Genomic DNA, 242,570 nt, shown 5'->3' on the forward strand with positions numbered 1-242,570 from the left:
CTGGAAAGTTTTGTTCTCTTTTCCCTTTGACGTGTTTGTCCACTGAGGTTCTATAAGTACAATCAAATTATACTTTCCTATAGTCTGTCTGAGAGTGTGGAGGATAGCTGCTGAACACCTGGCACCTATGAAAATATTGACCCAGGCAGGAATCACTGCTAAAGGGACTATTTTTCTTGACATAACCGATCCTTTGGTTCCCTTTCCCCTGCTTTTCCACTCCACATACATGAAGACTTATTACTGATTAAAACAAACACACAGTTCTGAAAGCATTATCCACTTTGGAGATAAGTGGTGAAGCTGCTGGAGATGGGGGATATTAAGTGACGCAGTTTTAAAAATGGTTAGCAATTAGTTGGGAAATTTATATCATTAAAACAGACGAGCTGGAGAAAAAACGCAAAAGGGAACAGAGAACACACGCATGAGCTGGAGATGCTTTGTTACAAAGGAGCTGCTTCCTCCCTTGAGGAAATATCGCTAACTGCTAGCTACTAATCAGATGCTTGCTCAAGTACAGTCATTAATCCTCCCCCTCATGCTCCCTCTTCCTTATGTTCATATATTTGATCAGTTATGAGGTTTTACTTCATTAAAGAGAGCCTTTAATTTTCCCTGCAAAGGTTATAATGAAATCATTAATAAAGACTAATTTTCCTCCCTCTGTCAGTATTTACGTGTCGCTGGCTCTAAGCGAGTGTCGGCTTTTTTGAGCGTCCTGGTGCGTGATGAAGTATGTGAAAGGTTGACGGAGAGAGTGTGAGAAAAGGAACAGACAGAGAGACAAAAACACATGTACTGTGTGTTTGTCTCCGAGCCAGTGAATGAAATATACGACCTGAAGTGTGTGTGAGTGATTGTGTGTGTGTGTGTGTGTCCTGGCACGTGTGAGGTGGTGTGTGGGCGTCGAGAGGGAAAGCTCATAAAACCCATGATCACACTGATGAGGTCACGGGGAGTGAAACCGGAGAAAGCCTTTCATTTCCTGTCTCATTCCATCCCTCTCTCTCCCCTACCTCCATTCATCCATCTCTCCTCCACCCTCCTGCCTGGACCTCACTCCTGTTTTTCACCGGCGATGCCAAAAGTCAAAGTCTTTTCTCACCCTCTGTCTATCTGGAATGTGTCATCACACACTGGAAAAACAAGAATAAGAGAGAGTTTAGTTTTTTTTAAAGTGACTTTTGATTGTGATCAGAAGAGGAAATTCTTAGTTCTGACATTAAAAGCGATTAAAATTTGGAGATAAATGTGAGGCTATTAGAGAGGAAACTATTCAGGAACATACTCTTACATTTTAAGGAAAATCTTCATTTCCAAACTTAGGATATATGTGAGATGTATAGATACAATTTAGAGATTTGGATGCAGCTAACTATTCTGCATGGCCTCTTTCATTGAAGCTACAAGTTGCTAAACAGTTGGTCTCAGCAAGTGAAAAGCCTCTAAAGTCCCCCAGCAGATGCTGTGAGTCAACATGCGAGTACAATCTTTGAGACACTGTCAGAGTAAATGTGTGTAGACGTCAGAGAGCAGTTTTTCCCCACATAACTTACATGTGTAGCCAAAGGGAGAGCGTATTGATGTCAGTGGTCACACCGCTAACCTGGAGATATTTTCTGTTGGAAAGAAAAACCAGCACTTACCATTGCAAGCACACTGTGGCGATTATAGCCATGGAACAACACAGAGGAAAAGAAGACGAGAGATTACAGCAATGGAGACTTAAGCTTGAGGTGTACTACGCCCCCACTTTACTTTAGGATAGTAAGTATTCTACATTTAGCTAGCGTGTTTACCATACTGCATGTTGTAAATGCAGCTGTAGGAGAAAATTGAACTTTTTTAGACGGCTGTGTTAGATACTTGATTCTGATTGGTTAATTACAGCATTCAGAGGTCTATTATTTCTTGATAACAGACTTGTTATAAAGAACAGACCGTTGCAAGGAATGCAGCGCTAATCACACAATCCGGAGGACTATTTGTAATCATATCAAGCTGCTGAAAGAAGTCCAGTAAATTTGACGTCAGCTTGTTTAGAGAGGGAAAAAGAAAAGACACGAAAACAGATTTCATTGTGAGTAATAACAGCTAGCTTAGCTCATTTTAATGTGAGTAATAACAGCTAGGTTAGCTCATTTTAATGTGAGTAATAACAGCTAGGTTAGCTTATTTCAATTTGTGTAATAACAGCTAGGTTAGCTCATTTTAATGTGAGTAATAACAGCTAGGTTAGCTTATTTCAATTTGTGTAATAACAGCTAGGTTAGCTCATTTTAATGTGAGTAATAACAGCTAGGTTAGCTTATTTCAATTTGTGTAATAACAGCTAGCTTAGCTCATTTTAATGTGAGTAATAACAGCTATGTTAGCTTATTTCAATGTGAGTAAAAACAGCTAGGTTAGCTTATTTCAATTTGAGTAAAAACAGCTAGGTTAGCTTAGCTCATTTTAATGTATGTATTAACAGCTAGGTTAGCTTATTTTAATTTGAGTAAAACAAGCTAGGTTAGCTTATTTTAATTCGAGTACAAACTGATATAGTTCACTTTAATTTGAGTAATATTAGCTTGGTTAGCTCATTTTAACAAGGCTACAGAGTAAAGCGTGGATGCACTGTGAGTATAACAGACGATTTCTAAACAGAAAATGGAAATATAATCATTTTTAAAGATAATTTCCAAATCAATATTTTGTGTAAAATAATTGATTTCGTGAGTAAAAAGCCATGTAATAAGCGGGATAATGTAGTGAGCAGGTCATTATCGGGACACAGACGGAAAGCAGCTCACTATACATTGCCCCTTAGGTATAGTATAGACATAAATGCATCCTAAAGTGTTGAAATATATTGTATGCATTGCCTCAAGAACATTATCTTTTTTTTTTTTTTAAATAGTATTTTATAATGAAGCAAGCATGTGATAACAATTGTATTTGTCAGCAATGAACTTTGTTCCCATTTCGATCCTCTTCAGTGTTCACATAATAACTCTCTCACATTAGGACTGTGAGAGCTGAGCTGTTAAGTGTTTTAGAGGTAAAATAATGAATAAGACAATAACCATCTTTACAGCTAGCTGCATATGTGACACTCACTTTACTTGCTTTTAGATGGAAAAGTTGATGTATATAGGATTATTTGCAACAAAACTTTTAATGTTATTGCCCCTTTCGAATTTGCTTTAAGAATAATCACAGGAAAAACTTTTCAAGTAACTTTACAAATAAAGAATCAAAATCACCAGTGCAGTGTTTGCCAGTCTTGCACTTACATGTAATAAGTTCTGCAGCCTTCAGGGGTTGTTTGCGATGCTTTCACTTCTTCTCATGTTTTTTTGACAGGTGGTCCGGGGAATCAGAGATCAACAGTGAAAGCTATTCTGTACTCAATGTTCGCTTAGCAGGACGCAGGATTACTAGCTGTGAGAACCATTCTCTCTGCTACTGTGTGAAAAAGTTTGAAGATGATTTTGTATCCACCTGCGTCTCCTCGGCTGGACAAACAAAAGATGATGAAAGAGAGCCCTGCATGACCGCTTGAGTATTTTTTCTTTGACTTTTAAAAGACTAGGACAAATAGCCACGATGTTTCATGCTAACCGTCAATTTTCCTCACATTTCACCAAAACCTGAAGGCACACCTGAGCTCACTCCATAACACAACAGCTGGTGAACAGAGGACAGAGAAGTACAAAACTCCTCCCGCAGTCGCCTTTCTTCTTATCACAGGCTCATTACTGGTCAGTGTTTGACAAACACTCTGAGGGGCAGCAGTAGCCGGCTGCCAGATTGCCTGTCCCATCTGTGTGCTCACGTTTAGCAGAGGGAGGACAATGTTAAGGCGGGAAAAGCAGGAATGATGCTGAGGGAAGCTGCGTCTACTTGTGGTGATAAACGCGTTCCCCGAAAACAAAAACAGTGGAAACATTAAAAGAAGAGATTGTGCCAGGCGACTGTATATGAGATCAAAACAAAGAAAAGACAACAAAATGACAAAGGGAGTTAACGTCAAATAGAACAAGACACCTAGATTGGAAGATGGAATTCCTTTTGGAAAAATGAAAGAAAGACGATGAAATTCAGAATGTAAATATATTCTGTTTGTGTGTCCTCTTCTCAGATCATCACCAAGCAAACTGCCACTTCTGATTAATCCTGATCGAACATCTCTTTGTGTTTGTGTGTCTAGAATATATTCTCTTTCTTCTCCCAATGGGAAATAGTGAAGCAGCAGCTCTAACGGTGATTAGGTATTCTGCAGTCAGTATAATGTTTAGCACAGGGGACCTCAGGCTTCCACACAACCCTATTTTATGTATTTCTTTATATTTATTCCAGTTTCATAAAAACAAACAAATTAGATAATGCGGATGGGGAGTCTGGGATTAATTTTGAAGCAGCTGATTAGTGTGTGTTTGTGTGTGTGTGTGTGTGTGTCCTGGGATAATTGTGTCTGGGACCATGCCGAAAAAGCCTTCAGGCTTTACTGCAGTCTGGGAGATACAAACACTCCCTCCTCCTCCTCCTCCCCGTCTCCACCCATCCCCCGTCCAGCCTCGTCTCTCTGTCTTTTCATAATTTCGGTTGTCTGGAAGAAAAACTTGTTCTTTAACTGGTGTCTTCTTTCCTTTTCCCATCATTTTACACATTTGTGTCTATTTTCACCACCGGCTTTTTCTCCCAGCTTCATGCCACCACCTCCTGGTTTTCAGGCCTCACCGGGGTCTACTGCAGCGTCATATGACCCGGGTCTGAATGCATTGTATGAATGAATTGTAACCTTTCCCACTGGTCAAAAAACCTGCTAACACCTGGCTTTTTTTGCTTAGTGGGAAAGGTTACAATCGGTATGGGAACACAGAACCCGTGTTGACACGCTAATCTCCGCCCCCTTTCCAGCACGATGCTATGCTCCGTCGGTAAATTCTGCGACTCCTCGTCATCTCCGCCCGTCTCCTAACCACTGTAACATCTTCACTGTTTACGAACCTTGTTTTGGCCACGTTTGTGACGTCAGACGGTGACGCAGCAGAAAAGAGATCAACAGGAGTATACTTCACTGGCAATGGGAAAAGAGAAAATTGGCATTTCGGGTCTTCCAGGGTCTGAAAAACCAGCGTCAACGCGCTAATATTGGTGGGAAAGGGGTATCAGATCACACTGCTGTTATTTGCTGAAATCTTCATTTTAATTAAATGTGCATAAATAGTGCAAGAAAGCAGGAAATATGTTTTTATTTTTGATGTTTATTTGAAAACCTTGGATGAAGATGAAGCCAGTCTGTTTGAGATTACACATCCTTCAGTTTGTTTCTCAAGTGTCCGAAAAAAGTAAACAAAGCCTGCTCTGAGGAACAAAGAAACAAAGAACCTGCTACACAAACTGACCACAACGTCACAAAAAATATGTCTTTAAGAGTTAAACTTGAGTTTAAATGATATTTAAGTACTATTATATTTATGGAAAATAAAAAATAGCAGCTCAGGTATCAGCTGTACTTCTAAAGTGCAATTCTAGGTTCCTTCTCAAAGAGCAAAGAACTAGCCAGGAAAATGGCAGAATAGTGTTCAGCATTATATATGAAGCAAAGAACCATCCCAAGAATGCAAAGAATAAAGAAAGTCTCTCTGCCTGTAACATAACTGTGACAGAATTTCACTTCAAAATAACCAAACAGACTTTTGTCTGAATAAATGCAAGTATTGCATTATTATTACACGTATAAATAGACTTGACAGGTTACCTGTTAAAATCCCTGTTCAGCTCAGCTTCTAAAATCAGTTCTCCTCCTCTATCACAGTATCCATCATGAAGTTACTTGCCTCTTAGTTGCTTTTAAATCCAACTGAATTATGGGATATCAACCATGGGTATTAAGTGATTTTACTGTAGGACCCTGATCAGGTCAAGGCCGATCCGTCCCCTCTGTGGGTCCACATTCAGGACCCGGACCTCCACCCGTTCCCCAGGTCCCAGAGCCAGGCTGCGTCTGCGCTGGCTGACAGGCAGTTTGTCCAGGGTGATGTGGCTCTTGTGGATGAGGCCCGAGCGGCCTACACCGATATCTACAAAAGCCCCAAACAGAGTTGTGTTGTCCACCCGGCCCGTCAGCACCGCACCCACCCGCAGGTCACTCATGGACACAATGCCCCGCTTAAAGTCCGCCTGCCCAAAATCTGGGGATGGCAAAACAGAGAGAGAATATCAAAAAGATGGGAGGGAGAGGGAGCTATGAAAAAAATCAGGTAGTGATGGCACAGATGTTTTGGAAGACAGACAGTAAAAAGATGAATGCAGGAAGGCAGGAAAGGGGTGGGGCATAAATGACAAACAGATATTACATTTCCAGCCGTAACCCAACACTTGTGTCTGCATACTTCCACATTTCTCAGCATTCACTTCTACCCCACTTTCCACTTGGCCTGTTCATGAGATATCTTTTTCCTTTCTGTAGCATTAACACAAACAAGGAAGGCTCGAGCCCCAGGAAATAGTCCTATCCAATTATCCTCCCCTCATCACTGATTTCATGCGGTAGCCTGGGCCCATCTGTTTACTCAGCTGAGCACTGGCGAGGAGGCCAAGCGTAGTGTGCTGCAACCGAATAGGCCCAACCTGAGAATGAACCTTGAAGCTGCGTTCCTTAATTTTAGGAAGAGTTAGCTAGAACTAACTGGGTATCCAGGCATGGCTTCTTTCCTGTACATATGAGAAAGGACAGCCTGGTAACGGAAATTATTTTGTATTTGACTGACCGCTTTGGAAATCAGGCATCAAATGTACCTAACAACTTGTTTTTGTCCACTTTCTTCTTCAGCACTGATCGAGCATGCTATTTCTACCCTATATTGGATTTATTTCATTAAACAGCTTTGAGGTAACTGCCCGTTTTTTCATACAATTTTTTCCAAAATTAAATCAAGAAATGGAAAAGTAAGACCGAGATTTGGCAGAAATTTGTCTTGAGGAAATGAATTTGAGCCACAGTAAAAATTCTGAGAATCAAAACATTGGTGAGTATTTGTGTGCCTGAACTCAAGAGTCTAAAATTGAGGAGAAAAACAGAGGCCTTTGTGTATTTGTGTGTGTATTTGTGTGTCCGTAAAGATACTCTGTCCAACAACACAGTCTGTTGGACCCATCACACCATGTCAGAAACACACTGCGTGTGTTGTTGGGCTGCAGGGAGGAAGCCACTGCATAGTCAGATCCTATCGAGTTACACTGCCAAGACATGCCTATTATAATAAATGCACAAGCAATGTCTGTGTGTTTTAACAAGCAAAGCAGGCAAAGAACTGGACGAATAAAAGTTCAGCTTTGTATCCGTCAAAAGGGAACTATAAAGGAAATGATGAAGGAAAGATGAGAGACAAAAAGAAGTTACTGTGACTGCAAAGTTTCAGATATATGCAGTCTATGAAACTGTAGATGATTCAAAGGACGGATATTTTTGAGTTGAAAATAAATGCAGCAATAACAGATGTATGACCGAGGGGAAACACTGAGCGATAACAGTATAAATGTGGTTTTGGTCAATTTGAAATCCTATTAAATAATAAAAACGGGGCATGTTTGGAACTAGAACAAATAAATAACGTTCAATTCCTCTTAAAATCTGAAACCAATTAAAAATCTGTGTAAATGCTGAGTTTTCATGACTGAATATGCTGAATGTGTCCCTCTTGGAAAATCTCACTTACACTTTGTACTTTTTGTTTTTCTCATTCTATGAGAACACATAACCGTCTTGCCATGGTCGTGCATGTGTGACTTTAATTGATATCACTATGTCCGAGCGGCCTCTGAGCGGCAGAAGACTTACTTTGTCGTATGTCAAACCCAGGAGGCTGCGTGAGGCCGTCTATGATGAGTTTAAGGGTCTCGGGTGAGGTGTCCACCGTCCTGGCGAGTTCCTCCACGCTGCTGGTCCGAACCTTGTGCTCTACACACTGTCGCAGGCCTGCACTCCCGATCTGGTCCGCTCTCCCACCGACGAGAGACAGAAATCTGGACAGAAGTAAAGTTTGTAAAAAATAAATAAATATGTAAAAATATGTGAAAATTGAATGTAAATTGAATGAATTGTATGTTTAGGTGCATACATAAGTTTATGTAGTGAAACCACAGGACAAAGTTTTCATTAATTAGTGTGGATCCCATCAGCTATAGTCTGACGACGATGTAGCCTCTGGGGACAACGGTGAACGTGTCGGGCATGTAGCCATCGGTTAGCGACAAACGACTTCCAGTCAAGACTTTGTTTACAGAAATAAAACCTGTTTTTCTTGTGATTTACTTTAATTAACGGGTCTTACTTTTGCCGAAATTTCAACACCATGATGCAGATTAGTAAAAAGTAAAAATGAAGCTTTGTCAGCTCTGTCCTCAAGAGGAGAAGAAAACGACTTTTAAAATGCTCCTTTGTTGAACAGAGTTCGGATCGATCTGATGCATTCAAGGAAGTCGGAAAATCTGAGCGCTGAACGGCTTTCATGACACAGCGTCAAGGGAATTTATCTCAAGTTGATTTTTTGATCTAGACGAATTGTTAGCTGTTAGCATGCAGATGTCTGTTTATAGATATTTATAAGAAGCTAAATCATCGTCAGACAGCCGCCTGCTTTTGCTCTCCACACGGACTGTTTTGCTCATATGTGATTGGTCAATTCTACTCAGACTATAAGCTTAGTACAAACGGAAACCAGAACACTTGCCGTCCCTAAAGTCCACGTCCCTGCCTACAGATTTTACATTTCTATGTAGAATCTGTAAATAGAGATCATAGTGGGGCTAAAGTATTAGCACAGACACACCTGGGCCTGTGAGGGGTGAGTAAGACAGAAAGAAAGATGAAGGGATGGTAGAAGGGTGGGAATTGGCGACAGGCTAGGAAGAATGATGAGCGTAAGAAAAGTAGAACCGTCAAAAAACTGTTTTAAAAAAAGGGAAGAAAAAGACGAGAAAAGCAAAGAAGCAGAAAGCAGGGAGGGAAAAGCTAAGCTAATACAGGTAAAGTGAGAAGGAGCAGGGGGAAGGGAGGGAGGGCAGGAGAGGTGTGGGAGTAATTACTCCCAAAGTCATGAGCTGCTGAGGTGGGGCTTTCTGTTCGAAAAGCACAAATACACATATTTATTTCACCCCCTATTAAATCAGGTAAACCTACAGTGGGCTGTAAACGCCCTGACACCTTCTCTCATGAAACTGCCTCCACTTCGCTCAGGGTGGACTGTTTGTTCATCGGTCAACCGCCTGGAAAAACCTTCTGTCCCTTTATTCTAGCCTGATGTCTCACCTCCGAAGTGTCTAGACAGTCGGACTTCTAATGCAGAGAGCCGGAGATTTAAACCCAAACTAATTAGCTGGTCTACATTCTAAACAGACTTGGTAACAAGCTGGCAATGGAAAATATTGTGAGTATTGTATATATCATTTACAGTGGGCACTGTTCACAGCTGGTGAAAGATGTGAATGCATTCGCCTCTGTGCATGTGTTCATGTGTAGGACCCGCCAGATAGCGTCACGTGATGGATGTCGCTCACTGGCAGCCTGACGCCAAACAGACTCCGCAGCTGTCCCCCCCCCCCATGATGGACAGAACAGGTGGACACACACACACAGGAACGCACGCTCACACACACTCACACAAAGTTGATTCATACACAGTGTTGTTCAGAAATGCTCGTTTGGCAGTAGCAGGGACAGTACGGATGTAACGGGACACGGCTTGTGTACAAACTATGTATGAGACAGCTGTGAGCGGAGAGGCCCCCCTGCCAGCAAAGTCACCGACTACCGTCCAAAAGAGGAAGACAAGCGGAATCAATCCCTCAACACCAGCATGCCGGATCGGTGTAAAATAGAAGCTGTGTCTGTGCCAGAAATGGCTTAGTGGTGAAACAGCACCTTTGGGCCAAAAAGGATGCCTGTCTAACACTAGGATCTTTTCTGCTGTGTCTCCATGGGCAGCTTGATTTTCCAGCCATATATCTCTTAACAGGAAAGAAATACTTGCTTCTTGGTGGCCTAGGAGGTCTACGATAGATTCCACGTAGCCCCCATGGTTTGAATCCATACTGGGACCTTTGCAGAAGGGCATCCATCTTCCTTCTCTCTTACACACATTGTTTCCTTTGCGTCAGAATTAGTTATAACACCAAAAAAAAAGGTTTCCAAATAACTCGTATTCAGCTCTCGCTGGGGTATAAAATGCAACACACGAGGAAATATGTATCCCCTTTGAAAGTACAACAAGCAATAGTATATAATATGTCTCATTTCTAACTCCTTACAGACATCTATAGGAAACGTATCATTTGACTGGACGTTTGGAAAGAAGCTGTTCTGCCATGAAGACGTCCAGTGCTGAGTGAATTATTCTGTTAATGCAAGAAATCTGAGGTGGGACAAAATATCATTACAGCAACATATCGTCGTCCTGACCTGTGTAATACAATTATCGTTAGGCTGGTGCCAAATATCGATATTGACACGACCCTACTGCATCGATCCTCGCAGTGACGCTTACGACATGAACGAGGGTAACGTGAAGGGAAATTAATCAGCTGAAGAAGAAGTTGACAGCGGGATAAAAGAAGAAGACAGCAGGATAATGTTGAACATGAAGATGCTCCAGCCACTTTCAACTTCATTTGTTTTTACAGTTGTTCTATAGTTCTGTAAATGTGATTTTCAGACTGAAAACGTGTACACTGTTTCATCTCAGTCTCCAATTCTGTGAAACTGACACCAAATTGCAGTGAATAAATACATTAATTCTGCACTTCACCTTTTGAGGGGCATTTTGTATTCTTCAGTTAATCAGATATCATGATGTATCATTATTTGATTGTCTTGCAATATATCAATTATCATGATATTATTGTTATCTTAGGCCATGCATTGCTTATCGCAGGGCTATTCGATTACAAATTCAATTGGGCCAGATTTTAAAACCAGAAACTGTAGATGGTCCAGACATTTTCAGCAGCCTATTTAAAAGTCTTTTTTTTTTTTGCTTTTGGTAACGATACATTTTAAACAAACATAAAGCAATGTAGTAAAAAAAACAGTTATTGGTGATTTGCCGCACTCATTGCAAATAAAACACATTGGTTTGGCGTTTCAAGATGGCGGTAAAATGAAGTATCTGCCAGTCCAGGCAGGGTTTAACTGACGGTTTTCATTGTACATTTTGTGTTTCAGGGTTGTCAGTAGAGAACTTGCCTGTGCCTGTTAATAGCCAAATACTTTGAAGAGCTACTAGCGTGGTCGGATTCGTGTCACATGAGAAAGTGTTGATTTGTGAAAGATATCCTGACAGAACACGTATCCCGCTGGTTTTGCTTCCTGACAGATACGGATTGTAGACCACGCTCACAGTGCTGTAACTATTTCAGCTACACAATAACATTGATAGTGACAAATCATTTTTATAAAAAGTATACTACAATAAAATAATAAAATAGATATTAACATAGCTTTTTTAATTCAAGCTTGCTGGGCCACATGGAGGTTGCTTCTGGGCCGGATGTGGCCCGCAGGCCGCCACTGAACAGACCTGGCGCATTGTATCGTATCATGAGTTACCCTGTGATTATTGTTAGCTTAAGATTCATTTTAGTATGGCTGCATTTCTTCTTCATAATTTCCTCAACATAACCTTTTAGAAATGCTGTTGTTGAAACTTTCATGCCATTAGAGCCCTTTGAATTGCTTCTAATGCTTTCTTACTTTAATACAGGAGGAGAGGAGAGGGGACAGATGACGGAGTGAAAGCGGTGTTAAATTAATAGCAGCCTGAATTCTTACATTGCTTTTGGGTGGGTGGTTGGTTCTACTTTCAGGTGTGTGTGTGTGTGTGTGTGTGTGTGTGTGTGTGTGTGTGTGTGTTGCCCATCTCATTTTTCCAAGGGTGTATGTTAGTATTTAAGGGGTACCAGGAGTCCAGAGGCCTCCACCACTGTTGGGTGCATACTCACATAATTACTACCAACACTGTATGTGTGTGTGTGTGTGTGTGTGTGTGTGTGTGTGTGTGTGCACGTGTAAAAGTGTGAAAGTGTGGTTGGGTGGGCCAGGATATAGATTTTATCCAGGCCCACAGCAAGAACCCACTCTGTCTTGTATTATGGAAATATTGGGCCCCGACTGTTACATATCAGAGGAATACTCCTCATAGAGTGGACCCCCTTCTGAGTAATGCTATCTATGTTAGCAATATGCTTGATCAACATTTGTATGTGAAATATATGTGAGAGACCCTCCATGCTGGTTACAATATATCCGAGATATGTTTCCCCACTGCCTCTGAAACGAAGGTGGATCAACTGTGTGTGCACTTGCTCCTGCGTGTGTGTTGTATATGGTTACAGAAAGGGGGATATGTGTGGGCTGTGAGCAGTAATGGAGGATCCAGTTTCTCTAATGTGATGAACCTGATATTCCTTATACACCATAAAGACACACAAACAGCATTCCTCCACAATCCTCCCCCCATGCTCTTGTTTTCATCGGCTGTAAGTGAGGATGTGAGAAGAGCAGCGAGGCATCTCAGTGATGCCCTAACATATTTGAAACTATAATGTGAGTCACGATTAAGGACAGTGTATTTTAAAGAGTATTTACAATTAATATTCAGTTTCAAAATGTAACGCTGGTTCTGAAATGATTTTCTGGCATGAAACCAAATCTCAAAGTAAAGAGGATCATGCATTCTTAACTATGATTTGCCATCTGTGATTACATTTAAAATCTAAATTAAACGTTCTCTATTAATGATACCAAAACTCACAGAGACAGCAAGAGTCTAAGATTAAAGCTGTGATGTTGAAGTCTTATGAGAAGAACTGCAAACTGCACACCATGTACAATTTTGCAGAGGCATGACATACCTTCTGATAGACATAACAGAGGATAGAGAATTTGCCGACACAGGGTTAAGAAAACTGAACAGCAGGAAAACACAAAGGCAGAGAATAATGAGTATACTGGTGAGAAACAGGAGAGGATTTAACACTGGAGAGAAGACGGGGCAAGAAATGCACAGCACACTGATTGATTATATTCTCTGACATAGTTATCTAAATGTAGACTGTTTAATGAACAGAGACAGCATTTTACCACATTAGACGTCCTGCCTTCATCTTTATATGTCCTGACGTTTGTAGACACTGAATCAAACTGATAATACACAAAACACACACAAACACACTACCAGGTGTGACTAATGAAGATTGACGTTTAAGAGGGCCCATTAAATTAGCAGTGTTTAGGCACCTCAGGAGCTGTGATAACAAACACTAATGTGAAAGACAGGAAACATAAGATGTGTAGATTTGAAGAAGAGAAGTTTTTCACGAGTACGTTCTGTGGCAGAAAGAGAGGACAAATAGGAAGAGAAGAAGGGGAGAGGATGTGTGGTCAATTATAGCTTTAACCCCTACGTTAACAGCTTGAGGAAGAAGAAGAAGAAGGAGGAGGAGAAAAAGGCAAAACAGAAGAAGACGAATGAGGAGGAGGAGAAGAAGACAAAAAAGAAGACGAAGGAGGAGGAGGAGGAGGAGAAGAAGACGAAAAAGAAGAAGACGAAGGAGGAGGAGGAGGAGAAGAAGAAGATGGAAAAGAAGAAGAGGAAGGAGGGGGAGGAGAAGAAGAAGAACACAGAAAAGAAGAAGACGAAGGAGGAGGAGGAGAAGAAGAAGAACGCGGAAAAGAAGAAGACGAAGGAGGAGGAGGAGAAGAAGAAGAACACAGAAAAGAAGACGAAGGAGGAGAAGGAGAAGAAGACAAAAAAGAGGATGAAGACAAAGGAGGAGGAGAAGAAGAAGAAAAAGAAGAAGACGTACACAGAGAAGAAGGAGGAGAAGAAGAAAAGAAGAAGAAGAAGACCTGTGTGATTCAGTCTCCAGGCTGAACACACAGGCACATATATACATCAGCCCACGTGGTCACTTAGTTAAAGTAGGACAGATAGTCAAAAACTAAACTTTGGTATAAGCCACATCAATCTATCTTCACACACAGTCAGATAGAGACACGCCCACCCACACACATGCACTGAGGCTATTAAGGTGCATCAACATGAGGGGAGCGATGCTTAGAGCCTCTAGTGACAGAACTTATGTAGACTAAACACAGTTGAGTAACTACAGCTGTAGCAGAGAGGGCCCTCCTCCCTCCCTCCCTCCCTCTCACTCTGTGTATCTGTTTCTCTCTCACACACACACACACACACACACACACACACAAGGACAGGACATACACGTCTTGGGCAGTTGTTCAATATGCTTTTGATATCAGCATCAGCAGCGCTAACAATCATTTCTCACACAAGGACACACACAGTCAAACAGATATACACACATATACAAAGCCAACGCCTCCTCTCTTGTATCCCATGTCTGTGTAAATCAAATCAGAGTCTTTCACCACTATAACCAGCCCCATATGAGGCGGCGTCAAAATCAACTCCATCTTAGTCTGAACATGCTCCGGCCAGTGGGTTGGTGGCTGTTTGAGTGTGTGTGTGTTTGTATACGTGTGTGTACTGTACCTCTGCGCCACATCGTAGGACTCTGGGTGTATGCAGGTCTGGTCCAGGGGGTTACATGAGGTGGGTATGTTGGCACTAGATTTTCCTTTGCCCTTCTTTGCTGCAGGTTTCTCTGGCACTGCTGGTGCAGGGTGAGGAGAGGATTTGGCACTGTAGTGGCAAGAAAGAAAGCATTGTATAAAGAGTGTGAGAAGTGAGAAAATGTGCTTTTTGGCAATTTGTGTGAACTAACTCTTAAATAAGAAAAAGGTAAAAAGCAATGATAAACAGAACCTGAATATGAGTGTCTATGCATCTTTACATGCATTTTGCATACCTGTGTAGGGTTTGTGGGTTGATTCTAATGAAGCCAGCACACTGCTGGTACGTCTTTGGCCCCATGCCTTTGACCAGTTTGAGTTGCTCTCTGTTCATGAAGGGACCATTCTGCTCTCTCCATTCTGCAATACTCTTCGCCCTTCCAGCATTGAGGCCAGCTACATGCCTAGGAGACAAAACAACAACACACAAAATGCAAAAGGGAAAATGTCACACATCGTCTACTGTAATTAATAAAATCATTGTGTGGGGTTGCTGATATCCGAGTGTTTAATAGGAAGGTACAATCTGTACATTTGAGGCTATGTAAGGAACAGTGTGGAGAAAAATCAATTAATGAGAAACCATAGTTAAGGAGCAATTAAGGAGCACTGTCGGTCAAAGCTGGTGTTCTCTGTAATCAATAGAAGCAATGATATTTGAAATTGACGCCATAGCTGTGGAGGAAGTTGTACAAACAGCTCGTCGTTTTGCCCATTCTACATTCCTACAACACCCAGGGTGCATTGCATTGAGAAGCAGATAGCGTCCTCCAAAGGCACAGAGCCAAACTGCATTTTCTCCTACCATAATGGCATTAGCTCCATAATAGCATGATAGGACTGAGGTTGAAAATCGGCGAACTGGCCCTTTAAGACAGTGACCTTGCATATAAATATCTGGTGAGTATATTTGTCCCCTTTTTGCCGGGCAGTGAAAAGAGGTGATTTGAAACTCAATTAGGTCGACTCTACTCGTTTAATGTCCAGTGAGTGACTCACTCTTACTGAAACAAGCAGCAATGTCAACACTCAACATAATACCTCAGTCATCGACACGTCTGTGTGTGTTTAATGTGCATGTGTGTGTGCAGCATTACTCCTGGCAGGGATGGAAAAAGCTCACTTGCAGAGCAGACAGGTAAACAGATGACCTGATGCCTGCCCTGCAGCTAATGCCAGCTCATTTATGCTGTTTGGATCCGCTGCAAGTGTGTGCGTGTGTATATACATTTTTTGTTCTTCCTGTACTTATGAATCGAGAATGTGTACTGTATGTAGTAAATTTGCGACTTTACACACACATCTAGATTTGGCTGTATGCGTGTCGGAGCGATGTGTACGTCTGCCTTGCCTAATCCTGTCAGTTGATTACAGTTAGCAGAGTTAATGAGAGCAGGGAGTGAAGCATTAGTTTCAACAGAGAGCTGCCAGGTCGTCTGTGCATGAGTGTGAATGAAGCTTTGCCATGTTGTGACTGCAAAGGGAAAGTATGTCAGCGGTCTAAGCAATGCTTAATTTTTGTTTGTATGTGTGTACTGGAGAGTGCTTGTGAGCAGACATGCTTGTGTCATCTACCTCATAAGTATCTCGGAGCAGATGTTGATGTCCACCCCCACAAAGCTCACACATTCCTGCACCACACCGTCCAGCGCTGCCTTCAGAGCTCCGGCTGACACGTCGTGCTACGAGAAAACACATTTAGCAAACCAACATTAAAGAGTAACTGCACACTTAAACATGTTTTTTGAGCTGTAATCTGAGTTATATTGCTGGACTGTGATCAAAGGCATCAATGCTGGTGTTTATATTGACAAATTGACTGCATTTCATGGGTTGGAAACGCCATCTACTGTTTTAAATCAGCCCTGAACCGAGCCAGCTGATGGTGATGTAGAGGCGAACGAAATGTATATTAAAAAAAAAAAAGAACGTCAACGCCTGTCAATCACAAAGACTGCTGCGTCGAGGGAGCCGCCCCAATTCCTTGCTGCTGCCCCTGTTCACAAACGGTTTGCCTGATGAAGGTCTAGTACCGATGTTGCCAGCAAATAAATGTTTTTTTCTGCAAGTTGGACGGTGTGCGGGAGTTTACTTCCATTTTGCTCGTCCCTTTTTAGAAATAAAGTCACCAAGAGGGTGTGAAAAGTCGCTAAATCTAGCAAGAAAGTCGCTAAGTTGGCAACACTGCAGGAGGGGATGTCACTGAGCTGTTGGACACACCCACCCCCTCTCAGCCCCTCACCCCATTTTTCAAAATTGCGCAGTGGGTGGAGTTATGGTCAGATCTGCTGGTGAAGTTACTCTTTAATATTACAAATGCACAGTATATATACACAAAAGAATTTTCATGATGTAAACTGTATCAGCAGAAAAATTACGGTAACGGTGAATTACTGCGTTCTGCAAAAAAGTTGCCCTCTGTCCTAAAACATACACAGACATGCAGCATATGAGCGGGCACTCTTTAGGAATCTTAGTGGTTAAGAGGATTATAATCTTTTACAGATGGAATCACAGTAAAAAGAAGTAGTAAGTTTCACATTTCAAAATAAAGTTTTACTCAAAAAGTTATACTGCTCTGTAATATTTTGTTAAAGTTCCAATAAAGTCTACCCAGTATGTTTAAATGCAGACATTTTATTAACCATGTGTATAAAATCGGCATGCCGTATAATCACTCAATATTATTGTCCCTGTGTATGCACAATAAAGGGATCAATACAATTTGATCCTTAGGGAGATAAATGCAGGACAGTGTTAGCAGTAAAATACTGAAAAACAAGAGAAAGAGAAGTTTGATTGACAAATAGTACAGCAAGAAAAAGGCAGAGAAAAAAGAGAGGGAGAAAAGGGAAGGGAGCCTTGAAGGGAAAAAAGAGAGGGAGAGAGAATGTTTAGTTTGGCCTGACAACAGTGTCCCTCTCCCGATCTCATTATGTGCAGCCGGCCATCAATAAAGATCTTCCAAATGAACTCTTGACACTTCTCAACCACCAGCCAATCAAGTCTTAATCAGGAAATATTTTCCAAAAGGACTGGAATCTTTTTCCTAATAAGGAGCAGAGAGGACAGACACTAATCAAATTAAAGGGAATGAAAGTGGAAAAGACAGGTGGACTGATGACTGACGTGTAACAAAAGACACACATCACAAAAGGATAAAAACACCAGGATAATATTGAAGATATTCTATGAGGGCTATCAGTCTAACCCAGCCACACAAAGCAGTTCAGCTGGAGTCTGATGCCTCAGCAACTGTGTGAGGATTAGCTGACAGTCTAAACTGGACTACTGTTGAGCTGTGTATGTGTGTTAGCGTGTGCATGTATGTGTGTGCTGCGTGTGAACATGACTGAGACTAGCATAGATTGTCTTGCAACATGATCAAGCTACGAGCAAACACTGGCTTGTAAACAGATGACAACAACGACAGCTAGCAAACGCACCCTTCTCTGTCAGCATTAACAGGCGAGCAGGACAGAGAGAAGTTTAGCACACAATCCTGGTCACACAAATACAATCCTTTTCTATGAATGACACAATCATTTATAATTCAAACTACAATAATGACTTTTTTGTTAATATTTGAAAAATATTATTGCATGTATTTTTAATGATAGAATTACATTTGTATAACTTGGACTCTCATGAGCTTATATACAAGCCAGAAGTTATCATCCCCAAAGGAAGCATCCAGAAGGACAGGTTATCAGCTTGACACTGTGTGGATCAAGATGTCACTCTGGTATTCTCGGGAACTACCAAAGCAAACAACATGTGCTGCATTTAATAGCCGTCAACAACAATTATACTTACAGGATGTGCAAACATTGATGACTGACAAGCTTCCATTCAAAATTCATTTCAAGATGGACGCAGTGTCAATATTTAGTCTTTGAAGAGAAGCATTTATTTTGTTTGCTTTTAGCATGTCATGTTAACATTCTACACTTCTGTTTTTACAATCCGGGAATTTGTGATTATTGACAACGAAACTGTTGTTAAAAGCGCTTTCAAAAAGTTCAGAGGAACATATGTGCTGTGACCTGGTTTCCAATTATGTCAGAGGTGTTGGCAAGTTGTATTTGCAACTAAAAAAGCATAAAAAGGCATTAAGACAACAATAGGTGGATAATATAAGACACTTACAGCTCTGGAAAACATAAGAGACCACTGCACTAAACATGTTTTTCTCTACTATTTTTAGGTTTGTGTTTGTGTAAAATGAACTTTTGTTTTATTGTGAACAACATTTATCCCTACTTCTAAATAAAATATTCCCATTTAGGTCTTTTATTTGCAGAAAATGACGACTGGTTAAGATAACAGATGTAAAAAAAGATGTTTTTCAGACCTTGAACATTGAATTTCCCCTCAGGAATTACTAACGTATATCTTCTTCTTCTTCTTCTTCATGTTTAAACAACAGAATACTAATGTTTGAACTCAGTAAGAGTTCAGAAATCAATATGTGATAGAATAACCTTGTTTTTAATTCCAGCTTTCATGCATCTTTGCCTGCTCTCCACCAGGCTTTCACATTGCTGTTTGGTGACGTTATGCTACTCTTTGCGCAAACATTCAAGCAGCTCAGCTTTGTTCGATGGCTTGTGACCATCAATCTTCCTCTCGATCACACAAGGTTTTCAGTGGGGTTCAGATCTGGATTAGGCCGTGACATGAAGAGAGAGATACTGATTTAAGGGAAAGTGGTCTCTTATTTAACTCCAAAGCTGCATGTAACACTTTAACAGATGCATACAAGCTGGGATAGGTCTAGAAATATGGAAAGTGTTCAATATTAGAAAGATAAAAAGGCTTTAAATTATGTATGAATATGAGTGTACAACACAAGAATTAGGGAACAGTTGGTGAAATATATATATATATATATATATATATATATATTTTTTTTTTTTAAATATTTATTTATATATATTTCAAAATGGGCTTTATGAAGAAGTCTGTTTTTATTTCATATTTTAGCAACACACCTGCACTAATTTTCAGATCTTGGCACATGAAAATGATTTAAATCATACTGATATGAGATTTCTGAGACAGATATGGATACCTGTTGTATAGAGGAAGAATTCACCATTCATCAGCTTATTATAGAATAAATAACGTTTTGAACATGATCAACCAATGTGCAGACCAGCATCTGTTCAGCTGCGTGGCTCTGCTGCAAGTGCTGCAGACAGTGCTGAGGGTGTTGTAGACAGCTCTGCAAGACACACTGAGTGAGGAAAGAATTATATTTTATTTCCTGAATAAAATGTTATGGGGGGAAAAAAAGTTTTTATGTTGGTGTATGTTGGAAAACATACAGGTTGATTTTGGATTTGGCTCATATTGGCCAATGATATCTGCAGAAGTATATATTTTCCACTTCTAAACACTGGATAGTTTCTTTTTTAAATAAAATATCAGTAATTAATTTGTGTTTTCAATAAAACGTTAATATTGTAAATTAGTTCCTTTGTTCAGTGGAAGTACTAAGTAGTAAGTGGAGTACTGTTAATACCAGGAACCTTTCCTACAATAAAAGAAAGATAGATAAAGACAGCAGGAGAGGACGTAGAGCTGCAGAGACAGAACAGCACTCCTTGTGATGCCTCATTTGACCTGCAGCCTCCTTCTTAGTGAGAATGCCTGACTACAGCCTGAGGCATTTTGAAGACAATAAAAATAACTTTCCAAACAATAAGACGTTCCCATGAAAATAGGACTGAAAGTTTTACGACTTCCAGTGAGTCGATGCATAAAGAGAAGAGAGAGACAGAGATAGTCTCAGGGGAGAAAGAGGAAATCACCTGTAATGTCACACCAGAGAATCTTTTCACACGAGAAAGGTGGAGGTGTGCGAGGCAGTGTGCGTTTTAACCTGCAGTAAAACCCAGATGAATGTGTTCTCACATTCTTATTGAAACCTTAGAGAGGTGAGAGCCGCAGGAGAGGACCTCAGGTATTGTAACTATACAGAGGTGCACATGCACTGCTAATAATGGATGGAAAAACTGCATTGAAACTTTAATAAGGTATCTGACTACAGGGGAAGAGACGTAAACGCATGGCACAAAGGTAACAAACAACATGCCAAGGGACACAGCTCTGGGTCACGGCACATTCCTTGACAATTTGGAAACAGGGTTTATGAAGCGTTACTTTAAAGCAAAGTCAACCCAATACAAATATACACAAAGTTAACCAGGACAGTGCCAGAGTTTAAACAAATATGTGCACTTCTTAACTCTTAAAAGAGTATGTATTTATGTCTGTATCAACCGTTTGGTTTTCTGCAAATCACACATGAAATGTGATTCAATGAGTCACTAAGGTTTTGCTTGTTTGCGCTGCATGCTGTTGATTCTATTAAGTTTGGCTTTGAGACAAGAAGTTCAGGGTTTCTTTCTGTGGCCTACAAAACCACAGTTTAATTTGCAAAAACAAAAAACATAGTTATATAATCTTAAATTTGAACTTAATCCAAAGACAAACACAGAAGTTGCATGTTTTATACATAATGTTTTACCAACTGAAAACGATCTGCACAGCTAAGCAGAGCTGATCTCAGTGAACTGCATAATAACTCAAGTTTCTTCATGATTTGACCAAACTCTACAATGTGTGGGTCAATATTGTGATAACATTAACTTATTGTTTCACAACTTAATTGAAATCAATTATTCTGAGGTCGCTGATAGCTCGTTTGGGCTTCATCTGATCGCATCAAAATGCTGTGATAGCATGGCCATTATACTCAGGGCTCCAAACAATAGGTCTTATTTTGCATGTTTAGTGAGAAAGCTTTGCTTGTTTACATGCAATCATTTGTCTTATTCATTGTGATAAATTCAGACTTTTGCAATGTGCTTATTGCGAATACTCAATGGTTATTTCTTGCGCAGCCCTACCATGTATCATGATGTATCATCAATTTGCCATGTATGGTGCAAAACTCTGGCTTTTCATGCTTACAGTCCTTCAAGGAGAGCCTTTTGAATTAAAACAAGACTAGGTCAAAACCCAGTATGTGGTTGACCGCATCCGGTCAATGTGCGCTTTTGTAGGCAACTCTGGGAGCATGGTGTGTGCGTGACGACTGCAGGACGTGTTCATTTTCATTTGAAATGCATGAAAACAGATGAGTCTTCACAGTGCAGGCGTGACACCCGATATCTCACGCGCCAAAAATGTAGAGAATAGGTGGCTCGCTTATTTTTACAGCGAGCGGTTCTCGGCCAAAATACTCGGTGAAACGAATTGTGATGAGTCCTGTTGATCTCTGACAGCGATATTAACATCTCACACTGCAGTAAAAGTCACAGGCATGGAGAGTAAAGTAGGTCCACACTTCCAGTATGCTTTTTCAAAGTAAAAGCCCGACTTCGCTCGTTTGTACACAATGCTTTTATTTTGAAGTTTTCCCGGCCGTTGTTGTTATTTTTCTAACTTTATTTGGCTGAGTACCGTCACTCACTCACTCAGTCACATACAGACCCATGCGTAGGGCTGACCCCAGCGGTCAGCCAAAAATGACTTATGCCCTCAGCCAACCAAAACCAGAGGTCAGAGCTAGATTTTAAAAGGAGATGTAAAAAAACACAATTATCAATTATTGTATCAACTAAAAAATGCTATTGGCTGGCCTGGTCCAAAAGAGTTCAATCATATTATTTCCCTGTACATGGGCTAAGTCCTGTGGTACAGCTTAGTGGTGTAGAAGATAAGGCACAAGCCCAAAAACACTAACACAACACAGAAAGAAATGGGTCTTTTTGAAGGCCAGAGTTCAAACAGAACGAACATAAAATTGAAATTGAGAAGAAAAACAGGACAATCAGACAAAGTAAACCACAAAGTGTGTCTCTGGCACCAGCTGCAGTAATTTAATGTGACAGAGTCGGAGTGCAGGAAAGTAACTGTTTGAGAAAACATGCAAGTTCTGCTCTATTAAGCATGCAAACACACAATCCAGTATGTGAGGGGCTGTGCTGACATCCAGGCAGCAGAGGCCCTTGTTGTGCTCTACTCAGTTTACAGTGGCACTTACTGCACCGATAGAGCATGACGCCCTTTATCCTTCTCTCTCATAATTTGTGTCCTTTCTTCTCCCTCTTTTGCTTTTGTTTATCTTACCGAGAGGTAAACTGGCAAATGTGCATCAGAAATCACGTCTTACAAATTAGATCTTAGCCTGATTGAGCGGTCCTAGTGTTGTTTGTTTGATCTTCCATTTTACAATACCTTCTCTACATTTCCATCCAGTAACTGCCCAGCCTTTCTTTAGGGGCACTGTCTAAGGGGGTAAGCCAAAACAGATCTAGGGTTCAGATACATGAAGGTACAAGTTAGGTACAAGCTTAAAGGGTGCTATACCAAGAGTCCATCCATTTCACACTGACTAGACTCCCCCATTTCTTGATCCCAACGCCGCACACCCAAACCTCAAAATCATCCAGAGTCAATGGACTGGATCCCGACGTGTGAAGGTCATATTTAGATTGGCTCGAAACCCGCTGAAGCCAGCCAACTAGTATGCAAGAACGAAGTGCTTCTGTCTGCACCTTGAGTACTTAAAAGCTGCTGGGTTACCACATGTCAATCAGAGAGAGATAGAGAAAGAGAGAGAGGTGAGAATGAGGGGATGAACGCACACCAAAACAAGCTGTTATGTGAGGGATTTCACTTTCTGTATCTTTTTTTGGTACACATACAGGCTTCCTTTGTAACACAAGGCCTTTACATAGTCTACATCCAGATAATTATTAAATACAGAGAACCAGACAGCTACAAAGGAGGAGCATAAAAGTGGAGGCGAAGCAGTTGCTGAAAGTTGAGGTGTTGATAGATAATGATGGCGGAGGTCTTCAGACTGATATGAATGATGCCACTTAGAGATTGGCAACTGGAAGCATGCTGGAGCCAGAATGGCTGCATGAGCCCGGAGCCTGAGGGCAGCAAGCGATGGAGGGATAACTGATGCTTACAAAGCAGGGACACGAGAAACATATTCTCCTGTCTTTAAAATTAGATGTATTGTCATATTGCTATTCATTTAATGCAGGGGGTACCAGCCAATGAGAGTCTTAGCCATGTTTTGCTGAGCAACGGGGACGCTGTAAGTTTTAATTTGATTGATCTAGTTTATTTTGGAACTCATTAATCCTTAAATTTAAAGGTATGTTAGGGAGTAAATCTCAGGGACCTAAAAACACTTTCTGCTAGCAGCACTTTGATTCGTTTCCTCTGCTGCTAAGTTGCCTACAATTTTAGTACTGCTTGGCTTCACTGGAGCAGATGGCCGCCCACCCAGAACCTGATTCTGTTAAAAGGGACTTTTTCCTTCCCATTGCCGCCAAGTGCTTGCTCATGGTGGGAATTGTTGGGCCTCTGTAAATAATATAAAACAGTACAGTCTAGACCTGCTCTGCAAAAGTGCCCTTAGTAAATCTTATGTCATGATTTGGCGCTATAAATAAAGTTGACTATTCATGACTAGAGTAAAGCAATCAATACTAGCAAGTCTTTACTTAGAATAAGGGCCAGAAGGATTAGGCCACACACCGCGACGGGAGAAGAAGCAGCGTTAGAAAATACTTGTGGAAGTAACAAGTGAGGCAGCAGGGAAGATGCTTAACATGCAAGGAGGATAAAGAGGGGCATCTAAACCCTTATAACACTATTTGTAGGCCAAATCGTCTGTAGCAGCTTTAATGAGAAGAAAGACAACAGGCTGCAATCATCCTGGAAACACTAAGAGTTTGTTTAAGTTTATAATAGACATCTTTCACTCTCAGATAATTGATGGGTTGGCCTGTTTGATTGACAATGCCTGACAGTCTTCAGCCACTTTGCTCTCTACTCTTTTAACATCTTGATTATAACCCTCTTCTGGCTGATTATTGTTCCTTAATTTTCCCGATGTAATTGCAATCAGCCTACTTTAATGCCTGTCCTCTGTGGTGCGAAACATTACTGCACAGTCACTGAAGCTCAGTTTCGATCAGGCCTCCGAGTTTACCCTCTTGATCCTGCTGTCAAACGTAAGCGCGGGTTAGGGAGTGTGTGAAGGTGTGCGAATACATTCATAGTTAAATGCTGGTCGTAAATCAGCAGCTGAAAGCGATATGACAGCGAGGAGATGGTTTTATGTTTTCCCAACACCTTTCATGAATGCCTAATGGCTATTTCTCAACTTCCTGCAAAACAATCACACACACGCACACACATTACCTGAGGGGCCGCAAAACAGAGGGTGAGAAAATACAAACAGGAGAAGTTTCAAGACAGGCACAAGGAGGCAAAGGGAGGCCAGATGACAAACTGACTTCAGCCTGATTTTTGACTTGGTAATAAATCAGTTTAGACTATTTGGATAAAATCAATTACCTCTTATGCCAGTATTAATTTCGTGAAATGACAACATGTAAATGGTTGATAGAAAAGCTGAGAATTGACATGAGCTTGTTCAAAGTCATCGTACAAGCAAAGATACAAGCTTGGCTCATTTCAAAGCATCACTCAACACACAATCACACAGACATAAGCGTTGACAGACTTCAGGGAAATAATTAAAATAATATGAGATAATAATTGGCAGCTTGTGCCACTGATCAACTCTTTAAGAGCCGGGTTTTTTTTCTCCTCATGTCTCAAAACACCCGGACAGGAACTATCAATCACAGTCAACATGCCATCTCTGACTCTCCTTCCTTTTCTCAGCTCTGTCTGCTCCTGTCTCCCCTGTAGGCAACATTCAGGAGTGCAAAACAGCATGCGCAAGTGCACACATATCTGCACGGCTGCACACACTGTAGCACTATAGGAAGAGCTGCCTAGGTGCGAAAAGTGACATCACTTGCACTAGCTGTAAGTGAAAACCTCAAACGGAGTCAATTGAATATTTAAGTCAATGCAACGAGGATGAATAAGGATGATTATTTCTATATAGTTATTTTTAATGCCTGTAACTGCTTCCACCAGGTCAGCAGGTGAAGCACTTCATTTCAATTTATCTAATGGCATGTTTTCCGACACAGACAAGTCGATCACGTCTCGATAAGGCACAGAGCACTTTTTTAGATGCTGATTTGTCACAAATATATTTTCAAGGGTGGCATGGTGGTGCAGCAACTTCGCCTTACAGCAAGAAGGTTTCCTCCAGTTTCTTATCACAGCCCAAAGACACGCAGGCAAGACAGCAAGGTTAAGTAGTGACTCATCGCCCGTAGGTGTGAATGTGAATGGTTATCTGTCTCTACATGTCAGCCCTGTGATTGACAGGCGACCTGTCCAGGGTGCACCGCCTCAGTGCGGCATTTCCAGTGTGTGTGTGTGTGTGTGTGTGTGTGTGTGTGTGTGTGTGTGTGTGTGTGCGTGTGCGCGTGTGCGCGTGTGATAACATTTTGTTCTGAAAAAATTCTGTATTCATTTGAAATGAACAAAAGACCCAAAACAACCCCTTCTACTCTTACCACACTTGGTTCAGCAACTCTTGCGTTACTAACTTTGCTAAACCAAAGCTCACCGTATCCTACTTCCTCTTGGCACACACAACCTCATGCTGTGTTTGGGCTGCAGGTGAAGCAGCTCAATGTAAACACTCAGCGGCACGTCCGCTCCGTAAACGTGTAACACCACAGCGTTCACGAGCACCGGGGACGAGGTGCGGCTGATAGCCGGAGTACAAGCACTCAAAAGCCGCCTCGCGTATCTGCGCGTCTGCCTCGATCATCCCGCACACATGATCTGTGACAGCAGCAGCGTCATGTGCATGCTTACAGGCAGGTGACACGCAGACTCTGCAGCACAGCGGTCAGTTAACTCTGTGCTCTCATAAAGGAGTTTTCGTTAACAATAAAGTAGCAGCTTGATGTGTTTCAGTCGATTTGCTTCACTACATCATGCGGTATGACTATTGCCCTGATATATATCTACTGGTATAAAATTGCCAACCATTGGGAGGTATTCTATGGTAATCTTGTAATTCATATGTCATTCTGCATGTGATCTAAATATATCCTGCTTACTCACAAAGTAACATGCTTTTGGCAGATAATGAGGAGGACAGTGAAGTTGCAAAAACTGTAATGCGATTGATACTGTTACCATGTTACCCCTCGTCCACAATATTTCCTCGACCACTCAAAAGAGAGAAAGAATCATTGCATGAAGTGGGAGTCTCTGGGACAAGGGCAGGAAAACTCGAGAGTTGAGAGAGGTGAGAGGAAGAGTGACAGTTTCTTTAATATCCGGCTCACGGGCAATGTTTTCTTACACAGCAGTGTGTGTCTGTGTGTGTATTTTCCAGTAGCAGTTAGTTTCACAGGCCTGGGAATTACCCAGCTGTCAACAGACTGTAGCAACAAGAAGAGGCTGATTGACAGGAGAATGAGGCCACACCCACTCAGTGTGTAATTATTAAAAGGACACACGACGCCTGATATGTTTGTCCACGTAAGTGTTCTGAGACGTAAAGAGAGTGAATCTTAAACAAAAGAATAGTAGCCTTTGAATGTATTGTACTTTATGTAACCAGTGAAATCCTAATGACTTTTGCTCTTCGCTCAAACAGACGTGTATCTGGCAAACTCAGCATCCAGAAAAAGCTGTCAGCCCGTGGTGCTGCAGTGAAAACACTGTTCCCACACCAATAGTTACGTCCAATCTGATTTTAATGGGCCTCACTTTTTTAGCCCTCAGCTCATTTCCTCCCTTCTCTCCGAGCTGTCACTCACTGAGTCAGCAGAGGGAGAGAGAAAGAGGGAGCATGCTGTGCCAGCTGTCTAGGGTTACATCTGCCCTCATGCTTTCTGGGTCTAACAGCAATAAACTTTCAGAACGCTCAAAACGCCATGAATCACAGAAAGAGAACTTGCTAGAAAACACACGTATGCATGAGTGAACTTTTCTCACACTCATTCTCCTGCATGTGCATTCATACATACACACATGCACACACTTAACCCTTAGACTCTCAAAAGGGACGGGAAGGGCAGTGTGCGTATGTGTGTGTGTGTTTGTGTGAGCTGACACGCAGGTCAGAGTGATGTCCCATCTCATATCTGTCAGCACCCGGAGTTTATTTACCCGGTTATATTATCATTTGTTGACCTAGTCACATGATCTGAGAGCGGGAGGTGCAGAACCCCAGGCACCCCAGAGAGCCCAGTCGGGACGTGATGAGAGACACGGGCCTGTGACCCAACACACTCAGACACACATGCATAAGCACAAGCACATGCACAAGATGACCTTCTGCTTTCTCTTTCAAGGCTCCTTTTTTCCCCCTCACCCTTAAATCTCACCAATCATTCCTTTTCTCTTGACTTCTGTCACCCTCTGCTGTCCTTTTTTAACCCCTCGTTCCTCTTTCCTGCTTCTCATAAATAGTGGTTCTCACTGGGATTAACACATTTTAACAGGTGTATGTTTTAGCTACATTACTAACTGTATATAAATGGCTTAGCGAACAGGAGCATCCTCTCAATATTACTGAGGTATAAGGAGTCACCTGATTGATAAACCATTATTCTGTTGGTTGATTTGTTGTGAGTTGGTACTTGTGAAACAAAAAAATCTGTTGTTTTCTGAATATGAAAATATTCTAAAAATGAAATGTCTAATGTATCCCAAAAAACTACCATATATGGAAAGCAATAATGCACTAATTAGGGATGCACGATATTATCGGCATCGGCAGATTATGGCTTGAAAATGACATCGACATCAGCAGATATGTCATTTTTCTGCAGACATTTTCTGCCGATAAAACAACGCTTTAATTTTGCCTAAATGCTCAATGATTACCTAAAAAGGCTTGACGTAATGCTACGACATTAACTCGGCGTGAGTGCGCGCACGCACTGCATGCACCACACCTCTTCCGTCAAGTGTGAATAAGAGTGCAAGATGTCTGCGGTATGGCAGTTTTTCAAAGTTTCCGGAATGGACAGAAAGGTTGCTATTTGCAATGGTTGCTCAGCATCGGTCATGCGAGGTTGGGCCAGATCTCATCATCCAAGGCTGTCTAAGTTGTATGAATATTACAGTTTTACTTGAAAGAAAATGTCATACAAATAAATATGGCATTTTTAGCAGCAAGTTTAAAGCTGCTGTGAGGAACTTTTGTTTTGTGTTGATTTTGGCGCCCCCTGTGGACAAAGCCGTACCTCTTATCTTTTTGCTAGAAGTGGTGGTTTTGAACAACATCCTGCTTTCTTTAACAGTCATATGTATCACTCAATTTAAATTTTTGCCCTGGAAAATGTAAACAAAGGCAGCATGCAGTTAATCTCCTCTTCTGACACCTACCCCCCACTAGCTGTTTCAGGCATTAAAACTATAGAAATAATCAATGTTGTTGCTGATGGTCTGGTTTGCTTTTGTAGGTTATATAGAGTCATCAGAATTAATTTCAGTCTGTTTCATAACCAGTGAAAAACTCCTCACAGGAGCTTTAAGTAGTTCTCTTATCTTGCCCAGAGAATGTGTACATTTAAAAAAGCATTATGTTATTTCTGTATCTGCTAGTAGGCCACAATAATATCAGCAAAAAATCCAATATCGTGCATCCCTAGCACTAATAGCAGGTGTAATTAGTAAGCACACTGACCTAATGCTTGTCTTGCCTTTCTCACATAATTACACACACATTTGAAGTGAACAAAATCAACATTGAGCTAATTGTTGTTTCAATTGCAAACACGCTCAGAGCGAGGAGCGGCAACCTCACAAGGAAAAAACACAAGTGCAAACACACGTCATTCCTGATCTCTATTAATTGAATTAGCCGTCACCCTTAGCATCATGTGTTGACACAGGCCTCGGCCGAGTGTATCTACTTCCCTGCTCGGCTCTCTTCTCTCAACCTCAGCCACATCTTTCCTCTCTCACTCATATTAATGCCTCAAGTCCTTATTTCTGCTTGTTTTGCCTGAATTACAAATACTATGTTGCTTGTTTTATGGTTACATATAGGCATCAGGCTTGTAGAATGTTTTGTTTAAACTTTTTGTTGAATTATCAGGATTACAATGTGTTTAAATAGCTGTTTACGTTCTCGGGTATAAATGACTCATTGTTTATTGCTTTTTTTGTTTGTATAGGAACACTATCACACACACTTACACACACACTCATCTAGTTGGCTCATGCATCAGTCTAACTCGCAGCAGATGTTCCACTGCCCAGGGACAAGAAGCTCTTACCCACCAGCAGCATCCCGACAGACAGGAGCGGACACACACTAACCTGGTAAGTTCCAATGCCGATGTGTTTAGGATCAATCTTCACGAGCTCGGCCAGCGGATCTTGGACACGTCTTCCAATGGACACTGTCGACACACACACGGGAGACAAACATGAGATTATACGTCTCATGAGATTCTGTGCTTTGTGGTTTTCCTGCTATGTGAATCACACTTATTGAATATGCAAATCCATATTGTTCATAATTACTGAATATGCAAATTGTGTGCATATTACAGCGCTGGCCTGAGGGCAGGCCAAGTCTAATTGTCATTCCTCCACCCCCAATGATAATAATTAAAGCTGGAGTCTCTGCACCTGTCATTTAGCTCCTTGATAGATGCTGAACCTTTAAAACCGCTAATTTATCAAGACCCGTGCACACAATGTAGCACACAAATAAACACGCACAGCCTTTAAACATGGAGTCTGCACGGCTGCTGCTGCTGCACATAAAGCCAAATGTATTTTCCATGAATACGCTGGCTGGCAGGCCCAGTGACAAGGAGGAAAAATTACAAACAACCTTATTCACATACACACCATAATACATGACATCACCCACCAACACACATGCACACAGAGCGGGAGAGAGTAACACAATCGAAACACTGTTCACATTCATGTCCCCGTATAAAACAAAGGAAGTTGCAGGTCTTTGTGTTTCTAACTTACATGGTTAAAGCTAGACTTAGACTATATCCCAAAACAGTCAGACATTTGAGACTATACTAAAATGATACGCTGTATGATAAATCCTTCCTGTGCGACTATTCCTACTGTTTTGTATTTGTGCATTTTGTGTATGTTTGATTTCCAGTGGTCAGCGATGTGGTGTGCTGCATCAGCCTCGTCACACTTAGATTTTTGAGGCAGAACGGACAGACAAAAAGAAAGAGAGGGATGGGATGTTACAGAGGGAGTATGTCTGGAATCAATGGCTCTCCTCTCCTCTCCTCTCTCTCCTCTGGCTGCGGTGGGAGGCTGCTGCCTGAGATAATATTTAGACAGGGATGGAGTTTCAACCCTGGCCTTGCTCAGTGCACCACCAAATTCTCCAATCTATTCCGTCTATAATGATATCCCTCCTTCTCTCGCTCTCTTTCTTTCTCCCTCTCTTCCTAAGAGGATCTGATTTGCAAACGGAGAACTCTGCTGCACTTATTGAAAGTTTACGAGCCAAATACAGCTGCACAAAAACTGGGAAGTGATGAAGACAGCTTCAAGAGAGGAAGGCCCTGCTCAGACACACGCACACATCGCTCAAGAGGAAGTGAAAGTATGTGAAGTGCTCTGGTCAGACAGACGGACAGCAGCGATGTGGCTGAGCTGATTGTGTTGCAGAGACAGAGGTCGGAAAAGTGAGTGGAAGATGCTGCTAAGGCTTGCTTGTCATACTAAATCAATAAGTAGCAACAGTCCAGGAAAACTGATCTTTAATCTCCCCTTTTATTCTTTGTGGTCACCACACTTACTCTGTTTTGAATCAGAGAGAATTGAAGAGAAGTGGCACTGAAGTAAGATAAAAAGAAAACCAGCCCGACAATATTGCTGATTACCACTAGGTGTCCCTAGATGTCCCAGCAACAGACAAGTCAGCTGGAAGGTGCCTGAAACTCTCAATACCCTGCATAGTATTAAACATGACCATTCATAGAGACAGAGGCAGCAAAACACATGTCCCCAAAGGTAAAACAGACAGACACAAACACTCTCTCTCCTTGAACCCCAACAATAGTGTCCTGCCTAAGCGCCCACTCTTTTTATACCCACCCAAAGTCAAGCGCTTTAGATTTCTCATGGAATTCATTAGGGGTATAAATATGGCTCTCCGTGGCTCTCTGTGCTGCTGACCACAGGAAACTAGCGAGGAATAATCCAGCCTCGCTTGATTTACGGCTTTTATAGAGGAAGTCTGCTGGAAACATTTGTTCTCTGAAACGGAGTGTGATTTTTTTATATTCTGCTACGTCCCTTAAATGATGGAGTATGTGGAGTGAGTGAGACAAAGAGAGAGAGACACAAAGGAAAGGCTAAAGATAGCCTTAACATTCACTAATAATGTTGCTGGTAATTCCTTCACAACACAATTAAAATATGGACAATTAAGATATTAACGATGAGAATACCTGCACTCCTGATGTTGGGGTCCAGCTCTGGCATCTCTTTGACGGCCTCAGGACTCACACTGTAGATGGATGCTCCCGCCTCATTGGTTATACTGGGGAAGGAAAGGAAAGAAAAAAAGTTTAATGACAAGAGGAAGAAAGAGAGGGAGAGGGTGAGATGGTGGGACAGAGAGAGACGTACGTATATAGGAACAGTTGATAAGTGGCAGGTTGGCCAGAGGAGGAGAAGGAGAAAGAAAAGGGTGCAAAATGAGAATTCATATGGCAACTTTTCAAACTGCTTCTTCATCTGAATGTGGTTGTCCCTTTGTAGTTAGCTGATCATTACCATCATTATGCACAAAATAGGATCATCTCTAGTAGTCAGACCTTAAATTTAACTGCACAATTACAAATTTTTAAAATGCATTGAGGAATCGTTGTTCAACTCAGAGTAGGTGAAAAGAACTACATGTATTCTGATTGCACACATGAGCTACTGCCTTAGTGTGTTACTATGAATAATAAACAAAATCAGAAAAGTTAAAACTGATAACCGAGTATAGCATGCACTTTGTATAAGTTTGTATTAATATGTGTTTTTCTAAACCTATTGTTAAGAGTATGAGGGCCTTTTAACATTGTAACAACTGACTCTTTAATAACACACAATATGACATGTTAGTGTGTGTTTGCTTTAGTCAACGGACCGCTGCAGCGCACTTGCAATCCATGTGGCACTACTGCCATCTTGAGGTCATTGCGGTGTACTACTTTTGGTCAGTGTGTCTAAAAATATCATTCATGAGTAACATTCTACCAGTCTTGCCTGGAGAATAAGTGGTGCTTTTGGATTGGATTTGCTCTATCTTGACTCCTAATACCCCACACTGCGATGGCTCTTAAATGCGTGGTAATCTGCAGAATGGCAGCAAACTTCTTAAGATAATCAATGATTAAATGATAAATTGATCAACCCTGCTCTGCACACTAATTAGTCAAATATATATATATATACATATATATATTTATTTTTTTTATTTTTTTTAAAGGCCCGGCCTGCATTAGCTGGCTGTATGTGATAGTGTTTTAATGCAGTACATAATTAAAAGCCTAGAATTCAAACAAACATTTCAAATGTGGCATGTAAAAATGTAAAGATCAAGGCACATGAAATGGTGCTTGGATGTAAAATTGTTCAGACAAAGCCAGACTTCAAAGAAACTTTAAGTTGAAAAGAAATGTCTGTCCAAGGCACAATAAGAGGCTCAAATAGCTTCAATCATCTGCAGCCCCTGTGAGCTTTATTTGATAAAGTCAAATTGTGAATTTCGGATTTTTCAAGAGTGACACTGCAGCTTTTGATCCTCATAAATTAGCATTATGTATGGCTAAGTTTCATGTTATTTCCATTTTATTATGTACATATATAGAGAAAAGGAAAGACTGGTTTAATATTAGAATAAAGATAAATAATAAAGATTTCTTTAAAAATAGAGACTGCAAATAATTATACCTACGTAGATGTAATGAAGTAATTACAACAAGATTTTAAGCAACTTAACACACACACCCTGAATATTCTAATTAACTGTGAAATTAAACAACTTGCAAAAATGCATTTAATTTAGCTTAGATTAAACTAAAGCTAATATTATCATTTCTACATTACGTAACAATAAAGATCCTAATAATAAAACTAACTTATTCTACAAGGCAACAAATTCTACCTTTGTTCCCGTTTTAATGTATTCAGTCTAAAGTAGGCCGCTTATCATCCATAACCACACAGACGGGATGGTGGTACAACAAAGCCACTGATACCCGAGATAATGCTTCTGAAATACAACAGAAGCTGTCATGTTGTTTAGGCCTTCTCTTCTCTCGGCTGGATGGAGAGAAAGAGAGGAAAGATCGGAGGCAGAAGAGGGGGGGCTTTTTCCTCAGGGCTGACCAGTATGAAGAGGGGGTCAGCACCTCCCCAACGACCTCAACTGAGAATGAGGCCTTGTGTGGTACACACAAACAACACGCAGCAGATGCCTGGACCTTACCACAACAACCTTGCCAATTACAAGTATCTTGTTAATGAGGAGTGGCAGAGGCCTTCTGATGAGAATCACATTTAAATGAACTTGTCCTCCCTCCCTCTCTCGCTCCCATCCTCTCTATTCATCCCCTCCTCCGCCTCACTGTTCTTTTTGTCAGCTCCCTATCCGTCGCGCTGACAGCTGACATATCGCCATGGTGACACTGCTAACGAGCACTGGCACATGACCTTCAACGAGGTCAGAGCAGAGCTGGTCATTAAGCTGACACACTCTGTCTCACGCACACAGGGAGCACAGAGACACACACAGACATTTATGCTGAGTATGACACAAAACAAAGTATGAAAATAACTAAAAAAAAATTATATTCTACCTAAATTTAATGCTTCTCTCCATATTCAGGCTGTCATTTTTGTCACATGACTTCAGCCTCCTCCTTCATTCAGAGACAGTAAACAATGGAGGTCAAGTAAAAGAGTGACAGGACCTCGAAAGACAGAGAATGACAGAAAAGAGAAAAGGTAACATGGGCCAAAAGATATAATTAAGAGCACGCAGCAAAATAAAATACAAAGGATATTGGGTAAATAGAAAGGGAGGCCACCAGCCCCTATCATGTCCATCCTAATTAAGGCAGCCAATGGGGCAGCTGGGTAACAGCACTGTCATGGATACAGCTCTGAGCCCTCATCGCCGTAGCCTCCATGGCTGTCGCCGTGCTGAGGGCATCATCCTGGCAGACAGCAGAAGGTTGTCTGCTCTCCAGCTCTCTGGCCTAAGTGGGTGGATGGTCGAAGCATGGACACACACACACACACACTGAGACACAAAGTCAATGGTCGCCTCTTGGTGTAAAGCGATGACTTGGTGGCCCTGTAGGGTTATCATTTATTCGCACTCTTTTGCTCTCTCAAATGCGCACACACACACACACACACACATGAATACAGGCCTGCCTTTGGCGCTGTCCCATCCTGGGGCAAAGTCACAAACAGGCTCCCCCTATTTCTTCCCGTACTGGTGGTCTTCGAGACACACCCTTGGGCCTGACACACACACACTCACACATCGTGACCGGGACGCCACTGCCCCTCAAGAAACCCAACATTGGAGGAGATGGATACACACTTTGATACCTCGTTACAGCCTTCTGGCTCACGCAGCCCTAATCTAAATTAAAAACAGCTCATCAGATCAGTCAGAAAAGAAGAGGGGCAATAATATCACCGACTAATCTGATACACCGGACAAAAAGTTAAAAGGGAGGGGTAAGGGGGGGCAACAAGACAGCAGATCTTCATTTGTCAATGGGATTACAGTGCTAATCAGTGCTAATCAGTGCTAGCATTTTGTAAGTGATAATGACTAATATTAGCTTTTTTATTAGGTATGCACATCAAAGTCACATCAGCACTGTACATTAAACAAATACTGACTCATGTTTGGTTTGCCTAACTTTGAAGAAGTTCAAACTTTAAGCTTGTCATCTGGATCTGAGTCAGTGCCATAAAGACTAAACGAGAACGCTCTGTCTGTGTCGGTATTACTATCCTGTTGGTTGGTGGGGAGGGTGGGGGACTGAGGGTCAATGTTCTAAATTACTCTAAATGTAACGGACAGCCTGTTGTAGTGTTTATATTGTGTTGATCTCAACAATAAAAAAAAAAAGAAAAAGGTAGAAAAACTTTTGCTTACTCTTCTGCAAATTTGTTTTAAGCTCAAAGTTTTGGTAAAAGATTAAATAACTAACAAATAAAGTCATCATTAACTGTTAATGGTAGTAAATGTGGCTATATGGTAAATAATTACTTTCATTGATCCACAGATTATTTTCAGATTAAAATGTCATAAAGTTGTGAAAAACTCATTAAGACTCAGTGACATCTTTAATTTACGTCCTTATTTAGCATCATAATTGACAAATAAAAGCAGATTTCCTCAAATTTTATGAGCTGGAAAGAACAAATATTTGACATTTTTGCTTGAAAAATGTACCAATCGGTTAATGGATTCCAAAAAAATAGTAGGAAATATTTTTTTTCTATCAACTAATTGATAAAAAAGAATCAATTTACTCATTGTTACAGATGTAGAAGATTTTTTTTCCTTTAGATCACATTCCATAATTACATGGTGGTTTTACATGAATGTTGCTGATATCTCGCCCCTGAACCTCTCTCCACACATATCCAAAGACAAGACGGTAAGAGAGTAACAAGGAGCATCATTAATGGCAACTGTCAAATAAAATTGCAGATCTAAATTTGGAGAATCAGCTTTCTCCATAAAGGGCTATCTTCATATCTGTAGTTTTATGACACTAAATGCTTTATTTTTTTTATCACACTGTATATTTAAAGGCTCAACTTGGACAAGAGTTGTGCAACACACTGGTTTTGTGCTCTATACTGAAACTATGTTAAATTGCATCGTCCCTGTCAAATAAAGAAATTCAGTTCAAATTCTAAATCAGCTGCAAGTACAATCATGCAGGCACATTTAAAAAACTATATTATGAATTATTATATGAATATATATTAATACAAAAAGACCTGGAACTAAAGAACCTGGTCTCATTGGATGCTTTTAATGTGCTCTTGGATAACTTGGAGGCAGACACATCTGGCTATAGAAAGATATTTATGATTGTGGTTGTTTTAGACAAAGTTTGACTGGCTTCACTTCTTATTTCATGTTTCTTATTGTATTATAGTCGTGTATTCTGTGTTATGTTTGTATGTATGTCTGCAACTTTGTTAATGTGCTGCTGCCTGTCTTGGCCAGGACACTCTTGAAAAGAGATTTTTAAACTCAAGAGCCTTTTCCTGGTTAAATAAAGGTTCAATTAAAAAACAATATATTAATGTAAACTTTAAAATGTAATTAAATCTTTGCCTTTTTGTTGTGACACCTCTGAAATCTGAAGAAAACAGAACACAGGTGGGAAAAAAGGCGATGTTCATGCAAAACCAGGTGAAATTACACAATTGTGAGAACCCTAATTTAGCCTCTATTTCCACACAATGCGAATTCACTGGAGTAGCTGGAGTTACCTGACCAATTGCATCAAACATGGAGGAACTCAGTGGGAATTGTCTACTAGCTAGTTAAAGACCAACATTCAAGATGGCTTCAGGTAGGAGAGTTTAGATTACATTAACACACCTTTAGAGTACAGTGTCCTTAATGTCTGTCGCCTTCTTTGTTCACAACTCACTTTGTGTTCAGAATACTTGGACTGGCCTTGCTTCACTTCCTTAGTAGAAGCTCTGATGGTCACGTCTTACTAACCCAAAATGTATTCACACAAACACACACAGACGCACACACACACACACACACACACATAAGTTTCTCTGTCCCGGCTGCTCAAACAGCTTGGGTCCATTGTTCAGTCAGCTGCAAAGCCTGACCTCAGGGAGGCAAATTGAGGGACGCACTATGTCTTAAGTCCCACACAGACACACACACACACACGCACACACGTCGGGTCTGAAGACGATGACATTTTTCACAGAGAAAAGCGTCCAAATGGCAGGTGTCAGGGGCCGTCAGTCTCCAGCGAGGCGCTAGAAGGCAGGCAGGCAGCCGCACACACACATAAACTCCAACTGCCAGTGTGAGGCACGTCTGAAAAGAGCAAAGCCTCACAGACACTCATGTCAATCTGGGAGCAGCAAAGGCCTGCGCTCGTGTCACGCAAAAACGCATACACACCAGCACGCACGCACACACAACCCAAAACGCAAGTACACACACGGCATGTCATACAGACTCATCACACATGTTTGTCACACGCAGGACCGTCGCAGGGAACACTGGGAGCCTAGGGGAGGATGGAGGGAGGGGCAGGAGACGGGACGGAGGATGACCACCAGTGAGGCAGGATGGGAGGAGAGAGGGGGCTGTGGGTGATATGGAGGAGGCTGGCAGATATTTGCTGTCCACCACCTGCGAATGCCAAAGGTCCTCTGCCACTGCCCTACACATGTACAGAAGCAAGAACCAATAGTCGCTTTACAAGAGACATTGCATAGCTGCAGTAAAATAAAGGTGCAGTACAGCAAAAGGAGGGGCCAAGGATGGACGGTGTCTCGTACAGCCAATTTAGGATTTATTAAAAAAAAAATGATAGGAGATAGGAGACAGATGTTACTCCCATTACCGGCTCTTGAAAAATTTGCTTTGCCAATTTCATGGCTAAAGGTGAGAAAGGAGAAGCATGTCATCATAAGAGTAAGAGGTTTCAGAGATTTCTAGCAGCATCGAACTGAAGCACAAGTGTATTTGCAGCTCTCTTTAGACCTGAGAGCAAATATATTTTGGTCTAAGGCCAAAATGCATTTGTGATATACTGACACAGTACGAGCCATCCAGACCACTCAGGTCGTCCGGGACAGGTCTGCTTTCTGTCCCCAGTGAGTCAGAACATGGAGAAGCAGCGTTCAGTTTTTATACTCAGATCAGAGGATCCTGGATGCTCCAAGATCCAGGCTTAAAATCAGAGATAACAGAGCCTTAGTGGTGGCTGGTCCTAATTTGTGGAACAGTCTACCTGCTAATAATAGAAATGCTCAGACCTTTGAGAGCTTAAAATCCTCTTTGCGCTGGCTTTTAATTCCAGTTGAGCTTGACATCCTGACATTTTATTATGCAACTATATTTTACTCTTATTTATTGTGTTTTTATTGTTCATGTTACTCATATTTGTTCTTTTAATTGATATTATGTTTTAAGCTTGTAAAGCACTTTGGTCAACCAGTGGTTGTTTTAATTGTGCTATATAAACAAACTTTGACTTGACTCCGTATAACTAGAAGAAACTCACAGAAAGTTGCAGGTTCCCTGAAACACCGAGTCAAGGCTGAAGACTCACCTGTTCACAGCTGCCTTTTATTAAATGATTTTAATAAATAAATTATTTATAACTGCACTGTAACTTTTACTCTTATATGTTATACCTGTGTTTTAGCTTCTGTTTTAGCCGTTAATCATTTATCTTCACTTTGCTTTTTAAAGTCTTGTTACATGATGTTTCTTTGCACTTTGTTATGATGCTTTTGTCGTCTTGTGTAAAGCACTTTGAATTGTCTTGTTGCTGAAATGTGCTGTATAAATAAAGTTGCCTTGCCTTCTCCAGCCCGGCTGAGGCCCTTTTGTTGCCTCTAAATCCATCTGTCCCCCTTGCTCCACCTTCTCCCCAACCTTCAACCCCTTCGCTGAGGCCTGAGTGCCCGGATCTCACTCAGTCATCGCTGGGCCTGCCACTGTATGTTCATCACTCACTCAGCCTGGCCCCTGGGAGCATGCCTGGACACAGGACATGACAGGGGATACACACACACACAGTCATGAATACAGTCTCCAACACTGTCCTGCAGGTCCATCAGCTAGCCAGTAATAATGATCTCATCCCACCAGGAGTGAGCTGCAGGGCGAGACGGTCAAGGTCTTATTATAAGGATGTCTGTGTGTCAGTGCAGGGAAACACTGTTGGCTATTTGAGTATAGTTCCCACTGCAAATGTGTGTGTGGCTCTTGGACAACTTAAAGTATGAACCAGTCAAGGAGAGAACGATGATGACTCCTCCTAGAGAGAGGGGTTGCCCACTACTAACCCTAACCCTAGCAGAAGACTACTTCATTTCATGGTGCTTAAGTCAAATTATTAAGTTGATATAAGTTCATTGTAATTAATTCAAGGCAAACAGGAACGCTGCCTTGGAGACCCTGAAGGATGTGTGTTTATGAAGAAGGGTAACAGGGTCGGTCATCTCACCGCCTTCAGGAGTTAAAGAGCAAGTGGTCAAGAAAGTGGATGTCGTTTTTGTTTGCCTTTAGCTGTGGTCCCTGAGTGTGTGTGTGTGTGTGTGTGTGTATCATCATCACCATTGCCCAAAGATCTCCCTAACCTTACCCCACATGTTCTTGCCCTCCGATATCATCAACATCAGCTTGCTGCGAAACCAATCGCTGTCAACTTGTCACCCGTCATGCACACACATGCCACAAACACACATATTCAAATATTCAAATGCATTTTAGTTCAATCAACGCATTGTCACAGCAGATAGAGTTTAAGTTTGGTAGAATATGCAGCAGGAGCAGCCATTGGCCTCTGACAAAAAACATTAAAGTCAAAAGTAGCATATGACGTACACGTGACGGAAAACTCTCTTTTTTCTTATCTTTATAAACCAAATAAGAACACTGTAAGAGCTTTGCCTGTCAAATGTTAGCTGATTTAGTATAGTGATTTTTCTTCTCTATCACTCATGCTGCAACATGAAAGAAACGACTTATTCTCCTTCATCTTAACAGATTGATATGCACTTGACAACAAGAGCAGGTTTGCAAACGTTGGTCTGCACTACAATTTGTTAACAATGCATTAATAGTGGTTACGGTAATATTTTTTTAGGATTAGGTTATCTGTTTAAGAAAGCAGCGTTCAGAGTACCTTTTGTCGGTGTACTGTAGGTGCACAATCCACATAGCAAATATCATCTCTGATTTGAGCTCCAAAATGTCTAAATATCAGCAGCTATATTGGCAATCAGTGAAACTGAACCTCTTAAATTGGTATTGCTGTACTTTGTCATTGTATGACAGCTCTATATACTTTTTTATTTCTATTTATTTTATCTATTCTTATCTTTATACTGTATTTACTTACTTGGTATGTTCTCTTTGTTCTGCTGCAACACCTGAATTTCCCCCCATGGGGATCAATAAAGTATTATCTTATCTCATCTTAAAATAACATGTCAGTCAACCTCTAGTCAACAGATAGCACTACAGCCTGTGCAACTCCTTAATGGGTTTGTAACTAGCAGATTATATCATATGATACACAGCCTATCTAAGGAATGTGATCAGTAGGGTAATTGGTTAAGAAATTGAAGCTGATGACGGGTTGATCTCTGTGTGGCTGCAAGTAATAAGACCTTCTCCTAAAGTACAGAAGTAACATCTTTAGGCTGGACTCACAATGAGGGTGTGTGTGTGTGTGTGTGTGTGTGTGTGTGTGTGTGTGTGTGTGCATCTCCCCTACCAATCAGCTCCTATCACAAAAATCCAAGAAACACCAGCTGACGAAGGTGACATAGACCACTGAGCATCTTCCAGTAAAAAAAAAACAAAACACACACACACACACACACACACACACACACACACACACGCACAGACATCTATCAGGCCGGTGCTGAGCACTTTTATGTGCTTTGACAAAGCCTGCATGCTCTACCAGTTAGTGCTAAAGCACAATGACAGACAAGGTCATGCTGCGCTGGCCTGTCAAGGAGCCAAAAAGAAAACACACACACACACACACACACACACACACACACCAGAAGGCAGCGTGCTCGCCATGAGCAGGTGTTGACGACAATAACCAAGCAGCCAGTAACCAGGACACATTTTTGCACGTTCTTATCACACACATTAACACATCTGAGTACATACAGAGGGTTTAAGCTACCTTAAACTTTAAAAACAACTTACTTTAGTGAGAAAAGTGGAGTTTTACACCAACATGACGTCACAAACTGACATCCAGCAGGAGGGCTTTGAATTATCGGGACACAGCTGTATGGCAAATAAGCTAATGTGCATTCAGTGGGGGCCGTCACAAGCACGGACAAACCTTGTCAGAGAAATAATACCTCATGCTGTATAATGTCCTGCAGGAGTCTGCTCATTCGCAGAGGCATTGTTCAAGCTTAATCATGGAAAGGTTATGTTTTTGTAAACCTAATAGAGGATGAAGAGTCGAATCTGGTGATTTATTTCCCACTTAGCAGAGACAAGAGTAGAGGATAATTACATGTGATCCAGGTGTCACACTTAAGGCTTTGGACACCCTAACAACACTCATCAGATGACTTATAATGTAGTAGTAGTCCCACTGTAAAAACATAATCTAACAATGCATCTGACCTCTTACAAAAAGTACTAGATACTAGATACTAGATAACCACTGGCCAGCCTTTTTTACACTTTCACACATACTCCCGACCTCAATGACTTAGATTAACACACACAGATACACAAACGTCTGCCCTTGTCTGGCCGTCTTTGGAAAAGGCCACACTCCTTTCAAATTACAAAAGAGGTGACTCAGTGAGTACGATGAGTCTACTCAAACAGGACTAAGGCACTGAAAACTGCACACACGCACACACACACACACACAAGCGCATACACTGAAAAGAAAAAAAATAGAAGTAAGGATGTCCCGCAGGCTGCCATTTCTGGCTGTCATTCCAGCTGAGCATTGAGGCAGAAGGACAGAGAGAGCGAGACAGGCGGGTGGACAAGAAAGGGTGGAGAAGGGTGGGGGTGGTGGCACAATGAAGGCTCACAGGGAGACAGGAAGCAGATGGTGCAAATGAGGCCGAGGTCTTTAATGAAGTACTGCGCTGTTAAGGATGAGAGGACTGGACGGGACAGGAAAGTGCGTATTACCTTCATGCATGTGTGTATGTACGAGTGCACCCACACAGATCTGAATAATATCTGTGAAAGTGTCTTTTAACATCGGCAAAGTGACACCACATAGCAAGGTACTAAAGTTAGAAATCCTCCTAACTGACACTTACACTAAAAGACACAGGACTGTATCCAGCTTGTTTGCAATACAGAAGGCTGTAGGTGTGCTGGTGCTTTTCCACCACCATGACTGAACCATCTGCCTGCAAACAGCCTGCCTGAAAAACTCTCTACACCTGTCGATTAAGAACCTGCTGGGGTACGAGGTCAGCCGACAAACGCCCCAACATACAGAAATGCACAGAGTCACATAGTGTACCAGAAACTGGGTCAATTAATTGTACTGGGGACATTCACAGCGAGCACCAAGACCCCTCGCTGTTTCCGATGCTACGTAGCTATTCTCCGTCATTGCCATCATCCTTGTTGCCGTGGTAATGAGGTTTCCCTAATGGCAGGTCAGGGTCAGCTGCGGGTCAGTCAGCAGGGGAGTGAGACCCTCATAGTTAGCAACAACGGTCGTCCCTCCAGGCCAGCCAGCTCTCCCTGCCCTCCCAACATCATCCATCAAGGGATATTTGGTCAAGTTTGGCCCATTAGAGACCCACATCTGACACGCATATATCTTTAAGGAGTCTTTAAACACACACACACTAACTGAGAAGACGTGTGCTTAGCATACCAGAGTTACACTAGACTTTTTTGACGGCTAATTTGGCCGTTAATATTCCGTCCTATTAGAATAACAATCAGACATATGCTTTGAATAGCCATACATGTCTAATTAATATATACATTGGACATTAATTAATTCATTAGACATCATCCTAAATGTGTGTCTTTGCATTTCATTAACATTGAATAAAGTAACTTTAAAATAAGCTACATGAAGAAGCCAAAATAGGTCTAAGAAAAAGAAAAGAATGTAGCCTCGTCAAACCCAAGTTATTAACCTTTTTCCTCAGTGAAGCTGTCATGACTAGTCTTGTTTAGTGAAGTACTTCATTTGTATTTTGTTGTTTAGGTATTTCCTGTTTTACTTTGACACCTTGTCTCTCGTGTTGATCCACTATCTGCCTTTGTGTTTCCCGCTTGTTGGATTTTGTGCCCTGCCCTTATTGTTTTCACCTGCTCCCTTGATTGTCTCACCTGTGCCCAATTAGTCTCACCTCCCTTTGTGCTCCCCTGTCTCAGTGTCGGTTCGTCACATGTCTTTCATGTTGTGCTCTGTCTTTTGTCCTTGCTCCTCGTGGCTCTCTGTGTTTTTTGACCAGCCGTTGTACTTTTCCTGTGGATTATTTGTTACCTGTTTTGTTGGACCTTTTTGGCTGTTGGATTTTGTTTGCATATTTTTTTGCGCTTATGTAAACTTCTCAGGGCGTTTTTTTTTTTGTTCTTGAGCGAGAATCCACGCTCTGCTGCCACACACGACACGGGAATTGTGCTGGCAGTCTCTGCCAGCTTTGCCCAGTCGGAGTAGATTTCCCAAAATCCCGGATGATACTTTCACAGACCGTGTGGAATTTCAACCTGCCGTAGCCACGCAGCACTGTCCTCATCGGAACTGCATGTCACCGAGTTCTGAGGTGCAAATGATGCGTTGCACTGTGCCATTGTCCGTCTCCGCCTATCCATCTCTCGGTGTTTTAACAGTGGAGGCAAAGGCTGCATTCTAAGTCCTCTTAGCAACACGTCTTTTAATAAACACAATAAAAGACATATTTGGGATATTTTCCCACCGGACATTTTGGCCATTGGTATCTCTATCTGCCAGACAACTACACGTGATACCGGAGAAGAGCCGGTAGATACCAGCTAACGTAAACCCTGTCCCCTACAACATCCTTAAGGAATCATTACCACGCAAAATACTGATGTGCAAAGTGGGTCCAAACTCCAGTCTTATATTTCAGAGACATACATCAGGGAGAACACCACCTCAGAGATAAGACAGAAGTAGTCGCTAAAAGACCAGCTTTGGACTTTTCAGGGATTTCAAAGCATGTTTTTAGCTTGAGTGTTCATAAAGGAAACACAGAGATATTAGTGAGGCAGAATGGAGAGAACAGAGAAATTAAGTATCGATGGGACTACAAATAATGAGACAAAAAAAAGAGAAGAGGACAGAGTTGGGACGAGAGTTGTGTGTCTGCATATTTTAATACATCCACACACACAGATTCCACTTCAACATATCTGCCTCTGAGCCTACATCATCCTCAGTCCAAAGAAACCAAAGTGAGGCATAAGAACAGATGACTCCAGGCCGATATCATCTGGATAACAACAACCATACTCTGGTAAAGTTCATGCACTTGCAAAAGTCTTTATTCCACAAACCCTATTAAGGCTAAGGCGGACCATTCACACATGTGCTAGTGCTGCAAAACTACAGTTAATACCAGGTGCTACAGGACGTTCAGCCAGCACCACATCAAACACAAGTCAAACATTCTTACGTGGTGTGAAAAGTACGAATACCATTAGCTGCAGTAAAAGAATGAACAAGAAAGACATTATATCAAGTTGTGAATTTTTGCTGCTCTGAAGGGACTCACGTCTGCGCAAAAGGAAAAAATGTCTGTCTTGAAAATAATCAAATGGAAGTTAACTTAATAAACACCTCACTCTGACTGTTTCTGTTCTTGCAAATAGACAGAAAATGAAACGTTAGAGAAAGAAATGTGGGCTATTACACCAAAGGTATGAACTCTGAAGTGTGTGTGTGTGAACACACAGATACTGAGCAAACTCTAATATGCAGACACACACATTCACGCACAGCTCCTGATCATTCTAGGCTGTGGTCCCGAAGCAAACCTCAAGTCAACAAACACACATGGAACTGAGCAGAGAGAGAAAGAGACTGAGAGGCCAGTGGTTATTATGCTTGGACCGAGGCTCGCTGCTGTAGTATTCTTAAGTGTTGACTGGGCCTGGTTATAGACACAACTTGGACCGCAGAACGTCTCTTTAATTGGACCAAAGTGAAACACAGTCCAGATGGCTTTAATAGACAATATTCGCTTGGGGGACACATTCCAATTTGTTTTTCTTTCCATCTTTGTCCTGCTCTCTCTCTTGCTCCTACACCTCCTTTTATTCACTCACTCTTTCCTCCCCACACAGCTCGTGTTCTCCTTTTACATTTCAACATAATGTTTCTAATGTCACCAACACCCCCTTAATCCGACTGTCTTCCCCATCCAGTTTTTCGCACCATAGACTGTACAAAAAGATGGACAACATGACAGCTTCCTATAAGTGAAGCCAAAACATCTCTATCGCCCCCTGCTGTCTGCCTGCAGTATAGGTCATAAAGCCCGCCTCCTCCATGTTAACAGATGGGACGTGAGTCAAACTATAAAATCAAAATACACGCCCGATACATTATTCTCAAACATAGTTTCGGTCATTATAGTTAGTTATTATCATGCTGATCTACGTGCAAGTGTTCATTTTTAGTTTTAATTAGTTATCTGATGCTGTAAAAAGGATGACTGACAGCTCTGTTGACAAATACAGCTCCTGTAGCTGCATTAGCAGAGTAGAGGAGGAACGTCGAGAGGAAACATAACTTAAACGATCACTACAGTCATTGAAGTTTCCATATCTGTGAACGTTAACCTCAGACCAACACAAGAAGCTGTTCTGCTGTTATGGCTCCAAATGACGTCACCATCGCAAGATGGCAGCACCTATCACGGGGGCCATTTGGGCATCAATTTCATACAATAAGAGAAGCTGGAGACACTTCGTCCATCTATATATACAGTCATTGTTCCACACACATAGACTACACCTGAGCAGGCTGCCCAGGTATATTTACGGTGGCCCAAATATATTTGCCAACCATTTTAGCATTTTTTATCAGTATTAGATGGTCATCCACGATCAATTAATTATTGGACAATCGAGTAGTGTCTACACATCTGCTCTGCAAGTAACAGAGATGAAGAGAGACATCTGGTGGTTCGATCCTCATGTTAATGTATTGAATAGACCTTCTTATGGCGTTGTTTTAATAGTTTTGTGTAGCCGGTTGGTGCCGATGTTATCATGCATTCTTAGTTTTGTATCGTTTCGATACGCTACGTCATTAACAATAAACCTCCTCCACACAGAAGATCTGATTCAGAGGTACCTGGGGACTTTTCTAGCATGCGCGGGATGAAAGACCTTACCAGTAGGACACATCCAGGGGCTGGAAACAGCGCCTGGAGATGAGGTCAGCGAAGAAGGACTCAGTCTCACGACATGCTGTCCCATTGCCAATGACGACCCTGGTGCAACTAGTATGTGCAAGAAGATAAGAAGAAGAAGGAGGATTAAGAAAGAAACCATAAATGTTTAATAATGAGGTTATCTCCACTGTTTATACAACATAACAGTATTAAAATAGTAACTTTTATGACACAAGCAGCAGTACCTGTATTTGGTCATAAGGTGGCACAGTTTGTCTGCTTCTCTGTGCTGGCCTGAGTTATGCAAGTACACAACATCAGTTTGGAGAATCTGACCTGAGAGCAGAGAGAGGCAGACAAAGAGAGGGAGACAGAAATACAACTTTATTTATAAAAAATAGTGATGACAAGCAGGTGCTCAACAAGCGACTACAATTATTGGTTACTGTTGGTGAAATACAATGAAATAGTAACATAACTGTGCTTATTAAAGTGCTTGGTGACTTACTAGTGGGGGACAGAATTGCCAGCTTACAACCATGTCTAAAGCCAGGGTCCACCCCCATGATGACGCTGCCCCTGACCGGGCACACCAGCAGACGCTGTCGGAGGTTCCTTACAAACAAGGCGATTGACTCCTTCTCTGCTGTACTTGTCAGCTTCGTCCTGAAGAGAGGGAACGCAAAAGAGAGACGGAGAGAGAGAGAGAAAGAGATGAGCAGAGGATTGAGAGAAGGTTTGAAGAAAAAGAGACGGATGAAGAAGTTGGTATGGTGAGGGTTAATAGGAATAAAGACAACAGGGGAAAGGACAGAAAGAGGTGACACATTATAAACAAATAAGTGATTTTCAAACCAAAGCACTCATACACAAACTGACAGTCACACGTAATATACCTGTAACTCCTGGTGAGGAACGGCAGAATAAGTCTTTTATAAGAGTCCTCCACTGCATTCCTGATGATTGCATTTAGCTCTTCTCTTGCAAACGTCCTTGTCCTCCACCTGCATCGAAACAGCCGTTTTTATTTCCACTGCTAAATAAAATTTATAAAAATAAAGGTGACTTCACCTTGTGTGCAGACTGACCCCCTCCCTTCACACCCCACACACATCACAAATACCTAGTCTGCTAAATAAATGGTTTTTATGCATCTTTTGGTGTAAACAGACAATTAATTTAAAACAAATAAAAGAGCATCATGATAAAACACAAGGTGTATTTTGTATTTATTTTTTTTTTTAAGGGGATCATGTACAACATTAAACATGAATGTTACCACTCAATGCATTGTACCAGAGTTAGCTTACAGCTAATTTACCTGCGCAGTCCCTTGGCAGGTCATAATATAAATATCACATAGTTACAACATAATACAGAATAACACAGCGCAGTCAATTCAAACACACACACACACATAACAGCAAAAAAACATGTTTCTTAACTGTTTAAATTTGTTCTAATTCTGTTTCTTTACCTTTATCTTTATAGGTTAAGGTGACTGGAAATATTTGTCAGCATATTTCTTCTATTTCCCAGCTTATCATATGCAGGCACAAATTAATCTGAGGGTTCTTACGAGAAAAGCCTTTTTAAATCTATTTCAAGCTGTGCTTTGTGGGGAAAAACATACAAAGTTCCAAACTCTTTGAGTTTCAACTGGACTTTTTTTTACTTCTCAAGGTAAAACAGTCTGAAGAAAGCTAAGCATGAAACCCTGACTAATGAAATCCAGTCCAGAGCGACACCACTGTAACTCCTTAAATACCACATATCCAGTATATGCATGTGTGTGTGTGTGTGTGTGTGTGTGTGTGTGTGTGTGTGTGTGTGTGTGTGTGTGTGTGTGTGTGTGTGTGTGTGTGTGTGTGTGAGCAGTTTGTGGATTATTGCGTTTCTGACCTGTTGTTGATGCACCACCTGGTGAAGTCGCTCTTCACCCTGTCGGGAATGTTCACCTTCACTGTCAAAATCTTCAGACTCTCCCCTCGGTTAATAGCCAGGGTCTGTACAAGAGCACATGCATCCATGCACACGAGAACATTTACACGTACAAAACAGACACACACATACAGACACGTTTACTCTGTTAAGTGCAATGCAATCAACTGTAGAAACAGCGCACAGAGGTAAAACAGACCCAATCAAAAAGTTACATACTAGAGAAGGATAAAGATTACTCTGGAGTTGTTGGTGCTACTGATTATTTAATGACACATTTATATCTAGGTTTAGTTTAATAGTGTGATTTTTAGAGTTTGGGACTTTTCTGAGTTACATATTTAGATGAAAAACAGATTTTATTCATGTTTTATTTAATGCTTCAGTTGCTTTGGTGACTGCAAGCGGAAAAATCATGTTGGAAATAGAAACAAATATTTGTGTCACTTTAACAAGGTTAGTTTTTTTACGCAACTTATATGTATTAAAAAAAGAACACATTCACATAAATGTTAAACACACACAAACTTAATCTCCTAACTCCACACACACACATGCGTGTAAAAGTGACAAGCCTAGGAGTCTGTCCTGTGGCCAGACCTGTTATGTTGTGTGCCGGTGCCCCCTCAGAGAAACTGTTACATGCTGTTAAGCAAACAGTAGTAAGTGTCTGACCTTTTCAGTGGGGAACCTTTATCCCGCCACAGAACAGGGCCAAGAAACAAGACGTCAATCTGGAAACCAAGCGGAAGAAGCGAGCTGACAAATGCCACCACTACGCCACCATCAGCGCCGAGACCGCGAGGCCTGCCCCCACCCGCAACCCACACACGTGGTGCCACAACCATTACCACTCAGCGGCACCCTCGGATGTGCTGCAGACATTTGCAACACACACACAGACATAAAAATATAAAACACAGCTAATGGCGAAGTGGAGGCAGGAATTAATGCAGCGAGCTCGCTTGAATTTGATTAAAAGTTGGATTTCTCTGCGGTTGGCATGTTTGCGCCCGGGGCTGCCGCTCCGACTGTGATGAGATTTCTCAAACAATCTTCATCAAAGCTTCAAAGTTTAACATGCTGTCGAAGGAAGGACGCAAAACACTTCCTACTGAATTCAGTGAACATCTGAGAAAGCCTGTAAGTGAAAATAAAGTGCCTTACTCATTCTGTTTTTTTTAAGGGTTCAATGTTACATCTTCTTCAGATCATTTAGTGTGATTAAGAATGACACACACACTGTATGTGACAACATTTACAACATTACAACATTTCAACGCACTTCCTGCCTGCTGAATGGCGAGCTGTACATGTACTTAAAAACTCAATATGATTATAATTACCTATAAATGAGCAATGATTGATAAGCCAATGTGGAATTTTTTCAGAAGTTAAATTTATTTTGGTTTAGAATCAAGTGAATAGAAGATGCATACAGGAATGTGACTGTACACAAAACTGTGACACTATTGTTGTTCTTCTCAAAATATTAAGCCGCTTTTATGTACCAGAACTTTCTCCTAAGCCTGTCCTAGGGATGCACGATATTATCGGCTTGAAAATTACATTTCGGCATCGGCAGATACGTCATTTTTCTGTCTATTTTCCACCGACAAAACAACGCTTTAATTATGCCTAAATGCTCGCTTTCGATTCCCTAAAAAAGCTTGACGTAATACTACGACATTAACTCTGCACGAGTGTGTGCGCGCACTGCCTGCACCACGCCTCTTCCATCAAGCGTGAAGAAGGGTGCAAGATGTGGTATGACAATTAAAGTTTTCGAAACGGGCAGCGAGGTTGCGCTCAGCATCGGTCGTGCGAGGAGGGGCCAAATCTCATTCATTCAACACTACAAATTTAATCAAGAATCTGCCAGTGGGCCACAACAATAAGAGTATGCATGGTGTCAATTCTATTACAGGGGAGACTGGACGTTCTCTGCAATGGGTTTTTTTTTTTTACAGTTGACATTTTTACATCCAACAGGAGGAAAAGCACAGGTGTTAATCATAACAGGTGTCTGAGAAAGCCATGACAGGCAGTCAGCAAGCACACGACCAGGGCCATGAAATTGAAGCAGCTAAATGGAATACAGCCATCATTAATGCTACTATAAACACCTGTGCTTGTTGGATGTAAAAATGTACGCTGTGAAAAAGGCCTATTAGGTGAAAATATGTGCCTAATAAATCGGTATCGAAAACGGCAATTGGAAAAAAGGGTTGGAAAATATCGGCATATCGGATAGCGGCAAAAAATGCAATATCGTGCATCCCTAGCCTGTCCCTCTATTTGGCGCCTCAATGGCCAATATTGATTATAAGGCACTTCTGTAAATCCACAAACCAGAAACGTTTGCTTCTCTGCCTCTTAAAATTACACTCACAAAAAAACTCTCAATTTAAATTCTATTTGCCTTCTTCATGTCGCAACAAAATCATACAAATTGTGCGATCCATGTCCCAGCTCTGTTTTCCTCTGTATCTGGCCACTCTCCTCGCTGATGATAAACAACCTGGTGTGTGTCTGTGTCTCTCTCAGTTTCCGCCTGGGTTGGGTCACTGGTGGGAGACAGAGGGTGATCTGAAAGGAAGGGCGATGTGAGACAGCAGGGTGAGAAGCATGTGTTTGTGTGTTAGATGGGCCAGCAGTGACACATAGCCAAGTGCTGGCCAAACTCTGACAAGAGCAGACAGAATGTCTTTCCTAGACGCCCCTTCATCCTTCCACCAGCCCCCAAGGGAGGGCAGTCAGCCAACGACTGTCCTCTCTCTTTCTGTCTCCATCTCTGTCTCACCCTTTCTTTACAGGAATACTACCATCAACACATCTATCCATCCCACATATCAAGGATAAACTAACACATGCACACACGCCGACACACACAGATTCACAGCAGACCTGCACACTTTGTAACCTGGCTGACACACATGGAACACACTGTCCTTCACAAGAGCAGAATAAAACAGTTGTTCTCTATTTCTTTTATGAAAATAAGGTTTTAGCTGGACTTTTAAAGGTTAAAAAACAAATAAATAAAGGCGGGAAACATTAATCGGAAAAGTTTCAACTATGTAACACATGTTTATGTCTTTAGAGGGGCCTAATAAACAACAGATCCTTGTTAAAAAGATGTGTAAAGGGTATTACTAACAATTATCTGTTGTAAATAACATTGGAAATTCTCTGGACAATTTGCTGTGTTTTATATTTTTAACAAAAATAATTATGTACTGCACCAAAGCAAAACAAAATGATCACATCCTTTAAGGACCTTAAAGGCAAACACACAAACACACACACTTTGTGAGACGTAACAAATGTCCATCAAAAAGGAGATCGATCAAACATTTCTATTTACTTCAGTTCTTCTGCAGGCGATCGCCAGACTGCAGCGTTAAACTACCATCTCATCACAACGCAAATCGCATTAAAAAATACCCCGCTGCACATCCAACAAATCAGCCCTGGCATTCTCAGGAGCGTACCGGCTGCTTATAGCTATAAGGTCAATACGTACCCATAGCCTCAAATCAAGTCTGACAGAGTTCAATCTGAGCTAATCATCTCAGCTGGTTATGTTAAATGGCTTATTCTTTAAGACATACTCAAAGCGAGTGCTTTCTACAGACTCAGTTTAGATTAATATATAAAAACAATAAGTTACATAGAGATACAGTCGGGGACTGATCATATTCCTCAGCTCTCTAATAAAGAAAATATTTTTAAGGGGTGAAATACTTCAATTATCGAATTATCGACATTTTTCCATCAACAGATAATTTAATGATCGATTCATTCCGTTATATCCAAACTAAAAAATATTCTCAAGAACCAGCTTGTAAATTGTGAGAACTTGCAGCCTCTCTTATTATTTGATTGTTAATAAGGATGCACTGATTGAGAAAATCAGGGCCGATACAGATGTTTCAAACTGCCGAAGGCCGATGCTTTTTTCAATAACTGTAATTTTTGTAATTATTAATGCCCTCGTCTGGATAAGGGGCCCAAATTAACTTTAATTATAAAAAATACATTTATTCAGGCCACCATCTCACTCTTTGAGAAAGCATGAATTCAATCTTTCAAAAACATATTTTTACTTCTTTCACATAAAAATGTTTTACAAAAAATTACCTGAATAGCCTGAAAAGCCTCTTTAGTTTTACAATCACCTGGTCATAGTACAACATTTTTTCAGTGCTTACATAGCCTGACAAAAATCTTTCTGCAAACATAAAATACTTTCATGTTACAATTAAATTTACTGCACAATTTAAGCAGTTAGATAATAAAAACATTGGCTACTGCCATCAGCGCATGCCACCGGACGTTCAGCCGATGCATCAGTGCATCCCCAAGTGTTAAACTAATATCTCTGAGTTTGGTCAATTGGTCAGACAAAACAAGCAATATTATGAAAGCACCGGGAGCCTTTTATAGACCAAACAATTGATCAATTAATCGAGTACATTTAAGGCAGACAATAAACCCATGTTTAAACCTCCAGTTTAACTACTGAATACTTTCCTTTAAATGTCTTCCTTGAAGTAACTCATTGCAAAAACCTCAATTCAAATGTATTTCCTGTTTCACTCCAAGACGTAGTAAACAATAATACAGGATGTAAACACTTCTTTATTTTGTCTGTTCCCACAGGGTCTATTTTCATTCTATATTTGAATGTGCATGCTCACTGGACCGACTGCAACATCTTTCTTCCGCTCCCTTCATACATCGCCCCATCCTTTTCCTTCAGCAAACCACGAGAACAGGGGCTTTCATAAAATGTGCTAAAGCAAACGGGCAAGTGTGTGCTCACACACATGCCTCCTGTCAAAACACATCTCCCACCTGCTCCCCCTTCCCGACAACTTGACGGCTAGAAAAGGTTCATTTTAGCCGGAATCCGACAGCTAGCAGGGTCAAAGCAGCCTGTGGATTAACGCTCCATGACAAAGGCGAGTCATCGAATTAAAGGCCTCTCAAACACTGAGAGGAGAGGGGAAAAAGGGGAGGTGTGGAGTGGATTGGAGGGCTGAGTTTTAGTCAGAAAAAGAGGGAGGGAGGTAGAGCAAGAGAGATAAGTGACGGATGCACCTAACATCCCTCATCTGTTCATCCTGTCCGTCCCTTTACCACCCCCACTCCCTCTCCCCATCCCTCCGTCCGCCTGTGGGCCCACCAGCAGTAGCTGTCACTACAGGAGAGCGCCTGTCAATCAAAGCCTCCTAATCCAATGGCATGTCGGCAGGGGACATGTCACATATGTTAAGAGGAGAGAACGAGGGGGACTTGCAGGGCGCGCTTGTGTGTGAGCAAGTGTGTGCGCAGGCATGTGTGTGTGTATGTGATTGTATGACTGTAGGGCAGAGCGCGGTTTGCCAGGGAGTGTGGTGTGGCAGAGAGGCAGCGGGTGATAGAAGCTGTGGTGACACATGAGGCCCCGGACCAACTCTGAGTAACCCACTAGTCACTAGAGGGACAGAGGGGGAGCAGAGGAGGCAGAGCAGGGCGCAGGAGGGGTAAATATAGAGGCTCAGACAAGGCTAACTGCGACTGACATGGCCAGCATTCAGGAGCGGCCCACATGAAGCAGACAGAAATGACACAAACACTAACAGATGGTGTGTATGCATGTGTGTGTGAGTTTGTGTGTGTGTGAGTTTGTGTGTGTGTGAGTAACAGAAGAGTAAAACACATGATGCAGGTGTAAATGTCTTTTAGTATAGTCCACCTTACCTTTAGTTATACTGTTAAACTGGTGCTTTTATTTTGAAGGAGCTATGGGTGTAGGAGGTAAAAAAGAGGCACGAAAGAACGTATCTTTACCATCAGCACTAAATATGTACTTTAGTACTTAAGATGAAGATAAGAAGCAAGGAAGAAAGGGAGAGAAGGAAGAAGATAGGTACAGAAAGAGGGAGGGAAGGAGCTTTGAGTGACACACGGGGCTGCCTGGCTACCTGATGAGACTGGATGCGCTGGACGTTGCAGGTAAAGTCAAAGTAGAGGTTGAATTTGTCCATGTCCTTGTTTTTGTTTTGCTGGGGTCCTGGTTTCTGGTGGCCCTTTGCAGACTTCTCCTGCTCTTTTTCCTTGAGAGCCGACTTGGACACAGAGGACTGGATGGTCACGAAGCTGTTCTCACACCTGAAACACAGAGGGGAAGAAAACACAATGAGGGCACTGTTTTATTATTATTGTATAGAGTTAAAGATACTCTTGAAACGTTGTGTGCATGTTCTTACAATGTTTTGACGTAGGTGAGTGTCTCTGGGTCTTTGGCTATCATGTCGGCTAAGATATGCTCCACACCTGTAGCCACTTCTTCCAGCGATGACAGACCTGAGACGAACACAAATACTTTACTTAACAACTGATATTTAATGAGCTCTTTAACAGCAAGTACAATTTCAGCAATTTGTTTTTACATTTTTCATAATTGTAATGTGGTTTTGTCTGAATATTTAAATCTCAATAACTGAAATCGAAGCTGAAATTCTAACCCAATCAGTGACCATTATGTATCTTTATGTGTTTATATCTTACCTTCAGTACCAGGTTTTACCCATGCCCTTAAATCCAGAGTGTGCGGTGAGTCCATCAGTGTAGAGGCCGCCTCCTCAAGGCCGAGTGCTTTGGCCCTGCGAGCCTTCGTCAGCTTACTGCCTTTCTTATAGGGAGAATACTGCAGACAAAGACAGATGTAATATACTTCGATGGCTGGTAAGGAGAAGTTTAAGAGCTACATTCATGTGTGATTAAACAATATTGCAACTAAAAGATTTTAATGATAGATATTACTTAAACATAAAAAATGTGATTCTGACCACATGATCCAGTTCGTCTGCCGATCGGCAGCTTCTCAGGTCCTTTTCCAGCTCATCTGTCAAAACCCCGTCCTTCTTCAGGGTCTGAATCACAGACTGAGTCTTCTTGGCTAGAGTGCTTAAAAAACACAAGCACATACACTCATAAACAAAATAGAACAGATAATGCACAATAATAACACAACTAGACACATGCACAAGGTAAACTTATACGCATGTAAAAAGAAATCACATCTGATACCTTTTCAGTCCTCAAAGCTTGACCACTACCGCCATCTAGTGGCCAAATACAGTATGTTGTCTGGCAACAAATCCAACCATTATCAGCTTATATTAGAACACATTTAATGGCTCAGCTGTACATATGAATCTTTGTGTCTAAATGTGCCACTAATGGATTAAATCAGTGTTGTTGAAAGTATGAGTGGGTCATATAAGTTTCTTTTTTTGTTGTTTTAATGAAGAGGTGTCATTATCCTACCATAACTCGTCATATACCAGCTGGACGTCTCGGACAGCATCGGCGTCCATGTGGTTAATCATCTCTTTGCGGTAGCGCACCATGAATGGTACGGTGTTCTCCTCACGGAGCAGCGAAATTATGTTCACACACACCCATCGCTCCACGCATGTCAGGGTGGACAGCACCTAGAAGAAAGGACAAACGTAGCTATTCAACCAATATATATATATATATATATATATATATATATATATATATATATATATATATATATATACACACACACACAAATAGGCAAGTAGGCAGTTAGCCCTCAGAAATTCACGGAAATTCAGTTGACTCAATTTAGTGCGGTAATTTATATTCTCTATCTAATTGATGGGACAATTAAAATGTTTAGTGGTAATGTTTTTTTTACCACTTACCAATTTAGTTTTCCTTTAATAATTACCCACACACAAACACTCACTGTGGAGTATATAATTGGATAGCTGCAAAAGGCAGTGTTATCATAAAATGAAGAGAACACATGCAACGGTAAAGTGTTAAGCTACTTATTTCCTGTCCCCTTCAACTTTTGCATCTTACTACTTCATACCTAACCTCCCTATCAACAGCTTATTAGAATTATTGCTGTGCGATTCATTTTCCTTTCATTGTCCTCGTATCATTTCAAATTAGCTTGCTCCCTTAAAGGGAACATATTTTAGCAATTCAATCAATTTTCTATTACTCTAATGTGCTTTTGAATCACGTTGGCAAAGTTTGTTTCGTATTAAAAATTGTATACATATTTTAATTATTTTTCGGAGCCTCTCCTCCTGAAACGAACAAGCTGTTTTGACATTCAAAGGTCAGACCTTAGTCACGATTGGCTGACATTATTTGGACTGACCTCGTAGTCCCTCCCACACATGGGAACGCACATGACGCACTGCACTGTCACTCCAAAGTTGTAGAAAACATGGCTGCTCTAGGATCGGTTATTCTGCCTTATATTTAGGAGCCAGAATCGCCAGGAGGTATCGGAATGGTAAGCTGAAATATTGACTACAAGCTAGTGTAAGAAGGCAGCCTGAGGTGAAAGACGGTGAATGATGATTGGTCGATTTCAGCTAAAAAATGTGTTGCTGTTTGGCCGACAACTTTTCATGTTTTTTCCCCTGTGCCTCCTTGTGGTAAAACTTTCCACACATTTTATCATTCTAAAAGTAGAAAATTGTTTTCAATACATTTCCTTAAATTTAAATTGTATCAGATAGCGTGTGAGATTCCAGGCCGTTCATGAAGCACAGGCTTCTTATCGTGGCATGTCATAACCGCCATCTGGCAAAAATATGGGAAACACTTTCCAACACAAAAAAAAGCCTGCTATACCTCTATCAAGTCCCAGTCCATATTGAGCTCATTTCTCAATGTATTTGCTTGCGATGATGGTAATGCAGTTGGTTGGTTGGTTTTCGGTTTCTTCTGACAGGGCTCATCAAATGTGAAATCCTCCACCTCCTCTTTCTTTGCTTTAAACCCAGCCAGTGAAGATCCCTCACCGGCCCATCTGTCTGCCTGGTGGCTGTCTGACACAATAAATGACAACCTCTACAAGTAAAAACAAGAGAAAGGACACAGAAAGAGACGAGGGAAAAATATAAAAGATAAGTGAGGGTATAGAGTAAATTATCATAAACAAGCCAAACCTGCAGTAAATTATTGACATGATTTATTTCTTCTGTCAGGTGCACTAGTTTGTGTTTGCAGATATATTCTTAATCAAATGACCATCAGTCTTACCTCCTCTTTCATTCGAATACTTGGCCCACCCTCCTCCGCCATATTTCCCTCATGACCATCTGTTTGTTTTTCTCCCTTGTCTTCTCCGGCCTTATCGTCCTTTTTGTCTATTTTTTTCCTCTTTGTTCCAGCCAACCGAGGTGCACCAGGATCCCTTGGTACTTTAGCGGCTTGTGTTTTTCGCTCTGCTGCAGGCTTGCGTGGTGCCCTTGGCTTAGGTTCTTTAGGCACTTTGGGAGCTTTAGGTGGTTTGGGTACTTTAGGCTCTTTTGGTTTAGCTGTTCTCTTAACAGCTGCTTTCTTCTCCCCGGCTACAGAGGCTCTGGCAGTTTTGCTGGGTGCTTTCGGCTTTGGCTCTGGTGGCCTCCATTCCTCACAATCCTCATCACTACTCATTGTCTGCGAGAAGGACCTGAAGGCAGAACAGGAACACACTTGAAAATCAGCAAATCATAATACTCCACAACATGAGCCTTCTGCCCTCTGGTAGGTGTTACAGAGCACTGTGACCCAAAACATCCAGACACAGGAACAGTTTCTTTCCCCAGGCTGTCACTCTGATGAACAGCTAACTTTGTCAAACTGTCAGTTCACATCCTCTGTATATATTGAAAATACTACAAGCATCTACCTGATTCATAACAATATGTAGCCACTGTTCATTGCACTACTGTTTTTTAAATACTGTATGTATATTTATATATATGTATATTAATACTTTGTGATATATATTTGTATCTATAGGCCTGTATATAATCGTTTTAGTTTTTTAGTGTCTGTGTTACCTTGTCTAACTTGTCCTTGTTTTAAGTTTAGTATGTCAATTTGTGTGTTTGTACATTGAGAGCTAAGAAAAACCAGAGTCTTGTATGTGACCACATACTTGGCCAGTGAAACTGATTCTGATTCTGATGATGAAGCCTTTTCTGCTAAATTTTGCCTGGGCTCATCTTATGTCATAAACACAGGCTAGTATCGCTAATGAATCAAATTATTATTTTATTATTCTTATTAATATAGTCTTTCAATGTGAGAACGTGTGTGTTTGTTCCCCTATTGGTTCTATGATTAACTGGAAAAACCTTTAAGTAAAAACAGTGAGGATAGACCCCCAACATGCCCCCTTGACTCATAACAGTTTGATAGAGCAGAAAAGGCCAGCTATGAATCAATATAAAATAAATCACTTACAGGTCTGAGTCCATGTCTCTGTACTCTACAGGCTTCACGGCTGTTGTTCGTGGTCTTCGCATCATCTGTTAGTTAAGATGTTAGGTTAGCTAGCGTAACACCAAACATGTACCGTTAAATTGACACCATTTTGCTAAATGACCTAATAACACTAGTGACAAATAATCATATGAAATTGTCTTCAACAGCGTAGTTTAACGTAGCCAGTGTTATGTTCATCTCAACTTACCCTCAGTTAAGCTAGCTAACACTCTGCTTTACTACACAGCAAATAAGTAAAGCTACGGGTAAGCAAAGAGCAAGGGCTTTATATGTATTATATCTGGTAACAACATTGAATAAAGAAAAGCAGACCCAATATGTTTAAATTGAAAAAGTTTGCCAACGACTGCATCACAACCAAGTGCAGGTTAGCTTCATTTCAAATTTGGCGCTCCACCCTGACGCTAGCAAAGTTAGCCGGCTACATGACGCTAAACCGTGGCATATCCACTATTACACCGTTTTCCCTCAGTGCCTTAAGCCTTTTAGAGTATTTTACTGTTTTACCTTTGAAAGTACTGGAATTATTTTGTCGGTATTGCTTTCCAAACCATAGCAGGGATACCTGCTTCCTTGCAACAGTACGAGTTCAACCAATGACAGCGTCCAGGAGTCTTAAAGGGCTTTCTCTTCGGTTAACAAGTTGTCTTAATGGTTGTTTGCCGCCCCCCACTGGACTGGAGTATATTGCAGTGGATTAGCTAAACACTGTCTACCAAGCACACGCTGATAATTGGTTCTTAACTGGTCTAGCCTCAGGACCCACCACCTCCTCCTTAATGACTGACCAAATTTCTGAATATATTTTCAACCACTCAAATGTATTTAATGAAAAATTGTGCAGTTTTGTATTAACAGTACAGTAGTAAAACAGTGTAATAGTCAAGCAAAATGACCAGCAGTGCACAAGAGGAAAATATTCCCTCTACAAATCTATCAATTAAAAGCCTTTTTTTCAACAGGATAAACTCAAAGTGCATAATAAATACTACTAAACTACTGTAGGGCTCTTCAAGTTTCAAGAATGTAAATGTAACTGCAGCTGGGATTACCCAATCAGTGGATACATGGAGTGGGAATAAACTACACTACTACTGCACATGTCATAGGAAACCCATGTCCTTTATAATAAAAGCGCAGCATAGACTTATTGCCTCTACTATTTTGTTTTTTCAAGCACACATCTGTTCATCATCTGCACTTTTGGGTCCCGACCCACCAGTTGAGAACCACTGGTCTATACCAAATCACTTGTATAAAATGTAACTCATACAAAAGGACAAAAAATGTGTTACACTTTTACTTTCCATGTATAACTATGACTTAATATACAATAGTTCTTTGTATCTGAACCAGCTCCTAAGAGCAAATGTCTTTGACTTACTGTAAATTGTTCAACTGTCTCGCCAAATTCCCCTTAGGGGGCTCTCACTTCCTCTTAAATTAAATACTACTTCTCAAACGTCAGACTTCCACTGAATTTTCATTTGATTTAATCTTTTGTTAACACCAATGAAAAACCCCAAACATGTCTATGATGTCTTAGGTGTTTTATGATGTCCTTTGTTTTTGTTTTTTGTCTATATATTTATCAGACATCTTGAACCAGTCTGTCAAATTTCCAAGTATTGGGAAATCAGAGGTGCATTTATACCATTTAAGACCCTTGACCTAGAAAAAAGATGGTAGTAATTGAAATAAAAAAAAACTATTGTACATAAACCAAAACACTTTTATTATTCTCAATGTGATATGTAACATATGAGATATGTTTGATAATTGTTTCATATTTAATCTTTTCTAATCTTTACTGTATCATTACCATGTCATTTTATCTGTTAACAAAATGTCATACACTAAAACATTAAACATAAAGATACATATAGGGATTATAAAATGCCCAACCATCCCTTTAATGGTCTCTAGATTTATTTTTGTGTTAATTTCTTGAAATAAAAACACCTTACAAGTAAAAAACCATAAAGGATGGTTTCTTAACTGTACATTCACATTCGTAGATGTGCAATTTGGCTTTCATAATAGTAAGATTAATCATGTACACAATAGTGTTATTTCGTCGTAAAAGAACAGCTTTTGCCGAATGTATTTGTACTCTTTCCCTGGCAACAGATGATGCGTCAGCACGACGACCCAATCAGAAATTCAGCTGCAGCTAAAACTCAGCTAGAGAAGGATTTGAGTTGTGAGAGTGGGTTTTCCCCACGTATTGCTTTCAGTTCCTTCTCTGTCTCATCAGGCTTTAAGGTAAAACACTCACTGAGTTCAGTCATTGTGAATGTGAATCTGCTTGCAACCTCTCCTGAATAAGGTATTATTGTTTATGTGTGTTTGCTTAGTGTAAGTGTAATGTGAATGTGTGTGTGTTTTTGTTTTGTCAGCCAATATTTTTTTTTGTTTAAACACCTAATGTGGTTCTGTTTGTGTGTTCACAGGTTTGTGTTCGTGTTACGATGGCTGAATCCGAGACTCAGTACCAGCCTCTCGTTGGCGCTCCCAGCCAGCAGACGGCCATCAATGTACCAGCACAGGGGTAAGATATGTGTACTTGTTTATTCATCTATATGGGGTCCTACCACTGGGACATAAAATGCCATCATTTATGTTTCATAAGATTTTCAATGTGTATTTTTTACAAGCAGCCATTTGTTTCTATTCATCCACATTAAAATCCACCAGTCGTTTCTTGAAACTCGGTTTATTTGTGTAATAAATCACACTCAACAAGTAGGCAGACGTTTCTGATGTCTGTGTCTGTAATTCAAAAACATTACCAAAAACAACCATTGTCCACCCATTTATTTTCATATTGTAATTGCCAAACGAGGCCATAGATTGAATAAAAAATAAGGTCAAAGAAGGTAAGAAAAAATCCTAACCTCTCAGTGAAGAGTCTGCTTGGCAACAGCTGATATCATCACTCAGTGGCTCAGGTTCCTGATTCTCAGCCAAGCATAAGCCTTAGTCACTTAACTCAAACTTTATCCTTTGCTTTGGCCTATGTTTCTCATCTTCCAATATACAGCTTAATCTCTGTCTCTTTTATTTATTAATAATAATAATAATAATAATAATACATTTTATTTGTATTGCACTTTATATTTAGGGAATCTCAAAGTGCTACAGAGAAGAGGGTCATCTTTCTAAGAAAATGTACAAAAAGTGCTCCAAATTAAACATTTCCCTCCTTTTTTCTCCTCGTACCTTCTAGTGGCCGCCCCTCCCGGGCCTACAAGGTGGCAGGTTTAACTCTGTTGGCCTGTGTTCTGATTGCCGGCCAGGCCATGATTGCCTACTTCCTCCTCAGCCAGGGCAGCGACATCAAGTCTCTGGAGGAGCAGAACAACAACCTGCAGGCTCAGCTGACCAAGGGGAGACCTGGTGAGGAGGCCAGATTCAGGAGGGATTGATCAAATGAAAAGATGAAAGACTAAATATAGTCTTCATTTGTGTCCCAAACAAATCCATCTAAAGAGTGAAGAACTGCTGTACTGGTCTCCTTTTACTTAAAATGCAGGCTAGACTTGATTCAAGTAGTGATTTATCTCTCATGGGGTCTAACTTAATTTCTACCTCTGACACACTCTTTGTCTTTTGATCTGTAGTTTCAGTTCCCATGCGGATGCACATGCCTATTAACGCTTTGTCCGACTGGGTGGATGTCTCTGCAGACCAGGTAAAATAATCAAATGCCAGATTTCTGAGTCTGATACTGATGTCAGTAAGTGAGTTTCAAAAAAATCAACATAATATATTGTTTGTTATTTTTGTATTAAAGCCCCTGTAAACCCAAATCCACAAAATCCTTCTAACTATTTAATTTAAGGTCTTATGTACAAACTAGTAAGCAACTTAGAAGTTTTAGAAATAAGTTTTAATCCAAACTCGAGTTATTGCCATTCTTTCTTTGTTAACTTCCCTGACGCTGGGGTTGAATTGGGCGTGGTTATATTAGGATATTTATCACGTCATAAATTTCCTTGAACCAATCAACCGCAGTTGTCCCGCCCTCACAGGTGCAATAACACTTCTCGGCTCGCCATCAATCTTCCTCTCTGAGTCTGAGCTAACTCGTGTCTACATACTCTGAACGTCTCTGCACATACCTTTTGCAATTAGCTGCCTAACAATGGCCTTTTTCCCCATCATGCCTGTGTGTGTTGTACCCGGGTGCACGTCCACCATTTGATATGACAACGTGTCATTCTTTTATTTTCCAACTGCGGTGGACTTGGAGAAGCAGCAGTGTTTCTGCCACATACATTTCGTGAATTGTTGCCGCCACTGCTTCAGATCTGAAGTTAAGAAGAAGTTGAAGTCAATCACTCGTGAAGTCTTGGCAACCAAATAAACAACAGTGATACCAGTTTACTTCTAACATCAAAAGAGAGGCAGGTGTCAATCAGCACGAGATCTGCCACTACACAGTCCGGAGAAATGGTCTGAACAGCCAAATGAGCCGAATTTCAACGTGGATACTTTGTGACACACTCAACTCTGATATCATATATGCATTTTTGTTATTTGAAGCAGAGTTTCCAAGGCCTTTAACACATATGGAACATTTTAAAGGCATCTCTTAAATTGTTTTTGTAAAGTGCAACATTAAAAAAAGACTTTAGTGCTCCTCAATGTTGCAATGTTGTGGTTATCAGCTGACAAATATGCTCATATTGATAAGCTAATATCATTCGATATAGGCGTATATTGTTTAATTAATTAATTTATTTATTTAATGTCAAGATTGAATGTAAATCCAACTTTAAGGGATAATACTGGCATTAAACGGGCTGCAATGGCTGCAACGTCATCCTTCGGGGTAAGTGTGACCGATCAAAGTAGGTCCACGAAAAGTGCTTGTTTTAAACACTTTCTGTACTCCAAAAACAAATGTCTCACTTATTGCAATTTCATGGTGAGGCTTCGGTTTCTAGTTAAACAAAAAGGATCTTACCTTGACAACAAAGTCTATTTCTGCAGGAATACTTTTCATAATGGTGTCAGACACTTACAGAATAACAATCTGAGCCTGTCAATGGCAAAAACAAGTAGTTTTAGTAAACACTTTGATAGGGTGCAGTTGCCCCACAGGGTTACATTGCAGCCCATTTCACCACTTACTGGCTGACGTGATCTACTGGAGCAATGCCAAAACGTTTTGAACCTATTCGATATTTGACCCCAAATTTTTTAATTGTCCAGAATTAAAATGACAGAAATGACCATTTATTCCAGTGTTTTTTTTTTCTTTCCTGTATTTGTATTTTATTCATCTTTTTCTCATTTTTCACCGCTTGTATTGCAGGATGCCTCTGAAAAGCCTGGTATGTACTGTATATATTTCCTGTATTCTTATATGTTTAATTACAATTTCTCGCTACAATTTTTTTCTACAAAGTTCAGTAGTCATATGTTCATTGTTTTTTTAATATTCCCTGTAAACTCCTTCTAAAACAGATTAGGCAGAGATGATTTTACTGTTCTTTTTCAGCTCCTCCCAAGGCCACTGAATGCCAGCTGGAGGCGTCTGGTTTGAAGACCCTGCCGGTGCCAAATTTCCGTCCTGTCTGTGACGAGCACGGCCTCTACAGCCCCCAGCAGTGCTTCATGGATAAGTGCTGGTGTGTGAACCCAGCCAGCGGGCAAGAGATCCGTGGATCCATGAGAAGAGGAGGGGCCAGCTGCAGTGGAAACATGCTCATTGGTGAGACAAAGCTACAGGTCATGAAATCAGATCGAGAGTAGATTTTCATTATTTTAATAATAAAAATCCAGCTCCAGGTCTGCATCCAAGTAGAAACAGTGATGCAGTCATTAAAGTACATATGCCAGATGTCTTTTTATGTAATATGCAGCAATGTTTTATTTATACAATGTCAAAAGTCTTGCAATAATAAATTATTCAACATTCTTTGATCTGCACCAAAAATAAATTCTTGTTTCCTGGATGATGAAAACAAATGTCTATATTTACACTGTGGAGTTAAGAAAGCCCAGTTGTAAGAGAGAATGCATGGTACTAGTAAAAAGGTTCCTGATAATTTTGGAACCACGAACTTAAGCTAGTATGTTGTTGACAGCTAATTTTCTGTCGTTGTAGGCGGCTACAGTGAAATGTTGAGTCTGCCTGATGTGGAAAACTGAGGTGAGTGTACATGTGGTGTTCCTCAGATTCACTTTGTATTAAAGGGACAGTTTGCAGATTTTCAACCTCAGTCCTATCATGCTATTATGATGAGCTAATGCCACTATGGTAGGAAAAAAAAATGCAATTTCACTCTGTGCTGCCCACCTCCGATGTCATGTCTCGTTGAAAATCGTCAGGTTTGAAAAGTAGACTGCAGACCTGAAGATTTTTTAGACGATCCACCGGTATATTTTCATCGTATTTCAGATTCTGTACAGCTCTGAGCTGTTGCCTGCAGTGAAAACGGTAGTATTTCACTCCAGCATCTCTCGCTGGGCCTTTCCTTTCAGAGGGAGGAGCGCAATGCACGCTGGGTGTTGTAGGAATGTAGAATGGGCAAAACCACAAGCTGTTTGTACAACTTCCTCCACAGCTATGGCGCCAATTTGAAATATTATTGCTTCTATCGATTACAGAGAAAACCAGCTTTGACTGACAGTGGCGAATTGCTCCTTTAATATACAAATATCTATGAGCAATACCTTATGACAATGTGATTATATAGGTCTCTGTTTTAGTTACAAAATTGAGTTCACTTTAGTGAAATTATGATGTTTTTTTGTATTTTGGATATTTAAAGAGAAGTGTATTAAAAAAAAGTGTATTCTGCTGCAAAAACTTTAAATTGACTGTATTTCTTCTGTTTTTGTTTCCCGGCTATTTGAAGCTGATGAAATCTCCTCCGGAGACCATCCACAGTTCTACTCCAAGACTTTGCAACAACTCTGTCAGCTTATAATAATCATTTTTATAGTACATGATAAGTTAGAGGATTTTCTATACTGCTGATAAATCCAAATAATCATTTAGTTGCTTGATGATATCTTATCAATGAATTGCAACTAACAGTATGTGGACAAAGGTTAATTCAAGCTTTTAATTGCAGCACTTACTTTCAGTTTTTTAAATGGTTAAAGTTTTCTAAGTGATTATTCTTATTTTACAGGATTAATAGTAAGTTTCATTTTCTTTATTAGGGGAGTTTTTTGAAAGGCTAATAATTCAAGAGGAATCCATAGATTTGTGGGTGTATGGTAATTCATTAATTGTTAAAATTACTGTGAGGAGAAGAAATTCAGCAACATGTTTATGATAAATACGACTTTTCCACTGCCCCTTCACATTTATTTGTAAACACATATTCAGATTAAGAGTGTGGTCACTTGGATGTTGAAAGTTTGGCTGAAGTTAAGGGAAAGAAGCAGTGATTTAAAAAGTATTTGGACTCAATGAGGAACCAGGAACAATCATGTTTTGTGTATTTTCCCCATTTATTTGAACAACCCAAAATAAAGCTCTTAAAGACAGTTTTGGTGGTTTTCTTTTACAGTATCACGATGGAACTTTTAAACTGTTCATTTGAACACCAAACAGATTGATGTTAAGTATTGTGCAATGATTTGCAGAGACAGCAACATTAGCTAGTGAAATGTAGTCCCGTCACATGACCCCCCATGTTGTATATTCCACAGTATATCAAGTCTTAAAGATGGGTATTAAAAAAAAACATGCAAAGACATAAAAGACAGGAAATTAAGAAACTCAGAGCATGCAATACACGGACAACAACATAATGATTGTCAATAGGCACAAGTTGTTCCAGTTCTTAATATACTTTCCAGTCAAAGTAAAACAACCTCAATCTTAACACAAATATCCTTTATGGCTTTTTTGTCTACCTGTTACAGGCCTGACTGTGTACACAAGCATTGTGCGTTCATTTAAATGGCAGCGATACAGTACCTGAGCTCACTACTGTTGCTGTCATGTAAAAAGAATCTTAGTGCAGTTTTACATTTCTTTCCTTAGATAAGAATTTATTTTATGCAGTAGCAAGGTTTTATTGTCATAAGCTGTATATTTTTTGAAGAATTGTGGTTTTAATTGGACTGAAATTTACTGTAAATAATGAATTTGTCCTTTACTGTGGTACTGAGAAATACTGACCCAGCAAATGACAACTCGCACTGTATTGCATATCAGCGAATCAAGTGCATTACTGCACACAGGCGCTGTGTATTCGGGTTCCAGATTAGTGTGCAGCAGCAGCAAATTTGAATGTGGGTATTATATTGACCTTTGGCGATTTTATAGTTAAAATATTACACATCCTCATCATAGGAAAAAATACGACATACAGTCCACAAAACATCAAAAAATGAGATCCCATTCTAAATAATTACTTTGCTGTTTGTTATTTGACAAAAGCATTGGTTGCTGAAAGACAAAGTGACAATTTAAAATCCCTAAAATACATACAAGTGCAAAAGATTAACTAGTTTCCAGCATATGAAATAGGCAGCCTGATCCGATCAGAAAAGGCTATTGCACACATGGCATGAGATGAGAATATCAATTCCAGACCAGAGTAGGCACTCTTAATATATATTTTACACAGAATACTTCAACACACACACATCCGCATTTACTCCCAAGTGCAACTAAAACTGTATTGTTCGATAAAAATATCACTTTGGTGTACATTTGAGGTCTGAATGACTTTGTTAGGTGGAATATATAGAGATATATAGTTTACATTTCAGGAGTACTTTTTTGTTATTTTTGACTGGAGTGTGTAATTTTTCAATCAATTTCCCAAATTATAAAAATAACAGTTCTTTAAAACTTGTCATTCAAAAATACCAAGTGAAAAATGTACCTATGCTCACATGACAGTCTGTGTTATGCCTGCAAAGACACATTACACCAAACCACAAAGTTTCCTCTGACACCTGCAAACAATGTGATCACTCACAAGAAACATGTCAGACAGGTTTCACACCGAAAAGCACCATTGGATGGGAGGTGAGACAGTTTACACATGCTCTATCAAACCCTGAGCAAAAGAGTGCCAATTTGTTAAGGCTGCTATAATTTATTTCTGACCACAAGAGGGCAGAAGACTACACATATCTAACACTCATACAGTACTTTACTGCTATAAATACTGGCACCATTTAAGCCACACCCTGTAAACCTATAAAGCACTGTATGCAAAGAGCTCCTCTTGGAGAAACTGAACACACTCTATCTGCCTGAAGAGCCAAAGAAGTGTGGTGTGTTTCCCTGTAGTGGACCTCATTTTAAAAAGGGAGGTGAAACAGCAAACACAGGTGGCCTGCACTCCTTCAACAGGATATTGTGTGGTTTCAGGCAGGATAGGGCTGAGGTCAGAGATCAATTATAGCAGCTAAAACGATTATATCATAGATTGTAGTTTGTCTGAAATTCAATTATTGACCATATTGGAAAGAAATATGGGTGACCTGCAAGTTATGCGACTTAATTGTAATTTTTTTAGCCTGTATGTTAGTATATTAAATGTATTGCTAAATAAAGTTAAGTCACCCACTTTAAACACTTATGTAGCAAGGGTTCTGATTCTTCTTCTTCAAGAAATATGAAATGAATCGCAATTATTAACCTTACTGCATTAATAAGGATCTACTTTAGAATTTAAGAATCCATGTGGAAGATGAAAAAAAAAATTTTAACTTTTGAAATGCACATCTGTTCCCGTAGGCACCTTCTTCCTGCGGAGGTCTCTCTTCCTTCACCCTCCTTTGTTTCTCTTTCGTTCTTGTCACTGTACTTTTCTTCCACTCTACTCATTTTCTCCCTCCTCTCAGGTTGTTAATGTAGTCTTTGACTGTGTTTTCAATGTTGGGAACAGCATAATTTTGTGCAGCATAGATTCCTGTACACGTTCCTACGACAACACCCATCAATGCTGAAGAGCGTAGCCTTGCAACGACGTACCCTGCCAGAAACCCTTTCAGGAAAGGAGAAGCCAGCAGACTGCCTCCCTAAAAAGGAAAAGAGAGGAGAGATTAGTTCTGGTACTTGGTTGTCCGGCTAATTATATATATAAATCATACGATTTTTTCATATGTTGTTACATAATTCCATGACATACGAACAAATTCCAAAGCAAAGTAACCTAAGGATCAACATTAATGTCTGGCTGTGTTTGCCTTACTGGAGGAACCCCAGCTTGTATCTCATCCTCCACCCGTCTCTGGATGTCTTCCAGCTGGTCCTTCAGCTCCACCAGGTCTTTGAGCTGACCCAGAGGACTCTACACACACATGCATACACAGAGGCAAACAAACAATAGGTTAGAGTCACTGACCAGGGTTTCCTAAAACACAGCAACTGCAACTAGAAATGGTTAAACACTGTAACTTATTACAATATTGACAAAAAATATGCAAGATATACATTAGAAATATATATTTTAGTCATTCTTGTGAATTAAAACATGGTAGAACAATTATAGTTTTAAAAAAAAGTAAATTTACAGACATCTAGGACAGATAAAGTGGCTTGTTGGTTTCTATCACTTAGATTTCCCCATCATTTACCGGCAAAAAAACTTACTAAACATAAACATACTATGACACGTGACAGCATAACGTTAGTGTATGTTGGTTCAACGCATTTACAGAGAGGTAGGTCTTCCATTCACAGAGTTACGTTAGTGAAAGAATAAGTAACTCACCTAAGTTTCAGTGCTAGTAGTTGTGTTGCTATATATACGACTTACAGATAGGACGCGCTGTTAGAATGAATGTAAATAAGCATAACATGTCCCATTTTCCTTGAGCAGACTTTACCGTTAGTCTCATTAACTTTTTCAGTCACATTAGCTAGTACGCCGCATACATTTGTTTAGCGTTAGCAGCTAGCCACCAATGTATCCTTTTTTACTTTTAACGACTTGTTTTTGTCCGTTGTGTTTACAGCACTTATAGTCCATTTAAAAAAAACTCAATGTATCTACCGCAATTATGTGTATATGGCTGGTTACAACAACTATCCAACTACTTGGCACAAGTTAGCTTAACGCTACTTAGCTAGTAGCTAGTAAGCTAAACCACACGATAGCCTTCAAACGGCCCTCCGTCACGAGCCAACGTTAGCAGCTCGCGCTAATGTGTGGCTACTAAATAACACTGTGATTTGTTATTATCGTTAAGCAATGCCAAATATCAACGATGTGAGGTTAGCGTAGAAAGTTAAGTACACCGACCTTGTCATTTGCCATAGTTCCACTTGTGTTGAGAACTCTCTCTTCTTCTCTTCATTCGTGGTTTTGTTGAATATGAACCTTACTGCCCTCCATTGGTTATTCATGGACTCTACATAGAGCTTCAGTTTGATTTTCTTCTTAATTATTACCTCACCCATTTGATTAAGGCAGAATAGAAATTAAGATACCTTTAATGAACGCATGTTTACCCACAAGATAACCTATTCATAACGGCCTTGTTAGACTTTCGTCCTTTCATTGCCTCTCAAAGATCCTAAAGTTCTGAGTTTCAATTTAGTGATAATAGGCTATAGCAATCAAATATTGCAAAAGTTATGTTTTAGGAAGCAGATTCTGCAACACAGGCAGTATTGCCGCCTCTGGCAAAATGTCTTAAAACTTTCAGTATAACAATATTGCAAGTCTTAGATGAAGCACTTTATCTTGTTATTATTGAAGAGGCCATCTGCTGCATCCAAAAAACTGCGTATATCTCAGAAGTGTACAAACCTTATACAAACCTCCTAGCTGACACAAAGGAAGCTGAGAAGAATCCAATTAACTTGATCTTTTTCAATACTCACTGTGCAGATGGTTTGTTTTATTGTGTTGCTAGAGAGTCTGCATGAGAGCTCATCTGATGAGACACATGGAGAGAAAACTGAGCGAGAAAGAACAGGAGTAAATAATTAGAGAGACAGAAGGCTGGAGTTTCACAGAAGCAATGAGATATGAATTAATCAGAGCTGTTAAAGTTTGCACTGTTTTATAACCATCACTGCTACAACTCCCAGCCGGAGGAAGGAAGAAAGATAGATTAAAGAGGAGTAAAACAAGCATTTCCCATTTTAAATGATGGGATAGAGTGGCATTTGAAACATTGTGTGCTCTTTAAGTTAAACTTAATGGGTCAATTTATCCCAGCAATTATTGGCAGCCTGGGTGACAGGTCACAAGTGTGATTCGCAGAGAGACTGTGAAAGTGAGAGGAAGTCGCAGAGAGTCACAGGAGGCAAAAAGAGATTGAAAAAGATGGAGAGAGTAAGTATAAGAGGCTTTACGGAGAACAAGAGAGTGATTGCCATCTGAAAGAAAGACTTGACACAGATTCTCCCATCTTCAGACTCATTTCAAGACTATTCTTGTCAGAACATAGATAATTTCTTCTTATACACTGCGTGATGGCTTCTTCTGCCGCTCTAGAGGGCCTGAAAGTATTTAATCCTCATACTTGGCAGGACAGGAAGTCTATTAACCTTTCCAAATTCAGGGTTATCACAGGAACCAAATGATATGGACCAAAGGATTTAATAGTCTGTTCAAACTGGAATAAAACATTTGCTTTTACAGGACGCAGCTCACACTCTCTCCTGGACAGAAGGCGTTCACGAGCTGGAGGCAGCAATGGAGGTAAGGTGTCTCTGATCCTCAAAGCTGTGGATGGTTTTGGGGGGGTTATTGATTCTGGCTGAGGCATGGTTGGCTGACTAATCTTTGGATGTCACTGTAAAGGAAAGGTCATGGATGCTTATGGTGCAGTCATCACAGTGATGAGCTGAGAGGGGCAGACGGTGGGTTTATGTTTTGACTTTCAGCTTGATTTTGAAAGAAGCAAAAACTATCTGTGTTTATGTCTGATAAGCAGTGAGCTAAACAAACATTAATTATGTATTTAGTGAACAATAATTAACTCCCATAGCTCTGTATAGCTTTTATTTTTACTTTTATGTAAGAGAAAGGATTTGTATTAAATAAGTGTTGTTTTTGCAACTTTAATGACTGTTATGATATATTTATTATATGTAGGAGGCAACATTGTTCTTAGCTCTATGTTTGGTCGGAATGTTTGCAAAGAGATATCTCAATGCAGAAGTTATGTTGTAATGGGATGTGACTTTGATTTAAAAGTTGAATTTAAGTCGTACATTTTTTCATTCGCTTTGATAACCTGCTGCTGTAACGCCACAATTTCCCAGTTTGTGATCAATAAAGTATCTATCTATATCTATCTATCTATTGTGAGATATATTGAAACCATTGTGATTGTTACATTTTGGAAGGGATCTGTGACGGGCAAAGATGTTTTCTTCAGTCCGTAGAGCGTGATATGCTAGAGCGTGTATGATATGTGGGTCAGAAGAACATCTTTTTGCCCGAAGCCTTATTTTGCCTTTTGCAACTTGCAGGCTGCAGTTGTCCATGTTGCACTGTGAATGTTGTTACATTTACTATTTCAGCCCTTACCCATGCAATTTCTCCATATTCCTAATGTTTTTAATCTTGATGTATGTATTTATTTTGTTGTATGTTAATTGTCATTATGTCTAGTGGGCTGTCTTTTTGTTATGTATGGTATTACGTGAATGCCGCTAGGATAGGATACAATGCGATTGGATACGATGCGATACGATACAATATGATACGATACAATGCGATGCAATATGATATGATACAATATGATACGATGTGATACGATGTGATACGATGCAATATGATATGATACAATATGATACGATGTGATACGATGTGATATGATGCAATACGATCCAATGCGATATGATTCAATACAATACAATGCGATACGGTGCGATACGATATACTTTGTTGTCCCCGTAGGGAAATTTGTCTTGAACTCCAATTCTGCATATATTTAGTTGCTTCCACAGGATGGGAACCGAAAGCCCATACACCTAAAGTTTGGCAACATTTAAGGAAGTTGGTTTGAGAAGTAATTCATTCAATTTTTATCCTCTGCAGGAAATGTACTGAAAATTGGAGAAGTGGTACGATACAAGTTCTATAATTTCAGCTCCAGCAGCTTCATTTATAGGAGATTGTGTCATGTTTGTCATTGTTTTATGGTTTATGTTGTACCCGTTGTCATAGTTACTAGTTTTTGATAGTTTCAGCTGTTAGATTAGTCATTTTTAATTAATCTCTGGTGTCTGGTCACATTGAAGCTCAGTTGTCTCTTTGAAGGAAGGTGTCACACTGTTCTTCATAGGAACATATTGATTTCCTTTATAACTGACTTTATGAACAAATTGTCCCCTGCTGCCTCTTGTGTTTAAAGCAATGAATTATAGTTTCATAATGTGAGCTGCCTCAGGAGTGTTGCAGCTTTGACACAGTGCTGTTGGCTCTGCTCTGATGAGTTTCGCTAACGCTGTGCTACATTGTGTCGTGTCGTTATAGATAAAGTGATCCCTGTCTATGAATAGTGGTGCTTTATGCTGCACTGCACATGCTTTGACTGTTGTCTTTTTGTAGTGCATTTACTGCTGTATTGCTTATTGCTGGTTAAACCTGTTAGTTGCAATTTGAGGAGAGATTTATTTCAGCCATCGCTCTGATTCATTGCAGTGGAGTGAAAACATTTCATCAATCAGACCCTTTTGAAGTCTGACAGAAAATATGACGCATTTCTCCATAACTCCATAACTCCATAAAAAGTTGGAAGCCTTCTAGTGTGGCTCTTTGTTTTTGTGGCTTGGGTTGGCCCGTGTTCCCTCATTAACCTCAGCGTTCAGTATTCAGCTGGTGTCCCCACTGATGGCCACTGATACAGTACGCTCCGCTGGCAGGGAGAAATGTGATTGGCAAAAAGCAGGAATGAGTAAGAGGCAACTTTGTAGAACGTCCGACATAGTTTGAGCTTACTCACTTAAGTGCATGACTCAGCCCTGTTGAGATGGAATACCGCGCCTCAAAATAATGTGCCTCTTGGAAAAATGAGAAAGAGTACTACATTGAATTAAATATGGATTATTTGTCCCATTGAGCAGACAAATAAGAGAAGCAATATTTACCTCCCACACATGTAGAGATTTCTCCGGACCATTTAGGTAAGACATATTCAAGGGATGGATCATTTTTATGGGTGGTTCAGGCTCACTTTGATCCCTTGCATCACAATCCTTTTACTGAAGAAGACTCATCTGTATCTTTCATTTAGTGAACAACAAACATGCTAAACAAAATATGCAATTGCAGTCAATTACTTACTTTTAGTATCCAGCTAGTTGGCACCAGCGCTAAGTCGTTACTGCAGTAAGAGACCTAGCTCCTGCATATTCTCCTTCCAAATAAGGAGACGGATTTTGATGCAATCTTTTGTGAATATTACACTTATTATTATGGTATTGATCATACTGAAAACTAAAGGGCATCATTGAATGTAAGTACTCGTATATGTGAAATCTAATCTAATCTTTCTGTATAGCAAATGTTGGTTCTTTATCCTTTCTTAGGACAAAGAATGGATTTTCCAGCACACCAGCAAAAAGCAACAACGTTGGCTGGTGAACTGTGTTGGTGGGAGGCTGAGGCCATTCAGCTCAACACATATGCCACCCCAAAGTACACTCTCATTTTGACAGCACCCTGGAAACTAAATTCCCACATGGCATTTATTTTACCTTATATACTGTATACAATATTAATATAAGTGGTGGACCAATTATATTTGCAGAGTAGACTTGTGTTGGTATTCTGCTGCTGTCTGGGAGCATCTCAACAGCATTAGCCGAGAGTCAAGGCATGCAATTAAAATGGATTGTTTCCATTTCTAAGAGTTAAGGTGCACTGACTTTATGCCACTAATGATTTCAACATTTAGATGGTTTGCGTGCGTGCACGCGCCCGTATGTGTGTGTGCAGCATGTATGGGTTGGCCTTGATGCCAGTTCTAAGCCAATTAAAGTTTTTAAGCACGGTTGCTTCTCTGGCAAGACAAGGTAAGAGAAGAGAGGTACTGCAGCCTCACTGCACCACTCTGCTGTGATGAGCCAAGGTGTGTTTGTGTGTCTGTCTGTGTGTCATCAAAGGAGCAGGTGTGTAGCCAGAAATGAGACCCTTTCACAGGGTCAAAGTGAAGAAAGATGCATCTGAATAAGGGAGGGGGGGGGAGTGTGGTTTAAAGAAAGACAGAAAAAACATGACTGTACATGTTGGCAGCTACAGCCGGTGATGGAGGGAGAGAGTCAGCAACATGTAGAGTCAAGATAAGAGTGTGATGAAAGGATGTCTTGAAAGAATAGAAAGTGTATGTTGTTGGGTATATGGAGTTTTGGAGATGGGTGTGGCCTTAAATTCTGTCATCAGGGCCACTGGTGTCTGTTTCACATAGGGGTCTTTCCTTCCTCTATGACGCTGCATCAGCATCACCACAACTCTATCCATCCCCTCTCTCCTTCTACCTCTTTCTCCATGTTTCTCTGCCCCTCCCTTCTGCTCTCTCTTCCTTTTCCTCACGCATACGCTCTCACACGCCGGGGATGCCTGAATCGGTGATGAGTCCTGATCTGAGTCGACTGAGTTCCTGGTCTGCTGAGGGCTGAGCTTAACAGGTCGATGCCTGGCTAAACCTGTGTGTTCCAGGCTGCAAATCTTGAGGATATTTGGAGAAGGTGAAGTGCTGCTTTAAGGAGGTGCATTTAATGAGGATTTCCTAAAGCCTGTGGATATGTGGCAGCAGTGGTGAAGAAAGAGACGCTCCTTAACACAGGGTATGATGAGAATGAAAGTTATTTGGTGATGCCTTTGAGGAATGCAAAGCTTTGAAACCTACATCACGTGAGTTAAGGTCACTTTTTTGGGAAGAGTTTAAGATACGGCTTGTATTGGAATCTTCGTGACATTTGCGACATCCTGTCAGAGAACAACCTGCTGGAGCAGCTTGCAGCAGAAGTATGCTCGCCAGTTATATAGTGTAGTCATTTCTCCACTATGTACAATGAAAGTAAAAAGTGCAGCCGAGCTACAATACATCCCGCAAGGGAAGAGACTTCTTCAAGTGTTCCCGGGAAATCAACAAGTTAATTGATTTTTCACCAAGACTAAGAATCCATCGCAACATCCTTCAGTATGGGAAGCCGCGGGCCAACAGGTGGCCTGGACCTGAGGGGTCAGGGGTTAGGGTTCAGCATTTCAGCCACCACAATGCCAGCAAGTTCACTGATAACAGCAGTGCGGCAGCAGGACTACTCGGCCAGCGTTTGGCTTCGCAGGAGGGACAAACTGGAACATGTAAGTCCTGAATTGTGGAGATGGGGTCTGAGAAGCTTTTAAAGCAGAAGGCTTAAATGATGTGTCTTGAGTCATTCAGTGCAAATTTATATATTCAATAAATACTCATTTGTTTGTGACAAAATAAATCCTTGTATTACAGGGTAGAGATATAGGAACTACAGGGTTCTCTCTCTGCACGAGCCATTAGTCCATTCTTCTAGGATCATTTAATACGTATTTGCAACCACAATATATATGTGGATACATTTAGAAATATTACTGCTTGTGAATCAGGTCGACTACTAGTTGGGAGGAGGATCCAGATCCATACCAACAATTAATGGCTTCTTAAATAAGCCTACACTTAAGGGATAATAAAACTGTCAGGGTTACGTTGCTGTAAAACAGGGTCACATCACAAATGCTGCATTTATGCAATTTTGTCAATAAAAACACTGATGAGAATAAAGAACAAATAACTTGGGTTAAGGCACTATAATTTGACACTGGTTCTGGTGGCTACAATATTTGAATATCACACTTAAAGCTGGGTTGCTGAGGGAATAAGAAGTAGTCAACATGCAGTATGCAAGTGCTCGAAATCAGTGCTAACATCACCCTGAAAGCACACCTCTAGTTACACAGGAAACACTGGATAATACTCATAATTGGATAAATCAGCAGCTCTCGTTTCAGACATTTTCCAGCTCATGTTCTGACATTTTATAGACCAAACACGGCTCAGTTGTTCGAATCAGACAGACTGTGTTAGTCTCTCTTTTCAGTGTTATTCAGCACTTTTGTTTTCTATCACAAAACAGTTATGGGGTGCTTATGAGACTCGCCGCTTGCAGGTAAACAGTATCAGCATTCTACAGAGAGCCTCTAGGTGTAGAGGTTTAGCGTCGGGGAAAGGACTAGAAAATGTGTGTGTGTTGAATATTTGATGCCGGAGAGGAACAGTGCCACGTCCAGAGAGCTGCTTTCAAAGCCGGTCTGCATAACCAACTAGGATGATGAATCAGCTACTGTCTACTGTCACACACACACATACAGTATGGTGCACACAGCCAGTTTAACACACACGTACTGTAAGTGTGTTTTGACGACGCACACAGACAAGCTCTTTTTCCTGCAGCAGTGGCTTAACAGACAGGGGATTTTGCAGTTGAACTACACAGCAAATTGACCTCCAGACAGACAAACGCAATAATTAGCATACATTATTAAGCCCAAAAGCAAACACTAAGGCGTCTCTGCAATTTGGTTACAACAATAAATCTTTGCAGGAATGTTGCCATGGGAGCTGTGTCTTAGTTCGTCAAAGCACGATTAGTCTAATGCCAATAACGTGTTGGTAAAATCACTTTGATTAAATGTATCTTCCTACCCTGGAAAGCTCATTAATACGTAATAGGATTTTCTTCACCAGATTCAGCTCAGACTTACCTTTAACAAAAGAGCAAGAGTTATCCTGTGACAGCGCTGATCGATGGGGAATACGAAGGAGCAGAACGAGATAAGACGTTGGATACAGAGTGCTTCAGGCAAACTGAGTGCCGCTGTCTAAAGCAATGTGATTCAAATCACAAGTTCAGCATCAGATTTGTCAAACTCCGAGTGAACACATCCTCACACAGACCAACAATATGAGGTGCAGCTTTTCCCCCTGAGCTGTGTTTAGTCTGCTGAACGCATAGATCCTTGATCTGAAGAGCTAAACTGCTGCATGTGCAATAACTATCAATATCATGGCACTTTACAGGGCTGGGCCCCTGTGACTTTTATTACTATTTATATGTGTACGACTCTATACGCAATTGGGTATGCTGCTATGCTGAAGTGTCTACAATGGGCACGTGGCAGCCTGGTCTGATGAATCACGTTTCCTTTTACATCATGTGGACGGCCGGCTGCGTGTGCGTCGCTCACCTGGGGAAGACATGGTACCAGGATGCACTATGGGAAGAAGGCAAGCTGGTGGAGGCAGTGTGATGCTTTGGGCAATGTTCTGCTGGGATACCTTGGATCCTACCATTCAGGTGGATGAAACTACCACCTACTTTAAAGTAACAATCAAAAGCGGGGCCAGTTAGTGAGGCATTTTCCATCACCCAGCAGTGGTTGGTTTGTCAGAGAGGGTAGGCGGAGCTTAGCCGCTGTCTCTTCAAGTGTTGCGAGTAAACAGTAATCTACTATGGCTGAACAAACAAAGAAAAGATTGATGACTACAGATAGAACTTCAAAAATAAGTGAAAATACAAAGTAAAAGATACAAATTCGAGTCTAACAGTCTAAAAAGGAAAACGATCGTCAGCGAGGAAAATCAAGAGTTTCAACCAGAGCCAACCGTGGACGTCACACATGCAACACTGTCTGGATATCTAGGAAGTTGTCACAGTTCATGAAAGCACAAAAAGGGAGAGGACCCAGGTGCAGACAATGGAGCTATTCATTAAACATAAAAAAATACAGTGCAAAACAAAAGCTTACTTCCAAGAGTCCATGTAAGAAATCCAACAAAATTAGGTATGTTCCAACACTTGGCAAAAACACAAGAAATCCAAAGTAAAATATCCACAAAGAGCAAGGACAGAAGACACACAGATGTACTGACGATGAGACAGGGGAGCACAGAGACTAAATAAACTTGGGAGGTGAGGCTAATCAGGCACAGGTGAGACAATCAATGGCAGGTGAAAACAATAAGGGCAAGGCACATAATCAAACAAGCCGGAAACACACAAAGCAGGAAGTGGAAGATGACAGGAGATAAGGCGACAAAGTACAACGGGAAATACCTGAACAATGAAACAAATGAATTACACGACTAAATCAGGACTGGAACACAAACTAAACAATAAGAACTCATGACAACAAGAGACAAAGTGACAAGGTAAAACAGGAAATAATATCTGAACACGGAAATACAAATCAAAAACATAACTAAACTAAAATAACTCATGACAGAATTGTGCCCCCGCAACAACCGTTTATCACCATCGGTGATGAAACAAATATCTTCGAGATTACAGCTTTAATATCAGGCTACTAAAAGTAATATTCACTCAACTTATATCCCCAGTTACCCAAACCCAGACTGTAAGCAGACTTTTCCTTGCCAGGACCCTAGTAAAAAGTCAACGTGTGAACGCAGCCGGTGTTAGTGTGCAACATATACAGCGATTGAGAGGGCGGGGTGATGACATCGTTCACGCTAAGTGTTTATGTTGTAGTGAAATAGCCCGGGAACAGTCACCATTACGGAAGACTCCTCCTCCTCCTCCTGCACGCTCTACCACGGCGCCAAGTTTCTTACTTGATGGCAAACCTACCAGACTTTCAAACCACCACTTGAAAGTTTACTGTGAACTTAAAACATGTTAGACACAGTCTGTAGTCTTTCTGTGGGACATGCTAATAGATTTATTAGCTAGTAGCTATCCGCATTTTACTCATCTCTTTCCTCTTACATGAATAGATGCTGACTTATTTATTTCAGCTCATGTGCAGTGTGGTCGCTGAGGTTGATTTTATAAAAGTGCATCTAAGTGCATTTATTACCATTAGCAGTCTGTGGGGAGTCGCTGTAAGGATACTCCATTATTCTGTTGGCCTTTGTGCTTTGTAGTCACTACTGATAGCTTATATTTCACATGCTTGGTTTCAAATACAGATTGCACCGACATTTTCTAATGAGACATCATTGGATCCAAAGTGTGTTCTCATTATGCTCTTAAGGTGGACTTAAAGTAGGATGATGCAGCAGCTCACGGCCAGGTGGGGATGCTTAGTTTGGATCAAAGACGCTGAACTCTCCCAGATGACTTTTAAGGCTTGGCAGCTCAGAGCGGAGCTGGCTCCTCACGCTGATTGCATTTCCAATTTCATGGTATCTGTGCTGATGTATAGACTCAGGTCTGAGGACATACTGGTCAAAGTTTATAGGCCCCTGAGGCTTTCTCTCCTCAATACAAACTGGTCCGAGAGGTTTTTATATCTTCATGTTGCTGGAGTCTGAGGGTTTGATGTTGAAGACCGAGAAGTGAAGAAGAGAGTTTAGGATATTTGGAGGTTTTATTTGGCTCAATCGAAACCAAAAGGACTCGTGTATTGCTGCAGAAGAGACACTGTATGAATTAGTAGTAATTATTATATGTTTAGGCTGTATAGTGGTGCAGCCGTAGGTGTGAATTTGAGTGTGAAAGGTTCTCTGTCTCTATATGTCAGCCCTGTGATTGGCAATCAGTCCATAGTGTGCCCCGCCTCCCGCTCAATGACAGCTGGCATAGGCTCCAGCCCCCCCCCCGTTACCCTGAACCATAGACTGTATCAATAATGGATGTAGCCACCGTGATGTCACCCATTGGTTTCTTGACTGTGTAAATGAAGCTGAAATATGGCCGCCACTATGTTGGTTTACTGGAGCCTGAAGTGACCAAATTTGAATGAGAGAGTGGAGCTGCAGAAAAGCGAGTGGTTGAAAAACGTCAAGTTATCAAAGCTAAACAGTCTGTGTCTGTGGCCGATCCATTAGCTTGTGAATTAGCTAGTTTAACTTAGTGTTTACCTCAGAGGAGATTCTTTTTGTGACGGTGACTGACTGCAGGTGTTTATTCATCAGACTAAAGAAGTAGCGGACTCGTCGCTCGCCCAGTGAGATAACGGCGGGTGAACGACACGTACCAGTGAACGTAAAATAACAGATCTTCTATAAATTCAGTTCTATAAATCACACAACAAGAAAGATTATTTGTCCAAATTTTGAATGAAAAAAATCCCCAAAAGGCTCCAACAACACAAACAGGCAAAGTTAAGTTCAGTGACTGTGTGTCTGTAGCAGACAACCAGCATTAATTTTTCAACACGGCTTGCCCTGAACAGGATAAGTGATACAGACGATAGATGGATGGATTTACCACGCTGACAAACCCCAGTGTACGTGATTGGGATTTGTAATGCTCATTTAAATATACATTTTGAAAAACAGACGATCTAAAACACTATCAAAAGGCAGATTTATAGATATTGACAGTTTAAAAAACAACACTGATGGTTTTCTCAAGGGAGACATAAACACGTCTCTTCCCTCGATGATCCTCAGAAGATTTCCTATCATCAAATTTAATCCCCACAAATCCCTTTGATAAACGGTGGTTACTCCATGAAGAAAGCAGAGCCTCATTATTTCTGACTTTCTTTGTGAGTGTTTCCTTCAAGCAGAACAAACGTCCGCCGCTCAGCCCCATTATCTGCTGAACCGTTTCTCTAAAGACCTTTTCAGCTAAAGACAGACATGTTTTATGACTTTTGTAGTCCTTTCATTTTTAATTGGAGAGTGTTATCAGCAGGAGGAAACACTCACCTGGAGCTCTTGCTCCTCTCAACATTTCCTCTCAGACATAAAACATCTTCTCCATAACGCTGTTAGATGGCTTTGATCTCTTAATCAGATGCTCCTGTATCATAGTTTGCACTCTGACACATCTCTGAAGTCTTGTTTCTGTGAGGGGTATGTTGCTGCAGGAAATGCAATCAGAATGAATAGTGACAGAGAAATCTAAACATATGTATATGTATGTGCATTTGGCTCTTAGCGCACCATCATCAATCTCCCTCTCCTCTTTGCGTTGGATACGGGTACCACTAAGATTGATGCTCAGGGTGTTTGGCTCCCTGTTTGACAGCTTGGCTCGGCTTCAGCTTCACTTCACTTCAGCAGCGACTTAGCTCGTTGTCCAGGCCTCCGCTTTTAATTAAAGTTTCCTCTCTCTGCTCTGTTTGCTGCTAAAATGTGTGATGCTGTGACTGATGAGGACACATTAAATTGATATTTCACTCAGTGTCCATCTGTACAGTAGTAACAGCTTAACCAATTTAATTACACGGATCAACACTCTGACCATTCATACTTCTTTTTTTAAACTCTCGGCCGTCTAATTACCACCCTCTGCTGCTATGACTTGACATCTATGATTTAAGATGATCAATGAATGATCTTTTAAAGAAACAGTACCAATGTCAAAATGAAAAAACACTTCTTTAAGAATCCTTTAAAAGTATAAGTAAGATCATCAAAATACAGGAAATTATCTCAGTAATAAACTTACTCTTGGGGCAATTGTTCCCTTGAGAGTGCTGCTGAATGTCATTAAACAGATCCCTGTACTGTCAGAATATTATTAACAATAACTTTATTGATTCCCAAAGGGAAATTCACTCGTCTGGCAACTTATGTACCATTTAATGAAGAATTAGAAAGTCTGATGGCTGTGGGCACAAAAGATCTTCTATATCTCTCCGTCCTGCAGCGAAGAGAGAGGAGCCGTCCACCACCATTGTTTTTTTGATCCATCAAGGTGTTATGAAGTGGACGATCCGTGTTGTTTAGAATGGCCTCAACCTTCTTCACATGATTGAAGTCTCCTGATGTTATCAAAAGTGGCTCAGGATGTTTAGTCTGTATCCTGGCAACTATTTCATGGAGAACTTTACATGGAACTTCAGCAGTTGCCTTGGGTGGGATGTACTCCAGTATTGTTGTGATATGACTGAATTCTCTTCGTACAAAGTATGGTCGCATACCAACTGCCAATAATTCAATATCTGGACAACACATCTTCTCCCTGACGATCTCTGGTTCACAAATATAACAGACCCCCTCCTTCTCTCTTGCCACTAGCTTTAGCATCTCTGTCTGACCGTATGAGAGTGAAGCCAGGTAGAGCCACGCTGGAGTCTGAGATGTTTTGATCAACCAGGTTTCAACAAAAAACAGAAAACTGCACTCACGGTATACTTTCCGAGTCCTCGCCAACATCTCCAGCTCATCACCTCCGCCGGGCAGAGAGTTGACATTTCTCATGATGACTGATGGCAGAAAGGGCCTACATCTCCAGTTCCAAGCCTTCACCTTTGCACCAGGACGGCAACCACGTAAACACCTCTTTATCTCAGCTGGAGTAGGCTGGTATCCTCCAGATTTGCTCCGTTTAAATGAAAGAAGCTCTTCTCCCCACAGAAATACCAGAATCAGTAGTTAACAAAACATGATAAAAAATACAACAAAAATAAAGTAAAGATTCAGAGAAATTAGAGACATTACTGAGACGTTCAAGTGTGAACATGATTGTCCTCAAATCAATGTCACATGTAAATGCTCACTTGGAAAAATGAGAGACACCTCATTACATTGGATTTTATGCCTGCTAATATTTAATATTAATATTTTAATGGAGAAATTAAATATTTTCAATAGCTTCCATGTCATATGACGGAGAAGTCACGCGCTGAAATCTCGCGGGCACAATTGTCATGGCTGAACATCCTCTCTCCCCTCTTACTCCTCTCTCCGTCTTCCTGTAACAACTACGGTCTCGCGCGAGATTTCAGACTGTCATGACAGGGATCTTAAAGGCTCACCTGACATTTTTAGTAGAATCTTCAGATTACAGCATTAGACCAATAATTGCAGGCACAGCAATTCTCGGCTTCTTAAGAAAGCTGACATGAGAAGATAAAAATAGCAAAGTGAGCTGGAGAACGGCTCCCGCGGTGGCTTACAGTCAGTGTATGGAGAGGGTGATTAGCTAATTGAAGACAGGTGTGTTGGCTGAGGAGGTGATGGGATGATAGAAGGCAGGTGAGTGGAGCCGCTGCAGGAGAGAAACACATACAGACACACACGTTTGCTTTTTAGAATAGAACGGTTCACACAGTATTGTTGTGATTACATGTATACCATTTAGGCCTTTAGAACAGTAGAGGGAGCTGTTGTCTAATATGAAACATGTGTATGAGTGTGTTATACATACAGTCCCATGTTAATAAACACTGTCAGATTGACACTAACTAATTGAACGTCTCCCTAGGATCCAAGAGTCTGATGTATGCTGGCTGTCAGCTTCTCATATGTGAACTTTAAACCTCATTTACTTTAATTGGCTCCCCCCCCCCCCCTCCTTCTCTGGCTGTATGGCATTCAGACTCCAAACATGTTATCCCTCCCTCTCTCTCTCTTTCACACATTTAACCACATGGCGAAGCAGATTAATATTATAAATCCACTGGAAGCTGCGCCCAGGCCTTTTCAGACTAATTAGGCAATTAGCAGAACGTCATTAGAGCCAGGCGCAGCGTGTGGGGAAAGTTATTTTAGTTGGAAAAGTGTGATTGTGGGGTGCTCGCTGACTTGTGAAATCCATATGTCATCAAAATGTCAGAGGGATTTAAACCTGCTGGGGTAAATATCTGCGTGATGTAATCGCTACACCTCTCAGACAGGAGCCATCAGGCTCTTGCAGCTTTGAGCTCAGCTCAGAGGTTTAATAGGGAATAAGAATCTTTCATGTTGGCATTTCATAATCCAATTTAATATTCCCTCCAGCGCACTAGCATCTTGATTTGTGGAAATGTTTTGTATTGAATCTCACAGGCGAATAATTCACTCCTAATAGTTTTAATATTGGAAGCTTAGTAAGCTCTCAGTGTTCGGATATTTTCATTAAAGCGGATGTATCAGAGCTACAGAGTGTAATATCTTTTCATGTGCATGGAGGGATCGTTTATCAGCCTGCCTTTATTAGAGTCTCTGCTTTAATATCTGTGTGGTTGTTGTGTGTCAGTGCTTTCAAAGTGTGCGCTAAAAGTGCGATGATTCATGGGAAGGGACTCGCTGCTTTTAAGCAGGCAGGTCAAGGAGTTCTACTGATGCAACATTACTTCCTGTCAGCAGGGAGTCTAATTTATCTTTTTACAATCTATCTGATGTTTTCATTCAAAGAAAGAGATAATAAATGTACAAGCAGGAGCTCGGTGATGCTTTGAACTAGTCGGTTGAAAGACAGAAACCCTCGGTGCTATGGAGATCAGCCGTCTTGGTTATGAGGTAGTTTCTGTGTTCATCATAACAAACCTTCTACAGATTTATGTGTTAGAGACTTAAAGCAACAGGCAAACAATTTGGTAGCATGCCTTTTCGCTTTCTTGAGAGTTAGATGAGAGATCAACACCTCTCTTATGGTTGTGTTAATTATTTTCCCAATGGTTTGGTCAGAGCCTTAACTGGTAGCTCTGCAGACGTTGGTAAGAGTGTGTAAATGGTAAAATGGTAAATGGACTGTACTTATAGAGCACTTTTCTAGTCTTCCAACCACTCAAAGCTGCTTTTACACTACATGTCACATTCACCCATTCACACACACATTGACACACTGATGGCGAAGGCCTAAGGGCCAATCTCCAATCAGATGGCTATGCCACCGGGAGGAATTTGGGGTTCAGTGTCTTGCCCAAGGACACTTTGACATGTCACTTAGCTGTCAGGGATCGAACCCCCAACCTGCTGATTGAGAGACGACCGATTCTACCACTGAGCCGTGTGTGTGTGGTGAATGCCAGGAAAACCATCACGCACTTTCATAAAGCTCTAATAAATGCAGCCCATTTAGCATTTTATGATATAAAAAAGCAATTGTTTTGAAGGATTCTTAACATCTTGAAGTTTTTCATGTACAAAAACAGTTTGTGTAAGCTCTGCAACTCGAGCATCTGTTCCCTCACTCCAATTAGAGTCTGTATCATGTCTGAGACTCTGCAGTAAAATGATTTTAAATTCACAAGTGTATTCCCGTAACAAATCACCAGCTGGTGCGCAAAGAACTCTTTTCCAGGCTGTCGCTTTGTGACAGTAAATCCCACTGAAACTGTGTAACTGGCAAACACACACACAAAGACCCAAAAACACACAGACTGATTTGTTCATGTCCACATCACTTGTGAAAACCAGATGCACATGAATATTATGATATGAATATTTAAACAATCAACCTCTCCCTGGCAGTTTTTTTTATCACTCTTTGTAGTTCCTCTTTTTTCATTGCTTTGATCTGTTGATGAGTGTTGGGATGTAAGCAGATTTTTAACTAAACTAATATGAGTTTAGATACATTTCCCACTTTAGCTTGTATATATGGTCTTAAGTTTTGGCTACCAATAGCCACTTGATCACCCTTTGCCTTCTTGCTGGGAACGTCAGACCTCAGGGCAAAATAAACCCCAGAAATTTAACATATGTGTGGTAGAGGTGTCCCTTCTGGTCTTTATAGTAAACTTGATTTAATAATATGAAATGGCTATTGTTCTTTAACCATTCAAAGGTATATGGTAGGATGGTCACAGACATGGTGCAGGGGTTTAAAAAAAGATGGCCTATCAGTGACTCAGGCCTGGCGTGAGTGTCTTGTGTCTGTGCAACAGTACAGAACAGATCTAGTTATAGTGACAGGAAGAGATTGTATGGTCACTGTGGCTCTGACTTGGTTGGTTGTAATTCTAACCTAAAACCTACTTAGGCAATATCACACAAGAGGGAGTGCTGATATACTGAATATAAGGACCTGTAATGCAGATAATCAAAGCGTACTGATATTCAGTATAACAGACCTCCCTGTGTTGTTATATGGCTTTTATGCAACAGTTTTTGGTCTATGGTTTTTGGCCATGTGTCAAGCTGGGGTACATGTTTAATGAATCTAGACATAGGTAATAACTGTAGTATAAATGTATTTCTCTGACATTTAATATTTGATGAACATTGCAGAAAAACATCCAAACAGAGGGTAGTTAAAAGGTACATAGCAGCATGCAGCTGAGCTTCAAACAGTGCTAACTGACACTGACCAGAGGGAGGCAGCAGCTTGCCCCTTAATGAAGCCCAGAATCTGACGGCTTCCCGCCTCCTGCCTGAGGACATGGCACAGGAAGCTGGAGATGATGCCTGAAGGCTGGCTGTGAGATGACCCAAGCCTCTCTCTCTCTCTCTCTCTTTCTCTCTCTCTCACACACACACACACACACACACACACACACACACACACACACACACACACACTAACTCTCACTATATTTCAGGGCCAAGCAAAGTTTCCCTTTGTTTTAAGCAGTGCCAAGTCAGCTCTAAACTTACTGTTCTGCTGTGTAATTAATTAAAGCAAACTCTCCAACTTGTACAGATGGAGGGCAGAGATAGCTCTTGTAAATGTGACATGCAATATACAATACATCTCAAATTACACAAGCATGTCTAAGGATGGAGAGCCTCTTATATTTGTGCTTATGATTGAACCACTTTGCATTCCTGCGCCGTTAAAGATTGATAAGGTTGTTCTGAGTGGATGTTTCAGCAACACTGCTCCTGTCTTGGAATAAACAACAATAATATCCTATAATACAGATGAGCAGCCTCACTAATGGACAAATACAACAACCTTAAATTTAAGCAAACTGTCATCCTTGTTGTCCAGCGAGTGATTAATATAACTTGGCTGCAGTAAGCGATGTTTGTTTATGGCTTTTATGGCCAAAGCAGTAAAGTCGTACAAAGCTAGCGGCTGGTACGCTATAAAAACATTTGATTCATAAGGGCTTTAAAATAAAAAGAGTCCGAAGCTTCTGTTGTATTCTCCGCTCTGCTCTGTGCTTGTCTCTTCATATTATATCTAGCTTCTGAATGTTGGACTATAGCAAGAGACTTATGAGTTTCAATGATGTATTTCCACTGGAGCACAACCGTGGTGGAAGTACTGCAGTAAAGTACAACTACACCAAACATAACAAATAGTTATATAATAGTTTCACTTTTAATAGTTTAAATACATTAAGCTCTTGTCATGCTATTACTTTAGAACCATTTCAGTGCAAGACTTTTACTAGTCGTAGAGCAGGGCTGCACAATGAATCGAATACTAATCCCGATAACTTGGCTTCCCTCTGAACATGATTGACAGCGATATTGACGTGGCGAGCTGGCGTGTCATATCGTGAGCACCTACCTTGCATGGCAGTTTAGAGTGAGAGTAAACAACAGAGACGGTCGGGAGAAACAAAAGTCAAATGGAACAAAACTAAACTCTATTTCGGGTTTAGGGCAAGTGATGTTAAGCAACACAAAATAATGTGAAAAAAACACCACTAGTGCTGTATGATGAGTGTATAAAGGCCAAGAGGAATAACGTCAGCGTCAAGTCAGACATCCATAACAGCGACGCTGTACAGCTCAACACCCTATCCACCCAGAGACACACTGATATGATCAAAGATGCAGCACATTCAGGTAAAGAACCTTGTTCTAAGCCTTAGTTTGATGCAAAATCTGTACATGAGGCTGAATGTAGCATAGACTGGAACTGAAAGCATTGCTCTATTAATTTAAATGTGAAAGTACAATTTATTTGATTTGATTTGATTTGATCTCAATATAATCGTGCAGCCCTATCGTACAGTATTTTGCAGGTTGATATTAGTACTTTTATTGTCAGTTAAAGATCATGTTGGCTGACAACTGCCTGACAAGAAATGAAGTAGCATAAGAAGGACTATCTTTATATAGAGACCCTCAATCCAAGCCGCTGACGTTTTTTTTAATTTTCTTGCCGTGTCTTCTCTTCACACCTCCTGTGCGTCTTAACATGCGCCCTAATCTGTAGTGTAACAGCACCCTCTGTTGGCCGCTCTGTGTCAGCACACAGCTGCAGGGCACGCTGACTTTAAAAGATTGACTACTATCGTACTCTGCATGCCAACAGGAGCTGCAGTGCATTTCACTGTGCTGCTTCAAGTGCACACTCAGAGATGTGATATTAAGGTCCAAGATTTACACAACATAACATCTGTACTTGTTGTATACTGAGATCCAGTCTTATATTGCATTGATTTCTTTGCAGCTCTCAGTTGCAATGTGTGCGTGTGTGTACCTTTACTGCACACATGATGAATTCATCAAGTAAGATCAAGTGAAAATAAACAAAACAGAGATTAAGGATGTAGTCTGATATAATCATTTATAACAGCATTTGCTGTGCTTCTGCATCAATAGGACATTTTTCTGTATGTGTTTTTCTTAATTAACATCTGCACAAAAAAGACTCTGCATTTATAATGTGTTTTTATCAAGTACACACAGCAGGGTGAGAGGAGACGAGCAGAACAGGCGAACAAACGGACAGTGAAAAAAGAAGGAAAGCTGGACCATCTATTTATCCTCTCTTCCCTCCCTCTTTCTGTGTCTATATGGGAGAACAGAGAAATGTGAGCTTTCTATTACAGGGAGGAGGGAGGGAGAGGGAGAGGGAGAGGGAGGGAGAGTTGGAAGGAGGTGGACGAACACACGATACGGTGAGACGAGAGGAGAGGAGGAAAGTGAGACGGAGAGGAGAAGGGAGGACAGGAAACACAGACAAGAAAGAAGGTGGAGAGGCGTGACAGAGAGAGATGGAGGCAGGAGGCGTCATGTTAGGATTTAGGTGTGTCCTGTTCTCGTAGAGTTTTCATTCACACTCATCTCTCACACACATGCACGTGCATCTACTAACAGCAACACTTAGGTTTGTGCTGAGGAGAGGGAGCGACTCCTCTCCCCTGTGACTGGAGGAGAAACACACACACACACACACACACAGAAAAAAACACGTGTTTCAGAGTGGACAAGCGACAGAAGTATGCATCATGAAGGTGAGCTCTCCTTACTTTAAATTTGATTTGTTTTTATATGTGTGTGTGTGTGTGTGTGTGTGTGTGTGTGTGTGTGTGTGTGCGTGTAACTGGGCTCTCAGCCAAAGCATGTTCAATAATTAGTTTCAATTATTATCTATCTATCTATCTATCTATCTATCTATCTGTCTGTCTGTGCGTACTGGTGTGTGTGTGTGTGTGTGTGTGTGTGTGTGTGTGTAGTGTCAGGTTTGAGGACAGTTGTGCCGGCGGTGTTCTTGCACATTGTGTCTTGTTTCTAAGAATCAGTTCTCATTCTCTTTCTTCTGTTACACTTGTAGCTCTAACAATCTTCATGTGTGTGCGTCCATGCATGCACAGTGCGGTAAATCGAGAAGAAGGCACCGAGTATTTAATTCAGGGATTTATAGTTTGATGACCATGACCACAGGGTAACATTGCATGTGACAGACCTTGTAGCTCATTGTGACGCTCTCTTAGTGCAGCTCCTCTAATGCTCTTGAAACCTGTGAAGTGCATCTCTGATGCTCTGCAGAGCCAGCAAGACTTTATGATCTTTTTTCCCCTGTTGTTTTCTGCTGTGGCATGGGGAGAAGGAGATTTGAACACGTCCAGTAATCACGTTATGATAAGTGATAAGAGCTGACAGCTACAATAAATCCAAGTATAGACAGGGTTGCAATTTTGGGCTTTATGTCAGGTGATAATCAACAAGATATTGCTACAGAGGAATGCCAAATTATGTGTTTGGCAGCTTAGAGACAGGATTTTATGACTTGTCCAACAAAGACAATAAAAGATAGTTTATTTTTAAACTAAAAACGTCTTGCCAAACTTTTAAAAGTCCACTATAAAGAGCAGGTGCTGCATATACAGAGGCAAAGCTCTGGTTCAACTGATCAGTCAGCCCCACTCTCTCCTCTTCATGTTTTCTGTCACTCTTCACGGGGCGGCTGTGGCTCAGTTGGTCGGACGGTTGGGGGTTCGATCTCTGACTGCTGCATGTCGAAGTGTCCTTGGACAAGACACTGAACCCCGAATTGCAATGGTGGCATAGCCGTCGGGTATGAACGGGCATAGATCTGATGATTGGCCATCAGTGTGTGAATGTGTGTGTGATGTAGTGTAGCAGCTTTGAGCGGTTGGAAGACTTGAAAAGAGCTATATAAGTACAGTGCATTTACCACTTACCACTGTCCTGTGGAATAAAGGTAAAAGGACAATTAAAAAATCGTTAAAAAGTTTGTCTTACAAGCTACATCCATAAGGGTACAAAAAGTACCCATGAATTTGTGTCACTTTGAGTAAATGGTTGAAAAAGCATCCGGCGAATATCCCTTTAAGTAAACTCTGAAGCTCTGACTTCATTATAACACAAATCAAATCAAAGAATGCTGGAGGAGGACAACCAGGCTCAGCTCGTCCTTTTTTACGTCATCCTAAACCGGCCAGCTCTCATTGGCTGAATCAGGGATAAGTGCACAGTACAGGGCAGAACAGTAATCACGTTTAAGCCGATCCAGTGTGTGCCAGAACATGATCTAGAACAACTATAAATCATCTTTACAGGGAAGGTAAAGGTGTTCCCTTTAACATGACTCTTTCTTTCTCTCTTATTGTTCTCTCTGTCTCTCTCTCTCTCTCCTGGTGCCATCCGTCTTTCACCACGGCCACATCTGACCTGCCACACTCGGACGGTGTATCTGTGGGGGGGAGATGAGGGGAGGTGTAGTGATGGGACTGGAGAGAGATCAAATAAGGCAGGCTAGAAAAGGTGGGGCGGCAGAGAGTAAAGAGAGTCTTTGGCTATTCTGCTCACAGCCAGCATCAATACACAGGCGCGCGCTCCTGCATCAGTGCACATGCACACATACAAGCATGCAAACACACAGACCCAGGAGTCATCAGACCACGGTGCAAACAATACAGCGCCCAAAACACCTGAAATAGTGTCCATGGCAACCAAACTACTGTCTCCTGCGTGAGACTCAATACCAGTGGGACAGATCCAGAGTCAGTGCACTTACTGTGTGTCATATCTGTCATTCTGCTGTTTTTATATTGACAGTGTGAGTTTAGATTAGCTAAAGTTCAGGGTTAACGCTCTTTCACTCATGTTTTTCTGATGTATTATTCTTCCCCCTGTGGCTTTATCGGTCACCATTATCAATGAGAAACAACAAGTGGTAGACACAGCTGACAGACTGCACTATAAAGATGAATAGATGCTTAAAACAGGAGTACAAGCTCGACACAGGTAACAGACAATACACTACTATTTGCAGCAGCAACAACAATAACGCTGAAAGACAATAAGACAATAGTGCAGTGGTGGGGATATACAGTGTAAACATGTGCAGATTTTGCAGCAGTATATGTTCCCTCTGGGTGCTAACTTTTATCATTTTTTAAATCCAATGTTGTCCCTAATGTACACTTAGAGTAATGCACATCTTTATTACATACAGAGAGGAACATAATGTTCTTCTTCAGCTCCCTGGTATGTCTCTGACTATATAGATTTTTTTTCTCACACAGTCTTCCTGCTCCTGTCATTTAAGCACAGCGCTCACACCGCTACCTGTGTGCCGAGTGTCAGCCTCACACTGTCACATAAAGTCCCATAAGAAAGGGTACTATGCCGGTGCATGCAGAGCAGTTATCCCGCGTGCTGTCTTGGTTGTCAATCTGAGAGCTGTTTAAAGTTTGATATTCTGTCAATGCAACACGTTGGCATCTTGATGCAGAACAGCGTGTTCTATTTGTTCTGCAGCCAGAGGCGAGCTACTGAAGAGCTCTGCAAAGGAATAACAGAAAATCCTCGGACCAAATCGTTCTCTGATCTACATCTGTAGACACTCGATTCACTCGCTGCTTCGCTTTGCAACTCTAACATCAGAAACTAAATATTTCAGCTGTTGCCTACATGATTGTGGAGTCCTTCTACTCTACAAAGATCAACAATACAGTATGGAGCTTACATTAACCATTACAAGCTATCAAATCACAAACTGCAGATGGCAGCTGATCACTGCCAACTATAATAATTAATAGATGATTTTCACTGCAGCGATTTTGACTTGTCACAGCAGGAGAAGACAGCTGAACCGGGTGTGATCAGCCCATTAATGAGCCATTAACAGTTGTCATCCGGAGCTAAGATATGATTAAGTGTTTCCTTACTCTGCGAAAGCAACGACAAAAGTGTTTGTATGAGTTATAAAAGGAGCAAAGCATAGGAGAAAGTCAGGTGACGTAGTATAAAGAGGCAAGAGGCGACTGGGTTTGTGACCGCAGTTGAGCTATTGTAACTGATGTAATTCAGATCATGTAAGTTACATACCTAACATGACTTTCTGTCCTTCTTTACAGTGTCCTTTAAGTATTTAACCGTACCACTATCTTTCTTCTGAACCTAACCAGGAAGTTTTGGTGCCTAAACCTAATGATGTGCAACCGTCAAATCACAAGAAAATCTAGGTCCTCGTTTAGGCCACGGTGTTAAGCAGTCATTTTAGAGCCAAACGTCTTGCAAGAGCAAACATTGCGTACATTTCACCATGCATTTATCATTGTGGCAAAAGAACACCTGTTGCTGCAGATGTGGTGATAGAAAGAGATGATTGTCTGACGCATCCTAATTGTAGTAATAACAACTGATAAAGAGGCCTTTTAATATGATACAGCTGTCATTCATAAAAGCATCCCTGTGCACCAGTGACAGTGACTGCTATTAACACCAGCACAGCACTCTGCAACTAACCAAACGAATATTATAAACTACGCCAGTGGTTTGCAATGACATCACAACATTTGAAAGGGGTCTATTATTCCTACTGAAACTACGACATAGTTCAGATACAGAGTGGTTCGGTTGCGGCCGCTAAAACCCACTTCCACCACCTCAATCACATCATAACTCTTTGCTGTGCTATAAAAACAACGCCCTCCAGATGGTGTGAAATATTAGCTACCTTTTTAACACTGTTATATGAGAGCAGACAGCATCATTATCACTGCCGGTAGAACAACTGGACAACCGAGCAGTAAACGTGATATCTTATGCGCTACAAAGGCTGACGCGGCTCATGGGTAATGTAGTATTTAGTAATTCTTTAGGAGTCTCCTTGCACTGAGAGTTTAGCTGATGTTCACTTTTAAAGTGGAGTGACAGTTGGATTAAAGCATCACTCAAAACGTCCTGAGATACGACCAAAGAGACAGAATTCAGTCCGCTGTCGCTTTAAATCTCACACAGATTTATTTGACGTCTGAAACTCAAAAGCCAGAGGAGCATGGGTCCTCCAGATACTTTCTTTGAAGCATGTCCAAAAACAGAAACGCTGATGTTCTAAATTATTAATATGGAAGTCACAACCCGTGTGTGTTTTACTAGAGTGCCTGTGCGGATAAAAAGCACCTGTTGGTTTGATGCAGCATGCCACGTCAGCAGCTCCACCCTCCTCTGCACTGATTTGACCCCCACACACAGTCACACATTTACACGTACACACTCCTCCCGGATCGACTGACTATGATCTGTGGACGGACACATTATCCATCACTCTGTGCTAACAAGGGTTTAACCACTCCAAACAAACAACATCTCTCAGAACATTACAAGATCTTAGCAGAGGACGCACAGTCTGATTTATCAAAGCATTAATTATGGATGGACCTTTATTACATCAGAGGAGAGGAGAAAAGGAGAGAACAGGGTAACACAGTATAAATCTGACTTCAGTAATAATACATAAATACAGCTGTTTTATGTGTGACAGATGGTGTTGTGAGACCAGGTGTGCACATTATTCACAGCTGTAAACTGAGCACTTATATGCGAAAGCCTTGTGCTTTGTTGCACTTGATATTCAGCGTGTACAGGCCTCTTAGTTGCGTTCACGTCCCTGATAATTCAGTGTTTTCCACAACAAAAGTGTGATTGCTCATGTATTTCATAACAGCTTCACTCTGCATCAATTCTCATTATGGCTCCTGTCACTGGGAGATTAAAAAACCCACATTCATCTGACCAAAAGGAGAGACACAACGTGCACGGAGAGATCAACAAAGATGCGCTTGTATTTTTCTTTTTGCATAATCTTAAAAAGCCACATTCATCCGCAACACGTATTCACTAACAATAAAGAATGACCTTATCGTTTCTGTGGAGGAGAAATTTTACACCACAATAAAATCTGAGCTTTTTAATGGCTACATCTGGATGGGGTTGTCAGGACTGCAGATGATGTGCAGGTTCTTTGTCACCGTTATCATCGGTGCAGAAAAGTCCACACTCAGTGATTTTAAAGTTTTCTCCCTGTCCTGGGTTAACTCCGACACTTCACTGCTCGACGTGCCAGCTCATTACTGTGAGCATCAGCACAGCCGGCTACTGCAGGCAGGCAGGCAGGCACAGAAGGATGACAGGCTGGCCGGGCCACATTAAAATGTATGTGCTTCACTAAAGGTAAAAATGCAACTGTTTTAAGAGAGCAAACTTTTGTTCAACAAAAAGGATAGAAAGAAATTCCTCTTTAGTCGTTTATCTCGGGGTAACAATTCAACGAGACGGGAACAGAGGAGCCTACAGCTATGCTAGCCGCTCTGTGAGGCTGTACACAGCAGTGCTGTGACATACATGCTAATGTCGACATGCTAACATGCTCACAACGACAGTGCTGACATGCTGATGTTCAGCAGGTGTAATGTTTACCAATTTCAACAATGTTGTTTAATGTTGTTAGCCTGCTAACATTCGCTAATTAGCACAAAAAACAGAGCAGCTAAGGTTTTTGACCTGATAATGTTACTGTAGATAAAAAGCTCAAGAAGATCACCAACTTTATTCTAACTCATCCTTAGGTGCACATGACTTTTGTGACCATATACAGTATGCTGATTGGTTATTGGTTGGTCATTGCCAAAGAGCCGTGTGATCTTTTTTAATCTGCTGCCATGTTATAAACAATTGTTGAGGTAATTTAAGCTTCTTATTTCATTCACAGACACTTTTAATTCAAACAAAAACACACAAGTGAAATGTTGATAGACTGCTGGCACTACGTCCCCACCAAGACACTCACCAGGACCAATAAACACACACCGTATTGTTCCCGTCAGCTGACACGTTGTCAAAGAGCTGCTGTGGTGTTAAAATTTGTAGGAACAAAAAAGCACCAAACCTCAGACGCAGAGCCACAAAATCTGCTGTGCTTCATAAAGTTCTGCATCGTGAAAAGCTACAACAGGCTGAAACAGGCTCTGAAAAAGGTCACGGTGAAGAGTTTTATCTCAGCTTTATTGTAGCCGCACTGCAGATACTGTGCCCGAGCACCTCCTGGAGAACAGTTCATCTCTCTCTGTCCCCAAGGTGATAACTTTATTGGGCAATAAAAAAAACAACCCTGACTTTGAAGCAGGAACAAATGCAGAGGTGTGGTCCTGAATTTAGTCCAAGCAACTGGACTTCTACATCCTTTCTACTGTAAGTTCCTCTTTTAACTAGTCTTTATAAGATATCTGCGCATGAATGCAGACTCTGCGCTGGCTTTGGTTGTATGCAGGTACACCTCACATTGTCCGTAATGCAATCCCAGAAGCAACATAACGAGCGCACAGAAAAGGAAGTCGTGGCCGCAGATATCTTAACCGAAGAACCAATCGCTGCACCAGAAACACTTTTTTTTAAATTTGTTTTTAGAGGAAAAACAGAAATGTGCAACTATTTGACAGCGACAGTTAGGCACGATATTTGTTTGTTTTTCCCGAGGTCACATTTGTTCACACGAGTATCAGTGAGATCCGGGGTCCCTGGAATTGCCACTTAGAAATCGTTTAGTATAGACGCCAAGTGTGTGATCTATGTTGATTGATTAATATATTAAAAAAATCTGTTAAATCTGTCGTTATCGTTGGTCTGTAAATCAGCTAAGATTTGAAAATCCAATAGTTAACTGGCATAATGGATAATTCCTGGCAAGAACCTGAGCTTTATTGTGAATGGACTCCTTGAAAGTCTCTCTCCGTCTTTCTTTGTTCTCTGCCTTTGTGGTAATTTAGTCGAGGCCTGTGGCTTGTCAGGGGATCAAGCCCGAGCAGCTCTCCTGGCAGAGCTTTAATGAAACAGTTCTGGATCCAAAAGGATGTGTGCACTTGAGTGTGTCTGTGCGGGTGTGATGGTGAGTACTCAGTAAACCATCCTCTCTGTCCATATACACCAGCTGAGCCAGTGTAATTGAACATCCTGCTTATTCCGCCAAAAACACATGCAGTCACACACACGCTCACACATACAATACATGCACGAGCAGCGGAGTGTAGTTTTTAGTTATGTGACCGATGGCAACAGGATACACTCGCTGTTATGGATATGCAGAGGAGAGCGATGGCAGGAAATGGGAGCGGATGGTCGGAAGAGTGGAAGAAAACGCAGAGGTCTGCAGAAACATCTGCTTTTCAGTAAGTCGAGAACGCAGCCATGGCTGGAGTACTGTAGTCGACAGAAAGCACAGCGCTCGTGTGTCGCTACACCAGCAGGAGCGTGAATGCGATATGAGGATTTTATTAGTGGTAGTTGGAGTATTTTGAAAGTTTAGAAGTTGTATAGGAGATGGGTTGTGTGTTTGTAGCTTGTGTTTTTGTGTGTATGTGTTTAATGTGGAGGGAAGAGACTTTGTAGAATAGTAATAAGATAAATATTAGACTCAGTTTATGTGGAACTTTCTGAACAGAGTTCCAAAATGCTCTCCAAGGAAAAGAAAGCAAATTAAAAGCAAGAGTATAAATAATTTAGATAATAATGTTCGAAGCAGACGACGACAGTGGAAAGTGAGATAAACCAGATTCAACTTATTCAATGTTTGTTAACTCAAAATATCTTCACATTCAAGTCACAGGCTGCAGAAGCCAATGAATAAATAAATCAGCCTCAAACTCTGGAGACAATTGCACCTCCAATATCTGATAAAATACACAGTACACTGAATGAAACAACCACCTATGTGAAGATCCACAGAATACATGACATGTGTCCAACTTTATATTAGTATTTTTTCCTATAATCACCAATACTAAAATTCAGCTAATGAACTAATTGCTTAATATTAAAGTGCATGCAATTTAGGTTCTTCAAAATCAGCTAACTCTGGGAAAATAATGGGACACTGTGAAAGAGCTGATCATTTATTGTTTAGCTATTAAGTCGGCGTCTCCATTGTTGTAGTTCACTCTAATAGGGTTCCTTTTGTTCGGCTTCCACAGTCAGCTGTTTTCAGAGACAGAACCTAAAGCCAACACTGTACACGACCTGTTCAGCACCAAAGAGCAGATAAGCAAAGTAAGCTAGAGGTGCATATACCAGCTAAACAGTCAGATATATTTCTTAGGAAGTGGTGGAGACCAAAAGCAAAGCTAAAAAAGAGGGTGTATTGAAATTACAGTCGCCAGGTGGCCAGTATAGAAACCCTTAGCGGACATACATACATTGTATTTACTCTGATTTCCAGTGATAATGAGTCATTTACAGTTGTTCTCAAAATCTCGTGATCATTTCCGGCGTTCTTTAAAACAAAACAACAAGCTGGTCACTGTGATATCACAGACCACCGCATGCCATGCTGCCACTGCCCACATTAATGAGATAAGTTAAGCCTATTTCTATGTCTGTGTTGTGCCTTTGCAACTCTGATCATAGGAGTTATAGTTATATTTTACATTTACATACATTTTATTTGCTTTGGTTATAGGGAAACAAAGCAAATAAAATGTATGGATGTATGTCCTCTAAGGGCTTCCGTAGGACAGAAACAGGACTCGGGACAAATAATGTATCTCCCTTACTGGTGTAAATAAACAACTGTTTGGTTCGATGCATCAACTAAACAAGTTTATGTTCTGCCAACACTGGTCAACCAAAATCAACAGTTATTGTAGGTTTAAGAAATCATCGTAGCAGTAAAAGTATCCAATGAGTGCAGTTCAGTTAAAGCGACTTTTTAGAGTAAAGGGAAGCAGATCAAATCGAGTGGACGCTGTTTGGATGATCTATGAACATAGCAGGTTTTGAAAAGGACAAAATAAGCAAAGGCGATAAACTCCTGACTCATATTTTCCTTATTTTTTAAGCTGAATCAGCAAAAAAAACAACAATAGGCCTTTCCACTGTTGTCAAATGGCTTAATCTCGTGCATAAATCTAAATACTTACAGTATCGGAGCTGACTCAGACTTTCTTTAGCTCACAAACTGCATGCGCTGCTGTTGTGTGACTGTTATGCAACCGTGTCCTCCCAGATTAAAGACTGGACCGAGGGGAAGGGCTCGGACAGGTCTGACTGAATGGAGCGTTGATTGGGTGTTTGAAGGGTGGGCTCAGGTCTCATCATGGTCAGCAGGGTTCTCATGTCATCTTAATGGGACTTTAATTGACTTATTGATCTTGAGAGCTGTGCTGGGATCGATGGGAACGGCTGTTTGGCAAAGAGGGGGGAGACAAAGAGAGAGAGTGAAAGAAAGTACATGGAGTGCATGATAGCAGCTGATACTGCTGAAGCTAATATGAAAGGGAGATGTGTTTATCAATTAACAAGCCACATAATGTGTGTAAAATCACCGCAGACCCTCCAGAATGTTTGTAAATTGAAGTTGTCAGAGGATGTACAGCTTGGATGCTCTCAGGCGGAGGTTTACGTACTCCTCACTACAAATGATGATTCATAACAAGTGGTCACAGTTCACACAGAGTCCTTGGTGTGTGAAAGTAAGTGGTGGTTTTGTCATAACTAAGGTACAAGGGCAACTTGTGAAAAGAGTAACAGCCTCGGTCAGACTCTGCAACACTTTATTGGCAAAGTAAAGGTCGTCAGACTCAATGGGTCTGTTCAAAGGGTCTGTGTTAACAAAGTGTTGTAGCAGATGAAAGTCATCAATGGAGATATTTAAAGGGCTGGTTCTTTGATTAAGTTGGATAAAAAAGCATGTTTTCTTACTTAATCTCAGTGGTGTCGTGACCACGCAGATAGATTTGCTTTAATTTGAAAGGTTCTGGGATGGACATCAAGGAGAGGTTGGCCTCTGTCCCAATTCAGCGGCAGTGAATGGAATTAGTGAATGTGGTGCTCACAGCGTTTTATGTGTTTCTATGTAACAGTGAGGGTCCGTTGGTAATACAAGTCAAACACAAAAGCAATGATAACATTTTCATACTTTTCAGCCTTTTTAAACAAACAAGATGAAAGAGAGCTCTAGAGTTTCTGGTTGCAAAGACAGTTCAAGGCAAGTACCAAGAATGTGGGGGCTGCATCCTTTGAAGGACACATCGAAGGCTGTCCCATTTCAAAGGCTCCTTCAGATGCGGCCGGCCAATGTGTCCTCCTTTTCCCGAGCCACAAAGGAGCATCCTTCATTGCCCACTGTATCCCCAGATTCATTATGCGCCTATTCAAAAACGTGATGGCGAACTCACAAGTGGCTGAGGAATACACTTTTAAATGTAAAAGTTTCGGGGGTTTCAACTCAATAGCTAGCTAGCGATATACGTTGAAATAAACGAAAGGGGCCTTTAAACTTTAAAGTTTAGTTTTGTGACGTTTGTGATGTTAGCTAGTTAGCCAGCTAGCTACCTATTGCTAGGTGACCGGACAATGCTTTGTGACACAAGGGTAAGGACGGGAACAGCTGGTGACGCAAACAAGGAATCCTCCGTAGATCAGAGCGTCTCAGTTAGTGGTTTACGCAGGCTACGATTGACTCATCCTTTGCGTACTTTGTAGGATTCAGCCCCTGAATTGAGACACAGCTTTAGTTTAGTGTGTTAGCATGCTAACAATTTCTTATTAGAACTAAAGAATGAGTTAAGCTGAGGATGCCGGGGATTATTTTCGCAGGTATAAATCAAAATACTACACTCATTAAAAGACGGGCTAACTTGGGTGAGCAGGGTGATATGAATTTGAACACTAAATTTCATGACAATCTGGACCAAACTGGTGGGCCAGTAGATCAAGTTTTCCATCAATAGAGCAATGCACATGGCTGAAAAACAAGATAGTTTGGAAATAGGCAGGTGCAAAAGGCCCAAAGATACACCTGAGGACACCTGCTAATATATGTTCTTTATGTCTTGCCATACATTTTTTTAAGGGGGTCCATTCTGGTGAGTTCTAGCGACGTTTTTCTTTTCAACTCAGATACTACAAAGACAGCTCATTTGGCACAACCACAAATATAAATACTGAATTGCCTCCAGCGTGTCTTGTCACAGGGTCACCCTGGGTGATAAGGTATTAATTTACACGGACTAGAACCAACCACATGGCTGTAAATCTTTCTTTTCACAGGATTTAAAATCAATAGTCTGGTTTTCACAAGAACAGAAGCATGCAATGGGTTCTGTCTTGTTTTCTATTTGACGTGACCTTATAAGTCATCATGTTGTGACGCTTTGATCCTTTACTTTATGACTCACTTTAATGATTCTTCTCGCTCTATCTCTCCAACTTCTTCCCATCTCACACACACAAACACACGCTGCGTTTCACGTGTACATCATCCTTTGCTGGTCAGCTTCAAGGGTGGCGCTGGCATTTGTCTTCAGAGGTGGACACTGACCTTTCTCTTTTAAGTCTGTTATTGAAAAGGTCAGGGAAAAGGTCAACCAGGAGCTACTGTCGGGGAGGGACAGACTGACTGCAGTGCCTCACCTGTCTGGCCTTCAAAAGAAGTTGCTCTGGCTTTTGAAAATTAGAAGTCGTGCTTGTTTCAGTGCAGTAAATGTCAAACAAATGACTCATCCGCATTAGAATTCGTGATTCGAATTGTCGGTGTCACATGAATTATTTGACACAAGACTCAAAAAGATGAATGTAAGCTGTAAGTAGGTCATCACAGAGTTTCCAAATCACTCATCACACCCACTGTTCAACCATTAATCAGTCCTGATTGGCCGGGACGCACAAGTATCCACATCAGTTGATGAGTTCTCACAAAAACCAATCAGTTGTAGTGTTCTCTGAGCAGAACGGTGCATCTGTCACTGTCCCTGTTGTCGTGCCTGTCACTCCTTCAGACATCATTTATTATTCGGTCCAAAGTAACTGTCAACAAGAATACATACCTCGCCACCTTTGCTGCGATTGAAATCATAAATTAGGGATTTCATCGCTACAGAGAGTTTCTGCAGAATTTACACGGCTGCTGAATCCCAGACTCTCATGTCAAAACACGACACAGTGGAGGGTGATGGATCACTTCAGCAAGCCTCTTAACAATCCAATGAGCTAACCTTTAGCAGACAAAACCAAAGTGGGGATCTGAGGAATAGATCCAGGGATAAAGGGTGCAGATAGAGAGACGAAAAGCACAGTCCCCAGGTGGAGGGAACAGAGCGGAGGTGTGAGGGTGCACGACTGTCAGAGTAAATCTGCGAGATTGGAGCTGCTGGTACAGTCTAGCTCCAGCTTGCTCGTCCTCAGACTGCCTGGGGAGGTGATGGATGGCCTTGCCTTTAGCTTCAACAGAGGAATAGTCTATAGCTGAGACAGAAGCAATTCAATTTAGAGTAACTTTATTTATAAGTGAGCGAACGAGAGCGTACGGACAAAAATGATTCTGCACCAAAAGTCGTTTATAAAGTTATTTGTCACTGAAATTAAATTACTGGACATAAAAACAAACGTACACAGCGTGAAATATAACAGTGGCAACCCCCAGAAATAGGAAAAGATTGTATTTGAGTTTCTGCTGTGTGAGCATTGTTTTCCGTGGACACTTGCAGCATACTTATCCGTCTGTAAGAGTACAAGACAGTATGAATAAGAGTTTGACAGTTGTGGCAGGTTGTTGGCTAAATTACCACAGTGTCTGATTAGAATGGCTAGGATGTAATGTAAAAACTGTTGCTCATAGTGATGATCCCTGACTCTATATTCCCCAGCAGGCAGCAGTTTCGGTGAGTTTCCTCTTATTGTATAGCTGTCTACTTCTTTAGCCCACTCTCTCAGCTCTCATAGGATTTTTTCTTCAGCCGCAGCAGGCAGCTGTTCTCAGAGAAAATCCTCTAAAAACCCCCTGTACATTGCCTGCCAACCACCAAACTTCAGACAGATAAAGTTAGCAAATAGCAGATGAACTTAGTGGAGAATTTAGCTGCAAAATATATTTTCTCATAAGTTGGTAGAGACCAAAACAGAGCTATAAGGAGAGTGAAAATTGTACTTGTCTTTAAAGTCATCAAGGATTTTGTGAAATGCTTTTGTTGGTCGGTTGGTTAAGCTAAAGAGTATCAAAGTTAAATGTCCGACACGTTCCCCTTCAGTATTCCAGATCATACCCTCGCTCTTCTGTGTGTACCTGTCTTAAAGATGGATGATGTTCCCCGCTCCAATCGATCGGCTGCAATAATGTTGTGCGGATTCAGACTGAAAGTGAAAATGACAGATGTTGGCATTTAGCCAGACACGTTTTCTTATTGCAAAAATATTAAAAATGAATCGTTGCTTAATTGTAATCCATAAAACAAATCCTATCATCCATGTTTTATGCCGTCTTACTGAAGGCCACTTAAACCCTCGAGTGCATCACAATGTTTTTAAGCCCATCTGAGCTTACAAGATCAAAAAGCTTCAAAATAACACGACACGGTGTTTAATTACCATAAAGCAGAGCAGTGCAATAACAGCAGGTATGGTGAGGGGGGACATATTTGCATTAACATACAGTAAAATATTGTATTAATCAGTGGAAGAACATAACATGCAGATGCTTCCATGCACGGCACAAGACAACACAGTTAAACACCTTTTAGAGATTTCTCTTTACCAAGAGGTTTGGCAGCGCTCTCCTCATTATTCATAATAGCACCAATTAGGAAAATCTTTTGGAAGACTAATGTTCATCCCTTCAATTGAGTTCCTGACACTAAGAGAATCATTGCCAAGAGCACTAAGTTTTCTCTGGAGGCTCAACCCTAATTGTTTTTTTCATTAATTTGACTGACTTATTAAGTTAAGCATTGAGTTGAATACATTCACTTGATGAAGCTATGCAGTGGCCCTCTGAGTCAATGCACACACCTTCAATATGTTCAGGGATTCAAAGAGTTCTTTTTTGACAATATGTCCATTCAGAGTTTTGTTTTGCTACATGCTAGCTAGCCGGCTTAACCCCTGAAACCTCAACAGAAAATGGCTAACTGCTGATTAGCTGACTGCTCTTTGCCACTGCTGCTACAGTTACCATGTTGACTTAAAGAAAAAAAAGATAGGAACAACTTGTGTGAAATAACACCTGTTCTGTTTTCTGCTAAGATTATGTTGACAAAATACTACTCTCCTGTCTGTATGCTTAATATGAATCCACAGCTAGCAGCCAGTTAGCGAGGGGGAACTAGCTTGGCTCTGTCCAAAGGAAAAGCATGTCGTCTGCTATCAACTCTTGAACTCACAAATGAATATTTTATATCTTATGTGTTGTTTGAAACCAGTGAAGTCTAAAAATAAGTTGTGGGCTCTAACTTCCTGGAATCTTTTCCCTGTGTTTGCAAAGCTACCTGTTTCCTCCTGCTTCCTCTCCTCCTGAACATGACGCTAAGCTAACGGTCTCTTCTTCTAACGCCCCGCAGGAAAACAAATAACAAATAGACTAAGCATATTTCCCTCAAATTAAAAACTAACTGAAACGCCATTGTTAAGATGAAAACGTCACTAGACAAAATATCGTATATATATGTATGAATGAGGTAGAACACAATAGAAGTTCATTTTTATTAAGCTGCTGAGAGGAAGAATTCACGAGACAAAACACGAGACATTTTTGGTCATTAAATGTGTTAGAGTAAGCCCACCTCGTCAACAGGAGATTTTATTGAATAAGCTTACACTGGGGAGGTTATTATACTAGAAAAGTTATATATTTATGTCTACAATTTGTTGGTTAGTGCTAATGGATTAAAGTCGCGAGGGTTTTTTTGTAGCAGATCCACAAATACAGGACTTTACTGAGCTGTCACACAGACTGATAGTGGAAAATCTTCAAAGATATGCAAGTCTGGGCTTCCAGCCATAACAGACTAAAGGCCAAAAGTCTGGTCATTCATTTCCTTCTTTTTTTTTGACCGGTGACGTCAAGCTGAGATGATCACTACTTTTTTAAATTAACCAGAGATGGAAAAAGGGCCCTGAGCCAACCAGTTACTGTACTCTGTGATTCAAAGTCAACTGGATTCGCTTTGTAGTCTTAACATTTCATACTCATCCGGGAGGCTTTATCATCAGCTGTTCGACTTTATAAACCACGACCAGCTGCGTTTATCTAAAAATCCCACGACCTGGACAGCAGAGAATCTACATAAACAGCCCTTTGTCTTTATAAGTGCGAGCTCTATTATTATGTAGTGACATCCTCTTAAAGCTGCCGGGATTGTGCTTGAGTAAGCGCAGATCTTTCTGACTGCTCATCCGACTGGCAGAGCACTCAGAGCCCCAGGTTCACTCAGGAGACCCGAGCAGAGAGACAGTGAGACGAACTAAGAGCACAGTGTCTCTCTGGAGAGGAGCACTCCATGTCACTCTCCATAAGGCTGGAGGAGCAGCGGCTCAAAGGTGACCAAGTCTGACAGCTCGAATGGAGCAGCACACTGTCAGTTCAAGAGAGGGACTTTCTCCGCAGTATTTATGAGGTTTTATGAGGTGAAAAATTTTAATTTGGTTAACAAAGTGCTTAAAAAAATGTCTTTGGCATCATGTCGAGCTCAATCGGGGGCAGCAGATCTTGCAATATGCTGCAGTATTGAAGCAATGATGGATGGCAAAATGTCTTTGAAATAGTAAAATTATTCTTTCAAGACTGAGATGCTGAGAATTATATTATGTATAATGTATAATATTATCTATCCAGTGCAACAAACTGACAAAAGTTACAAGGGCAAGACATATAACAGACAAATCAAATGTGCTAAACAGGCTAAAATGGCTCCAAAGACCAGTAACACTAATCATTAAAGCTAAAACGGAGCATTCAGACGGATGGCACTGTGAATTTTCATCTTGCATTATATGTGCAAATTTGAACACTTTCTATAACTGCTTTCCTACTAGTCAAAATACCCGTGAACACTCTGCTTTTTTGCTTAATGGGAAAGGCTACAATCGGCATTCGGACCCGGGTCAAATGACTCTGCAGTAGGGTAGGGTAGGGTAAATATTGCCTCGGCTCTGATCGGCATTGATGGGAACACAAAACCCGTGTTGACACGCTAATCTCCGCCCCCTTTCCAACGTGATGCTATGCTCTGTTGGTAACTTCTGCGACTCCTTGTCATCTCAGCTACAAATTCCCGCTGTCTCCGTCCAAGCAGCGCTCGAACATCGTTCCAAATTTGTCTGCGCCGAGTTTGATAAACAGACTGAATGAGTCATAGATACAATAAAGTTCTGACCACCTTAACATCTTCACTGTTTACTAACCCTGTTTCGGACGCGTTTGTGACGTCAGACAGTGACGCAGCAGAAAAGAGACTGACAGGAGTATGCTTCACTGGCAATGGGAAAATACACAATCGGCATCTATAAGCAGGTCTCCCGGGTCTGAAAAACCAGCGTCAACGCACTAATTTCAGTGGGAAAGAGGTAAATATTTCACTCGGCTTATACCTTACGTACCTTGTGAACTTGAACACGTTTTCCAAAAGCTGTGTAACTTTTATACTGTGCATGTAAAAGGATAATGCACACAGAAATTCACTAAAGCATTTTTTAGTTGCACCAAAGTCCGCCCCAGCTGCCACCTTCCTGTCAGTCTGTGTTGCTTTCCATGTCCATCCCCCGTGTGCACACTCAGCCTTTCAAAAGCAATGTGACGACTTGTTTTGGTGTTGCTCGGTCCTTCAATATTAGCCCCTACGTAGCAACATTTTGCCTCAATGCTTACTCAACAAAGAAGCAAACTTAATCGCTTTGCATACCTTCAACCCACCTCTCTTCACAGCCTGGAGTGAAACATCAGTCATGTTTTGATCACAGATTTTAAAAAGGACTCATGACTGATGAAGATGGTTCTCTTGTAACCTTGTCTTAATGATGATCAAATCATCCAGCTCTTTGCCAGGACGGCGCAGACAGACGGGCTCTGGGGGCCGATAAGAGGAAGTAGAGCTTTTGGTTGGGTAACCCTAATGGAAGTTTCTTACACTTTGCTTCTATGGATGAAACAATGACTGATTTTGTAGACTTTAGAGGGAGCCATCCCAGCTGTTACCACCTGTTTTGACTCTTTATGCTAAGCTAAGCTAACCGTCCACTTACTGTAATGTAATCTCATCGGATTTCCATAGCTGTAAGCAGGACATACATAAATCCACTCCTCTCATGAAGTTGTCTCGTCACCACTGCTAGAGGACTTAAACTGAACAGAAACATATCACTATTTCTACTGAGCACTCACCCTCTTTTTCTCGTTACTTTGAATGAAAAGGTTGGAGTGAATACCCTGGAAGGTGAGGGGGAAAACAGAGACAGAAATAGACGTAGGAGACAGGACACAGACTCCGGCAGTAAACAAAACGACAAGCATTACTTTATCAAATCTGGCTCAACTCATTACACGGAGCTAAAAAGAGATGACAAGTGAGAGAGAGAGAGAGAGAGAGAGAGCAGCCAGACAGTTTATTGGAAATTAACTGCATTCCCAGCGTTTAGCTTGAAGCATCCAGGCACACTCCTGCACACGTACACACCAAGAAACTTGCCTGCTCAGCAGTTGGAGAGCCTGACAGCACACTGTCTGACATTTCTCTCTTACTGTCACTTATTCTGCACCTCTGGCATTCAAAAGCTCCTGCACACAAACAACCTGCATGCAAGGAGACAATGTACGTGTGTGCAGATGCAAATGCTTAAACCACAGAGCAGCCATATTGGGATCTAAGTAGAATCTACTGTCAATCAGCCCGAACTTCTCTGCAGCCATGTACACCTTTAACTTTCACTTGATTTATTCGTATTGCATTTTTGCACACACTTTCAAGGTGTGTGACTGAAGCTTAATTTTTCATTCTGATAATAGACTAGTTGATGATAGACCTTGGTGCAGAGGCCAAGCACCCAAATCCAGCACTCAGGGAAACAAGGAACATTGGTAATATTTACTTGTAAATACAACAGGTAGAACAGTTCAGGTCAGTATAAAGGCTTAGAGCCGCAAGAGTTCTGAACTGGGCCAGGGGCTTGGGCCGGTGAGCCGAGCCGGGAGAAAGGTCAGAGTGGTAAGGAGGTGTCAAAAATACGCTCGCACTAAAGTTAATGCAGGGCAACAGTACAGGGGAGAAGCAGGCGGGAGACGTGGTTGAGGGAGCAGCGGGTCCAGAAGCAGGTTAGCACTCGGGTCGGGACGGAAAGTGATTTCCGGGATTACGACAAGGCTGGCAGGTCAGAGGCAAACAGGGTCGGCAACAGGGAATCAGTCCGAGTATGAATGCTGGAAATTCTTGCATGGAAGGAAACGAACAATCTGGTGATGAGTATGTGAGCAGGAGAGGCTTATATACTGGCTTGATTACAGATGAGGAGCAGCTGTGTGCCCAGGTGAGCTGAGTGCGTTAACGAGGTGGGCGTTGCAGGCAGACAGAGGGGAGCCAAACTTTACAGCAGAATTTAACAACCTGGTACAAAAAATGTTTTTGCCTCCACATTCATTTTCCCATCATGACAAGAGCAGCAAGTGCATATTTATATTTTAAATTATAGTAAAGTTTCATAATCGAGAGCTTGGTCACTTTGAGTGACAGGTGAGTGTTGCTAGCTCTCTGGTAGGTGTCACTCATTTCAGTCACTTAAAGGGATAGTTCAGATTTTTGGACAACAAGTTGTATGAAATACTTGCTCATAGTGTGGTGGATGTTAAGCTATTAGCTTACTCACCGAGTCCTGTGGTCGGAGTTCTGTCTGGTTCCGAACGTAGAGTAAGTAGTTCCGGTGAGATGCCAAGGTCATGAAACCAAAAAGTTTTACCCTACAAAAACAACAAGCAGGCAATGGTGATACATTTTCAACACAAAATCATCGTCCTCGGATTTCATATACTGAGCTGCTCTTTTGGCACTATTTTCTCTCTTGAACAAGCCAGTATCACTGCGCCTGCTGCAGGCCGGTTTCTCAGGTAAGCCGACCGAGTAGCTGTTTGACGTTGACTCTGACTGATTCGCGTCATCGTTGAAGTAAACATGTCGGACTATGAAAGTGATGAGGAAGATTTACCTTTAACAATGGATCCAACGGTATCTCTAAGGGCACGAGCCGTGTCAGGAAAACGATTAAATATGTGCGCTGGAATATTTTTTATTACTACAGCCAGGAAAATCACAACTTCGCACCATTTAGATATGCATTTTCCTCTGTGACAACAAACGTCGTCTCACAAATTACCAATTCCAGCATGTTCTCTTAGAAACAGCTGATGGAACACGGCACCTGAGAAAGCCGCGGACGTATGATACTGGATTGTTTAAGAGAGAAAATAGTGCCAAAAAAATGGCGCAGTATAGGAAATCGGAGGATTTTGTGTTGAAAATGGATCACTGCCTGCATGTTGTTTTTGTAAGGTAAAAGTTTTTGGTTTCATGACTCTGGCATCTCACCGGAACTACTTACTCTACGTTCGGAACCGGCCAGAACTCCGACCATGGGACTCGGTGAGTAAGCTGATAGCTTTGCATCCACCACACTACTAGCAAGTATTTCATACAACTTGGTGTCCAAAAATCCGAACTATCCCTTTAACCTAACCTCTTTGGTATCAATCTTCTTTTCCAACTAAAAGCCAAGATGGACAAAGCCAAAATGCTAAACTCAGGGCTAGCAACAAACTTGCACTCACCAAGATTTCGATCGCTCTCATGATGTTAAAACATCATAAAAAGACCTAGTAAACAAAAATAGTCTCCTATTGAGCACATGCTCAGCCTACCGTCACTCCTCTGTATGTTGGTCAAGTACAGTACATCTGAGTAGTGTTGCAGTGGTGCGATGGAAAGCTGAAATCTGCTGAACTAGCAACCAAATATATTTACACTGTAGCACTTCATTTCAATCGCAGCCTCATTTAAATAGCACGATATCTTGTAGCTGTACGGCATTGAGTTGTGTTTACTGTTAGTACAGAGCTTAGTATCTGTGGTTCGTGTCAGATTAATATCTCCCTGTGTAAATGTTGACAGTGCAACAGAAGAGCATATAAAGAAGGCGTTGATTCACAGCTGCTGTTGTGAACAGATGAAAGGTTTTCACCCACAGAGGATGATTGTAGTCGTGCCACAAATATCTCACCGTGACATCAAATCACGCTCACACGCCATCCAACTGTACACTCACAAATATATTAAGATGCTTTTCAGTGAGGCCTCTTCGATTTTAATTATGACAGAGGGGTATTCATTAAAGAATGCAACTTGTCGAATGCTGCATCAGTATCTAATACAATTAAGATCAGACTGATTCAATTTGTCCATCCATTTATAGGAGGTAGAAAAACATCCACCAGAGTGTCCTTCTCTGCCACTGCAGGACAACACAGGAGCGTTGAAAGCTTCGTGTCTGTAACACATTAATCATCTTCACGCTGCAAACCTCATCAACATTTCATGAATTGGTTTCCTGCCTATCATCAAGGTGAGGACAGGTTTAATAACACACTCAATATTCATATCGTGGCTGTAATCCTTCATGCATAGGTGTATGTCCACGCATATATTTAATTGTGTGTTAGTGCATCTGATACACTCTGTGTGCATACCGTTAGCGTTAGAGTGTTTAGTTGTCATGGCTCCAGCAGCTGTGTGGACCAGCTGCTTGGATGAGCCAAAAACAGGGACATGCGTTTCTCCCTCGAGGGCATTTTGCTCATCACAAATGTGATTAAACCGCCGATGGATGCTGCCAAGACGGGGAAATGGTGATTGCCTGGTACTGCAACTTTTTCAGTTGCGCTGACTAAAGAGTGAATATGCCATTTCCAACAAACTCTTACTCACTTATGGTGATAAAATGCTGACCTGGGTTGAATGAAGCTATTAATATTTGAGCAGTGTGTTATGGTCAAAGTGTGGATGTTCCTGCTCTGTATGTTAAGTAAGGTTGAATAAAGTCGGGGCAGGTAGATCAAAATATTCCTGATAGGAGTCCGATGTAACGGGGGAGATCTCTGACCCCACGGCTTGTTAAAAATCCCTCTGTGCATGAAGTAAGTGGAGTCAGGGCACAGCTTAATATGCGATCAAAGTAAGCTGGTTTTATCCTGCAGGCTGAGGGTCTGTGTTAGCTGCTGTCTAATGATCTTCACTTCTTCCTCAGTGAGAGTTCTGGTTAACAGGGCTGAAATCAAAGGGTGAAGTCTTTCAAGTCCTTTATCTTCAGGACAAAACCTGTATCTTTAACATGATGCTCTGTTCATCCCCACTTACAGCTTTGTCTGAGCTTTACTGAACCTCCTATCAATGTGTGAGGTATCCTTATGTGACATAAAAGGGTGAGGTGGGGCTACCTTGTAAAGTGTATTCTGTTTTTCCTTTCTTCACAAACATCTCTGTGCATGGATGAAAACTGGCTGCTCTAGAAACAAGGCTGTCTATTGCAATGCCAGCCAAGCGCGCCGTCTTCCAGCCTGTGGTGATCTTGTTCCTTACCCCATCTCCTTGCATCCAAACAACATCTCCAGCACTCCAAGCGCTCATAAGACAAATTAGCCCAGGATATGTTGTTCATGCTTCTCCTGCACTCCTGTTGTGTTGATGGTGTGGTTTTACACCTCTCTTTCCCTCCGAGCAGCCCGGCCCTTGTTCTCTCCCTGTCTTAGCAAAGAGGAAACACTCACAAGAGGATAATTGGGCCACTGACACTTCTCTCCGGCTACACTGTGGAGAAACTCATTCTGCTTCTCGGTAGGCGCACTTACGATTTCCTTAAATGTGCTTCCAAAGCCGCAGGAGACATATGACTTCTGCGTCGTGTTCACAAACAAGATTGCTCACCACAATACACCCGCAGTCCTTCTGCTTTGCTTCAGCACGCCACAGGGTGACATGCAGCACAAAACAAACAGGGACGTAAGTGAAACAGAGCCAATCAAACGGTGTCTGCTCTCAAACACTGTAAAGAGGGTAGCTTTAATCTCAGTGGTAGATGAGCCGGATGTGCCAACACTTGATGGCAAAGGGCAGACTTAACAACTTAGATGTTTGGCAGAGCCTGGCAGAGAGAAGGGCAGACAGTTTAATAGTTCTGCTTCTGATGTGAGGATATAAACATCCTCCCTCTCTGGGCCGGCCTTCAACTCTGTGTTTGCAAAGGGAGTGAAAGACAACAGGCTTTTTAAGCCAGCCAGCAAGCATTCGCACTAAATTAAATCCTTTTCCTTTAGTAGAAGATTTGAATTTTCTAGCTTATGAGACACTAATTAACATTTTCATCAGCCTCTATGTCTCTTGAAAGGAGAAACACATGAAAAGGGCACAAAAAGTTCTTTATGTGAAGCTGGGAAAAGAGTCTGGCTGTTTCAGTGCTCAGTTTGCAGTGAGGGAGCAATATGGGAAGGAATGAGAGCAATGTTTTACCTCCATTAGAACTACACTAATCAGCCATAACATGACCACCTGCCTAATTTTGACACGTCGGGCATGGACTCCACTAGACGAAAGTGTGCTGAGGTATCTGGCACCAAGACGTTAGCAGCAGATTAAGTCCTGTGAGTTGCGACGTGGGGCCTCCATGGATTGGACTTGTTTGTCCAGCACATCCCACAGATGATCGACTGGATCGAGATCTGGGGAATTTGGAGGCCAAGTCAACACCTTGAACTCGTTGTGTTCCTCAAACCATTCCTGAACCAGTGTGGCAGGGCGCATTATCCTGCTGAAAGATGCCACTGTCATTAGGGAATATTGTGTCCATGAAGGGGTGTTCTTGATTTCCAACAATGTTTAGGTAGGTGGTACGTGCCAAAGTAGCATCCACATGAACGGCAGGACCCAAGGCTTCCCAGCAGAACATTGACCAAAGCATCACACTGCCTCCGCCAGCTTGCCTTCTTCCCATAGTGCATCCTGGTACCATGTCACCCCTCCATCGATATGATGTAAAAGAAAACGTGATTCATCAGACCAGGCCACCTTCCTCCCCTGCTTCATGGTCCAGTTCTGATGCTCACATGCCCATTGTAGGCGCTTTCGGCGGTTTACAGGGGTCAGCAGGGCACACTGACCGGTCTGCGACTACGCAGCCCCATACACAACAAACTGCGATGCACCGTGTGTTCTGACACCTTTCTATCAGAACCAGTATTAACTTTTGCAGCAGTTTGAGCTACAGTAGCTCTTCTGTTGGATCAGACCACACGGCCCAGCCTTCACCGTAGACCGTAAAAGCCCAACAAGAGCTGCAGTTTTGGAGATGCTCTGACCCAGTCGTCTAGCCATCACAATTTGGCCCCTGTTAAAGTCGCTCACATCCTTACATTGTTAAATGGTCAGTTCATCCCAAATTAATTCCCACTTTTTTTCACTATTATTTTCTGTTCGCCTATACCTTGGGCCATCACAAGATTATAATGACCACTCCTAACTCGGGGTCGTTTGGTCTCAGGGGCCCAAAAAAAACCTTTTTTGAAAGATGCTTTTGGCTTCATGATGTCGTAGTACATATGAAGGTACTACAATTGCACAAATAGTCTTACAGGTATGATAATTGGCAGGGAGTATGCTGAAACTTATGGGCAAGTAACAAAATAAGATTTAGGGGCTTGCTGCAATTGTGTTTTGTGCAGGTAGTTACGCTCTCACGTGGCCTTGTTTTGAGATTTCCGTCTCGCGGACTTGTGCACCACCTCAATGTAATGTAATTAAACAGTTAATGTGAGTCAGTCTACTTCCTGTAATTGAAGGTGTATTGATCCCTTGCTGTGCTCTGGTGTAGGGTGACACCGTCCCCTGTGCACACTTGGAGTCTGACCTCTTTTTATATCTGCCATAATGCACGCACACATCCGACCACTCGTGAATCCACAAGTGAGACAAAGACTGGAAATATGAGAAGCTTGCAGTGCTTGAATGTGCTGCAGGTAGACCGTCCTCCATACTTGCTTTGCGGATGAGTGACAGATTTGATTTAACCTCCATTTATCCAGAGAGTGTTTTGCTGAGTGAGCTTATGTGAAGTGCCTGGAGCTCTTTAGCAGCAGATGTTCAAGGTTGGAGATTTTTTTTTTTCCTTCACCTACGTTTCTCCAATCAGGTTTCTGAATGTGAACCAGTTGCCTCATCGTCAGGAGGTCATCCCTTTAACCTTTTAGATCGCTTCTGCGCCGCACAGATGTTTGAGAGCGAATTAGTTTGCAAACTGTGGCTGCACGCAGAAATTAGGTGTAATATTCCTCCCGCCAGCGCAGAAAACACGAGTCCCCTGTCACACATCAGCTCAGACAGATGGCTGTGTGAGGATGAGAGTGTGAAGCTGAATATCTCTACGGTCCACTGGGGACCCTCCATTGACTGGTACTGGTATTAATTCAATTCCCACATGAGAGAATATGCGCACAAGTGTCTTTAGCTACAATAAACACAATCAAATATTAAAGGCTTTGTGTCTGTGGTTGCCAGTGTCCTCTTTTACACTGTAGTGTGCTGGGGAGGCAGCACATCCAAGAAGGACACATCCAGACTGGATAAACTGATCAGGCGAGCCGGCTCTGTGATCGGCATGAAGCTGGACCCTCTGGTGACGGTGGCAGAGACAAGGACACTAAACAAACTGTTGGACATTATGGACAATGCCAGCCACCCTCTGCACACCGTCATCAGCAACCAGAGGAGCCTGTTCAGTGAGAGACTGCTCCTTCCAAAGTGCAGGACTAACCGACTGAAGAACTCCTTTGTCCCTCATGCCATCAGGCTGTACAACTCCTCACTTAGGGGGAGGAGGTAACAGGGACAGACTCTCTCACAAGCGGTAGCCACTAATTCAGCTCACAAAGTTAATAGTAGTTAACTTCTTTTATTCAATAGTAATATTTATTTATTTCTCAAAGGGTCATATGTGCAATAAAAATCTGTCAATGTGCAATAATCTCTCACCACAGTGCAATAACCTAATACCACAGTGCAATAACCTAATTTAGTTTAATTGAACTATTACCCACTGTTTACTTGTACATTTTCTAAGAGTGTATATTTTATATATTTTGTTATCTAATTTTGTACTTTTTTTATATATATATATATATCGATAGATATATATATTTTGATCTTTATTTTTTACCCTCTGTGTGCTGATTCTTTCCTATTGTATTGTACTGTATAAGCTGCTGGAGACTGAATTTCCCAGAGGGAGTCATCCCAAAGGGATCAATAAAGTTGAGTCTAAGTCTAAGTCTAAGTCTGCTGCTCACAGAGGTCGATGGTGTATGATATGAGATTTGTCTCTGAGGATAATGAATGGAGTCTCGCTGACTGTGCTAATGATCTGCTGTGTTCGAGGGTAATTAGTTTGGGCTCTTTTGGCCGGTTTCACTGGGATCAGGAAACATTTGTTATAGCTGTATAAACAGTCGGGGCGTTTCCAAGAAAGTGGGTCAAACTCACTGTACTGAAAACATGAGTGATGATGTCACAAGGCTGCGAAAGACACACTTAATGTTGTTGACTTTCAGTCCAGGTGTGATGAAAATGAAAAGACTGCGTAATTATAAAATAATGCACTGTTTACATTCCTAAATAGTATCAAGAGGTTTTGTGAGGACCTGAACAATGTTAAAGCTTCTATCTTTACAACACTGACAAGTATAGAATCCTAATGATTGCAGTATCAAGTTTAAATCGATGCACTGGTCTCTATTCTCCAGCAGGGATGCTTAAATGATCTTTTCCACAGCAGATATTTTAATACGTTAAAGAAGAAAAAAGACGTACGTATACATTAAACATTCCATCAATGTGTGCCTGTTTAAGGGCATGTGTACAAATGTACAGAAGCCTAGAGCAGCCATGGTTGCAATGAGGGAAAAAAAATTGTCATTTCAAGATAACAAAGCAAGTTTTGTAATGATAACAGGTTAATATACCTCATTATCTAGAGAAGACAAAAAGCCATTATTGGATTATTATGATTAGTACAGCTGAAGAGAGACAGGAAATGTGGGGAGTAGAGAGGGGAAGACATGCACCAAATGGTCGGCAGACCAGGAGTCAAACCTGCAATCAGTGCAATGAGGACTGTAGCCTCTGTACACGGGGCGTCTGCTCTACCAACTGAGCTAAACCAGCGCCCTGAAAATACATCTTTAAGGCCATAATACCACCCGACTTCTGTTATCATCAATATCATTGAGAGCCACATATATTTCAGCACAATGAAAGTCTGTCTAGCTAGTTTGGGCACTCAAAGCACTTGTCAAAGGTTAAAAAAGTTTTTTGGTGTCGTTTGAAAAGTTATCAAAAGATCAACACTCACAAAAACAATCTTCCCATGACTTTGATAAAAGTCTCCCACAACTTTTGGACGGTAGACTACAAAAAAAAAACAGGCAGAAACTCCATTACCTCCAAAACAAATTAGGCAAAACTCATTTGAAGAAATTTATTTCCAGGACAAAAGGTCCATTCTATCCTCAAGCTTGTTTGATACAGAACATGAACTCTGTCTCCACAGCACCTCTAATCACCCCGAGAGCACCACAGACATTCAAATGAGCCGAGCTGACACTGAAGGTTAGACTGTGGCACAGAGGTGAGACGAAATGAAGTGTCACAGTGGAAACACAAATATCCTGCAGCTTATAAGGGTGACATTTTATTACACTTAATATAAAACTGCCAGTTTCTTCATCTGCTGCATTTGCTGTGTTTTCGTCTAGAGTTTGGTTTTATGAGACGACACAATACAACAACAACCTTTGCACAGTTATTTGCAGTTTTTCGCACCAGGGTCCTTCAGAGGTTCACGAATCCCCTGGGAAATACTGCTAGTAGGAAGCAGGAACACTTTCCTGTCAACTGTGTTGGATATAGGAGAGTAATTCAGCACCCAGGGGGGCAGTTTGACTGATGACTTACAGTTATTGTATTTTCTTTTATATAGTCTGTCGCCGATACACGAGCCATGAGTAAAAACTGGCAGATACAAGCTAGTGGAAGAGTAACAGCTGTGATATTAGTCTACTATACAACATGATGAGTCTTAATGCCTCCTCGCCATACGGTTTTCATTGATTACCTTCTGTCCCTCCCCTTACTCTCTCACCCGCCTTTCATCCCTCCTGCTTCATGTTCCTCATACGAAAGCCTGAACTCACAAAGTCAAACACAGACCCTCCACACATGTTTGTGTTAATTCCCCCTCTATATCATGTTATGACCTGCTGAGCTATGCATTAAATCTGCCAAAGCAGCGGGCTAATGGGAGCCAAGGTTGGAGCACCTTGGCCTCGTTTTTACAGTAAAGTGTTGAAGAGTAGAAAATACACTTTGGAAATCAATTTTGTTCTCCTTTTCTCATTCGCAGTCTCAGCAGAAGTGCATTGTGATCTTTGCCCTGGTGTGCTGCTTCGCCGTCCTGGTGGCGCTGATTTTCTCCGCCGTGGACATTTGGGGCGAAGACGAAGATGGGATCACAGAGGAGAACTGTAGCAAGAACTGCAGGTGAGTGCAGCAGAAGTAAACACATAAGTGGTCTCCAAGGAACTCTGATGTTCTTGTGTTTCAAATACATGAGCCAGACGTGGCAATCAAACCAGTGTAGCTCCTAGAGCCCTGGTGTACAACAATAAAGGGGGGTACATTCATGGGAAGGTGTTGCTCAAGGTGCAGAAATCCAATAATTATATCCCTCTGGACGACTGCAGGTAAACAGTAGTAATACAGGGTCCACTAACAAAAAAACCCCTACCAAGAATGACAACTTTTATGTGATTGGTCACACAGGCCCAGAGGCTACATCCACTTCTTATACCTAGCCCATAGAAAATAGAACATTAAGCAGTAATAAGGAGCCTGTGAGTGACTTTATCGATAAAATCCCTTCCTGGAAAAGTTACAAATAAAGTAAAACAACAACATCAGCCCAGGAAACACTTCAAAATAAAAGCGTTGTGCACAAACAAGGGGAGTCAGAAGTCCAAATCGGGCTTTTACTTTGAAAAAGCACACCGGAGGTGTTGCTACTTTACTCTCCATGCCTGTGACGTTAACTGCAGGAAGAGATGTTAATATTGCTGTCAGAGATCAACAGGACTCATCACAAGTCGTTTTCACCGTGTCTTTTGTCCGAGAACAAAGCACGGCTTGCGGTAAAAATAGGCAAGCCTCCTGTTCTCTACATTTTCGGTGCGTGAGTCGCGCGAGACACACGCGTGTCAACACTCTCATCTGTTTTCACGCATTTAAAATGAAAATGAACACATCCCGCAGCCGTCACGCACACACCACGCTTCCAGAGTTGCCCACAAAAGCGCACATTGGCCTGAAGCAGTCAACCACATACTGGGTTTTGACCTAGTTTGTAACACTAGCTATCCAATTGAAGTTGAAACCAAAGACTCTTACATTTAAAAGTGTATTCTTCGACAATGTGTGCAATAAATCTCGGGATATGTTAGGCTCCAAAGGATACACCCAACGGATCCTTCGTCCCTATATTGGGACACGGCTATAGTTGTTCTAGCTAGCTGTTTTAGCTTTATCTCCGTTTTGAACCTTTAACCAATTCCAGTCTGTGCCTTTTTGAAATGCAACAGCTCTTACCTGACAGCACAGGATATAAACTGCACTATAGAGCCTGCAGACCCTACAGCATTGCTTGCATTAATTCAGAGAGAGTGTACTGTTTTCTCAAATATAACCTAATACAGCAAAAATGCTCCATGCTGAGAAACACCAATACATAACAAATATTCTCTCAGCCTGGTCCTATTATAGCTTCCTCCTCCGCACAAAAATGATGACTAGGCTCTTCTGAAAGTTATTTTATATCAGACTTTACCAAGTTTCTGCAGTCTGTTTAACTTTTAAGAATATGTCTCTGCAGTGTGTCCTGGTGGTCCAAAGTGAAACTGGCTGATACAGCATAAGCTGCTCTCTCTCTGGTTCTCCTCCATTAGACTTTATCATCAGACTTACCATTCAGCCTTGAATTACCTCCCTGTCTCTCTTTCTTTATGTCTGTGTCCACCTTCTCTCTCCCTCATCTCCCCCAAATCAGCCAATTTAACAACCTTTTGGAAAACTCTATTAGGCCTCCCTCTCCTCCACTCAGAGCTGAATGAATCCTATGTGTAAAGCCTAATTGGACTCTGAAGGAGCCTTAATGATTGTGGGGCAGAATGAGAGCTAAATACAAGCCTGGGGGTGGGATGATGGGAAGTGAGGCTGGACCAGATGGAGAGAGAAGAAGAGGGTATCAGGGTAGATTTTGGGTTGCCATGGGTACAAGATGAATGGGTCCATTTGGTGTTATTGGCGTGTCAGTTTAAGACTGCTCACATTTATTCATATCCCACAATCTTAATGATGAGGTTTTACAGCGACGTGCATCATTTGCAAAGACCTATGTGAGACATAACTGAAGTATTTTGCTCAAAGCAAGTTGTAGTGCAAAAAGTGATAGATGACTAAGAGACTGACATTTTTATAATGGGGTGCACTGAGGCTTGTTCGTGCTCGCTTAAGTTCTTAAAGGTGCTTGTAATTCATCAAAAGAAATGCACGTAAAGTCCTTGTCGTGATCCAGTGATTAGCTTACAAATCAAATCCAACTGAATAATCTACACACAGCAGACTGATCCTCCATCGTGCCTTGCTTTGCAGTCATCTCTTTCACCATAAACACAACTCTATTTGGGCCTTTCAGCATCCCAAATAATGACTCAGCAGCTGTTTTGTTTGTGATGTTTAAATAAGGCATGTTATGCAGCTGGTTGTTTCGTTAAGCTTTCCCTAAAATCTGTTTTGTCTGTCTGATGAATAATGCTAATGTCTGAATATCAGGGGCAGGAGAACTGAGATGGCGTCCTGCAACTCTGCATCAAACACATAATTAATGAGATTTATATTTTTCTCTCTAAGGATGAAACACTTCAGCTATGATTGCAGTAAAACACGAGTCCTCTTAAGATTACAACAGGGAGTGTCGTTTTGTCGTTGGAGCAAAGTGGTAGCAGTTTGTACCCTCTTGTCTCATCACTGATGTGCATGTGTAATAGCCTGGTGTCTGACAGCTGGTAAGATGGTTAGTATTGATCTACAGTTGGCTTTTGAAAGGGCAGAGGCAGTGTTTGGAGAACCAGATTACCAGACTGTAGCTTTTAGCACATCCTCAACACCTAGCTGTTGCAGTATACAACGTTTAAAACCATTTTTGAGTGCCAATTTTCCCTCCATCCATCAATATTTTACGCAGGAACAGTGAAGTGGCTCCTCAGGGCTGACACTTCTTCAAGAAGGGGAACCAACCAAACATATTCCTGCAAATTTTTAATGTTGTCACATGTGTGGCAAGTGATGTCAATTCTTTGAGTTTTATCCTTCAGTGTAGCCTTCACACTGTATATTCCTGTTTGGTGTCATACAACAGCACTGTCTAGAGTAGGCTGCCGGATGAGGTTGTGCTGGCAGCTTAATGGGGGCTAAATAGGATATAACATTAAAACGATGGGCTATGACATTATGACATCTCTACACTGTTAGTAATAGCTAAAGGCTCAAAATGGTAAAGAGAATGTACAAAGAAGAAAAAAATCTTTACAAGTGTAAGTGTAATTTACAATGTAAATTTAAACGAGTCATGTGTTAGCATGCTAATGTTCAGCTAGCTAGTTCCGTTAGCTTAAGTTACACCTTAAAGTTTGTTGTTGACAGTATTTAGAAACAACTTATTTTGAGGAACTATTTTTTTTACGTTTAATAGTTAACACCTTCGTCTTAAGTAGACAGGTTTGAATTTAAAAAGAGATGATTAAGCTAGCTCCAGGAAAAAAATCCTAACAGATCTGTGCTGAAGCCCAAACAAAACAAGAAAAGCAAAAATGGTTAGAGAAAAACAGCTGAACAAGCCATAGAAGGCCATAGGCCACTGAACGAACCAAAGGTAGCTTTGCATTTGCGTCTCAGCAGCTAGTATCTGCTACAACAAGGTTCACATTATAGCCTACTGTATAGTTAGCTTAACAGATCTGGCAACCATGATGCTGATTATTTAAAGCAAACTATTAGCCATCAGTCAAAATAAGGAATCACCCAGGCCAGCAGTTGTGACACTGAACAATGTAATCAACTAAGTACTTGTAGATAATGGACTGAAATTTACATAGTAAGTGTGTGCACCATGACAACATTGTTTTGATCGTACCTGATGAAACACTGGACCTAACATTTCTCTTTAAAATGCAGGGAGCAGAGCAGCAGCAGCTCCTGTGATACCCATATTAATGTCCTCGCTGCTGTGCACCCAGAGCTCAGGGCGGGCTCATGAGAGGGAGGATAATTTATATCAGATGTCGAGTGCTGTCTCTGGCTCATTGGGATTTTACTCTAAGTGTGCTACAGCAGGCACACAGAAGCACTATCACAAGTATTTGCAGGTAATTGGCATTATACAACCAGGTAATATAAATGGAGAAGAGGCGTTGCATGAGTGCTGATTACATTACAACATCACTGGGACTTAAAACTGTATAACTGCACCTCCGGTGTGCAGTTACACCGCTAATTAATGTCACCTCATTAGCATTACAGCAGAAAGTCTTTGTCTTTCTTGATCAAGCTGTTCAGTACTGTTTATTACGATATGCTGCTTGTACGACTGTTCAATAAAACCAAGATCCGACCCGAGGTTGTGCTGTTGTACTGAATATCAGCACGACCGAATCACAGCCGTGCATATATTCAGTATAACAGCACTCCCTATCGTGTGATATTGCTTAAGTGCTTAATATATTCTTCTAACACACTAGTGAGTAGTGAGTTATGTTTTTTTCTGTTTGTTAACATGTTAATTTGCCTCAGCCTTGATAGCTCTGTAATAGTGTGAAACATGTTTTTGGAAGGAAACAACGGGAGGGAGAGCTCATCATTTTTGAGAGAATACATCTGAATGATCACGCTGTGCTCACCTAACCGCACTGTGAAGATGGGAAGCCATTATCATTTAGAGAGTGATGGATTTTACATTCATACACTCTCTGTCTCGCTGTGTCACGTATGCACACACACACTTTGAAGTTTACTCTATTTATTGGCTTTATTTGGGGCTGAATCACACCAACGAGTGCGCAGATGTGTTACAATAGAGGAGAGCAGCATTGGACTCTACAGGCTGCATAAATCGATTAATCCCTTGCAGACAGAAACGACTGCCTCCCTTCTTTCTCCACTTTTAATACCAAAGCCAAGCCTGGCTGTTTGAACTGCTCACAGTCACCATTCATCATACCTCACAGCCATTAGGCCGGACTGAGAGGATTTCTTTCACAATAAGATTACCTCCGTTTTCCATCCATCCTTGTTTTTCTTCGTTGTGAGGCGTTTGCTGCAGCTGTCCTAGTTTTTGCTGCGTTTCCAGAACAAAGGAGAGTGTACGCTGTGTGATGTCAACGTTAATCTTCTCTATAATTTCATCACAGCTCGATCTGTTGGTTTCTTGGTGCTGACTTGCACTCTTGTTTTCACTTTACTCCCTCTTTGTTCAGTCCCCAAGCTTTAAGTCTTACAAATAGATATCCAAGATATTGATCGTCATTTCCTTAAGTAAGAATCAGCATGTTGTGATCACAGAGGGTCTGAGTCCTACAGCTCGACCCTTGGCCACTCTCCAAAACCTGACTTTGCTTTACTTTAGCCAGGAATACATTTTCAAGCTGTGAGCTGACAACTGGCCTCTCTATGTGATGCCGCTACATTATCACCTGCACCGCTGTGCCCTTGAGTGATGCACTCGCAAGACCTCGAGCTGTCACAGTTGCGCTGACCGTGTGCTCTGATATGTGCAAGCGCTAAGATCTGTTTGGTATCACAGAGCCCTCCCTGGTGAGTCCGCCAGCACATACCCTGTGTTATTCATCCATAAAGTTGGAAAGAAATGGTAATACAAAGCATTTGTTACCTCTAGGCTGGATTGCCCTATTATCAGGCTGCTCTAATAAGTTCCTAAAGTGTCTAAGTCTGCCATGTGCAGAAGTGGTTCTCCTTTTTGTCTTAGACAGCATTTTATTCAGAGATTTAATCAACCTCGGAGGAGCTGCAGACATTTTATCGGAGCTGTTCATCCTCCCTGAACACCCTCCCTCCCCTTTACATTCACTCTTAAAATCCAGTTGGCAGAAATCAATGTTGAAGACGGATGCAGAGGGAGTGTGGAACGTGTTGGAGCTCGGTATTAGCCTGTCTGTGTGAATGCAGATCCAGGTCGGCCACGGCTAATTCAATCTGTTGACTCCAGTGCATTTGCTATCCTGTCATTTTTCAGGCACCCAGGTGGGGGTAAAGTGGGATCTGGAGATACATTAGGGAGAGCTCAGCGTTATGGTGAGCTTCACATTACAACCTGGCAGAAAGTGCAGGGATATTCATAGTGATATATACAAACCATTGTAATGCAGTTTTCCCACATCATTTAACTCTCAGTCTGCTGCTACAGAGATTCACCTGACTGCACTGAATCTTAGGCAGATGAGCTCAAAGATATAGCTATTCTGTTCTGAATGCAATCCAATCAATCTGTCATGTGGTGTCGGAATAATCTGAAAATGTAGTTCCCGACATGGAAAGTTAACACCCGTTCAAGTTGGAACAATATTTGGGAAAGTAGACGAGATGTTGGGTACCCAACTTTCCCAGTTGACATCGTATTACTGACTAAAGTAAATGTCGGGCTGATTGCAAAAAACGTTTTACAAATTCACATATGGCTTTACATTTTTTGTCCTGCTCGCCCTGTCGGGGTTCCATTCCGTGATAACATCCTGCTAGCTATACTTTATTTTTGCATCGTTTAACATGTATTGCTTTCTCTCCGCGGTTTCGTCTCTTTTTTCCCCTGTTTTCAGAGGATTGATATGACTACAGTTAGTCCTCCGGTTTGTGGGATTAGAGCCGCATCCCTAGCAACTGTCTGTTCTTCATAGCAACGGTCTGTTATTGAGAAATAGCAGACCTCGGAATGCCGTAATTAACCAATCAGAATCAAGTATTCAACACAGCCATGTAATAATTAGTGATATGGGATTAGGTGTAACTGTTAGTTGCTTTCCACTTAGATTCACCTATAAGTTCAACAGTTATTTTATAGCATTTTCCCTGATAGCCAATCAGGTTAATTCAGCTTTGAAGAGGTCTTTGCATTGGTGAAAAAATTAACTCAATCAAAACTGTAAAAATCCAAAGGCAATGCAAGGCACTCTGTAGGATATTTCTATGCATTGCGACTAACTTAGGTCTTCATCAGGGCCTGTGATCCAGCAGTACTTCTACTAGTTTGTCTTCAGTTACAGCAACATTTAAGGGGAATATAGTGTTGCGGCAAAAAGTTGTGGACAAAATGACGATAGCAACAAAATCACAAATACTGAAATCCACTATAAACTTTTAGCAATAAAATACAACACATCTTCTTAGTACCGTCCATTATTTCTCCTTATGCCTACTTTAACACTTTCCAACTGGGGGATATTAAACCATCTGAGGAGCATGTGAATGCAGCATGACAGCACAACTACTGCCTCTGCTTATGATTTAATCATCTGCTGCTTGCTGCATCCACATTATATTACCCGGGACTGCTGATGATTTCATTACAATGCACCATGTGATAGCATAGGGAGTAGAGTATATGAGAAACCAACCAGAATACAGCCAAAATGAGTCATTTTTCACTGACTAGGTGTAATTGAATCTGCACTGCTGACAGCTCGGCACACCAACCTTCAATCTTTCTCAGGCCCTGCCAGAGGCGACCTGTTCAAGATCTAATGATGCCTAATGGAAATCTACGTTGTCAAGAAATCTTGATAACTCTCATTAAGCGAACGATCCAGAGGCAAAGGTGCTGTTAGCCAATTTGTCAAGTTGTAAGAAAGGAGCTATATGAGCTAAGTGGCGCCCAGGCTCATAATAATCCTGCCTCTAATGCAAACAGATAATTGCTTTGTGAAAGACCACGAGCCTCACGTTCATTTCTTCTGTGTGATTCCATTAACAGGTCTCTATGGCTCTGACTGATGATGCTTTTTAATGCGGTTGTTAATTCTGTACTCAGTTTTTCTTCCTCATTATTTCCCACAGAGCTGTGCTGGTAGAAAACATCCCAGATGACATCTCCTTCTTAGACAACGCTACATCCCACCTCCCTCTCTCAGCGGGTCTGTTCAGCTTACTGGACCGGGCTATCCGGGTCGTAGAGATAGTTTCCCCGCTGTGGCTCCTCAACTCGTCCGATTATGAATCCAGCTTCCAGCCGGCTGCCAGACAGGTGAAACCAGGGCAAGCCTACAGAGACTGACTCTGCAGGAGATGTGATGCTTATACAAACTTTCTGTCCTACCTTTTAAATCAGTCCTCTTAGTGTCGTTGTCTCCACAATAACCAGAATTGTAAGAAGAACTTACAGGATATCTACACCTACAAATGATCACAGTAACTGTTCTTTTAGAATTGCATGTGCTGGTAAAATACTGCTCTGAACTATTTTGAACTAGGCTGCTTCAATTCTGCTTTTCATTTTGGATGTGTGTTATTGACAGTAGCCTGGAGGGCTGGCCAGGCTTTGTGCACCCACACACACACACACACACACACACAGTTTGTTTTAAAAAATAGAGGATGTCCACACTAATGAAAGCCTCAAGCTGCTGATTAGAGAGTAATAGCTTCTTTCAGAGGCCTCAGGGCAGAGAGAGGAGCTAATGGCCTTTCAGCCAGCAGCTCTGCTGCCAGAAAAGACGCCTCATTTGGAGGCTGGAGCAGAAAATGTAACCTGTAAAAGTTGCTGGGAGTAGAACTAAAGATGCTCTTGTAGCAGGAAAGTGCACAGTTAATCGGTCTATTTGTTCTCCATAAATACTGTAAACATTGTGCATTCTGGAAAATGTTTTTAACACCATGAAGAGGCATAAGGATTATCATCAGTTGATGTTTTGTGAGACCACTTTCGCTCAATCTGAAGTTGCAAAGTTTTCTTCACAAATGCTGCAAAGCAAACTTGACTGTTGTTAGACTTTTTCTTCTAATATTTAGAAGCTTAGGGGTTTGTGAACACCACAGGTTCAGGTATCTATTGTACACTCTGAAGGTGCACTTTTTCAGATGTTCTGACTGCAATTGAAATATGGAACTCTCCTAGCAAAGGCTGAAACATCCCTGACGACATCAGAACTTGAACTGAATATTGGACACATCTTCCAGATATTAAAATATGCCCATTCTATTAAATTCACGTCTCAATTGATCGTCTGCTTGATCAAAGCAATAAAGAAACTAGTCATCACCAGTTGTGTCTGCACACAATCTGGGGACCTCTGGGGAGTGTAACACAAAAGTACCACATAACTGGTTGCTGATGCCACATCATTAAAGAACATCTAGAGTGCATGAGGCTCATGTGACAGCAGAGGTTGTGTGATGTGTCTCCCTCAGGGTAAGGCTCTGCTGGCCCGGCTGCAGGGGCTGAAAGCTCGGGGGATCCAGCTGAAGATCTCCAGCGGGATCATCAACTCGACTGAGCTCGACACACTCGCCAAATACAGTCAGCTCTCACTCTCACTGTGTTACACATTCTGTGTGTGTGCTTAGCTCTGCCTGTTTAGTCTTGTACTCCCCCTGTTTGTCCTGTCTATCCCTTCATCTGTCATCTACTTGTTGATACCTCCTTTAAGTCTCACATGTAACTAGCCTTCTTTGTCTTGCTGCCTTTTTTGTTTTACTTGATCTCCGTTTCTCTCTCACTCTCCATGTCTAGATGCTGACATCCACTACGTGAACATGACAGCGCTGACCAAAGGCCACCTCCTCTCCTCCTTCTGGGTGGTCGACAGGAGACATATCTACATCGGCAGCGGCAGCATGGACTGGAGATCATTGGCCACGGTATTGAAGATCCACCACACATCACAGCACACACATGCTCCCTCGCACTTATTTATATTCATGCAAAAATAGAGGCTGTGCAAGAGATGTTTTAGGATTTGCAATTTCCTTATCCCATTCCAGAAAATGCAACACAAGTTATGCAAATTATAAATCACAATCTGTTCTATCATTTTGAATCTGACAGATTAACGCAAGATTTAATTTCATCACAAGTTCTCCATGACTGCGTATAATGATTTGATCATCTTCCACTGGCTCTGACCCAAAACAACAGCATTTAAGTTCCTTTCCTTCTTTTCATTTGAAATCACTTACAGCACGATCGTGATCCTGGGTTAATTAATTTGGCAAATAGTCAGACTTTATTTACATAAGTCTTGACTTTGAGTAATTACCCAACTTAAATGTTTACAGTTGCCCAAACAGTGGCACTTTTTCAATGGTATATTGTCTTTTTCTGTATATGAGATTCAGTTCATATTGTTGTGGACTTCCATAGTGTCACGGTCACTGGTGCTGGAAAAGGAGAACCCAAAAGCATGACAATCAGGCAGGCAAGTTGAAAGGGAAGATCCGTTTATTCAGTCCAAAAAACCGGCAGAGTCAAAACCGGGAGATCAGTCAATCAGGCAAACAAATCCGACAAGGGGCAGGCAGGTATCCGAAGTCCAATAAGGCAAAACAGGGTCAGCACTAGAAGGCAGAATAGAAAATACTGGAAAGCTTGGCAAAAATACACACAAGACAATCTGGCAGGGATCAAGTGAAAATGACTAGAATATATACTGAGGGACTAATGACCAAATGGACTGCAGGTGAGGAGATGGGCGGGGAAAACCAGGTGAGGGAAATGAGATGATTGCATGGCAGGGAAGAAAGGCAGGATCTGAAATGACAGGAGAGTTAGTGATAAGACATGAACCAAATAAGAAAAAACAAACTAAGAGTTAGTGTAACTACGTTACACATACAGATCCAAAATCAGTCACAGGTTTCCTTGCTAACTAGGAGCTATTGGCTGCACGTGTGATTTTCTCTCTCGGCTGAGTGGCTATATTCGGAGGTTGGGGTTTCCCTGTTCACTTGGGTTTTTGTCTCCAGAGGGTCAACACCATAAGTTGGCTTTATGTGCTTTCTGTTCTCAGTGAACGTTTGAATTGAGTGTGTTTAAAGCGGTATTGTTCTTTTGCCCAGTTCCTGTCCCCATTCATTTTGTTCCCCGCCCCTGTCCTGTGACTCCCACTACTCCTTTATTTTGGGTCCAAGCTTTTAGTTCGTGTATCATTTTGATAGAATCAGTGGGTGGCTGCGGGGAGTTTTATTCCCACCGCCATCTTTTAGAAACCAAAAAGGCCCATTTTGCTTTGACCCTTTTTGAAAGTCCAGTGTGTTTGTCTGGGGAAATGTAACAATATGTACTGAACAAGAATATTAATGCTTTTGATTTTACTCCCATTTTTTTATGAGTTGAAATTTGAAACTTTCTGTGAGGAAAACAAGGAGCTTTTGAAGGAGCGTGAAATTGGCCCGCTTGTTCATTTCACAACCATAAGCGGTCTTCAAAGTCGGCTGCAAACAAACTTACGTCAGGACCTCCTTATTCAGTTTCTGTACCTGTGAGATCAGAGACCAATCACCAGAACATCTCATTGCCTTTATTTGATAGGACGGTTGGTGGAGTCGGAAAGGAGGAAGAGAGAGCGGGGATAACGTGCAGCAAAGGGTCGAGGGTCGTAGTTGAATCCGGGGCCGCTGCAGCGAGGGCTGTGCCTCTATACATGGGGCGGCGCCTTAACTGCTGAGCTAAACCAGCACGTCTAGAATGCCTTTTATTGTGACCTGCCAAAAGGCATATCTGTGTAATATAACGTTGTTTAATCAGCCGTCTGTATAAGCCAAACAAAGATGTGCTCATTAACGCACACTCATTTCTGAAGAATTAAGCATGAAATATTGGAGAGAAAAAAAGGTGATGTAGCTTAAATGACATGTTCTACATATTTACATAAACGTTTGTGTAAATGTTCTGAAACCTATAAAACACATCAGAAAGGTGTAGAAGTAGGAGTGGATGCATGAGGTTGTTGATTGGGGGCATGTAAGGTTGAGTTGCATGCAAAACTACACAGTGGCCATTCTTTCATCTTCTTCAAAGCTGAGTGTCTTGCATGGTTCATTAAAGCGTGGAGCCCTTTCTTAGGAATCTCTGGACTCCCAGAGATACAATGGGCCTTGATTTGGGAGCATGAATTTTAGGGACCTCAAGGTGGCTTCCATGAATCAAAACTTAGGACTCTTTTTTTATGCATCCTGAAATAATACTTTACTTATTCAAATTTCTACATGCGAAATCATACATTCGAAGATTTATTAGAAATACTTTGCTCACGTAAAGACTGCAGGGGGAGAATGAATGTGTGGAGTGAAGGAGAGAAAGACGGCAATTTGGAAGGAACAAGCTGAGTCCCTGAATTGGAGAAGAGAGCCTCTTGGAAATCAAAAAACAGCTGAGAGCAAAGAAGAGAAAATTAAAAACAGAGAGAACAATCACTCTGTGTCTGTTCATGCGATGATGGCAGAGGGTCTGTAATTGCATGCTGACAATTTGGCTTGACAAGGGGTGCTTTTGTTGGTGGATGGATGTATAAAAATATTAAATAACAGACAGGAAATTGGATGGTAGGTTAATGTGTAGCTGTTTAGTTAATAATACTAATAAAGATGTTGTAATGTAAAGGTTGGTTGTCTCCATGTGTTCTAACTGAGATTGTGTTTGCTCCCCAGAGGAAGGAGCTGGGTGTGCTGGTGTACAACTGCAGCTGTTTGGCTCTGGACCTCCACAAAGTGTTCAGCCTCTACTGGGGGCTCCAGTACAAAGACTTCATCCCCTCCTTCTGGTCCAAGCGCCTCTTTGCTCTCTTCAACAGGGACGAACCTCTGGAGCTCAGTCTCAACAGCACAAAGGCTCAGGCCTACGTCTCCGTGAGTAACATTCAAATGATTGTTTTCTCCTATTTTGCATCGAAAGGAGCCAGTTGAGGTGGTTCGGGCACCAGTCCAACCGGGAGGAGACCCCGGGGCAGACCTAGAGCTCGCTGGAGGGATTATATATCCCGTCTGGCCTGGGAATGCCTCGGCATCCCCCAGGAGGAGCTGGAAAATGTTGCTGGGGAGAGGGACGCCTGGGTCACCTTGCTGAGCCTGCTGCCACCGCGACCCGGCCCCGAATAAGCGGAAGATAATGGATGGATGTTTTCTCCTAGCAGTGCTCTTTCTATGTAGCCTTTCCAAGTGGAATAACTTACATGGCATTTAGAACTGAAGAAGAAGGCTTGTATAAGCTTTAGTGATGCTAAGGGTAAATTTATCCTTAAAAACATGTCGATTTCCTGACTCTCCTTTCTGACTCTGAAACCACTTGTTATTCATCAAAGTCGTACTTCCCAGAGTCAAGAAAGTCCAGAAAGTATCCATATTAGATTTGCCTTCCATTACTTACACTCAAAGGATGTTACATATAATTTGCGGCTCACATGTTTCAGTGTCATTTCATTTGAAACAGGATGCTAGAGCAGACACTGCTCCTCTTCATGGCACTGCAATGGAGAAGAACCAGCTGCGTTTCCATCGGGCCTGCTACTGAAATGTTTCACAGAGGATATTTTTAACCATCATAGCAGTGTAATAACATTAATATTGACTCTATGCCATTTAAGTAAGCTTGTTTCAGAGCTCTGACGTTGTTTATACTGGGTCACTGGCGCACAAATGGATTTCAGCCAATGTTAATGTTAACGTGCGTTTTCTGTAAACAAAACTCTAAATATCCACTGACATGGTTTACCACATCTGTGTCTGATATCACTTTCACTATTCCTACACAACAAACACTCAGTGTTTTACTCTGGGGCGAGCAGTAAATTTGTGATGCTTATGAAGCTTCATTATATTGCCTCATCGTAGTTAAAGTTTGACTATCACCGAGGGCACCGGGTCAGAATGCATCAGCCTGGAAACTTCGGGTAATTTTAACAAAGGTTTATTTCTTCAAAGTAAAGTGGCTGGGGGAACAAAACACACATGGGATGCATTACTAATCAGAAAGACAAGGAACACAATATTAGAACTTTAAACAATACATCAAATACGCACTTGTCTGTTCATAAAATAAGGATAAATAAAGATCTAAAATAAAGAGAAATTATTATGGAAAAAACACCTCTTACCATCTGCTGCCCCATGTGAAGGTGAAAGAGCGCAGTCTTTAAATAAGGAGTGATGGGTGAACTAAATCAGACTAACGAGGAGTGACAGAGTGCAAACAACAGCAGTGGCCCAATCCCAATCTCCACCCTAAAGCCTAAGCACTGAACCCTCACAGACTTTAATGGTGTCAGGCGTGCAGTGCTTGAGACCGTGAGGGTTTGAGAACTGCGTAAAAATGAGGAATGGGAAACACTATCATGGCATCACACGCTGCCTGGAAACCAGAGCGGCCATTAAATCGAATAAGACAAAACATACAGTGTTTACGTATTTTAACAAACTCTCAGAAGTCAGAAAGGCATTATTCACTTGTCTGTTAATCGTTTGCGAATATTTAATTGTTGTCACTTACAGATTCAACGTATTTGCAGTTCCCGTCACCGTCCATGCTCGCATTGTTTACATTTTTTTTCTTTCAAACTGTATTGAATACTACTTCAATGTACGAAGACAATCTTGTTTGTTTACGTCACCAAGTTCGCTGTGAACTCTGGGTAAGTCCCACAGGACAGTCTGCAGATGTGCGGACTCACGGAAAGTCTGTAATTTGGAGTTGAAAAGTCTGCATCAGAGCCCTCACGCACTCAGTGATTTGACACTCACACGTACCAGGAACGCACCTCAGTCTGTGAGTCTGTGAGTGTGGCTGTGTATTGGCTGTGTTCGAAATGCCGTACTATATACTACATGCTATATACTGCATACTGCGTTCAGTGGTAGTATGTTGTAGTAGTAGTATGTATGGTTGTGCATCATCTCCTCACCCATCACAAACACTTATTGTCATCTCTCCTCTCATGACAGAGCTCCCCAGATGTTTTCATCCCCAAAGATCGCAGCAGTGATCTTGAAGCCATTTCCAGAGTCATCCAGGAGGCGCGCCATTTTATTTACATCTCCATCATCGACTACCTGCCCCTCCTCAGCAGCAACGCTCGCAGGTTAGACCCACTGTGCCCCTGTTGGAGAGGCTTTCTCTGGATTGATATGACCGGCACTTATCATCAAAAGCTAGGATGCCTTGACTTTGAATGAAGTAATTAAACTCTGTGTCCATCTGGCTGTAAGCCCACATTTCTGTGTGTGTCTTTGCCAAGGTACTGGTCTCGTATCGACGGTCTTATCCGGGAGGCTCTGATCCTGAGGAAGGTCCGCGTTCGTCTGCTGATAAGTTGCTGGGAAAGAACTCACCCACTTACTTTCAACTTCATCTGGTCCCTGAGGAGTTTGTGCATGGAGCAGGCCAACTGCTCACTGGAAGCTGTAAGTACAAGGCCACTATGTACTACTTGCAACTGGATAGATACATTCTATCAATACTAAAACCACTAATGTGTGTGTGTGTGTGTGTGTGTGTGTGTGTGTAGAAGTTCTTCAGCCCCAGAGTTCAGAGGGACGGCACGCTGCAGGGAGTAAACCACAACAGGTTCATGGTGACAGAACGAGCCATTTATTTAGGTGAGCTCATCGACTAGACTTTAACAATGTGTCCTATATGCTTCTGCTCACCTCCTGCAGATCATAGTTTGCTTAAAAGAAATGCTCAGCTCTTTAGAAAGTATGGTAACTTCTTTACAAGAGTGGGACAAGACGATCGATACCACTCTTGTTTTTAAAGTAGAGAGCAAAGGCCAAGAGGAGATTAGCCTATCTTAGCATTAAGTCTGGAAGCAGGTGGAAAATGATAGTCTGGCTCTCTAAAAAGGTCAAAATACATCAACCACCATCATCAAATTACTATTTGTATTCTCTTGCATAGCCTAATCTCCACACTTTGCTTAAAAACTCTGGGTTGTTGGTATCTTTACACCAATCACAGCTGTGTTGGGATGGATGCAGGATGCAACTCTGCCCTTGCATAAACTGTAGATAAGGCCTCGTGTCCACATAGCGCCTTTTTCTGTCAGAAAAGCACGGGCAGGGCGCTGGGATGAAGCGCTCGTGCAGTGAGGAAAACGCGTAGGGCGATAAAAGCTCACCACCTACCAGCAACATTCAGTGCCCGGCCGATCTGTTCCCACAAATGGGCTTTTCGGGGCTCCGGGTAAATCCAAAACAAGTTGCTCCTCCATGTTTGGTGGTAACCAGGGTGACGAGTGGCGCCCCATCTGATTGGTTGCCTGAAAACAGTGGCAGTGACAAAACCAGCACCTTTCTGAAAAGTTCAGAGATTGTCAACTTGAAGCATTCGGAGCAGCCGCATAAAAAAAGGCGGAGCTTTGTCCTCATTGGGAAGAATTTAAAAAAGAAGCTGGCTCTCAGAAAAAGGCGCTATGTGGACACAGGGCCTGAGGAAGTTGTTTTGGTTTAAAATTTGCGGTAGAGGATGCAAGCACTGGAATTTAAATGGCTAACTCACTGAAGAATTAACAGGCTTTTATTTTTGCAGGATCCGACTCTTTGTCAACCTTGCTTTTATACTGCATGCAGGTTGCTAGCTTAGAGGTGATTACTGCTTAACGTAAAGACTGTGATTTCTGAAAACAGTAACACAGAGAGAGCTCTATGGAAAGAGAATTCTGTCTAAAATTGTCAGCCCATGACATGATTATAAGTACAGTCTACATCTGGTGATTCAGGCTACTTGACAAACAAAGCATCTACCTTGTACTTCAGGGAGACACAAGCTCCCAAAAGAACACCACCAATTGTAGCTTTTACATTAATGTCCTTGTATGGATTAATCAATCAAGAAATAAGGTTTTCATTAGTGACCTTTAGAAGTGCTGATAGTCATATTTTTGAAGTGCGGAAAGAGCTAAGCTAGCTGTTTCAATTTGCTTTACATGTTTATGCTTAGCTAAGCTAATCACCTCCCGTGTCCAGCTCTATACTTAACGCACAGACAAGAAAGTGGTATCGATCTTCGTATCATCTAGCTCTCAGTGAGAAAGCGAAGCATTGGACAGTGATTCCTCTAAAAAATGTATTTTCTCAAGGCAACGTTACAAAGCAGTATGACCTTGTCGTTAAGGTCTTCGATGTGCTACAAGATATTTATGACGTAAAACACAAACGTCTTTGTTCCCCCCTCTGTGTCCTGACAGGCAACCTTGACTGGGTGGGGAATGAGTTTGCCTTTAATGCCGGAGTGGGCCTGGTGATCAGTCAGCCAGAGGGCGTCGAGGAGAAGAACTCTACAGTGGTGGAGCAGCTACGAGCCGCGTTCGAGAGGGATTGGTTCTCACGGTACACACGCTCACTGCAGGCCAATAAGATCCCCGTCTGCAACAAGCACCAGATCAACAGGCTGGTGCCAGTCAAAGCCAGCCACTTAGACAATGGACCAGTGCCTATCAGAACAGGCCACCACGATAACGCACCTGCTCCAATGAGAAACAATCACAAGGACGACAGACAGAGGCCGGTTAAAACAAGGCACCATGACGACAGACTGAGCCAAGTCAGTACCACCAATGGACTAGTGCCGATTATGGAGAATTACCAAGAGAGGGGACGAGACAAAATAAATCACCTTGATAACAGACAGGTGCAAATCAAAGATAATCACCATGACAATCCAATGGATCCACCCAGTCAGTCAGCCGAGAGCAGCGGCAGCAGAGAGATCTACAACGGATCCCTGTGACCACCAAATGTCATACATTCCTTTTCACTGACGTGTGTTTGGAGAACTGCTCTCTTCCAGGAACAATAGACACACTGGGTCTTGTAGCATTTAATTATTTTGAAGAAAAAACTCTGGTTTGAAGGACCTGAAAATGTGGACAAAAGAACTCAGGAAGGAGGACGGTCTGGCACTTTGATGGACTTTTTATGAAGAGAAACCAAAACATATTGGTAGAAGAAACACTGATTAGTACACTGTACACTTATTTAACTTTTTTTCTCTTCCTCTTGAGTGCTCTCAGGCAAAGGCAGCGGAAGAAATCTTATTGATTGCCTAATTATTGTTTGTCAATGAAGTATTAATTTATTACCCTTTAAAAGGGGGAGAAGACACCTGCAGAGATTCGATCCCATGCAGCCCATGTAGCCACACTAGCTACATTTAGCATTAAAGTTTCACTCCAGTGTAATGAACGATTTACTCCACAGCTTTTATGTTGTGGATCTCAGAAATGCATTGGACTCATTGGCCGCCTGTAAATAGTTAAGTGCATCTTCTAATTTGCACCACTGACTGTATTTAAGAAGCAGACGTAGCAACAATGATGTAAGCGATTTTGTTAATGCACAACCATTTGGAAGCCTCAACTATGGCTCTTTGGTCGTGGCCATATTGTTGCTTTTGGAGCCAATGCTACCACAACGGCTAGCACAAGCTAGCAATTAAGATGCTCCTTAGATTTCCTTTCAGTAGAACGAAAGCTTAGCAACATATTTTAAAGGTCACAACGATAACATCTTGTCGGTCACAATTCAGCCTAAAGCATGCCCTGCTTTATTGTCTATTATACAACAGTTACGTCCGACCAAGTAATCCGATTGGATCACAGGCATTCCATTAGTGTTAATATAGAGAATAACATCACTGGGACTTTTCACTGGGATGTATCACTTCGCCTCAGCCAGGTGTTCTAAATACTGTTAATTAACATTACAGCAGACAGTTTTTGTCTGTATCAATCGAGCTGGTACCTCTGAATCCCACAGCAGACTCTTATTTCACTGGTGATCAATTAAAACATTCAGATAAATGTAAATGATAAAAAAAACAGCTGATCTGTAGTAACCTGTAGACACAGAATGCAGGAGAATGTTTGAGTTGCTTGGCAACAGAAGTCCAGTGTCAGTTAAGTTGTGGAGCAAAAAGAAATCTGTTGTCTATTGCAATTTTTTCCTGCTATTTGCTGCTTGTGTAACTGTTGTTTAAAAGCAATATCACACTCGAGGTTGTGATGTTATACTGAATATCATCATGGCTGTGATTACCTGCAGTCTCATGCCTAAGGCCAAATCACAACTGTGATGATATTCAGTACAACATCTCTCCCTCTCATGTGATATCGTCTAACAGGGCCATAATGAACTAAATTAGCATAATTCTATATTGAAAAAGACCAGATTATATTAAGAACATTACCCTATTAAGACCAAAGTCACATTAGGAAAGTGTATACTGAAGTAATTACAGACTTCTTCTGTAGAGTCACCCCCTGCTGGCCATGAAAAGGAGTCGGTTTAAATGCACTTCCACATTGGCTTTCATTTTCAGACCCTGAAGCTACTTCTACTTGTTATATACGATCTATCATTTGCATTCTTAAAAAGGCAAACTTATTTATAACAACATATAACGGAACAAGATCCTCGTTCCTCTCCTTCAGGGAACAGAAGTTATAGTTATAACATTTTGTTCCCTTTCAGTCGATTCACTCGGCACAACACATATAGTATGAGATTTCACTCACTGTATGTGTTTTACCAAGTGAAACGACTGAAAGGGAACTTCAGATGTTCATCCCAGACAAAACCAACCTGAAATCTTAAATATGACAAACAAACTAATGTGGCCCTACCGCATAATTCATCATTATTCAATTATACCCAAATAAAAGATGAAAATCCCCTGACTGAAACAGCTGAAGACTTGTGGCTCCAAAGACAGCGATCATGTCCACCATTTATTTATATCAATACCGTAAGCTTGAAACGCTGAACAGAGCGTGGTTACATAATCCAACAAGGGATTCATTATATATCTGTGTACAACAGGATGGTGTATGTTTTATTTTATGGAGGCCATAATTGGATTAGATGATGCTACTATTCTTCTCTGTTTATTATATAACACCAAACCTATAGTGGCCTGGAATTATCAATCAGTCGCCGCCATTGACAAACGACAGCCTCCATTAGTTTCAGAGGAAGGCAGGGATGTTTCCCTGGAGGTAAAGGAGGGCTATTGATCTGAAAGGCACCTTATAGATAATCATTCCAGTCTCAATATACAATTCTAAGAAAAGAAGAGGAACTGAATGATTACCTATAGTATTCTTACAAATGCAATGTTGTGACTTATTGAACAAATACTAAAGGAGCAGTTAGGAGAAGGGGCCAGAGGGTCTCTGCTGTCAGACAAATCAATACAATGAATTTTTAACAGAGCAGCTGCAATTGCAGCGGTTTAACCTGAAGGACGTGCTGGTCTGTAATGTCATGCCTGTGACTGAATATATATTACCTTTACCATGTTCCGGCTGGAGCTAAAAATACGTGTGTATCCTCGTCTGAAGGCGTGTTGCAACTTTCATTTGCATTTTGAATGATTGCATGAGTTTAAGACCTTTACACACTCTTTGCTGGGAGTTTTGTAACAATGCTTGTGGGTTTATAATATCGAAGCATTTTTTAACTACTGAAGCCATGAATCAAAGAAACAGGAGGACACTTCCAGAGAGAGCTACAGAGGGATTTCTTTATCAACTATATGCTCGGTATTAGGGTCAGTACTTTAACACGAAAGCAGCACAGGTGTGATCATTGTTGTACCTGAATTTACTTAGCAAAAAGAGCAATTGAATACTTTTATTTTGAAGTTGTTACTGTCAGAATGAAGCTGTAACAAGAAGGATTTAGAGCATAATACTATGTCGAGAGTATTTTAGATACAGTATTTGCGCCTGCTCTGTGTGTGCTACACGCCAAGTATCAGCAACTATAGGGAATAAGTCCTGTCATCTAGTTCCTTGTATACATATGTGCAGAGCAGACACATGCAGCTGATCCATAAATCAAACAGTTCAAAGTAAACAACATTGGACTGAACAACTGTAATCTGGCTGTGATGGTTAACTACTGCCATCTAGAGGACGTCATGAGGAGGAACGCTTCTTCTCACTTTATCTCCTGCAGTATGGCATGTTTGTTTTGTTTTTAAATCAGCCTTGAACAAACATAAATGTTTGTCCACAACTACTGTTTAAATATATGTCAGTTCTTTAACGCAGCCACGTGGGAATATATGTAATTTTGCTGCTATAGTTGGACTGGAATTCTTATTTTGTGGTAAAGGGAGGCTTAACAGATTACTGCTTCTATAAAAGCAACACATCTTATGCTCACACTATAGTATGTGAAGTTAATATACTCAAATGTAAAACAAGATTAATGTAAGAATAGTGTACTAATAGTTACATATTTTAAAGCAAAAACTTAAGAATACTTGCTGCTGTGTGTGTGCCAATCATCTATAAACTGATTTGACACTTCTATCAAGCAAACACAAGCATCTCTTTAATGTGTTTTCCCACACATATCTGCAGTACTTGAACACATCCCGTCTTGTAGAGCACTACATCAACACACTGTATTGCTTGTAATCTGACAGCTGGTCTGGAGTCAGAGTCGCTACCTGACGCTGCTATTATCTATGATGGTGTCACAGATGGTGTGGCAGGAGTGCTGCTAAAGCATCCTGCAACAAGGTATTTATGTCGATGACTTGTTCATCTATTTTAAAAGTCTTTGGATATTTAAAAACGAGGACTATTTTTCAGTTAGCAGGGAACAGGACTACACCTTCAAAGGCACATTTTCAGTGTAGACGTATAGTCGCCCTGACACACAGAACACACAGTTTACAGATGCCAAGGTTTTAAATCAGCTAAGGTTTACAATCTGCTAAAAGAAAATCATAAAGTCCAAGCAAAAAAAACAGTAAGGTTTTGTTTAACACTGTCTGTCTGTCCAGTGAGTTTAAAGAAAGTGGAGTACTTTACACTGAACTCTGTCAAAGATGTTGTTTCTGTTCACGTAAAGACAGAGGAACATGAAGCTCTGTGAGATGCTCTCTGTAAAAGCTTTTTAATGTCGCCTACCTTTATTTTGTTGAATATTCGGCATGACTGCTGCTTGCATGCCCTGCCTTTATGAACTGTGCACAGTAGAGCCTTTCTAGAGATAATGATAATAGTTAAATCTTATATACCTTTAAAAATCATAAAAGGAATGTATATTTATTGAATACTCTTGTTAATGCACACTACTGAATTATCTGATTGCAAAGTTTTTACTCTTAATAAAAAAAGACGTACTCTTTAGCTTTTTGTGTCAGTGTTTGTGTTTAAGCATAATTGGCTTTTGTTTTCTTATCACAAAGGTTGTTAATTAAAGCGCGGTGGCTTACCTCAGAAGTTAATCCTCAGTAGGCTACATCACTGCACTGTGGCTGTGAGTCGGGACCTACATGCACCCATATGCAGCCTACATGGAGTATTTAGGTTGCTACAGGAACATGTTGGCTGATTGCAGGCAGGGAAATTACAACTGATGTTCACTTCATTCACCTCTCCAGAGAACAGTTGTGCAGACTACGAGTTATAAATGACATCTGGCCACAACCACATGCACAGACATACAGTACGCTTTATTTGAATCCACTATTTTCTACAGAGTGGCATTAGTAGCCTAGTGTCTAAATATTCGCACCACTACTTGGCTATAGGCCTTGCCTGATCATGTAACAATAACATTGCTTGAATGTGAACTAGCTGTGAAAGCTTGCAAATAAAATACACAGGTAGTATGAAATGAAGTGAAGCTCTGAGCCTGCAGCAGAGATTCCAGAGGCTGCATGTGCCAGAGTTGTTATAGTTTTGAAATTTTCATTTGTATATATTTTTATTTAGTCTTTCATTTTGTTTTTTGATTTCAGTTAAGTTTTAGTTAGTTTTAAGAGTTCATAAGTAGTTTCATTTTTATTTTGAGGAATTGACTAGTTTTAGTTTAGTTTTTATTTAGTTTTTGTGTTAGTTTTAGTTTTCCTTGATTTAAAGAAGCTGAAAGGGGTAGGATGAAAGAATGCATGACATCAAATATGATTTTCTTTAGGCCTTTTTATTAGGCCAGTGTCTCTGGAGGTGTCAAACAGAGCAGGACAAAGTGGTAGCTATAGCAACCATAGAGTGAATCTAGGGGGAAAACGAAAGCTGATTTTACCTTCGATGCTATTTAGTTTAAGTTTGTGTTGCATTGGTCATTGTAGTTTTTATTTAGTTTTAGTCTTTAAGAAAATTGCAGTTTTTATTTTCATTTCACGTAACGAAATAACTTTTTCCACTGTTTGTTTAGTTTTAGTTTTCGTTAACTACAGTATAATAACCCTGGCTTGGGCTCGAGCTCCGGCAGTAGCGGAATGACGTAACTGTTACCTTAGCAACCGATTAGGCGTCACCACTCTGCTCTGCAAATTCATGAGTGCGCTTTTCTTGACGGATACTGTCCCGTCCCGCCAGGAGAGGAAAACATCCCGTGTAACGCGCTATGGGGACCCGTTTATAAAGGACAATAAACCAGATGTGTTTTCCCATCTGTCTGAGTTGGTGTAATTGTGGAGCTGGACGCGCCGACCTGAAGAACATCGCTGTGTTGCTGGTGCTGTTGTCGCTAACATTACCCAGCAGCAGCAGCCAACATGGCTGAGGATGACAGCGAGTGGGTTATTGAGAGCATCGTCGGCTACCTGGGCAGCCCGGAGTGGGTCATTCCTGTCACGGACTTTATGGAAAACAAATGCACAGGTAAAAACAGGCTGTCCACCGCTTTCAGCCGCGGACATGTGGCTATATAAAAGCCGTACATGGAGCTATAAACATTTAGCACTGTGGCTAAGCTAACTGCTGAGGCTAACTTGTGACTGCGATGTTTTTGTTGACTTAAAAGGTAATATATTTTTTACAGCTTTATAACTCTGCACATTAATTTACAAGCTCTTATTGCGAGTTCATCCGAATTTTTGAACATTTGCTTTGACGTTTAGTTACAAAGGACACTTAGATAATTAGCAAATCATGGCAGGGTAAAGTTATTTTTGTTATGAAAGCTAACTGAGCTAGGTAGAAACCTTAGCCAACAAAGAGGTCATGTGCTTTTTATGTGTTTTAACAGCCGAAATTAACCGAACTAATACACAAGTACGTGTTCAGTTAATAAATGTAAATACAGATAGAGTAAGGGGTGTTTATGATAAGTCTCTAACAGCAACTGTATGCTAAATTACTAACATTAATATCTTGTTGATTTTACCTTTTTTAGTTTTTGATGACGAGGATGAAAATAAGTTGTCATACACAGAAATCCATCTGCAATACAAGAAACTGGTGAGTACTGTCTTTGGTCCACATGTGTCAAACATGTAGCTGAATGCTGGGCATTTGCCTCATCTACATTACTCATTAGTGGCTTTACATTGCTGACTCATTCAACAGGTCTGAAGTAAGCTGCTTTTCTTTTGTAGGTGGAGAAGCTGTTAGATAATTACATGCAGGAGGTAGGCATCAACGAGCAACAGTTTCTGGAAGCATGCACCTCTCCTTTTGCCAAGTCCAAAACACTGCAGGTACGTTAATCTCCCTGTTGGCACAACACTGTCAGCCTTCAACTTAACCTGAATAGAGAATCAGGGCTGGGATTTGCTTACATAACAGCAGCTCTGCTGCTTATAAACTATTGAAAAGCATAGCTTTTCTCTGCTTGTTCTGTTACAGATTTGTAATTTCAGACAAATCAGCGAAATGAAAATCCACTTTATAACATGATTTGCAACCATGTTTATGTTTATAGCCAAAACTATATTTAGATCTGTTCAACCCAAACAGTGTGCTGCTGAATGTATATTACACTAAGCAGATGTCTAGCCTCCACAATGCCATATGCCAAGAAGTTCCAAGCAGACAAGTAGCAGATATACATCTGGGTTACTAATGTAATGCATGCTGTGTGGATATGTCAGGAATATCCTGGGATGTTTTAACTACCTAAAAGATGCCATAAGATTCTCCTAATCGTGTTGTTCCCCCTTTTAACATTTAGGCTTATATTTTGATGCCACGTGTCATCTATATGTATGTTGAGTTGATCTTATGGCACCCAAATTACAAATGTTTTGGTAAAATAGATAAGTGAGAAATGAGCTTTCCAGTGCTTCCATATCTTTTCCTTCAGAAAATCATGAAGGTCACATCTCTTCTTTGGTCTCATTATAGCTTTAAATGGTTTTATTATGTGACATCAATCTCTAATCTGTGAGGTATGTTGGTAATTTGCTTACAATAATGAAAGTTAAGGCAGTGATTAAGTGGGACGGACTGTGAAACTGATCAATTTAGCCTTTATCCCCATTCATCAGTGATGGTGGTGGAGGTAATACTCAGGTCAGTTGATGAGGCTTGGAAAGTAAACTTTCTGTTTGGTAAATCATTGGCACACAGGCAAATCAGTAATTGTCAACTCTGCTGCTGGTGCACTGAGAAGTACTCATGTTTGTTAGTGCATATTTATGCTTTTGTGTTGTGGTTAAAAGCTAAGTGTGATGTGGTTCTGTGTTTTAGTTTAACTGTTCACCCAGGCTGTTTTTGAGACGATCCATCTCAAAACAACATGAGGTTATAAACAAACATTATAAAGGTTCAGTCAGGATTTTAGAATAAAATTAGTTACAGTTAGTGACAATATTTCTGCCTATCAATAGATTTTCCTTGGCACTGATAATTGGTATTATGTCAATGGGCCTCATTGGCAGCGATCAACATCCGGAGTTCATTACAGTCCGCAAGAGACTTTGATCTCATTAATTAGCAAAAATAGTAGTAGTAATAGTTAAAGCCACAATAGCCTTCTTACCATGTTATTAAGAGTCTTATTCATATTAGGTAGCATCTAAAAGGTATTAGAGGTTAATTTCAATACCAATTCTAAAGATTGTCATTTAAGTTTGTGTAAACCTTCTTCATAAGGTTCTTGGGTGTGGTTATGCTCAGATATTTATTCAACACCAATCGTGGTTTTGAGTTTCCACCAAGGTTGTCTATTTTCTGCTGCAGGAGTTAAGTGAGGTTGATTGATGATCTATTTTAGGCGGCAGTTGTTGAGCATCACCACGGGGAGTCCAGTTCGGTAATAATACGGCACTAGTCGACGTAACAGAGGCATCATTTAGCTTTGCATTTATAGCTTTGAGAATGAATATCTATGCTAACATTGCTACCCGCTAACAATGGTATGGATAGCCTGGCATTTTGTAACTCACCAAGAGGTGTACAATGGAAAATAATAATCTTCAGATGGCCGGGTTCCTGCTTCCTCCTCTGATTCTGACTCAGATGACTTAAACATCCTGTTTAGAGCTGCACAACATTGACTGTCACATGTGCCATTGTTGTGTGCTAAATCAGGCAAATGTCTATCAAAACGTGATCTTCTACTCCAACAAACACCAACATTAGTTTTTTAAATTAGGTTTTGTAATAGTTGTGAATGTTTTTTTTCGCTCAGATTTTATTGGATGCTGTCAACTAGTACCATGAAGGCATTTTAAAATATGTTTAAATATGTTTACTACTAAGCTACATTTCCACAGGCTTTATTGCCTTCAAAGCTAGTCAGATTCTCAGCGATTAACAATAATAATCAGTTGCAAATGGTACTAGAATATATAAGAATATATAAGTCTTCATCTTTCGGAGTACCGGGGCCTTATTTTGCTAAATTGTTGCATTTAAGTTGCTTTTTTTATTAGAATTTCTTTTTGATGATATTCAAAACTCCACCCACTCTCAGAAACAGAGGCCATGAGAATTAACTGCTGTTTTTGAGTTTTGCACTTGGTACTCTGAGTAGTCTCAATGCATAATATAACTAGAGTTCCCCCTCAGGATGCTTGAAATGTCTCAATGACTGCGTGTGTACCACATCTATGAGAACTGTTTTTTGTAGGGCTTGGGCTGGTTTGGTTTATATAGCCATAGAAGAATCTTCTCACTCAGTATTGTGATGATTATGTCATCCAATAGTTATTGAACTCTACAATGGTATATAAATCAGAGAACAGTGAAAGTTGTTAGTGTGCTATATATACTGTTTGTTTCTGCAGACACAGACAGAGCATCGACACTAAGAACCTGGTGACACGATTTGTAGTTGGAACACTTAATATGTATTGAAGGGTGGTCACAAAGATTTGCATAGCATTAGCCAAGATGTTCTACAGACCTACAGACAGGAAGCTAATGTGAGAGATTAGGCCTAAGTGCTACTCTGTTTACAAACATATCTTACAGCTTAGCTTGGCTAAAGGTTAGTTTATTCTCTTCCTCTTCCCCTGTAACCCATGGGGTCCCTCAGGGACTCATCCTGGGGCCAGCTCTATTCTATTCTGTACATGCTCTTTTTAGGAAACATTACAAGAATTATAACACTTCATGTCAATTCTATGCTGATGATTCACAAGTGTATCTCTGACTAAAATGTATGGATTCCTTACAGCCTCTTCTGGACACATTAAAATAATGACAAAAACTGTCTTTATCTAAACAGTGGTTTGGAGTGGCTACAATGTTTTTTAATCTCTTATGTATTGTTTTTATTTTTTTAGTCTGTGTTTCAGCCAGTTATGGCTACAGATGACTTCCAGATGTTTCGCTCACTGATGGTCCAGAAGAACATGGAGCTGCAGCTTCAAGCGCTCAGGGTTATTAAAGAAAGAAATGGTATGCACACATACATAGTTCCCAAAGAGACACTTACAAACAGGACAACACTGCTGATATAGCTGCAAGTACAGTAACATGCCTCTCTGTGTGTGTGTTTGTAAAGGGGCCCTCCCAGAGTGTCTGACTGATGGTGTGGACGTGATGTCAGAGTTGCAGGAGCAAGAGATGAAAATCTTGCAGGAGGTTCTCAAGTAAGTAACGTGTTCTGTCTCTCTCTCTCTCTCTCTCTCTCTCTCTCTCTCTCTCTCTCTCACTCTCTCACTCTCTCTCTCTCTCTCTCTCTTCTCTGTGTGTTTATTAATTTACTTTTTACTAATTAAAAAGTCGATCTGACTTTATTCCTCATTATACTGGCCTGATATTCCTAGATTTCCTTTATGTGCACACTGGCCGTGTGTGTCCAGCTTTCCAGAAGCTCCTGCGCCTGCTCTCTAATGGGATTTTGCTGGCAGCCTGGCCAAGTAGAACACACTGAGTCTAATGGGACCGCAGTTAAGCTCCTTAGGGTTCAGCTAATTTAGGTTGGAGGGATTGACACTAAACAAGCAACTGAGGAAAAATAGTATTTTATCCCCTTTGTCTTACCAGAGTGCACTGGCTGCCTATCAGCATTGTACTCTCCTGCATTCTCCCTTAAATATACTGTCAATACAATGCTTCTCTGCAAGTGACTTCCTTATAAACACCTTAATGCACCATGGAGGAATTGTTCACCTTAGCCTCTGATTGCACATGAATTAACATGTGATGATAACATACCTTGAACACCTTAAGACGACTAATTGTTTGCCGTAATGGATTTTCAATCTCAAGCAATTTTCCGGTTTGCACGTTGACTTTCACGCGAAACTGCAGGAATAAACCCCAGTGATATTTGTGAGTTTGTATGAAAAGATAATGCACTTAAATTAGATCACTGACTGGGCTAAAACAAAATATATGTGTGTGTTTATGGCTTATTTGTTATAATTGTTGAAACTGTCTTTACATCCTGGAAGCAATCAATAGTTCAAATGCTTCAACAATGTCCTGCAATGATTGGATGCATGCTTACCTTCCATGTACCTGCACGCTTACCTGTGGCACTCGACCCTTGCTTTTATTACGCACGTCACGAACAGCCCTCTACAAGCTAAAGCTAACAAGGCAGTTGCACAAAAATGTCAGTTAAAGTACGTTTCATATGGCTTTGGCGTGGTTGGAAATCTTGCTTACTCCATACAGCTGTCGTGGATCAAATGTCTTTTGATGCCTTGAGTTAAAAGTGACATTGAAGTAATTGCTTTAGGCTTGATTGACAGTCTAAATGTATTGCTATCAGTATCTCAGTCAGTCCATTTGGATACAGGATTTCAAACAAGGCTAGAATACAACATTATTTTCATTCATTCAATAAGTGGGAAACGTGATCTATGCTGTTTATGTTTACTTTACGGCAGAATTTTAGTTCAGTGTCCAGTTTTATCACACATCTGTCTGTTAACTTGTTGCATTTGAACCTTACACCCTCCTTCAGCTGCTCTAACTACATGCTCTCTGTAAACTGACTGGTGGATGCTTTGGTGGAAGTCTCCATTAAGGCAGTTTAAGTTGCTGAGTAAATCAAATTAAAGGATCTGTGTGTGGTGCCCTGGTGATCCCTGTGAGCAAGCTAGGCCACAGCATGGTTAACAGCTACCTGGACAATGGAATCTGCTTTACTGCAGATTAACTAGGCTTTTATTACATCTGGGCTACTGATCTTACGCTGAGACGATGCTGAAGAGCATGACCAATTAGAAAACGCAATGCTTGTAAAGAATTATTTTAGGGGTCAAATTTATGCACATTTATTCAATCAATCAATCAATTAATTTTATTTGTATAGCGCCAAATCATAACCAGAGTTATCTCAAGACACTTTACAAAAAGAGCAGGTCTAGACAGAGTCTTTGTTATGTTATGTTATTGTCAGTTTTATGTTTTAGACACGTTTAGCCCTGGATCGAATTTCCTTGTGAACACTTTCCTTTTTATCTTCTACCGCAGAAAGTCAAAGGAGGAGTATGAGGAGGAAATGTCCAGGAGGTTGCTGTTAGATGAAGAGGTTGGATCCACCTCCAGCAGCTGCTCTGATAAGCCAATGGCAGAAAGCAGGATAGCCCATAATGCCACGTCTGCTCCCAGCCAGCAAAGCAACACTGCCAAGGTAAGGCATCACGAGATCATGAGCTCTTGGAGCCAAGCAGAGCTTTTGGACAAGCCCAAATGTGGAACGTCATAGAAGCTTGTTGTAGGAGCCCTGGGCGGCTTTGCAAGCAACAAGAAACGTGATATAAAAGTGTAAACCTGCAGCTGTTACAGTTGTTTGATCTCCTATGTTTTTTTTAACAGCTCAGACTTTTTGCATGTAACGTCTTTAAGCTTCATCTCTGTGACACTGTTTCCAATGTGCTATTTATTCCATGCAAAGGCCAAAACCAAGAGTAATGGTGACACCAGCAGCAGTAATGGTCACCACCTCCCAGTAGTGAACGGACACACTGAATCAAATCTGGTAACTGAAACACCATCTAGCAAGATTTTAACCAGTGATGCAGTGACTGCCCAATCTAAGGATGCATTAATATCAGTCCTATTTAATTCTGCCTGACTGTCAGAGGCTGGGCTTTAGCACTGGATATAATATAATCCGTCTAACCTACACGTAGGTCGAGTATATTACATCAACAAAGTCACATGGATGGGATGGGATGGGATGACGCAGGGCATACGTTACAAGCCCCCGTCATCACAAAAGATGTCCCTTTGAATCTCTGGATGATCTGCGGATGATCTTCTAATGATCTGCAGGTAATCTGCGGATAAAGGTTGAGTGTTGGAGAAGGATAGCTGACGGCTTTTCGCTAGGAGCCCTGCTACCTACGGTTGGAGCTACGTGTTCGTCCTCTAAGGGCTGCGAGAACACACTAACTAGATTCTAATGACTGTATTGTTAATACGGTGGAAGATCAAGTTTATTTTGTCAGATTTTTGGCACTGCAGACCTGCTCGTGTAAACAGAGATTTTTCCTGATACCAAAATGTACTAGTGATACACTAGTATTGGCATCATATTCAAAAGTGTTAGTGCATCCTGAGGGCAGATAGTCACTTGTCACTTCATTCCCTGCATAGAAAGTTGGTCATGTGGTAGCTTTGTAGTTTTAAACCTTTTAAATGATGTGCCTGTGTAGTATCAGTAGATTAGTTTGCCTGCAGTCTTTATGCTTAGACATTTAGATGCAATTTACACACAGAGTTAGTCCCCAGTAAGGAACTTCCCTGATCAGTTTTAACCAATCAGTGCCGAATTCCATAAACATGCTTATTTTCCCTTGTGTAAAGTATTGCCCTGCACTCAGAGGCTCAATGCGGAGGGTTGCATTAAGGTTGTCTACTAGCTACATTTTTAGAGTTAGGCTGAGAAGTGTTGCATCATGCATAGTGATCTGTGGGTTTTTCCTGTCCTGCAAAGTGTTTTGTTACCCCTCCTCCTCTTCAGTCGCCATAAAATCACACACTGTCTTGTGTTCATTACAAAATGTCACTTCTAGGACTGGTATGGATCTCTGAGTTTTCTTCAGAGGAAAATAGTTACTAGGGACCTTGTTTTAACACATAAGGGAATGCTGAGAAGTGCGATATGTATTAATTCATGGGGATCTATCCCTCCAGGTCAATGGAAAACCTCTCAAAAACGAAGAAAGCAAGACAGCTGCTCCAGGAAGTGCCGCTAAAAGCAGCTCCACATCCAAACCCAAACCAGGTAACTCCGAACAACTTTAACAACTTTAAGTTTTCCTCATTTTCTGTCATTAAAACTTCTCACTTGGTTTGATGGATTTCTAATAAACTGGGAAAACCTTGAATAAATCCAAATTATAATTTTCAAAGTCTTAATAACCCCTTAAAAAAGAGGGTTACAAGAAATGCATCATTGATGCCCCAAGTGGAGATGAATGTTTTTATTGTTTGTATTTTAAGAGAGCCAAATGAGTAGTCACACTAACATTATATTATTTCTAGTGTTGCTATAAATAAATACATATTTTGCAGCATTATTTATTTTTTTCACACTCAACTAACCTTAAAAAGCTGCTACTTACCAGACTGATGTAAATCTGTGTGTGCAGATTGTGGCACTAACGGTGTGGAGTCCAGAGTCCTTCCAGCAGTGAGAGCTTCAGTAAAGTCCTGTGAACCCTCCGTCAGCCTCACTCCTGACTCCAAGCAGCAGAGCAGCAGCAGCCCGACTGCAGCCGAGTCGTGGCTGGAGGAGGCACACAAGGAGGCCGGTTTCTCTAAGCCGTATACTGTGAGTCTGGGAGCTGCTTCATACATATGCAGTCTGTGAGACGAGTATGTTTCATGTGTTTTATAGTGCTTGGTGTCCTGCACATGCTAAATCTGGTTGTTACAGTAAGATTTGTCTCTCCCTTACCTCCTCCTCCCCGCAGGAGTTAACAGTGTCTCAGCAGGAGCAGCTCCAGCAGAGGGCGACATATCTGCGTCAGCAGCGGGACAAGCTCCATGCACTGAAGAAAGAACAGCAGAAAACCAAGCAGACGACCACACCAGAGGAGGCACCCGCCACAACAACAACCACCTCCACCACCAACACCACCCCGGTAACTACAGCATGCCCCTGTCCTTCTTTATACTTTCCTTCACAAAGAGGTCAAAGGTCAGGACCAGCCACCTAACTGTTAGAGGACAATTTTGTTAGCTTAAGAACATGCAGCAGAACATTAATTCATGTGTAAACATATTTAACTATTGACTATAAATTATTTGACTTTCAATTAAGATATATTTGTGAATATAAGAAAAACATTTAGTCAACATTCAGCCTGCGTTTGGCAGGTAGCAGATGCTAATTTTGTTCCCTCTATTGGCCCACTACAGTTATCAATAGTCGTTATAATAATACAGATAATTTCAGGTTAAGGCTGGTGGAAAGTTCTCACAGTTGACACATTGCACCACAACCTTATTGTTTGCCATCTTTTTCATTTGGGTCATGTATGATTTTTTTATACTGAAGCCACGTTCTTGATTTTCATTAATCCACTTCTTCCTCATTCTTTGACCTCAAATCACCGTTCTGTTATTTATTTGATTTTTGTTCTTCATTTCCCTCTGCCCTGTATCTGACCTGGCCCGGCCTATCAGGAGGCCGTGGGGCATTCACAGAGGAATGGGGCCTGTACCCCTCCTCCTCCTTCTCTTCCTCTTCCTACTCCAGCACAACACTCTACTGCTAACTCCTCCAAACAGAAGGTGATCCATCAGCTGCTCCTGCCTGATGCGAACACGTGTGTTGCCTTGGTTCTGCTGTGTAGTGCTCTCTCTCCCCTTTGCTCTGTTGTGCTTGCGTACATTTAGTGAAATCTCCAGTCTCTATCCCTCAAGCATCATTTGATACTACTTTGAAACCCCCGAAAAATGGGCATAATAGGCAAACCCATGGTCCCCAAAACTGCTGCTTTTGCTTTTACCTCTGCCTTCATACAAGTGTTTGGTTGTATTCAAGGAGTCTGCTTTTTACTCCCTCCCTCACTATCTCCTCTGGCCTGTTGTTTACCCTCCTGCCTGGTCTGCTCTCTTTACACAGGAGATAACTGCAGAGGAGAGGAAGAAGCTGCAGAAGAGAAAACACCTGGCTGACAAGCTGAAAGAGGAAGTGATCAAGAAGTAACTTCCCTTTCCAACTGCAATATTCTCATTTATATCCAATCTGTGTATTCAGTTAATAAAACGTATGGCTTCCTTTAGCCTCCAGCAGAGGAGGCTTTTTTTTTCCAAAGATACATAGTATGAGGTCTTCCTTCTTCAGCGTTCTTTTCAATGCTGGCTACAGAGGAAGAAGGTGCATCTCTTTTTATATTTTGGATGTACCAGACCAGTACGCGTCAGTCTTCGCTCGTAAGAGACCGCGCAAGTATTGTAGGAACAAGTTAAGACAATGTCAGGCACACTGAAAAAGCACAAGGACGAGTCAGGCAACGCGCTGCAAATGTTCCGAGACTTCCTGATGGCTTTTACCTGATTTTTTTTTTTGGTAGACACGCCTGGGTAGTCTTTAAAGCACCCCTAATTGCCACTTGGTGGACTACATTTACTCTGATGACACTTTGGTGTGTCCAAGTTCTAGGTGCAGAATTTAAGGACTAGATAGAGCGCCCGAAAAAGGCTCACATTGGAATAAAGTTGTGTTCACAGCATGTAAAGTACTTGCTAAAAAAAACTACAATTTAGTGCTTCACTATTTATAGATGTATAAATGTTTATTATGCAACACTACTCTGGTCAGTAATTGTGCAAAACCATGATTCATAACCCTTTTTTCTGCTCACTATAAACTATTGACTATTATGTAGAGAACAGTGACTGAAGAAGGAATTATGGACACATCTCTGAGTCAAAGGGTTCATAAACAGAACAGCTGCTCTGGCTTTGTTTCAGTGAGTTAATGGTTAATGCTGGGGAGAGTCCTATGCTGAGGTGATGTAATGTTAGCCAACACAAGTGTAAAGTCTTGTTTTTGTTAGCATTCCCAGCAGGGCGAGTCAGCCAGTACATCGTAAAGCTGATAACACGATGTCAAAGAGCACTGTGGAGGTTGGAAGGATGATCGTGACGTCGTGTGTTCATAAAGGGGCCAAGAGAACAGTGTGGCGCTTTCTACGAGGAATGCAGTATTTCATGTATGCTGTTTATTAAATCACATTTTATAGAAACGACTTCAGACTCCATGTGTGTTTAACAACTGTTAGTTGTAGGTAGCTGGTCCCAGAATGATTGGGTTTTAAACTGGAAAAAAATGTGTTTGGAACTCTTTCCTGTGTACAAAATACTGTATGTCATTTTCAAGGTACAAAAACATGTCAAAGCACAGCGTAAAGTCCTTCTTTCTTATAACACAAGATAAGGCCAGAAGGTTTTCAGTTACAATTCCACTTGCTGTCTCACCAAAAACTGCTGAGGAGACAGTTTGGGAGATTTAATCAAACACAACCATCTGGACGCAAAATAAAAGTTCTGTATCAATTAGATTGATTGTAGCTCCAATTGCCAAATCAGTAAATTAAAACAAAGCTAGATTCACAAGTTCAAAGTCAGGGTCACATTTAATTTCAAAACTTATCAAATAAATTCATACAAATGTTAAGAATGGATAGTGGTAGTAAATGCACTTGGTACAAATTCATCAAGGGAGAGCAAAACAGTCATATTGTTGGGTGACGCTAACAGACGGGAGGAGAGGTCTTTCGCTGCTCTTGTACTAGTGAACTCCTGAAAAGTACATTGGCAATTATAGTCATGTGATCCAGCAGCTTCTTTAGCTAATTTTGATTCCCTTCCTCAGCTTCTCGATGTGCTTGTGGTGAAACCAGGAGAGAGGACACAACAGGAGAAATGTTTCAACCCGACACTGAAATGTCTCATAGCTGTCTGGCTTTGTTGAACTTGTGTGTGTTGGGCTTAAATCGTTTTATAACTACTGAAAACCGCTCGTGAAGTTAACATGTTTCAACTTATTTTGTATCCGCAGATGTTTTTTTTTTAAGGACAGGCCAAAGAAAACTCACTGCAATGATTCTTCATTCAGTAATACACGTGAGATGTTGATATGCACAGACAAGATGGGAAGCGTTTGTTTCTGATGGTAAATGAACTTTGAACCTGAGATCTGTCTGAGAGAAGGGTGCCAGGAGTGAAACCTCCTGAAAAAACAAACTGGTGTGCATCATAATGAGGCCACTAAAATCGACTGAAATACAAAACTCCAGACATCCTGAAAATGTTGGCTGCAAAAAGGACTTTACTGCAGTTTTAATACGTTGTTTTTAAAACCAGCATTTGCAACTTCTCTGCGTTTTACATTGAATCAAATGGACTGAACGGGTGAACAGTGACCCCACCTTTTGTGCAACAACAACAAAAATACACAGGTAGGTATCTCTCTCCCCTTTAAAAATCAGATCAGGGGCAAATGATTAAAAAGAAAAAAAAACATCTGTACAGTACTTTTTAACAAAGTCATGAAATACAGGATTTTCTGGCTAACGCAGTCCTGTGTGTGAGACGCTGCATGTGTTGTGTGTGTGAGCCTTGGTCATACTGACGCCATGGCTTCTGAAGGTTTGAGTCCTGCTCCTCTGGATCCGAGCCTCATTACTGCTGAGTTTTCATCCTGGTACTTCTTGTCACCTCCCTTTTCTCTTAACAGTTGTTTAATTCTTCCATGTCGCCTGAATCCTTCTACCCCTAAGTGAACAGTTCTGTGGCAGGGCGGCACACACTCTACTTCAGCCAGTCAAGCTTTTCTATCACTATGACGGCTAGTCCTGCTAGCCTGACTGGCCCGCTCAACAGTTCATACGCTGGCTGGTTGTGTTCTGGCCTCCTCTGTCTCTGGAGCTCATTGGTTCCTGTTCGAGAAGGATGGAGGGGAGAGTTCAAAATGAGGACATGTGAGGGGTCCCGTGGGCTTCCTGTAGTACCGCAGCTTCCTCGCTACTGTTGCTATAGCAACAGGGCAGAGTTGGGAACCGCCTTGGCACTGTTATTTCCACTGCAGCCTCTCTGGTCGGTACTTACGATGGTGGATGAAAACAGGAAGGTTGTTCGGAAGGAGGTCAGAACTGGGAGAGCAGGACAGTGAAAGAGGAGTTTGGAAAGGGTCAATGAGTTTCTCCTCAGGAGAAAGAAAGGAGAGTTTGTTGTCTCCGAGAGGAGGCTGTCGGTGAAAGGAAGAGGTAAAATCATCGGGTGGGGGAACAGATCTGTCTCTTTCCAAAAGAGGAGCTCTCCATCTCCTTCACTGAGGGAGAAAAGAGGAGCAAAGATCAGGAGGGACTGAGTGAGGAGGGAGCTTGTCTTTGTGTGTCTCCTCGATGAGACTGACAGGTGGCACAAGCTGGCCAAGGACCAATGAGACGACCAGAGGAGGGAGGATGGGAGGGACTTATTGTCCATCCACTGCGACCAAACAGAGGACAGGTAACCTTAAGAGCTCAGACGGGGCCGCTTCCTGGGAGCCTGCTCTTCCTCTTCATCTTCCTCCTCTTCATCCTCATCGTCAGGGTAGTCCACCAAACCAACCAGGGCAGTCTAAGAGAAACAACAAAGATTAACAGAAAGGCCCACATACCAAACACAGACAACGTAAAATGTTAGCATTTTAAACACAGTAACATTTCTCAATACTCGTTTTCTGCTTGTGCCATCGGTGCATCATGATTAGTCATCATTTCTACACGAGGAAAAAGTTATTTTGCTACTCAGGTGAGTTTAGTAAATGACCGGATTAAAAGACAGTGATCCTGGACTACTTGTATAGATGTATTACCTTCACTACTGGTGTGGCAGGAAGAGCGACGGTTTTGACGGAGGAAGTTGAACTGTTGTTTGGAGTGACAGCTGGTGAGGAAGGAGGGATAACAGCAGCTTTCCCATTATTGTTGGCACCATTGGCTCCGTTGGCAGCTCCTGGGATTGGGAACAGGGATTGTAAATATCAAACTTGAAGCAAACTGGGAGGAAAATTTCAATGAAGACACAGTGATACCTGAGCAGCTTACCTTTTTTGGCTTCCATGTACTTGCCGTAGCTGTCGGTAAAGTCATCCTCCATGCGGCTCTTTTCCACAGCCTCTCCATCATCGTCATCGTCGTCGTCATTGAACCACAGCTCCTCATCCTCGTCCAACGACCGTGCGTCTCTGCGATATCTACAGGGGGATAAAAATTGATGTTTTTAAAAAAGGTCATAGCAACATCACATAAATAGGATAAAGATCCTAACACTGATTTGATCTATGTGTTTCATCAGTCTACTGACCTGTTGAGTCTCTGACTTTGCCGGTCCTTTTCCTGCTCGTACCGGCCTTTCAGGCCTTTGAAAGTCTGGACGTACTCAATGGATTCAAGTGCTTCGTAGAAGTTATCCACAATGTGAGCTATGAGAGACTTGATGTCCTCCTGGAAACAAGAGAAATGGTGGAAAAATTACAAAAAAAAAAATCAGCTTTAGATAAACAAACACTACATTAATTTACAGCTTCCAGTTGAGAGTTTGGTTTGTGTACACACCACTTTAATGAACTCAAAGAGCTCTATGATGGCTGAGTTGAGGAGGTTATATCGGGTGCCGTTGTCCAGCAGGGCGTTGATAACAGGCTCAAACAGGTTCCCTTTGATGATGTAGCGGTTGTAGTACTCATCCTTCAGACCGATGATCCTCCGCATGAAACGCAGGGCACCTTAAAAAAAAGGGGGAAAAAATTGTAAAGCTATGCTGCGTTTAAACACTTGAACATTAAACTAAACTAAATGTTTTTTCAATCTGTATACTATTTTCATAGGAGGTTTATTTGTATAGGAACAAGTATGACGCAAGTAAATCGATGCCACACACTACAGCATTTATAGCCTTGGCTAATTTACAATGCCCATCCCTAGATGGGCCAACAACAATAAAACAGATAACAATACAGGACACAAAATATCCTATAATAAAACTTGATGTAAAACAGGGAGCACAAAATCAGACATGACTACAAGACTGAGCCCTCTTCAAAAACTGTTTCAGTTTGAGTTTCAAATGCTCCCAGTCAGGGTCCAGTTTGAGCTCTGCAGGTAAGGCATTCCACATATTGATCCCCTGAACAGAAAAGCGCTTCGTCCAAGTTTACGTAAGGGCGCATTACAATCTTAGATCGCTCATTAGATGCTCCACGAGTTACAGAGCCAGATACTCTCAGTGGAACCACGAGGTCACCAAGCACCTGAGCAGCCTGATGATTTAAGCATTTATGGACGAGTTTAAGATGAGCAAATTTAATAACTTAATTTAATTTAGAGAGCGAAAGACAAAGCAGAACAAAAGTGTGTGTGGGACTTACAAAGGGCGAGGAAGGTGTGTTTGGAGTTCATGAGCACCAGCACTCTCCTGAGCAGGTCTTTGTTCATGATGTAGGTCTTGATGTGATAGGTGTGATGCTCCACACAGAAGGTCAGGAGCTCCAGGATCAGTGCCAGCAGCTGAGCTGTCTGGAAGTTGTCTACACAAAATAAACAACAAAGCTACTTCAAACCAGGAGGCAACACGTTTTCAACATTTCCAAAGCGTACAGTCCAGCTATTCTCCAAAACATACACCAGATGGTCTTTAGTTATTTAATTTAAAGCAGGTTCACAATCCTAGAATATACAATTATAGATAATAGTCACAGTCACATTTAGTATAGTTTTAGTTTTATGCATGCACCATATAAAGGTTAAAATAATTGACAAAAATATATAAGTAATAGTTTATATCGAGTTATGCACCTGGACAGACTGGGTTGATCTTGGTTGAACCCTCCTGCAGATCTGAAAGGCCATAACACAGAACACTCAGTCTTATTTTTTCAACTCTTACAAAGTCTGAAACTTTTGGCAAAGGCCTCTCTGTCCCCAGCTCACCTTTTGAGCTTTTGTCATGTGCAGTGTTGGCCAGCAGAGGAGCAGTCAGGACATGCATGCAGTACTTGTAGAAGAAACTCAGGAATTCTGTCTTCTCCGTTTTCTTAAAGGGAAACAAATGACAAGAATGAGACCGGCTGATGTTTTACAGAAACAAAAAGGTTTGCACTTCTCTGGTTGGCAACAGTGTGTGATTCAATTGGGAAAATGAATTGAAAAGTTAGGTTTAACAGCAATTCAGTCACATTGTCTATAGCCAGTCTCAATTAATCTTCTTGTGTATTTTTGTTGTGCTCACATTGGTGGAAGCAAGCATGTTCTCGGGGTCTATGAGCGTCCTGAGCAGACCCATCAGCTGGACAGCTCCTCCTAACTCTGGGTCAGAGTCACAGATCATCTGCTTGATCACAACATTTATCAACAACACGTCCTGTAAACACAGAAAAAGAAGATACGGTCACATTTTATTTCATTTTTAACGTGAGATTGAGGAGCATAGTTCCAATTCGGTATTTGGAGTAAACCTCAATTACTAGGAACTTGGGGAGGGACTACTTAAAGCTTTGTGTTCACATGAATTGTATGCAGGCTTAATGTAGCAAATAACTTAAGGATTGTTTGTGCATCACTCAGTATACACATTTTTACACACATAGTAACCAACTTACAATACTAGTGCGGAATTTAAACTCCCTGCTGTTTTAAAGCAGCAAGCATGCTTTTTTTTACTGTTGGTTTAGATGCTTACGTCGTCTGTCTGCTGTGGCTCCTGCATCACAAACTCCCTGACCATGGAAGGGCTGAATTCCACCAGGTAAGAAAAGATGTCCGTAGCTGCCGCCCTCACCTGCAGGTCATCCATTCCCTGATCGGGAGAAAATTAAAAGTCAGACACTGTCGCTACACTTTGGGTACATTAAAGCAAAGATCATAGATATTCACTTCCATGCAACGTTCGGAACGTACCATGACTATTTCAAGAGCGGGTAAAATGCCTAGATTTGCCAGAGTTTTGAAGAAAGCGTCCCTGTTTTGCGGCTGCAACGTTTGTGAAAAAGCACAGAATTCCTTGACAAAGTTCACCTGAGGAGCAGAGGAGAACAGCACAATGCAAATGTTTGAGCATTTGACACATAAGAGCACAACAGTCCAAGGCCAGTAACAAAAAGCATTGTTTCATTAGTGATATTGAATAACAGTGGGATCATTAATTTCTGGTACAGCCTCAAACACAGCGATCTTTTCCAACCTGAGATGCAACACACCAACTGAATGGACTAATAGAACTAATTATCTCCCAAGCTGCTGTATTAAAAACCAACAGACTAAAAGGTAATTCAAACCATAAACCTTGCAAAAGAAACAGGATCACACACAGCAGTGAATGCATTTCACAAGAACAGTAATACCTTCACATTTCTTTCTCACAGCAATGAAAGCCAACATCACAATACCACCCAACAGTTCCAAAACATTATCACATAACCTGGCCATGAGATTTGACAACTTACAAGCTCTCTCCTTTTACTGTCCTCTGTGGCTTCATCTGTGAGCTGTGCGAAGACCTCCGTTAGGAATTTCTCATCCTCCTATAGCACGGGAATAACAGGGTTAAGAAATCAAGATGCAAAAGAAACACAATGGGAATACAAAAATTAATCCTGGACAGTTTGTTTTAAACAACAAGAATCAAGGAATAAAAAAGTGTGCTATTCCAAAAACAGTTGGGGAACCCATTATACAGACAGCCATAAAATACACTTGACTTGAAGTTGATGTAAGGTTGTTTGCACCATAAAATTATTGTAAAGTGACACATTACTCGTCTTCCTCACAATATTAAAATGCAATTTCAAGCAATATAATGGACCTTAACTCATTCACTGAATTACTTTTCAAAGTTTTTGTTTATCATTTTATTTTTTCAATGTGTCAATCTTCACATTACATAACATGATGCAAAGACGCATCTTTAACTAATGGACATAAATACATATTAGAAAGTCTTCTGAGCAGCCATATGCATAGGTTTAATGACAAGTTCGGGCATAAAATCACAATCCTCGTCTGTTTCAATCTTTAAGATTGAAGTTGCTGTACATAAATAAATCTTACTTGGACAATCAGACAAAAATGTTTACCACATTGTTTACATTTCATGATTAAACACATTTAAAGTCGAGGTGAAATGAAAAATGGCATTTTAATCCTTTTAGATCACATCCCCGGTAATATTGTGCATCTATTTGACAATATAGGCCAAAAAAAATACAGAAAATCAATTTCTTCGTATTCTTTTACGAATTCGTATTCTATTCGGCAAAACTACATTTCACGCATGCTTACGTAAGTTAGCACCAAACAATTTCAACCAATCAATCTGCTACATTTAGCCTCAGAGCACCAAGAACGCTCGGTCAGTTAGCTAGCTACTGCGCTGTGGAGAACGTCTGTCTACGCCCACTTCAAATCAAATCCCTCTAATGATATGTCCCGCGTGCACGTCCTGTTTCACTCGGAAATACGTCACGATACGAAAGCTAGATACTCTCGAAATGCCGTTTCAGCTCGACTTTAATGATGGCAAAGCATGTGTTGTTTTTTATCATCAAGTATGAGCTGTCGAATCTGCAAACAATGAGAGGGCGGGTTCTCTTGTACTTTTTAAACTACTTTCAGTCAATTGATTCAAATGTAGGAAAACTGTAGCTGCAACATGTTCAACTGCCAATAGTTAGGTATAGAAACAATGACCACTAGATTAATTGTATAAGAATAATACAATAAGCTGGATTCACCTGGTTAGGATCCTTACCTGCAACATACTGACAATCTCCACCTTGTTGAAGAAGATGAAGGAGGTGAGTGTGGACAGGAAGTTCTCCTCAAAAACAGAAGGTGTGGGCAGGATGATGTCCTGGATGTACTGCACCCGGTACGTCTGGTGGATCTTCTGCCGCAGCTCTGAGTCCGTGATAGGGATCACCTCCTTAAACTTTGCTGTCTTGGTCAAGAATTCCCGATGCCGTTTGGGCTGCACCTGCGCTGGGTCATACTCAAGGCAGCCCACCACATCCATGATACAGTCATCGGAGAACATCACCTCAAAGAGGGCGGCTTTATTGAGGAACAAGACACCTCGGACAATCTCATAGAGATGATGTAGACCTTCCCTGTTGTCCAGGTCCTCACATACTCTAAATAGACCCAGGAGTTTCTTGATGTAGCCCTCACTCATCAGGGCCAGAGCTAGTTTTTCTCTCCGGATTGGCGAAGACAGAACAGAGGTGACCAGGTCAGCGATCTCCTCCAAACGACTTAGCTCGCAAGGAGGGAGCTCCACCAGGTGGCTTGTCTCTGGAATCTCCTCAAAGCGCTCCTCCTCCGACTCATCAATAGGGTCCTGGGTGATGTCAAGGGCAGGGTCCTTGCCTTGAACCTTAAATTCAAAAAAATTGTAGACATGAAGAGAAGAATTAAACCAAAAGTACCAACGTGCTGCCTCTTTTCTTTTGAGGTAGCGCCAAAACAATCTCAGTACCAGCAAACTGGCAACTCTGCTATTCATGTTCTCCCCAGTAAACAAATGTTTATAAAGAATGCACAAAATTTGGTAAAACTTTGTTGACTTTACCTGGCAAATCTTCTCCCAGATCTCATCACAGCCAACCTTTTCCTGGAAACTTAGGGCAAGGTCATAATTATCTGCTTCCGACCAAACAATCAGTGTGTCCTGAAAGAAGGAGACAGATACCCAAGCTGAACACAAAAATATCAACATATTCACAGTACACATCAAAACATGGCTGCATGCACACGTCACATTCACTATGGACGCTGTGAAGAGTTTGTGGTTTCCAGGGATTACATCAGAAACTGATTTCCATTGTCTACATCGAAACATTGTTGCGATTATTGGCCAGCAACAAGTATCAGTGTTGAAATATTTCAATTATGATCACACATTCACATTTTGAGAATACTGATCATTTGTTTTAAACAGGTTAACATGTTCATGGCCTTTGCTGGTCCAGATTTAAAATGATCTGATCTTACCTGTTGTTTCTGATATGCAGTGTTGGGGCTGATCTTCGACTCCAATAGTAGTGATCCTTAAACACACAGACTTGAGTAACTTTTCATTTCCATGCTAGTGTGATTAAACACAACAAATAAACGATCATTTAACCAGATCTAAAAGGTTATCGTGGTTTAATCTGCCCGGCAGAGAGCATGTGAAACTTACTAGACATTGTGAAATGATGAACAAAACAATGTTGCAAAAGTTAAACTTACAAAATTAGGGGGTTTAACCCACCTCTAGCCCTTACCAATTGTGTGTTTTTATTCTCTTTGCATGCACACATAATAATTTACTTTCCAGAGCAAAAACAAGTTTAGACGTTTCAGACTCTGAAGGCCCCCCGTGCTAACATCACGTCTCCTGCTGAAGCAGCGAGCCTGCTAGTCCGCTAGCCCCAGCTATTCATTAAATGACTGCCCTTTATATTAGGAAAATGTCAATATTGGCTGCTCAAAGAGTGTGAAACCATCGGTTCAAAATGATGCAGTAAAGTCAAAGAAGTCCGCCCAATTAGTGAACCAAGTGAAGATAGTCACCATTGAGGCTTTCTATCCGAACAACCGGGAGCTCGCATGCTAACGCTAGCCTCAGTAACGTCAATGTGGCTTTGCTAACTGTGAACTTACCGTCTGATTCGGCTCGGACTAAAAGCGATATTCCCTTCAACCGTTCAACAAAGATAGACGACACGTGGCCGGTACCCCGATCGTCCCACTGACGGTCTTCATTCAGCGTATAAACTTTCACTCGCCGCCGAGTGTCCGAAGACATGGTGAACCGAGTCCGTGCTAGCAGGCTAGCTGGCTGCTAACAAGCTATCACCTCAACCCGTCTGGTGTTTTCTACCCTCGACCTGTTAACTTTGTTCCCACCCGCATGTTATAAAACATGCACGTCTAAGTAATGTTCACAACAGCAGTAACATTTACTGGTCGCTATTTCATAAACACATTACGTTCACGATGTAAAAGAACCCAACAGGAGGCCTAATATCAAACAGTAAAATTAACAGAGAACACAACAACTCTAACGGCCTTCTCGCTAACGTCCACAGGCCGCCATCTTGTAATCCGATCTTGTGTTCTTTTTCTTCTTCGACGTCAATCAAGCGCTAACGGCCGCGGGGTCTCCTCCTCCGAGCCAAATCATCCAATGGCAAAGCCGCAGCGCCAAAAGTGACATGCGCCACCTACAGGCGAGAACAGTAATAGCAGCAGCAGTCACCTGCAGATTTCATAATGTAGACACAACAGCTATTTCTTTAAGCCTTTCTTGATAAATAGCTATTAAAATACCACACAATATTCACTACTAGATTAAAACAAAGAAATTATTGTGACAACACTGTTACAACCAGATTTTACTGGGGAAAAAGCAGACACATTCACAAGTTTTAATGATCTTATTATAGTAATTTCTAAAGAACTACAACCAGAAAGCTGGACATGTGCAGCTGGACCAAAGGGTGGAAAATTCTAATATCATCTCCCTTGTCTTCCTGAGGCTGAGTGTTATTCAAGTCCAGTTCCAAAGTTTATTCGATTAATCACGGATGGGACATTAGAGTCATACAGCGTACCACAGCAGCAGCTCCTGGCATTGTTATTTCCACATTTCCTGAGCCTCAGGACTGTGCTTCTCCTAGATCAAAGAGGCTTTCTCTTCATCATCAAATGATTTAGGGGCCTACCGGCTAAGTTTGCACATATCAAACAGGAGCAACTGTGATGAGGCCCTTGTGTATGTCCCCATTGAAGCCACAGAAACAGGAATAACGGTGGCTATGTATAAAGTCAGCCTTAATACTCATAATCACGGCGTAAAACAAATCTCTAGGGTCAATGGGAGACTCCTTCAAACCATATCAAAGCACAAGTTTTGTAACAATTTATCACATCTTACATTTTTTCCAATAGATGTTGATTATGTTGCTATTTACTTCATCATATCTTGTAACCTCTGCTTTATAGTCTAAAACCCAACTAACTAGTTTTCATTGGTTTTATTGAACATTTTCTCTAAGACTACAATTTATGTAAATTCTTTGATTTTTTTTGAACAACTTCTGACAGCTGACTGTTGCCATGAATTAAAGTCAGGTTCTTTATGTGTGCATGTTTGCTTGAAATGGTTGTAGATATTATCCCACAAAGCAACCAGAAACTGTTTTATTCACAAATGATTCACATAGACTGTAGATAAAACACAAAAAGGGATTATTAAAAAAAATAATAATCATGCACCTTAGCTTTTTTGTCCACATCTTGATAATGGCATCTTACAAGACATGCTGGCGAATTTACATCAAATATAGAAACTCATACCACAGGAGGCAGCATTATCACACATGTAAGGAAACCACTGTGTCTGTTGGGTAGAAGCTGCTGGAAGCTTTCAATGCTAGCTGAGGTGGAATATCAGAAAAGTAGAGACAATAAAAAGGTTACTTGAAATAAAACAGATATATAATTGTATAAATATGTGTCTCCTGCTCATTTCTATCCAAGTGTTCATCTGTATCCATCGATACAAAGTTCAAAGATAGCAGGGCGCTGTAAGTGATGAGCTGCAGTTCACTCCAGTGCATCCATACCAACCACTGTACAGCACTGTTTTAGTTTGTTGACGCTCTTGGTTCTGGTAGATTTCTTAACAGGACTGTTTGTATCAAAATCCCCTCTGGAAGCAAAGCCAGATGCCAGCCTGTTGTGTTGTGTCACAAATCACTGCCGGTCGTGTGGCTGTTGCCGGAACCTATGGAGATGCTCTGTTTCTCACTCATCGTCTTGATGAGAGTCGCTGCAGGAGACTGGAGCACCTTCCGTGAAAGTCTCATCCTGCCGTCTGTCGGGTCCCGTCCAAAGTACTTGACCTGTTAGCATAAGAGATCATAAGTAAGAATGTAAACACAGGTAACGGCTTCTGACATCACAATCTGCAGTTTCTGACACGTACCTGTATCTGCTGTCCCACCTCTAAACCCAAAGCACTCGGATGTTTGATCTAAAAGAGGAAAATACAAAGAAATTAGTAGAAGCCTGGACACAGAGGCAAACAGGATGCAGAGGCTAATTTACTGACCCGTTTGTGGTCCAGTTGTGAGTTGTGTAGCAGGACGGCACTCATGTTGGGATACAGTTTCACCATCACACCGATGTCCCTACAGGCAGAGCAAGTCTCTTTAAGACAGTTTGAACCCAAAAGATCTGATCTATCCATAATTAGATTTTATAGTGGGATTATTCTCCAGAATAGCAAGTTTAAACTGAGTGCTAACATCTGCAATCAAATCCTGTTTAACATTCAAGAGCTTAATGTGTTGGTGTACCTGATCTCAAGGATGGTGGCGGTGTAGATAGCACCAAACTCCAGCTGCTGCTCTTGCTGCAACACAAAACACAAATACATGTATCCTCTTTTTTACGCACATATTGTACATGTGCAGCCATGATTCTACATAAAACACATACCATCCAACATCAGCTTTACTTAAATATGCAGTTTAATAACCTACAAGTGGTGTAAACTCACATCATCTTTGCAGATTTCAGTGATGAATTCCTGGGCTTCATGCATGGCTCCTGGTGTCGGAGCGAACACAGAAAACGTCTCCTCGTCCACCTGACTTATTGTCACACCTGAAGAAGAAAAAAACAAAATTAAGTTTTAGACTGGAAAAAAAGAAAACCAAAGTTTTCATGTTTATGTTTGACTTTCTGATTCAGTGAAACGTGTATTTTAATAACATGTTACCTGTTTGAGCTTGTAGCCTGCGAAGGTTGTAGCCCCCTGGACCGACGAAGCGTGCACGTTTGGAAACAGGCACCCGGACATTTTCTGCAGACAGAATAAAACTCTCCAACATTAGTTATCAATACACAGAAAAATGTGCCAAAAGTTGTGTGAGCATTCTTGTGGAAGCCAAGTATTAATGTAAATTGATGAATTGACCTATATATACATCTACATTGACCAGCAGAAGTGCAGATGTTAAACATGCATGCCCTTCTTTCTTTTAAATACAAATACAACACAAAACTTACCAAGGACAGGTCCATTATCTTTCTTTGTCTCTTTGGGTTTTGCTAAACATTTGTTCATGATGCCCAAGATTTCCCTTTTTGCAGCTGGAATATAATCAAATTGAAACACAAGTTATTAATTCCACAAAAAATATCTTCACACTTGATTATTTAATAGAAATTGTTCAGTTTCACTGCCACATTAGGTAACTGTACCTGTGCCCTGTTGGATCGCTTCCATGACCAACTTCAGAGGCAAACCTGGGATCTTCACATCAGCCTGGGGGTTAAATAGAGGTGTGTAAAATATGGACCAAAGGAACTTAAAATAGCTTTAAGAGCAAAGCTGTTACTGTATGGGCATGGTGCATTAGTAGAACCTCTAAAGAATAAAATGCCACTAAAAATGAACAAAATATGGTTTTTATTTTAGATAAGTATCTTAAAATAAATAAAAAACTTTATGGAAATCCTACATTAAGGCTATAAATCCATACCTGGTCTCCTTTTTAATGTTTCACACAGAATCATATCATATTTACACAACACTGAAAATGGGTGAGGTAAAATATATCTATGAAAAACAGATGTATTAAAGACACTTGTTATGAGTAAACAGAAATTACCTGTAAAGCAGTGATGCCCTTGTTTGTTCCCGCCAGTTTGAAGTCCATGTCTCCTAGGTAGTCCTCTATTCCCTGTGGAGGAAATAATAATCAGCTCAAGTTCAACATCAATGTAATTAAGCAGGGATATTAGTAATGAACTGTTGAAGGTTTTACCCTTTCTTCCACTCAGTGGTAAAAAATGGTAGATTACACACTAGCGACAGTCACCACAACAGTTCTATATATTTACCAGGATATCAGTCAGTAATCTGTAATTTTGGATCTCAGTGGGTTTCTCTGGGTTGGCCTTGGAGATGAGACCGATTGCTACACCTGCCACAGCAGAAGTGATGGGCACACCTGGGAGAAACAGATTTGGGGATGTTTAGCTACAATTTATCACACACCAATTGTGAACAGAAATAGTAATATGTTTTAGGTTATATTGGTATTAGCAGAGTAAGAGTAAAGTAAAAGGTAATAAATATTATTTGATGCCTTCTCACTATGCTATAGTACCTGCGTCCATTAAAGCAAGGCTGCCTCCACATGCTGAAGCCATGGAGGAGGATCCTGAAAGATAAGGAAGAGGTAGGAACAGGGAGAGGAGGGAAAAATAACTATTAGGCAGACATTGTTACGTCACGCTCCTGTCTGAGGAATCCTGCCAGCAATGAACCTTAAAATCTGCGCCTCCACTCTCACCGTTTGACTCCAGCACCTCAGCAGTGACCCTGATGGTGAAAGGGAAGTCTTTGGGAATGACTGGTCTCAGGGCTTTCTCAGCTAGTGCTCCTGGAAATGAAAAAAAAAACATAAACAAAAACAAACACAGATTTTTGTCATTAAGATTCTTTATGGGATTGATTGGTTGGAAGACGCTGAATGCAAGTAAAAGATGTTACTGTAAACACAAACCATGTCCAAGCTCTCTTCTGTTGCTGCCTCCAATCTTTCCTATCTCATTGGTTGCATATGGAGGGAACTGAAAGTAAAGGTTCATTTAAAGCTCAATGTGAAAACTAAATGATACAGAATCATACATCTAATAATATTCTGTATGATAATTCAAAGATGAACACAGGATTTTACTCACTTCATAATGCAGCATGAAGTTTTTGTCCTTGATGCCACTGCAGAACACAAATTAATGGTTGAATTGTCTTTACGGCTAATTTCGGCATTGAGACAGGACTTGAGAGGTTAAGGGCCTCCGCAATCAGAAGTCTTTTGATCATGTAAACAGTATGAATGTTACCTCAAAGCTGAGGTGATAACATCTGCTTTGACGCTGGACTCCAGTGAATCAAACGTGACACTGCACAGCACCTGCAGGAAGAGGACGAGGACTGAGACTAAAGCGCCATTTTCACAATAAAAATCTGATTTCAGAACAAAGAACTCATCTGTCACCATCCTCCAATTTTATGCATTGTCAATCCCACTCAGTTTTGTTTTTCTAAATTGCATAAACAACCCTAAATAGCCCTCCACCTATCTCGGCCATTACATTTAGGCAGAATGTATCTTTCAAATGAAGCTTCTTTGGTGCTCCTGCCGTCCTGTGCCCACCTGTGTTTGTCCTCTCTGGAACAGAGCCGAGCCGTGCAGAGGTTTGAAGAGGTCTACATCGCAAGAAATGTTCCTTAAAGCAGTCAACTCCCTCCCGTCACATCTACAACATGTAAAATCAAAACATGTTTTCATCCCTTACAAAGGCAAATGATGCATCATGGGAATATACATTCACAACACCATGGACAGTGCTTACCTCTTGTACTCATTAAGCACTAAATTTCGGAAGATTTCTTTGCTCACAGTGTTGAAGGATTCAATGATTTCAAAGTGCTCAGCTTGAGGGAATCTTTCTACACAGGGAAGACATCGATTGACACTGTTCAGCTGACAAATTAAGCACACTGATTCTATTCATGCAACATACAATACTAGATGATATCTACCTTTTAGATTCTCTTCAGTTTCTAGTCGAACTTTGTTGATAGCTTCATCTCTTGAAATCTAAGACAACATTTTGATAAGATTATTATCTATAGATGAGGCAATCTTCTGAAATACACAACACACAACATTATCATATCACAGAGGAGAGAAACATCGGTTGCTCTAGCTGACAGAACAACAGACAACGCCTTCTATCACAAGCTCATGGGGATGTTTTTATCCCGTCTTTGCGAACATTCGAACAGACACAGATAACTTTGAAAAAGCATACGAAGGACAAGCGTCAAATTTACCTTATCGTGGGTGTAATCAGTAAAAACCGCATAGATGCTCTCTGAAGCTAATCTGCAAGGAAGAAAGAAACAAAAAAAAACAAGTCAAAAACCCAGGTCACCCAGTTGAGAGAAATATAGGTCAGATCCTGTTTATAAAAGTATCCAGTATTAGAGGTTTACCAATTAGTGATTAATGTCCGCATTTCAGTCATTTAGAGGCTTATTATAAACTATGAAAGAGAGTTTAATGACTGTTCTTACTGCCGAACATGTTCCACCATGTCAGTCGGGGCTGAGAACATCCTGACCGGGGTGCGCTTGGTGACCTTCTGTTCTCGCACCATCTGCTGGATGGCCAGTATGATCTGCTGGGTGTGTTTGACTCCCACCTTCACAGCATGGCAAAAGTCCTGCTGCAGCATGTTCTCAGCCGACGCCTCGATCATCACTGACAGACAGAGAAGCACGTTAAAGAAGAATTGAGCGCCATCATCAGAGAGATAATTGCAGATGACGAGGACACAAAAGTTATACTTGTATTATGTGGTGTAACAATAAAAGTAGCTTTATATCTTATTACATTTATAAGCAATTTAGATTAGAGAAAATAATTCATAAAGTCTGATGTGTAACTAAATTATAAATCATAATAAGTGTGTGTTTCCACTGGCAGTGTTTGCTTACTTACCCACTTGACTGCTGGGAGCTCCAGCTATGATCATGTTCAGAGTGCTGGAACTCATCTCAGCCCTGGTGGGGTTGATTACCATGTCTCCATCTACCATGCCCACACGCACAGCACCTATAAAAACACACGAGTGCAGGCTAGATTTTAAAAAGTGTATCATCAAAGTGATAACAATAATATCACAAGAAATGAAAGTAAACAGCCATGTGAAAAACAGAGTTTCAGTACAATAAATCAAAATGTGTAACTAGGCCTAAGCCCCTCCTCACCTATGGGTCCATTCCAGGGGATGTCAGACAAGGCCAGAGCAGCAGAAGCTTTAATGAAAGAAAATGTTGTTTCAGATGAGGATCTAAAAAAACTACGCTCTGTGAAAAAACAAAGACGGCTGAGACTGAACTTACCTGCGTTAATAGCCAGCACATCTGGATCATTGACACCATCCACTGCCAGCAGGTTACAAAGGATCTTCACACATAAACACACAAAACGTTGGAGGCGGATACACATTCATATCCTATTTATCTGTAGCAAGCTAGAGAAAAACGTTTAATAAACACTGGTGTAAACAATTTCAGTTTGAACTGACCTGTGTGTCATAGAAGTAACCAGGAGGGAACAGCGGCCTAATGGACCTGTCTGAGCACATGAGGAGAAACATGAGGAACTGTTATTCAAAGTACTCAAGACAGACATAGACAGTACGACATCAGTACTCAGACCTGTTACACAACATGTAAACATATAACAAGGCTCATTCTTTTCCACTCACCTATGAGTCTGCTGGTGAGGATCTCGTTGTCTGTAGTGCCCAGCTCTCGCCTCAAATAGTTAGTGGGGATTCGACCGGCAGCAGCTGCTTTCTGTCTATAGTCCACCTGTCAATCAAAGAAGACATTCAAACTCTTGCCCTGATGCAGTTCTGTGCTTAAGGCATTTGACATTACAAAAGATGTGTTAATACACTATATACGATCACAGTCTAAAAACAAAAGGCAGGTTGGGATTTTTACTGTAACATTAGAAAACATACCACAAGAGGCATGAACTGTGATGGAGAAGGTTTGGTTTTGCTCACAGCAGTCACCATCACAGAGGTCTCTCCCAGCTGAAAAAAAGGGATGGAACAGTTTAACCAAAATATATAAAAACAGCAGCTCAAAATGGACAGATTTTCTGTACCTGTACTACAGCAGACCCATCAGCAAATCTAGCAAATCTCCCTGAAGAGATCTCAAGTTTCCTGAAAAATAAAAGAACACATTAAAATGTCTGAGATGCAAGGCCACTGTCATATTTACATGCAGTAATTCTGTGTCCAGGATACCAACACATTTTAGATTTCCTGTTCTGTGTCTGCATGTGTCAAAGTGAGGATGCTAAAGCAGCGTGTAGACTTTAGCTGCGATAACAGACACCATTAAAAGTCTAGAAAAAAACCATGCCTTGCTCATTAACACTTAGTGGAAGTGAATGGACGCTGGGAATGTCAACTCACTTTTCCCCAAGGTCCACTCCCAGGCTGCGTGGATTTGCGTGGCTGCTGTAAACACTCTGGTGACATAGACGGACATGAAGGCGGGCAAACGAATGCCCCAGCCGGAGCAAATACCTCATATTTAAAGGCCACGAAAACAAAACAAGAAAAGATTACAGTCAGAGCCTTAACAGTTGCGATATGCGCATGGGGGCTTCCATGTCAGTTCGTCACATGTACGGAATTACGTTGCAGAGCCGTGTGTTCTGATTGGACCAGCTGAGGTAAGGTGTTACATCAAATGTGTCCGTACATAACAGCGGCACACAACAGTTCAGTTTTAGCTGTCTTTCAAATATTAGTTGATTTGCTTCCTTTTTTATCTCTAATTAACAACTTTTTAAACATCTATCTATCTTTTTTATCACGAATAATTATGGTGAATTAATGTAGCATTTAAAAAATGGTACGAGTTTGTGTTTAGTGGTCCCGTTGGAGAAAAGGAACTTTATACAAGTTGCCCAATTGTCATAGGGTCATGCTGTATTTCTCAAATTAAAGCAACTTTAGTAAATACAATACGTACAGGCAACATAACCAAATTGCACTTTTAAAACAATGTGGTTCTAAAAGCAGACGAGTGTATTAGCAACATTCAGTTAGCCTCAAATATGCAATTACAACTCATTGCCGCTAGATGTCAGGTTTGGCTAATCATATTATATCATATCATCTTTTAGCTTTTTTAATATTTGTAACATACTGATCAACCAGCTCTCTGTCATAATAAAGCACTATACAGTATACAGAAATATAAAATAATTAGTATAAATAATGTTCATTTTTCAATACTTTTGTATTAGTTAATATGATAAACCACAACCTACGTTTAATATATACTTTACAAAACCATCAAGGGCCTACTTATTGTGATTAATAGTACATCAGATAGAGAACCCAGTGGGTCTATATGTTTTTAGTATTGTCCAAAGGTTCCTCTGCTCAAGTCAGCTATCCTGACGATTAAACTAAAAAATGAAAACTAAAATATTTCTGATAAAATGGATTCAAGACACTCCAACTGACAGTTAGTTTGTCTGTCAGGAAAATCAAAAAGTCTGTAAATCCTCCTGTAAGCTTTCCAGTTAAAGTGCCCTCCAGTCGGTCTGTGAACCAACTCACTAACAGTGGGGCTGCTGCAGTTGTTATGGCAACAGATGAGTGTTAACAGCATCTCTAACACTATCTGGATTACTTTTGCACAGGCACACACACACAAACACACGCACACACTCCAGCTAATTGCAGGGAGGAATAGCAGGGTTTCACACTAACACACGCATTAAAAAACACAAGCACTGCACATTCCTGTTATTACAGAGGTTTCTACCAGTAGGATGTTGTTTCCATGGCTCCAGGACACATTGAGATCTCATTATTACCAAGCAGAGCCATGGTCTATTAGTGCGTAATGGACCAGTCAGTGTTTTGCGGTACACTACAAGGATCATGAACAGCTCAGTGCAGGATGCTGTGTTGCTTTGTGTCGAAGAGGCTTTTCAGAGAATCTTCTTGTTAAAATGTCGATGAAAAATCATTGAAATCAATTAGTTATTTGTCAGCTGTCAACCTTTATATCAATCAATTTGTCAACAGTCATCGAGTCAGTCTGTGACCCCTGAAAATAATTAGTTGTCATTACGTTTAGGAGTGTCAGATGGAAAATCAACTTTGGTGTGTATTTTTGTGTCACATCAGGACCCAAAAGCTTTTATACTTTTCTGATTTTTCTGCTGCAGTGTTTGAGGAGGTGACAATCGGCCAGCCTGCACGAGAGCTGTACTGATCTCTGTTACACACACATGAACACACACACACACACAAGCAGATTTTGCAGGATTTTCAGCGGGGGTGAGCTTTTTCTGGCTCTTTGGCACCCAGACATAACTGTGTCTTTAAAGGGAGATTATCTGTCATCCTAAACATCCACTGACAGCCTCAATAACAACACTTTGTTCTGTGTGGAAACCGGTGACACATTTTCTATAAAAAATGACTAACTACTTTTGCAGTATTGTAATTAATTCAAAAAGAATTCAATCAACAATAATGCTGCCTGTTTTCATTCTTCTTCTGTGGTTGAAAGACATTTATCCCGTACGTCACTGGAGAGCCAGTAATTTGATCCATCCTCCTCCGGCTCATATTGACTTGCAAAAGCTTGAGGGTACCCTGTTTAGACAGCTCATAACGACTTGCATTGTCAGTGCATGATTTCCTTTGTCACATGTGTGGTAATTATATTAAGGTACATGGCAAGGGTTCACCTAATAAGGTTCTCCTCTCTCATAGCTAAATATAGCGTAGAGCACATCGAAATACCTTCATGTTCTTTCTTTCTTTTTTGCATCGAGGGAAAAATATTTTATTTTACCAACTTAAAATGAATCCAGGGACTATTTTGTGTCTGTTATGTATTATGTTGCCAAGAAACAAGAAGTGGAATCAGCACTCCATATGCTTCAATTGCAGGAGAGCACTGACAGTTTAAAGCTCCCATAATGAATTAACTTCACAGCATCAGTGTAATGATTGTTCGTGTGCAGACTATATGGATTTCAGTGATTATTCATAGGTCAGAAGGTAATTGTCAAAGCCTGTATTACACATGCAGAACAACAAGCTAATGCAGTGTTAATCACTCAAATCAGAGTACAGCTCCTATGTACAAAGCCTATTTAAAACATAAAAAAAGAAACAGTCAGAGGAACAATCTTCACACAGCAGACATTTCCTTAACAAAACCAAGTGATTAAAATTTCTTTCATTCCAACTCTGACCCCTGCTTTCCTAAATATTGGCTCCCTGCTGTCTTGTTGATCTAAAAAGCCTCTCAGACTGGGGGCAGATAGAGTGATTTAAAGCCTTAAGGCCTTGAGTGCAAAGAGCTGATTACTTTTTTGGTCTCAAGGCTTGAATCCAGAGTGGCCATTAATTCTGGAGAACATCAGATTCTGATGTGACCCATATTGAGTACAACCATGTGGAAAGACACATTTCAGATGGAGAAAAGAGAATTGATGAAGACACTTATTTTAAAGGGATGCATCAGAATCAAACACACGTCTTTATTGCTCTGTAATGTTATGCAGTGAGGCTTTGACTATGCATCAGGAGTCCTGATCAGTCACACTGCAGATCTGAATTGATTTCCCATAGCAGCACTACAGGATGGTGACAGACAGAGACAGAGTGGACGGTCGGAGTGACCTCCACAGGGGAGCTAGAGGTCAGACCTTTAAATCATTTAGCCAATCTAAAGAGGCAGGTGTAATGTTTGATGATCTATGTGAACACATTTACATATTTGTTTGGTTTTGGTACCCAGATTACCTTATTTTAAACATGATATTTCAAAATAAAAGTCCACTTGACCTTATATATCAGCCTATGAAGGAGCGGTAACAACTGGCTTGCGTAACGGTGGTTAGGTCTAGGTTAAGTTTTGTTCAAAGCAAGATTTCTGTAACCACTGACCTTTCATCCATTCTCTATACCGCTTATCCTGTTCAGGGTCGCGGCGGGCTGGAGCCTATCCATGTCATTGGGTGAGAGACGGAGTACACCCTGGACTGATCACCAGTCAATCACAGGGCTGACACGTAGAGACAGACAACCTTTCACGCTCACATTCACACCTACGGGCAGTTTAGAGTCACTAATGAACCTAACGAGCATGTCTTCGGACTCCACACAGAAAGGCCCCCTGTGTCCAAACCGGGATTCAAACCAGGGACATTCTAGCCCTACCGTGTAGCCCACCACTGCCCAGATTACCATTAAATTAATAAATGTGGTTAAATTCAAGCCTTTTATCAAGCAAGTCAGTGTGACGTAACGCAGGCCAGGCTGCTATGAAACTTTCTGTGATTTACTCAGAATATACTGCTCCTTCTTACTTGTGCATGAGGCCTTTTGTAAGAAGATTTATTACCCAAGAGAGTACCCTAACTCTCCTTATCAACAAAACCGTATTGTATACTGTATACTGTAAGATGGTACTTGAACATTTCTCTCAGGCATTATTCAGCCCACCCTACATTCAAGGCCACATGTGACCAGCACAGCTCCAAATGAAAATGTTTGTGGTCACTTGTAAATTCCAATGAAATAACTAACAGGAAACTGCAGTCATGTAAATAAGACAGAAAGAAAAATATATCTGAAATAAGAGCTGAACGTTCTCCAACTTGTCCAGAGAGAGAATTTGTTTTTTTGGTTGTGGATTGCAGAGAAGGAGCCGCTGGAATTTCAAACCCTGGGCTGGATTAAGGAAAGATTTCCATGTGTTCCCATGTGTGTGCGTCTTCTGTAGAGTTCCAGCCAAAAGAGGCGGGCGGTGGGTTTCCTCTGGGTACTTCTGCCTGCTGTCATAGATGAGTATGTATGAGGAATGCTGCTTACAATCCCTGAGTCATTAGGTGGAGGTGGGTGCTGCTTTGTCACCAAACTTCTTAAAAGCATCATGAATAAAATGCTGTTACTGAAACAGGTAGGAGCACCCTGCTTAATGCAGGGTTTATGAATCCCACGCTAAGTGCTAACACAGATACACAATCACACTGAGCTATACAAAATATCCATCTAATCCCCCACAGTAATAGAGCGGAGCATGATTGTGTTGAGGCTGCTGTGTGGGTAACAGGCACCGCACGAGCCATGAAAGGTTTTCATTATCTGCGTCAGTGTAAAATCGGCTGCTGGGGTGATAAGGTTAGAAAAGAGTGTGTGTGGGTTGCATTGGAAAATGGCTATATTTGATTTGGAAGTAAATTCCCCCTTTAATTTAACATCATTAACATTAGATTTAATTGATTTCCTGGGGGAAATGTGTGGGATCAATAGGCAGAGGTGATTGGAGCGCACAGTATAAAACACATGACTCAGCCTCTTACACTGAGAAGCAGTGTCCCACATGAACGCAGCATTTCCTGCCAAATTCAGTCCCTTTGGGTTATTTTCCATGAAAGCTTAGCTGTATTTTTTTTGACTTTATCTGAGCTTCTCTCATTGGGTAAAAATGGGACGTGATGTCATGTGTATGCCTCTCCACCAATCCAAATTCAGCCACATTTGAAACTAATTTTGACGACAGATTTTGGGGTTAATCCTTTATGTTGTTGGACTATTGTCAACCAAACAGACAAAACATACACACACAAACACACACATATGGCCCTAATGAAGCCAGTTAGTATTTTAAGTTCAAACTGTTCATACAAAAAATATGGTTGTTTTTCCAGACCCCATAATTTGTCATGCATTTAGACCAGAACATTTAATGTAATAGAGACATTCATCAAGAGAGGAATTTTAACTTTGTACAGAAGAAACAACACATTCTTCTTCCTTCAAATTAAAGTTTAACTTGTGAGCAATAAAAAACTCACTCTCAAGCATTTCAGTACACTTTGTGGCGTCGCTGCTGCGGTCTCACTTGGCCAGTAGTGTGTGGTGGCTAATGTTAGCTTATGACTTTAGATGACACAGCTGTATAAAGCATGTCACTGAGTCAGTGTTCTGACTCACTGACTCCTCCTCCTCGTCTCTGCTTGTGGCACCATTACACTGTGTTCTGATCTGCTCCCTTTAGGATTCAAAATTAACAAAGGCTCTTAAATGTAAATTAAGTTAAATATGTAACAGATGAATTCAAGCATTGTTGCTGGCATTCAGTATGCAAGATATGTACTATTCTGGCATATCTACAAAAACAACTATCTTGGTAGACTAGTAGAGTCTTTAAATGTCACCTTTGTTTTACAAACATGTCGAGCTGCAGATGCAGGTCACCAAAGATCTGAATCAACTATAATTCTATTTTCTCCCCTGGTTTGGTAGTTTTTTGCAGGCTGCTTTGGCACAACAACATTGGAGTTCGAAGAGGCTGATATTCAGGCTGTAACCTCATGACGTGCTCTCTCTGAACTCATGTCAAACATGTTTGGCAGAAAACAAGCCACAACAGGTCTATTCAGGATCTTATTGTGTATAGCCTCGAGCTGGAGCACCCACCACAGCGACCGTTATTATAAATGCAAATGAGAACCTCTTATCCTGTATGGAGCTCCTGCTGCTGCTGAAATGTCCCTGTTGAGAGTTTTAGGAACATAATCCATTAAGTGATAACAATAATCCATTCATCCTCACCTGAGAGGTGACCCAGGTCTTCTGCTCTCAAACCAATAGATTGTTTTTTAATTAGCTCTGAGGCCTCACTCCCTCTGATCCCCGTTCACACCCTCAGAGCCATTCATCAGCTGTTGATTAGGTGTCTCCTTTTTCCTTCTGCAGTGAAAGAGTGGAGTCTGGACTTACCATTCAAGCATTACCTTGCTGATACAGCCAAAAGAAATACTGTGTGTTTAAAAGAAGTGGTTGCTTCCGGTTTAAGCTGAAGTAAATTAAGCTAAATTCTTTTAATCCATGCCAATGTCTTAAACTATGGTTTTTGGATAATAACTGGGCTACAACTGTTTATTTTCATATGATATAGGTCAGTTACTTCCTTTATTCATTGTTTGGACCACAAAATGTCAGTAAAAAGTGAATTCCAACAATCAAATTTACTCAACCCAAGGTTTTGTCTAGAAAAACCTTGTTTTGTCAAATCTACACTCTAACACCAACAAAATATTTAGTTTCCAAACGTATAAAACGCAGTAAATCTTCAACCTTTAAGTCAATTCGGTACGTTGTCTCCTAAATGATCAGTAACCAGATTCCTGTAACATTTCCTTTTAAATCCTGCCATCCATCCTGCATGATACATCCCTCTTTTCAATATATAATGCACAACAGGTGTGAATATTTACTATTTTCATAATCAGTTATAGTCATACAAAAAGGCTAATTATCTAATTCCAGCTTCTTAAATGTGAATATTTTCTGTTTTCTTTACCCCTCTATGCCAGTAAACTGAATATCTTTGAGTTACTGACAAAACCAGACATTTGAGGATGTCATCTTTGGCTTTGGGAAACAGTTTCACCATTTTCTGACCATTTATAGACCAAACAATTCATTGATTTATCAGAAAATAATCAACAATTTAACTGGAAGTAAATATAACTGTTAGTTGCAGACCAATAAACATTTCCCACACCATGGATCTCTTGACGATTAGAAAATGAGTTTTTAACCTCCTCTTTATATTAGGATAAAGCTCACAGACTAACCACCTACTGTACATTTACAGTAGCCTCTTTGTGCACTACCCACCAGGTGTCAGTAGCCTACTACTTGCTCTACTGTACTGAATGCAGCAAATTCAAACAAAGGTATGCATGAATCCCCAGTATTTCCACTTATCACGAAATAAAATAGGGGAAAACATGTTTGGTATGCCATACCCCATAAATTACAACACCAGATCTGCAAATTAACTTTATACCATCCCATTTATTCCTGCACAATTATTAACTCTCTTTTCAACACAGCTATTCAAATAATGTACTGTTTTCTAAGAACAATTACAGGACCTTAGAATGAAATCTAAAATGAGACAGATCCTTTGATCAGTGCCCTATTTTTCTTTCAGAGCAAAAGAGGCGGAGGGAAATGCACATGAGAGGCAGAGAGGAGGCGGTGCTAAGTGTCCTCCAGTCATCCTCTCTTTCCCTCTGTTCATTTGTATGCTGCATCTGAACAGAGGCAGACAGGGGTACGAGAAGTCAGCGGTTAGCAATGACTTCACTTCAATTTATATGAGGAGTTAACCTACATTTTTTTCAACAAGGACCTTCAACCTCTGATTTTTTCCGAACTGGATATTTCCTTTTATGTTGTGTTGGCGAAGGGAAGCTGACCGTTAAATTCCCCTCTTGCTCATCTTTTGCCAGTAACGGTTATTTTTCCAGGAGTAAGCCGCTAGCATAAAAGCATACCTGGCACAGGTCTCATGTAGTCTGTCTATCATTGCTTCTGTAGATAGCTAGCTAAACTGTGGGACGCTAAATTACATTTTTCAGCAAAATGTAATTCCTTCTCCTTAGGTAGCCAAACCCAGCAAAACAGCTGGGTCGTGTCGAGAAGATTGTGGATTAACGTTTTTTTTTTACCCCTTAAGAAACCCCGGACGTGCTTCAGCGGCCAAAATGAGCGTCGATTTAATTGAATCAACTACATGAGTGGAGCCTAAACAAACACGTTTTCTCCGAAGGAGTGCACTGTGTTTCCTTTTTTTCATATCTGCTGAAATCAACTGCGCCCAGCTGCCCTGGAAAATATGGAAAGCGAGGTTTTCACCCCTCTGCTGGAGCAGTTCATGCTCACGCCTCTGGTCTGCTGGGTAAGCTCCCCTGCTAATTAACTATTCAAATGTGGCTAACTAATTAAACACCACCGCCCCGTGAAGGCATCTCTGTTTATTGATTATCCTAACGCCTATTTGAATTGTCTCATCTATTTTCAGGTGAAGACAGTCGGGCAGCCGACAGTGACCGATGGCAGCAAACTATCGGAATATGTTGAATTAGTGGATGGGATTTACCTGAACGAGATTATGCTTGAGATGTGAGTATTTTGACACAGATGTACAGACAAATCTATCAGTCTCCTCCCTGCATCACCATTGTGTATTGTCCAAATGATGGTATGCAGACCTGTTCTTGGGATCTCAAATGCACCTTATAGATATATACCTAAAAACTTGCAAAATATAGTCGTCACTTCCTGTAGTTATATCCAGTTTGTTCTCCAACCTTTGTGCAGTGCTTGAAATTGTCTGCTGAAGTGAATCTAGGCTAAGCACAAAGGGACCTTGTATTGGGGGCAATGATGGGTCACACTGTCAGAAATCTCAGCAGACAGTTATTGTTAGGATCCCTTTGAGCAGTGTGGTTCACCCGACCACGAGCAGTCATTCAGCAAGCAGGCAGCTCCACAGCTTCCCGTAGCTCTGTGTTTTTATTTTCCAGTCACCCCTGCACTGTCATCTGCAGCAGACTACTGTAAGACACCCCGCCCCTGCAAGCTACAGCGCTCGCGTTTCCTGCTGTGCTGGAGATTCAACTAGAAATAGTAGCCTTGAGCCAGGACCACTAGTAGCGGTAGAAGCTGGATGCAATGCAGATGCTGGTTTTATTTAGCAGCACAGACACATTACTATGTTTTTATTGAATTAAAGGGGAAGTGGATGCTTGGATAGTGATAGAACAATGGATTCTGGAGAAGATGAGGCATTTGGAGTCAAATCTTTCCAGTCTCCTCTTGACGTATAGCATGACAGTAGACAGCTTTCCAACTCCTTTGTCTGGCATAAGCTGCTACTTCCCGCTAGCAGGGCAATTTCTTATATTTTCCATTAATGCCACATTCTACACTGTCAGCATTTACTCCTCCTTTTACGCCTGCAGAGCAGCACTCAACCAAGAGATTATAATGTGTTCCACTGTCATGGGGCAACTGTAGTAGCTCTCTTATTCTGAGGTTAGATTTGAAACAAGAGGAGGTGTGTGTTCTGCAAAAGCATATCTCTGTATTTCTGTGTGTACCTCAGTACTCAGTTATTCTAAAAAGGATTCATCTGTATCTCTGTTGCATGAGGAGCTATTTAATCCCTAGTCACTGTTTCCTGTCTCTGTTTGGTGTCCTCTTCCTACCACTCTGATCTCCTGCTGCATCACCCTACTAAGCTGCTACCTTTCAGCTACCACTTCCACCTCTATTTCCCATGCTTGTTTCCCTCCCCCTCCTCCTCCTCAAGGATGTATCCACACTATCAAAGGAGTCAAAACTGAAAAGTGTTTAGGAAGGCCATTGCCGGTTGATCTCCCACATACAGCCTCTGCAAAACGATGTACAATTCAGCAGTATTTTTAGAGCATTTTCCCCTATGGGACACTGAATACTGAAAAGCAACCAGGCGGATGTAAGAGGAAAGGATTGGAAGATTGAGCGAGACTGAAAATGAGTTGCCAAAATCCTTAAAAATGACAGGGAAGATGTATAAAGAATGAGCCAGAGGGTTGCATGCACAAGGAGAAGTCGAGCCCCAGTTTGCAGAGACTGAGATGTTTAACGAGCTACTCAGTAAAAATTCTGTCTGCAAATAAATGGAATGAGCTGGACGGGGACTTTCTGTGGCTAGTTGAGTGCTCCTGCAGAGAAGAGCCAACGTTGATCTGAAATGAAATGGCTTAGAGATCGCCTGACAGGATGTCGGGGATTGCCAGTCACAGTCAGCCCTGTGTGTTTTAGATTGTGTGTGTGTGTGGACGTTTCTGCAGGGCTCTTGTGTCTGTGTGGGAGTATGTGTATCTGGGGTGTTTTCTTCTGTGCATTTTGTTTTAGACTGAGGCAGCTGTTGGTAGTCGTCTTGCCCAGCCACCCTCCCACACAGAAGGCCTACAGTATTGGTCAGATGTTATGTCGGTGAGACTGCTCTTTGTCTGCCTCTCCTGCTTTACCAACACTAAAATAGACTGTGTCATAGAATAGAAATATGCTATGTTACAACTTATCATTCTTCTAGACTATGCAGCTATTACAGGAGGTTCAACATGGTACCAAACAGAGACTTAACATGAGTTTTAATTCACATTTGAATCTGTGTGTTGACTGTAAGAAGAACAGGAGTGTTTACTGCAGGTCCTTCCCCCTCTACATCACTATTTTGATTAATGCCTCTAATTAACAAGGATTATTTTCAGTCCTATTCTTGGGCTCCCACAAAAGGCCTCACTTATACATTTCTACTTACGCCACTGTTCAGACAGCGTGAAATATATTGCAGTATTTGGCAGTGCGCTGCTTGCAATTGATCCAGACATGCTAAAAGGTGTCTGCTGGTGTTTGCCTCAAGCCAGTACACTTTTACACTTTCAAAGAACCAAAGCTTTGATAACACCGGCACTGAAGAAAATGTCCAACTCCAAAGCTCCACACACAAACTCACTTACAGTACTCCGTCTGAAGAAACTTGAGCTTTGTACATTTTTACTGGTAATGTCAGCTGTTGTAGTGTATGCTGTGTGAATGTCTCTGTATGGCCTTAGCACAGACATGACAGACAGGCTGGCAGCAGTTGTCATCATCAGGTCAGCATGGGAGAGAAGAAGAAGAGAGACACCAGGATTATCTAACGGTTTGCTGACACCCAGATGGCACCATGTCCCCTCCCCCCCTTGCCCTCTTGTGACTGACATTACCTAGCCAATTAGATTGCCCTCCTCCGTGCTGTCAAACCAATTAGTTTCCCGCTCAGCAAGAGGGAGCCAATTATATTTTTGTCATGGTGACAACCGTCCAGTTGAATTCTCAGATTTGCTGCCAATACTGCAGACCCGTGCCGGCTCGTTGGCCTGGACTGGGCGGTCTGTCCTCTGCGGGCTGCTGAGACAGAGCTATGTGGACGAGACTGACACTTTCAGTACTCGGGACAGATTTCATGTCCCTTGCTTGATTTTTACATTAACATTTGCCATGTTAAATGGTGAAATTACTTGTATTGTGTTTTTTAAAAAGTCCCAACTTTAACCCTGAAAGTTCCTTTAAAAACTGCTGTGGTTGAAATAAGAGTAGCATAAAGAGGTGAAGCGTTTAAAGAATGCTGTTTTGCAGGCTAATTTTTCTGATGCTGTAAGTATTCAGACAGATCTGTGCATGTCTGTAAATCTGTCTGAATGGCTGCACGCATCAGGATGAGAGTATAAATCATGAGAAGGTGACCTGAAGCATTTTCAACTCCTGTTTTTTCTGCAGATAACCTGCCGGTGGTTGTCTGTCATACAGCTGTAAAACTATGAGTCAGGGGATATGGATCTATAAATACTGAAGCTGAAGCTTTTATTTCTCTCAGTCTGAAGGCCACTTTTCAGTAAATCCACTGTCTAGGCTCATATGCACAGGATGTAGTCCTCACTATGCCTGTCATCACTTCCTTTCATGCCAGAATTGGCTTTTCGACACACCCTGCAAACACACTCAGAACTCGACCAATGAGCTTGGGAGAAGAGTGAAGGTTTAAAGGGTCGACGGTGAAAGACGTGTAGATCCTGGACTATGTGGGTCTTTTGTTGTAGATTATCAGATGCATCAATTGACTCTCTCTCTTTCATGTTAAACTTAAACATGGAGGCTTTATTATGTTCATGTTCATTTAATGGCTCTGATGCAACAGTAGAATATTCTGAGGTTAGACAACCATCTGGCAATGTTTTATTCTTACAGGCAGGATCTAGAAAGGAGAAAACATTTATCAGCTCCGAAAAAGGTTTTATTTTTATTTGAAATAAATCTTTTTCAACTGTTTTGGAAATGTTTAGGACTGCGACATGTTTGGGAAGCATGACAAATTTAAGCCCTTGATACAAGCAGTGGATTATTTTGCTTGCTCGGTCTGTTGGCGTGTTCATTTGGTTTGACTAGAGCTGCAATAATTAATGGATAAGTAGATCCAAAAAATGAATCTGCAGCTGATACATTCCTCATCCTGTTTTTCTCTCATCCCTCTCTATCAACTCATTTATCCTCTCTCTCCGTCCTCGTTTCCCTCATGTCTCGACACCTACTGCTTCTGTTCCTCATGCCCTTTCCCTCCTGCTGGAATATTTTTCTTCTTCATCTCTGTGACTTCTTTTCTGCCCATGCCTCACCTCTCCTGCTCCTCTTTCCCTCCTCTGTTTTCTTTTGAGCAGCATGTTGAAGCCTTTGTTGGCTCACGCTAGCGTTCGTTACAGCAGACATAGTTGGGATTCCAGCTGGACTAGAGAAAGGAGCAAGCAGAGCTGCTGCTGGGTTGTCAGTCTGTTTGGTTCTGCCACTGCTGCTGCCTGGACTGTCTTCAGCCTTTCACATGAAAGTGTAGGATTAATCTGGCATCTCTCATATTCGTCTTTGTGTCATGCCACGCTCAGTGTGACTATCTAGCAGGAGGATGTATATCGAGTCAGACAGGAAACGGCAGCTGTGACCTTGAAAGGACAAAACTTTAACAAGGCTGTGTTAATGTGAGGCACTCAAAATCCCACATCCGAGGACATGGTAAAACCTACAGGGACCATTTTAGGATTTTAGACTCAGGTTAGCTCTTATTTTCTCTGCCCTTGAAAGTCAAAGTCAATCTGATTCACAGTGGTTCATTTTTAGGACTAGTTGGATTATCTGGGCTCCGGCATATTCAGCATGTTGTCAAATGGAAAAGATAACATTTACATTTACGGCCAATTGTACAGCATTTCATTTTTCTAAAAACAAATTGAAGCTAAGAATCATTTGACATTGTGTTTTACTGACCGCTTAACAGTATTTCAAGAAGATTTCCAATACTATAAATCCTTAAGTAGTTTTGACTCATATACAGTTTTTATTTTAAGACTGAAACAGGCTTTTTTTTTTATCTTGGATGTTGTCACAAACAGGTGTTTACTTGGAATGACCTCCTGCTTTATATTTGATTATAGTCAATCTAATTTGTCTGATTTGCCTCTGTTTTCTGGCAAATGTCTGTTGCTGTTACTAATGCAAACTCAACACTTCCCCCATCTGTTTCATGTTACAGGCCCTTCAGTGGCTCAGGGGGCACAAGGCCTTCTGTTGTCTGTAAGACTTTTGCTTTGAAACATCTGGAGGAAGTTTTGAGTTTCATTAACAGCAGCTTATCATTGAGAATTGACAGTGCAACAGAATTAATCGGTGATCAAGGATACATTTCTCTTAGAGACAAGCTCCAGTCATGTTTTAAGACATAACATTCTCTGCTTGAAATGATTAATTGTCTGATACTTTCTGAATCTGCATAGTCCCCGCCCACTGTGCACATTTCCAACCGCCCCCTCTGTCTTTGCGAAAACAAAACACGTCTCTGCCATCGTTTAGTGGCAACTTGTTTAATCTTAGCTTGCTTGAAATGTAGTAATTAGGCTAGTATTAACGTTAGAGTTAGCAGTCAGTCGTGAGTTTACAAAAATTACGATGACAGTTACAGCTGGCTTGTGCATTGCTAAAGTGGTTGCCATAGGTTGCACCAGGGTTTACGTTAGCCGGTATCACGTGTAGTTGTCTGGCAGAGAAGTATATCAACGGCCAAATTGTCTGGTGGGAAAATATGCCAAATAAATAAATAATTAAAAAATTAGTAATGGCGTATTGAAGAGGCTATTATGTTAACTACATATATGTTCTCTTGTTGCCAGGAGAACTTATATAAACTTGCAGCCTTTGCTTCCGCTCATAAAACATGGAGAGATGGACAGGCGGAGACGGACAACGGCAACAGTGCGAGCCATCATTAGCATCTCGGTACTTGCAGGTGCAGTGCCGATGATGACAGAGTTGCGTGGCTATGGTGGGGTGAAATCTACTCCGACTGGGCAAAGCTTCTTTGATGATAAGCACACATTACTTTAAAAAACATAAGATCCTGTCTGGCCCTGACCCTAACCCTAACCCTAACCCTAACCCATTTTGATACCCAGACTGTAGTATTGGCCAATAGGGAGTACCTATTGATACCATATACCTCATATTGTTGGAGAAACACTGATTGCAGAGAGTTTGCTAGCTTTGACTCACATAACACTCTCTGCTACCACTGCACTGTTGTTATTTGTTATTGTCACATGATAATTCACCTCAAACCAGTTGATTTTTTTTGGTTGCTAATCAGTTATGGTTGTAACATAGACTGACGTACTTGCCGATAGCAGATACCACATTTTAGGCTGTACTGTAGGCCGATACCGATAACTGGTATCTGTATAGGAACAATTCTACCAAGTTATAGCATGATTAGGTTGTCAAACTGAAGAAATATAGTTTGATTTACTTTGCCATTTGTGAGACATTGAATTTTGCTTCAGTGATTCATGGTCTAGTAGTCCTGTTAGGCAATACATCAGATCACATGCAGTTTGGCAGGAGTGAGTTTAGCAGCAGTCCCTATGGATACAGTAGCAGAGGAGAGGAATGGGAAGAGGCCCTGTGGAAACAGAGAGACAAAGACAGGAGAGAAACAAGTCCTAGACAAGGAAATAGGGTGATGAGAACCACATACCAATGGTGGATTTTTACTGGTCTGCTTGTTTACTACAGTTCCCGTGGTGGGAGAAAGGTGGGGGTGAGAAAATAAGATGCATTTATCTAAAGCATTAGGTTTGCAGGATGGCAAATGTAAAACATTGAAATACCTGCAATGCTTAACATTTTTTGTTTATGTTTTGTAACATCATGGTGTGTATCCAATATATTTAAAACATAGCATTTGTTGTGTGCTCTGCTCATAAACAATGCACTTACTGTTAGGGATGGGCATTTCCAGTAATCTCATTCGAGTAATCTAATTACCTCATGAACGTGTAATCGAGTACTGGCAAATTATATTTTTATTTTTTACCGTTAAAAAAATAACATACGTTGGACACGGACTTGCCGGCCGGAAATAGTAGGCTTTATGTCTGTAAGAGAACATTACTGTCTAACGCTTTTACATTCATGTAAATAATATCCCAACAATGGAAAGCAAGTGCAATTTCAAATGCATCGAAGAACCTTAACAGACCCCTCAATTAATGTTGTAAAATTCCGTTGTCAAACGTCACAGCAGTAGCGGACTGCATGGACTTCTGTTCTGTGTTGCTTAACTCTTAACACTCTCGTAGCTGTTGTCCGGCGTGGTGGTGGCGGCTTGTACTCCAGCTCAACAAACACCGTCAGCTCACGGAAGCCTTCTCCTTCCACAACACTTAATGGGAGCATATCTCCAGTCACCATGTCCGTTGATAGCTTGATAGATAATCCTCTCTGCTCTGGTATCATCACGTCACATCAATGTGTGCTAACAGGGCTAGCAAATGATGTGATGCAAGACATTTTGACTGTCTGTCTCCGCTGGCTTCTCCTTGTGCTTTAAACGCATGTGGTTAAGCATCGAACTAGTATTTCTATGATATACAAGTTTAACACCACATATCTTGCACAGCATGTTGTAAAAGAACTTCCAGACATAGCTTTTCCTGGTGACGGCTGACATGGTGCATGTAACTACTTTAGCCGAAAACAACGCATGCGCAGGTGCGCAAGTAGTGTAACGTTACTCGAATAATGACATCACAGCGTGTACTCGAGTATTTGTCCCCATCACTACTTACTGCACTCACAAGCTTCCATTTAGAAACGCGGTCAGTGTGTTAAAATGTAATCCAGCATAACAAGATTTCATGTTAACAAGATCAAGGCAGAATTCCAAGTATGGCAACTGTCAGGCAAATATTTAAACAAAGTTATCCTGCTAGTATTAAGGCTGTTTTCACTAGATCTCATAATGTTATTTACAGAGCTAAATTAATAGTTACTCTCCTGAATTACTTTTGCCATGTACGCACCATTGTCTGGTTGAATTATCATTCAGTAATTTGTTTTTCCAGTCTCATCCCCTATTGATCTGTTAGCTAATGGGAAACTTCACAATGAAATCTTTGGCTGGTTCCTTTCCTTGAAGGCATGTCAATCTTTTTAAGGGCTTTTGTTTTGGTAGATGAGAGAAGTGGATGTACTGAGGTGTGTTCGGACACACTGTGTGAATCGTGGGCATTTTTGCAACCTTGACTGCATATTGTTCCAGTTTGTTGTGAGGTGATGACTATTTCTGTCCGTGCTGCTCTAGTTGGGAATGAGATGTATTGAAATGTTTCAGACACTGACCAACAGAATGTTCCTGAACTGAACTGTTAACCCTAGCCAGACTGCTAATAAGTGCTCATCCCCAAGATTTGTATTACTGTTAGCTGTTTGGCTTCCTGAGTGTGACACATACACACTCACACACACACACACTGGCAAAAACACACACTCCCCTGCTGTGTTTGGACAGTGCAGCTCATAAGCTCTATGCCAAACACGTGGCCAAATGTAGCCAGCATTTTCTCTTTGTGTGTGTGCATTTAGCCTTTTCCTTCTCGTGTGTGTGTGTGTGTGTGTGTACATGAGCATGTGCCTGCCTGGCTGCCCATGCTGACTGTAATGTAGCCTGTCATATATAGGTTACCACTACTCCCCAACTTACCCAGCCAATCAAAGGCAGGAGATGGGAGGAGAACGCCCAGCGGCCCCAGGCGCTTCATAAGGCTGCAGTGGCTATCGACGGCACCGACGGACCGGCTTATTGACTGGCCGTCTGGCTAGCTTGCTAGCTAGCTGTCTGCCTTGCTGGCTGTTTAGCTGGCTCTCTGCCTGTGTATAGCCTGCCTAATCCATTTGTTTAAAGTCTTAGGTTTACCATATCAGCAGGAACATGGAAGGAGTCAATAAGGGGGACTTTTCACCCCAGTTGCCTTTTTAAGTCGCTGTATTTACTCGCCCGCTAATCCACAGGGGGAGTCCGCCAGTCGCATGCTCTCACGGGGGCATCAGAGAGAGAGCCGAAGAAACTAGGGGTGGATTGTGTGGTGTTGTCTTGGTCATGCTATTTTGGCCGCCATGTTCTTGGCTGACTGTGATGATGATGGAATGTGTGAATGGGATGAACCCTGTCTTCGCTGTTTTTCTCTACTTCAGCCTCTTTCTCACACACACACACACCCCTCATTCACCGTATCACCGTCCTCGCCCTGACAGGATTACAGCCTCCTCTGTGCTTTTTAATTAACGGGTTAAATAGACCCCCTACTATGGACCTCAAAAGGGGCTGAATGTCTGTGGAGGGGGGGGGTGGGAGGTCACGTGGCTGTTCATTTAGACCAGTATTAAAAAGAACCCTCTGTCCTTCCGATTAGCATGATTATGTGTGTGCGCGTGTGTGTCAAGCGGAGTTTGATCAAAGGACTAATTAACACATCCACGCTGAAGTCTGCTAATTTAGAGACAGGGATTCTGCCTTTTTCTTTGTGTACCATAAGTAATGTGCTAGATATTATTTTAAAGTTAATAAATATGTCATCCGTTGAGCACATTTGGAAAATAAAATAGATGCATGATTAATCAGTTTTAGTAGACACAGTTCAGCAGCGTGGTGTAGTGATTAGAAAGATGCCATTCCACTAGAAGTCCCCTGTGACTGCATTCATCTAGTCCTTGAGAGATCCTTCACCTTTGACCTCCTCTCTCCAACAGAACAAGACAGATGATACACATAAATCTGGAATCTTTACTGTCTTTATGATACTTCAGGATTAATCTTTATTAAACCGTTGGCCCTTTACAGACGCAGAAGGGGCTGTGCCATTCAAGAGCACAGATGCAGACACATGCATGACTTCACATGTGCTACACACTGCATGCATGCATACATTCATAAGCAACCAGGACTCTCCTCCTCCCCCCATGCTCAGCAAACGTTGACCCTCATATATAGGTCATGCTATGTACATGCTTTGAAGTCTGAAGTGCATATTATGAAAAGAGAGCTGCTGTTAAACAGAGTTGATTTAAGGCTCTAAATATCTCAAGTACATGAGGAGTGTTGTTTTCCCAGACAATCCCATGACTGATGTATCATGAATTAATTACAGGAGTTTTTTTTTTAGGAAGGGGGTGGGGGATGTTTTACTACTTTTCCCTCTTGTGCTCCATGCTTGGTAGACAAAGGATGACACTGTCAAAACATGCTTCCTGCCAGAGCAAATTTCAAATTATTTTTAGTATGAACATTGAAATGCACATACTGTTTCACTTCTGCGAAAATGTTATTTCCCTCAACTGATGGATAAATAGGGCCTTTATGGTGTAGTATTTTTTCAGCAAGGGAACAGTCAGTCTCTATAAAACCAGCAGTAGATTTGTAGAACCATTCTAATACAGATGCAAAGGAAGTCTCTCCCATGTGCCGCCAGTGTTAAACCATCAACCCTGGGAGATAAAACATTATTGCCGCTCCAGGATAGGCTTAGTTTGAAGTTCATCAGTGAGGCTAAGACAGAAATGAGGGTCATGGTCTAAGGGTTTCAAAGTGCCTCTCTCCTACTTGGTGAAATCATATCAGCTGTAGTGTTTCTGCTTTGTCACCACATCTGTGAAGTGGGTAGTGTAGAGAGGAGGAATTAACGACAGGGGATCAGTCGATATCACACTAATCCTGCAGGTCTTGCATAGTAAAAGCGTGTTTAACTTTTCCTTAAAGAACTGCCATTTCAACAAGCTTTTAATCAATACTGCTTAGGCTGTCAAAGGTAGTAGTTAAGAAGCCTGCACATACAGTTCACACATAGGAAAGTAATTAGCTGATAAATGCAGGGGTTGCTGAAGAGCACTGTCAACATGCCTGGCAGATAGTTGGGATGTCAAGCATTCCAAAGAGACACAAAAACAGACACAAGTTGCCAGGAAGCTCATCGTTTTGCATCAATTAGTTACATCGCCAATCTTGTCAGTAAATTACATTTAAAAGGCATTTCAGGTGAAATGAGTTTTGGTATTATAAAGACAATTTCCATAGATATGCAAATGGTGGGTTTGTAGATAACAGCGGCTGGGGAGGTGTTGCTGTGTGAGTTTGTGGAATGTCTGTGAGCCTCACTAAAACATGTTGACACCCGTGATAACATCAGTCGTTGCGCTTGCTTCTTTTAATGTTCCTTGGGAAACACACCGCCAGATAAACACACAGGTTCTCTATTATGCAAGCACCATGATACTTCTTTGACTTGGATAAAAAAGATATTGTGGTCATGGTTGAAGGGCAGGGAAATGTTGGAATACTTCACATCATATTTAAGCTCAGATAATTGTTAACGATGCTAACCATTAACCACCAGCCTCAATAGTTTCAATTACAGTCCACAGAGGGTCTCGTATAATGATTTATCTTTGGCAATGTAACCTGAAAATGCTTCACAAAGATCTTTTAATCAGTGTCTGAAACAGTGGTGCCACAAGCTTTTTGGTTGACATGGATATGGCAGTTTTCTTTGACATGGATATGGTACTGACCCTACTTCAACAAGGGTCCATTGTCACTATGCTGTTAATGTCTTTAGCCAAACACACATCCATTTCTTCACACATGGCAACATGGTGTCAAACTGAAACACAGAAACAACCAAGAGACGCATGCCTAGAAGAGTTATTAAATGAATGAATGACATTTTTTCCCCACAGAAATCCCAAGGCCACAGTGCAGAGGACCAACAAGAAAGTGAACAATGACCCCACACTGCGCATCCAGAACCTCTCCATTATCATCAGGCAGATTAAAGCCTACTATCAGGTAAGATTTCGTTTGTCTGCAAAGTCAGCAATCCCTTGTTCCTCTTTTGCGCATCAGTAGTTGAAGGTTGCTCAACAGTGTAATGAATGGGAAATGGATCTACTGATACGGGTCAAAATCCGGATGAATAACATGTACGAACACATCATGTGTCGCTCAGCCTGCAACTAAGTACGCTTAGTAAAGAGGTACACTCTGTTCCCATGTTTCCCTGGCCTTAGTCGGGGTGGTCTGCATTCAAACAGTTGCTTTTTCCCCTTAGGTTACAGTAAAAAAAAAAGGAGTCAGACAAACAGCTCTCACTCACACAAACGCAGAACTGAATGCGTCCACACACGCACATGCCACATGAAGACTTGGCAGTATAAACAGAGATGTATTTGCAGATGTGTATGTGTGTGACTTCCTGTGATGTGGTATCATGACTCCCGTCCAGATGTCAGAGAGGGCTCTGTAAATATGCAGAGACTTGAGGAATATGAAATGCACAAGGCCACAGATCTGCTTGTTAGTCTCACACTGATGAATCATTCACTCCATTTACTTTTCCCTTTTCATTTGAATGTTGATCCTGATCAGCTTCAGTTTGTCTCAGGTGTCCCCAGAGACCGACCCCACAGAAAGCAGCTTACAGCATTGCTTTAATTCCTACAGGACAGATTTGGAAGCTTTAGTCAGAGAGCTGTGAAGGTGGCTGAAGCCAAGTCACATGTAGGGAAGTCTTATCTCATGTTCAGTCTGTGTTTACTTCTTAGCAGTTGGCATAAATTCATCAAACCCTGAGATGCATTAATTTACAGTCTCAGTTAAGCATTACTTCAAGTCAAAGGAAATGATCTAGACTTCCTATTAATATGATGAGCCAAAAAAAGAGGAAGTGTGAGGGAGTAAGATGAGTAGGATGTAGGCTCCTTGAAAACATCAGAAAGTGAGCCTCACACCTTTCAAAAGAAGCATTAAGAGCATGTTTAGTGATCGGATCACACGCGGAAAGCCATAAAAAGCAGGTGGAAAGATGCGTTGATGTACGATTAGCAAATAAAATTGTGGTACACACACTTCCTTGACCATCTCTTGACCACTTTGCAGTATGCACATGTTGCACGCTACATGGGTGATTTGCCCGTGTCAAACAACTTGGACAAGGGTTTGCAGTTCATATCTGAGGCAAGCGCCAATAGTCAGTGTAATCCTAATCTATAATCCATCTCATCTGTAAGGCTGAGTGCAAATTTGTGTGGTTTCTTTTTGGCTTATTAGTGAACCCAATTTCTTTGCTCCCTGACCATACCTGATTCTCTGAACCGTCAAAGTTACCCCTGCAAGTCCTGGGAAGATGGCTAAACCACAGCCTGTCTAGCCTAGTTAGCCCATGTTCCTTTATCTGTTCCACACAACAACATGATTGCAGAATAAATAAGTACAAACATGGTAGTCACAATCAACTGTCTAGCTTCCCTAAAACTGTGCAGTATTATTCAAATGCAGTCTCAGCTCTTAACTGTTTAACTGTAATGCAAATTGTGAAACTCGGGAGCTGAACGAATTGAAACAGTCCAGAGAGAATATGATTCACTACATTGCTGCAACAGAGTCTCAGCTGAGTTTATGATAATGGGAAGGAATTGAGTGTGACCCAGCATGCTGTTGCGACAATGCAGTGAGTTAAGGAATGTTATCAGGGCCAAGCAGTCGCACAGACAGAGACACAGATTTCCCACACATCAGATTTAGGACTGTGACCCAAATCCCCAGGGGCTATGGCTGCGCAAAGGCTGTTTAAAGGACCTTACTTATCATGTGTATCATTTATATAATGAATGAAATGGAAAATATGTAATTTTAAGGCCTACTTTTACTGGATCTTATTACATTTTCTCTGTTATTTGGAATAAGACTGGACAGTTTTAAAGGTTGTCTTTTCCTACTTAGATTGTTTATAAATCTGCTCTTTCCATGTTTAGCGTTCCATCTGAAATTTTGCCCCAGAAGTCAAGTTAAAGACTGCCACTGATTGGTTAATGACTTTGTTTGATCTGGTTTGCCTCGGTTCTAAACATCCTGTTAATCCCTCCCCAGTCATCTTATTTAAACAGTCAGCCTATTGTGTGGACTTTGATGTTATAAGCCCCACAAAAGCTCCACTAGGCCTCCTCAAATGGCAAGCAGAATAATCTGTGTCAGAATCAGTGGTTAGGTCAGTGACTGTTGAGGTTAAGTAGTGACCAGTAGAGTCTGTGGATGATGAGATGACGGGAAGGGTTAAGGACATTAGCTTGGGGCGTCTTGGTGGCTTTGTTAGCGAGAGGACAAACCCTGCGTCTTTATCACCCTGGAGGCAGCATGTATTATTCAATTCAACACACCCAAAATTGTCTTTTTTTGCAATGGACATGATTTTAGCATGGTGAACTCTGTTAAACCATTAAAAAATCGAGTCCATCTGCATGATTTCCTGTTTACTTTCAATTCCATTTTTAGTCCCTGTGGAAGGAAGTGAAGCTCAGCAAATTTCATCACGTTTTGAAAAAGTTGTCTTATAGTTGATTCAGGGCTAGAAGGTTCAATACATGGACATAAGAATGCAACCAGAAGGTTTCCATACCTATTCGATCAACATGATGAAGCTGTGTTACTAAACGGCAGTTGTTTTGAGACCTCAAAACAGGCTAAGAATTGTAGCATTTATTTGTTTTGTGGGCATTGAACACGTACTGTAGGGTAATATAGCTGTGGGAGGACGATGTCAGTCAACAGTGAAACCGTTGTTCGTCTACTGTGTTTCGTTAATCTTTTGTTTGCCCCTGCATCACTCTGTTGACCTCCTGGTCATACCTTTGTTCAGCCACTTGTGTCTTCAGGCTTTGCCTCACAGAGACCACCTACGGGCTACAATCCCTGCTTAGTTCCCTGCTGTCCTTGCTGTGTGTCCGTCTGCCCTCTTGATGGCCTTTCAGAGAGTTAACCAGCCCCTGACAGCCAAGATGTGAGCTGGTAATGAGATGGACCTGCCTGTTGAAATTGACATAGTTAAGGTTTTTTTTAGACAACAGCATCTTAGTGTGGTTTGAGTCGTCCTGTTTACATGGGGCTGTTGGTACTTCATACCAAAGGGTTTGGGGTTGGATGACAAAAAGGGATAAAGAAACAACTCTTTGAATTATCTCAGATCTTTCATGCATTTTATTTTAATCCTCTACTCTTTGATCAACTGGTGGCAGACAATCAGTGAGGAGGCTTTTTGATGATAAGCTTGCAATAATTGCATCACTAAAAAAAGAACATCTTAGTGTCAAGAGGGTGAATGCTTTGTATTTAAACACTGACTCGTGTTAATGCAAGATCACTGTCTCTTTTTCTGGTGTGCTGTTGAAAATGGGAGGAGCTGCACATAAAAAGAGCTTTACACTTAACATTAAAAGTCAAAAGGAGCCGGGTCTTATTGTGATTATGAGGAGGGAATTAGGCTTTGATATTTGCTTTTGTGGTGCTCTCCTTTTCCTTGTGGTTGTTTTGTCACAGGTTTCAGATTTCAAGAGCCACATGGAGAAAGGCAGTGCAGTCTAGGTCGGAGGCTAATGCACTTAGCAGGTTTTCAATCTACTGTACTACTCAGCACTTTGAAAGAGGACTGGACGTGAGCCTTGTTTGGTTGGTTGCTTCCTGTGATTCAATAAATTGATCTCTCCTAAGACTCTTCAAATTAAATTGTCTTAGTAATGTGAGATCAGAATTGGTTAGAAACCACTCACTTGGGAAGGACATCACTGCATGTTAATGTACAGTGTGTTTTCTTCATTGTCGTATAAGAGGAAAAACCTGGAGGTAATGCAACGTAAGCAGAATTCACACACTGAAAAATAAGTGCATTTACATTTTAACACCTGTGCAGCACTGGTGTCTGGGAGAAAGAGCGGAGGGGGGGGGACTTTATTGCATTGGAGCACTTGCTGACTCGCCAAAGAATCCTCTGGTGTCAAGAGATGGCTAATTCATTAACCTTTTTGAACCATCAGGGGCCAACAATTGAGGTCCTCTCTCCTCCCCCATCCCCCGCTGTCTCTGCTTTTCCACTACTCCTTCCTGCCCCATCCCCCTGTGCATGAGATGTAACCCAAGCAGCATGAGTGTGTGTGTGTGTGTGTCATCTTCCACATGGGAGAAGTGTAGAGATTGAATTTGTGCAGAGCGTGTGAAATGTCAATCGGTACAAGAGAAGAAATTCAATAATTATGGTTTTTCATTTCAAAGCATGAGCTCTCCTGGGCTGGCGTGTTGGCGTGTGTGTGTGTGTGTTCAAATCCTCCGTTATTGTTCTGGTACAGTGGATTGTGTAGGAGGAGGTCAATGTCTAGACCGGCGGCTTCAGACTTCAGAATCTGCTGAACAGATCAAGGTTGAGCAGCTGTAAGCGTGTGTGTGTTTGTCTTTTAAGTGTATTTTTATTGTTGCATAAAAGCAGACATGATGACAGTACCATATTTCCTAAGTGTCAGCGAGGGTCGACTTTCATGCTAGCAATTACTGTATTTCTGTGTTCCGAGTAGGATATTAACTTCTCTGATGACTTGGTCAATCTTTAGTCCACCGAGGGTTTCATTTCTCTGGCGGTCAGTCCAAATATATGCTGGGCCTCTTTTTAATTTAGTGGCCTTGGTTTGGCATTCCTTAGCGGAGTGTATTACGGTGCCTCGGCCTGCTGAACTACATTCTTTGTGCTTCATTTGGTGTTTCTTAAAGCTTGCTTAGTGAATCCCTGGTTTATGAAAATCAGGTTTTAGAGAGCATCTGGTGCCATTTGTGACAAGGCTACTCATTTAATGAGAAAAATGGGTATTTGTGTTTATTGCAGGCAAATGTGGCTAAAGGTAACAGTTTTCTCTGCTCGATCCTTGAAAAAGCCAGACATCATCTTTGGAATAAGAGCAGTTTTGTCCTCTCTTTGCCACTGCTTTGGTTTGGGGTGTGGCGTAAATGCTAGGAGCTCTGTTTTGACTGTTTTTAGAGGGTAACAGAGGCCACCATTCATGCTGGGCAGGCCTGGCCCCAAAGCTTTCCAAGGCTAGGCTCTGTGAAAAGATAATAAAGATTATGTTATCAGAACTTCCTTAAGTGTTCATTTGTCATCTGTAGGTTACATTTAGACCAGCCTTCTCCTTCATTTGCTCTTTTTCACACATGTTTAATTACTGACATGAACATGCTTTTATACTCACTTGCCACTTTTTGCAAATGGTATTCCTAGTTAAGCATTTCCTAGGATGAAGAAGACAAATTGCCTGCTTTGGGGCATAAGGTTTTTTTTTACCTTGTTGACCTAAAGCTTCTCAAAGATGCTCTGTGAGTCTAGCCTCACTCTGGCCCAGTAACATGGGCACTTAATCAGCTGCAACATCATGTAGCTATAGATGGTTGTTTTTGTTTTTGACCTCTTCGGGAGGAATTTCCACCCTTGTGTTTTTGCCTCAAACCATATGACCACAGTTATTTCTATTTCCTTCTATTGGAACTTGGTCAAAATATATATTTTTTCATTCTGGTATTCCCCAGTGACTCTTTGTCTTTTTGCTCCTTTCCGCATCAGTCTCGACCAAATCAGTTTATTAGGGCATGTGCTCGTAGCTGCAGGCTAAATGTGTGTTGTCATGCAGACTCACATGCTACACACTCTCATCTGAATATCCTGTTGATTGTGTTGTAGCAGCTAGCTAACTAGCTAGGATGCTAACACATCACATGGGCGGTAGGCAGTCAGACATCTCTTGATGGAGCTGAGTTAGGTCATATATTTAAAATCTGAAGGTTGATCTGTTAGACAAGCCGTGAAATAAACTTGTTTCTAAAGTGATTCCTGTGCTCTGTTTTGAGTAGGTACAAATGCTAATGCTATTACAGCCAGACATCATTACTTATGTCCCTAATCAAATACCTGAGTCTATAATAATAAGGACTATCATTTAGCCATTTGATTACTGTGCGTGCTGCTAAAGTTACTCTGTTAACATGTTTCTTGTTAGATTTAGAAGACCATTCAAGTATTCCATTCAAGAGAAATTGATTATTGTGAAAAAACTTATTGTATTATTCTGCTGTCACATGCATATCTTTCATGTTCTTATTTCTGTGCTGTCATACTTTGTTGTTCTGATCACAGACAACAAAAGGAAGCATTGTAGTGAACATCATCCAAGTGTCATTCATTGCTGCCGGCTTTCTAGTTAGCCGCTAACATTCTAGGACATATTTGTACACAGGCATTCCCACTGTTTTTGAGCTTTCCAGATCTTCATGTTAAGGGGTGTTCCCTTTTACACCCAGAACCACTTACCAATAACATCATATAATGACAGCCCTGAGAAGGAACCGAGCGGTGATTTACCAAAATAACACAGCGGGACTGTACGTGTGATTTTACACTTGTGCTTGTGATGGGGAATTTGTGGCAGTTCTAGTGTGGAGTAGGTTCCCATATGCTAAAAGGGAGCTATTTTGAGGCACTAGCTGAGTTGCTGTATTAAGGGGAAGCTCGGTGCTTTGTTCTTGTTTTCCAGCACTGAACTAGAGCATGTGGGTTGTGGATGCAGGACTCACTGATCATTGGGAGAAAATAAAAAGAATTGATGGAGCTACAATCGCATTGACTTAAGTGCATAAAACAACGTGTGTGTGATTGTGTGAACTCTCCAGCCAGTGTGAAGCAGAGCCCTGAGGTTATCATTGGGTCTGGTTAGGAGGGGTCAGGCTTCCCCAGCCCACCTGCCTCCACCTTTTGAGACGAGCAGCATGATCCACCGTACCACTCGTTCAGCCTCAGGGCTGTGTTGTAAAAAGCACTCTAGCTGATAGATAACGCCAGAGAACAAAAGAAACGGGCTGCTAATGGCTCGTTCTCTCCTCCTCCTCATGTTAAGAGATGATCTGTCCATCTGGCCGACAGTAGACCCCGACTGCTCTTCTTTTCAGCGGGTTTAACTGTCGAGCCAAGAGCAACTGTTGAATTTTCCTTGTGAAATCTAATTAATTAGTAGTTCAACAAGTACAGTGCCCTATTTCACCCGAGGCTTCCAGAGGACGATAAAGTAAATATATGAGACTAAATTTGTTTGATCTATTAGTGTTCCTGCAGGCAGTTAAACAATGATGAGGATGTTGATGTGATGTGGATTTAACACTGTCATTTTTCGTCCTTGCCTAAATGTCTAGAAACATCCAAAGTTGTCTTGCGATATACACATTTTCATTGTTGATCAACCCTTCACCTGCTGCTTGTATCCCCAGACCATCATCCTTTGAATCATTGTTATTTCCCATATTCCCTGACTGTAGCCCTTTTACACTGCCAGCTCAAGGCGGGACTATTACGCCTCTGTTACGTTCCGTCTTCTATGTAAAACGCGCGGAGGCGCAATGGTGGGGTTGTCCACCTCTGAGCCGGCATCGTAGGTAATAACTGAGGGGAAAAGGCGTCTGTGTAGACAGCGGAGCCTGCAGGGCGGAACGGCGCCATGTGTGTGTATTTGAAGCAGGCGCTGGTTGTTTACACCTCGCGCACGTTTTGCTTCCGCAACCTCGGAACGCTATGTAAAAAGACACATTAGGCTTTACGCCGGCGTTGCTTTGTCCAATGTAAAATGGCAATGGCTGCATGACGCCAGGGCTTCGTTACGGCACTAAGGCGGAACCACAATGTAAAAAGGGCTCGTGTCTGAAACGAGGAAGAAAAAAAGGAGAGGAAAGCCTTTAGTTATCCATCCGATACGCTACTGGAGAGGAGGGATGCTGCTTTGCTCCTTGAACTGCAGTGCGCAAACCCCTTTTGTGTCTTTATGCGTCTATTACAGTGATGAACAGCGGGGGAAGCTTTCTCTGCATTGATTCAGTTCATGGAGATGTATTGTGATCTGGTGTTAAGTGCTTTCAGTGTGTGAGTGTGTGTGTGTGTTATTTGTGGGAGGAAGAGGAAGCATGCTCCTTCCTTTTGTTGCTGGTAATAACCTTTTCAAGTTCATAATCTCTGCAGTTTTTCAGCAGGAGGGAAGTCCGCAATGCCATACCCAGGAGAGGGCTTGTATGTGTGTGTGTGTGCATGTGTGTTTGAACATGTACTGTACCATGTGTGTCAGACTGGCTAGCATGGGGAGAATAAACCCATCTCCTCGTTTCTATGGTAACACTCCATGTCTGCAGAATGGGTGTGATTCAGGCTTTCAGGGTTCAGGCAGGATTTGCAAGCACGCACACACTCTCTCACACACACACACACACACACACACACACACACACACACACACACACACACACACACACACACACACTCACACGTAGTAGTACAATTAGCCTCCTGTTAAAGCTGCGTCGGTAGCGGAACTTGTGCTTGGGTGGAAAGATTGGGAGGAGTTGTAAGGTCGTGTGTGTGTGTGTGTGCTGGTGAGGCCTGGGTTAACAGACAGGGCTCCTGTTTGACAGAAACACAGAAGCCTTAGAGCCTTTCCTCTGACACCATTAACACAAACTTACATAAATACAGGTACATGCATGCCTACTGTATGAGCACCATTTACCTTAGCATGATCCTGGCCATGTATTGCATTTGCAGCTCCTGTATGTGTGTGTGGGCCTCCTCTACAAGGCTACTGTCAGGTCAGCAGAATATTATCTCAATTGTCAGCAGACGTTGATTCAGCCCATTTTTAGCTCAAGACAATAGAGCCCACAATCATTTCATATATGTCTGCATCATAATTAGCTGTGGTATTTCTTCTGCCAAGGCTTGTAATGAGGTTATACCAGAAAATCCTTTTCCTCTCAACAGCATAGAGGAGATGAGGCACGTTATTATCTATAAGACTATCAGTTCTTAACAGATCTGCACAGCAGACTTGGAGATTTTATTGCTGTGCACCTCACATATCCATAAAGACAAACATGGCCGGTGCCAACATTCAGAAATTCCATTGTGTTTGACAAGCTCCCCTTTAGCCGACGCCTCATTCTATCAGTCTGTCTAAATGTCTCTCTGGGATGGAAGAGGAGCTGCTGATGGGGAGCTGTGAATCCTGCTGGAATCAATAATACAGCAATATAGAGTCAGTACAGGGGGTTGGGTGAGGAAAGGAGAGATGTTGCGAAGAGGAGAAAGAGGGGAGGAGGCGGCTCGATCCTGCGTGTCTGGAGTGAGAAGTGATGGAATCAAAGCATCATCTCTCTTTCCCCCTCTCTGTTTGTCGCTTTTAGTCCACCCACCCCTCCATTTTTCTCCCTCATCATTCCCTCCCTCTCTGTGTGAATATTGTCTTTTAAATTTTTAAATAAGGGACCATTTCCCATTCCCCATGTGTGAATTGGACATGATGAGCTAGATAGTGAATATTATGGAGTGACACAGTGACTGAGCCAAGGACATTTGTGCTATCACAGCTACAGTGAGGGAGGGAAAGCTTTCCATTTTGAAAGCTTTGCGAGCGTGTGTGCTCGTGCATGCCTCTCAGTGTTTGTAGCACGTCGTCATGACATGATCGGCGTGGTGGCTTGTCCCCCTCCTGCAGTGTCCATCATGTTTTATGTATGTTAAGCCTTTGCCAGCTAATCCAAGAGGCATATTGCTCTACTGTAGTTTTGCTTTATAAGCCTGCCGCTAATCCTCAAAGCATATTATTACCCACATCTTCAAAAACACAGTCTTTAATGTACGTTCACTATTTGGCTTGCATCAAACTAAAGGTACTGTATTAGTAGTTCACTTCTGTGTTGCTTTGGGACTGGCCTTATTGGGAACTTCTTTGCTATTTCCCCTCTCCAGCGCCTGAGGCAGTTAGAATTGTATACCTTATAATTGGAGATGAAATTTCCCTTGCCATATGGTATGAAATATATACATGGAGCAGCACACCGCTCAGTGCACCCACAGAGGAAGAGATTAAACAGTGTCAGTACCATGCACAGCAGGAAGGCTCTCTGACGGTCTATCTAGCATCTTGTCCGCATTAGTCCAGTAGCGCTGTCATTTTAAAGTTACAATGTAAGATACAGAGTCAGGATAAGAAAAAGGATCAGAAACTCACAGTGTTCTGTCAGATATCTCCAAGCTAACACCCAGGCAGATCAGAGGAACACAGACTAACGAGCAGTTTAATGGATCACTCGGATCAACGGATCATTCGATTGCACACTCTTAAACTGAGAAGAGGAGAAACCAGATGAAATAATTAATTTAGTGTTGTTTGTGTAAAAGTAGCTAAAACATTTACTGTAAATCTTGAATCCCTTGCAGTCTATACGTTTAGTAATAAATAGAGTTGTGTTTGAAATATGTTTCAAAAGAGTCTCGCTGACAGAAAGGAAAGCACAGCCTGACTGTTGTGCTTGCACAGCAAACACATGCTGCCATTGAAGGGGACAGGTGTGAGCGTGTGTTAGTGGGAACAGTGGTCAGAAGGGGGACAGGTGGTTATGCAGAAGGAGAGAAGTGTGTGTGTGTGTGTGTGTGTGTGTGTGTGTGTGTGTGTGTGTAATGTTTAGCTGCCAAACTACAGATCCAGTTGTAGTTTTCTTGTGTTGACTTATTTTATATAAAGTTAAAGTTAAATCTCAGCATCTCTTGAAATGTATTCTGAGTGCTGTCAATGTAGACTAGTACATGCAAAATGTCACATGAAGAATTATCTAGTTAGCCTTTTGTTAGCCTTAGCTTAGGTCCTGGGCTTGCAGAATGGTTTTCTCTCTATAAGACATAACTCAGCAGATGTCCTAGAACTCTCAAGTTCTCTTTCATGATGTATTTAGTTGCTTTACCCTGTTTCTGTCCACAAAGGCTATCACGAGTTTTAGATGATGCATTGGCTGTTGGGCACATAAAATGTCTCTTTATGAGACGCCAACTGTGGCTGCCTGAGCCACTCTGATTATTCGATGTGACGCTTGTGGGGGCAATCTGTCTTCAGTCTTCAAATGCTACGGCTGTTAGGTCTTTTCAGACTGGAACAGCCTCATACTAATCACCATTGGTAGCAGGGTCACCATATAATATTATTATATCTGATAAATCCATGATCAGTGTTGCTCCATACACCAGTGTCACCAGGGAGATGGACAGACGGGGCGATTGGGATCGGTGCTCTTATCACCACTGGAAGAAGAACCGTTGCAGTCATGCTCCTAACCTAAGAATCGTGACTGTTCCGACCTAAACTTTAACCTTCACCTCATGTCATAGAAGTTTCACTGTGGGTTTGTCATGCATATATAGGCCAAATACATTTAGTCAGCACCTACAACTCACCCACCTGAAGAAAAACTTAACCAAACATCAGCTCAGTGGTGTACAAATAGTAAGAAACTTTACAGAACAGTGTAATACATCGTTGAGGCGCCTTTGTTCGTCTGTCAAACTTTGATGATGCTATGGGCGAAACCACATGTGAGTGATGCTCTGGCAAACCACCACCCATTGTCCACATCTTCCTCTGCAGAATAATGTTTTTTTCTCTGCATCAAACCAAACAGTCAACAAAGGGTTAGATGACCTCAGCCTCTGCTGCCAGCTCCTGATAAGTAGGATGTAGCTAAAGGTGTGTTTGCAACTGTACTGAATATATTTGCTTTGACACAAAAGAAACAATGGCACTTGTAGCTTCCTATAAAAACAGGCACATCGTGTAAAAACAGGTATATGGGAGAAAAGAGCACCTGAATCAGGATGTTGAAAATGTTGATAGTTGGAAGAAGAAATGAAGGCTTAGAAAAAAACATCATTTTTTGATGCATATACATAAATATGGCAATATTGACATCTGTTGGTAATAATTATGTTAGGACCTTGTTGCTGCTCTTTCAGAGACAAACTCATTCATTTAAGATTAAGTGCTACATTTCAGACTAGACAGATAACACGTTGCTTGTAGATAAGTATAACACGTAAAGAATCCTTGATAGAACAGTGTGCTGCCGGTGTGACATTTACAATGGCAAGTAGCAGTAGCTTCATATCATGTATCACTTTTACTTTTTTATTAGGATTTATGTTGATTAGAAATGTGGCAAAAGCATGTCAGTTAGATTATTATGATTTTGAGAATTGCACAGATATGGCTAAATTTTTCACTTTTAACCAAATAAATCCAGTGAATGATGTCAGATTTCCTGCCCTCCCTCCTTCCTCTTCTACCTCCACGATGAGGTAATACAATATGTATAGGGCAGATGGTTACAGCAGGATGAGGGTGGAGGGGCTTCTCCAAAACCCCCTTACTTATATAAGCCTCTTTGTCATGACGTCAGCAGTAACCTGCATAAACAAGTTGAATCGTTGGGTCAGATGGGTTCAGACTTCTCGCTGCTATCAGGTAGGCATGAAATATTCAGGTAGGCTGACCGTAATGCCCGTTCTGCTTGAAGAAACACGTATTCTTATAAAAAACAACTGTGCTTTGGAAATAGTTTATGCTTCTCTAAAGGTCAGGATTGCAAAAATACCTTGGCAGGCTGGTGTTGAGTCACAGCCTTGGTGTACAATGTATAATGCATCAAAATACAAATGGCTCTCTGGTTGTTTTCAAGTGAATACACTTCGCATCATGTTAGTTATAAGTTAGGACATGAATGTAGCTTTCCTGCGCAATTTCTTGATTTGGCTTAAACAAAAACATGTATTACTATTTCATTTCTGCCAACATTACGGTCTGTGTGTCTGTATGCGTGAATACATTGTGCACATATTGTTAATTGCAGCTCATGGTTTCATTTAGTGTTTCATGATTGACATGTGAAAGGAGGGAGCCCTGCAGCAAAACCCACACCAGCAATTTAACCCACTTAAACGCTGCTGTCACTTGCATCATCTCATACACACCCACTCTTGTCCACTTTAGGTGACTGAGACTCTAAATTTTGACCGTCCTCTTGGCTATCTTGATAATCATTTTAAGTCATATTTATTGTATCTCTTTATTTCTAATACAAAATATTTTGTGTTTCTTTGTTTTACAGGAGACTCTCCAGCAGCTGGTGATGATGCCTTTGCCGAATGTGCTGGTACTGGGCAGGAACCCTCTGTGTGGTAGGTGTCAATGTACTTAATAATGCTGTTACCGAAGAAGAAGAGTGTAATACCCGTTTCAAGACATCCCTGTGGTTGAATGAGGGCAGCAAGCATGCATAAAGTGCACAAGAAAGATGCATGCAATCATGCAGTGCTTTTGTCTCTTAATTAGAATCAAACAATAGACATGTTTAATTATCCATTGCTTTGCTGTTTGAACTAACTTTCTCTCTGACTGTGGATTTAATTCGTCAGCCTGCTCTTTTCTTTGTTTCTCCATACCCAATCTGTAGACTTCTATGACCGGATGTGTTAGAGTCATTAAACCATTTTGCAGCAGAGCTTTGACCCGCTGAACCCAGCCATGTTATTTGATATGTCTGAGCAGCCTCCAGGCCACAGCAGCACAGTGTCAAGTGTTTGCATTTCATAAAAACACTTTTTGAAGCAGTTTGACCTCTAGAGCCCCAAGTGCTAGCTGATATTCATGCGTGACCTTGATGAAGCCACCGTGGAGAGAAGATTAGTAGTGGCAGGAACTTGTTTAACATCATTATGTACTGGCTGTGGAAATAAAATCTTATTCTCAGCTGACATACAGTACATCATTTTTTTAAATTACAGACATCTTGGCAAAACTCAAGCTGAAACCACCACATGGTTGTTATACTTTTTAAAAGACATTCATACCCTTTGTGTACATCATCAGCTCTTCAAAGGGAATTGTCTCCAGGCTCGGCTGGCAGAGCTTGTTGAAGGATATCTTTTACCTTCTAAGCAGGGGAAAGGGCTTCTAAAGCCTCGTCCTTCCTCAGATGCTTTTATCACAATTCAGCCATTGCTGTTATTTTTGGGTTTTCAACACTTTTCAATGGTCTTTCAATGATGCGTATTTATCTTCCATACGCCCCCCTAAGCACGGAGTGTAAATAAATGAACAATGAGAAGCTGCAGTGAGCACACACACATTTATGTGAGCCTTGTTTGGTTGTTAATGTACCTTTAAAAAATAACTGGCAAAGTAAAAAGTAAACACAGGTTTTCATCATTTAAGACCAAAGAAAAATAATCTACATTACCCTTTGTTTTAAATAATTGCAGTATTTTTTAAGGGTTATTCTGCATATTTATTCAGTTAATAGTTATAGCATACCAAGTTACTTTTCAGCTGCTTTCTTTTGACATTTTATTCAGTCCTTTCAGTGCTGCTTCCCATAATAATGGAGTGTAGGTTACGCAAAGTCAAGAGGAGTAATTTCATGCACAGACCTGCCAAAATATTGCCTGCTGTTTGAATATATCACAGCTAATTTCACAGCAGTACATTTCTGATGATCTACTGCATGTTCATCGCCTTGTAAATCTTCCAGATCTACAGCCATAGACGATGTCCTCACACACTGCTGAACTGAATGTTAAGTGAATACTGAAGTTGACCCGGCGCAGACAAGAGTAGAGGGCATCTTCCATCGAGCGGCCCAGAGCAGGCAGGCAGAAAGCATTAGGCTGCATTCCTCAGGGTTTCTCTTGCCCTTTACCCTCTAGCTTGTCAGATAATCATTCAGTCAGTCAGAGCAGCGGTGGCTGCGCAGTCTGGCTCTCTGGCTCAGCGGCCGCCAGCTGAAAGTCATCGGCCATGTGGCTTTTATTATGCTCTCATTAGGGGGCAGGGGACGACTCTGCGTGTGTGTGAGTGCATGCACGTGTGTGCGTTTAGTTGACGGATGGGGGAGGGGTGTCTCTAAAACAGTGAACAGTGGGAATGCACTGTAGTCCCCCCCCCCCCCAAGGCTCTGGTTTACCTTAGTCTGCCTTGTGTACACATGCATAGTGAGATGCACAGACACACACACGCTTGTTTAGTCTGTGTTAAAGCCTGTGAATTTTCAGCAGTGATCCGATCTGATCTTCAGAAAACCTAATATTTTTGTCCCACTGATCAAAAACCCTCTAACACCCGGATTTTTCATTTAGTGGGAAAGGTTACAATCTGCATTCAGACCCGGGTCAAATGACTCTGCAGTAGAATCGGGTAAGTATTGCCTCGGCTCGGATCGGCAATGATGGGAACACAAAACTCGGGTCGACACGCTAATCTCCTACCCCTTTCTGGCTCGGTTTGTTGTTTCGTGCAAGATGCAGCAACGCTGGCAAGACAGCGAGGTGAGAGAGCTTCTTCTGATGCGAGGGGAAGTTTGTTGTTTGTGACGTCATACAGTGACGCAGCAGAAAAGACACCAGAAGGAATATACTCTACTGGCAATGGGAGACAATCAGCATTTATTAGCTGGTCTTCCTGGGTCTGAAAAACCTGTGTCAACGTGCTAATTTTGCTGGGAAAGGGAAATTTGCTGGTCTGTAGCTGCTCCACTTATGTCTCTTGAAGTCATTTATGCTAGTCTGCAGAAGTACTACACTACTCCTACTAAAGGAGAAGCACTGCAAAGCTGTCAGATTGCAATATAAAAATCTCTGATGCAATCTAGATACTTAAAAACTTTTTTCAATATAAATGTTTTTGGAAAAAATATGCCTGCACATACTGTATGACAACAATCAAAACATGGATTTAGATTAAAGCACCCCACAATAAACAGAACATTCAGTAACCGTACCAACAGTGGTAAAGACAACTGTTGACAGCTGAAAGAAAGCATAAACTGAGGGGCTTGACAGTTGTGTGTGAGTGAAGGAGTAGTTCACAAAAAGGCAGGCCAGCTATTTAAGCTAGAAAGGTTATTTATATAAACAGTATTCCATGTGTGTAGGCGATTGTTTAGTTTGTGTATACAGTCTGTTTCCATGATGTTGTGGTGTGTTCTTTTGATACCACAGATACAATGGACAGAATTGTGTGTTTATGTGCTTATGAAGGCCAGGAACATGTATGAACATGTGTATTAAAATAGAATAGCCAGTTTCACCAATGTGCGTTGTCATACTTTGTCTTTTTTATGATCATCTTTAGCCAGTTCAGTGCTCCTTGTGTAAAGGCAGATTTAAGTTGCCTGTGTCACAGAATTTTGATGCCACTTGACACTCTATCCTGCCTTGTCTCCCTCACAAATGCCCTAAAACAATGTGAAAACAAGCTTCGGCCAGCTCTCTCCTCTGCTCCAGTAAGATGGCTTGAACACACTCTGGCATGCCGTCAAAGCAATATCAGATTGCTTGTACCGATTTCACCGCTAACATGCAAGTCATCGGGTCTTGAATGACTCTATTCATCATGGCAGGGTTGTAGCAAATGATTGCTCATGCGCCCAAACACACTTTTTTTTTTTCATACACACTCACATCCTCACACAGATTAACAATGGCGTTGCAGGAAGAAGGGTTAGTCACTGTCCCTCTGACCTCTTGTTTCCTGCAAAGAGGATAACGCAGAGAGGGAGAAGAGGAGGTGGGAGAGGAAGCAAAGATGAGTGAATGCAAACACTCGGGAGGCGCAGATGATTTGTAACAATGTTGAAGGAAGGAAGGGAGGAAGGATGGGTGGATGCGTGTTCCAGAGAATAAATGGATGGATGAGGCGAATGTGTGCAGGAAGAGAGGGATGAAGAAAAGAAGAGGCTTGCAGAGAGACGAGTAGCCCCTCCTTGAAGCCTCCTCTCTGCTGCTGCTGCTGCTGGAGGGAGATTTCTCTTCTATTTTCAACCAAGCGTCTTTGCCTTCCTCCTTCTCTCTTTCTCTCTCTTGGTTTCTCTATTTCTATCTATCTCTCCCTTGTGTTTGTGTTGCTGTGCTCTGTGGGGCTTTCTCTCTTTTGTCTCCCTTCGTCTTCCCTTCATACCGTTTTCCCCTTCTTCTTCTCCCTCTCTTGCTGTATAAATTATTTACCCTATGAGGTCCCTTATCTTTCCTATGTTGCTCCAGTAGATTTGCTGAGCTAAATCCCTTCCCTGACTGGAACAGGTTCCTCTGGCTCTAATAGAGAAGCGAAAAGCCCCGCAGCTGTGGGAATTAAGTTTTATCTACCTTCATCACCTAGGCCCATATTCGCTCATATTCTCCCTTATTCTTAATATTTCTCCTTATATCATGAATGCTGATGCATATTAGGTTTTAGGTATTAAGGTGTTTTGTATCTAAGTCTGACTAAAGCGGGAAACACACTAGAAGACAATTCTGACAATTGTAAGCGAAGTCCCGATTTTTTTTGATGGCTCTGAAGATGATCTCTCGATGTTCCTGTGGTCTGAGGGATGTTACAAGTGATTTTACTTCCCCCAATCTGCTTGGAAGGTAAATTTCAAATCGTATATATTCTATATTTGTTCATATGCTCAATATTTACGATCCGTTATCCTGCTGTGTGTGGGGAACCCCGATGACAGAGCATGCACTCTGTGGATTGTCACGTGGAACGAAACAATAGCCAATGGGGAAGCAAGCTGACCAAAGAAGGAAGCACAACAACCGCAGCCATGGTGACAAAAGCAAATGGGGAGCATAGTACACGTACAGCCAATGTTCACGTTGTCTCCACCACGTCATCCAGTTTGTTCTTCTTTCTTCCTGAATTTTCTGTAAAAAGTCCCAAAACTATCATCGCCAATTCTTCCTGCCCGTCGTCCGCCATGTTTTTTTAGTCTCGTTTGACTGTGAGAGTTTTGCGAGATTTCCAGTTTTGAGAGTCGGGGCTGGTTGTGAATAGAAGCTGTTGGTGTGTGGTGTGCTGTTTTGGTGTAATCGTTGCTCTCCACACACTATAGGAGCAAAACTGTTAAATCTATGATTATATATCATCATGTGTGGGCTTTCTTACATTTTCAACATCTGTTAAGATTTGCAAAATCTTTTAGTGTGGGCCAGGCATAAGCACAAAACAGTGACAGCAAACCACCATGGCAGATAACTGAAGTCCGGGGTTGGCAAAATATTCTCTAGAAGTCTTCTTTTGAGCTTTTCCAACAGTGTCATAGTGAACATTATTGACATAGCTTCATGAGTGTTATGTTGCTACTTAGTGCAAGAAGTCATCCACAGGTGCAGTTATTTAACCAAGTTGTTGATGAAATGACTATCATTCATGTGCAGGTATGCTTGAAGAATGATGTGTATTTATAGTTGTTGAACCGTACTCTAAGGCAGAGGAAGTGGTGGTGAGAAGAGATAACCTGTTTAATATGTAGAATGTGCTTAGACCTATTTATAAAAAGTGACTGTAGTAGTTGTGTGAAGAGAGTCACGCTTTGTTTCTAACTTAACCCACCTGGCTAATCCCTGCCTGAAATAGGCACAGTTGTTGGATTACTGGTTCAGTTGTCAGACGCAGTTCCAGTAGCAGAAAGGTGTTTGGTGGTATGGGTCTGACAACATCTCTGAACATCAGTGAGCCGCAGAACAGCTCTCACCCTGACTTTTTAAGCAGATAATACATGTTTTCTTTACATGCCTTTTGCGGTGATGTTCTGCACAACTCCTATAAAGATTCCTTGAGAACTAGAAAAAACAAATTCATCATCTTGCGATGCGGAACAGAACAAGTGCAATTACAAATGAAGCCCTTTTCCCACTGGTCAAAAAACCCACTAACATCCGGCTTTTTTGCTTAGTGGGAAAGGTTAAGTTTCAGACCCGGGTCAAATGTCTCTGCAGTACACCCAGGTAATTAATAAATCGGCTTCAGCATTGATAGGAACACAAAACCTGTGTCGACACGCTAATCTCCTACCCCTTTCTGGCGTGATGCTATGCTCTGTCGGTAACTTCTGCAACTCCTTGTCATCTCATCTACAAATTCCGCCCGTCTCCGTCCCAGCAGCAGAATATTGTTTCAAATTTGTCTGCGCCGAGTTTGATAAACAGACTGAATGAGTAATAGATACAATAAAGACCTAACCATCGTAGCATCTTCAGTTTACTAACCCTGTCTCCGGTGCGTTTGTGACGTCAGACGGTGATGCAGCAGAAAGGAGACTGACAGGAGTATACTTCACTGGCAATGGGAAAAGAGACAATTTGCATCTATCAGCGGGTCTTCCCGGGTCTAAAAAAACCACGTCAGCGCGCTAATTTCAGTGGGAAAGGGGTTTAACTTACTACTACTCCTTACTACTACACAAACAACAAATCATTTGCCAGCTTTAATCTGTAAATCAACAGTGAAATTACACACAGAAAAAAGTGCTCCTGAAAGCTCCTGTTCTCCACCAGTCGTGGAAATGACTTGCTGTCATCACTGACAAACATGATCACAGATTCCGTCGTCAGAGTGAAGCGCAGCAGCAGTTTCAATTCACCCCTTTAAGCTATAACAGCTATTGATTTGCCTAATATTAATGATGAATTGTTGTGAGTACAATATTGGTCTCCCACTTAAAAATGACGATTTAACGTTGCAAATTGTGGCCACACGGGGCTCTCTGTGCTCAATAACACATTGACTAGTGTCTCTTTATTGATTCAAGAGGAAAGAGAGAAGGAAGAATGATTTGGTTGTGTGGAGGATTCTGTAAAATTGATGGATGGATGCTGTCAGTGAGACATTTTGTTTTGGCTCACTGAGCTTCCCAAAGGGACAGCTGGGTCATGTGTTTGTGCTCTCTAAATTGGTTCTTTACACAGGCAGTCCATCTTCTTTCTCCTGCTGAGCTGGGAGATTTATGAAAGATGAGTTAATTTGTGATATGTTGAGAAGAAGTTTTATTCACGTGACTTAATTTTTTTATTTATTTGAAATCATTTGGAAAGTCCCACTAAGGCTAAAATAATAGATAAAGACTGTCCTTCTGTGATGATTGGCCAGTTAAACTGACCACCATACACAGAAAACATGCTGTCACTAATCTGGATTTATTATTATTTAGCCGGACAGTGTTAGCACTCACGACGCCCTGGGCCACACGATGAGCTGGCTTATCACACACACACACCCTGCTCCAAATAGGGAAAACACACAGTCCCAGTATAGACACAGATGCTCACAACTTGCATATACCATACCACTTAGTCAGTGTAACACACACGTACACCACCTGGTTTACTGTTGTAGTTCAGCCCCAAATCCCACAGATGAGCTCAGGCCTGTTGAGCATGCTAGCAGCTGTTTGTTGGTTTCAGCAGCGTCTGACAATATGTCCTGACATGTGGAGGAGTACTGGAAATCCATGCTGCCAGCTCATGACACGGTGGAAAACGTTGTGGCACTGTAACTAGAGGAGGGGGTTTTTATCGGGTTGGGGGGGATTTAACAAGTTAATTGGTAAGTCCACGTGTTTGTGGGATTGAGGGAGGATTTTTCCTGCGTCAGAATGAAGCATGTGTCGCCTCAACCAAGACCTACAAAATCTTGATTATTTTTTTAATAGGACGTACATTTAACCATGTGTTAGTGTAAGCAGAATACTCATAATAAAAACATCGGTAACCACTCTTGATGGCTCACTAGACCTCTCATTTTGCGGTGAGATGCTCAAGGCAAAGACTTAACATCATTAGCCTTATTCAACAACCTCTGTTCGTTTTTACTCCTCCGTAAACCACAAGGTCTGATTGAACAGACTGTCAGACAAGACAAAACGGAAACAAGGCAATATTAGAATGATTGCAAATTATCTTTTTTTATTTTGACAGTCATTTTGATTTGTGTCTCATGTAGACATACTTTAAGTGGTTTGGCTGGAGGCATAATTCTCTGTATCTTTGTGTCTTTTCAGAGCAAGGTCTGGAGGAGATGAAAAAACTGTTGCTGCTGCTATTAGGATGTGCTGTCCAGGTAAGTTACAGTCTTTATTCAGGTTTGTCCATTTGGTACATCCTGATTGCAACAACCATTTGCTCCCTTTGATAAACTGAATGAACACTTACTCTACCATACAACTAATGCTGTGTCATGAATGGTGTAGCAGACCTTTCCTGTCTTGTGACAAAGCCCCATTCAGCTCTTACTCACTACCTTTCAAACAAGAGCTTGACCTTTCACCAGCTCTATTGTTCCAGCAAAAAGACAGCATACTTATTTTAGTAACTCCAACTTAATATTTAGTCTACTTCAAACAGGTATTAAGCGCCGCTGTAGCTTTTGCTGAGCTGGAGCAATCACACACAAAGGAGCTTAAATCACTAGCGCTGTGTTGTTCTAATCTCATCTTCAGCAAGCACGAGAGGAAAACGATCCTCGTCTGATCCAGATGATAAACTTGCGTTTGAAGTTTAGACTACTTTCCTAAATGCTGCTGCTTCCTGAAAACCTGTATATCAGAGCAGCTTCTGCCTTGTGTCAGGTGGTTGGTCTACTAACCTCAAGTTGACCCCCACCCAAGTCTTTAACATGTCAAAAATGTCTTGCACTCTCCTCTCCTCTCTACCCCCCCCTCCCACCTGTGTTTACAGTGTGAGAAGAAGGAAGACTACATTGAACGTATCCAGACACTGGACTTTGACACCAAAGCTGCCATCGCATCACACATCCAAGAGGTATTTCTCCTCCGAAGAGAACAAAACTAGAGACTCTTTTGGCTCCATTATCTAATGAACAGCAATCTTTTTCTAGACATTGAGGAACAACAAAATATGTTATTGATGATGTAATGTTTGTTTTTGTAGGTGACTCATAATCAGGAGAACGTAGTGGACCTGCAGTGGTTGGAAAGTGGGGACATTCCCCCTGAGGACACGGACAGCCTCTCCAGAAACCTGGCTTTCCACCTCAAACGCCTGGTGGATGAAAGGGACACACAGCTGGAAGTAATGACACATATATATATAACGTTTTTGTACGTGTGTTTTTTGTTAGATTTATTGAGCTGTGTTGGAATTTCCTGGAGCAACATATGCCAATAGGTAAACAAAAAAAAGACTGCAATAAACAGGGCCGAGCACAGCACAAATAGGAAAGTGTTTTCCTTTAATTGGACAGGATTTATCATGTGTTTGTGGATGTCTGTGTTACGTAGTTCTACTAAACTGTAGCAGACATTTGTAGAGTTTTGCTAATGAAAATGACGGGCAACTTCTAGCCCGCTTGTGTGGAAACTTTTCCCTTTTTATGCTGTTACCACAAGAGAGCAGCCTCAGGAAGGAAGGGTTGAAACTGTTAACTGTCTCATGGATGGAGGGTGTGTGTGTGTGTGGTTGTGTGTGTTTTAGTATATGCGTCATTAAATAAGTTTCCAACCCGTAGGATGCAGATGCCCACCACTGATGTAGCTGATTTTTATGTGTGTGTGTGTTTCTTTCTGTGTGTCAGGGGTTCTAATAGCCTCCAGATTATCACTGTGTAGCCCAGCCGCTCTCAATTAAAATCCCATTTCCTGTCACGGGCACTAGATCAAAATAGGCTGTGTGTGGGACTGTGGATGTAAGTTTTGCCCCAATGCCTGTGTTCTAGTTTTAGGTGGTGGGGGGTGCTTTTGAAGAATCCATGAATCTGCTCGCCTTTTGTCTCTTGTCCATTGTGCTCCAATTGTTGAATCAGTTTTAACTTGTAGCAACAATAGATATTTATGTGAAGGTTCTTTACATAGAGATTTGAATGAGATTTTTGCACTGAATACACTTCTTGTAGTGTGTTTGGGTTCTTTTAAGTGTGGCTTTCAAGTATCTTAAACAAACTAACTCAGCCTGACTCCTTTTAATGGTCCCATGCACTCTAAAGCTTGAAATCTCCCTTCATGCCCTCTTTTTCCTCCTTTCCCTCCAGACTATAGTGGAGTTAACTCAGGAGAGAGACTGCGTGCAGCTGTCTCCTCTGGCTCCCTGTCCAACCCAGTCTCCCGGGGATTCCCCCAGCATGAGGAGGACTGAAAGCCGGCAGCACCTCTCAGTGGAGTTGGCTGATGCCAAGGCCAAGATTAGACGCCTACGACAGGAACTGTGAGTGCCACGGATTAATCAGTTTCATCAGCTGAAATTAGGCTAAGAGGAAAAACAGAAACTATACCTGTTCAATATAGAAGGTTGACTTTCAAAGTGTCATTTTGTGGATTTAGACAGTGAATATTGACCCTTGTTTGCTCCTGTAGTTCACTTGTGTTTACAACTGAACTGGGAACTTGTTGTTCCCTGCTCAACATTGGCTAGTTCATAAAGTTGATGCCAGGTCCTTGTTCTTTTTATGTTATGCCTTTTATTAGATCAGCAATAACAGAGAGGTGACAGGCAGCAAGGGAGAGGGGGAAAGAAATATAATAAAGGCCCCCTGCTGGAATCGAAATGGGGACATTGCAGTTAATTATGTCCTAAATAAACCTCTATGAGGACCTGCATTGGATGTTTTTTGCAATTTGGAGACCTTACTCGTAGCAATGCTGGAAGTTATAAATAGGATATAGAAGGATATTAATATAATTTAAACAGAACAGAATTGTTCTTCATTGTTCATCCTGACAGGAACATGCTATGAGTGTACGCTCTTACTATCAGCCCTCTCTAATAACTCACAGTTTTAATGACATGATGCAGTAAAAAAACAACAGTGACGGTGCAGAGAGTCATGGAGACCAGCAGTCCATTTCCTCCCTGCATCTTTATTACTCACATTAGACCAGGCTATTGTGATGTCACTCTGCACCACACAAAACATACACTGGACTGGGACCCCTTTCACAAGCCTTTTAACTTCTGCCTATGAATAATAGAGCTTCCTTTTTAAAGTGCTATAATCCCTTGGTGGACGAAGGCTTAATGGTCAACACAGACCAGTTAGAGGAAAATATGCACCTTCTGGAAAGGGGAAGTATTTAAATGCTGAACAATAATATCGAAAGCTGTAGACTCACTGGCGTCACGAGGGTGTTGTTGTTTGTACAGAATGCTTTGACTTGACACTGGTAAATCTTGGATTACATTTCAATGATAGTCTTTGATTGGCCAGATAAGTTGTTGTTCTGTTTCCTTTGTCAAATAGACATTGGTATGTGTGAGAGCTAAATGCAAACAAGTTGTAGTTCTTTAACAATTGACGGTAACTCAGGATGACATATTGCAGCTCACCCCCTGCTTGGCCACATGGAGTGAAAAGCCTCTCTCCTTGAGTGAGCTTGAACTCAGTCATTGTGGTTTTCGTACTGAAACTTTTCGACCGACATTCATCACTGTAGACACCTCTCTTATACTTCCTTGACCTACATTGTGACCATTTCCTAAGTAGACCTAAATAAGGCTACAGAGCATCACCCGACAGGCCAGGGACTTATTTTGTGTTGGTTGCTATGGTTTTGCTTGTTGCTGTGATGTATGGCCATCACATGACAATACAGTCTATCACAGATGAGGAACAAATAAGGCTTTAATTCTACTTTGGTCACGTGATTGCAGTTTTTTCTCTGAGGCAGAAAAGGAGTGCGCTTGTTGTGTCTGGGTGCATGCACATGCACGTATTTTGTCTCTGCATACAAATTTAGATGCGTCTCTCTACTGTGTGGTCTTGTGTGTGTCTGAAGGAGACCAGGTCAGAGCCGGGGGGTATGGTCCAATGTTCCCACAGTGGTCTGTTTGTTAATGTTTTAGTCAAACAACTGTGGCTTGGCTGTTTTTTTTCTGCTTCTGTTCAAGCTCAGACACACACTGAGTTAAAAAGTAAGAAACAGAGTCTTATTCAGATCGACAAGTCCTTACTCAATTCTTAGTAAAAGAAAAAAATAGGGTAGTTTTAGTGTTAAGCTGTATCCGTTTAACAACAAGCAAACAGATTGAACTGAGACGCAGAACTGTAGCCATAGTAAATTATCAACCATTAACCATTAACGTCTTTCTGAGTTTGGAAAACTACTTTAAAGTCAGTTGATCATCTACAAATTCTAACTAAGCCGTGGGATGCAAGGGATACATTTTCCTTTTGCTGGAATTTGGTACAACCTCACTTGATGTGCTCTACAAACTGCTCGCATTTTAAGCCACTCTTAAATCCAAAAAGTGCGGGGTAGTTTTTGTATTGTGATCCTTTAAGTAAGACAAGGATCTGTTCTTTGGATAGGGCCTAGAGTTATGGGAATATTAAGACCAGGTTAGGAGGATGCCAGTTAGACAAATATTAAACTACAACAAAAGGTCGACTTCATTCCTTGTCTTTTCAAATATAGCACAGCAAAGGATTTGTGTCTGTGCTTTCACAGATGCGTTGCATGCTAAGCCATTAACATAAGCAGCAGAGTCAGCTGCATCCATAATATGAGCCCAAAGCTAATCTGCTACGCTAGGGTTGACAGGTGTTTGTGATCTGGGGAAGGGGAGCTGTGGGGAGGAAGGGGAGGGGGGTATCTGAAAAACAGCAATGGGTAAAGGAACATCCTGCCTGTATATCAACTCGCTTGGGTTTGCTGTGGGAGGGGAGAGGAGAAGATAAATGGTAGATCAAGAAAAGAAGGATGCCTTTTTCCGATTAGGATGCACAACAAGAATCTACAGAGCTGTAATCAAATAGGCCATCAGATGTTCAGTGGAGCAGTTTCATGCAAACAGACACTCGCACACAGAATAGACACACAGAAATGCATCTAAGGAATGCCAGCTTTTCCCTTCAAAGCAGTGTGATGAATTGCTCCTGTTTGGTAGGAGCCTGGAGAATTTGCACAAACATACAAACTAAAAAGGACAGCAAATGTCGGGCGGTCCCGTTTCGCTGTCACTTCTCTGAAATATAAAGGGGAGTGTGTGACATCACAAGGAAAACCCTACTATAGATGACAGGATGAAAAATTTTGCCGCATATTTTTATCCCTCCTGCACAACCAGATCTAAAATGTCCTCTGCTTCTTCTCTAATGTTATGTGCGTCTTCAGAATAAAGACAGAACATAGGTTTGAACCCAAGGGTCAGATTTGCATGTGTTTGGCCCTGGAGTAGTCACAGGGTGTTATTGTTTCATAAGATGTTTATAGCTGCTCTCTTCCTCTTTTCTGTTTGTCGTTGTGTGTTATTGTAAATGTGATGTTTAGCAGAAAGAGGTTGTTGATTTGTGATGGTCAGGAGGTCTTTCCTGCGTCTCGCCTTAGAATCGGCTACAAATAAACACACACCAGACACAAAAGGCTATTTTTGCTGAAGTAAACGGTTAGTTGGTTGATTGATGTCTTGAAATGAGCATTCAAGATGCCTACTTGTCTACTTACTCTGCTATGTATCTATGCTAACAGTAGTTTTCATATCAAAGATACAATCTTGAATATTTAAGTTTCGTGCTCTTGAGCGCCACCCACTGGCGATAATCTGTACTTTGATGGAGCCCACTTCCCTATTTAACCAGACGTCTACTAGTGGCTTCCTTTGTCATGGTTGTAACTCTTGATTTTCCTCGCTTTAGTTTGCCTTCATCTGAGTGTCTAATTTATTTATTTTCCTATGGATTTTCGCTTAAGTTGTCTCTGTAGTTATTGATCTTTTCTTTGTTTGTTCAGCCATAGTAGATTACCGTTTCCTCACAATGCTTACGGAAACTGGAAGTGCAGCCACTTAGAGCCGCCTACCCTCCCTGGCAGACCAACGCGTCACTAACACGGCGCCATTTATACGATATACTGCAAATGCAAAGGCTTTCGTCAGTGGGCCATAGGCTCAATCACCATTGTTTTAACTCATTTGGTAATAGACTTAAAAGACAGTTACTTAAATTAAAAAATTTGAGATTATTACTTTAAGAAGCTGCTAACTGTATGTAACCCAGTTGAAATGATGCTAAAACTCACAGAGATTGCACTACCTCTTCTTGCATGATGAACCTCAATCATTTATTGAAACAGCCTCTCCAAAAGAGAACAAAGTGCCAAAGTACTGAATGTAACATACTGAAAGTAAAGTAAAGTGTTACTATGTCAATAGCTTGCTCCCATTAAATGATTTATCTGCAAGCTTTGAAATGGAAACAGCCCTACAGGAGTGTCCTTAATACTGATACACACTCATGCACGCACACTTTTGCAAGAATTGGCACATGATGTATTTGATACATCGCTTCAGCCTAATCATACAAGTAGAGAGGCATTACATTCTCCACTTTTTTTCCATTTTCTTTGTGTTTAACTCCTCTCCGTCCCCATCTTTTTCAGAGAGGAGAAGAGCGAGCAGCTTTTGGACACCAGGCAGGAGCTGGAGAACATGGAAGTCGAGCTCAAAAAGCTTCAGCAAGAGGTAACGCGACACAAAGCAAAACACAATACACAAGAATTCGCATGACTTCATCTTCTGTCCACCTGCACTTCCCTCCCTCTTTTTAAGTACTTTGTTTCTGCAGCGCTGCCAGGCTTTAATCAGCCAGCTAGTGACTTAGCTCATTAGGGGCTATTAGAGCTATCTTTAGTCCAGCACATGGCTTTTGATTTGGATTGCGGCGGCATGCTGGCTGGCTGACTGACAGACAGACTTGATGCTGTAAACAAGGTGGATGGGTGCGGGGCATAGAGGGCAGTTTGTGTGAGTGTGGATAAGTGATAATTGAGAGTGTGAAGGGTTCTTTTCTTTATCCCTTTACGTAACATGCAACTCTGAGGCTATAAGTTGTTCACAGATTATCTGCTTGTCATACAAGATAACAGCCTCTGAACTCACTGACTTTGTAAAGGAAATCTGTGGTTATGGTTCATGATTGAAAAATGTTATTAATTCAAAGTTGATGTGCTCGTGTTAATCCATTTTCAGAATACTTATACATTTCCATGCTCTGTATTTGTCTCTCAACTCCTGCAGAGCTTTCAGTTGCTGTCGGATGCTCGGTCGGCTCGGGCCTATCGGGACGAGCTGGACGCACTCAGAGAGAAGGCGATCCGCGTCGACAAACTGGAGAGCGAGCTGAGCAGATACAAGGAGAGACTTCACGACATTGAGTTTTACAAAGCCAGAGTTGAGGTACACAAATTGACATGCAGAGTGATACTTTAAACAAACAAAACAGTATGCGTTTGAAAAGATGCCCCTGAGAGAACTTGAGCATCACTTAGTTAAGGAAAAGAACTAGCTACTAGTCTTCATTATATTAGGTAGAACGGTATTACTATGTATACACCACTAATGTCACTTTTTCTCATACTATTGCTATTTGTTATATTAGCACTGATACTAGTAATAGTATTGATATTACAAGTAATAATACAAAAAAAGATGAAATCTTCAAAGCGGTTGTTTCTACTTTCTCAGTGTTTGTTTTGTTGTTTAATTTGAAATCTCTACTTATCATGTGGTGTCTGTAGGAGCTGAAGGAGGACAACCAGGTTATGTTGGAGACTAAAGCCATGTTGGAGGAGCAGCTGGATGCTACCCGGACCCGGTCTGATAAACTGCACCTGTTGGAGAAGGAGAATCTGCAGCTCAAATCCAAGATTCATGACCTGGAGATGGTAAGATTTATGGATCAGTTTTCCAGTGCAGAGATCTGAGATTTGGTTGTGCAGCGTGTGATTAGGTTTAAAGCTAGACAAGCTGGGGTTTACAAGTTGAGGTAAAGGGACAGAAGTCATGTGCTCAGCATATATTTATCTCAACACGCTGTTTATCTCTGTTATCTCCAGGAGCGAGACATGGACCGTAAGCGTATGGAGGAGCTGTTGGAGGAGAACCTTGTGCTTGAGATGGCCCAGAAACAGAGCATGGATGAGTCTTTGCACCTGGGCTGGGAGCTGGAGCAGCTATCTAAGACACCGGAACTGGCAGAAGGTAAGTAGAAGATGGAGCCCAGGATCTTTTTAAAACCGGAGTAGAGGGGTCTTTATGTTGACTGGCAGCCAGAGTAAGTTCAAAAATAGAAGTTAGGGATGGTGGGTTATTAAGCTCAAATACCTACAGCTGACAGATACCTGAGTTGGTCGTGGAGGGCCACCAAACCAGCCTTTGGTCATTGGCTTTTGGCCCTGGCATCATCCCCACAGCAGTTGCCAGCCTCCACTGAGTTTTCTTTCCACTTGGTTAAGACCTGTAATTAATATTCAGTGGCTCCTGGAGGATAATCTGTGCGTTTGGATCATAAAAGCTGTTAAGAGGTTTAACTAGCCAGGGATCTAGATAAACACTTTGTCTGTGTGTGTGTGTGTGTGTGTGTGTGTGTGTGTGTGTGTGTGTGTGTGTGTGTGTGTGTGTGTGTGTGTGTGTGTGTGTGTGTGTGTGTGTGTGTGTGTGTGTGTGTGTGTGTGTGTGTGGGAGGGATGTTGTTTGTTAAAATGGCACTTTAAAAGCATTAAGATCGTCATAGACCCTAGGGCTTTGTATTCAATAATTTTTTTGATGTGTTTATGATAATCTCAGAAGTATTATCTTTTTTTTATAGCATTGATGTGTCTCAATTTTCTGTTCTTTGGTCGTCTGTGTTTTAAAAATCTACATTTTCTTGCCGTCGTTGCCTCAGCTCCTCAGAAGTCTCTGGGCGAGGAGGTGAACGAGCTGACCTCAAGCCGCCTGTTGAAGCTGGAGAAAGACAACCAGACCCTGCTGAAGACTGTGGAGGAGCTCAGAGGAGCAGCCAGTCAGGACACCGTGTCCAAACTGTCCAAAGTCAGCCAGGAAAACCAGAGACTGAACCAGAAAGTAAGCAACAGACTGTGTGATGAAGTGTTTTTCTGTGGTTGGATAAGTTTAGTTGATAGTTATAGCTTCTTGCATGTTAGTGTTCAGGTATATTATAGAGAAATAATCTATCTGTCTTAAGGCACTTTGCAGCCTCACCTTGAATTCAGCTTCATTTTCTGCCCCCCATCAGGCTCACCACCAAGATTAGCATATTGCACCAACACGCCCCCAAAATATATCACTTTATCACTATAACACTTGACTTTAGGTCTTTTCACACAGTGAAAGAGGGATATAAAAAAGAGAAAGAAGGAGAGGGTATAGAGAGGGGTGGATAGTGGGATGAAAGCAAAGCTGTAATTCCAGGCAGCCCTGCATTGCCTTTTCTTTTCCAGCCTCTGACACTCGAACGCCCCTCGCCAAGAGAAGTCTCTCAGCTATTTTCAGAAACATAAGCCTCTCTCTGTGCCCTCTCAATAAAAACCTTGAAATTGTGTTTTTCTCTCACAAAGAGAAAACCCAGAGTGAGAAATTTATGTCTGAGTGACTGGAGGTCTAGAGCTGAAACACATTAAAATTCAAATGCAGCCGCTGGTACTCTTTAAACGAGATGATTTCTGTTTTTCAAGTCTATCTGTGTGCGTGTACATTAACCTGTTTGTGTTTGTCTGCAGAGTAGTGACAGAATGAGGTGGTGTATTATGTTTGTATCATGGAATAATTATTGCGGCAGCTTCTTTTGAGGGTCAGAAATCTTTGAGAGGATAACTCGCACTATGATAGGTTGGCGACTATAATAATGGCATCAAAATACAGGTTATGCTGCAGTCATCTACAGGGAAAACCGCAACACCTTCGGAAAGGAGCAATTCGCCCCTGGAAAAAGCCACTGTCAGATAAAGCTGGTGTTCTCTGTAATCGATAGAAGCAATAATATTTGAAATTGGCGCCGTAGCTGTGGAGAAAGTTGTACCAACAACAATTCTACATTCCTACAACTCCCAGCGTGCATTGCACCCCTCCCTTTGAAAGGAATGGCCCAGCGAGAGACGCTGGAGTGAAATACAACCGTGAAAGACATTGATCGCTGCAGGCAATGACTCGGAGCGGTACAGAATCCGAAATATGACGAGAATATACCGGTGGATGGTCTAAAAAATCCTGGGTACTAGATTGAGGAAGTGTAGTTTAGCGAGCTCCCTGACCTCCGCCAGATGAAGCGTTTTACGTAGTCTGGCGGGGTTTCCGTGGCCCATTGGAGAAGCGGATAGCGTCCTCCAAAGGCACAGAGTGAAATTGCTTTTTTTTCCTACCATAATGACATTAGCTCCCCATAATAGCATTATAGGACTGAGGTTGAAAATCGGCGAACTGGCCCTTAAAAGGATGCATTGTAGTTGTCAATAGATATTTCGCAGCCATTAATGAGCTACCGTCAATTTGCAATCTTGAACGCCTGCCAAAACTTTAAACCCCAACATTTTAAGTTATTGCTTAAATCCTTGTTTGCAGGTGGAGCAGCTGGAAAGTGAACTGACAGCAGACAGAGAGTCACTCCGCAGCGCAGAGTCACTCAGCACTGACCTGATGAAGGAGAAGGCTTTACTGGAGAAGACTCTGGAAACACTCAGAGAAAACTCTGAGAGACAGGTACACTTGATGTTTTGTTTTTTTCATTTGTAGAAAGTATTAGGGTGTATTTAATTGTCTGACTGTTTATAGCTTCCATGTCATTCTTTTGCTAAATGATGCATTATTAAGTGATCAGGCCTGTTGTGGTGTCCAGCAGAAAAGATCAATAAACGCAGTTACTTTAGAATGATATAGAAACCAACTTTTCCATGATCACATCAAGCATTCATGTACCTTTAGAAAATAGTAAATGTTGCAGTCTGCATACTGGACAAGCACATTCAGACAGACTGGGCTCTGAGACTGTGCGTCACACACGCTGCTCTCACTACAAGACCATCATTGATTCTTGTTCCAGGAAACTCCAGACTAAGCTCTGCAATTTAGTGAACTCTATAAAGAGTTTTCGTGAGAGAAATCTTTGTGCGATTGATTTGCTTTGGCTCAAAACTATTTAGTGGAACTGCTGCTATGTTTTATTGATTACACAGATTTCTGGCACTCTGTGGCTCAGATGCAGTTGCTCACTATGTGTCTGCAGGGACTTTATAGCTGTAAGACATAAATCTGACACCTTTGATTAGTTTAACCATCTGATTTGTAAAGTCTGGCCTTGATGTTGTATAGCTGTTTTTGTGCTTCTACATTTCTGTTCTGTGGCTTGATATTTTAAGTAAAATTTAAAGACCAGCCTTCTAATATAAACCTAATGAGCTTTCATATACAGAAGCTGACAGCACTTACGTTGATGTCTCAGTCACTAATGCTAGACATGATGCTATGCCTTAGTTAAAGTTCTGATGTATCTCTAGCTGAAAGGTCTGGAGCAGGAGAACAAGCACCTGGGCCAGACTGTGTCATCTCTGCGTCAGCGCTGCCAGGTCGGTGCCGAGGCCCGGGTCAAAGATGTCGAAAAAGAAAATCGAGTTCTTCACGAGTCCATCTGTGAGACAACCGCCAAACTCAACAAGATGGAGTTTGAAAGGAAACAACTACGTGAGTGACGTCATGTTAAATACATTTTGTGCTTCATGACATTAATTGTGTTTTTTTATTGTTCTTTTTTACCTGTACCGCTAATTTATTGTGCTAAAAAACACTTTTTTTTAATGCAGGAAAAGAGCTCGAAGTGATGAAGGAGAAAGGAGAGAGAGCAGAGGAGTTGGAGATTCGGATGCAGAAGCTGGAAAGGGACAACGAAAGCCTGCAGAAGAAAGTTGCCAGCCTTGGAATCACTTGTGAAAAGGTGTGTTTTGTTTTCTGCCTGGTCTGTACTTTGAGATGTTGGAGTGTCTATGTGCTCTGTTAGCATATGGACACATGCTCTGTCAGTCAGTGTTTGATTTCCCACTTGGTTCAACTTCTATCCACCCTTGTTTTCATGTTATATGAATAGATGTAAGTAAGTTTCACCCTAATTATTTAAGTTTACACAATTTTTTCTGTTATTGTGCTTATTATAGTTTTCAATAATTTTTGAAAGATGTGGTTGTTTGTTTCTGTCTCATTTACTATTTGTTGCTCTCAGAACCTTCATCCTGCAAGTACTTAAAAATTGATACAAGCGTTCATTTCTTGCATTAAAGAATAATCTAATGATACCTTTCAAACTGTGTCAGCAACATAGAATAAAGCAGAGAGTTTTCTCCCATCCATCACTTTGTGTGTGTGTGTGTGTGTGTAGGTGTCGTCTTTGGAGAAGGAGAACTCCGAGCTGGAGGCAGAGGGCCGCCGTTTGAAGAAGAAGCTTGACGCACTGAAGAACATGGCCTTCCAGCTGGAGGCTCTGGAAAAGGAGAACTCCCAGCTGGAGCAGGAGAACCTGCAGGTTCGACGCTCAGCTGAGAGTCTCCGGTCGGCGGGGGCTAAGGCCATTCAGCTGGAAGCAGAGAACAGGGAGCTGGAGAGCGAGAGGAGCCAGCTGAAGCGCAGCCTGGAACTGCTCAAAGCCTCGTCAAAGAAGACTGAAAGATTGGAAGTAAGACTTATAGACAGCTTTTTATACTGCAGAAACATGCAACCATGAGGGGCAGGAAGCTGGACTAATGCTAGTTGTTATGGTTTAATTTATTTTAAGTGTGAGTTACCTCGTCCCCAAAAGAGTCATCATGTGTCTTTCAACAAGATTTTGCAAAACAGGCGTAGAGTTAACGGCAGATTACACATTTTTTGTAATTTATTATCTCCATTGAATGTTTGGACAGGTAAGGTACAAGGGGAGCTGGCATATAATTGCATCTGGGAGCAGTTCAACTAGTTCATGGATGCTTTTAATATCCCAATCTGGCTTTTCCTCTCCCAGGTGAGTTACCAGGGCCTAGATACAGAGAACCAGCGCCTGCAGAAGGCCTTGGAGAACAGCAGCAAGAAGATCCAGCAGTTGGAGGCAGAGCTGCAAGAGGTGGAGTCTGAGAACCAAACACTCCAACGCAACCTGGAGGAGCTCAAGATCTCCAGCAAGCGCTTAGAGCAGCTGGAGCAGGAGGTAGGTCAAACTTTGTCATATGCGTTTATTCAGTGGACTTATTTTTCGACTCTTCCCTGGAGCAGAACAGGTACAACATCAAATGGGATAGCTGCCACTGGTGCACTGACACAGCCTCAGCTCCTTTTTTTGGAATGGACTGATTCTGCCTGGCAGAATGGGGTCAATCAGATTGGCCTATAAATTGTAATCTAGGCAGACTGAAAGGAGTAGTGTTTGTAATAAGGCAGTCTACATAATCTTGTAAAACATGTTAAGATGAATACAACTTGACGATTTGTTACTTGGCACTCAAGCAGCAGCGCCACACTTTTAGTTAATTCTGATAAAATTACAGAACGTTTCCAAGCAGAGTTTGGATTATCCCAGATTATTTGTCAAAATTAATTATTACCCCCTTTAGCTGCCAAACATTTATTTACAAGGCATTTATACTCAAAGTAATCTAATCAAATGATGTTTTTCTCCATTACGTCTCCACCAGAACAAGAGCCTAGAACAGGAAAGCTCCCAGCTGGAGAAAGACAAGAAGCTTCTGGAGAAGGAGAACAAGCGGCTAAGGCAGCAGGCTGAGATCCGCGACTCCAAGCTCGATGACAGCAACCAGCGGATCTCCTCCTTGGAGAAAGAGAACCGCAACATGGGCAAGGAGATGATCTTCTTCAGGGACTCCTGCACCAGGGTCAAAGACCTGGAGCGGGAGAACAAGGAGCTTGTCAAACAGGGCACCATCGATAAGAAGACCCTTAACACACTCAGGGAGGTAAGAGGATCCCTTATTGTGTCAGGCGTCTGCAAATATACGTGTTTTAAGTATATTAGTAAATACAAGGTTAATGAATGACTGTGCGTGTTTAGGAGCTTGTGAGTGAGAAGCTGCGGACTCAGCAGATGAATAATGATCTGGAGAAACTGACTCATGAGCTGGAAAAGATTGGACTGAACAAGGAAAGGCTGCTGCATGACGAGAGCTCCGACGACAGGTATTATCTCACAAACATGCGCACACGAGCCAAAATATTCACTGATCTGTGGTGGCTTTTAACATGCCTCATCCTGTGGGAGATTTTCTGAGCCAGTATCTCCCCCACCTGCTGCTCTACGCTCCTGCCAAGAAGTCAGTTGGGCTTCGTGTGTCCAGCTAGCAAACATAACACTCAAATATGCACACGACGCTAACTTGAGTATTTATTTTCAGGTTTAGGCTCCTGGAAACCAAACTGGAGTCGACTCTGAAATCATCTTTGGAGATTAAAGAGGAGAAGATCGCAGCCTTAGAGGCCAGACTGCAGGAGTCTTCCAACCTCAACCAGCAACTACGCCAGGAGCTCAAGACAGTCAGTGACCCGCCCAGCACAGCTTCTTTTAAAGATAGAAATACATATACAGACATGTGGTATTATGGTTGTATTTCCTACAGATTCTTAGCTCAACTGACATACAGACAACCCTGCATAAACATTCAACCTCCCTCAAAGCCAAAACACCAATCTCCCAGGCGGTCCACTTAAGACCAGCATGCCCCCAAAATCTCCAGCAATCTTAAACACTAGAAAGCACTGAAAACACTGAGGGCATCTCAAGGCCGATGCATTATTTATTCATCCGCTCTTCCACTTCTATCGCCAGTTTTATCTATTCATGAGGCGGTAGGAGTCTGAGAAAGAGGTGGAGCGGAGTGGAGGATGTCTGCTTTCCTTTAGGGAAAAGTTTGTGTTTTGAACTTGCTGACACAGATCTGATCCAAGGCAGAAGGGTTGAGGGTAAAAGTTAAGTCAGCTGTGAATCTGAAAAGGAATCTGTCTGCGACTTACCAACTTTACAATTACTCAAGTCTTGTTCCACTAGTGTTGGCCCCTTTAATTTTTTTCTTCATAGTCAAGCCTGTATTTCATTTGCAGACATCTTGAATAATTGCGTTGTAGAATTATTTTTGTGTCAATACCAAACTTTTCAAGTTAATGCGTTGACTCTCTCCAGGTAAAGAAAAACTATGAGGCGCTGCGTCAGCGGGAGGAGGAGGAGAGGATGGTGCAGAGCTCGCCCCCTAAAGGAGGGGAGGGTCCTCAGGCTGTTAGTAAATGGGAGAAAGAGAGTCATGAAGCCACCAGGGAGCTGCTGAAGGTCAAAGACAGACTCATTGAGGTGGAGAGAAATGTAAGTTGGTACAAATCAGGGTGCCCTATGTGTTTCCAATACACAAACATTTGAACAAAATGTATTCGAATATGCCTGATGTCTTTATGTGTGTGTTTTGCCCAGAATGCCACGCTGCAGGCTGAGAAGGCGGCCCTGAGGAGCCAGCTCAAACAACTGGAAACTCAGAGCTCCAATCTGCAGGCTCAGATAGTGGCCGTGCAGAGACAGACTGCTTCTTTACAAGAGAACAATACGACTCTGCAGACGCAGAATGCCAAACTGCAGGTAATCCAACACACATACTACACAGTACTGTACCCAGGAGGCAAGTGATCATTGCTTTCTTATAGAGGATGATAGACACAGTTAACAGAGCTATAGATTCAGTATTGTACAGCTGGTATCTGACTAAATCAAGCAGCTATCAATATAACATTGCATCTTGCAAATTTTAATTATAATTTTCTTTAAAAATCTGCCATGTTTTATTTTTTTAAATCAAGAGGAAAGTACAACTGTCTTGTGCTTGAAGCACGATAGAAATCTTTCTGAAACATTGTATACTCAAGGCTGTCCGGCCCTCTTTCAGCGTAGCTCTGTTTGTACAGTTGCCTTGCCAGGCTGCTTAGCTCCCTGGATTTAGACTTGTACTCCCTGTTTGGCATCAATTCAAACCCTGCTTATGGGTGACAGGATTTACACTGACCATGCAGTAGCTTCTAGCCATTTGTGTGGGCGTTTGTGTGTGTCTCTTCGTGTGTGTGGGTTTTGTGTCTGCCAGTTTATATGTAGGCAGTAGTGTGTTTTGGTGTGTGTTTACTGCAGGTTAAAAGCTGTCTCTGTTTTAAGGTACAGAAAGTGTGTAAGCATGTGGGTGTGTGTCTGTGTGTGTCAGAGTGTGAACACACACACTAGTCATGATCGAAGAGGGATTTGAACGAGGAAACTGCTGTGACCACAAAGGAAACATGAAAAGAAACAGTTTTCCTGCTGGTGCTTTGTAGATGGAGCCTACAGTAAACCAAATAGAGACACAGTGCCCCCTATAGGCCAAAAATGCAATAGCTTCTTCTACACTCTTCTTCTTGTTTGCTTCAAGGAGCTCAGTTCTCCTCACAGATCACATTAAAATGATTATTTAAAAAGTTAAATGGATGCTTAAATGTTAATAGAATAATATAAGATATAGCTTCTAAGTATTTAATTTAACTCTGTCTTCTTCCTCTTTAGGTGGAGAACTCTACCCTAAGTTCGCAGAGTGCAGCCCTCATGGCCCAGAACGCCCAGCTGCAGACCCAGCAGAGCAGCGTGGAGGGTGAGAAAGAAGGAGCTCTGAGGGAGAAAGAGGAGGTGAGGTCCACCTACGAGATGCTCCTCCGCGATCACGAGAAGCTGGCCGCGCTCCACGAGAGGCAGGCGGCGGAATATGAAGCCCTGATCGGGAAGCACGGGGGCCTGAAGAGCTCCCACAAGAGCCTGGAGCAGCAGCACAGAGACCTGGAGGACAAGTGAGGGTTTACAAGTTTAGAAGCATTGGATGGGCACATGCTCAAGTTTAGTAACTGTCTAATTCTTAACGTAATTCTGTACTTCTTTGACCCTTCTTTTCAGTAGCAATGCTGAGTAACTAGAGGAACCAGTAGACCCCTTGAGATGATGGAAATATATATGTGTAATACATTTGTTTTTATGCGTGTAGGTACAAGCAGCTCCTGCATAAGAAGGGTGAGCTGGAAGACCTGGAGAAAAATCTGAAGGATCAGCAGGAAAAAATGGCGCTGGAAAACCGAACGCACCAAGCCACAGCCGACCAGTGCAAACAGCTCAAAGAGGAGAATGAGAGGTCAGCCCTGCCTACTAATATTTGTGTCGTAAATGCAAATGTGAAATTTTATGATGTTTTCTTAAAACGCACTCCATCTGCTCTCTCCTCAGACTGAACAGTAATCATCGTCAGCTTATGAGGGACAACGAGAATCTCCAGCTGGACCATAAGAATGTAAAAAGCCAGCTGAACAGCGCCAAGCTGGAGCAGACCAAGCTGGAAGCCGAATTCTCTAAACTCAAGGAGCAGTACCAGCAGCTGGACATCACCTCCACAAAGCTCACCAACCAGTGTGAGGTGAGGAGACACAGTTTTCTTCTTCTTGTCTGTATTTGGGGGTCTCAAATGATGCGTTTGTGTGCCTGTGTTAGAGCCAACTGTCTTTGTATTATATCATAATTGAAAGGACTTCTAAAGACAGCTGTGTTGTGGATGCTTTACCCTTTTATGTATCATGTTTGTTGTCGAGCCAGGTGTCTCAGCATGTCTTTAACTTATCTATATGTGTGTGTCTTAGCTGTTGAGCCAGCTGAAAGGGAACCTGGAGGAGGAGAATCGTCACCTGTTGGACCAGATCCAGACTCTGATGCTGCAGAATCGCACGCTGCTGGAGCAGACCATGGAGAGCAAAGACCTGTTCCACGTGGAGCAAAGACAATACATGTAAACTCCTGATGATATTTGTTGTTTAAAACAGACAGCAAACATCTTCACAGTTGGATGGCATTCATTTTTGGATGTTTGCACTTTAACTATTGTCTGTTTAACTGGATGGTCTCTTATTTCTTCATCAATCAGAGACAAACTAAATGAGCTGAGGAGGCAGAAAGAGAAGCTCGAGGAGAAGATCATGGACCAGTACAAATTCTATGACCCCTCTCCCCCACGCAGGTATAAAGAAATCACTTAATTGAGTTGAAAAATATTTTATATTTATTTTATGTGAATGACCTGACTATAGTTGGTGTAACATTGTGTAAAAGTGTCCCTTTAACACGTGAATCAGAAGGTAGATAAACAAGTCAATTTATTATAGTAAATTCAGATATTTAGAATTATTTTTACTTGTTTACTCTTATCTCTGAAGTGTGGGAATGGAAGCAAAACACTCATACAGCAGCTCCAGGAAGTGATGCATCAAATATTTATGGCCTGCAGAGGTTATAACAGCTGTATACTGCAACATTACATGTCTTCAGTATTGTCTATGGGAAGATTTACAAGCTGGAATTAAGCCTTAAAATAGATTCCACCTTTGAAAAAAACACAGTTAAAATCCTTTCAGCCTTCTTTTTAGTGCGTATTGAAAGTCGTGTTTTCTCCTCTCGGTCTGACTCTCTGCCTCGTCTCCACCCTTTTAGGCGTGGCAACTGGATCACTTTAAAGATGAGGAAGCTGATCAAGCCAAAGAGCCGGGAGAGGATGCGCTCTCTCACGCTGACTCCTTCTCGTTCAGAGTGTGGCGACGGTTTCCTGAGCTTCCCTCAGGATAGCCAGGACAGCTCGTCCATAGGCTCTGGCTCCAACTCGCTGGACGACACTCTTACACATAAGAGGAGCAGCAGTGAGTACAAAGGAAGCACCGATACACACTCGGAAATGGACACAAAAATCAAAATCAGAGTAGTTAGTTTCAGAGCTTCCTGCACAGACAGTCTTACCCTAACAAACAATATATAATAAAAGTAGCTGTGATAATACAATTACACAATGTTTCATACACAATGGGACATTATGCAAAGAAAGCAGTAAGCAAAAAAGTTTGGAGCCTGTACTATTTAATGCCTAATTCTCACATACAAACACCGAGAAGAAGTGTGTGTGAAGGTTAGTACGACTGTGTGCTGGTTGAGTGGATGAATGGATCTTTCCTCCCCTAACTGCTCCTTTGCTTCTTTATCTCTCTGCGAAGGGAAGAGAGGGCAGCAGTCCCATGCCCAAGGGCAGGGTTCCACCAATGGTATGCCGCGGATGGGGAGGGTGGGCGGGGTTTGTGAGCCGACAGTCACGTCTCTCAGGGCATGTTTTTGTGAGTCCATTGTCTATGTCACTCAACTGTCCTAGAGGTTACAGTTGAGCTGCGCAGCACCACAAGGTTTATTCTGAAGCTCGGACCTGATACAGAAACTTAATGTATTTTCTGTTTTGAAACGACAAAGGGAGCGCTTCATGTCTGTACGTTTAGGCAAGTGTTCTTTAGAACTAGAATACAACCATTACACACATTGTTCACGATATGGGTGATATTTCTCATAAGAATTTCTTTTTTGGGGGGAATAAAAGTTTCAATTGTGTAATTAATGACACGATATATTTTGTGTATTTTTAGACACACAGTATATTTAAGAGTTTAAGTGACATAAAATACCCTTTTCAGTTGAGGTGACACAGAATTTCAAAGCGTTTGAAAGACGTCACCTAAGACGTAAGCGTCCTCTTTACTTTGACTTGAGGCTAACATTTAGGATACATAAGCTACTTGCATTACAAACCCACACCCACTGCTTTAGCTGCATTGTGGCTAATTTGGGCTCCAGGTTTTGACAAGTAAGAATAATTTGTGTAATAAAAAAAGTCAGACGTAAAGTTTAAAAAGTTCAACCGTCCATTATGAGTTTAACAATGTTATCGGAGAGAATATTAGGGCAGTACTGTTGTCAGGTGTCAAGCTGAATTTAGTGCATCTAATGTGGTTCAAATATTAGAAAATACTTAAGATTTGTCACGGGTCCAGTTCACTTTTAATTTCTCTTTTTAAAGATCTAAAGCTCTTTCGCTCTGTTACAGTTATCTCAACCTACTGATCTGTGCAGTTCACCTGTAAATAACCGAGAAACGCCCTCTAACGTAGCATCAAAGCTATTAAAAGGTGCAATGCTGTCTGGATTGGGTAGTAGAAACATAATATAGAACATAACTTGTTTATGGACAGGTTTACACATCCTATAAACAAGTAGATGTGTTTACTTCAAAATGACACTGTAAAGTTAAAATGTACTTCATCTGTTGTGCAGATTTAAAAAGCCATATGTTTGTAGTATGCTAGTATTCTTACACATGTAAGTACAGATACATTTCAGAGAACTACCAAAATGTAGAGAACTACATTTTTTGAGAACTACCAAAATGTGTGGCTAATGCACACATTAAAGTATACAGTGATTAAAAAAACAAAAAACGCTACAAAAGAATTAAAAAAGGCCTTTAGCAACCATGTAGTAACATGTAAACATACATTATATTTAAGACAAGTATAACACTGAGCTATTCAAACATTTAACAAGCCTTACACAGTCAAATATGCAGTAAAAAGTTGGTCACGTCAATGAGAACACTGCAGTCCTCTATGATGCCTTTAACCCCGCTTTAAACTTTTCACTCCCTCGATTGCACCCTTTAATATTCTTCATCCTCTTTGTTTCATGTAGGTGTAACGATGTGATAACAGTTGTGTTGTGGTGTACAGTATGTAAAGCTTTACAATCCGTTTCAGAAGACAACACTCATGCCATTAACATTGGAGCGTGTGAGTGTGTTGAGCAGATTTAATGTGTGCGAGTGTGTATTTGCATAATGTGTTTACATATTTGTTTGTGTGATGTGTCTGTGTACAGACATCTGCCCTTAAAAATATTACCCAGGTTGGAAAAACAACTGTGCAAGACTTTTATAGTCTAAACGTAAAATGATTGATCTTTGTTAAACAATGTTAGTTTCAGGCTTTGGGGCTTTGTAATGTTATGATCCGCCCCGTCTCAGGCATATATTGTAGTTGTGTCTTTTGCATTTTTGTCTGCTGTCCAGTTGAGCGACCAGGTGCTCGGCTCTCTCTGCATCTCTCCCCTGGCTCTCTATGTAAATCGTTAACCACATCCCTCTGTTCTGCCCTCCTTTTTCTTTTGTTTTCTTTTCCTCCACCTCCCCTGGGCTTGTTCTGTCACTCTCTCCCCCGTCTGTCTATCTGTCTGGCTGCGCTCTGACAGCTATAAAAAGGTTGCCTTTCATGAGGAACAGATCCAAGGACAAAGACAAGGCCAAGGCCATCTACCGGCGCTCCATGTGTAAGACCTCCGTTAGCCGCCAGCTAGCCTTCCTCCGCCCTCCTCTCTCTCTCATCGCCGCACTGGGAGAAACAAAGGAGGAACAGTCACTGATGTCAGGGTGGCTGCAGTGTAGGGGTGTGACCACTTCAGGTTTCAGACACAGCTCCTAAACCTACTCAGGCATACATAATCATTTGGGATTGTTTACCATTTAAAATTAAAGCCACATTTTGAGCATTACATGTGATAATATGTTAAATCTTTTACAGATATCTGGCAGACAAAGATTTAAGTCTAAAATGTATTACTCACAGCACTGTACCACTATGCAACATCATGTGACATCAGTGACCTTTCCTCTTCCTCAGTTTTTTCCCAGTAGCCCCCATGCCTCTGTCACCTCCTCCACCCTGCGTCTGCCGCCTCCACTCCCTCCTGTAGCTTCTATTTAGCTTTTGTCAACTTTCACCAGTGTAGTGTCACTTTATTCTCACTATTAGCAGATGAATTAAAACTTAACTAACAAAAGCATTAAAAGCACTAATGAAAGTGAATGTATTGGTGGCAGAAAAAATAGGACCAAGCTCACAAAATAGGCTAATGCCTGAACTGATGACTGATCTGTCTTTTGTAGTGTGATGCAGTTTGATTTCCATATACCAAAGCTTATTTAGTGATTGTGGTAATCACTATGCATTGGGCAAGTTGTTGGGCAGCTTTGTCATGTGCTCTGTGGTTTCATTTTGTTTGTGTATCTTGAATGAAAGGCCTCGATATGTGTGTGTGTGTGTGTGTGAGGGTGTGTGCAGGATAAAGAGTGGGAGAGACTGAGGGTTTGCCTTTCATTGGCCTGTGGTGTATTTGCTCCCATCTTTGATTGCAGCATGACTTAAAGAAAAAAATCACCAACCGCCTGATCACCGCTGCTCGCACTCACCATGAAGGACTTGAAATGGAGCCGTTACTGTCTCTCTCTCTCTGTCTCTCTCTCCCTCTGTCGGCGTGCTGCATTTCAGGTCTTATTCTGCTGACATGGACTTTGCCTCGCTCCGATTCCGGCTCTGATCTTTTGTGTGTAGTGCTGCCGCTGCTGCTCGGAGCAGCTCTGCATGCCTTCATGCTTCTTAATGGTTGCATTCAGCTCGAAAACAAAGTGCATAAAGACAGCAGCGCCTTAAAGTAATGCGTCACCTGTCCCTAAAAGTATCTGGCTGAAATAAACCAGGAATTAAAGGATTACAAACCATGAAGCTGAAATCTTTATGCACTTTATTTTTGTTTGAATATTTAATGACTTTTCTTGCATGTGCCTTTTAAGATTAAAAGGCTGGATTAGATTTTATCATGCTCTTTAAGAAGATTCTTTGTTGAATATTGGCTATAACTACATTAAGGCAGGGGAACAAGTAATAGGATGAATTCGACTCATTAGATAATCTACCTAAATTGTTGCCTTCATCTAAGCAAGTAAAAGTAATCATCATCATTTTGGCTACAAAATCTGAGCCATGACCTAATTGCATTCATGTATTTTATTACAATGTTCCTGTTCTCATTTCCATCCTTCCGTCCTCCGTCCATTCAGCCATGAATGACCTGCTGCAGACGATGGCGGTGGCGGGCAGCATTGAGAACCTGGACGGTGCTGAGGCCGGAGACGATGGCATGTCGGGCAGCAGCAGACGCAGTGGGCAGCGCATGAAGGAGCTCGCCTTTTCCACCAACGCCATCGACTGTGCCACCCTCACCCTGCCCAGTGCACGGCACAGCAGGGCCAAACACAGACTCCAGGTCAAAGGTCAGGATGATGTTGAATTTGTGTGAGGGGAACATATTGAGACATTTTTTGGGGGGTTGGCGTTTTACTGAGCACATTTCAGGTGCAAGGATGTATCTGCAAATTTGTTTGCATTTATTTGACCCTTTTGAACATCAGTATTTAGATTGCTGAAGTAAAATTAGTAAAGATTCATATAAAGGTGGTGAAATGTTTAAAAAGCAGCTGTAGCCTGAGTCTTCTGAATCTCAACAGAAAATGCTTCCTGTGAGGATGTCGCAGGCTCCTTAGATGACCCCAAGAGTCAAGGTAAGCCAAGTCATCAAACTGTAAACCTCTCAAACAAGAAGTAAAAATATGGGTGATTGTAACAGGCAGTCAGCAGCACCTGAAGTTAGCAACCATTACAACTAGAAATGAGGAAAGATAGACCCCCAAAAATCAGGTCAATTCCTCACTGCTAATCTTTGGGCTTCCTTCCTGCACTTCAATTAAGCCTGATCTACTGTTGGAAAAGCAATTTTAGTGTAAGGCATGAGAGAGAGAGAGATGAGCCTCCATTGAAAGTAGGATTGCCTCTAATTCAGTCTTTAGGATGTTATCCAGGGCAGTTAATCTGCAGCCAGTCAACTCTTCATCTGTTCTGTGTGGCTCTAATGTAGATGACCCAGTTGTTAAACAGCCCCAAAATCATGACACACATTCCCTGCACCTAAGCTAGTTACACACTCTATACTATCAGTTTTGGGGCTTTTTAAATACATCTATATTTTGCACTTTGTACTTTCAGTCTGACAGAAGTTACTCTCAAACTAATGCACCATGTTGCTATACTACACTCAATGCTTTTGTATGTGAACTATAGTGCAGCCAGGTCAGTCTGCTTGCCCATTAGTGCCCCACCTGGATTCTACTTAGCTGATGAGTTCCCAGAATGCACTTATAAAATCCAATACATATCGGGATGTGACCCATTTTCCAGTACATCTCAGTAATGGCTGAAGTAAACGAACATCCACTCTCCCTCACACATCAAACAGCCAGTAGGTCACCATTCATTTTTCAAATAACTTTTATGGCCTCCACAATAGTTCTGTGTTTTTACCTGTGTTGGAGCCTTTTAAGTAGCATTGTGATTTCTCACAACTGGGTGTGTGTGTGTTTTGTATCAGGCCTGCAGGTGTATAGCAATGCTCTGGCTCCTTCTCCTAATGAGCCGGGCGTTACATGCAGAGCGCCCTGTAGCATCTGTAGTAAGTGACTACTACTCTGCACTGAATCGCACTCTGTGCTGGTTTAATACATTTTAATAGGAGTTCATTTTAAATTCTAATCTGGTGTCAGCCATGTCCGGAAAACCAGTTTGAAATGATTTCACGGTCCCTGGTTTCCAGCTGAGCCTGTCCCCGCAAACGCAGTCATACGCAAGGTCACTTGTCACCTCTCCTCTTCCTTTCCTTTCTTGTTCCCAGTATCTCCTCCCAAGTTTAACACTGAACCACACCTCCCATTTCTCCTATTTATCACTAAGTCTTTCACCCACTGTTATTCAGTATTCTCTCTATACGTTTTCCTTTTCCTCTAAGGTGGGCAGGTCTTTGGATTTAGGCGTCCCTGCCTTTCCGTCAGCAGTTGCTTTGTTTATTTGCTGGACATATTGGGGCCGCAGCCTGGCACTGCGCCCTTCCTGTCCCTCTGCCTGGCATGAGCCATCTGCTGCCCCAGCAGGAGACTCTGCTAGCATGCACCTATGTGTTACTCTTTGTGTTAGTGCATGTTTGTGTGGGTACATGCTAAGTGTAAATATATATCCTAACTGTGTGCACGTGTGTCTATTTGTGTGTCTTCCCTCTTGTCCCTTACCCAGCCTCCAGACCCACCAGTCTCCATAGCAACAGGACCACCAGTAGTAATAGTAACAATAACTCCCACCTCACTTCTCCTCTGGAGGGCAAAGGTATGCTCCTCCTTCCTTTACCCCTCCCTTCCTCCTCCTCTCAGATAACCCCTCTGACTCTCCCTTTATCTTTTTCTTTCATTCTTTTTCTTACTCCTTCCGTGTGTCCTCCTTTGAACACTAGAATAAGTCTATTTCTCCTGATTTACAGGTTAAGGCTTACTCCTTTTCTTTTGTTAAAAATCCGTGTATCACTGACTGTTACTGTAGCTATCTGTTATGTTTTAGCAAATCCAGATGGTTGACAGATTCACTTTTAGTGAACCATGGCACACAAATGATAAAACATTAAACATATTTAATATTAATGCAGGTTTTGATGTGGTTGCAACAGACATCCTATTAGAATTTCATGACACTTCTAAAGTCATCGCTGTTGAATGGACAGTGTTATATAAAAGCTACAAAACCAGGCTTGGGATGATGTGAACATTTTCTGTCATGTTTGTCTCGGCCAAAATAATTGCTATTTTACAATATAATCCCATGGACCATTAGCATATGCTTAAACCTATTCAAATGACACTCAAACATACTTTTCTTGATTTAAAAAAAAAAAGACTTTTTTTTTTTTGTATTATTTTTTTTTATACATAAAAAGGATGTAAACTAAAAGAAAACAAACACACAAAAAACACTCAAAAAAATATCAACCAAGCAATCTTAAGATAATCGTAAATCATAACCTTCCTGTGCATCAACTAAAGATGTATAAATAAAAAAATCAGTATGGGACTGCACTTATCTACTGCACTTTTAAGACAGCTTCATCGAGTCACTCGACGGGAGGGTATCTATGATTTTCTTGAAAATGGAAATTCAGCACTTTGTTAGTGTTTTGTGATAATTTTAAAGTTGTAATCTCGAAGATCTCAGTTTCGTTCTCTTTGGCGGCACCTATGACGATATACTGTAATCTCAGGAGCACACTTCCCAGATATCCAGACAGTGCTGCATGTGTGACGCGGCCAAGGTGGGCTTCGGTTGTAACTCTTGATTTTCCTCGCAGACGGTCGCTTTCCTTTTTAGACTGTTTGCCTTCATTTTCATTTTCACTTAGTTTTGAAGTTGTATCTGTCGTCATCGATCTTTTCTTTGTTTGTTCAGCCATAGTAGATTACTGTTTACTTTAAAACACTTTCAGAGACTGGAAAAACAGCTGCATGGCTCTACCTACCACAGACCAACCACTGCTGGGTGATGGAAAATGCACCACTAACTTGGCGCCGCTTGGGATTTTTTCTGCAAAAGTCGCACCAGACACTCAGTCTGTAATACTGCAAATGCAAAGGCTTTCACCAGTGGGCCATAGGCTCAATCACCATTGTGTTACAATAGATAGTGACTTAACAGACATTTATTTAAATGAAAATCTTCGAGATTATAATTTTAAAATTCCTGATTCACCATAACTAAATGTAGGCAGTTTAGGACAACAGTGGTTTATTTATACTTAAGCATTTCTTGTGGTTGATGATAAGCATCAACTATTCCTTCCACGTGATCTAATTGCTGCCTCTCCTTCCTGCAGGCACGTTGAACGGCAGCCTCAGCAGACCTCACAGTGAGAGCAGCGGAGAGTTCAGCCTGAGTTTGGATCAGGAGGTTTGGTCCAGCAGCGGCAGCAGCCCCGTCCAGCAGCCCACCTCCTCGCGCTCCTCCCACCAGAGCCCCCTGCAGCTGCGGAGGTCCCTCGACCCGTCTACTATTGCAGGCGGCCCTGGACAGACCCAGATGAAACCTCCAGAGAACGAGGTGCTTTCATTGCAGCAGTTCCTGGATGAGGGTATTGACCCTGCGGAGGTGATTTACCTGATTGGAAATCATTTCAAATCTCACAGGAATATTGAATCGGATCAGGATATAAAGACTTTTGATGCGGAAATAAAGAATATCACCTAAAGATTCCTCAATATAAAAGAACTGTGTGACATAATTAATGGTGCTGTACTTGATACTGTTGGTCTTCTCTGTCTTTTCCAGTCTGGCAGTCAGGAGAACCTCACTGTAGACTCTCCTCGCCTCTCCACATCATCTGAGCATGTGCAGAAAGAACGCACTTCAACAAAGGGGCGGGGCATATTACGCTCCTCCAGTGGGAGAGCAGCGCCAGTCAGCTCTGATCGCCCACCGAGATCCACGGGACAACCAGGACGCCCCACCCTGCGCAAGGCGGAGAGCACCCGTGTGAGAGGCTCCGTTCCACTCCGCTCCAGCCTGTCCTCGCAGGGCAAAGCTACGTCCGTCTCTGAACGCCTGGACTCCGCCTCCTCCACCCTGCCCCGGGCCAGCAGCGTCATCTCCACAGCTGAGGGAACCACGCGACGCACCAGCATCCACGACCTGCTCTCAAAGGACCAACGGCAGCCCGTCTCCGTCGACCCTTCTCCTCCCGCCAAGGCTGGGGTTCGCTCCCAGCCTACACCCAGTGAGTACTACCCCAACAGCACCAACCTAAAGGGACCCCTTACCACCACCGCCGCCCCTCCTCTGCCCAAGTCACTCAGCTTACCTTGCGGTAGCCTGGATGATCCCGACCTCTCCACCCTCGAGTCTTTCCTCGGCCCTTCCTTCACTGTAGAGTCTGTGTTCATGGACTCCATCTTTAGTGAGTCTGCGGGCAAAAACCTCCCCTTCCTGTCTCTAAACCCCACCCTAGTCAGCAACATCAGCGGGCCTCCTGTTACAAATAAAACCCACCCTCCTCCTGCTGTCCCGCACCACATTCCCACACAAAACCAGGCCCCTCACAGCCAGTCAAACGGCCAGACGAGATCCAGCCCAGCCGGCCTGAAAGAGTTTAACGAGGGCGTTGATCCCGGTCTTGTGAATAATTCGGAGCAGTCACTGAACCCAGAGGACAACCAGTCCCTGTGGTACGAGTACGGCTGTGTGTGAATGACGGGGAGGTGCTGGTGTGCTCACCTTTTTTTATTTGTTTGTTTCTTTTTCACCTGACTTTACTTATCAAGGGGAGAATGACAGGATGGATAAATGACAGATCCTCCTCCTCTGCATGTATTTATTCGAGCACTGTCTATCTCTGTGTGGTGTTTTTGTTTTATTCATTTCTGTTGCCATGGTGCTGAGTCGCTGTTTTTTTCTTTAAATTCCTTTCTTCTTTTCTCTGAGGTGGGACTTTAATGAATGTTCTCCCGTCCAACAGCCTGACCATATAATTGTTTTTCATTGGATCAGTTTCACTTGTTAACACGATACTATTATCTGCAACTTTGGGTTTACACTTGAGGCTTATTTCTGATAACTGTCACTCATAGAGAGCAAAGCATTATGGAACAGATCTCAAAGTAGCAACTTTCAAATCTAAATTATAAAATGTAAATGTGCCAGATAATAGATTCACTTTCCACTTCCTGTTTGTTCTGATGTTTCGATGCATCACTGCTTTGAGTCAGTTGCATCATTCACTAAACTGCACGGCTTTGTCCTGTCCGACCTGAAACCCTCATTTTGATCGCTGTGATCAAAATGGTCATCATGTGTATCTTTTTTTTTTTCTTGATGGTGTGAACTGTTTTTTTTTTATTCATTTGACACCTTTTCCTGTGTTTTCTTTGATATATATTAACCGGGGCGTGGGCTCTGCGAATGATGAGTTTGGTTGTGGTGGTTCTTTAATGAGCTCTTGGGCTGGTGACAAAATGATGAAGCTTCATTCTGAGAAATGATCTGAGGGGAGGGCAGCTGGGAAAGTGAAAGTTGACAGTAGAGGTAGTGGCGTGACGGGGATAATATAATATCTGTATGGAGTTATTGGAACAAGGAGTAAATGTAGTAAGTGAGGAATTTGGTCAGATTATTTTGTGAATGAAGCTCACATCATTTCTTCTGGAAACTCGTCCTGATGCACCACAGAGAGAATAATATGAGATAATGTATTTCAGACTGACAAGATCTTGTACAGATTGTTGTAATCATTAAGTTATAATCAAAGACGAGCACTGCGTTATGTGCCAACACTAGTAGAACTGTCTTAGATCCTTATTTATTTCTGCTTTTGTACTCTGAACTTGCTCTTTTTAAGTGGCTTTATTGTATTTATCTTTAACTCCAGTATAAGCAGGTATAAAGTCAATGAAAATGTTGTTGTCACTGTCTGCAGATGTAACATAAACGTTGCCTTTGTCCTACAGATGTGGAGGGCAGAAAGGCTAAAAGCAGGAGCGGGGAGCCGCAGCAAAGCTGCTAGCCCCGCCCCCCCACACCCTCGTCTGTCTGCTACCATGCTGTGAGCGCGTGGTGAGTGAGCGCTGCTCGAGCGGGAGGAATCGGGATCGGGGTGGAGGGAGGGGGTTCGGTCTTGTCTCCATGGGAACCTAAAACATGGTGTAACAGATGTCGTCCATCCTGCCGTGCACTTGCCTCCCCTGCTTCTCTAAGCCTAAACCAACACCCCCTCTCCTCCTCCTCCTCCTCACTGTCCTGTTTGTCGCCCCACCGTCCCTGTGGTGCCAAACGCCTGTTCAGATCCTGATGGGACCCTGCTCTGCATGGCATATGGGCCGTTTCTCCATCCGAGTGGATGAACGCTTTGCCTGTTTGTGTCCCCAAATCCCCCAACATGACGAGTTCTACACCCTCAGCACTGCACCGTCTCCCTCCTCCATGATGCTGCTTGTGTTGTTGGTGAAGTCGAGCTGCTGAGCGTTTCCCACTGGTGGAACAAAAAAATAGGCCCTTCGCTGTGTTCAGGCTGCTTGTTGTTGCTGCATGGCTTTGGTGTAGCGCTGAAATCCTTCCCCCTTCTTGTTCCCTTGACAAAGCATGTAGAACCAGGCTGGCTGCTTCCCTCTGTCTCCTCTTGTATATCACCGTCCGCTGATACAGTTTCTGACCTTTAACTTTCTTTGTTCTCTCTTCTTTTCTCTCACTGCCCCCTTTTTCATAATCTGTCCCTTTTTCTTTCTTTTCTCACCTCTTTCTTCTCCTCTTTGCCTGCCTGGGACTCAGAGAGAAAGGTGGCCTTGGAGCTGTGTGTCTGAAGCCTGGTAGAGTAAATCTGCTGAGACCGTCTACAGTGAGAAAAGATTGTATATCCCAGTTTCCCTCTTTTTCTCCCCTGTTTGTTTCTCTTGACCCCAGGACATTTGGTAGAGAAAAGTGGCTTCCTTCTCTGTTTTGTTTTTCTTCCTTGAATCAAGGAAACAACAGAAAAGTTGTAGAAAATGTTGCGTGACCTTTTTTTGTTTTTCTATGAAGAGTAGAGCTGTGGCAGATTGCACTGCCATGTGTCCTTCTGTGTGACGGACTGCTACATGTGCACTGGTCTCCTCGGACTAAAGATTAAAGTGCCAATGTTCACACAACAGCCAAAAGGGCGATCTTAAACCAGACTGATGACTCCATTTTCAATCTGCTTTGCAACGTCAAAGTAGGACTGACTTCCTTCTGCCCAGACATTACCGTATAAAACAAGTCTTTTTGTAAACTGGCAGCATGAACACGCAGAGACGACTTTCAGTCGGGCTCGTACAAACCTTTTCAAAGCATGTCAGCACCAAACTCAACCTGCTATCAGACTCAGAAACCACAATCTGCATGGAGCAATCAATCAGCCAATCACCCCACCTCCTTTATCCAATCAGAGAGGAGGACAGCGTTCAGTGGGGATTTTACTTGCCAGGATGCCAAATGGACTCGGACAGGAAGCCATGACAGCTGCGTGTTCGGCATCTGTTGCCTGCCAATCATGAGTGAAGGTTGTGTGATCTGAGAGCGAGAGAGACTAATCACGGGAGAGTTTCAGGTCACCTATATGACAGTTGGCAGCCATGGTTCAGGCCATCACAGAGAGACGCCCTGAAACAAACCCCACATACTCTTCATCTTAGCTTACATCATCTATCATCACTGACCAATCCGCTTCTCGTGTATCGCTTCCCATCCCGCTTTAAAGGAAACAATAACTCACTGTACAGATCGTTAACAAAGCATCACAGTGTCGTGTATCTACTTTCTGAGACGGTTACCGTTTATAAATCTGACTCGAGTATAGGTGACCTGTGACCTGTCCAGTACGTACAAAACGTGTGCAGATTTCTGTTGCTGTGTTGAACATGATGGTGGTGATGAGACCCAGTGTTTTTCTCCTTTTCCACTTTTTACATAAATCCATTTGATGTAATTAAAATTCATCAAGACGACCGAGTGCTCTTTGTCTTTTATTCTGGCACACACACACACACACACACACACACACACACACACACACACACAGGTGTCCACGTTATTGTCAGGAACACAGGCAGAGGTCACTCGTGTTAAATCAGGGTTTTTGGTGAGGAAGCTACACACCCTTACAAAACTGTAAATGGTGGAAGATGACCTCCTTGCCTTTCAGCTTAGCACTAAATTGACTTCAGTGATGTTTAACATTGAGTAGTCGTGTAGAAGGGAGAAGTATTGTTTCAGTTTGATCTGCAATGTGTCAACGATTTGAGCTGCTGAGGTCAAATTTCAACTACAAGACTTTAGGTTTTTTTATATTTTTACAAAAAGCTGAACATTTTTTGCCGAACTGATCTGCTTTCACTGCACACTGATTTGAGTTTGTGTAACACCTATCTGGGATGGACACTTCTTCTAAGTTCAAGGTGTTTGATGACATTGTGTTTCGAACTTAGCAGGGGTCTAATCACGCAGAATATGTGAGAACACCTGTGAGGGTTTGAAGGGCCTCAGTCAGCATCATGTCCTGAAATGCGTGGTTTGTGAGCCTCCTCATCGTATCCTGGCTCAGTGTGGAGAAAGGACATCGCCATAAATCAGAGGTATGAAAACACTCACATTTCATCACAAGCTTCATAACACAGAGCTGAAACTTAAAGGTCATGTTCACATATTTTCCCTGAAACAGCCTTTGCTGTCTGTTATCGTTCCTCCCGTTAACTGCATTAAAATACCTCTTAATGCTTTTCATAAAGGTCACGTTTCTAAGTCCATACATGCTTATGTTTTAAAAATAACTTTATTGATCCCCAAAGGGAAATTCATTTGTCTGGCATCTCATCTACCATTTACTGAAGAATTAAGAAGTCTGATGTCTGTGGGTACAAAAGATCTTCTATATCTCTGTCCTGCAGCGAAGAGAGAGGAGCCGTCCACCATTGTTGTTTCTTTGATCCATCACGGTGTTATGAAGTGGACGATCCGTGTTGTTTAGAATGGCCTTAAACTTCTTCAGTGTGCATCTCTCCACCACAGTATTATCTATCTCTCCATCCTGATATTATTAAAAGTGCCTCAGATGTTCAGTCTGTATCCTGGCAACTATTTCATGGAGAACTTCACATGAAACTTCAGCAGTTGCTTTGGGTGGGATGTGCACCAGTATTGTTGTGATATGACTGAATTCTCTTGGCACATAGTATGGTTGCATACCAACTACAAATAATTGATTAATTAATAATTAATAAATGAAAGAAGCTCTTCTCTTGAATGAACTCTAATTTTATAAAGCAGCTTACAATGCTGTGAATGTATCCTTTAAACAAGCTTACACACCCTGTAACTCCTGGTTAATTTGTTTGGTATTTGTCAACCCCTAGAGGTCACTCTCAGTACTACACTTAAAACAGATTAGATAAACTGATTAATACTATGAAACACACTGTTTCCATTCACGCTAGAGTTACAGTTTTTTGATTTTGAACAGCTAAAAAGTACATTTAAAATGTTTATTTTTCCACCTCGCATAAGTGATGTCTTCTCTTGATGAAGCTGGGCTATACGGCTGGAATATAATAAGATCATGCTTTTTTAATTTCGCTATTTAGCACATAAAAATGACACAAAAAGTATTGTACTTGCTCTTAAACATGTCAAACAGA

The 242,570-nt window shown here is 41.6% G+C and overlaps 8 protein-coding genes across 10 annotated transcripts; 4 read left to right on the forward strand and 4 right to left on the reverse strand.

Moving 5' to 3' along the window:
* Positions 1-5,293: 5,293 nt before the first annotated feature.
* On the reverse strand, positions 5,294-59,581 carry srbd1 (S1 RNA binding domain 1). Its single transcript, XM_069658110.1, has 21 exons — positions 59,507-59,581; positions 58,958-59,022; positions 57,767-58,178; positions 57,356-57,574; positions 55,997-56,163; positions 55,516-55,633; positions 55,235-55,373; positions 54,934-55,030; positions 54,649-54,835; positions 48,638-48,741; positions 47,632-47,739; positions 47,244-47,401; positions 46,981-47,071; positions 46,736-46,843; positions 32,029-32,120; positions 29,903-29,985; positions 16,220-16,326; positions 14,881-15,048; positions 14,565-14,714; positions 7,835-8,019; positions 5,294-6,185 (listed from the first exon to the last, which is right to left on the reverse strand). The coding sequence occupies exons 2-21, from the start codon at positions 59,020-59,022 to the stop codon at positions 5,893-5,895; spliced, it is 3,051 nt and encodes a 1,016-aa protein (XP_069514211.1). The 5' UTR covers positions 59,507-59,581; the 3' UTR covers positions 5,294-5,892.
* Positions 59,582-61,182: 1,601 nt separating this feature from the next.
* cd74b (CD74 molecule, major histocompatibility complex, class II invariant chain b) lies at positions 61,183-66,511 on the forward strand. 2 transcript variants are annotated; one of them, XM_069658112.1, is made up of 8 exons: positions 61,183-61,264; positions 61,453-61,550; positions 62,229-62,398; positions 62,623-62,693; positions 64,323-64,341; positions 64,509-64,721; positions 65,118-65,162; positions 65,872-66,511. In XM_069658112.1, the coding sequence occupies exons 2-7, from the start codon at positions 61,471-61,473 to the stop codon at positions 65,159-65,161; spliced, it is 597 nt and encodes a 198-aa protein (XP_069514213.1). In that variant the 5' UTR covers positions 61,183-61,264; positions 61,453-61,470; the 3' UTR covers position 65,162; positions 65,872-66,511. The 2 variants fall into 2 exon arrangements, with proteins under 2 accessions (XP_069514213.1, XP_069514212.1); XM_069658111.1 differs by having other exon boundaries at positions 61,224-61,328.
* Positions 66,480-70,283, reverse strand: LOC138588187 (SLC35A4 upstream open reading frame protein-like). The gene is made up of 3 exons (XM_069658113.1): positions 70,237-70,283; positions 69,184-69,282; positions 66,480-69,010 (listed from the first exon to the last, which is right to left on the reverse strand). The coding sequence occupies exons 1-3, from the start codon at positions 70,249-70,251 to the stop codon at positions 68,813-68,815; spliced, it is 312 nt and encodes a 103-aa protein (XP_069514214.1). The 5' UTR covers positions 70,252-70,283; the 3' UTR covers positions 66,480-68,812.
* A 5,893-nt stretch (positions 70,284-76,176) lies between these two features.
* Positions 76,177-135,227, forward strand: LOC138588695 (inactive phospholipase D5-like). The gene is made up of 13 exons (XM_069658930.1): positions 76,177-76,263; positions 117,293-117,429; positions 121,025-121,031; positions 122,800-122,808; positions 124,803-124,822; positions 125,062-125,248; positions 126,412-126,520; positions 126,734-126,861; positions 129,649-129,846; positions 131,935-132,071; positions 132,228-132,393; positions 132,498-132,588; positions 134,178-135,227. The coding sequence occupies exons 1-13, from the start codon at positions 76,177-76,179 to the stop codon at positions 134,717-134,719; spliced, it is 1,818 nt and encodes a 605-aa protein (XP_069515031.1). The 3' UTR covers positions 134,720-135,227.
* A 5,065-nt stretch (positions 135,228-140,292) lies between these two features.
* cfap36 (cilia and flagella associated protein 36) lies at positions 140,293-151,345 on the forward strand. Of its 2 annotated transcripts, XM_069658300.1 has the most exons (11): positions 140,293-140,615; positions 141,130-141,194; positions 141,332-141,433; positions 144,467-144,581; positions 144,688-144,775; positions 146,613-146,772; positions 147,037-147,120; positions 148,281-148,371; positions 148,739-148,920; positions 149,063-149,233; positions 150,220-151,345. In XM_069658300.1, exons 1-11 carry the CDS (start codon positions 140,510-140,512, stop codon positions 150,301-150,303), a joined length of 1,248 nt encoding a protein of 415 aa, XP_069514401.1. In that variant the 5' UTR covers positions 140,293-140,509; the 3' UTR covers positions 150,304-151,345. The 2 variants fall into 2 exon arrangements, with proteins under 2 accessions (XP_069514401.1, XP_069514403.1); XM_069658302.1 differs by lacking the exon at positions 147,037-147,120.
* Positions 151,346-151,716: 371 nt separating this feature from the next.
* Positions 151,717-161,216, reverse strand: ppp4r3b (protein phosphatase 4, regulatory subunit 3B). The gene is made up of 16 exons (XM_069658299.1): positions 160,787-161,216; positions 160,133-160,188; positions 159,711-159,809; positions 158,892-159,515; positions 157,588-157,665; positions 157,043-157,159; positions 156,825-156,941; positions 156,375-156,506; positions 156,077-156,179; positions 155,942-155,983; positions 155,515-155,673; positions 154,703-154,872; positions 154,452-154,591; positions 154,193-154,341; positions 153,961-154,100; positions 151,717-153,722 (listed from the first exon to the last, which is right to left on the reverse strand). Exons 1-16 carry the CDS (start codon positions 160,929-160,931, stop codon positions 153,618-153,620), a joined length of 2,376 nt encoding a protein of 791 aa, XP_069514400.1. The 5' UTR covers positions 160,932-161,216; the 3' UTR covers positions 151,717-153,617.
* A 1,098-nt stretch (positions 161,217-162,314) lies between these two features.
* On the reverse strand, positions 162,315-169,408 carry pnpt1 (polyribonucleotide nucleotidyltransferase 1, mitochondrial). Its single transcript, XM_069658570.1, has 28 exons — positions 169,214-169,408; positions 168,898-168,958; positions 168,749-168,823; positions 168,488-168,593; positions 168,305-168,354; positions 168,120-168,183; positions 167,985-168,032; positions 167,716-167,829; positions 167,289-167,475; positions 167,046-167,097; positions 166,752-166,809; positions 166,562-166,658; positions 166,363-166,465; positions 166,049-166,119; positions 165,887-165,923; positions 165,709-165,775; positions 165,496-165,585; positions 165,310-165,363; positions 165,041-165,150; positions 164,809-164,880; positions 164,399-164,462; positions 164,204-164,287; positions 163,914-163,997; positions 163,692-163,798; positions 163,489-163,544; positions 163,242-163,320; positions 163,116-163,163; positions 162,315-163,032 (listed from the first exon to the last, which is right to left on the reverse strand). Exons 1-28 carry the CDS (start codon positions 169,330-169,332, stop codon positions 162,877-162,879), a joined length of 2,313 nt encoding a protein of 770 aa, XP_069514671.1. The 5' UTR covers positions 169,333-169,408; the 3' UTR covers positions 162,315-162,876.
* An 8,022-nt stretch (positions 169,409-177,430) lies between these two features.
* On the forward strand, positions 177,431-238,950 carry ccdc88ab (coiled-coil domain containing 88Ab). Its single transcript, XM_069658230.1, has 36 exons — positions 177,431-177,542; positions 177,666-177,766; positions 189,284-189,392; positions 202,377-202,446; positions 210,090-210,148; positions 210,766-210,849; positions 210,979-211,119; positions 212,075-212,247; positions 216,417-216,498; positions 217,054-217,212; positions 217,554-217,700; positions 217,872-218,016; positions 218,702-218,880; positions 220,375-220,512; positions 221,307-221,490; positions 221,610-221,740; positions 222,179-222,472; positions 222,797-222,979; positions 223,464-223,742; positions 223,838-223,962; positions 224,178-224,316; positions 224,960-225,136; positions 225,242-225,403; positions 226,349-226,626; positions 226,818-226,961; positions 227,054-227,240; positions 227,461-227,606; positions 227,742-227,834; positions 228,305-228,507; positions 228,856-228,903; positions 230,927-231,004; positions 232,572-232,784; positions 233,019-233,072; positions 234,631-234,720; positions 236,252-236,523; positions 236,704-238,950. Exons 1-36 carry the CDS (start codon positions 177,480-177,482, stop codon positions 237,616-237,618), a joined length of 6,045 nt encoding a protein of 2,014 aa, XP_069514331.1. The 5' UTR covers positions 177,431-177,479; the 3' UTR covers positions 237,619-238,950.
* Positions 238,951-242,570: the final 3,620 nt, after the last annotated feature.

The sequence above is a fragment of the Semicossyphus pulcher genome, unplaced genomic scaffold (assembly GCF_022749685.1).
Source record: "Semicossyphus pulcher isolate SPU_LCO1_2020_fin unplaced genomic scaffold, fSemPul1.0.p SCAF_12, whole genome shotgun sequence".
Classification (NCBI taxonomy): Eukaryota; Metazoa; Chordata; class Actinopteri; order Labriformes; family Labridae; genus Semicossyphus; species Semicossyphus pulcher.

Excerpts from the sequence above, each read along its gene's own strand:
- srbd1 (XM_069658110.1), bottom strand. The coding sequence starts at position 59,022 with ATGATGCGAAGACCACGAACAACAGCCGTGAAGCCTGTAGAGTACAGA. Across the intron at positions 55,634-55,996 it reads CTGGTATATGACGAGTTATG|CACTCTAGCCAAGAAGACTC; the intron begins GTAGGATAATGA and ends GTGTTTTTTAAG. Across the intron at positions 14,715-14,880 it reads AACCCACAAACCCTACACAG|TGCCAAATCCTCTCCTCACC; the intron begins GTATGCAAAATG and ends TTGCCACTACAG.
- cd74b (XM_069658112.1), top strand. The coding sequence starts at position 61,471 with ATGGCTGAATCCGAGACTCAGTACCAGCCTCTCGTTGGCGCTCCCAGC. Across the intron at positions 61,551-62,228 it reads ATCAATGTACCAGCACAGGG|TGGCCGCCCCTCCCGGGCCT; the intron begins GTAAGATATGTG and ends CGTACCTTCTAG. Across the intron at positions 64,722-65,117 it reads CAGTGGAAACATGCTCATTG|GCGGCTACAGTGAAATGTTG; the intron begins GTGAGACAAAGC and ends CTGTCGTTGTAG.
- LOC138588187 (XM_069658113.1), bottom strand. Across the intron at positions 69,011-69,183 it reads TACAAGCTGGGGTTCCTCCA|GGAGGCAGTCTGCTGGCTTC; the intron begins GTAAGGCAAACA and ends TTTCCTTTTTAG.
- LOC138588695 (XM_069658930.1), top strand. The coding sequence starts at position 76,177 with ATGCCAGCAAGTTCACTGATAACAGCAGTGCGGCAGCAGGACTACTCG. Across the intron at positions 76,264-117,292 it reads GGAGGGACAAACTGGAACAT|TCTCAGCAGAAGTGCATTGT; the intron begins GTAAGTCCTGAA and ends TCTCATTCGCAG. Across the intron at positions 125,249-126,411 it reads TCCAGCCGGCTGCCAGACAG|GGTAAGGCTCTGCTGGCCCG; the intron begins GTGAAACCAGGG and ends TGTCTCCCTCAG.
- cfap36 (XM_069658300.1), top strand. The coding sequence starts at position 140,510 with ATGGCTGAGGATGACAGCGAGTGGGTTATTGAGAGCATCGTCGGCTAC. Across the intron at positions 141,434-144,466 it reads CCAAGTCCAAAACACTGCAG|TCTGTGTTTCAGCCAGTTAT; the intron begins GTACGTTAATCT and ends TTATTTTTTTAG. Across the intron at positions 144,776-146,612 it reads ATCTTGCAGGAGGTTCTCAA|AAAGTCAAAGGAGGAGTATG; the intron begins GTAAGTAACGTG and ends CTTCTACCGCAG.
- ppp4r3b (XM_069658299.1), bottom strand. The coding sequence starts at position 160,931 with ATGTCTTCGGACACTCGGCGGCGAGTGAAAGTTTATACGCTGAATGAA. Across the intron at positions 156,507-156,824 it reads AGCCACAGCAGACAGACGAC|GACGTGTTGTTGATAAATGT; the intron begins GTAAGCATCTAA and ends CTGTGTTTACAG. Across the intron at positions 154,873-155,514 it reads ACACACCTTCCTCGCCCTTT|GTGCCCTGCGTTTCATGCGG; the intron begins GTAAGTCCCACA and ends CTTTTTTTTAAG.
- pnpt1 (XM_069658570.1), bottom strand. The coding sequence starts at position 169,332 with ATGAGGTATTTGCTCCGGCTGGGGCATTCGTTTGCCCGCCTTCATGTC. Across the intron at positions 167,476-167,715 it reads AGCTCCCAGCAGTCAAGTGG|TGATGATCGAGGCGTCGGCT; the intron begins GTAAGTAAGCAA and ends TCTGTCTGTCAG. Across the intron at positions 163,799-163,913 it reads CAGGCTACAAGCTCAAACAG|GTGTGACAATAAGTCAGGTG; the intron begins GTAACATGTTAT and ends TTTCTTCTTCAG.
- ccdc88ab (XM_069658230.1), top strand. The coding sequence starts at position 177,480 with ATGGAAAGCGAGGTTTTCACCCCTCTGCTGGAGCAGTTCATGCTCACG. Across the intron at positions 223,963-224,177 it reads GACGAGAGCTCCGACGACAG|GTTTAGGCTCCTGGAAACCA; the intron begins GTATTATCTCAC and ends ATTTATTTTCAG. Across the intron at positions 234,721-236,251 it reads TTCTCCTCTGGAGGGCAAAG|GCACGTTGAACGGCAGCCTC; the intron begins GTATGCTCCTCC and ends TCCTTCCTGCAG.